This window comes from Mustelus asterias, chromosome 10, assembly GCF_964213995.1.
Source record: "Mustelus asterias chromosome 10, sMusAst1.hap1.1, whole genome shotgun sequence".
Taxonomy (NCBI): Eukaryota; Metazoa; Chordata; class Chondrichthyes; order Carcharhiniformes; family Triakidae; genus Mustelus; species Mustelus asterias.
The window spans coordinates 88,477,168-88,745,114 of NC_135810.1; the positions used below are offsets into that span (position 1 = coordinate 88,477,168).

The following is a 267,947-nucleotide window of genomic DNA, read 5'->3' on the forward strand; positions in this document are numbered from 1 at the left end:
TCCAGTTCTTGCTGCATTTGGACATGGGCTGCTTCACTTTCTGAAGGGTCACGACTGAATAGTACTGAACATTGTGCAATCATCCCCACTTCTGACCTTATGATGGAAGGAAGGTAATTGATGAAGCAGCTGAAGCTGGTTGGGCCTAGGACACTACCCTGGGGGACTCCTGCAGTGATGTCCTGGAGCTGAGATGATTGACTTCCAACCACCACAACTATCTTCTTTTGCGCCTGGTTTGACTCCAGCAGCAGAGAGTTTTCCCCGATTCCCATTGACTCCAGTTTTGCTAGGATCCTTGATGCCAGACTCAGTTTTCACCACTCCCAGTGAAGTTAACCCATCCAGCTGCTGGGGAGCCAGTGGCAACCCCTCTTTGATTTCCAAGAGCCCCATTGGAAGTAAATCCCTATAATGCAGTCTCCTGGATGCTGGTGGGATTCCCCATCCCTGAAGGGGTGATTGTCACCTCGACAAGATCTGCCAACCAGAGGCTATTCAGTAAAGGCACCATTGCTCCCAGTGGCCACTGCAGTAGGGCCAGGGGCAGAATTGTTGCTGGAGCTCCATAAAATAGCAAAGCGGGATAAACATGCTGATGTAAAGGGGAGAGGGGTGTCTTCCAACAGCAGGGGCAACCCTTCATTGGGGATAGGTTGCCGAGGAGGAGCACCCCCTCCTTCCATCTCAACTCACACCACCACAATGCCGCAGGTATGCCCATCTGGTGGCTTGCCCACATGGCATGGTTCCCGCCCCTCACCCCTCCCTCTCACCCCCCCCCCTCCCCAAGCTGGTAGAATAGACTGATTAGGGACAATCAGCATGGCTTTGTGAGTGGAAAATCATGTCTCACAAATTTGATTGAGTTTTTTGAAGGGGTAACCAAGAAGGTAGATGAGGGCAGTGCAGTTGATGTTGTCTATATGGACTTTACCAAGGCCTTTCACAAGGACCACATGGTAGGTTGTTGCATAAGGTTAAATCTCACGGGATTCAGGATGAGGTAGCCAAATGAGGGTGGTTGTAGAGGGTTGTTTTTCAAACTGGAGGCCTGTGACCAGCGGTGTGCCTCAGGAATCGGTGCTGGGTCCACTGTTATTTGTCATTTATATTAATGATTTGGATGAGAATTTAGGAGGCATGGTTAGTAAGTTTGCAGATGACACCAAGATTGGTGGCATAGTGGACAGTGAAGAAGGTTATCTAGGACTGAAACGGGATCTTGATAAATTGGGCCAGTGGACTGACGAATGGCAGATGGAGTTAAATTTAGATAAAATGTGAGATGAAGCATTTTGGTAGATCAAATTGGAGCAGGATCTACTCAGTTAATGGTGGGGGGTTGGGGAGAGTTATAGAAGAGATCTAGGGGTACAGGTTCATAGCTCCTTGAAAGTGGAGTCACAGGTGGACAGAATGGTGAAGAACGCATTTGACATGCTTGGTTTCATTGGTCAGAACATTGAATACAGGAGTTGGGATGTCTTGTTGAAGTTGTACAAGACACTTGGAATACTGTGTACAGTTCTGGTCACCCTATTATAGAAAGGATATTATTAAAACTAGAAAGAGTGCAGAAAAGATTTACGAGGATGCTACTGGGACTTGATGGTTTGCGTTATAAGGAGACGCTGGATAGACTGGGACTTTTTTCTCTGCAGCATAGGAGGCTTGGGGTGATCCTATACAGGTCTATAAAATAATGAAGGGCATAGGTCAGCTAGTCAATATCTTTTCCCAAAGGTAGGGGAGTCTAAAACTAGAGGGCATAGGTTCAAGGTGAGAGGGGAGAGATACAAGAGTCCAGAGGAGCAATTTTTTCACACAGAGGGTGGTGACTGTCTGGAACAAGCTACTCTGGAACTACTGCCAGAGGTAGTAGTAGAGGCGGATACAATTTGGTCTTGTACAAAGCGTTTAGACAGTTACATGGGTAAGATGGGTATAGAGGGATATGGGCCAAACACGAGCAAATTGGTACTAGCTTAGGGATTAAAAAAGCAGCGGCATGGACAAGTTGGGCCGAAGGGCCTGTTTCCATGCTGTAAACCTCTATGACTCTAATATTGGCGTACAGGTGAGAAGGCTGTCCTTGACCCTTTGCGACCTGGATTTAACTGGGGAGAGTAAGGAAGGTAACGTGCTCTCCATCCTGAGCCTTCCTGGCCCATTATACTGCACCCCCTCCACCTCACAGTCCGCAAGCATGGAGGGCAAGGAATTCCAGGTCATCGATTTTAGATTATGAGTTCACTTCATACACAGTGAAGCATGTCACAGCCTCTGATGACTGAGCTCCTCAGCTAAGACATCTAAACATAGACACAATACAGCTATTTGAATCATGGCTACATTCCTGAAACACTGCCTACAGCATCACCCTTGAAACCCAATATAAATGCATGACTGGACACCTCTAGCATCAAGCTGTCCATCAAAAAGGACATCAGCCAATTAACTACCTTGTCTACTAAAAAGATCCCTAATGCAACCATCAATCAAATCCCAGGCTTGGGGCAGAATCCTTAATCTGTATCAAGATGGCATGAGATTACTTGTGTCTTATACTGAAACAAGGGGAATGGATGATTTCATTTTTCATAGTTACATTAGATGAAATAGCCATTCATTATCGAACAGATAACTTTGCCAATGGATATCAGCAAAAGTTAGCATTGAAGACGTCTTATCGTAATATAATCCCTTCTGGTTCACTGAAGTTCTTTAAGAGAGGAAAGTTGTCATCCTTGCCGCACCTGGTCTGTCCTCTGAAATGCTCGAGTATGACACTATGGAGATAGTGACTATGGAGATAGTGACCACAATTCGGTGTATTTTGTTATTGCAATGGAGAGGGATAGGGCCGTACAGCAGGGCAAGGTTTACAATTGGGGGAGAGGTAATTATGATGCGATTAGGCAAGAATTAGGGGGCATAAGTTGGGAACAGAAACTGTCAGGGAAAGGCACTAATGAAAAGTGGAACTTTTTCAAGGAACAAATACTGGGTGTCCTTGATAGGTATGTCCCTGTCAGGCAGGGAGGAAATGGCCGAGTGAGGGAACCATGGTTCACGAAAGAGGTGGAATGTCTTGTGAAAAGGAAGAGGGAAGCTTATGTAGGGATGAGGAAACAAGGTTCAGATGGCTCGATTGAGGGTTACAAGTTAGCAAGGAACGAGCTGAAAAAGGGGCTTAGGAGAGCTAGGAGGGGACATGAGAAGTCCTTGGCGGGTCGGATCAAGGAAAACCCCAAGGCTTTTTACTCTTATGTGAGGAATAAAAGAATGACCAGGGTGAGGTTAGGGCCGGTCGGTCAAGGACAGTAGTGGGAACTTGTGTATGGAGTCAGTCGAGATAGGCGAGGTGATGAATGAATACTTTTCTTCAATGTTCACCAAGGAGAGGGGCCATGTTTTTGAGGAAGAGAAGGTGTTACAGGCTAATAGGCTGGAGGAAATAGATGTTCGGAGGGAGGATATCCTGGCAGTTTTGAATAAACTGAAGGTCGATAAGTCCCCTGGCCTGATGAAATATATCCTAGGATTCTTTGGGAGGCAAGGGATGAGATTGCGGAGCCTTTGGCTTTGATCTTTGGGTCCTCACTGTCCACGGGGATAGTGCCAGAGGACTGGAGAATGGCGAATGTTGTTCCTCTGTTTAAGAAAGGGAATAGAAATGACCCTGGTAATTATAGACTGGTTAGTCTTACTTCGGTGGTTGGTAAATTGATGGAAAATGTCCTTAGGGATGGGATTTACGACCATTTAGAAAGATGCGGATTAATCCAGGATAGTCAGCACAGATTCGTGAAGGGCAAGTCGTGCCTCACAAATTTGATTTAATTTTTTGAGGAGGTAACTAAGTGTGTTGATGAAGGTAGGGCAATTGATGTCATATACATGGATTTTAGTAAGGCGTTTGATAAGGTCCCCCATGGTCGGCTTATGATGAAAGTGAGGAGGTGTGGGATAGAGGGAAAGTTGGCCGATTGGATAGGTAACTGGCTGTCTGATCGAATGTATTTGCTACCAAATAAACCTGTTGGACTTTAACCTGGTGTTGTGAGACTTCTTACTGTCTGATCGAAGACAGAGGGTGGTGGTCGATGGAAAATTTTCGGATTGGAGGCAGGTTGCTAGCGGAGTGCCACAGGGATCAGTGCTTGGTCCTCTGCTCTTGGTGATTTTTATTAATGACTTAGAGGAGGGGGCTGAAGGGTGGATCAGTAAATTTGCTGATGACACCAAGATTGGTGGAGTAGTGGATGAGGTGGAGGGCTGTTGTAGGCTGCAAAGAGACATAGATAGGATGCAAAGCTGGGCTGAAAAATGGCAAATGGAGTTTAACCCTGATAAATGTGAGGTGATTCATTTTGGTAGGACTAATTTAAATGTGGATTACAGGATCAAAGGTAGGGTTCTGAAGACTGTGGAGGAACAGAGAGATCTTGGGGTTCATATCCACAGATCTCTAAAGGTTGCCACTCAAGTGGATAGAGCTGTGAAGAAGGCCTATAGTGTGTTAGCTTTTATTAACAGGGGGTTGGAGTTTAAGAGCCGTGGGGTTATGCTGCAACTGTACAGGACCTTGGTGAGACCACATTTGGAATATTGTGCGCAGTTCTGGTCACCTCACTATAAGAAGGATGTGGAAGCGCTGGAAAGAGTGCAGAGGAGATTTACCAGGATGCTGCCTGGTTTGGAGGGTAGGTCTTATGAGGAAAGGTTGAGGGAGCTAGGGCTCTTCTCTCTGGAGCGGAGGAGGCTGAGGGGAGACTTAATAGAGGTTTATAAAATGATGAAGGGGATAGATAGAGTGAACGTTCAAAGACTATTTCCTCGGGTGGATGGAGCTATTAAAAGGGGGCATAACTATAGGGTTCGTGGTGGGAGATACAGGAAGGATATCAGAGGTAGGTTCTTTACGCAGAGAGTGGTTGGGGTGTGGAATGGACTGCCTGCAGTGATAGTGGAGTCAGACACTTTAGGAACATTTAAGTGGTTATTGGATAGGCACATGGAGCACACCAGGATGATAGGGAGTGGGATAGCTTGATCTTGGTTTCAGATAAAGCTCGGTACAACATCGTGGGCCGAGGGGCCTATTCTGTGCTGTACTGTTCTATGTTCTATGACACTCAATTGCACCAAATCACTTCCAATGGTGCAAGAAGCATGCCCAACACCACCTTCTCAGGGCAACTAAGACTTTTCTAGTAAAGCCCATATGCTGAGAATAAATAATTTTTTAAAAGTTGCCCTAGTGTAGTACTTTCTGATCTTCTAAAGTCAGAGGTGAGGTATATTGCTGGGCCTGAGCAAAGTGAGTTCTAGTCTACATGCAGCACTTGCTCTACAGAGCCTAGAAGCCATTGCCCTTAAGATTGAGATTAATTAAAGAAACATGCTCCATCCTTCATTACAGACATGTTTCATCTTGATCCACCCAAAAATTCATTCCCTTTACTCAAAAAAGAAACAAGATTATGTGGGAGTGACTAGCGTGGATATGTTTCAGTAGTTTGTATTAATATTATTTTTACAAAATGCCCAGAGTTTGCTGGAACATTTCATGACATGCCCAGTTAGTTAGACTTGTTCTTGCACTCTTCAGCTCAAAACTATTCTGCTTCGAAAGTTGCTGCAAGTGCAAGGTGATAATGGCACAGTTGAGTAAATAGGGCGTCTGGGACCTTGGCGAATGACGAGAACTACAGAATCTCTCCTTAATCAATGAAATTTAAAAATTGAGAAATAAACAGAAGAAATGAGAAGCATGGTGAATCAGAGTGGATCAAAACAATGTCAAATCAGGCACAGAATTAGACACAATGAGAGGGAAAAAAGAAACAAAGGAAAAGGAAGAAAAACTGTAAAAATATAAAATTTTACATTTGTAAAAATTTCTAATAGCAACTCACTATCTGAAGGAATGGGATTTCACATTTGTTCATTTCCTGGACCAGAGAACTTGATTGATAGTCATTATCATACCATTGAAAGAATATGTACATTGTTAATTACTAACCTTTCTATGGGCAATTTTTGTGGCTTTGATGTCAGCTTTTTAATCGATCAAAACTTAACCCTTCAAGTAACCACACCAAGTCACAGAGTTCTCTTAAACAGTTGTTTTAACGCAAGCAATAGCGAGGACCCTGGAAGGTCACAGGTCAGAGTGTAAGTAGCCAGAGCCCAGAATTCAGGAATACACAAGTAGTTATAGTTTCAAATTAGATTACAATTAATTAGTATATATCAATCATGGTATAGGAGTTATCTCTATCAACACACAGTTATTGATTAATGTTGCATTATTCATAAGGCAGGTATTGAAACCAATCACAATCACCTCATGCTTGCTTAATTGTAATGTGTAATCAGCATGAAGATTGAATCATGTTAGCTGACCTAATTCATCATTATTACAAGTTATCAGTGATGTCCCAGTTTGTGTCTGTGGATATCACTCGATTCTTCCAGTTCCAGATGTCTGATTTAATGAATTCTCTCAGACTAAAGGCCTTGGTGCTTATCTGTGAAGACTTTCATAAGGATTTTTTATTTTCTCACAGCAGCTTATGTGATTTTAAAACTTTGGCATGATTATTAACTCTTTCAGCAATTGACGAACAAATGTAGCAACTTCAAGAAACTCATGGGGCAGAATTTCCTGGTCGTTCTTGTCAGCGGGATCTTCTGATCCCACCAACACCAAACCCCTGTCGCAGGTTTCTCTGCAAGGGGGATAGCATAGAACGACATTGATGCCGGCCAATTGGAGGGAGAGGGCTGGTCTCCACAAAACACGCCGCGAGGAATGTGGAAAATCCCACCCATGAGGAGGTTAGGAGTAAGATGCTGTTGCTGTAAACTTAATGGAGGAGTGGTACAAATTGCCCAGCAACTAATGGCAATTCGCAAGGTATGGGTTATCTCTCCCTCACCATGTCGTTCACTGATTTTTGATTAATAAGGTCTTGCCATTCATATGGCATTATATTTTAAGCAAATTCAGAGACAGTTATTGAACTATTGGATTAAGTACTAAACTTAATGGAAATGAAACTGGAGACCCATTATTATGACAAGATCCATAAACTAAAGCTGAAAAAACATGTACTTTTAAATCCCATTTATTACTTTAGTGAAGATACTGGCCACATTAAATTCACTAATGTCCTTTAGGGAAGGAAATGAGTGGCTTAGATGTAATTCCAGGCTTAATGCAATGTGGTTGACTCTTAACTACCCTCTGAAATGGCTTAGATGGCCACTCTGTTGTATCAAATCGTGACAAAAAAACAAGAATGTAACCAGACCGACCACCAAACATTGACCTGGGCATCAAATATGACAGAGGCACACCTAACCCATTTTACCCTGCAAAGTCTCCTGTCTGTTATCTGGGGATTTTTAGCAAAATTGAGAGATCTGCCTAACAGGGTAATCAAACAACGACCTGACACATTTATACTCTCAGAATCATATCTCAGTCAATGTCCTAAACTCCTCTATCACCATTCTTAGCTATGTCCTGTCCCACTGGTGGGACAGACCAACCGAAGGTGATGGCATAGTAACAAATTGTCAGGAGGGTTTGGCTCTGGGAGACCTCAACATCAATGCTGGAATGCATGAAGTCACATGGCATCAGGCCAAACACAGCAAGGAAACCTCCTGCTGATTATCACTCCCCACTTTCCTTCAGCTGATGAATCAGTACTTCTCCATGTTGGACACCATTTGGAAGAAGCACTGAGAGTAGCAAGAGCACAGAGTGTACTTTGGTTAGGGGGTTTCAACATCTGTTATTGAGTGATTCGGTAACAATATTACTGACTGAGTTATCAGAGTCCTGAAGGACACATCTACAGTCGGGGTGAGTGAACCAACAAGAAGGAAAACTCTACTTGATCTCATTCTCACTAATCTACTTGCACATTGATCCAATACAGCATTGGATCACACAGTCCTTGCAGAGCCAACATCCCATCTGAGGACACAACCACCTTGCTAAATGGGATAGATTCAGAACAGATCTAGCAACCCAAAACACAACCCAAAACTCGGCATTCAGAAGGTATTTTGGGCCATTAGCAATAGCAATTTATAACCTCATGGCCTGATATATCCCTCGCTCTTCCATTATCAGTATGCCAGGGGAACAATCATGGTTCACTAATTATAAAAGAGCATTCATTAGGTGACAATCTGGTACAGCTACAATACATAGAACATAGAACACTACAGCGCAGTACAGGCCCTTCGGCCCTCGATGTTGCGCCGACCAGTGGAACCAATCTAAAGCCCCACTAATCTACACTATTCCAATATCATCTATATGTTTATCCAATAACCATTTGAATGCTCTTAATGTTGACGAGTCCACTACTGCTGCAGGCAGGGCATTCCACGCCCTTACTACTCTCGGAGTAAAGAACCTACCTCTAACATCTGTCCTATATCTCTCACCCTTCAATTTAAAGCTGTGTCCCCTTGTGCTAGCCATCACCATCCGAGGAAAAAGGCTCTCATTATCCACCCTATCTAATCCTCTGATCATCTTGTATGCCTCTATTAAGTCACCTCTTAACCTTCTTCTCTCTAACGAAAACAACCTCAAATCCCTCAGCCTTTCCTCATACGATTTTCCCACCATACCAGGCAACATCCTGGTAAATCTCCTCTGCACCCTTTCCAACACTTCCACATCTTTCCTATAATGCGGCGACTAGAACTGTACGCAATACTCCAAATGCGGCCGCACCAGAGTTTTGTACAGTTGCAGCATGACCTCCTGGCTCCGCAACTCAATCCCTCTATCAATAAAAGCTAACACACCGTACGCCTTCTTAACAACCCTATCAACCTGGGTGCCAACTTTCAGGGATCTATGCACATGGACACCCAGATCCCTCTGTTCATCCACACTACCAAGTATCTTACCATTAGCCCAGTACTCTGTATTCCTGTTACTCCTTCCAAAGTGAATCACCTCACACTTTTCCACATTAAACTCCATTTGCCACCTCTCGGCCCAGCTCTGCGGCTATGTCCCTCTGTAACCTGCCACTTCCCTCCGCACTGTCTACAACTCCACCGACTTTATCCCTCATGGTAGGCTAGTGAAAAAGGTTGGATCCCATGGGATAAAGGGGGAGGTGGCTAGATGGGTGGAGAACTGGCTTGGTCATAGAAGACAGAGGGTGGGAGTGGAAGGGTCTTTTTCCGGCTGGAGGCCTGTGACTAGTGGTGTACCGCAGGGCTCTGTATTGGGACCTCTGCTGTTTGTGATTTATATAAATGATCTGGAAGAAGGAGTAACTGGGGTGATCAGTAAGTTTGCGGACGACACAAAACTGGCAGGACTTGCAGATAGTGAGGAACATTGTCAGAGGCTACAGAAGGATATAGATAGGCTGGAAATTTGGGCAAGGAAATGGCAGATGGAGTTCAATCCTGATAAATGCGAAGTGATGCATTTTGGTGGGAATAATGTAGGGAGGAGCTACACGATAAATGGAAGAACCATAAAGGGTGTAGAGACGCAGAGGGACCTGGGTGTGCAAGTCCACAGATCTTTGAAGGTGACGTCACAGGTGGAGAAGGTGGTGAAGAAGGCATATGGCATGCTTGCCTTTATAGGACGGGGCATAGAGTATAAAAGTTGGGGTCTGATGTTGCAGATGTATAGAACGTTGGTTCGGCCGCATTTGGAATACTGCGTCCAGTTCTGTTCGCCACACTACCAGAAGGACGTGGAGGCTTTGGAGAGAGTACAGAGGAGGTTTACCAGGATGTTGCCTGGTATGGAGGGGCTTGGTTATGAGGAGAGATTGGGGAAACTGGGGTTGTTCTCCTTGGAAAGACGGAGGATGAGGGGAGACTTAATAGAGGTGTATAAAATTATGAAAGGCATATATAGGGTGAACGGTGGGAAGCTTTTCCCCGGGTCGGTGGTGACGTTCACGAGGGGTCATAGGTTCAAGGTGAAGGGGGGGAGGTTTAACACAGATATCAGAAGGACATATTTCACACAGAGGGTCGTGGGGGCCTGGAATGTGTTGCCGGGCAAGGTGGTGGAGGCAGACACACTGGGAACGTTTAAGACTTATCTAGACAGCTATATGAAGGGAGTGGGAATGGAGGGATACAAAAGAGTGGTCTAGTTTGGACCAGGGAGCGGCGCGGGCTAATTGTTCCTGGTTTCTCGTTTCAAGGCTTCATTCTAAGATCATCTTGCTGGTGCCAGTACAGAGCGAGACTGCGGATAGTTGGGAACCTGTCTCGGGGGCAGGGAATTCATATGGTGTTCGTGGAAGTGGAAATGACTAGGGTTGGGAAGCATTTTCCGATCAGGGCCATTGTGATCTCCTGGACTCGTTTCGATCGCCTCAGGGGGTCGGAGAGGAATTTCCCAGATTTTTTTTTCCCCATATTGGTCCTGGGGTTTTTCACTCTGGGTTTTCGCCTCTCCCTGGAGATCACATGGTCTGGAATGGGGGGGTGGGGGTGAGTTAATAGGTTGTAATGAACAAAGCATCGTAGCTGTGAGGGACAGCTCGGTGGATAGGATATTGGTATGTAGATAGGCTGGAAAATTGGGCGGGGATCCTGGATTCAGGATTCAATCCTGGACCGGGGAGCGGCGCGGGCTTGGAGGGCCGAAGGGCCTGTTCCTGTGCTGTATTGTTCTTTGTTCTTTAGTGTCATCCGCAAATTTACTAATCCATCCTTCCACGCCCTCATCCAGGTCATTAATAAAAATGACAAACAGCAGTGGCCCCAAAACAGATCCTTGTGGTACACCACTAGTAACTGAACTCCAGGATGAATATTTCCCATCAACCACCACCCTCTGTTTTCTTACAGCTAGCCAATTCCTGATCCAAACCACTAAATCACCCTCAATCCCATGTGTCCATATTGTCTGCAAAAGCTTACCATGGGGAACCTTATCAAACGCTTTGCTGAAATCCATATGCACCACATCAACCGCTTTACCCTCATCCACCTCTTCGGTCACCTTCTCAAAGAACTCAATACGGTTTGTGAGGCACGACCTACCCTTCACAAAACCGTGTTGACTATCCCTAATCAAATTATTCCTTTCTAGGTGATTATAAATCCTATCTCTTATAATCCTTTCCAATACTTTGCCCACAACAGAAGTACGGCTCACCGGTCTATAATTACCAGGGTTGTCCCTACTCCCCTTCAGGACCTCATTTATGCCAAACAGCGAAAGCAGCATGTTACAAGACAGAAAAAATATCTGGCAACCACCAGATCAATTGTAATCTCTGCAGCTCTGCCACATCTAATTGTGAATAGTTGTGGATAGTTAAACACCTAACTAGAAGATCCAAGTATCATTGGGTCCATACAAGTGCCCGACAGTAACCATCTCCAACAAGACAGTCTAGCTACCTCCTTTTAACATTCACAGAATTATCATCTCTGAATCTCCCACCATCAACATCTTGGGGGTCAACATTGATCAGATATTTGACTGGATCAGCACTTAAATATTGCCGCTGGAAGAGTAGGCCATAGATTGGATATTCTGTGGAGAGTAACTCACCCCCTGACTTCCAAAAACGTTTCCAACAACTACAAGACACAAGTCAGGAATGTGATGGAATACTCTCTACTTGCCTGGATGAGTGCAGTTCCAACAACACTCAACTCAACACCATCCAGGACAATGCAAACCATTTGATCAGCAACCCATCCACAATCTTAAGCATTCACTCCCTCCACCAAAAGCATGCCATTGCTTCATTACATACCATCTACAAGATGCACTGCAGCAACTTGCCAAGGCTTCTTCAGTAACACCTCCCACACCGACAAGTACAGCAGGTAGATACCACCACCTGCAAGTTTCACTCCAAGTCACACACCATCCCAAATTGGAAGTATATCATTGTTCCTTCACTGTTGCTGGGTAAAAATCCTGCAACTCCCTCCCTAACAGTATGGTGGGTGTACACCACATGGACTGCAGGCGCTTATGGCGGTGGCTCATCAATACTATCTCAAGGGCAGTTAGGGTTGGGCAATACATGCTGGCTTTGTCAATGATGATCATGTTCCATGAAAGAATAAAAATAATTAACCTGTTTAAAGTTAATATTAGAGATTGGACCATAAGAACCAAGACAGTTAAACCAATGAAGTAATATTTTAAAATTGCTACTGAGCCACTCGGACAATATAAATCTTTATGAAATGTTCAGTTATACATGGACAAATATGCTTTTGCTCTTCCTTCCTTTAATGAATCATTGACTCATAACATGTAAATTTTAGTCATTACACTGTAATCTGACTTGAGTGTTCCCGTTGCTGGGAATAATGGTAGACTAACTTATTTGAAGGCTTGTATAATAATAACTCACATTACTGTGTTTATTTTAATGATAGGGTTATTGCTGAATTATAAGTTTTCTGTGTGGATTGCGCCTGTAATTATCTATACAAAATTGCAGAGCCAATTAGCAGATACTTCAAAAGACTAAAGCTGGGCATTTTTCAATGTTTTTCAACATGAAACAGAAGTGAAAAAGACAGTGTTATACTGGTACTGTAAAATGGGTTGTAAAATTCATTCGTATACTTGAGCTTGGGGAATCACAATTCACAGCATGCCTGGACCCATGGAAAATATCAAAATCCATCTATCCATCTCATTTTCATGATTGTAGAGTGGCCACAAGCAGCTTTCGCAGAGCCCTGGCCTCTGTTTCAGTGCAGGTGTCCTCTGCATATTCCAGGGGACCTGAATCACGTGCTCCGACAATTCCTACAAAAGGATAAATGGGGAATTCCAATAAGACACTGCAAGTTGCTGGATAATGGTTTTTCACCATTCAGGGAGAGGCAATGGCCCACTAAGGGAAGGAGAGGGCTCCCAGATTTTGTGACCCGTCCTGGACTCACTCTAACAAGAGGTCCAGGCCAGGAAGCAAGAAGCTCCTGAAAGTAACCAGGCCAAGAGAATTGGAGCAAATGGTTAGGATTATGAACACCCAGACCGTGGCACCATGACCTTGATACAGGTCCCATTAATGCTCAATGCCCCACACGTCCATCACTCACCAGACAGCATCCTGACATCCAGGCTCATCCCTAATATCCTTCCAGGGCACCTCATCCACACACGCACCTTGCAATCATGCCAGCCGCATGCGCAGTTCACTGCCTCTATATACCTCAGCTATTTAGTTATGGCAGACACATCACCCAAACATAATCACAATCACTGACATTTTGCCTTCACTCCTATGGGGGAGAAAGTCACCCACAAAAAGGCGGATGATGGGTGGAGGACCATCAAAAATAGATGATCCCAAGGATCACGGGCACGTGTGGCACTTGCCAAGGCTATCTTGGATGATGATAAATTGCTTAGTTATACGCCATCTTCACTTACTCCTCACCTTTATCCTGAAGGGTGAAATGGAAACTTCAGATGGAGTCACTGTGGGCCTTCTGCTTTTCTCCCAACCCTCCTTCCCTCAGCTCTTCCCCTTTGCTTTTGTGCTTTCAGAGTCCAGAACTGCCAGGTGCTGAGCATCTGTAGCATCAAGTAAAAGGGCAAGAGGAAGAGGGATTAGTCACTCGACCTAACACCCACAGCTACCTGCTCAGTTACTGGCACTACTCGAACATCAGAGGTAATTTTAGATTTGGGATCTGCAAGTAGAGCGACACCAGAGATGAGTGGGCAACCAGACTGGGGCATATGTCACTCTGGGTATGCAAATTTCCCAGAAGGCAAAGTCGATCACCATTTGTACCACAGGGCACTCAGAAGAGGACCTCATTGAGACGGGTTATAGGAAAAAGCTGATGTATACCAAGATGCTTGGTGCTTTTGCAGGCTTGCCAGATAGGTCGCAGTTACCGGATGGAAGGATTGAGGAGTTCAGCTCCACCATGGCATGGGGCACCGGTTAGAACTTGGAGCCCATCCTTTCCAGCATTGAAATGTTGGACAACTCCATTGGAGCATTGCCAGATAAACCCCTAATGGGACTGAATACTGGTTGCTGTCTGAGTTTCCACTGCAGTACAGATGGATTTCTCTCAACGTATCAGACTTTAGTGGAAATTCACAGTGGTTATATGAGATTCCCAGTTTTTGGCATGAAGCACAGACTGCTGCATTCCAAGCACCAACTGCTGCTGTTAGATATGTGAAGCTGAATGGTCAGAGACTTGCAGGCTCACATGGCAGTCCTGCACTCTGTGCTGCAGCAGATTACGACAATTGCTAAATGCCATTCCATGCGAGTAGAAATGACTCAGTGGAGCATGAACCCATTATGCTCTCAGGATGACAGCCTTTGTGTTCCCACCATTGTGTGTACTCTTGCTGTCACCCCTCAACCATCCAGCCCAGACTGCTGTCACCCATGCTGAGGTGGTGCAGTCTGAAGCCAGGCCATCAAAACCCAGAGCTGCTTGTGGTCGTCCTCCAATGTCATGTGTCATCACCCCCACTGAATGTCAGCTGCCTTCCACCAGCTATGCTGCAGCTACTGAGATAGCACTGTGTAGGAGCAAAAGACCAGGTAAAGGCATCCACAAGACAGCTAAGGGGATTCACAAGGGTAGTTAGCTTTTTTTTTTATTGATGTACTGCTGGATAAAGCAGTCACTTTATTGAATGGATTAGGCTTAGGGGACTTTGTAATGGAGAGTTGGAAATGAGTGTACTTTGGTGAATGGCGGTTACCTGTTGGGGGTAGGGAAGTTGATGGAATACACAGCTAGACAAAACAGAAAAACATAATATTTGTTTCAGAACTTACTAATTCATTTAATATCTTTAAGGCAACCGATGGGATTAAGCCACTTGGTGATAGGGTGGAGCTATGAAGGAATCTGTGTACAAGAAATCTGGCCACAATGAGGGATTGTAAGGATAAAGGTGATGTTTTTCAATAATTTAAAATATTTTAAAAGATTCAATTTTAAAAGGGAATACAATTCACAAAGATGACAGGACATGGAATGCATCTTAACAGTGGTAAGAAAATCCCTGAAAAGAGAAAGACACAAAAATTTCAGAAAAATCAAATTTTTGTTGCAAATGGAATAGGACTTGATGAGTTCACACAGGTAATTCCAGGCCAGAATCAACTGGATTTTTTACAATCCTTGAGCTACATTATAACCTCATGGCAAATGAAAAGAATTGACCATGAGTTCTGGCAAACTTCTCTAGAATCAATATGGGTCAGGTCTTGCATGGAATTTAACAACTAGGTTCAGTGCAACATGATGTGTTCTTTATTAAACAACTATTTGGTTTAGAATTGGCAGGGGTTGGGGTGGTGGATGCAAGACACGACTGAGGACTTATACCTGCCCCCTAATAATATCTAGGATATTATAATCACGTTTCTTTCTTGCGTGCAAAACTAGACAGCCTTATGTTCATATTTTGAAATTTCACATGCCACTCTCGTTCTTGCCCACTGTTCCCATCTTCAGTTTCAGATCTTGAAATATGGTCCCGATCTAACAAGTCAAATTAATCCATCACCTATTCAGGCCTCACCATTGCAGGATTTTGTCAGAGCAATAAATTGTTTTGTGTTCTTGCTGTTATTTATATAAACATGCTATATAAACCAGGGAAAGAATTAATTTGGATTTATGTAGTGTCTCTTACACACTTAAAATGTCTCAAAGCACTTTATAGGCAACAAATTGCTCGAAGAGTAGTCACCATTTTTGTGGGGAAACATGCCAGCCAATGTGTGCACAAGATGCCAGAAACAGCAAGTTTGATAAATGGCCATTTAAGCTGCATTGGTTGTATTGATTGAAGGATGTTAGCCAGGGGTAACTTCTCGGTTTTGCTTTGCAGGATCTTTTACATCTGTCTGAAAAACAGTTTAAAACCTATCACCTGAAAAACTACGTGTTTCCACAGTTATTTTGCAATGCCAACTTTGACTACAAGCTCCAGTACTAAAATATAATTTCAATTTGTGACCTAGTCTCAGAAGGGAGATGCTTTCACTGAAATAAACTCACATTTGGGAGTTATTTTATTGGGGGGGATAAGGAGAAAAACAATTACTATTTTTGAAAAATCATTCCATTGTTTTAAAACAAAATTCCTCCATTAAGATAGGGATGGGGAAAATTTTGTGCTGAGTGTGGCCTATCTTTAAATATTTTTTTAGTAACTGCAGCTATCATAAAAGTGTAAGGAAAATGAATGCAAAGCCAGAAAAATAAATCCACAAAGTGGTAAAAAGGTAGAGGCTTTGGGATAAAGGCACAGCTGGAGTCAGGAACTTAAAGTAGTGGACATTTGGAGGAGATTATGGGATATGGGGATTGACAGAATCACAGAGATTTAAATACAAGAATGTCCAAAGCACAGAACATAGAACAGTACAGCACAGAACAGGCCCTTCGGCCCACGATGTTGTGCCGAGCTTTATCTAAAACCAAGATCAAGCTATCCCACTCCCCATCATCCTGGTGTGCTCCATGTGATGCTAGCATTGGCATCCTAGGAGGCAACATAATTTAACAAGTAAATAGGATGTAGTTTGGGTAGATTTCAGTGTTTTAGCTATACTGGAACAAACTGACTTGGCATGCAGCTAGATCTTGAGCACAAGTATTCAGTATTACTGCCAGGATATTGTCAGGACCCATAGCCTTTCCAGTATCCAATGCCTTTAGCTGTTTCTCGAGATCACGTGGAGTGAATCGATTTGGCTTAAAACTGGCATCCATGATGCTGGGGACCTCATGGAGGCTGAGATAGATCATCCACCCGGCACTTCTGGCTGAAGATGATTGCAAATACTTCAGCCTTGTCTTTTAAACTGATGTGCTGGCCTTCCTCATCATTGATGAGTGCCAGTCGATTTTTATCTCTTATTGTCGTTCCCTCACCACCTGCCACAGGTCTAATCCAGCAGATATTTTATTCAGGACTCAGCCAGCTTGATCAATAGTGGTGCTGAACTCTTGGTGATGAACACTGAAGTCCTCCACCCAGAAAGCATTGTGTCTTTGCCACCATCCAAGTGCTGTTCAACATGAACAAAAACTGATTCACCAGCTGAAGGAGATTTCCTTGTCCATATTTGGCTTGATACCATGAAGCTTCATGGGGTCCAGAGTCAATGGGCAATAACATCCATGGACTGGTAATCACAGTCAGGTTGCTGCTTTGTTCCTATCTACTTACACTAAAGTGCGGGTACACCTTTCTTGTCCAATCTTCCAACTCAGTCTGTGTAGCTGTCCAAGAATCCTCTCAGTTGAGTGCAGAAGTGTCCAACAAAAGAAGACATGTGCCATTTTTTATGGCACTGGCTGCCATAAAGTAGTTTATTGGTCCAGCCACTTTGAAAATCTGGGGGGGGGAAGGTGTGTGTAAAGTGGGCAGGATGGATGGGGGGGGGGCAGGGGTAGGATCAAGTGGTCTATGATAGGTCAGGTGTGCAGGGAGGGAGGGTGGGTCGGGTAGTCAGTGGTGGTATGAGGAGGTGGGGGGGGGGGGGGCGGGGGAGAGAGAGAGAGTTTGGTAGTCAGTGGGGGTTGGTCAGCAAGGGCAGTCAAGGGGCTACCGAGTAGTTGTGGGGATGGGTAGGGGGCGGTTTGGAAGCCGGAAGGCAGTCGGGGTATCCTGTGGGGGTTGGGAGCGAGTCAGTACTATAGTTACTCCGGAATTAGAGGTGATTCTAATTCTTCTAAATTTTTCTGGTTAACTATTTCTGTAACAGTTGGAACCATCCAAAGATTGTGATTTAAATTAGAGTATTGGACAGTTCCCAGTGCTGGGTAATTGCCCAATGCAAATTTGAACTTCCTGGGCAATTACTGTGCAATCTTTAACTGGGACCTCCAGGGTTTTCCCACAGCATCTTTGGGGAATCCCCTGCATACAACATCCCGGAGGTTGGAAGTTATGGGACAATGCTGTGGATTTGAGGGTAACTCCCTTCTGATTGTATATCACTGTCTGTAAGGTATGATTCCGTGAGTATGACTATGTCAGGCTGTTGCTTGACTAATCTGTGGAACAGCTCTCCCAGTTTTGAGAAGTCCCCAGATATTGGTAAAAGGACATAGGTTTTAAGGAGAATTTTAAAGAAGGTGAGAGATGTAGAGCAACAAAGAGATTTGGGAGGGGAATTCTAGAGCTTAAGGCACAGCCTTGAACAACCCATGGGATCAGGGAATCAAAGGAAATGCAAACAGATCACAAGATGCAAGAGCAGAGGTAGGCCTTTAGGCTCACTAAGTCTGCTTCACCATTCAATGTGTTCTTTGTGTTCAGAAGAAAACAGTCTGTCTGGCCTCTATGCTGACACAGTATCTGATCTCACAGAGGTGGTCGCTGTCCTAACATGGAAATAAAAGTACTGCAGATTAAAACAAACCAGACGCAGAAACTCTACCTGCAACGTCACAACATTTTCACCTGTCTGTTCAGCAGGTGATTGCCCCAGAAACTAGAATAAACTTCAACTGCATGTGGTGTGAATTTAACAGAATGAGTTGTTTTCATTTGTATAAAATAGGCAAGATAGATCCGTGGCATGCCATAAAGTAACATTATGCACATAGTCTGTCAGTGTCAGATATATAAACAGCAACTAATACCATACAAGTACAGACAGACAATGTATTATCAAGAAAGAAAAAACACAAGTATAAAACACATGCAATCAGATGTACTTCAAGGTCATTAAAGAAAATACATTTCTGATCTGCTAGTAACTTTAGATGAGGTACAAAACTGTACATCCAAATCCTAAAGGTTAAAGTTTTCAAACAATTCATTTATAGCTGCACTATGAACTGTATGATGCTCATTATGTCCATTATAGTTGTTAAAATGGACATCACTTCAAAGTTGTAACTGGAATTTACAGAGAAAATAATTACATAGAATGTTTTGTTACAATTTCTCTGGGGAGAAATTAATGTGGGATACCCAAGCTGTAGCTCATTGAATTTCTATTAGTGCTCTCATTTTTTACTCATTAGTCTGTTGGTTTAATCTCTATGGGTTTGAAGATTTGGAAAGGCTGTTTTAGCCTCATTTGTTTGACGATCCTAAACCAGAACATCTGTTTGCATCCAGTTTGATATTGACCCGAGAATCCATAGTATTCACCCCACCAGTCCATGGTGACAATATAGATTGTGCAAGAAGTCGTGCAATATTCATTCAGCAACATCATTACAGTAAGCAACAAATATAACCAGAATAAAGTGATCCCAGCATTTACTGATGTTCACAGGCGAGCTAATTTTAATCTGCAAAAGGTAATAATACATCGCATTATCCAGAATGCAAATTTTTCCTGTTGCAAAAAAATAAAATTCAGAAATATTAAAAACACTCATCCACGTTTTGTTTTCAATAAAATTGAGAAACTGGTATTCCAAAAGGAACATGTACTTAAATGAAAACTAAAAGAGTTAAATTAGGTTCCAAACAATACAAAATATGTTAATTGGAATTATGTTTATAAATCACAATATATACAAACACACACATGCACACACATGTAAATGCTGATGTAATTCAAACATCTTGCAGACTTGTATCTCAGTTACTCAGAGTCCATAAAGAACGTTTCAAAGTTTAAATCCAGGTCTGACACCAAGGCATCAACAAAGTCATCCATTGAAGGTTTCTTCTGAAGCATGTCTGCAAATAAAACATGATAATTACAGAGTTACTCAACTTTGTTCATAATACCTATTAAAATAATCTCTAATATAAATCATTTCCTTTGAAGATCAACTTCAGTTGTACTCTATTCTACATCTCAAGTGCAATTTCATCCCTGATCAATCATTTTCTTTTAGCAATAAACTTTTGTCACTTTTGACATGGCTTGAATAGCTCTTTTGACATTATCAAGATCTTGTTATATGGAAGAAAGAAGCACTACCCAAGTTTACTATATTTAAATCAGGTATGTGACAAACATTCTGTATACTTGCTATTCACTCTAAAATGGGAGAGTACTTAGAATAAGAAGTATTTTCCCTAGACCTATCTTTAAACATACCAATTCTTTAAATCTCATTCTTGTCAGCAAGCCCTTTTCAAAAGTGCTAGGAAGGTAATGTAAACAAGCCGGGCCAAATGTGTATCTATATTGCTTGCACTACTGAAAGGTCAATAAGGTCGGGTCATTCTGATATACTATCAGTACCTCATTCTATATAGTTTGTAGTAAGTGGGCCATTAAATAGGAAATATCCACAGCAGACTTATCACATGCTAAGACAAGGCAAACAATTTCATTTTGAGCTGTTCATTATCCACTTTATATGAAACATAACAGCAAACAATTGAAAACATGTCAAATACTTATTATCAGCAGCTAACTCCATCATTGGTTACTTTAAAAGCTTTTATTATGATCCCCATGGAGACTGATAACCTTTTAAAAAGAAAGGATGCCCCAAGACGTGAACAGAAAGAAAACCACTGGACAAGATTTCACTTTTTAAAACTCATACTGTAAGAAGCCAACTGAAATCAATATCATTCAATTAACAGGTGAAGCGTATTTCAAATAAAATTATTTCAATAAACGGCAAAAGATATGCTGCACACATCTACAAGCACTCACTTCCTGCACAAATATGGGACCACATGTAATCTTATGTTCTTTCTAACTTAGCCTCTGCTATGTAGGGTCTCTCACTTCCCAGTCAATTCTTTCAGCCCGTAAGTCAGATTCACCAGCAGCTATATTCTATCGCAAGTCCAAGGACACAGTTTCAACTGACAAGACCCATGTCTATGAACCCTCTCTCACTCAGGTCACGACAGTCTTGTCCAATCCATTGCCCTTCCTGTCTCCAGCTCTCTGCTGTTTCCAATTGTTTACCACACAGTAACAGTCTCTGCTCCAGACTGCTTCAACACCAGGATTCTCTTGAAGATTGGCAAACAGAAAACTGTTTCACTTGGAAACATCTTTAATTGTTTTTCTCTGTGTTCAGAAAACAAAAGGTGACCCAACCCCATTGCAATTAGCATTCTATTTACCCCATTGCTTCTTAGCTGTTCGCCCCCATGGCAATCCCAAAGACATGGGCATTTCTTGGAACTTAATGTCACAACCAGTTAACCCTCTTTGAGAATACTTCCCATCCCACTTTTCACAAAAGAAAATAAGGTTTTTTTTTCCAGTACGTGGGTCATCATGGAATTCATGTTAATAATATGAAGCTTTGACTTGCCAAAATGTTTATAGTGCTGTTGATTAATTACTATCTAATTAAATAAACACTACTAATTTAGTGAAAAAAAACTGACCATATTTTCATCCCAGGTGGTCTAACCAAAGTTTTTCAACATCAAGAGTTTTAAAAGGTACAGTAATAAGGCTTTAGTTTTCAGTTGATACATTGATTACATTGATATCAATCATCTTAAAAACTGTGCTAAATTTAAGTTTGAGAGAGAAGAGCAATTATAATTTTTTGATAGGAAATGCTAACTGCTTCTTCAGGAAGATAATTCTTCTTTAAAATAATCATTTGTTTCTATTGATTCTGGGTTTTTGTGCTTATCAAAATTATCTCCGTGTATACATTTTTCCATACGAACACTTATTACCATTGTTGAAACCCCCATCCCCAACATCCTCAAAGTCATCGGTGACGAGATATCTAACTGAAACCAACCACGTAAATACTGCATCTACAAGAGCAGGTCAAAGGCTGGGTGTTCTGTGATAAGTGACTCATCTCCTGACACCCCAAAGTCTTTCCACCATCTGCATTGCAAGTCAGGAGTGTAATGAATATTCTCCACTTATCTGGGTGAGTGCAGCTCCAACAACACTCAAAACAGCTCAACACTGTCCAAGACAAAGCAGTTGGCACCTCATCCATCACCGTAAACTTTCACTCCTTATACTACAGGTGCACTGTAGCTATAGATTTATCATCTACAAGATACACTGCAGCAAATTTCCAAAGTTTCTTCAACAGCATCCAAAACCTGCAAACTCTACTATCTAAATGAACAAGGGCAGCAGGTGCATAGGAACATCATCACCTCTTAAACTCCCCCACCATCTTAACTTGAGAATATATCACCATTCTTCATCCTTTCTTACTCAAAATGTTAGAACTCCCAAATTAACAACAGAGTGGGTATATCTTCACTACATGGACCAGTATCTCAGCACTAGCTGGATTGGGTAAAAAAATCCCGATTTTTGCTAACGATAATTATATCTAGTGAATGAATAAAATAAAAATCACTGCAATTTCTGTCCATTTAAAGGAATGGCCCAATGTTCCTGAATTCACTGCACCTATGAGATCATCAACTCTTAGCACAGGAACAGGCAAGTCTGCTTCCTTTTATATGCAGAAAAAGAGAGCAATATTTTGCTTAATCTATACCAACGAGGACAGATTTCAGGTATTTACAAAAAGATTTTGTTACAAAAATAAAAATAAAAAGCAGAAATTGTCGCCCATCATGATTTAGACTGTTTAACCCTTCTACAGCAATACAAGTTTTACCAGTCACTGGGCAATGGTCAATTTTATGCCAATATCAGAGCGGTTTTATGTTATTAGCCCACACCTCCGAATACTTAAGATAATCAAACTATGCAAGGTCTTTTCAGATGAGTATACAGAAAGGTTTCAGCTCACTGATCAGATTATAATCGCGCGAAAGGACAGTGCACTGACACATATCATATGACCCTGATTTACATTTAATAATGAGGTTTTCGTCAGAATCCAGAGGGAGCCTCGTTCACCAACAAAATCATTGATGGGGACAGAGTGGAAACGACTCCATTTTAATTACTCCCTCAGCCTCTTTTCCATTGATCATAGAGTGTTATAATTCCCAAATCTTATTAAATTTAATCAGAAAACGTCATTAGACATATTACTGTATAGTTTACATATTAACAGTGAGACTAATTCCTGAGTATGATAGGCAGTTTCAGTCACTTTATTTCATCAGAAAGGCCTCAAAAGAATGATCAGGTGATTCAAGGCATCAGTACCAAGTTATGAAAAATTGTCTCAAATAATTAAACTTATTTTCAAAGAAAAATCAAAACTGAAGAGAAACTTCATATTGGTCTTTGAAATAGTGAAAAGCATCAGTAAGGTTAAAGTAAAGATACTTAACTTGAATGACAAGCATAGGACTAGAAAAAATACAAAATTCTCAAATCTGAGAATTGGAAAACTCCAAATTGGAGGTATGTCAAACTGACTACTAAAGCAGCTGAACTGGGATTCACTGAAACTTTAAAAGGAAGTCTGACTGATATATTTTGAGAAGGGGAATCACAACAACTTGCAGAATTAGCTTATTTACTTTGCTCTTGAAATCAGGTTTGTCAACCGCAGCATACTTAGCAAATCTGAAGGTACATTTTAGATCACTGTCACTTAAAATGGATACCCCATACAACAAAATATTGGGAAATGGTGCCTCAAGTGAATATTTAATTTAAATTTTCACCTGTTTGATTCAGAGCCAACATTTTCCATCCACAGCATATTGCAGGTGGTGTGAAGCGAGCAAATATGAAAGACTGCCCATATTTCCAAGCGCACCAGTTTGGAAAATACACAGCTGACTGCTCTTTTCCCCATGAACAATTATAGAATCCCTACAGTACAGAAGGAGGCCATTCAGCCCATCGAGTCTGTACTCACTACAATTCCACCCAGGCCCTATTCCCATAACCCTGCACATTTACCCTGTTAATCCCCCTGACACTAGTCAATTTTGATGTGGAGATGCCGGCGTTGGACTGGGGTAAGCACAGTAAGAAGTCTCACACCAGGTTAAAGTCCAACAGGTTTATTTGGTAGCAAATACCATAAGCTTTCGGAGCGATGCCCCTTCGGAAGAAGGGGCATCGCTCCGAAAGCTTATGGTATTTGCTACCAAATAAACCTGTTGGACTTTAACCTGGTGTTGTGAGACTTCTTACAAGTCAATTTTAGCATGGCCAATCAACCTAACCCACACATCTTTGGATTGTGGGAGGAAACCGGCGTACCCAGAGGGAACCCATGCAAACACGGGGAGAATGTGCAAACTCCACTCAGACAGTGACCTGAGGCCGGAATTGAACCCAGGTCCCTGGTGCTGTGAGGCAGCAGTGCTAACCATTGTGCCGCCCCTACAATATAAGCTTTGATGACCATACATGTTAGGCAAGTACATCAGGGTACTTTACTATATTAACATAAACCCAAGCTGTTATAGAAGCTTACCCATCACATCACCAAAGCCGACCATAAATATTGAGGACTCATTCATTTCAGAGGTTGAGCAAGAGCTTAATCCATAATGTCAACACCAATTAGTTAACATTATGCATTCAAATTAAAATTGTTCCCTACTTTGGATATATCTGAACGGAATAAACTGGTGCTATTCCACAAGAACAAAGCTTTATAATAACGTGGTTTGTCAGCAGTCAGCTTTTGAAGTGAATACTTCACATTTGTAAGCTTGCCAGCATCATAATATTGTGTTTCCTCTTCCCTAACCACAACTAACAGCATACCTCAAACACAGCAGGGAAAGCTTTTAAGTTAGTGAGAGTTAGTTAGCAATTATACAGCTCCATAACTGAAACAGTTTCCTCAACGTGTTATTTCAACCAGACACCAAGGCATTTTCAGATGTTTCTTTTTCTTTTCAGTGAATTATAAAGGCAGCTTTTGTGGTAACTGATCCAACATAGCAATTACACAAATTGGGACTACTGTGGCTCATTTTGAATTGCATCCTTATTAGATCAGAGTCTAGGTTCTCATAGTAAAATGGACTCGCCCTTGCCTGGAGCTACTATGCCGCTAACATTCTCCTCTGTGAAGTGCAGGACTTAGCCCAATTAAATAGTGAACCATTTACATTTAAACTTGCTGCAACTTCAGCAGTTCACCATTCATATGGGAAAGCAGATATATGACTTGCATTAACTAATAAATGCGTGATAAATACCTGTGCTGGTTTATGCAGCACTGAACTGGATGTAAAGCAGATTTTCAATACCAGTAATTGCATTTGACGTGGCAAACAGCAAATCCTCGCATGAAGTCAAGGTTCAGATAATGTAAAGCAGTGATTAAAGTAGATTTTTTTTTAAAACGAGGGTACTATTTTTGAAATAAAAACAAAGTGGGAAAACGCAATAGGTCTGGCTGCATCTATGGAAGGAGAAAGAGTTAATGATTCAAATCCATCTATCTTCCTCAGAACTTTTATACTGTAAGGGTCCAGAAGAATAGGTGTTTTTGCAACCTTCAATTCAGATCTGTACTGGTCACTTGCTGCTCCTCATTATGAATCCCTAGAATGCTGTAAGAGGTTAAAGTATCACTCAGTGCCTGTCGGGCTACACTTTAAATTTAAAACTTTGTTTCAAAAGATTATAATACTAAATAGGAGACTGGATGAACCAAAAATGACATACTTGTCACTAGAGAAAATATTAATAACAATAAGCAAGTACAATTAATGTGAAATATCTTTCACTCAGGCAAATGAAGCTATGGTGAACCAGGGATCCAAGCTGTGATCGCTCCTGGTTCTGGTACACATAAATGAACCAGAATTTCAGTTAAGAGTGTAAAGTAATTTAATGTGAAAGCTAGAAGAAATGGTGACTCAGTGGAAGCAGCCAAAACGCTAGAGATCTTAATGATGCTTGCATTTGGACTAGTCAATCATTAACAACATAAGTTCAATGTGGACAAATTCAAAGGACTGAGCTCCATGGTTAAGGTTGAACTAGCCAACAAGGAACTAAAGAAAGCTGGGATCATTAATCAATTAATCACTCACTATATCTAAAAGCGTAGCAAAAAACAAGGCAAAAATGATGCACCCAAAGTACTCTGTTTTGTCAAATTTATTTACTCTCACAGCCGGTTTTCAACAGCTGAAGTGCTTAGTAGGCTTGCAGGAGACCAGGACATTGTTTCTTGAATTAGTCAATCAGATGCCTCGATGATCAGACTGATTCTATTGAAGTTTGAAATCAATTAGGTATAAGGAATCTTTTACCTTCACCAACCTCATTAGTGATGAGACATCTTAATTGCTAGGATGCCAAGAAAAATTTTAACACCAAAGTACTGATGCTATACCAGCACATTCATGCTGATCAGACTCTCCAAGAATAAGTCCCAAATACTGGTCCATTAGAAAGATAAAGAAATTATCTGGATGCCATGGCTTACATTCTTCCTCAAATGAACACCCTGCAAATCTGTTCAATCATCTCATTGTGGAAAGTTACAAGTGTGAAGTTTTATAAGATGGTTATGTTTTAAATTGTCTCCTTTAATTCAAGGTACTGTAGTGGAGAGGGACATTTATTCTTCTACTTGTTTTGTCTGGCAATAGGCCCATGTGACCTAGCTGTCATTGAACAGGGGCCCAGCTCAAGCACTATTGAAAGTAAGGTGCCACTTTTTAACACCTGGAGGCAGAGGAAAAAGCAGCTGACCTTACCGTTGCCAGACTTACTGACTCAGAGACCCTGGATCGAGAAAGTGTATCCGAGAGAGAAAGATAAATAGGAAAACAGCAGCTCCTGTGAGTAGCAGAGGAAAAAAAAATCTGTTTTCCGTTAACCACTAGGCAATGTGATGGGAGTGGATTCTTTGGTTGAAGAGATGCGATTTAAGGATACTGGAAAATTTGCCCTGACATGGAACGGAGGAGGAGTCACAGGAGCGGATTTTGCTGGTGAAAGTCAGTGAGGGATTCTCAAAAAACTGAGGGAAATTACTTCTGATGAATAATGGACGTTATGACACAGTCAGAGGGGAGAAGCAAGCCTGTTTGAAGATGAGAGCAACTTTGGACTGGTTCCTGTAAAGGCTGCAATTCTGTGTAACGTATAAATGCCACGTGTTAGCAAAAAGGATATATTTCCTGTAGTTTAGTACATTAGTTGCCTACTAAGTAATATTTGGTCAATGTTGCTTTTAGTGTGCTTGTTCCAGAAAGTTTTAGAACATGAAATCATTTGAATCGGCCAATGGGAATTCAAAATATTTTTTAGTTATCATTCTCTAAGGGGATCGTTAAAGGGACCTTGTGTAGATGAATGTCACATTTATTTAGATACCAATAGTCAGTATATTTTCTAAGTAATTTATTATACATGAAGCTCTTTGAAATGTTTCTGGGAGATGTGTTAAATTAACACAAGCTTTTCTTACTTTGAATGCAGATGAGGGATTTTTACAAATTGCTTCAGGATGAAAAAAAACAGTTGATTGGCGGCTTAGATAGGATGGACGTAGGGAAGTTGTTTCCATTAACAGGGGAGACTAGGACGCAGGGGCACAGCCTTAGAATAAAAGGGAGTCACTTTAGAACAGAGATGAGGAGAAATTTCTTCAGCCAGAGAGTGGTGGGTCTGTGGAATTCATTGCCACAGAGGGCTGTGGAGGCCGAGACGTTGAGCGTCTTCAAGACAGAAATTGATAAATTCTTGATTTCTCGAGGAATTAAGGGCTATGGGGAGAGAGCGGGTAAATGGAGTTGAAATCAACCATGATTGAATGGTGGAGTGGACTCGATGGGCCGAATGGCCTTACTTCCGCTCCTATGTCTTATGGTCTTATGGACTTGGTGATTCATCCCCAGTTCGGAGCAAAGCTGGAAAAGCCATTTAACAGCCGAAAAACAACATAGCTCCTGGAGAAGATGGAACCTCTGCTGAAATTCTAAAACATGGCAGAGATATACTCCTAGCACAGCTACACAACCTAACATCTCTCATCTGGGAAGAGTGCTTGCTGGGGAATCTTAGTGACGCTGTGATCATGACTATATTCAAGAAAGGAGACAAGTATGATTGTGGTTACTACAGAAGAGTCTCCCTGACTTCTTCCAGAATCACAGAGCTGCTTTCACCCATCGAGATGCACCACAGACATGATCTTCACTGCATGACAAATTCAAGAAAAATGCAAGGGACAGCACCACATGGCCTTTCCTGGCCTCAAAAAGCCTTTGACTGTGAAATCCTGTGTGTGGTGGGGGTGGGGGAAGCATCCTCCTCAAGTTTGGCTGCCTTCAAAAATTTGTCACCATTTCCACCTACTCCACAATGACCGACAAGCTGTGATCCTCACCAGCCGAATGCATCTCTGTGAAAACTGGGGTCAAACAAGGCTGTGTCATTGCACAAAATCTCCTCTTCATTTTTTCTCACTGCAGTACTGCACTTCACCCCCAGCAAATTACCCACAGCGGTGAACAGATGGGAAATTCTTCAACATATGCCGCCTTCAACCAAAACCAAAACCACTCCAATCTCAATCACAGATCTTCAGTGCATGCACTCAGTCAGAAACTGAGCTCCAGGTTCTTATTGACTCCTTCTCTGGAGCATATGCTAAAATGACCTTTCACTAAAAACCAAGGAAACTAAGGTCCTCTTTTACACAGCTTCTGCAGCAAAACACCTCTCCCACCAATTAAAGTCAACAGTGACATACGGTAAACGTGGACAATTTTTGTATTTGGGAGCCTCCTCTTGGTGGAGGCAGACATAGACAAAAATATTTATCATCAGTCTTTGGCTGAATGAGAAAAAGAGTATTTGAGGATCAGGATCTCAAACCAGAGACTAAGGTTATGGTTTACCTGGCAGCAATAATCTCCATGCTCCTATATGCTTTGGACACTTGAGCAACTTACAGCATGCACCTTTGCAAGATCCTCTAAATTTGGTGTCAAGAAGGATAGTCCAACAGCAGTGTCCTCTAATGCCAACATGCCCAGCACTGAAGTGCTAATGACTCAAAATCAGCTTTGAGGGTGGGACATGAAGTTCACATGCCTGATAGCAGGCCCTTGAAGTAGTTCCTCTACTCGGAACTCTTGGATACTTCCAAGAGGACAGTGGAAACACTTCAGCGATGCTCTCAAAGCATCCCTGAAGAGGTCAAACATACGAGTCAACTCATGGGAGATCATGGCTTGCAACACAAAAACATAAGAAAAAGGATCATGAGTAGACCATATGGTTCGATCAAGCAGACGCAGCATGGATTCATGAAGGGAAAGTCGTGTTTGATGAATTTACTGGATTTTTATGAAGATGTGACTAGTGTGGTTGACAGAGGGGAACCGGTGGATGTGGTGTTTTTAGATTTCCAGAAGGCATTCGATAAGGTGCCTCACAAAAGGTTGCTGCAGAAGATTGGGGTACACGGAGTTGGGGGTAAGGTGTTGGCGTGGATTGGCTATCTAACAGGAAGCAGAGAGTTGGAATAAATGAGTGCTTTTCTGGTTGGCAGTTGGTGACCAGTGGCGTGCCACAGGGATCGGTGCTGGGGCCTCAACTGTTTACCATTTACATAGATGATCTGGAGGAGGGGACTGAGTGTAGGGTATCAAAGTTTGCTGATGACACGAAGATAAGTGGGAAAGCGAATTGCGTGGAGGACGCGGAAAGTCTGCAGAGAGATTTGGATAGGCTGAGCGAGTGGGCGAGGATCTGGCAGATGGAATATAACGTTGGCAAACGTGGGGTTATCCACTTTGGAAGAAATAATAGTAAATTGGAATATTATTTAAATGGAGAAAAATTACATCATGCTACTGTGCAGAGGGACCTGGGGGTCCTTGTGCACGAATCGCAAAAACTCAGTCTGCAGATGATCAAGAAGGCGAATGGAATGTTGGCCTTTATCGCGAGGGGGATAGAATATAAAAGCAGGGAGGTCTTGCTGCAACTATACAAGGCACTGGTGAAGCCGCAACTGGAGTACTGTTTGCAGTTTTGGTCCCCTTATTTGCGAAAGGATATATTGGCCTTGGAGGGAGTGCAGAGAAGGTTCACCAGGTTGATACCGGAGATGAGGGGTGTAGCTTATGAGGAGAGATTAAACAGATTGGGTCTGTACTCGTTGGAGTTTAGAAGGCTGAGGGGTGATCTTATAGAGACATATAAGATAATGAAGGGGCTGGATAGGGTAGAGATAGAGAGATTCTTTCCACTTAGAAGGGAAACCAGAACTAGAGGGCACAGCCTCAAAATAAGTGGGGGCCGGTTCAGAACAGAGTTGAGGGGGAACTTCTTCTCTCAGAGGGTAGTGAATCTCTGGAATTCTCTGCCCATTGAAATGGTGGAGGTTACCTCGTTGAATATGTTTAAATCACGGGTAGATAGATTTCTGATTGATAAGGGAATTAAGGGTTATGGGGAGCAGGCGGGTAAATGGAACTGATTCGCTTCAGATCAGCCATGATCTTGTTGAATGGCGGGGCAGGCTCGAGGGGCTAGATGGCCTACTCCTGCTCCTATTTCTTATGTTCTTATATGGCCCATTGAGCCTGATTCACTGCCATTCAATACAATCATGGCTGATCTTTGGCTTCAACTCCATTTTCCCACTCACTCCCCACAACCCTTAATCCCCTGCAAGACCAAAAATCTGTCTATCCCAGCCTTAAATGTATTCAACGCTGGAGCATCCACAACCCTCTTGGGTAAAGAATTCCAAAGATTTCCAACCCTTTGAGTGAAGTATTTTCTCATCTTCTCAGTCCTAAATAATTGGCCTTTTATCCTGAGATGTGCCCCCAAGTTTTAGACTCCCCATCCGGCAGAAACAATCTTTCAGCATTTACACTATCAAACCACATAGAATTTTGTAGATTTCAATTTGATCGCCTCCCATTCTTCTAAACTCCAGAGAATACAAACCCAATTTACTTAGCCTTTCATCATAGGACAACACCCATGTCCCAGGGACCAATCTAGTGAACTCTCACTCTACCGTCTCCAATGCATAAATTTCTTAAATATGGAGACTTAAACTGCACATAGTATTCCAGATGTGGTCTTAAGGTAACCTTGTGCAACTGTAACTTCTTTATTCTTGTACTCCAAACTCCTTGCAATAAAGTTCAACATGCCATTTGCCTTCCTAATTGCTTGCTGCACCTAACTTTCGGCTTTCTTTATACAAGCATATCAAATTCTCTTTGAACATCAACACTTATAAGTTTCACACCTTTTAAAAATATTCTGCTTTTCTATTCTTATGACCAAAGTGAACAGCCAAAATGGAGAAGGCTCAGTTGGGACGATGCCAAAAATATTGAGAGACTTTGTCGGGAACATGCAGAGGTAAGGGGGTCAAGGTGTCAAAGGGAACACACAAAAATCCCAACAACTCATCTATCCAACCTTTCTAGCACTACCTGTCCCACATGCAGCAGTCTCCAAACTGCATATTGGACTTGTCAGCCATCTCAGAACCCATCAAACGAGAATGGAATCAAGTCATCCTCAATCCCAAGGTTCTGCCTAAGAAGAAGTCCCCATGTCAGCTTTTTAAAAAGTCATGCAAGATTTTGAGGCCTGATCAAAGGTCTACTGCCATGTGGTGAATTTTACAAGAAAATTTAAAGGTATAATTTTTGTAAGTGTATTGTTTCGCAGGAACAATTAGATATAAAATTATTGGCCTTATGCTTGACCATTCCTTTGAATATAATTAATAAATTGAAAACTACTGTGGTGAACATCATATAAAGCCAGTTAAATTTGAGCAGGATGCAATTTTTTGAAATAACTTATTTTAGTCCAGGTTTTTTCCATGGGACCCATGGTAAACATTTTAAAAACTATTATAAATAACAATGCTACTAATCTGCATTAATATTTCACAAATCTAGCAGTAAAACTTGCATAATAGATTATAACAAAACTGAACTTAACCCAGCTGATTAAGTGGATAAACATGTATCAAATTTTCAAAAGTTAAAAGTTCAAAGTTAAAAATTATGCCCAGTGAAGCCATGCAATTATTAGAGATGGAAGATTGTTGCCATAGCAGCTGATTGTGAATGCTGCCATATTCCACTTAGTTGCTCTTGGCAACTAAGATCACTGATCTAAGTAGATAATGACAAATGATCCAAGGGTCAAGAAATGGGTCACCTTCCACTCTAAACCTGAAACTCTCACTGTAAATTTCCTTGGGCAATTGATAAGGTCACACTTATTTATTTATGAAGCCTTAGATTTTGTTCATTATGGCTTGAAAGCTATACTTTATGGAGAGTTATAGTAACAGAATAGAAATAGAATTCAACAATTGTAAACATTAGTTTTACAACAAAACCAAGCTTTTCTGTTTTAGCATTAGGGATTTGAAATTGCAATGGTCCTTCTGCACAATTGGCAAGGGCTGTAAATCGGCAAATCTCAGGCAACTCAGATCCTGTCCCAAATTGTGGCGATGATAAAGTAGACAGGCCAGTCCAATCCGCCAACAGAAAACACAGCAGCTCAAAATCACTTCACTAAAGTGGCGATTTCTGAAGTGCAAACTAAAACTTCCAAAAAATCTTCAAAAATTAAGCAAAACTATAGATAATAATTACTTGCTAAAATTTCCTTTTAAGGTGCTGAGGATGCATAAGGTGGGGGAGGGAGATGCTTCTCTGGGTCCTTCACATGACTCACAAAAGCCCTCAATGTTGCTGACTCTTACATGCCCCTCAAGGGCAATTAGGGATGGGCAATAAATGCTGGTCCAGTCAGTGAAGTCCACTTCCCATTAAAGAATTTAAGAAAACATTTTGCAATTCCTGACGTAGACCAGGAACTCCTCTCAGGCATGTTGCCTTTATGAGGTGAGGAGGTACAGGTAGAAATGTCAACCCCCTCAGGTTGTCTGAGAGTGTCCAGAAATGGTACACTGATGTAGTGTCTGGAAGATCTTTATGTTGTAAATCTCCCACCTGAGTGCAGGCCCATTGCTCCATTACCAACCCAAGAGAAAATTTCACCACTGTGATGTCACCACTGCACTACTTATCCCTGCTTAGACATGACTGGAAACTAGATCAACTGATGAAAGAAATGGGGAATGAACAAGAGAATGGACAGTAGATAGGAGACTGAGGGAAGGAAAGCATGATGTGAGCTGTGGGTGGGAATGAGATAATGGCAAAACAGGGGGAGAGAGAGTGGCAACAGACCAAGGGTCAGAGGAGAGTGAGACAGGCGACTTGGGTGCAAGGGAGAGAGTTGGGGCATAGGGTCAGGTGCCTGGGGGATGAGAGGAAAACTGGGAAACAGAAGTTGTGGGATGGGGCGGGGGGAGGGTTCAAGGTTGCCTTGAGAATAGATGTCAATGGGTGGGAATTAGGAGAGAGGAAGAAAGAGTGACAAGAACTGGGGGTTCAGTGGAGAGATGGAGACAGGGGAAAGTAACAGATCACAATATCTTGTGAGGCTTTCCAAAGGCTGGCAAGTATTTTGATTTCCTCTTCTGCTATTCCCCTTTAATTGACACTATCCTTTAAAATATGACTTGTTTTAATTATTCCACTTCCAGCAATAATGTGCTCCTAATGGGTGTCCAAATTTGCACCTGATGCGATGTCCTAGGAAAATTGATTGTAAACAGTACATTTCAATTTGAACCATAAAATAAGTTACATCTTGTGTGTTAATTCATCTGTCACTCAGCGTGTCTAAAAACTGGAATGTAATTACAAACAAACAAATATAATGCTGTTTTTTTGCCAAATCAGCAGAACTCAAATCCCAGATTATATTGAATGCATACTATGCCCCAGTGAGGCCACCTGCAGCACTGCATATAGCTTTGAGGCTACAAAATAAAGGAGGCCATCCACAACCCCATAAGCACTGCTGTGAATAATAATGAGGCTAATCATAAAGAACTGAGAAGTACAACTTGATAAGCTAGGGCTATTCTTGAAAAAAGAAATCTCTGGGAGAATTTTATAGATAGAATTTGAATCCATATTTCCTCATGCATTAGGGCAGTTCAACTAGAGGTCACAGATTCAGGATTGTTCAGGGCCAATTTACAATAGACATCAGAGAGGAATTAGAACCACACAAGTGTTATAGCACAGAAGGAGGTAGTTGGCCCATTGTACCCATGTTGGCTCTTTGTTAAGAGCAATTCTAAAGTAATCTGTTGCTCTGCTCTCTCCCTATAACTATATAATTTTCCTCTAATCCAATTTAACTAACTTATCTCCATCTAATATTTGAAAATAACCATTTCTCCAAGTTATGCTAAAGGTGTAAATATTGTCCAGTCACAATAATTAAATGACCCTGATAACACATTGTGCATTACATAATGACAAGCTCATTGGGTGGAATTTTCCCCATTGAGACTGTGCAGTGGCAGGTGGCTCCAGCAGTGCCTATCCTGCTGACCAGAATAGCAGGATCCTGTGCCAGGTTCAATGCTTGGAACTCATTAATTATGCAGAGGTCAGTTCCCCCCGGACTCTCCTGGTGGGCCGGTAGCTGATTCATCCGCCCACCCTCAACTGATGGGTTTGAAGGTCCCAGCATCATATTTAAATACTAGTGCAGCACACTCATATCAAGCTCTGCAACCCACCTGTCTTCACCAGACCCTTCAACATGTCCAGAATCCAGCGGTAAAAGGTTAGCAGCCTCAAGGCAGCAGCAGCACCGGTTTTCAGCATGTTTTGGGGAGTGCGGGCCCAACAGCACGTCCTCTACCCAAGGCATAGCTCAAAGAAGCACACAACCTCACCAATCTGGCCTGGAAGGCCACTTCCCAGGTGGTCAGCGAAACTGTCACCCACCCATGAAGTGTCATCCAGTGCAGGAGGCAGATGAACGATATCATCCACTTTGCCAGGATAAGTCCTCTCTCAGTTCTGTCCACCAACAAATTCTCAGCATGGAATCATGCACTCAAACGGCTAATCTCTTCACGGATCTCACACATCTATCAACACTCACTCTCTCAACAATTCTGTCACATCACCACCATCCCATCTGTCTTGTTGCTCCAATTCCAATCTCCTTCTGGATAAGGCACACCACACACAGAGGACATGCATATCATCCAACTGCTGTTCCATCCCCTCTCATCACATCTTTCTTTTGTGTCCATACAGACTAAACTTGTGAACAAGTGTGAGCAAACCCAGTTGGAGGGGAGGGACGGCAGAGGTCATCAGTCTCACCAGGATCGAGGAGGCTGCTGCAGAGCTTGCTAGCAAGGACAATGATCGCTCCTGTGGTAATGCAGAGCTTGGCCTCCTGTAACAACCAAGTGCAGATCTCAGCTCCATCACTTCACCCAATTCCGCAATTCAAAGTGAATAGAAAATACTCTGAATTAGCTTCAGCTCAAAACTGTCCTTTTGTCTTTTGCAGGTAGCAGCAGATCATAGCCAGCTAGCAAGCCCAGCAGCTCTCTGAGCTCCGGAAGCCAAGTTGGAGGATGAGGTGGCTCAGGAAGAACCGTCACAGAATTCACCTGCACCCTCAACAAGCTCAGAGACACACATATCGGTGGGATGTAGTTCTAGGTTAGACTTGGTGTCACTTTCTGAAGAACACCTAACAGACATATCCCTGTAACAGTCGGAGGCAGGGACAGCACAGGTCTCTGGCACTCAGAAGGCTGCTGGAGAACTGCCACTTGCTCAGTCTCATGCATATGATAAGCCTCTGGAAGCAGCTGCAGACTCACTGGTGGAGATGCAAAACAAGGCAGAGGAACATCAGACAGAGCTTTGACAGTCACTCGTCAGAGTAGAGCACACGATGGAGGAGTTCCTCTGCGTTCTTTCTGCTGCCATGACTCCAACATGCGAGTATCTCGAGGCCACCATGGGAAGGTTGGTAACCACCATGGAGACCTTGCTCCAGCAGGTCCTACCGGATTTGTGCTTGATCATGCCCCCCATGGCCACACACTCTGGAGAGCAGTATCAGGATGTAGGCCACATGGGGACAAAGCACCTTGACCTCCTTCCAGATGCCCCATCTCCTCAGGATCATGCTGGGGCTCTTTATCACCCACAGGGAGGGCAGCCTGCACTCGGGACACCCCAAGTGCGTGCAGCCGTTCAGAGTCCTCTCTGCTTGTGTCTACATCAACTCCAACAGCACAAGCTATCAAGGGTGCTTCTGCCCACGAGCTGGCCAGCATTGATTGCCCATTCCTAGTCGCCCGAGGGCAGTTGAGAATCAACCACATTGCTGTGGCTCTGGAGTCCCTTGTAGGCCAGTCTAGGTAAGGACAGCAGACTTCCTTCACTAAAGGGTATTAGTGAACCTGATGGGCTCTTCCAACAATCGACAATGGTTTCATGGTCATCAGTAGATTCTTAATTCCAGATTTACTTAATTGAATTCAAATTCCACTCTGCCAGTTTCAAACCCAGGTCTCCAGAACATTAGCTGAGTTTCTGGATTAGGAGTCTAATAGTAATATCATTAGGCCATCGCCTCCACTCTATTCAGACCTCTCATGACTTTGAAAAGCTCTATCAAATCTCCTCTCAACCTTCCCTTTGTCATGGGAAACAGTCCAACTTCTCCAATCTATGTAACTGAAATTTCTCATCCCTAGGACGATTCTTGTGAATATGTCTTTCCTAAAGTATGGCTCCCGGCAGTGGACATAATAACCCTACTGAGGTCAAACCAGTATTCTATTCAAGTTAAATGCAACATCCTTGCTATTATACTCTATGTCCTTTCTAATAAAGCTTTGATTGCTGTAACCTTTATGAATTGCTCTTTCAACCTATTGTGCCGCCTTCAATGATTTATGCACAGGTCCCTCTGTTGCTGCACCCGCTTTAAAATTGTATTCCTTATTTTATTTTGTCTACGCTCTTCTTTCCAAAATGAATCACTTCACACTTGTTTGCATAAAATCTCATCTGCCACTTGACCTCCCATTCCACCCTTTTACGTATTTTTGAAGTTCTACACTACCCTCCTCACAGTTCACAATTCTCCCATGTTTTGTATTATCTGCAAATTTTGAAATTGTGCCCTCTCAACAAGGTCTAGGTCAGTAATATGCATCAGGAAAAGCAAGGCTCTGAACACCAACCCCTAGGGAACCCCATTACAAACATTCCTCCAGTCCATTAGCCACTACTCTTGTTTTCTATCACTCTGCCAATCTAATACATGAAGGTCAGCAGCTTGCCTCCAGCAGAACTGGCAGTGATGGGGAAGCACCACAGTGAAGCACCCAAATGAAAAACAAGCCACTGTAGATACAGAAGGGCCCTCAGAGGTGATTACTAGATGTAGAAGCCAGAGCGCTGTGCTGTTCATATGTCTATCAGATGTTTGACACTTTTTACGGTCGGTGCAGCTTGGACTCGAGATGTGAGCATTTTGAATATATTCGGTATTTGCCTCATAAGCTGGGTAGAGGTCACCTCCATTCTCCTGGCTGGGAAAAGCTTGCAAGGCCTCAGTTGAATCACCACCTCATTATCAGGGCCTCCCTAGCACTCATTCGCTGCTGACCCTCATGTGGCTCGTCACGTACGCCCTCATGTTTCTCCTCCAAATCACTGCTGGACTCATCATTTGAGAATGCCTTGCACTCCTTCTTGTGCTCCCCTGTAAGTTCCTCTCCCCTTTGCATTCTGCCGCACATAGCGAACCGCAATGACTAAGATACACAAGTCTGTGTGAATTTAAAGGCATCATCTGATCAGTCGACACAGCAAAATCTCATTTTGAGCAGACCGATGCTTCTTTCTATGGTCTCTTTGGAAGGGGCATGGCTCAATTGCATCTTTCTTCTAACTCAGAGGGGAGTATCCGATGGGAGTCAATAGCTACTTCCCTAAGGGATATCCTAGTCTCCTGTAAACCGGCCATCTCATTGAGGAGGGGATGCAAACAACCATGGCATCATGGCCCACTCTGAGAACTTTGCATTCACCTGCAGGATGCACTATGATCACCGCATATAATCTGTATGTCCAAGGGGTGAAAACCTCTCCAATTCATGAAAGCCCCTGACTGGCCTGTGGGTGCTTTACTGCCTCATATGTGCAATTGCTGGCCCCTTATGTTTAAGGAAAGTCTAAAACAGCCCCAAATCTCTCATTCCCACAGCCTGGCTTTTGTCATCAGTGGTGAACTTAATCTACTTGTCCACTCTCCTAAACAAGTGTCCATCACTCATTTAATACATTGATGGGCTGAAGATTGCAAGATGCTGCAGAGATCCCCTGCTGATCCTTGAAAGGATCTCAAGACATAGAGATTTAGGGCCATCATGACCTTCAGTGCCATAAGCATTAGATGACTATCCAAGCAGTTGGGACTGATCTTCCCAGCAATCAACACTGCAGATGGATGTCACCACCTCCCTGGAGAGCTGAAGCCTTCTACAACACTGACACTCTAATGGAAGGTTGCCTGTATAGCTTTCCTTCAGGGTAATGTCAATTCCTTGGGTATACCAGCACATGTTCCCTTCACTGGTCTTTTGACCCTTCAACATCACCATAGAATGCATGTAACTGGCAGGGTGGATCCTGCTGCCCTGGGACAGCAGCCTTCCTCTTCCCACTCCTTCTTCACAGGAAAAACCTTAATCAGTTTGGACTGCTACCATTGCATTCTTTTGCTGCAGCCTGTGCCTTTGATGTTGACCCCTAACCTGCCTTAGATCCCTCTGGACTACTCTGTCGTGATTCCTGGCTGTCTGTGCAATCACCATTACATTGTACCGGTTGAGAAAATAGCAACAAACTGGCAATTAAATTGCCACAACAAACTAATAATTGGCACCTGATTTTCCCCCCCACTCGTCTTCCCTGATATTTCATTCAGGCACAATGAGGTTAGGAACCTGAGCTGACATAACCTGCTGACTGGAAGGTTGAGCCGCTCGCTGGCCAAAAGCAAAATTCTGTCCAGGTCTCTGAAGTGGGGCTTGAACCCACAACCTCCCAACTCAGATGAATGTGCTACCATTGGACACTGTTGATAGCTGTACTCCAATGAAGTAGAAGCAAAGATCTAATAAATCAACTTCAATCTATATACTACTTGCGTTTATATCACTACAAAGTAAACAGTTAACACAAAAGTCACAAATAGTTTCAAGACAGACTTGGCAAATACAGCTTAAAAAAAGAGACCAAGACATCTTATCTTGGATTCTGACTTACAACCTTAAGAAAGTCTTAAAATGATCAGTGCTTTTCAGATGAATATATCCAAAAGGCTACAATTCGTCCGCAAATTTCAAAATTAAAGTTCCCCGAACAAACAATTAATGACATTTTAGTGCCTGTGTTTACTTAAGAGAATGCTGTAGTCAGAGACACAACCTTAATATTGCAGACATTGCAACAATAGCATCCTAATAAAACAGCATATGATCCAATTTTTCACAAGAAACATAACAAATCTGCTGGGACAAAAATAATAAATTTGCATCTAGGTGGTGTCTGTTATACCTCAATATATCATGCTTGAAAATGTGGGTCACACCTGATCGCTTCTAATATCATGTACATAAAGCACCAATAATCTCAAATAAAACATGCAGAAACTCACGAGAAACTCACAAACAAGTTACAAACTGGAACAAAACTACCCATTAATAACACCAGAGAAGAACAAAATCTACCAATAAAGCAAGATCAGTTAGAAAAACTTTGCCAGTAAAGCAACAAGCACATATCAAATCACAAAATAATTTAAAATTACTTGGCTATCATCTTGCTAATAAACAGAGATCAAGATATAAAAACTTTTCCATCATGTTAAACACCCAAGTAAATGCATCAGATCATTAAATCTAACAATGAAGTTCTCCCATTTGTCTGAAATTGCTCACACGTTTTCATTTAGAGTCTGAAGAGGCTTGGGGCACTGCCTTGCTTATGTGCTAATGGTTCAGCCAAGCAGTCAACTCCAAGAAGGAACCATTATCAATATGCAAATCACCTTGACAGACTACACCTCCCAAAATGCAATTAAAATATATTATTGCATTGGACTGGAAGGAAAATGTTACAAATAGAAAGCTGTGGCAATAAATATTTTGGCTTAATTACAGCTTACCAATTAGAAATCACGTTTCCTCTTTGCTAGTTGTATTATTGATATCACAGATCTCAGAACAACAGTATTTATAATTCAGTTTGCAACGTTAGTCTTGTAAGGATTTACTCGAGGATCAGTGGTTTGAATTTTAAAATCCTGTATCTTTGGCAGTTCTCAGATTGTGTATCACAAGCTAATGGATTCAAGTTCCACTCCAAAGACTTGAGCACAAAAATCTAAACCGGTGCAGAACTGAGGAAGTGGTGCACTGTTGCAAGCGCCACCTTACAGATCAAACATTTAAACAAGGCCCCATATCATCTAAGGTCAATGTAAGATTCCCAAGGCACTACTTGAAAGAAGGGCAGTCTTGTCCAATTGTTACTCCTTCACTGACATCGCGAAAACAGATGATCTGATTATCACATTGCTGCTTGGGGGTTTGCGGTGTGGAAAGTGGCTGCCAGGTCTCTTACATTACAACAGTGTCTAACTTAAATGGTATTTCTTTGGATGTGAGGTAATTTTGAATGTCTCGAGGTCATGAAGGCATATATAAATAGAACATAGAACAGTACAGCACAGTACAGGCCCTTCAGCCCACGATGTTGTGCCGAACCTTTTCCGAAACCAAGATCAAGCTATCCCACTCCCTATCATTCTAGTGTGCTCCATGTGCCTATCCAATAACCGCTTGAAATTTCCTAAAGTGTCCGACTCCACTATCACAGCAGGCAGTCCATTCCACACCCCAACCACTCTCCGAGTAAAGAACCTACCTTGTACATCCCTCCTATATCTTCCACCACGAACCTTATAGTTATGCCCCCGAGTAACAGCTACATCCACCCGAGGAAATAGTCTCTGAACGTCCACTCTATCTATCCCCCTCATCATCTTATAAACCTCTATTAAGTCGCCTCTCAACCTCCTCCGCTCTAAAAAAGAAAAGCCCTAGCTCCCTCAACCTTTCCTCATAAGACCTACCCTCCAAACCAGGCAGCATCCTGGTAAATCTCCTTTGCACTCTTTCCAGTGCTTCCACATCCTTCTTATAGTGAGGTGACCAGAACTGCACACAATATACCAACTGTGGTCTCACCAAGGTCCTGTACAGTTGCAGCATAACCCCACGGCTCTTAAACTCAAACCCCCTGTTAATAAACGCTAACACACGATAGGCCTTCTTCACGGCTCTATCCACTTGAGTGGCAACCTTCAGAGATCTGTAGAAGTCTTTCTTGCTTGCTTTATTCCTAATTCCTTCCCCATCCCATGGCGCTCCTCTCTCCAAACTGACACCAGTTATGCTCAATTCGCCATCAGCTTGCTGTGCTCTAACCCCACTCATTCCCTTGTTTCCATTGTTCACTTCACCTATATTTTCCTCTTCAGTGCTTCACTCCACAAGACTGGAATGACACCGTACTAAAATGTCCCAACTGCACACTATTAAATAATGTAATTAAAGCAACCAACAACTACTTAAATATATAGCACTCAAAAAGCAAAGAACAGTACAGCACAAGAACAGACCCTTCGGCCCACCAAGTCTGTGCCGACACAGATGCCTCGCTAATCCAAATATTTTCTTGCCTCTATGGGGTCCATATCCCTCTATTCATGTATCTAACCAGATGCCCCTTGAATGGTGTTTAGAATCTGCTTCCATCTCCTTCAGCGCGTTCCAGGCACTCACTACCCTGTGTGTGTGAAAAACTTGCCCCTTACATATTTTTAAACTTTCCTCCTCTCACTTTCAACCTACGCCCCCGAGTAATTGACCCTTCGACCTTGGGAAAAAGACTCTGACTATCCACTGTATCCAAGCCTGTCATAATCTTGTAAACCTTTATCAGGTCCCCCCCATATCCTCCGACGTGCCAATGAAAATAATCAAAGTTTGTTCAACTTTTCTTCATAGTCCATATCCTACAAACCAGGCAACATCCTGGTAAATCTCTTTATCATAGAAACCCTACAGTACAGAAAGAGGCCATTCGGCCCATCGAGTCTGCACCGACCACAATCCCACCCAGGCCCTACCCCCATATCCCTACATATTTTACCCGCTAATCCCTCTAATCTACGTATCCCAGGACACTAAGGGGCAATTTTAGCATGGCCAATCAACCTAACCCGCACATCTTTGGACTGTGGGAGGAAACCGGAGCACCCAGAAGAAACCCACGCAGACACGAGGAGAATGTGCAAACTCTACACAGATAGTGACCCAAGCCGGGAATTGAACCCAGGTCCCTGGAGCTGTGAAGCAGCAGTGCTAATCACTGTGCTACCATGCCGCCCTTTCCAATGCATCTACATCCTTCCGGAGTGTGGTGACCAGAAGTGTACGCAATACTCCAAATGCGGCCTAACTAAAGTCTTATACAACTACAACATGATTTTTCAATTCCTATACTCAACATCCCAACCAATGAAGGCCAGCATGCCATATGCTTTCTTGACCACCTGAGTTGCCACCTTCAGGGAACTGTGAATCTGCACACTTAGGTCCCTCTATATGCTAATATTTCTAAGGGTTCTACCATTTACTGTAGACTTTCCTTCTGCAGTAGATCTTCCAAATCGCATCACCTCCCATTTGTCTGGCTTAAATTCCACCTTAGTAAGAAGTCCAACAAGATTCCACCTGCCATCTTTTGGCCCAGGTCTCCAGCCAATTTATATCCTGCTGTTTCCTCTGACTCCTCCTATCTGCTACTCCCCCAATTTTTGTATCATCTGCAAATTTACTAATCAGACCACCTACATTTTCCTCCAAATCATTATAATATATATATATATTACAAACAGAGGCCCCAGCACTGATCTTTGTGGAACACTGCTTGTCACAGACCTCCAGTTAAAAAAGTACCCTTCCACTGCTACTCTCTGCTTTCTATGCCCAAGCCAGTTTTGTATCCATCTTACCAGCTCACCTTGGATGCCATATGTCTTCACCTTCTGTGTCAACCTGCCATGAGGAACCTTATCAAAGGTTTTACTAAAGTCCACGTATACAACATCCACTGCCCTGCCCTGGTCAATTTTTCTTGTCACTTCCTCAAAGAATTAAATCAAGTTTGTGAGACATGACCTCCCCTTCACAAAACCACAATGCCTATCGCTAATAAGCCTATTCCCTTCCAGATGTGAATATATCCTGTCCCTAAAAATCTTCTCCAATAATTTCTCCACCACTGATATAAGGCTTACACGCCTGTAATTTCCCAGATTATCTCTTCTGCCCTTCTTAAACAGAGGAACAATGTTAGCTACTCTCCAATCCTCTGCTACCTCACCCATGGCTAAAGAGGATACAAAGATTTTGGCCAAGGCCTCAGCAATTTCTTCCTCTTTCAGAATTATGGGATGGACCCTATCTGGCCCTTATCCACCCTAATGTTTTTCAAAACTTCCAATACCTCCTCCCTTTTTATCTCAACATGTCCTAGAATGTCAACATCCTCCTTTCTACACTCACCATCCATCACATCCTTCTCCTTTATGAATACTGATGCAAAGTACTCGTTAAGGACATCACCCACCTCATCTGGCTCCACACATAAATTCCCTCCACTTTCCTTGAGTGGACCTACCCTTTCCTTAGCTACCCTCTTATATACGCATAAAAAGCCTTGGGATTCTCCCTACCCCTGCCTGCCAAGAACATTTCATGGCCCCTCTTCGCCCTCCTAAGTCCTTGTTTAAACTCATACAGCTAACAATCAAACTATACTGCCATGAATTAGAACCCTGTTCCAGCCTTTGTGGGAGTTCAGAAGAACTGCATTGTTTGTTTAGCTAAGACCTCTACATTGAATCAAAACCATTCTTGTATTAATAAAAACTGCCATAGAATGCGCACAACAATTCCCTCATAAAACAGTTATGCGGCAGTCCATAATTTGATGGCTCTACTTTCGAGTACTTGTAGCTAGTATTTTTTTTATTGAACCTGACCTAACATCAGTAATATATGTTATAGTGAAGTCTAATAGACCAAATAGGCCAAAATTCCAATATGTTACAATGCTATAAAAATGTTATCAGCACAAACATTTGAACAGAAGTTAAAATGGAGAACATTACACATTCTGAACTGGTTTTTTCAATAAACAGAAGCACAAACAGTTCACAAAGTCTTCAAATTCAAATGCTATATTACATTTGAAGCAGTATCAGAGTCTTTGCTGGCAACAAGATCCACCCAACGTTCAGCCTTCCTGTACAGGTCAGCAAAGCTACCTCCACCAAATTGTTTATGAAACGTTTTCTGACATCAGATGAGGTCCCCGGCCAGGAAATTAATTCTGAATGGGCCTTTCCCCAACTGTGCATGCTCCTTTCTCCTTTCATAAAAGCTACCCTACAATATACACAAAGGCGAGCAGCCTGGATATATATTTTAATACAACATTTTGGAGTAAAAGCAAAATTAAAAATCAATTTATTTTACCTTCAACCATGAACATTGGTACTTTTCCACCACCATGTGCCAGCATCTCTCTGCGATAGCGCTCTCCCACAGCCCTGAGGAGAGAGGTAACGTTAAACCACATGCACTTTTACCTTGCTCTTGATCAGCATTTCCAGAGCAGAGTGGATCTAATTTAAAATGCTGTAGCATCAGCTTTAAAATGATACATTTACCATATTATAGGAAAGTGCTGAGACAAATTAGCCGTTCTTGGCTCATTTCTTTTAGCCTGAAAGTAGCGAGCATTACCTCGTCAAATTTATGTTTACAAATGACATCAGTGTGTCTATTGTTTCATCTAAACGCCAAAAAAATGTATTTACCCCTCTCTCTGGAAAAAGGAATAACTTCCATGTCACATGGGTTGATAAGCTATGGGCCTTGGGCCTGTATATCAGGAAATGTATATCACCATCCAATAATACAACTGATACTTAGCACCCATTACATGGCTGCTGCAATGGAGGGAAGCAGGGAGATTTTAAATATTTTCCTCTGGGTATTCCTGACCTGATGTGGAGATGCCGGCATTGGACTGGGGTGAACACAGTAAGTCGTCTCACAACACCAAGTTAAAGTCCAACAGATTGTGAGACTTCTCACTGTATTCCTGACCTTCCATTAAGAATATTTAGCTAACATGCAGCTGGACTGTTGGATCTTAAATAACACCAATTTGTATTTATATAGCACCCTTAAGATAATAAAACATCCTAAGGCTCTTCACAACAGTTTTATGAAGCAAAATTTAGTACCAGGTCACAGAGATATTCGGATAGATGAGGAAAGATAGGCAAAAAGGCAAATATTCCAGTGCTTAGGACATTCATAGCTGAACACACAGCCACCAATGGTAATCTGCTAGACCGTGTCCTTCTCCCCCATATCTCAAAAGGTTCATTTGACCTCTTCGTAGCCATTGGTGCTCTTCCAGTTTTGAAAGCCCTGCCAACCAAGCACTCTTTAAATGTGACAGCACAACGTACTGGGAGCTATATTTAAATGAGATTGCCATGCAAGATCAGCTCAGTTAAGTGCAATTTTAGCCAACGGTTGATTCCTCTGCACAAGAAACAATACTTTTCAGTGTATCCCAATACATGTGACAATAAATCAAATCAAATCAAATGCTGGTTAATAACATTTCAAAAAATTGAAGTGAAATACCCAAAGTATTGTTTCTTGTGTGCTATAGAGTACACAGAGGAGAAAGAAAGGTGGTTGCAGAATATAGTGTTGCAGTCACAGATAGGGTGTAGAGAATGATCATCTAATGGTAGGTCCATTCAAAAGCCTGATGACAGCAGGGAAGAAGCTGTTCACGAGTCGGTTGGTATGTGATCTCAGACTTTTGTAGCACATGCAATGCTGTTGTCCAAGCAATATTTATGGTAAGGCGGCAAGCAATGACAAAACTGCTATTGAATAATTTTGGTGTTAATAACCACTATATTATGCAATGGTGTGATAAGAATTGGTTTGCTCATTTATCAAGACTGAGACACCTACCAACAAAATCTTTTGAACTTATTAAATAAGTAATTCAAATACCTAGACAAAATAAACTTAAATTATGAACAAATAACAAGAACTAGCCAATTGATTAACCTACAGATTTTGCTTATGGTAGACGTCTCTGGTTTATATTTGCATCTTCAGAACAATAAAATGCCATCAGAGTAAATGTTCACCCTCATGCAGAGGCATTTCACCTTCATCCACAAAACATCTCCTTTCCCCACTACCCAGGAAGGACAAAGAAAGTCGAGAACTATCGCCAATCCAGGAATCTCCTAGGAAAAGGTTTTTTTGCTTGCATACTTGAACATAATGGCCTAGGTTTTCCAATCACAACTAAAGTCATAAATCATTCAGCACAGGAGACCATTTAACTCTTTTAAGCAACTATTCAATGAGTCAATTTTATTAGGTTACAATCAGCACTACAGTAAGAAAATATTGGCCAATGTTGGGAAATTGCATAAAAATTTGCTGTTTACACAATAGTTGTAAAACCCATAACCCGGTTTAAATATGAATTTTCCAATGTAGCCACTCAATTTAATCTAATTGACTAAAGAATTGGGACAATTAGCTGAGCATAGAAATGGAATAAAACAAAGATCTATGCATGCCTTCGATACAGCAGAACTTTTACTCTCTCCCACATTGCTTGGCATCTATTCATTTAATTATTTCTGTCTGTTTTTCTTCCCTCTCTGTAAAATGCCTCAGGACATTTCTACATTCAACATAATATGCACATACAAGCTATTATTGTCTAAAAATGAGCACCATGGAATAGATTAGATGGGTTTACTGAGTTTGTGGGGGGTCACTCAACTGAATTGCCGGTCTTAAGAGCCCTGCAATGGAGGAATTATTAAAGAGGGCTAGACATTAGTCCACAATGATAGGAGCATTCAGAAGGAATTGCAGGACCTCTCTTAAGCTATACTTGCACAGTACAGATTAATTGCAGCTCATCCTCGCAACCAAAGGGCCACATGATCTGAACGGGTTGGTAAAAGGGAAAGAATAAATAATAAATACACAAGAGCTTTTTGAAAGTTAAAGAATTATTTTCACAGATGTGGCCATCATTAACTGGGCCAACATTTATTGCCGAGTCCCAAATGCCCTTGGGAAGGTGGTGCCACTTCTTAAACCACTGAAGTGCATGTGGTGTAGGTACTTCCATAGTGCTATTAGGAAGGGAATTCCAGGAATTTGATCCAGCAACTGTGAAGGAACAACAACATAGTTCCAAGTCAAGATGATGCGAGGCTTGGAGGGAGACTTACAGGTGGTGGCATATACCAGTTGCAATGATGCTACTCCTCCAAGAGATAATGTCACTTGCACAGCAAAGCTATTAAAACATCCTTGAAATGCTAAGCGTGCAACAATATAAATTAAAACTCACTTGTGCTACAAATTCAAAACATATTTTTGGTTGATCTATAAGGTTTAAACACATTTTGCTCTTAAAAACACATGTCAGTAACTACACCATGTAAAATGAGGCTCAAAGACCCTAAAATACAGCCAGTTTGTTTAAGTCAGGCCTGTAAAAGTGGCAGCCAGGCTTCAAGCTTAACTTCTGCCTGACAATTAATTGTCAGAATATGAAGAAATTAAAAAAAGACACCACCAGGTATGTTTTATTGTACACTTAAAACGTCATCAGGCATTTAAATCAATCAATCAAATCCAATTTATATACATTTCTTTAAGAAAATTTCTTTAAATAAAAGCTCTTGTGCATTTATTATTTATTCTTTCCCTTTTACCAACCCGTTCAGATCATGTGGCCCTTTGGTTGCGAGGACGAGTGGCAATTAATCTATACTGTGCAAGGATAGCTTAAGAGAGGTCCTGAAATTCCTTCTGAATGTTTGTGAGGGTAATTTCTGCACTTTCTAGTTCTGCACTCAGTCTAAGTTTTAAAAATTCTGCTTACACACCACATTTTCCATCCAAGTCAACGTTTTAAAAACTTCAAATTATATCTTTATTCTTTAATGAAACCAGCTTAACGCATAGTCATGTCGCACAAAAGGAGGCCATTTGGACCATGTGTCATCTCTTTGAAAGAGGTATACAATTAGTCTCTCTTCCCTCCTCTTTGCCCATAGCCCTGCATTTTTCATCTTTTCATGTAAATATCTAATTCCCTTTGATAGTGACGATTGGATCTGCTTGTACCAACTTTTCAGGCAGTGCATTCCAGATCATAATTTATCTTAACAATCCCAAACGCCCCCTCGATTTCTTTTTGTCAATTATTTTCAATCTGCATCCCTTGTTACTGCGTTCCAAAAGTCTCTCTTCATAATACAGAACACAAAGTCCCATTTCTTTGTGATTGATTGATCACAATTATTTTCACGTTCTCATTTTCTAACCTGTTAAGTGGATCCTTCATGAAACATTGCTTCCAAACCATGGAGGCTACGGCTCTCGACATTAGGTAGGAATAATACTTGGCACCATATCCAACAAGGTGGCTAAAACGGAGCTGCCATGCCTAAAAATAAAACAAAACTGTTAGTCTTTGCCCATATTTCCAGAATTTGAAAATATTTTGTGATGCAAACTAATATTTCAGACTAAACCTTTTTCGTCACAGTGCAAGAATGATATTGTAGCCATTGAAAAGATACGGAAGAAAGCTACAAGAATGATTTGAGGGGATGGAGGGATTGGATTATTAGGAATGAGAGGAGATATGATTGATGGCTGCAGGATTCTAAAAGCACAAGATACCCTAACAAGTTATTTCACTTCATCTAGCACAACAGAACCAGAGGTCATGGCCTTTGCTCGAAATGGGATAAATTCAAAATTAATCTGTGGAAGCAATATTTTTGTGAGTGAATAGACTATCTATTATCCCTTGGGAATGGGGGGAAGCAGATAGTATTGATGAATTCAAATGCAATTTAGATACATTTCTTTAAGAAAATAACACTTCTGGATACAGGATATGTTTGTGAAAAATTACAGGTATAGCATGCTTGGGATATCAGGTGACTTTGGATCTATGGTTTCCAAAATCTTCAGGGATGTTCCTTATGTGAAAGTGAATTAGAACATTGTCTTGATTAATCTAGAAATTCCTGTGTTCCTAAGCAGAGAACACTTGTCAAGATGTCTCTTTTCTTCCTTAAAAATAATAGGCAGTATTTTAACATTCAAACAGTAATGATTATTTTACTGATCATCGCTAACATTGCTGATATAATTCTAAACAAGAATAAAAACTACTTTAAATTGAATGTCGTTCGGAAATAGAGATAGCTTAAGTAATTAATTGTATTATGCACGCTAGGAATAAGATACAACTTTAAGTTTAAGCTTAATTTGTGTTTCTGTATTTGTGCGATAAATGTTAAAACTTAAGTTCAGCTTCATGTTAAACACAGGTGCCAACAAGTCTCTGACTTCTAATTTCACTTTAAACTTTGCCTGCATTGTAATCAAGGGTTTAAAAGCAATTGCAATTAGTTTTAAAAAAACTAAGCTGTTACTTAAAAACCAGAAGCTCACATTGAAAAGCAGAAGCATTTATGATTCTGTCTGAAACCTGGAAACTGAGAAGCAAGAAGCTTTCCACAGGAGCTGCCAATACAAGCAGGACAATACCAGATGCAGAAAGCAAGTCCCAGAAGCTAAAGAATAGAAAGTTCCAGAAACTAGGGAAACTAAAAGGGGAAAGTCCCAGGAAGACTAAAGAACAAAGAGCTAGAATGTGAATGAGATACAGTGGGTGTGGACCATGAGGCCTTGCCTCCTGCCTCAGGCATCATGTCATGAGAAAGTTAATTGAGCGCGGACGGAGGCTACTTGAGTTCTGCTGCGATCATAAAGTCTGTTTAACACCTTCTTAGAGGACGAATCATGCCTAAGATGTCCTGGAGATATCCATGCTCCTAACATTAGCACCAGCTAGATCTGATCATCATCAGGTGTCACTCACTGAACAACATTCTCAATACACACATCTACCACAATGCTGACTGTGATGCAGATCACTCCCTGTGCAAAAGGGTTAGGACACAACACTTAGAAATCTTTTCATTCAAAGCAGAAATGTACACGGGACGCAAGAACAGAAAAAATGCTGACTGGTTCGAAACCAACACGTGGGTTTCCTCCGGGTGCTCCGGTTTCCTCCCACAGTCCAAAGATGTGCGGGTTAGGTTGATTGGCTATGCTAAAATTGCCCCTTAGTGTCCTGAGATGCGTAGGTTAGAGGGATTAGTGGGTAAAATATGTAGGGATATGGGGGTAGGGCCTGGGTGGGATTGTGGTCGGTGCAGACTCGATGGGTCGAATGGCCTCTTTCTGTACTGTAGGGTTTCTATGATTCTAACACCACTGATGGAACTTGTCATTGAAGCCAAGTGGGTCGCTCTCAGTAATTACAAGAGAGAACTGAGCAAGAAGACTCTGAATGCTCAAACCACTCGAAGTAAGGTCCAACAAACCGCTAGGCAGTGCATATGACTACAGGTTACAATTTTACCAGAATATCCAGATGTCCTATGACACTGGGAATACGAGGGGCTTGCATGAAGGAATCTAAAAGGCAATGGGTCCACCAGCTAAGAGAATAGTTCAATTGAAAATGAACGAAGAGGATTTCATCAGTGACTGCAATAACAGTTGGAGAGATGGCTAGATTACTATCTTGAGTTGTACTCTAGGGAGAACAAGCAAGCTCTAGACACTATAGAAAGCCTGTGTGTCACGGAAGAGCTGGATATCAAACTCACAGTGGAGGAACTTAGCAAAGCTATTGACTCACTTGCTACGGGCAAAGCTCTAGGTGCTGATGACATACTGCCTGAACTCATCAAGCATGGGAAACCAGCACCCCTGCCAAACTTCTCTTTTTACCTGAAGCAGTAGGCAGTTCCCTAGGATATGTGTGATGCAAATATTATGGCTCTGTACAAGAACAAGGGTGATCACAGTGATTGACAATTATCGAAGCATTTTCCTACTAAGCATCATGAGAAAAGTATTTACCCCTGATGCCAGAGTCAGGTTGCAGATCCTGGCTCAACGCATCAAACTCAAACCCTAGTGTGCTTTCACTACTGGAAGGTCTACAATTAACATGATCTTCTCAATCTGACAGCAGCAAGAGAAATGCCGTGATCAAAGGAGACGACTATACATTGTCCTCATTGATCTAAAAAAGATATTGGACCACAAATGCAGAGACGGACTATTTATATTGCTGGAGAAAGTTGACTGTCTACTGATGCTGCTTAATGTCATCTCCTCTATATGCGTGTTGATGGTCACGTGCTGTTTTGAATCTTCCTCTAGTAGGATATGCCTGGCTCATGTCCAGTTTTGAAAACGTCTTGCCTCCTGCAAAAGTTGAAAACAAATCTTCCACCCTAGGTAATGGATAAGCATCTAACTTTGAAACCTAGTTAATGGTGAGCCTGTAGTCACTACATACATGCATCATTTTTAAGGACAGGAGCGATTGGTCCTTTCGACCTTTTTGCTTGCAACCTCTTTCTTCATTTGATGCAGCACCCTTGCCTGGACACCAACATTAGCCTTCTGAATATCTTTAGCATTACTGGCAGATATTTCCACGCCCTGCAAAATTTCTATAGCCTTCTTAAAAGTCAATGAGTGCGGCTTCTCCCAACAACGAATGCTGAATGCAGGCCTCGTTAATGTTGCAGACCAGTCAATCTCTGAATGTACTTTCTAAAACTGCTCTGAAATCACAGTGTTCTGAAAGCTGGCATAATTCTGCCACAAAGTTAGTTACCAATTGACCTGCTTTTTGAAAATGGCTATGAAATTTGAATCTTTGAACAATCACCAAGGACTTTATGGTGATTCTGGACCAGTGTAACGAAATTTGCCAATGAAATCTTTCCTGGCTTCTGTAGCATGGCATCAACTGATAAATCTTCACTCTGCACACACTCAAGAGAATAGAGCATTGCTTCACTGCATCTTCTATTCAATTTGCTAAAAACGAAATGCTGCAACCTCTGCATGTATTGAGCCCAGTCCATGCTTCTCTCATTGAACTCACCAACCATCCCAAACATAGCTATGGTGCTGCTCGTGTTCCCACGCTGAACATCGAAAAACTTCGTTTTTTTTTGCCATTTTCTCGTCACCAAAAAGATGTGGTAACTTGAGACCACAAATAAAGCAGCCGAATGTGTTATTTAGAAGCAGGAAATACTTTATATAAATAATGAAGTTTAACAATAACTCAGCAGAACCGTAATAACCATGAAAAAAGGAGCACTAGTAGAAGACGTCTTGCTTACAGAGCATCCTAATGCAGATTGTAAAACCGTCAAAGTCAGCACATGCTCAGAATCTTTAACAGATGCCAGTAAAACAACATAGTAGAAAAGACTCGTACTCAAAATGACACTATATATATCTGTTACTTGGATATTGGAATACAGAGTAAAATTTTTAAATTTCCCAATGATACTAAACTTGAAGCTGTGGTAAGCAGTGAGGATACCAGTTGACTACAACAGGATGTGATAGGCTGGCAGAATGGGTAAGCAAGTGACAGATGGAATCCAATACAAAGAAGTACGGGGTGATGCATTTTGGCAGAGGGAAAAGGAGATGCAATACAGATTGAATGATACGGTTCTAAAGAGTTTTCAGGGATGGAGTGCCTGAGGATTAATGTCAATTAATCTTTGAGGGTGGCAGGACATTTTGAGAGTAACTGGCAATGCATTTGGGATCTTGGGCTTCATAAATAGAGGTATTGAGTACAAAAGCTGCGAAGTTATGCTGAACCTTTATTAAGATCGTGTTAGGCCACAGCTAGACTATTGCAATTAACTGCTGGTAACACTTTGTGAAGGTCCTAGACACGACGTAGAGGAAATTTACCTCAATGGCTCCAGGGATGAGGAAAAGCTGGATTATTCCCCTTGCAGCATTGGAGATTGAGGGTAGATTTAATAGAAGTGTACAAGATTATGCCAGATTTAGACAAGGTAGACAAGAAAACAGTGATGAACATGTGGAACAGTTTATCAATTAGCAAAGATGGAACAGAAATCTCTGACGAGGCTTAAAAATGGATTAGGCAAATACTTGTCAGCTAGTAAGGTTCAGGGTTACTGATTTAGAAATGAATCAAAGAAATCTTGTGGGAAGTTAAATGAAGGCGAAATGGATCGCTCAACTCTTGCCTCAATCCACTATTGAACATTGCACTACGATATTCATTGTGCCTTGGGCAAAATTTATGGATGAAGAAAATCAAAATTCTTTCATCAAAGTGAGTTAAAAATAGTCACAGCCATCTAAATATTCTGTGATTTGTACTTGATAATCTGCATATTTCATACTCAAAGGATTATAGATGCAATGAAGATCAGTCACACTTGGCATGCATCACTTTAGTAGCACATGGAGGATAATCAGCTAACTAATGGGAAGAAGTGGGTTCTTCAACATTTCTAAAGCATTTTTAAATGTCCTCAACCAAAAGTATCTCACACTCAACCTTGCCTAAATGCTGGTGTCCAGCCAATTTATTTCAATTGTTCAATTGACAATAATTGTTCAAGTGACAATAAGAAGCAGCTGAGTGCACTGTACCCAATAAAGGTAATGTGCCCCATCAATCTCCTAAATCGAGTGCTGAAGGCAGCATTTGGCTGTGCATGACACCAGGAAGCCTTAGTAAAACTTGATGTCAATGGGAGTCAATGAGAAACCATCCAATGACTGAGCCATACTTGACAGAAAGGGAAATGCTGTGTTTGTTGGAAGCCAAGCATCACAACCATAGGAATCCCTTACACCACGTACTTGGACCAACTAACTTCAGCTGCTTCACCAATAACATTCTCTCCATTTTAAGTTCAGAAACAGAATTGACCACTCTCAATTTTTTGCTGATCAGTTTCATTCACAACTTTTCAAATCATAAATCAGTCCATACCAATTGTCAGAGAGGAGGTTTGATGAGGACTTATCTGTTGAGGTAGTATGGGCGGAGATTAGAAATAGGAGAGGAGAGGTCACCCTGTTGGGAGTCTTTTATAGACCTCCTAAAAGTTCTAGAGAGGTTGAGGAAAGGATTGCGGAGTCAATCCTGCTTAGGAGTGAAAGTAATAGGGCAATTGTTATGGGGGATTTTAACTTGACTAATATTGACTGGAATTGTTATAGCTCTAGCTCGTTAGAGGGGTCAGTTTTTGTTCAAAGCGTGCAGGAAGGTTTTTTGACTCAGTATGTAGACAGGCCAACTAGAGGTGAGGCTATATTGGATCTGGTGCTGGGAAATGAGCCAGACCAGGTGCTAGACTTGGAAGTTGGTGTGCATTTTGGTGATAGTGACCACAATTCGGTTACGTTCACCTTAGTGATGGAAAGGGATAGGCATGAACCTCGGGCCAGTGGTTTTAGCTGGGGGAAGGGTAATTATGAGGCTATTAGGAGAGAATTAGGAAACATAGGTTGGACTAGGAGATTACAGGGACTGGGAACGTCCGACATGTGGAGTTTTTTCAAGGAGCAGCTACTGCGAGTCTGTGATAGGTATGTCCCTGTCAGGCAAGGAGGAATTGGTAGGGCTAGGGAACCGTGGTGCACCAAAAAAGTTTCTTTGTTGGTTAAAAAGAAAAAGGAGGCTTATGTTCGGATGAGACGTGAGCACTCGGGTAGTGCACTAGAAAGCTTTAGATTGGCTAAGAGGGAGTTGAAGAGCGAGCTTAGAAGGGCTAAAAGGGGACATGAGAAGACTTTGGCGGATAGGGTTAAAGAGAATCCTAAGGCGTTCTATAGGTATGTCAAGAACAGAAGGTTGGTTAGGGCAAGTTTAGGGCCAGTTATAGATGGCAGAGGGAAGTTATGTGTGGAACCGGAGGAGATTGGTGAAGCATTGAACCAATATTTCTCTTCGGTGTTCACGCAAGGGGACATGAATATAGCTGAGGAGGACACTGGGTTGCAAGGGAGTAGAATAGACAGTATTACAGTTGATAAGGAGGATGTGCAGGATATTCTGGAGGGTCTGAAAATAGATAAATCCCCTGGTCCGGATGGGATTTATCCAAGGATTCTCTGGGAGGCAAGAGAAGTGATTGCAGAGCCTCTGGCTCTGATCTTCAGGTCGTCGTTGGCCTCTGGTATAGTACCAGAAGATTGGAGGTTAGCGAATGTTGTCCCATTGTTTAAGAAGGGGAACAGAGACTTCCCCGGGAATTATAGACCGGTGAGTCTCACTTCTGTTGTCGGCAAGATGTTGGAAAAAATTATAAGGGATAGGATTTATAGTTATTTGGAGAGTAATGAATTGATAGGTGATAGTCAGCATGGTTTTGTGGCAGGTAGGTCGTGCCTTACTAACCTTATTGAGTTTTTTGAGAAAGTGACCAAGGAGGTGGATGGGGGCAAGGCAGTGGACGTGGTATATATGGATTTTAGTAAGGCGTTTGATAAGGTTCACCATGGTAGGCTTCTGCAGAAAATGCAGATGTATGGGATTGGGGGTGATCTAGGAAATTGGATCAGGAATTGGCTAGCGGATAGGAAACAGAGGGTGGTGGTTGATAGTAAATATTCATCATGGAGTGCGGTTACAAGTGGTGTACCTCAGGGATCTGTTTACAGGGGCCACTGCTGTTTGTAATATTTATTAATGATCTGGATGAGGGTATAGTTGGGTGGATTAGCAAATTTGCTGATGACACCAAAGTCGGTGGTGTGGTAGACAGTGAGGAAGGGTGTCGTAGTTTGCAGGAAGACTTAGACAGGTTGCAAAGTTGGGCCGAGAGGTGGCGGATGGAGTTTAATGCGGAGAAGTGTGAGGTAATTCACTTTGGTAGGAATAACAGATGTGTTGAGTATAGGGCTAACGGGAGGACTTTGAATAGTGTGGAGGAGCAGAGGGATCTAGGTGTATGTGTGCATAGATCCCTGAAAGTTGGGAATCAAGTAGATAAGGTTGTTAAGAAGGCATATGGTGTCTTGGCGTTTATTGGTAGGGGGATTGAATTTAGGAGTCGTAGCGTTATGTTGCAACTGTACACAACTCTGGTGCGGCCGCACTTGGAGTACTGTGTGCAGTTCTGGTCCCCACATTACAGGAAGGATGTGGAGGCTTTGGAGAGGGTGCAGAGGAGGTTTACCAGGATGTTGCCTGGTATGGAGGGGAGATCCTATGAGGAGAGGCTGAGGGATTTGGGATTGTTTTCGCTGGAAAGGCGGCGGCTAAGAGGGGATCTTATTGAAACATATAAGATGATTAGAGGTTTAGATAGGGTGGATAGTGATAGCCTTTTTCCTCTGATGGAGAAATCCAGCACGAGGGGGCATGGCTTTAAATTGAGGGGGGGTAGTTATAGAACCGATGTCAGGGGTAGGTTCTTTACCCAGAGGGTGGTGAGGGATTGGAATGCCCTGCCAGCATCAGTAGTAAATGCGCCTAGTTTGGGGGCGTTCAAGAGATCCGTTGATAGGTTCATGGACGAAAAGAAATTGGTTTAGGTTGGAGGGTCACAGTTTTTTTTTTTAACTGGTCGGTGCAACATCGTGGGCCGAAGGGCCTGTTCTGCGCTGTAATGTTCTATGTTCTATGTTCTAACATGTAACAGGACCTGGACAACATACAGGTTTGGATTATGCTACACATCTAAGAGTAATAATATCAGTTGCGACATGAAAAGAGCCCAACCAACTTTCCTAAGTTTGTCTAATGGCTTGGTTCATATGATTGAGAGTTCTAGCTTTCTATTTTTAGAAACTGAATTTTAAATGCAAGTTTAGTGCGAAAAGCCCTGGTAAACATGTCGAGACTGGCAAACCGCACAGACTTAAGGTAATTACAATTCAAAAGGTAACTTTTGTTTATAGGGCAAAGTCAGTGAGAATCATAAAACAGCGGGTGGTCCTACTTAGCTAAGGAACTGAAGAAATGACAGATGCAGTTATTCCAGTAGAAGAGGCAAGGTGGTTCCCCAGAATTAAGGAAAGCTCCAAAATAAAATGATTATAAAATCTGCATAAAACTAATGAAACATACATCCAGGAAAGGAATATGTCACTGTTACTTGATGTAGCCTACAAATGATTCCACTCACCACATTATTCAAGTGACTCTTAATGCCCTCATGCCTCATCAGTGTAGCTCACATGCCAGGCTTTTAAACATGTAATTCAATTCACAATTTGTAATTATGGGATTTAAATTTGTGATCCCTGTTTTCAGTCTGATAAATCAGAAATGCACAATTTGTTTTTGTGGATGAATTTTAAAAGTTGGCAAAAAAATCCTGCTGGTATAAAAATCCTGATCAGTATAAAAAAACATCACCATAAAATATCATATTTTTTGTCTTTGGAAAGGTTCCTCAATAGTTGTGCCACTGTGAAACTGAACAAACAATACAACTAAGTGAGTCACTTTGAGTACTCATCACTCCACACCTACCCATCGCCTGTTATTTTCTACTTGAATATCTGCCTACACTATATTTTACTCTTTCTGTATATTGTTGGCAACAGATGCATCTTTGTATTACCTTTGCTTCTGTGCTGTACTAGGCATTAAACAAAGTTTGTGATTGTGAATCTTGTGCACCTTCTGCTGAAAAAATATGTAGTGCCAAAATAAACACTGGAGGGAAAACAATGTTTAGATATGCGGTGGACTAGATTCAATGTAATAGCAGTAAAATACATCAGTTACAAAAGAATGTAGCAAAAGGTGCTTAGATATTCACATTCCTCAACATCACAAAGTTGACAGCTGTTTGAATACAGAGAACAGTTCTAATTAAATTTCAGTAAAAGCTACGTTTCATGTATCCCACCCAGAAGCAAAATCTGTCAACTATGGCACAGTGGTTAGCACTGCTGCCTCACAGCACCAGGGACTCGGGTTCAATTCCCAGCTTGGGTCACAGTCTGTGCGGAGTCTGCATGTTCTCCCCGTGTCTGCGTGGGTTTCCTCCGGGTGCTCTGGTTTCCTCCCACAGTCCGAAAGACGTGCTTGTTAGGTGCATTGGCCATGCTAAATTCTCCCTCAGTGTAACCCAAACAGGCACCGGAGTGTGGTGATTAGGGGATTTTTCACAGTAACTTCATTGCAGTGTTAATGTAAGCCAACTTGTGACACTAATAAATAAACTTTTTTAAAAACTAATCCGAATGCATTGAAATTACAGCAGGGAAGAGAAGGAAGATCAAACCTAATAAATCTTAGGAAAAAATATTCAATCATTTAATTATCAGACTTTGAATACATCACAAAATAATACCACTGTTTCAGTATTATTCATTTCAGAATGTTTAAGACATATTTTAAATTTACTGTCACAACTTTTACCATTTTGTAAATGTTTCATTAGAATGCAATTATTTATTGATTTCTGTAGAATGAACAGGCATACCATGATACAACTTCCTAATATAATTCAATTATTAAAAGGCTAAAATTAACAGCAACATTTTTTAAATAGGGAAACAAAAATGTGCATCAATTATTAGGAAGAAGTCATATGAGTGCAATGATAACAAGAAGGGTGCGTTTGGTGCAGCCATGTTCCCCAGCAAGATCACCACAGAAAGCAGTCGTTGGTCCTCGTGAAATGCCTGCTGGCTGTGGCCACCTCCTGCATCACCGATCGCCAAGGACTGTTCCCCGAGCATGCCTATAGCACCCGATATCTGTAGGGTAACTGTTCTTATTGTCTACTTCACACATGCTAAGGGTCGTGGAGAGAAACCCGTCACCCCCTCATCCCTCTGGTACACTCACGGAGATGAGGTGAAATTCTGGGGGGTGGTCTCTCTGGAACTCTCTTTTTGAAGCAGGTGGAAGCAGAGTCTCTGAATACCTTTTAAGGCAGAGATGGATGGATTCTCGGAAAGCAAGTTGGAGAGTTATCAGAGATAGGCGGGGTGCAGATTTGAGGTTACAATCAGATCTGCTGTGATCTTATTAAATGGCGGGGCAGCTCGAGGGGCTGAATGGCCTATCCCTATTCTTTGTTCTTAGCATGACATCTAATTGTCTTCTGAATCAACAGCACCAGCTTGCATTTTTGGGGCTTTTAACAGAGGGGGAGATTGTGGCATGGCAGTATTGTCACTGGATTAGTAGTACTGAGGCTCAATGAGGACATTGGTTCAGATCCTACCACGGCAGCTGGTGGAGTTCAAATTCAATTAATAAAACCTGAATTGTAAGCTAGTCTCAGTAATGGTGACTCAGAGGTTCTGTAAAAACCCATCTAGTTCATTAATGTCCCCTTTAGGGAAAGAAATCTTCTGCCCTTACCGGATCTGGCCTACGTGACCCCAAATCCACAGCAATGTAGTTGACTCTTAACTTTTGCAATGAATGGGGCGGCAGGGTGGCACAGTGGTTAGCACTGCTACCTCAAAGCCCAAGGGACCTGAGTTTCATTCTGGCCTTGGATCACTGTGTGAAGTTTGCACGTTCTCTGTGTCTGTTTGGGTTTCCTCCGGGTGCGCCGTTTTCTTCCACTGTCCAAAGATGTGCAAGTTAGGTGGTTTGCTTATGCTAAATTGCCCATAAGTATCCAAAGATGTGTAGGTTAGATGGATCAGTCATGGCAAATGCACAGGTTTATGGGGATGGGGCAGAGGGGAGGGCCTGGGTGGGATGCTCTTTCGGGGAGTCAGTGCAGACTCGACTGGCCGAATGGCCTCTTTCTGCACTGGAGGGATTTTGTGGTTTTGTGGATAACAAAAAATAATCCAAGGTGTACAAAAATGCTGTAATCACAGAAAAAAAAAAGATTCGAGAAAGAAGTGATGGTAAATAGGTAACTAATAGATATTGTGGAGGTTACTTAAACTTAGCTAACAGAAGGGGATGGCCCAGTTTGATCTGTGCTTTACGCCATTATGTTTCTACATCCTCTGGAATAAATTCATAAATTCACAACGGGAAATCAAAGTTTCTGAGAAAAGCTGGTTGAATATGCTGCAATGAGCAAAATATGAAACAGAGAATTCAGGAACTCTATATCCAATGGTTTACTTCATCTGCATGAAATAAGTACATCAAGGTCACAGAATACTAAATTTCCAAACCTTTCACTATGCTGAAATTAATCACGTGGAAAAAAATTGTTTTAAGACATGGACACACTAAGTTGATGTATTTGGGAAGATTTTGACTTAGTTACTTTGACATTTATTGTGAATACCAACAAATTTAGCAACCTAGAGTCCTGCAGACTCAAGGTACTAGCGGTAATTGTATGCATGTTAGGGGCGGGACTTTGGATGCTCTTCAGGGGCAGGGGAAGGCAGCTTTTGTGCATGTGGGTGGGGGGGGCGAGAATCATGCACGCAAAAGTGGGAGTCAGCAATCACACACAGGCACAGTGATCTTGTGTACAGAGGACAGTGATTGTGGAAGAATGGGGTTGTTTAACAGTTTTGCTTACGAAGCCGAGGCAGAGGTGAGGTATGTTACAAGGCTCAGGAATCCTGGTCAGCCAGCATTAAAGCTGGGAGAGAGAAAGAAATATGGGGTACAAAGCCTGCTTAAAATCCTGTCTCCGTTCAAACTGGAAGTGGTTGGTTGTAAGGTGGGTTCATTTTAGGTTTCAGGTTATTTTTTAAGTTTTTACTTACCACTTGACCCAAGACCATTTTTTTATGGTTCAAAAATGTCCCTGAAACTACAAACAGAATCTTTTCTACTCAAAAATAATCTTAGTTGGCATGCATCCACTTAACAGTAATGGTTTTAATGGCACGCTCAATAAATAGGTACACCCAAGATCACTAAAATACTTTGTTATTTCATTAGGAAATAAATTACTTTATGCAAATGCTTAGGGGGTTTCCCTCCAGAAAGACAATAGATTAAAAATGTAATGCTTATATTTTGACAGAAGAATATTTTGCTGCATCAGAGCTCAAATTTCAGACTAAATGAAAACAAGTTGATTGGGGTTGAGATAAAAAATGCCAGCTTTTAATTTTTCAATGCATCCATACAAAATCAAAAGTTTAATGTAAACTTGGTTTATTTTATTTATTAGTCTCACAAGTAGGCTTACATTGACACTGCAATGAAGTTACTGTGAAAATCCCCCAGTCGCCACACTCCAGAGCCTGTTCGAGTACACTGAGGGAGAATTTAGCATGGCCAACGCACCCAGCATGTCTTTCAGACTGTGGGAGGAAACCGGAGCACCCGGAGGAAACCCACGCAGACACAGGGAGAACGTGCAGATTAAACACAGACTGTGACCCAAGCCAGGAATCGAACCCAGGTCCCTGTCTCTGTGTGGCAGTAGTGCTAACCATTGTGCCACCATGCCGATGCACATCATTTCTGATTTGAAGATAATCCAATATTAACAAAGTCTTACCGTGTTTGGTACATAGGGCAGGCCATAAAATTTTTCCTGCGTTTCTTTCAGTATCTCAGTTGTTGATTTTGGTAAAGGGTACTTGCCGTGGTAGATTTGATCCAAGACCGAATAGAAGATCTAATTTAAAAGAAAACCTTTTAGTATTTGATTCGTATCCTGCCCAATTCTGGCATTTCTATTTCAAAGAAATATTGCATGAATAGCAGAGTGAGGGTGTGGGGTTGGGATCCAGAATTTATTCAGACATCAGGTTCTGGACCCCGCTTTTAAAATCCAGCTCAAAGAGTTCAAAAAGGGCTAGAGATTGGTCAAGTGAGTGGGCAAAAATTTGAGAGATGGAGCAAAACGTGGGAAAAAGTGAGGCTTAACACATTGTATAAAAAAACTGGAAAGCAAATATTATTTAAATAGAGGACTCCAAAATTCTGCAGCTCAGAGGAATCTGGGTATCCTTGTACATGAAATACAACTAGTTACCACACAAATACAGCAAGTAATTATTTAGAAAGAGAAATGGAATTTGGTCTTTACTGCAATGGGATCTACTGCAAAGGGGATTTTTTTGTATTCATTCATGGGATTTGGGCGTCACTGGCGAGGCCATTTATTGGCTTTCCCCAATTGCCCCGGAAAAGGTGGGGGGTGAGCTACCTTCTTGAACCGCTGTGGAACACCCACAATGTTGTTAGAAAGGGAATTCCAGGAGTGCAAAGTTTTGTTACAATGTACATGGTGTTGATGAGACCACACCCAGAGTACTGCATACAGCTTTGGTCTCCTTGTTTAAGGAATTGCTTACTTACATTGCAAGCAGTTCAGGGAAGATTCACTAGGTTGATTTTCATAAGACAGTCCCTTCACCACAGGAAAAGGTTGAGCAGGTTGGGTCTATTCTCATTGGAGTTAAGTTTCTGAGGGGCTTGACAGGGTAGATGGTAAGAGAATGTATCCTCTCCTGGAGGAATCTAGAACTAGGGGGAAATTTTAACATAAGAAGTCACTTCTTTAGAATGGAAATGAGGAGGAATTTCTTTTCTCCAAGGGTCATTAATATTTGGAATGCACTATCCCATAAAGCTATGAAGGCTAAGTCATAGAATATTTTCATGGCTGAGATCAACATTTTCTTGAACTAGAGGGGAGTCAAGGGTTATGGGCAGCAGGCATGAAAGCAGAAAGAGTAAGATCAGATCAGCCATGATCTTATTGAATGGCAGAGCAGGCTTCATGTGGTCTACTCCTGTTTCCATTTCTTATGTCCCACAAACCAAGTGCTCTAGATAAATTGTAAATATTAAATCAAAGATCAACAATTTTTTTGTCAATCCAAAGATAAAGAAATTTGGGGCAAAGGTGATTGTACAGAATTAGATCAGAGATCAGCCATAATCTCATTGAAAGGCAGAAGAGGCTGAGGGGCTAAGTGACCAACTCATGTTCTTATGTTCCTACGGCTGTTGTATATGATTGCAGAGAGAGAGTAGATACATGGTAACCTCTTAAACATCTTCCAAAAATGCCCTTCAATCTAAAGTGTGATGTGCAGGTCCAGGGAGAACAGTTTTCTTTTTTCTCCTGTGATTGCCATTTAATTTATTTCCTGAAAGCACAAGTATGTAACTTGATGCCAATTGTCTGCTAGCATAACAACATACCTGATCACTAGCTTATTGCCCCCAATTCATTTTATCATGTTTATTGAAGCTGGGGTGAGAGAAATAAAAGTTTATCCCTCTCCCCAATAATATCACATTTACATTATAATGTCCCGCCTGTGATTGGGTTTATTAACATTGTGGTAACAGGCACAATGAGGCAATAAATAACATTTCTGGTTTTTCAAATACAACCACATCCCAAATAATTTTTGAAAAAAAAAGAGTTCTAAATATATCAAGATTGAGAAATGCTAGTCCTTAGAGCTGGAGATCTTGTGGCGCAGTGGGTCACAGCCCTGCCTCTGAGCCGGAAGCTCCAGGCTCGAGTCCCAGTCGAGGATTTGATGGTCACGGAAGATGCATTCATAATTGTGGTCAAATTATATCCTTCCAATATGCTTTTAACAGACAGTAAGAGCAGGTTAGTCTCTTGGTTAGCCATGCTTGATGTGCATGATGCCCCTCAAGCTATAGCTCTGGCAATAGGCCACTGATCTGTTCCAGAAAAAAACTAGCTACAAAAACAGATGTAACCATGAGCTTTGTCTGGCTCATGTGCCATTGGGCATGGGAATTAAAGAAAGAACATTTATGAACCCAAGGTTCATCACACTTGTGCAAAAGTCTTTAAGTCAGTTAGAAGTTTTAATTCTGCCAAGGGAACTAGTGCTGATTGTTGTCTGATTAATCAAATATTGGCATTCAATCATTATAGTTCAGGTTAGGATTTGTATGAAAGCTTTAATCAGAGATAATGCAGCTGTATGTTTACCTACCTGAAGTTGCAGATCTGCAGCAGCACAAACCTTCTTAGATTCACAGAGCCGGGAAACCATATTCTGAGGTAATGGCTGAAATTGTATTCGAGAAATGCACAATATTTATTCATCTTAATTCTCCTAGGTGAATTAATCCTGGTTTTATTTTAAATAAAACATTCATATCTCTATGCTATCAATTCATACTCATGTCTCTTGATTGCTTTGCACAATATGCTGGAAGGTTAAAACCTCTCCTGGTTGACTCCCAAATAGAAAATTGTGGATAGCGCCATTGCCAAGCCGACACCTAAACAACTCTAAAATGCACACATTGGCAACTAGTGTTGAATTGTGAACTAATGTATGAAAGAAAATCACATTTGTTGAATGCAATTTTTAAAAAAATGTATTCAGCTCATCATACAAATTTGTTGATTAAAGGCATAGAATTCAGAGAACGAGATAGAAATATTTTTGGGATTTTAGAACTATACATTACAACTGCGAGGTTATATATAGTCAATTAAAATGTTGTTGTGGCCTAGTTAATGAAGTACAAACTCCAGTAGCATTAACCTGTAGTGTTGTTGTGCTGATGAGATAAAACGGGTCTTTTCCTGTCCAAGGCAGAACCAAACTGCTTGCTAACTCTGCCCCTATTTGACTCAGATCTGCTTCTGACCCCATATCCTCACTGTCATCAAAGCTGCCTAATTCCACCTCAATAAAATTGCCCTTATTTGCCTCAGACTCAGCTTATCTGCTTTTGAAGCCCACATCCATGTCTTTGCTAACTCTAGTTTTACAATTCCAAAGCTCTCTTGGCCAGCCTCTCTTTGCAACCCTGCACCTTCCATAAGCTTGAGCTCAACTGTGCTCTAAATCAAAACAAGTCCCACTTACCTATCACTCCCTCATGTTTGCTGATCTAAAGTGACTCCCAGTCCAGCCACACCTTGACTTTAAAATTCCTCCATGGCCTCACCCACTCCATATCTCTACAACGTCTTCCACCTCGCAACCTTCCTAGATATCTACATTCCATAAACTCTGGCCACAATATCAGTTTTTCTTCACTCCAACAATGCCTTCAGCTGCTTAGATCCTAAGCTCTGAAGTCCCTTCCCTAAATCACCCTGCCTCTTTCTACGATGCTCCTTAAAACCTACCTCTGACCAAGCTTCTTGTCACCTGACTCAAGATCTGTGTGGCTCCATGTCAAATTTTGTTTGATAACTTTCCTGTGAAGCACCTTTAAGATATTTTACTGTGTTAAAGGCACTTATAAATGCAAGTCAGTTTTATAGCCAAGCTTGTTGTACAGTCTGTTTTTCCACATTGTTTGTGATTTCTCACTTGGTTACAGTTCAGACTGGTTGCTCAACCATGTAAAACTATTGCAGCAACATATTTTCCTGTTTCCCTGAAGTAGATTTTAATCCTTTGGTTGTTTACACCTCCAAATTAAGAAACTGGTATAATTTAAATGCATGTCTAACTTTTTAAACCTGGGAAGCCTGGGGAAAGTGGCAGTGTAGTACAGAACACCAATGGTGGAATTTTCCAGTCCTTCCTGCCAGTGGGAAATTCCAGTCCCGCTGAAGGTGAACCCCTGCGGTTGGTTCCCCAGCGACGTGGCCGGTGAGCAATGCAAATGGCCATTGATTGACATTGGTGGGACTAGAAGATCCTGCGAGTGATCACTGGTGAGCCACCTCTGCCGCCACAAAACCCACTGCGGGGGGACTGGAAAATCCCGGCCTAAGGCTGAAAACAGTATAAAACAAGATAAATAGACAGCGAGCTTGGGATTTAAGAACTGAGAAAGTGAAAGCTGAGAGTGATAAGGAATTCCAGTTTCAAGATTCCAGAAAAGAGAGTTATTAGAGTAGTATAACTGATTATATAGAAAATAAATGAGAATTTTCAACACAATGAGATAACAGAGCAATCATCAGCCTAAGCTATATACATATTACCTAATCACCCTATTCTCATCAAGATAGTCTAACATTTTCCAGTGCTATTCAAAATGACCACAGTAATATTAACTAATTTGCTGGTGCAGGAGAAAGCCTCGTTCCTGCCTTCTGACAATCTGACACAACCCAATTGAATTTATAGGCATATGTGCCATTGTAATATAAGAATTCACCATCAGGCCTTGTGATAGCTGGCACATTTAAAAAGTTACCGATAATGTTTCTGGCTTCCCAAAGTACAACCACATTCCAAAATGGAAAATATTACTTAGTCATTAAATAAAATGCAATTTCACAAAAACAATTCCGTGTATGAATGTGAATTAAGTGCATACCTAATCCAAGAAGCAATACCTATACCTAAGCTCTATAAAATAATGAGGGGCATAGATCAGCTAGATAGTCAATATCTTTTCCCAAGGTAGGAGAATCTAAAACTAGAGGGCATAGGTTTAAGGTGAGAGGAGAGAAAGGATCCAGAGGGGCAATTTTTTCACACGGAGGGTGGCGAGTGTCTGGAACAAGCTGCCAGAAGTAGTAGTAGAGACGGGTACAATTTTGTCTTTTAAAAAGCGTTTAGACAGTTACATGGGTAAAATGGGTATAGAGAGATATGGGCCAAATGCCCATATTGGATAAACATATGGATGATATTGGAATAGTGTAGATTAGAGGGGCTTTAGATTGGTTCCACTGGTCGGCGCAACATCGAGGGCTGAAGGGCCTGTACTGCGCTGTAATGTTCTATGTTCTAACGCGGGCAAATGGGACTAGCTTAGGGGTTTTAAAAAAGGGACGGCATGGACAAGTTGGGCCAAAGGGCCAGTTTCCATGCTGTAAACCTCTATGACTCTATGATCTAATCCACGTTTACTTACCAGCAAAAGAAAACCAAACTATTTAACTTCTGAACGGTTAGAAAATAAAAGTCTACAGCCAGTTACTTGTGTAATTTTTGCTTAAGCAAATTACAAATTTTACATATTTACAACACAGCTGCAGAGTGAGTTACAGATTTACACCAACAGATTTGTCCACATGGCAATTTACAGAATTTGGTTATTTTGTTGGGAAATGGTGATCAGCCTTTTCCTCCCATGGAGGTAAAATTGGGAGGGGGTGGGGTCCAGCTCCAAGCAGATAACCATAAATTCAGCATAGAAAAATACATTTGGGACTGGGGGAAAAAGAACAATGATGTGAAAAACATTTACAATAGAACACCTGCATTCACGAGATAAAAAGGATTTGAGAAGCATTACTAAAAAAGACAAGTATCAGCAATAAAAATTCTGGAATCACATTTATGTAGAAACATCACAGTAATTAAATGATTAATAAGACTGGAGGCAAAAAAACAGAAAGCACAGAAAGCATGTCATCACAAACTGAACTTCATACAGCGATTAACCATTTAAGTAGCAACATTCCCTTGCAGGAAACAATGAGCTGGCTGGCAACTTTGCATTTACGAAGTGCTTGTATTCCCACAGCTTCTATGATTCATAATTTTTGTTTCATTGTTCAATCTATTTTAAAGTTTATTTATTAGTGTCACAAGTAGGCTTACATTAACACTGCAATGAAGTTACTGTGAAAATCCCCTAGTCGCCACAGTCCGGCGCCTGTTCGGGTACACTGAGGGAGAACTTAGCATGGCCAGTGCACCTAACCAGCGCGTCTTTTGGACTGTGAGAGGAAACTGGAGCACCCGGAGGAAAACCAAGCAGACATAGGGAGAACGTGCATACTCCGCACAGAGTGACCCAAGCCAGGAATCGAATCCGGGTCCCTAGCACTGTAAGGCAGATTGGCTCAGTCATGTAATAAAAGGTTAACATTTAAATAACACCATTCGCAGCCACTGGACAGCTCAAAGCACTTTACAGCCAATTAAGTAAATTTGAAGGGTTGGCAGCTTCAAATGTAGGAAATGCGGCGACAAATTTGTATATAGTCAGTTTCCACAAATAGCAATGTGACAATGACCAGAAGATCTGTCTTTTTTGTGATGTTGACTGAAGAAGCAATATTGGCCAGCACACCAAGGATAATTCCACTGAATTTATTCAAAATTGTGTCATGGGATCTTTTGACATCCACCTGAGGGCAAGCGCCCTCTGAAATGGGTCAGCAAGCCACTTAGTTTAAGGCCAATTAGGGATGGGCAATGGCACTGGCACCAGTAACACCTACATCCCATGAATGAATAAAGAAAAATCTCAGAAAAGTTCAATGTGAATTATGTACGCTTGTGAGACGGAGATCATAATTTTTAATATCTGAGACAGATTGAGAGAGACAGACACGTTCCTGCACCTTTAGCAAAATAAAATTCCACAACTTTTCCCTAACCAAATTGAAACACTTGTATTTGTAGCTTTACATGAGCATGTCTGCCAGTTATCCAATAACCTCAATTTCTCACAAGACTATCTTGCTTTGTAGAATTTTGCATTCCATGAAAAGTGCTTATGGTATAACCAGTCCTTGTACTGGTACTAGATATCAGACATGTGTATTAGGCATGTGGATATCGGAAAAAACATTGGAAAATGTTGGAGTTCTGCCAAAAGTCAGAAAGTTTCATCCTTATCTTTAAAAATTCCATGACTTTTCAACTACTTTGGAATTGTTTGGAAATTTCCATGACTTCGCTAGTGCTGAAAAAGCCATTTTATAAATTCCAAGATTTTCCTAGATTTTCCATGAGCCACCGGCAACCTGGACAAGGCTAGAGAAAGAACGACTATCACAGGCCCAGAGAGAGGAGCTATGGTGCATGAAAAGAAGGGCCCACACAATATGCCATGCATAGACCCACCATCCAAATTAAAAGCTATTTATGATGATTTTCTTTTGATGATATCAAGGCTGTGATTGACAACGATTGTTTGAACCTTTACATTATATCACTGCCTGATAATCAATTTTGTGTTCCTTTGAATATTTTCCATGGAATATTATTGAAGCACTGGAATAGGAGTCACACTAAATAATGTATTTACCTGTCCTGTCTGGTAATGTCTTGCAAACTGCTTCACCACACGGTAGTCACTGGCAAAGTATTCCATTAAAATTGAAGGAACTTCTGCAAAATCAGTTGGACATCTTGTACCTGAAAATGAGAAAAATACTGTCTTCCATGGGAAATTTGGTTTTCATATTAGAACATAAAATAAATGAAATAATCAGAACATTGCTGAAAAATCCAACTGGAACGAAGCCTGCAATTATAAACAAAGCTGATCTAAGTATTATAGACAAAGGTAGTGGATTACCACTTAGAGAAAGCACACACACACACATTTTATATGACTGGGTTACTGGAACACATCCAACACGTTAAGTGTTAGGAAAACAAAGGTAGTTCTAAGGGATTTATATGTGTATGGGGTAAATATTAGGAATAAGATATAGTTTGGAGTGGGTTCAATTTTATATTTTGATTCTGGAAAGGTAAAATCTATAGTTAGATTCATCTTGGGCAAAGGTGTTTGTATGTGTGAGGGCTAGTTTCAATTCCAACTGTGATGCTGGTTTACTTAGAGAAGGCTACGGCTTGAAGAGTAAATAAACTAGCTTTTTATATTCATTCGTGGGGCATGGGCGTCACTGACTGGCCAGCATTTATTGCCCATCCCTAGTTGCCCTTGAGAATGTGGTGGTGAGCTGCCTTTTTGAATTGCTGCAGTCCATGTTCTGTGGGTTGACCCACAATGCCGTTAGGGAGGGAATTCCAGGATTTTGACCCAGGAACTGCAAAGGAACAGCGATATATTTCCAAGTCAGGATGGTGAGTGGCTTGGAAGGATACCTGCAGGTGGTGATGTTCCCATTTATCTGTTGCTCTTGTCCTTCTAGATGGAAGTGATCATGGATTTGGAAGGTGCTGTCTAAGGGTCTTTGGTGAATTGCTGCATTGCATCTTGTAGATAGTACACACTGCTGCCACTGAGCGTCAGTGGTAGGGGGATTGAATGTTTGTAGATGTGGTACCAATCAAGCAGGCTGCTTTGTCCTGGATGGTGTCAAGCTTCTTGAGTGTTGTTGGAGCTGCACCCATCCAGGCACGTGGGGAGTATTCCATCACACTCTTGACTTGTGCTTTGTAAATAATGGATAGGCTTTGGGGAGTCAGGAGATGAGTTACTCGCCGCAGTATTCCTAGCCTCTGAGCTGCTCTTGTAGCCACTGTGTTTATGTAGTGAGTCCAGTTGAGTTTCAGTTCAATGGTAACCCCAAGAATGTTGACAGTGGGGGATTCAGTGATGGTTACACCATTGAATGTCAAGTGGCGGTGGTTAGAGTGTCTCTTATTGGTGATGGTCATTGCCTGGCATTTGTGTGGCGCGAATGTTACTTGCCACTTGTCAGCCCAAGCCTGATATTGTCCAGATCTTGTTGCATTTGAACATGGACTGCTTCAGTATCTGGGGAGTCGCGAATGGTGCTGAAAATTGTGCAATCAATCGGCGAACATTCCCAATTCTGACCTTATGACGGAGGGAAGGTTATTGGTGAAGCAGCTGAAGATTGTTGGGCCTAGGACACTACCCTGAGGGACTCCTGCAGAGATGTCCTGGAGCTGAGGTGACTGACCCTCCATAACCACAACCATCTTCCTATGTACCAGGTATGACTCAACCAACGGAGAGTTTGCCCTCTGATAGCCATTGATTCCAGTTTTGCTAGGGCTCCTTGATGCCACACTCGGTCAAGTGCAGTCTTGGTGTCAAGGGCCGTCACTCTCACCTCACCTCTGAAATTCAGCTCTTTTGTCCTTGTTTGAACCGAGGCTGTAGTGAGGTCAGGAGCTGAGTGACCCTGGCGAAACCCAAACTGGGCATCACTGAGCTGGTTATTGCTAAGCAGGTGCTGCTTTATAGCACTGTTGATGAACCCTTCCATCACTTTACTGATGATCGAGAGTAGACTGATTGGGCGGTAATTGGCTGGGTTGAATTTGTCCTGCTTTTTGTGTACAGGACATACCTGGGCAATTTTCCACATTGTTGGGTAGATGCCAGTGTTGTAACTATACTGGAAGAGCTTGGCTAGGGGAGCGGCAAGTTCTGGAGCACAAGTCTTCAGTACTATTGCTGGAATGTTACCAAGGCCCATTGCCTTTGCAGTATCCAGTGCCTCCAACATTTCTTGATATCATGTGGAGTGAATCGAATTGGCTGGAGACTGTTATCTGAGATGCTGGGGACCACTGGAGGAAGCAGAGATGGATCATCCAGTCGGCACATCTGGCTGAAGATTGCTGCGAATACTTCAGCCTTATCTTTTGCACTGATGTGCTGGGCTTCTTCATCATTGAGGATGTGAGGCTGTGTTCATCATTGAAGCTATGATTGCTTAGCAACTGAGGCCTTGTAAGGTAGAGCAGCTTTTAAGTTTTAGTTCAGCTAATTTGATTGCAGTTGGAGACAGAATACTGGGGAGTAAACTTCTCTCAACTCTGCCAGGTGAAGTTGGACAGGACAAGGGAATTGCAAAGATGTAAGCTTCCTAAGGAACAAGTTACAGTCCCAATAACCAGGGAACTGGGACAGAAAAATTTAAGTGAACAGAGGCCAAGGTATTGTTCAGAAAAATTCAAGGAAGTCTAAACAAAGTGTTCGAAGTTCAAGAGACAGTTGCAGCAACTAGATTTAAAGTGGCACAGCAGACTTCAGAGGTAACGAAATGTTTCATGACATCTTAATACAGTTTGGGAATCAATAGTTAAAGCAATTGTGAGCAGTTTACACAACAATCAAGACAAAGACGTCCTAACGGGGTTGGCATGAAATCTTGGACTGGATTCCCTGTTAAAAGTGGAGTAGAAGCTTGGTTCAAGAGTCATTTGGAAAACGTGGACAGCATTTAGGAATGCAAAGCACTAATGGAAGGCATTATTGTCAACAAAGATTTTACAGTGTGCTTTTGGGAGTGGAGCTTGGAAACTTCCACATCTGAGGGGATTCTGAAGAAGAATCCACAGACATTCACTTGAGGTTCAGAGTGGAGAGTTCATTTGACTACAGCCATCTTGTGTTTAAAGGGACGTTGTGCTACTGAGACTTTGTAGCTTAAGATATACTTTGTAATCTGTGTTAATTTTAAAATCTGTGTGTATTTGTTAAACTAAAGTGGGGGTGGAGAAGAGGAGTAAAGGCATATTGTATCATAATCCAAGTTTTTAATGTTTAATTTTTTTTCATGTTGTTAAAACTAATTAGCGGACCTGTGAATATTCTTCCATGTTGTATAAAAAGTTAGTCTTTTGAGATAGGGTTCATTTTGGCACCTTCCTGTCCAGTTATAACACCAACTGGGGTCATAACATTAGGTCTAAACAGGGAATTGTAGTTTTGATGTACGTTGTTCTTGACTTACTTCTCTTAATACTCAATATCCCTTATATATTTGTTTTAAAGTTTTGCCTAAAACTGCACAAATACCTTACAATACTTCACTTTATTCTCTTTTCAGCTGCTTAAGGTAATTCAATAAAAACATTCTGCATGAATATGTCAAAGAAAGTAAAAATATGCAGAAGTTCTACAATCAACAAGCCATCGGAGAACTGAAAGAGAATTTAGTAGATTGCCTCATTTTTCCCAACTTTCCTGAAAAGTTAAATCAGAAAATCCTATTAATATGATGTTAAGTACTACGATTTTCAAATCTACTGCATAAATTTTGTTTTTAGTGCTAAAAGTAGAAGGGCAATACTCCATTGAATTGGAAATTATCTACCTGTTACATGTTGATATCTGGTTCGCCCTAGCATGGAATGCATTGCATGACCCATTTCGTGGAAGAGATTCTCCATCATCCCAGGGGTTAGAAGTGTTGGGGAGGACTTTGTCGGATGAGGCAGACTGAGCATCAGTACAACAACAGGAAGCTGATACTCTCCATTCTCCAGCAATCGGCCACCCCGGATTGTAAAGTGACAGTCCTTAAATGAATGCAAAATAATTTTTGTTCAATGTTGTTTGCATGCTTCATTGTATCTAACTTCCATCAAGAAATTATCCCTAACAAGACAATTTATGGGACACATTGCTGACTGTAGTCAATGATATAGCAAAAATTCAGATAACAATGGCGATAATCATTTTTAAAATTGACAGCAGAGTCTAATTGTATCAGTTTTTAAAACCATTTTAAGATTATTTCTGTTCTAGAATGCAGAGGTTGTCCACTGCTCCAACACTGGTACTATGTGGTATAATAGGCAACTGAAAAAAAGTTAAAGTAGAAGCAAACTTGAATCAATTCCACAAATGAAAGTCAGTTATAATTTATTCATTGAGTACATACAGTTGTCCAGTGAAAGGTGTGCATACTATCAATACAATTTTTGTTACCTAACCTTCAAAATAGAATACGGGATTCAAGGCTTGAAGAGATAGCATGGTGCAAGTTCGGGATGTGGAAATGAGGATGGCATTCTGAATTTAATGTTTTAGGGAAAGGGAGTAAACAGAAATGGATAACGACAACGTTGATGGGCAAGTCAAATTTCAATGGAGATCTACTGGGCGTGAGCAACAGCACAGTGAGTGAGTTGCAGCTTCTGTACGATGGAGTATGTTAGGCTGGTGGGAAAGGTATTAGTAAAGTTAAGTCTCGGGAGGATTGGCTAAAATGTAAAGCACCAGGTAATGTTGAAGAGACTGCAACCTCGGTGAACGATAGGCTCAGATTTCGCAACACTTGCCACTATTGAGGGCCAGCAGGGCACTGCAATTTCCATGTGGGCAATTGTGCTGAAAATCCTAAGTTGCAAAGCCCCCAGCAGCTCTGTAAAGCAGCAGGGAGATGTAATTTAACAATTTGAGGTAATTGTCCACAAGTCATACAGATTTCCACACAAATCTATTTAGGGCCAATATCAGCAGGCACGGAAACTGCTCTGGAGTGCATTCACATATGTAAATACCACTGAAAGGAATATACCACATCTGTTTATAACATTTAGTTGGAACTGGGGCGTCACGGTAGCACAGTGGTTAGCACTGCTGCCTCATAGCACCAGGGACCCGGGTTTGATTTCTGTCTGTGTGGAGTCTGCATGTTCTCCCAGTGTCTGCGTGGGTTTCCTCCGGATGCTCCGGTTTCCGCCCACAGTCCAAAAGACGTGCTGGTTAGGTGCAATGGCCATACTAAATTCTCCCTCAGTGTACCCGAACAGGCTCCGGAGTGTGGCGACTAGGGGATTTTCACAGTAACTTCATTGCAGTGTTAATGTAAGCCTACGTGTGAGACTAATAAATAAACTTTAAACTTATTGCATTTTCACTTTGAGGCTATGCTAATGATGAACAGACAGGTTCAGGATTGTGCTGTACAGGATCAGTTTTAAGTTAGGCAGAAAATCTGCAAGGTCGTCGAGGCATCCTCGGTTGTCATTCCTATGCAAAAGATAAAAAAATCACACAAACTGGGATGTGTGGCGCAAACCTGAACTTCAGCCAAGAGAGAAGAAAGTAATGCAGCAGCTGCATTGCTGAATCTCCCCAGAGTAGCGAGATTACAAAACCCCACATATATTGGGAGCATCTATAACATGATGTGGAGATGCCGGCGTTGGACTGGGGTAAACACAGTAAGAAGTCTCACAACACCAGGTTAAAGTCCAACAGGTTTATTTCTGCCACCAAATAAACCTGTTGGACTTCAACCTGGTGTTGTGAGACTTCTTACAGCATCTATAACAGGCAGGGGACATCAAAAAGATGACCAGAAAATTCCCCAGCGTACACTGTAAGGCCACACATATCCTATCCAAATTTCGGCTTTTTGAACAAAGGATGGATTATACTCTTTAGATTTATCCATTACAAAACCAGATAACCAAAGCAGTGAAAATAAGGTTAGTCATTGAAAATGAGGGTTGCATAAAGTCAACACTTCCAACTTGTCGCAGGAGCATCAGAAGGACCCTTTAAGCTGTGGGGCAAGGTACAGAATCAGCTTTGCACAAAGGTGAACTTCAGAATGCACCATTTGAAGCCGATGACTTACAGACAATCGCCACAAGTCAATTGACCAATTCATCAGCAGGTGCCATGACAGGGGCAGTGAAAGGAGCGAGGTGAAGATGACAGCCTTCTGGAGGCAGGCCGGCCTGAGTACTCTTGAATCTGTACAAAACCGTTCACGGCTGCCTTAAAATCAGAGTAGCAAGCACAGGCCAAGAGAACAGTAGGTATAAATGTCAAAGTCAACAAGCCTAAAGAGTGCGAGCGGTACGGTGGTTAGCACTGCTGCCTCACAGCGCCAGGGACCCGGGTTCAATTCCAGCCTTGGGTCAGTGTGTGTGTGTGTGTGGAATCTGCACATTCTCCCCGTGTCTGCGTGGGATTGCTCCGGGTGCTCCGGTTTCCTCCCACAATCCAAAGATGTGCAGGTTGGGTGGATTGGCCATGCTAAATTGACCCTAGTGTCAGGGTGATTAGCAGGGTAAATGTGAGAGGTTACGGGAATCAGGCCTGGGTGGGATTGTGGTCGGTGCAGACGCGATGGGCCAAATGGCCTCCTTCTGCACTGTAGGGATTCTGTGATTCTAATGTCACATGAGCAACTTCCACAGACCTGAGCTTTTGAATACGAGTACTCTTTGACTCGTCATCCTGAAAGATGAAACTGCGAATTCATTTGAAGACTGTGTCTGCAAAACTGATCAAATGCTAACTGAAAATATAGAGGGCAGGGACTGCGATTTTTCAAAAGATGTCGTCAGAACAGATAACAGTCATAGCTTAGCACTGATCAAAACCTTCCAAAAGTATTTTTGGAGAAAAAGAAAGGCCGTGGCATTGACACACTTAAAAAAACAGAAGAAAATATGAAGCCACTGTGGCTGGACAATACCTGCAAGCATTAGGTGCAGTTACCAGCACTCGTGCAACATCCAAGATGCAGAAACCAAGCAAACCATGTGAGAAGTGTGATCTTCTGCACCCATCACAAAGCTGTCATACTTTCCAAGAACTTTGCAAGACATGCAGTCTAAGGGGACAATAAGTCCACCAATACAGGAAATCTGGTTCCCAGAGGTTACAACAAGAAACAATCAAACTACAAAAGTATGTGTAGCATGCTGGCAGCAACATAAGGAAGCACACCAGACACTAACATCAACTCAAGCACATACACGGCATTGACAGCAAGATAGCTCAAGGTGAAAAGTCACGACTATGCTGTCAGTCCACTAATGTCCAGCCAGTAATGCTACAGTGCCTTTGTTTGATTCTTATGTCCAAGGATAAGAATTTTAGCTCATCCTATAACTGTGCTGCTTTACACAATGTAAATGCAGCATTTAAAAATTCCTCAAATGAAATAGGAAATGTTTGAATACAAGGCAGCAAGACAGGTGAATAAATCGTCGGGAGGTTCAGTAATATTTGGGAATGGGAGATAAGAACAAAATGTGGCATTTCCACTTCCACACTCACCAATCTTTTACAGATGCACCATAGAAAGCATTCTTTCTGGTTGTATCACAGCTTGGTATGGCTCCTGCTCTGTCCAAGACCACAAGAAACTATAAAGGGTCATGAACGAAGCCCAGTCCATCACTCAAACCAGCCTTCCACCCACTGACACTGTCTACACTTCCCACTACCTCAGAAAAGCAGCCAGCATAATTAAGGACCCCAAAAGAGAAAATGACATTTCGAGTCTAGTTGAAGGTGCCAAAATCAGCTTTGACAAAGGGTCATCTGGACTCGAAACAATAGCTCTTTTCTCTCCTTACAGATGCTGCCAGACCTGCTGAGATTTTCCAGCATTTTCTCTTTTGGTTTCAGATTCCAGCATCCGCAGTAATTTGCTTTTAATTAAGAACCCCACACGCCCCGGACATACTCTCTTCCACCTTCTTCCGTCGGGAAAAAGATACAAAAGTCTGAGGTCACGTACCAACAGACTTAAGGACAGCTTCTTCCCTGCTGCCACCAGACTTTTGAATGGACCTATGTCGCATTAAGTTGATTTTTCTCTACATCCTAGCTATGACTTTAACCCACTACATTCTGCACTCTCTCCTGTCCTTCTCTATGAATGGTATGCTTTGTCTGTCTAACATGCAAGAAACAATACTTTTCACTGTATACTAATACATGTTACAATAATAAATCAAATTATTTTGGCAATCATTAACAAAGAGATACTGACTTAAAATCTAGACAAAAGTGCATTTAGAACAATCCCAATGACCTTGAATTTCCATGTAGAAATGCAAAATTTACAAATCAGTATCAGAAACGGCAGAGCCATTGTGATTGTTGACAATTTAGCTCTGTGTCTCTGGAAACCTGGCTGGAAAGCAAAGCACTCTACGTGTATCGATTGGAATTTCAAAGTTTTAGTGTGTTGTGGTTTCTCAGCAACCAAATACTTGAAATACGTAATACAAGTTATGAAATGGCTACTTGGGTGTAACTGAGAACTGGTTAGGAAATTACTGCAGAGTGTGCTAATAAATAAACTTAATTTCCAAATAATTATCCTGTCGCTTGGTAACAATTCTGTTGTCTGACATTTTCTCATTGTCCCATTTTGATCAAATCTACTCTAGCTATAAATTTGCTAAGAGTCTTGTATCGCATCACAATTATTAATTATATATTCAAATATACTATTCATCTCCACTTTTGCGTTGAGATGAAAATATTTTCCAACTGTAAGTACAACTGCTTCTTTTTCAAACAAAGTGCTTTTTGGAACCATCAATAAATCCCCATGGCAGCTACTACCATACCATAAACATATCACACACATTTATGAATCTATAAATCAATTTTAAACTTCTAAGAAAGAACGATCCTGAATAATTGCAATGCAATATTCTGCAGCAGTTTCAACAAGCATGTTCTGTAACTAATTAACTTGTCATTTGGTAGTAGAGTTTGAATATTGCTGCAAAAGAGAGGCATGTTATCAAAGCTTTTCATCTTGCATTTATCAGGACAGCTACGCAAGATAAACCAACAGAAAACAGAATAATAGTTCATCCTGCATGAATAGGGGCCAATTCTTCAACATTTTTGTCATCAAGCCCACTCTATTTGGCTTAGCTTGCCCTGAGTGAAGTAAATAACCAGATAAGTTGACCAATAAGAAAAAGCACTGGAAGTTTTCTGCTGCTCCTAAAGTTATTAAAGCATTAAAGTTAGGATAACAATGTCATAATACAATTGACATAATTCAGCCCTGTCCACAATCTTATCACAGTTTCACAGTAAGTCAATGGGAATGTCGTCTATGTTAACCAAGTGTTTGAACATTAATACTGAGAGTTAATTCTAACTTTCAATTGTTTTTCTAAGACTTATCCAGTTCTTTTATTTCCTCTATAATTCTCCTTTCTCTCCTAAACATGGTAACGTGTTGAAATACAGTTCTCTTGCCCTGACAGCACTCAAGAACTTCAGTCATTTGATCAACCTTCATATATATTCAAAGATAGCTGGGGCTGAACAATGGAACATCATAAACAAGCACAATTGTGTCCTTACCTGAAATCTACTCTCACACGGATCTCATTTCAGCATGGTCATTGGCCAGCAATCAGGATTGGAAATCTGGCTTTATATTTCTGCAACTGTGCAAAAGCCAATTTTTGCACCCTGCCTCATGCCCAACAATTAAGTCAATATGCTATTAGTTACTTTCAATGGAAAAATATTCCAGATGTCTAATATATGACCAATAAGGCAGGACAGTGGCACAGTGATGAGCACTGCTGCCTCACAGCACCAGGGCCCCAGGTTCGATTTCAACTTCAGCTGACTGTCTGTGTGGAGTTTGCACGTTTTCCCCATGTCTGAGAGTTTTCCACTGGGTTCTCCAGTTAACTTGCACGTCTTTGGACTGTGGAAGGTAAGTGGATTAGCCATGGTAAATACACTGAGTTACGGGGTTAGAGTGGAGGGTGGGCCTGGGTAAGATGTTCTTTTGGAGAGTCTGTACAGATTCATTGGGCTAAATGGCCTCCTTCTGCACTATAGGGATTCTATGGTTACATAGAACATAGAACAGTACAGCACAGAACAGGCCCTTTGGCCCACGATGTTGTGCCGAGCTTTATCTGAAACCAAGATCAAGCTATCCCACTCCCTATCATCCTGGTGTGCTCCATGTGCCTATCCAATAACCGCTTAAATGTTCCTAAAGTGTCTGACTCCACTATCACTGCAGGCAGTCCATTCCACACCCCAACCACTCTCTGCGTAAAGAACCTACCTCTGATATCCTTCCTATATCTCCCACCACGAACCCTATAGTTATGCCCTATGGTTCTATGGAGACGGAGAGAATTTCAGTTCAAGCTTGTTCATGGAGTTCATATCTGTGGCACGTCAATCTTTAATTTTATACTAGTCAAATAGCTAGTGTTTAAACAAAAGAATGCCTTTCGTACCAAGAAAGAAATACTAAGCAGGAGTTATAGACATTATATAAAGCAAGCTCAGTCAGCCCTCAAATTCCTATTGTAAAGGATTCTTTTTGATAGGTTATATGATTGAAATATTTGAGCGCAGCATTTAACAAAGAATGGAATTTGATTACGGTTAGCTGTATATATAAGCAGGCTGTCAGAATTGCAAATTATTACACAACTGCTATGAAAGGTGAAGGCATAACATTTTAAGTTTATTTGAGTTTAAGTTTATTTATTAGTCACAAGTAGGCTTACGTTCACACTGTAATGAAGTTACTGTGAAAATCCCCTAGTTGCCACATTCCGGCGCCTGCTCAGGTACACTGAAGGAGAATTTAACATGGCCAATGCACCTAACTAGCACGTCTTTGGACTGTGGGAGGAAACCGGAGCACCCAGAGGAAACCCACGCAAACACAGGGAGAATGTGCAAACTCCACACAGACAGTGACCCAAGCCGGGAATCGAATCTGGGTCTCTGGCGCTGTGAGGCAGCAGTGCTAACCACTGTGCTACCGTGCTAACATTTTGGCTAGCTGACTGCATCAAACAGCTCATCAGAACATGAAAAGAAAATTATGGTAACTTTTACTGCATTTCAGCTTTCTATTCATTTGTTGTCATATGTACAAATACTTCATTAGTAATGTTTGTTGCGCGAGAGAGAGATCAGAGTGTAGGACAAGGTTTGAAAACAGGCGCACTGTTAAATTTGAACTTTTCTTCTGGGGTTCACTCTAATTAGATAAAGTGTGCAGTCAGATAGTGTGCAGTTGTGCATCCTACGTGGAGCTGATTAAAGTTGGAGGTGAGCGGAGGGGCAGAAAATCTGCCAGGACTACATCTCTTCAAGGTTTCAAAGGGATGTTAAACAGGGAGATAAATTAATACTTGTGGAACAAAACATTTTGCAAGCCTTTCAAAAAATCTGAGAATCACAACTTTTGGTATCCTTTCCAAATCCAATAGAAGTAACAAGCATGCACCACTAGTTGGCAAAAACAAATGCGGAGGCAGGAAAGAGAGCCTGTGGGCAAATGATGGTGCAATTTAATATTTTAATCCTCTTTTTAATGGATGGCCAAGTTAAAAGAGCTGAAATGGCTGAAGAATATTAGCTTAGGCACTTTATTGCACTTTTCCTAAAGGTCGGTAAGTATGCCTGGCAGGAAGAGGCAGCCATGGCTAGCAGTGTATACTAAAACCGGCATAAGGAAAATCATTCAAACAACTACATGCTGATTGGTCAGCTGCTGATACACAAAATGGACTGCAAGTTGAGCACATCTGATGCTGCAAGCTCGTCTTCAATTTGCACCTCAAGATAATTCTGCTTGTACAAAAAAATTATCTAATCCAAAAGAGCTGTCTTGACCTGGGGCCAGTCTGTTGAAGCCAGCTCGCTAATAAGAGCATTGAACGAAAGTGAAGCTTAATGCTTCCCCAACCTAAGAGGTAGTATTATCTTGGATTCCACTGGTTGGTGTCATACCTAGCACAAAGGAAGGTTGGACATCATTGCAGGAGTTCCTTAGGGGAGTGTCCAAGGCCCAACCACCTTCAGCTGCTTCAAAGACTGTCATAAGTTCAGAAGTGGAGATGTTCACTGATGTGGCAGTCTTTAATATCATGCACAACACCTCAGATACAAAAGTCTGTGTCTGGACAACTTTCAGTCTTGGGCTGATAAGTGGCTAATAACATTTGCACAACACAGGTGCCAGGCAACGACAATCTCAAACGAGAGAGAATCCAACCTTCGCCCTTCAACATTCAATGGCACTGTCATCACTGAATCTCCCCAATATCCTGGGGTTACCATTGACTAGAATCCGAACTAGACCAGCCATATAAATACACTGGCTCAGTTTGTGAATTCATCTAAATGTTTGGTATAAAATACATGAAACAAAATACTAGTGAGGACATACCTGATGGGGTTTGTCAGATCTGTGGAAGAAATCACAGTAAATGTATCCAACAAGTCCATCTGTTTCATCAACCACAGCCTAGCAAATAAGAACAACATTGATCATTCCAGCAGAACTTCAAAACAATTTATGTTAAAGAATCACTTTCCATCAGACATTAATAACATACAAACTATTCAAAGAAGGTTGTTTTTTGCAGACTCTAATTTAAATACACTAAAACTTTTAAATTGAAGTGTTTTAAAAAAGAACAGTTTCACCAAGCATTAAATCATAAACTTGATCAGGCAATCTATTCATTTTGGTGGAACTAATCACGAATAAAGACAGCTGGCATAAGAACCACCTGTCAAACTTAACTCACTTATCCCTTTATTGAATTCTAAATGAGGATCTACAATTTTCAACTGCCCCTTAATTCTGAGTCCATAACCCTCTATTCTCCCCAGTAGTCTGCATAGGCCCGTACAATTTATGAGACTCAATAACATAAAACAGAAGAAACCAAAATTAAGAATGCTAATTCTTAAAGTTTTTCAAAGTTTAAATGGGAGGCCTCAAAGGAATAAACATATTACAAGTCTGCCAATATTAAAATCTTGTGATTATTTCAGGAACTCAAATCTTAATAAGGTGGTCCACAACTATTTATAATAGGATAAAGGCGAAATACCGCGGATGCTGGAATCTGAAATAAAAACAGAAAATGCTGAAAAAACTCAGCAGATCTGACAGCATCTGTGGAGAAAGAACATTGAGTCAAGATGACCCTTCGTCCCTGACTCGAAACATTGCCTCTATTCTCTCTCCACAGATGAGGTCACACCTGCTGAGTTTTACAGCATTTTCTGTTTCTGAATTTATAATAGGAGTTTTACTACAGTTAAAAGTACTTCAACATTAACTCACCAGTTTTTGGACATCGTCAGACCAAACTTCCCCTTTCTCTGGCTCTTCTACATATAGTGAGACACCTAATAGCTGGGTGAAAAGCAGATTCAAACCGTCCATACAGGCCCCCAAAGAGAAAAATGGGCTATACAGACAAGGCTCTATGTTAAACCTGAAAATTAGACCAAAAAGAAAGCATTAGAAACTGATTTTTAAAAAAACATAGAGTCTATTCACTTTCCTCACATTGCGCCAAGAGGTCTTATAGTAGATACAAATACATATTGTTCCATTATATATGCCAAATATGATACAGGTAACCATAATTCACTTTCCATAGAATGAAAATTCAACATGCCGGACCAAACTGCTGAAGTGAATCCATTACTGGCTACAATAAAAGTACGCAAGGAATCTTGAAAATGGGTGATATAACAATCATAGTTGCCCTGATTTTTTTTGTTTACTTTAAAACCCCTCCTTTTATATTCCATCTTTGCGAGCTTTCAAGTAACAAACCATAAGTGCAAAATTTTGTACGATTTAGACAGAACTACTATAGAGATTAAACACTTAACAAGGACAGAGGATGCTGGTAAAACTCAGCAGGTCTGGCAGCATCTGTACGGAAAGAAAGCAGAGTTAACATTGAGTCCTTCTGGCTCTTCAGCAGAACTGACCGTATTAGATTTTAAAGTATAGCTGTGAGAGATTGTAACAAAATGCAGCAAATTTAAGAACAAAAGACCCAGATAGCTTAGTGTGGGAGAGGGAGGGGGGGGTTTGCATTGAGGCAATACATGTATGGGATTTCTTTTTGTTAAAAGGAGTCTAAAATGGTCACAACTTAAAGCTGTCAAACTCTCAATGTTGAGTTCCAACGGCTGCAACATGCAGGTGCAGCAGGCAGTAAAGGCAAATGATACGTTGGCCTTCATAGCGAGAGGATTTGAGTAGAGCAGCAGGGGTGTCCTACTGCAATTATATAGGGCCTTGGTCCTGGAATATTCTGAGCAGTTTTGATCTCCATATCGGAGGAAGAACGTTCTTGCTATAGAGAGAGTGCAGAGAGTTTAACCAGACTGATTGCTGCGATGGTGACTATGTATGAGGAAAGATTGAGTCGGTTATGATTATATTTGCTGGGGTCTAGAGGAATGAGGGGAGCTCTCATTGAAACCTATAAAATTTTAACAGGACTAGGCATGGTAGATGCAGGAAGAATGTTTCCAATGGTGCGAGATGTATCCAGAATCATGGGTCATAGTCTAAGAATAGGGTGTAAACTTTTTAGGATTCAGATGAAGATAAATTTCTTCACCCACAGAAGGCAGTTGAGGCCAAAACATTGTATGTTTTCAAGGAGTTAGATATAGTTCTTAGGGCTAAGGGGATCAAAGGAAATGGGGGGAGGGGTCAGGCTACTGAATTGGATTATCAGCTATGCTCATAATGAATGTTGCAGCAGGTTCGAAGTGCTGAATGCCTACTCATTTCTATTTTCTATGTTTCAAAGTATCCCAAAGATGAGGTGCTGGTCCTCTAGTTTTCACTGGCCTTCACAGGAGCACGAGGTAATTTGACTCAATGCTCCAACTTGGTGTTTATCTTACACAAGTAATTGTTCTATGCCTGCTCTGTTCTGTTCTCCCTTTATCCCCTTTTCCTTTAACCACATACTTAACCTGGGAAGGATTTTAACCTGACCTCTCTGGCAGAAACCAAATGGGTAAGCATTTAAAATCCAATAGGTGATTCAACTGTTAACATCCTGCCAGGATTCCGCCAATGCCAATTTTTTCTACCCCTATATCCAAATCACTGACTTAGTGATGCCAATTTTTACTAAGCTTTTTTTACAAAATTTTAAACTAAGAAGCAAAGGCCATCATCAGGCCATTCAAGTCAAGTTATTTTTACATAGCTTTGTGGGGCCAGGAGGAGCCAGTTTGAGTTCATTTGGATCTCACAAGGAAAACTGAGGCCTCCTCTGCTCCAGATTTCTACTGTGGGGTATGCCCTGGAATCCTTGCCCCCACATTTACATGAGTGCCGGCAACTTTAAGAACAAAATACCCAAGTGGCCTGGTGTGAGAGGGGAAGGGAGCATTGAGACTCCACAGACCTGCAGACACTGATACAAGTCAGTGATAGGCCAATAACCCACTGGGTTGTCATAGCAAGGTGAGAAGGTACCTGGTTTCCACAGTTTCGTGCCAGAACCCCATTGAGAATTATAATGGACTTGATTCTAAAAGGAGATATTTCATAACGTGCAGCAAAGATGCACTCCAGTGAAAGGACGGTTCATATATGGCTACTAAGGAGTCTAACAACACCAGGTTAAAGTCCAACAGGTTTATTTGCTACCAAATAAACCTGTTGGACTTTAACCTGGTGTTGTTAGACTCCTTACTGTGTTTACCCCAGTCCAACGCCGGCATCTCCACATCATATTTGGCTAACCAAGGAAATTAAAGATACCATCAGATTGAAATAAAATACTCTGCAAAGATTTGTGGTAGGTCAGTAGATCAGATAGAATTTTAAAAGCAGCAAGAAAAATGACTAGAAAAGTAATAAGGAGGGATAAAAAATGAGGGAGAAATTAGTGTACGAGAGAAAGTTAGCTAGAAATACAAAAACAGATGGGTCCTCTCGGGAGAATCTGGAAAATTAATAATGTAAAATAAGAAAACATGAAAGCATTTAACAAATATCTGCAAATCAAAATAGTGAAAGGGAGAAACTTTACAATCAGCAGGGAAAGGGTACTGAGAAAATTACTGAACTAAAGACTGACAAGTCATCAGGACCTGATGGACTTCAATCTAGGATCTTAAAAAAAGTGGCGGCTGAGATAATTGATTTTAATTCTCCAAATTTCCCTTGATTCTGGAACGATCCTATTCAGGTTGGAAAATAGCGAACATAACTCCTCTATTCAGAAAGGAGGAAGACGTGAACTAGGAAACTACGGTTGGACTAACGTCTATTGTAGCGAAATTGCTGGAATCGATTAATAAGGAGGTTATGGTAGGACACTTAGAAAATCTGAACATAATTAGGCAGAGTCAACATGGTTTTGTGAAATCCTTATTAGAGTTCTTTGTGGAAGTGACAAGTAATGTGAATAAGGATGTATTTGGAATTCCCAGAAGGCATTTGATAAGATGCCATATCAAAGGTTACTACACAATAAGAGCTCATGGTGTAGAGAAAAGATATCATCATGGTAATGAATTGGTTGGCTAACAGGAAGCAGAGAATAGGGATATACGGGTAATTCTAAGGTTGGCAAGTTGTAATCAGTGGACTGCTATAGGGATCAGGGCTGAGGCCTCAACTATTTCCAATCTACATCAATGACTTTGATATGGGGACCAAAAGTATAGCTGCTAAGTTTGCTGATAACACACAGGAAGCAAAGCAAATTGAGGAGGTAGGAAAGCAAATTGTGAGGAAGACAGTGTCTACAAAGGGATTTAGATAGGTTAAGTCAGTGGATGAAAATTGGCAGATGGAGTATAATGTGGGAAAATGTGACCTTGTCCACTTTGGCAGAAAGAACATAAAAGTAGTACACTATTTAAATGGAGAGAGCTTGCAAAAAGCTCCTCGTGTCTGCGTGGGTTTCCTCCCACAGTCCAAAGATGTGCAGGTTAGGTTGATTGACCATGCTAAAAAATTGCCCTTAGTGTCCTGAGATGCGTAGGTTAGAGGGATTAGTGGGTAAATATCTAGGGATATGGGAGTAGGGCCTGGGTGGGATTGTGGTCGGTGCAGACTCGATGGGCTGAATGGCCTCTTTCTGTGCTGTAGGGATTCAAAGATCTTCTAAGATCTAAGAAAACTCTGTGGTATTGAGGGATCTGGGTGCCCTGGTACATAAATCACAAAAGGTTAATATGTAGGCACAGCAAGTGACTAGGAAGGTGAATGGAATATTGTCAAGGAAAATGGAATATAAAAGTGGGGAATTTAGCTATAATTGGATAAGTTGCTGGTAAGAGCACATCTGCAGTACTGTGTACATTTTGGTTTCCTTACTTGTGAAGCAGTTCAGAGAAGGTTCACTCCACTGATTCCTGAGATGAAGGAGCACTGAGGTACTGCCTTTAAAACTCTGAAGCAAAAGCTCCAAATCTCACTGTTCCAGATCGACAAACATTCTTCTGTTCACTGTACAATTACTTCAATTTTTTTAACCAAAATGCACAACCTTATACTTTGCATTGTTGAATTCTATATGTCACTTTACATCCATTCTACCATTTATTAACATTCCCTTGCAGCCTCCTTTGGTCTTCATAGTTGTTTACTATACCTTGTATTTCAAAATTATCCATATATTTGGACACAATCTTTTCTACCCCTATATCCAAATCACTGACTTAGTGATGCAGCCCCAGAGCAAAACTCTGCCAGACTATGATTATGTACTTCTACTCATTAAGAAATTACCCTCAACACCTAACTTTTGTTTCTTCCCTCTTAAATAGTTTTTAATCTAATTTGCTACCCTTACCCTAATTTCACAAGCCCTTAACATTTTCCGTTACTGTCCCATGTGGCATTAGGTCAATGGCGTTTTGTAAGTCAATGAGCTAAAATGTTGTTCTTATAGTGTCACTTCAGGCAGTGATACGTGGACCGCATTTATTCCACAGCAGTAGATAGTGCCACAGGCGGCTACTGGTGCAGCCTGAACGTGTTTCTTTAATGATATCAATTAAGAAACTCTCATGGACCTTGTAGGCATCGGCCACACTTATCTTCCCTTGGGACATTAGCTCTTTTATCTTAATGAATTTCCAACCCTTAAATCTGCTATGATTTCCCACTAAACCAATAATCTCCTAAAAGAACCCTCAGGTTTGTCAAACATAATTCTCCCTTCAGAAATCCTTGCAGGCTGCTTTCTAGATATTATGCTTTCATTCAGTTAGTCATTTCATGTATAATTAAAGATTCCAAAATTCCCTCTACTACAGGTGTTAAATTAACTGGCCTATAATTAAAGCAAGTCTTTTTTCTGAGAATGGGTAATACATTAAACTCCCTCCTCTAGCATATATCAACTCTTAACTGAACCCTGAAATATAATTTCTAGGCCTTATTCAACTACTTTCTCAATTTGCCTTGGGATCCTTGGATGTTTCTAATCAGGTCCTGGAGTCAGCCTAACATCTTTAACACTTTGCTTTTATTTATTTCAGCATTATTCATGTTACTATTAACCATTTCAGGATATATCTCTTCAATATCTTCTCTTCCATGAATTTGTTAAATATCTGTTTTGATTTCCATTGATCTTCCATTAACACATTTCCAGGATCCTTACACCCGTAACATTTCAATTTCTGATCTCCTGCTTTACTACATATCAAGTTTAATACTAACTGAAAACAATTTTGTCCTGGTAACTCTGTGCTCTTAATATTAACTTCCATGGTTCTCTTTGGTCAATTCTCTCACTGACTTTCACTGTATTCTCTCCAATTCTGCAGCCATTTTATTCACCTCTGGACCATGTAATTCAGACAACCTTTGTATCTCAAGAACTTTTAATCTCTTTCCAACTGCTTGTGTTTATTTTCTTCCTCAGTTTTGGTTAATTTTGCTTCCCCCCTACAGCCTAGATTCACCAGATAAAATCAACTGTAAGAACTTTGGCCTAATTGCCTCCTTCTGTGTTTTATTATTCCATGAAAAGGCCATTCTCTCTTCATCCTAACAAAACATCATGACTTTAAAAACTTCAATGAAATATTTTCTTGGACCTCTCTGATGCACTAGAAATTGCTCCAGCATTGTAAGATTCTCACCATAGCCATCATTTCAGATTGTTGATATAACTCAATATGATTTGCTATGTTTGCAATGCATACCTTTAATGTCCTTTACTGTTTTGCATAAATCTATCACTATTTCTTTACTCCTATGCTAAAATTTAAAGTTAAAATTTATTTATTAGTCACAAGTAGGCTTACATTAACACTGCAAAGAAGTTACTGTGAAATTTCCAGTCGCCACATTCCGGCGCCTGTTCGGGTCAATGCACCGAACCAACACAACTTTCAGACTGTGGGAGGAAACCGGAGCACCTGGAGGAAACCCACATAGACATGGGGAGAATGTGCAGGCTCCACACAGACAATGACCCAAGCCTGAAATCGAACCCAGGTCCCTGGCACTGTGAGGCAGCAGTGCTAACCACTGTGCCATCGTGCCGCCTGCTAATTAGAAATCTTAAAATATTATTGACCATCTTACGGCTTTATCTGCCTGCACTCCTACTTTCAAGGGGTTAAGCTTTCAACCTCTTCATGCAAACCACCACTTTTTAAAAATTGTGTATTCCTATTCCTTTTACTCATTCTGCTCATCTGCTTATACCTTCTTTTAGTTTTTTTTAGTTCTCCTCACAGCTGCAAAACCTCATTTCTACGTCATCAGCAAACTTTAAATTGTGCTCCCCATGCTGGAGTTCTAATTGATTATATGCATCAAGGGCAAAAATGAACCCAGCACGGATTCATAGAGTATTGCTCGCCTAACCCGTCTTCAAATTGAGAAAGCATTTAACTTAACTCCACTGCTCGTCAATCACTTACATTGCCTTTTACATGCCCGAGTAGAATCTGCATTCTTACAGTAACATGTCAAACCTACATTTCACATTCTCATTTGTATAGATGTACAAGATAAGATCTGTTGAAAAGTTGTCTGGAAAATTTTCTATAAAAATGTTGTTCTAAATATGACAAACCAAAGGAATGGCACAATGGAGTTTTATATTTGCACAAATAGGAATATCTGGGTTTAGTAAAATCCATTCTCAAAATTAATGACTTTAAAATCATTATTTTTTAACCAAAATCAGATATCTATATATTAAATAATTTGTGTAGGACATATATCTATGGTACAATTACGAGGTTTACAAGATGGGCTGTAACTTCCAGTGGGGTGGCAATTGGGTTGTACTGCCACTGCTTTACCTGGAAATCAGGCCACTCCTATTTTGCTCGACCTGAGGCCAGGTAAAATCTGTTTGATGCAGTGGTTTCTCATGACCTACTGTCCAAAGTTGCAGGATGCGCCCCTTTTTTAAAAATGACACCAGCTATCATAAAGCAGGTAAGTTTAAGGTCCCAACTGCTTCGAGCAGCCAGGGAGAAGCTACATTTATACAGTAAGTGGGCACAATTGGGGGTGCAGGATTGGGAGGCCAGAGGAGGGTAATCAATGGGGATGGCAATCAGGGGTGTTGGAGGTGTAATGCATGGAGGGGGTTTGAAGAGAACAGTCAGGAGGCCCGATGGTGAGTCCCGTGGAAGGCTTGGGGTGGGTCAGTGCTATAGTAACCCAGAAAAAGTGGTTTTAATTCTTCAAAATTGTTCTGCAACCCCCATTACTGTCAGAACCATCCAAAGTCTGATTTAAATCACATTATATGATGTCTCCCTGCGTAGGGCAATTGTCTGTCAAAAGTTTGAACTTCTCGGGCAATCCTTACACCTGTCACTTGGGAACTTTCTGGGAGCATAATGTTGCCCCTGAGCTCGGACGTTCAGAGCCATTATATTTTATGATGTGGCGCTGCCGACGTTAGACTGGGGTGGGCACAGTAAGAAGTCTCACAACACCAGATTAAAGTCCAACAGGTTTATTTGGAATCACGAGTATTTGGAGCACTGTTCCTTCATCAGGTGTGTGGAGAGGTGGGTTCACAAACATGGCATGTATAAACAGAGACGCAATAGCAAGATAATGGTTGGAATGCGGGTCTTTACAGGTAATCAAGTCTTTACAGGTACAGACAGTGCGAGTGGAGAGAGGGATAATCACAGGTTAAAGAGGTGTGAATTGTCTTAAGCCAGGACAGTTAGTAGAATTTTGCAAGCCTAAGCCAAATGGTGGAGGTCACACTACACGAAACCCCCACCTGTTCTCAACCTGCCTGACAGCAAGCTGACTGCATTTGCTGTCAACGCGGTGCATGCAGTTGTACTGTTTTACTCCATGACATCATTGTGACGCCACAGTAAACTTAATCACACTTATCAATATAGCTGCAAAATGTCTTTCTTAGAAACGCGTTGGCAAAGATGGTTCAGAAGATAATTTGAATCAGCATATTTACCACATCCCTGTGATACTTGAATTAAGGTGACTTGATATTTTTGATTTAGTTTTGAATGACTTTATCTGGCCTACCTCTGCACAAAACATGAGTATTTGGGTGATTTTCTCATTCAGGTATCATACCATAACCTCAGATCCACTTCAGTGATTTGCATTTTCAATCAAGGACGTACTGGGTTCAATATCCCGAGGATAAGATGAATCCTGATCCTACTTCTCTCCCAAACTTTTAATGATGAATTATGCACAACAAAACAAAGTTTTTATTCAAGTGCATCACATAAGTAGGCATGTGTCACCAGCCATTTCTGCACCCATCTTACTTTGGAAGAGACATTTACCAGTAAGTAACCCTGGGTGATTTGATTGTTGAAGATCAAAGGGAGACTTGCATTGTTTTACTGAGGAGATGGTGCATTTGCAGACAATGGCAGCAGTCTCTGGGTTTGCAACAAGTAGACTTGAGTTTCCCAATGTCCCAGAAAGGTGTTGTTAGTATTAGACTGAACAGCTGTGTTGTAAAACAGTCCATGTACTTCGAAGATGAAAAAGAGTTGAGATTAAGGATCGCTAATTAACATTCCTACCCAAATGCAAGATTATATGTTTCATAATGACATGGAGAAGGCAGCAGAGGAAGAGATTTTTGACATCAGGCTTTCCTACATTCAATGACATCTCAGACACACAGGGGGTGATCCTACCATCTCACTCTGCTGGCTGGTTGATGGGCATTGTCAGGTAGTGCCAATGCATGGATCAGTGACGCAACAGTAGCTGGGGGAGGCAGTGACAGACAAATCTGTATTCTGTGCTATTGCAAAGGCTATGTGGGAAGGCAGGATCAGGTTATTGAGTTGGATGATCAATGATCATAATGAATGGCAGAGCAGGCTCGAAGGTCCTTCCGGTTCCTATTTTCTATGTTTCAGCAAGCCTAGGCCCCGCCCCCTTACCTCTGCTGGCGGGAAACAGATCTTGCATTTTGTTTTCCACAGGGAGGTAAGATTTGATTTTTTTTACTCGCCCAAAAAAACAATTCTCTTCCATTTTCACGCTCGTTCAGCACTTCAAATTTCTTTGGTAAGACCGCCTCTGCATTACTATGCTTAGCAAAGAGAAAAGGCTGCTTGACTTTATGAGTCATGGCAGCCAGATGCAGGAGGGACAGAGTCTGTAGCCAGTCAAATTCTGCAGCCATCTAAAGATTCTGGGAGATTTGTCTTGGTGTTTAGCTGGGGCAAGAAGAATCATCGGAACTATTGGTGGTGGATTAAGGAAACTGTCCGGAGATGGTCATAGTTTCCACTTGGTGAAACAGCAATATGAAAACCTATTGGGAGCTGGAAACAACAATGGACTATGTACTAAAAAGATTGTAATTCCATGAAGAGAGTGATGGGTAATGAGTACACAAGAGGAAAGTCACTTTCTGTAATTGAAGTATAAACTGCCAACAAAAAGTGTTCAGTCTGTGGTGTTCTTTTAGTCACTTGTTATAGGCAGAGTTTTAAAACTTGAAATTGTGTTGTGTCATTCTTTGAGCTAACAATTGGTAGTTCAAATTTGCTTTTTAAAGTTATAGGTCTTTACAGAGATCCTAACACTTACATAGAAACATAGAAAACTACAGCACAAAACAGGCCCTTCGGCTCCACATGTTGTGCCGAACATATCCCTACCTTTTAGGCCTACCTATAACCCTCCATCCTATTAAGTCCCATGTACTCATCCAGGAATTTCTTAAAAGACCCTATTGAGTTTGCCTCCACCACCACTGACGGCAGCCGATTCCACTCGCCCACCATCCTGTGTGAGAAAAACTTCCCCCTAACATTTCCCCTGTACCTACCCCCCAGCACCTTAAACCTGCGTCCTCTCGTAGCAGCCATTTCCACCCTGGGAAAAAGCCTCTGAGAGTCCACCCGATCTATGCCTCTCAACATCTTATACACCTCTATTAGGTCTCCTCTCATCCTACGTCTCTCCAAGGAGAAATTTCATTATACATTCACCTTCTTGGAAGGAACAAGTCCATTAAGCCCCCTTCCAACATAGGCATATTTTACCTGGATCCCCAAGCTCAATATGATGTCACGAGAGGGATAAAGAAATAGATGGAGACAGAGAGGGAGAGCCATCATTTGTTCAAATTGGAGGAGGACACAAGTTTCAGGAATTCCATTTATGTGTTGGGTAACTGCTGGACCTCAAGCAGCTAAATTTGTACAACTGAGAAGCACATGACACTGGTAAGTTTTCTGTTACTTATCCAGCTAAAACAAAATCTTATTTACTCTGGTTTGAAGAGTTCTCTGGATGCTGGAAAAATTCTTATGCCATGTCCTCTCATCCAGTTTCTATGAGTTATCATCTATTCTTGTCAGGCATGACCATTTTTGTGCCAATTCCATCCTAAAGTGATTCTACATACTGTCGCAAGAAGATATAGTGGTAGCTTGCTTCACCCAAGTAAAAAAGTTGAGGGTTCAAGACTCACTCCAGGACCTGAACACAAACTAACAAAGGTTTCAATGTCAGACAGGGGGAATGCTGCATTGTTGAAGATAGAGTCTTTTGGTTTAGATGTTAAACTGAAACTACATCTGCCCATTCAGATGCACATAAAATATCTCTTTGAAGTATTCAGTGAAGAACAGGGAGCATTTCAGATAGACTAACATCCTTCCTTCAACTATCATGATCAAATTAACTGGTCATTGATTTAATTTGCCATTCATGAAACTAAACAATTTGTCAACAACAGTGATTGCATTCAAAGAAGAACTTTGCCATGTTGCAAGGATATAAGACATTATATAAATGCAATTTTTTTCTTTGACAACAACACACGTGGACTTATTATTAGGTAGCCAACAGGTAACCAGAAGATAATGAATGAAGAATGAAAAAGTCAATTAATTCTATCAGAGCAAATCTGCAATGTACATCATATACCAATGTGTGGCTGCTTTATATATTGTATGGAAAGTGTGAACTTTTTTTTAGATGAACAGAGACACCAAAGGATAGTAAAGTATTGAAACATTTAAATTCTGTAAAGGTTAAACTGATAAGAAAAACACATCCCAAGATGAGTATTGTTTGTATGTATCAAATAGAATTAGTAATTTTACAAGCAACATATACTGCCACCTCTATAAATACAATCACAATCAAAGATATCAGTCGCTGATACTAATGAGATGTAGTGAACTGACGATCTTAAAAAGTGATTACTCCAATCGCCTATATGAATTACAACTTCTAAAACCAAATCAGCTTGTATTTTCTAGAATGCATGTTTGATATTTATACTGTTTGTAAGCGGGACCAGGTTACATAATAAAACATGCCAGTAAATTACATTTCTATTTTTCCTATTTATACCAACCATGTTAGCATAAATTTATGTTTTGCATGATGCCAGTTAAACACAGTGCTCAAAAGTACTCTTACCTGGTAAGACCTTTGCCCATTTGACAACACTTGTTTTCAACTAACCTTGCATTGTGTTGCGATTAATGTTGGGATGCTTTTATGAGTATAACAAACGACATGGCACATTATGTCAGCATTGCCATTTTAATTCTGTTATTCTCTTGGGGCTTACTAATTACTAGTGTAAATTTACTAATGTAAATTAAGTGACATAAGTTCTTAAAGGTCATCATGCAATTCCATCACCATCTTGCTTATAAAAAGATTCAACTGATTGTAGGAAAAAACATGGACACTTTACCTATATAAAATAAATGTATCCATTATAAAATTTATTTAGTTCTTCTCCTTAGCAGTAAGGATTAGAAAAGACCATTAAGTACCACCAGATAAGAAATCTGAGAAGTTTTGTTAAGTAGAAGTTTAGTAAAATTACATCAAGCAGCTTAGAGGTTTTCATCAGTATTAGCTCTAGGAAGGATGCCTAATTAATTGATGCACTAAAACTGGTCCTACAGGATTCTATGATGCACTGCCAAATGTGCACATGGGTTAAAACATACAAACACAGTCTCTATTTAAGGCAAAATACAGCAATGCTGGAATCTGAAACAAAAAACAGAAAACACTGGAAAATCTCAGCAGGTCTGACGGCATCTGTAGAGAGAGAATAGAGTCAACGTTTCGAGTCTGGATGTCCCTTCGTCAGAGCTCTATTTAAGGTGACTTGCCTAATTCCAATTATGAACATTTCATTAAAGACCAACCAGATCACACAGAGCCTTTTAAAACATTTTCTATTACAGATTTATTTTCTCTGCAAATTGTACTCTGTTAACTATGACAAGGGAGTCATTCAGCCATGCCTTCCAGACAAAAATAAAACTCAAGATTTTACTTGCATGGCACCACTTAAGAAATCTTAAAATTGGACAACTCCATCTATTTACCCAAAACTAGCAAACAAAACTGCTAATTTCTCTTGGTAGCTTATACAATATTCGCTGATTCAAAAACAGCTCCCATATTCCAATATTCCTTGATTTAATTAGTAGCTTCAAAGAAGCTAGACAATCTTTATCTCTCATCAACCATTTGTTAAGACAAACTGTAAGAGACGATTGCAAGCTATATATACATTCCTATTTTTGGAGAAGGAAATATTATTCTTTTGATACGTTTTACATAAAAAGGGTAGTCAAGGCAATATTAGCATTCAAGTTTCAAGTGGTGTTGTATCTGTGAGACACATACACATAAAAGCTTAAAAATATACATTTTTTTCATATTAAGACCCTCAAAGATGCTGTGTAAGCCCCAATACTTTAAAAACTATGTAGCCAAACAAAAGGAAATGTCTTTTTAAAAACCCAGAGTGTGCAAACTTTAGTTTCTGTTGCTCGTGAAATACATGCCATTCACACACCTGACATCTGCACCTCTTGATCTTCTATCAAAAAACCTATTCTTTTCAACTGTCAAGAAAAATCTGCATCCCATTTTACCTGTCAGCCAGCAGAAAAGATAGTACTTCAATAGTTGCATGAAAACTTGAAAGAGAAGAATATTAAAACCTCAAGAGATGTGTGTCACTGGGATACTACAGGGCAAGAGGGCTGGGAATCAGAGAAATCTCTCTCATAATTCACCTTTTTGTTATTAACTCACATGAAATTCAAAACTTTGCCTCGAGCTCTACACGTTGAGAACAGAAATGCGGGATCGAAGTAATTACATGTCGAGGGTAAGCAAGATTATTTTGGGCTAAGCAATGATTTATTTTTCCTGTCCCTAGGATTAGATTTGCCTGCTTGAAGTGGACCAAAAACAATTTGGACTCAGCTCAAGAGACACAATGGAATCTGAAGATAATCCCAGTTCTAATGTTAGTTTTGTAGCAGTTAGACCAAGTAGAATTAACGTAATTATACAGAAATTACAAGAAAACATTCCATTAAATAAAACCAACCCGCCTAAATGTTCATCACCCAGAAGCAGTGGCCTTACTCCCATGCGACCCCTCTGTTTCTATATTCCTTTATCGACTTTCCTTTAGCCTATCTAATTTTTAAAATGCTAACATAGAAATGGATATTAACTCGGCGGGAAGAGAGAACGGGTGGGTCTAACCCACTCACTCCTTCTGTCAAAACTGAAAGTAGACAGGTTGGAGTTAGGATTCCGATTTTTAACATTTCACCTAAACTAAACCTGCCTGTTCTGAAGGTTAAAATTCCTCCCATAGTGTCTGCTTCAACTGTTAACCTCAGTGGTGTATTTAACAGCCTCACAACTCTGCTGTGTCTAATAAAAATACTCGCTCTCTGTTCTGAATCTCTTGCACTTAATCTCATGCCTACGCCCCATTGTTTTAGACCAAAACCTCTAGAAATATTTTTGTTCCATCCTTTCATAATTGGAAACACCTCTATCAAGTCACCTTGCAGTTCTAACAAAAACAATTGGTTTTTCAAGCCTTCAAACAACTTCTGAAACAAAATGTCGGCCAGTTCAGATTTTTCCATTATATATCTCCTGGGGAAAGGAGCATCGTTCTACATTTCATTCATGCTTGAATAACTTAAATATAAAAAATAATACAGTTGAGAAGACTGTTAGGAAGTGATGCATGATCCTTGGAGTACAAAAGGAAAGAGGTTATTCTAAACTTTTATAAAACACCAATAAGGCTTCAACTGACACCAGAACTCTACCGCCTCACCCGCCACAGAATCGACAATGGAAATCTCCGTTGAACTCGGTCGGGAATATCCTACCCTAAGTGTTTTGTCCAATTTGGAGCACTATACTTTGGGAAGGATGTCATGATCTTAAGAGTGAGTGCAAAGGAGATTTACTAGAATGGTAGCAGAGTGATGGGCATCAGGTACATGGGGAAACTAGAGAAAATGTTCTCCTCAGCGTAGAACAGGTTCAGGAACATTTGGATATAGATGTTCAAAACCATGAGGTTTTTTTTACAGGTTAAGTAAAAAGTAAGGAGGAACTGTTTCCAGTGGCCAAAAGGTCAGTAACCAGAGGACACAGATTGATGAGAATCAGCAAAAGAACCAGCAATGACATGAGTTATGATGATCTGGAATGCATTGCTTGAAAGGGTGGTGGAAGCAGAGTCAATAATAACTTTGTAAAGGAAATTAGATAGCTATTTGGGAGCAGAAACATTTGCAGGGCTGAGGAAAGGGCAAGCGAATGAGGCTAATTGAATGGCACAATGGGTCAAATGGCCTCCTTCTGTATCATATCATTGTAAAGGAGGAAACCGGACCACCCGGAGGAAACCCACGCTGACACAGGGAGAACGTGCAAACTTCACACAGACAGTGACCCGAGGCCGGAATTGAACCCAGATCTCTGGTGCTGTGAGGCAGCAGTGCTAACCACTGTGCCACCATGCCGCCCCATAAATTGGTAACTGACCAAATTTCTTTTAAGCTTTCATATTAGATCTAGATTGTTCCAAGTTGTTCCAGTGAAGCTCAATGTTCTGGTGAAGCTCAACGCAAACTGGAAGAACAGCATCTCATCTTCCGGCCAGGCACTTTACAGCCTTCCACTCTCAACATGGAATTCAAAAACTTCAGATGATTTGCCCTATCCCACCTCGGCCCCCTTTCTTTTCATTCTATTTTACTTAATTTTTTACTGTTCTGTACCTTTTATTTCTTTATTGTCTGTCTTCCCCACCCCCACTCCTTCCCCCTTCCCTTTTCTCCCCCCCCCCCCCACCAACCGCTTCCCCTTCTCTACATTCTACCTCTGTCCCAATTTTCCCCCCCTTCCCCAACATCTTCAGCTGTCACAGCTTACAGCTTCTCTGCCATTTGGCCATTCACACCCTTTATTCTCTCTGTGGACAGCTATTAGCAGTCTTTTCCCCTGGTTTCTGTGGCTATGGCTCATCTTTCATTCCCTCACCCTGCAGTATAAATAGCTCCCACTTTCTATGCCCTTTAGCTTTGACAAAGGGTCATCTGGACTCAAAACGTCAGCTCTTCTCTCCTTACAGATGCTGCCAGACCTACTGAAATTTTCCAGCGTTTTCTCTTTTGGTTTTGCCACATGATACTTCCCGAATTCATAAGCTGAAGACTGTATGAATGGCCTCTAGCAGGTGGGCCTAGCAACAGTGTGCAAAATGGAAGCAGTGCCCAACAGCTCTTTGCATTTGCTGGAATGTAAAGAAAGCAAGAAATAGTGTGGCGGTTTGGGCATACAGCCATCGTAAAAATCCCGCATTAAACCTCAAGACCAAACTATAGAACTTTCAATGAAACTCTGAGTGCTGGGTGGCCAGCATCAAAGCAATGTCATACTCTCTTTACAACTGCCACAGCAAGATGGCTGTGTAAAGAAGGGAAAGATTACAAAATATTACTGAATTTTGCATGATTACAAAAAAATAAATAGTTGCTTGGTAGTACAAAATTTGAGTGTTGCTGAAAAAAAGAGGCATGCTGTCAAAGCTTTTCATCTTACACTCATCAGGACAGGCACTAGAATACCAGATTTCAAGGGGGAACATCAATTTATACTGCATCACAAAAGGATGCTGATTGGGTGGCAAATGGACTCTGATTAGTTGAAATATTGCCTTGGAAAATGCACAGGGGACAGTTATCCCCTAACCTTTTGTTTAATTGAAAAAGACACAATGTCTAGACATATTCTTGCAGAGGACAGGGCTTTGTATATATGTAGCTTCTGGTAAGTCAGATTGGGAGTTCAAATGATAATTTAAAATTGGCCATTAGTGTAATTCTTAGCACAATCGGGATTGTTCAACAAGTTTTTGTCAATCACAAAATCATGTCTAATGTTGGACACGATATTCTGAGTTTTGCAGCACAAGCTGGTTGAGTACAGTCAGTACTCTGCCTGTTACAAACAGCCAAAGGGACATGCTGTTTGAAATGATCCACCAGTCTTTGAACATACAGACTGCATACCCAGTATCATACCAGCACAAATCCATATGCCATATTATTTATTTTTGTGGAGAATACCACTCATGTTGATAATGCATAGTAGCAGCATGAAACAACTAGCTTCACCTGTTGGTCTAACCTTTGCGCAAGTGAGTGATAATGCCTTGATCAGTCTACTTGCCTCAGTTTCCTTTCCTCATGGTGCATAAACCATTGTTCCCTCTGAAATTTGGTATTCTTGTAACCATCCTGAATGGCATAAGATGAAAAGTTTCTATAGCATGTCTCCTTAAATAACAATGTGGATAAGCGTTGGGTTGGCTATATTCATGTCACTTTCCGATATGCCTACTTTTAACCAGGTGTGTGTGTCAGGTATACAATTCACACCTAGAATTTGCCCAACGTTGACAGCTCTGTTACCTAAGGTGAGCACTAAACAGAATTTCCTTCTCATTAGGGTGGGATAGTTTATTTTAAGGTCACAAATTATCTTTTTGTGAAATTACAATTTTCATATGACTTTGGTTTTGCAAATGGCTTCAAGGTAGTCAATTCAGTTGATAATACAGTATGCACATTACTCCTCTTTTAAAACTAAACGTTACTTCAAAATTATCCATAATATTTTTTCTTACAAAATATGAACTTTCAGAATATTTAAAACATGTTTTAACAAAATAACTGCGCCAACATTTACAAGATGAAGTGATAATTACAAAACAATTTGATTTGACCTACAATCTGTAATTTATTTGATAATGTGAAAGATTTCAAAACATTTAGAACTTAAATTTGTGAAGTGATGAATGAGCGAGAGCTTTATTATTTGTCTCTTCATTCTTTGAATAACAGATGATTATGTTGTCCCTCGAGGGTTTGAAACCATCACAAAATATGTAGCATATGAATACTCTTAAAACAAGTCTGCAACTGCACTCAAGTTGAAGTCATGATAAAGGATAAGTAAATTTAATGGCATTAAAAGCTCTACATGCTGCAGATAACATTATTAAAGAGAAATCAGCCTCTACTGCACTGCATTTTAAGGGCAGAAAATAGCAGCTAGGGGAACCAATTTTCAGGCATAATCTTCCAATATCCCATTGAAAATGTACCATCTGTCAAACTGGCAGCCAAACACCCAAGGTGTCCACCTAATGCAAGAATTAGCAGCTTTGAATATGATCACCTGATGAAGGAGCAGCACTCCGAAAGTTCGTGATTCCAACTAAGCCTGTTGGATTTTAACCTGGTGCGGTGAGACTTCTTACTTCTCTCAGAGGGACATTGGTCTCTACCCCAGCAAGCAGTGGAGGCTGGACCATTGAATATATTCGAGGGTGAGGTTGACAGATTTTTGATCGACAAGGGAGTCACGAGGAAAGTGGAGTTCAGGCCATATCAGATCATGATGTGGAGATGCCGGCGTTGGACTGGGGTAAACATAGTAAGAAGTTTAACAACACCAGGTTAAAGTCCAACAGGTTTATTTGGTAGCTTGTGTGGCTTTTGCTACCAAATAAACCTGTTGGACTTTAACCTGGTGTTAAACTTCTTACCATATCAGATCAGCCATGATCTTTTAGTCAGGTGAAGCAGACTCAAGGGGCCGAATAACCTATTCCTGCTCTTGTTTCTTATGTTCTTAAGGGTATGATCATGCTACTGGGTGTATTCCATAGGTTTCCAAATAAGGGAAAGAGAGTAGAGAGGGGGGAGGAATCTGGAGGAAAATCACAGAGTGATGATGTTAGGGGACGTAAACTGCTCAAATATCAACTGGGCCAATGTTAAGAGTAAAATGAAAAGAGGTAGAGAAATTTCATAAATGTGTTCAGTAGAACTTCTTTGACAAATTTGTTCTCGGTCCAACTTGGAAGGAGCTACTGCTGGAGAATCAAGTGGACCAGGTAGATGCCTATGGAGAACATTTGGGTAAAAGCGCCCATTGCATCATAAAGTTTAGCTTAGTAATGGAGAAGAGCAAGGAACAATCTCAAGTGAAACATCTAAATTGGACCTCAAATCGGTTGATAGAGGATCTAGCCAGGATAAAATGGAACCAAAGTTTGACAAGAAAAACTAACCGAACAATGGATGACAGGAACAGGAGTAGGCCATTCAGCCCATCAAGCCTGTGATCATGGCTGATCTGTGGCCTAACCACAAGACTTTGGCCCATATTCCTTAATATCTTAACAAAAACTTATCTCTCTCAGATTTAAAGATAGCAACTGATCTAGCACTAACTGCAGTTAACTTATCCAAACCTCTATCTCAAGTTCCTCAAAAACATGCAGTGATCTATCAGCATGGTTCAGGGTTGAGGGAATTTAGCTACAAAGTTAATTTGCAAAAACTGTGGCTGTTCTTGGAGCATAGGAGATTGAGGGGAGATTTGATCGCTGTGTACAATATTATTACAAGTTTAGAAAATGAAGGCAAGGAAAAGCTATTCCCATTAGCTGATAGCAATAAGGTTGAGAAAGACAGATGTAAGTTTCTGGGCAGGAGAAACAGGTAGAATAAAAGGAAGAACTGTTTGTTCTAAAAACGCAACTGGCAAAGACCTGGAACACTCTGTCCACGAGGGTGGTGGAAGAGGAGACAATCAATTATTTCAAAAGGAAACTGGATAAACATTTGAGGCAAATAAATTTGTTGGACTACAGGAATAGAGTGGGATGAATGGGACCGACTGGATTGCTTTAAATAGAGCCAGCGCAGACCTGATGGTACAAATGTACTATCATGTTAGCATAAATCATTATGTACTGTACTTAACTCTCCCACTGAGGACAATAGTCACAGTATTGTTCAGGTGAAGCCCTGTTCCAAAACTAATCCTAACCTGTCAGGTTTTTAAATTTGTCTCTTAATTGCTAAAACTCCATTTTCAGGAACTCAATTTAATTGCTTCCAAAATGAAGCAGAGCTACTAGCCATTCTCAGTCCCCTTCCCAAATCACCTTACCCTAACACCAGGGAAGTAAGAGTTCACTTGTGAGACAGGTCTTTAATGCTAACTACAAGTGGGGAAAAAAACAAGAGTATTGAAAACATTTCTTCATATTGTGATATTCTTACATCAAGGAAAGAATGGAAAATATGTTAAAAACAACTGCTAAACAAATAGTGGTGGTTTCGTTACATTAAGGAGAATTCTTCAGTTTTTTTGGTCAAATATATACAGAAAAAAACTTATATCAATGCAATGCAAATTTAATGGCACCTCAAACTCAAGGGATATTTGCATGGAAAACAAGTGGTGACTTTGTGCCTCTTCATTTAAGGTGTTGTTTCTTTTCTGTATTTATGAATCTGGTTTCACTCAACACTGCCTCTTTGTGGCTTTTTTGGTGTATGTACACTTACAACTCATTGCAATTTATATTCCCACTATTATATATACACTAAAGCAATAGTTAATCGAGTGTACAAATTAACCCCCTACATTTTCCCTAATTATATGGTCTACATTTAAAAAACATGACTTTTATATGAGCTTATTATGGTATTTAACCAGAGTTGGTATTACAAATTTGAGTCAGTCATAGACTGGGATCATTGACACCTTTCATCTCAGTCTCATGAGGGGGCTGGACAGAGTAGATAGGGAGATACCATTCCAACTCAAAAAGATAGAGAATGAGAGGGCACAGATTTAAAGTGATTTTCAAAAGAAGCAAATAGGATGCGAGAAAAAGCATTTTCACCCAGCAAGTAGTTCGAGTCTGGAATGTACTGCCTGGAAGTGTGGCTGAGGCAAGTTCAATCGAGGCATTCAAGAGGTCATTAGTTGATTATTTGAAAAGAAACAATGTGCAGGGGTACAGGGAAAAGGCAGGAAATTGACACCCCCATAATGTTCATTTGAAGAACCAGTACAGACACAATGGGACAAATGGCTCCTTCTGCACTGTATCAATTCTGCAATTCCAAGTATCTTAATCAAGCACAAATATACTTTGCTTTAAAAATGTAATGTTTAAAAGTAATCCTTTCCTATAGCCACGCTCTCCCTCTTCCAATGTTCACATGTGCACACTTTTAGCGTAATGGTGCTAATGACCATGAATTCAAATTAGTAAAGGGCATATGATAGATGTCAGTTTGATAATACAGACAGAATCAGGTTGTAAACAGAGCATACACAGAAATGAAAAAGAAATAAGATGGGCAAAGAGTTGGGACAGAATAAATGGCAGCTAACTTGCAAGGATTCCATGCGTTCGCGTGTCTTCCACAGGAATATTAAGAATAAAGGTGCTGTTAGAGACGCAATGGGCCAAATTAGGGACCAAAATAGAGATTTAATAATTGAGGCAGAAGTCATGGCTGGAGTACTAAATGAGTACTTTGCATGATGTTTATCAAGGAGGGCGATATTACCAACAGTATAGCCATTTAGGAAGTTCTCAGATTACACAAATTATACTACACTCTGGACTTTACAAGATTGAAGAGTAATCTCACTGACAGGATAGATGCCAAGAGGTTGTTACCCCTAGCTACAGTCTTGAACGAGGGGACATGGTCTCAGGATAGGTGGTCAGAGAGATATGAATCTGTGGAATTCCCTTCCCAATGGACTGTGGATGCTTAAATCACTGAGTATACTCAAGATTAAGATAAATAGATATTTGAAATGGATGGAGGAAATGAGAGATATGGAGATCATTGGGAAAATGGAATTGAGGATAAAGTTCAGCAATGAACTTATACAATTGGGGAGGCCATACTCGAGGAGCCATGCATCCTTCTCTTGCTGCAATGTTCTTATATGTGATGAGAAAAATAAAGAGATACTAGAAAGGCTATCAATAATTAAATTGGATAAATCACCCAGCCCAAATAGAATGCAATTAGCCTGCTGAGGGAAGTAGGTACCAACTGCGGAGGTATTAGCCTCAATCTTCCCAATCCTCCTTAGATGCAGGAGTGATGCCAGGAAATTGAAGGACTGCAAATATTACATCCTAACTCAAAAAGGAGAAAAATGATAAATCTGGCAATTACAAGCCAGTTGATTTAACATCAGTGTAGGATAGACAATAATTTGTGAAGAAACTAATAGCTCCTGGGACAAGTATGGACTAATGATGGAGAGCTACCACAGATTTAAATCATATTTGACCAATTTGAGTTTGTGATGAGATAACAGAAATGGGGATGAAGATAGTGCAGTTGGTTTTGTGTATATGTGCTTTCAAGAAGTGTTTTATAAAGTACTACACTAAAGGCTCGTTAACAAAATTGAAGCTCATGGGATAAAAGGTACAGAAACAGCGTTAGTACAAAATTAACTGAGGGATAGAAAACAGCCGTGGTGAATGGTTATTTTTCAGACTGAAGTGGGGAGTGGTGGCTCCCCATGGTTCAGAACTAGGACCGCTGTTTTGAACATACATTAAATGACTTGGACTTGGGGCACAGGACACAATTTCAAATTTGCAGGCAACACGAAACTTGGAAGGTAACTGTAAGGAAGGCCATAAGACATAGGAGCAGAATTAGGCTACTCGGCCCATCGAGTCTGCTCTGCCAATCAATCAAGGCTGATATTGGAAGATACTGATAGACCTGTACAGGGTGCAGAAGACTGGTGGAATGTACAGATAAATTCAACGCAGAGAAAGTTTGGGTGATACATTTTGGAAAGCAAAATTAAGAAAGCCAATATAATCTAAATAGTACTAATTTTAAAAAGGCTGCAAAAAATAGGCAACTTTGCAATTGTCAGGACAAGTTAATTCAACAATTAATAAAGCATATGGGATCCTGGGTTTATAAAGAGAGGCAGAGTACTAAAGTTGGGAAGTTATACTGATTTTATATAACACACTAGTCCAGCTCCAACAATTAGCACAGTTTCCAATTCTGGGCACCATACTTTAAGAAGGATGAGAAGAGTGTACAGAAAGTAATCAACTGGAATGATTTCATGGACATGGACAGTTGCTTGGATAGAGTGGGAAAGTGGGAGGTATTCTCCTTACAGCGGTCAAAGCTAAGAGGAGATTTGATGGAAGTGTTTAAAATCATGAAGGTTAAGATAGAATTAATAAAGAAAAACTGTTTCCAATGATTGCAGAGTGAAATACCAGAGGGCACAGATTTAAAGGTGTTTGGCAAGAAACTAGAGTCAACAGGAGGAAAAACTTTATGCAATTGTGACTAAGATTTGGAATATGTTGCCTGGCAGGTGGACACAAATTCAAAAGTAGCTTTAAAAAACAAAGAGAAAAAATTGCAGGCATATGGGAAAAGAACTTGGGAATGCGACGAACTGGACTGGTTTCTAATGGAGCTGGCACAGAATCAACACACCCTTCCGCGTTGTACTATTTTATGTTGTGTGAATTTTCTCATCTTAAACTGAGGTTACTTATATCACCCCAGCATCCTGCAAAGGTCAGCTAACCTGGGAAAGTAACTCTCCTATCTGGAATCTATCCGCAATTAAAACTTACTCCGAGATGCCACTGCCAATAACCGTTGCCAGTGGAAACTCTGACATTTGGGAAAATACCATTTAAAACAAGTCATCCGGCTTAAAGAAAATCCAGTCCATTTGGCTTTCAGATATTTCTGGTTGTCCAAGATGCATACTTTGGAGATTGGCAGAATGAGATTAAATAAAAGCACATTTTTATTTAAAATTAGAATGAAAGGAATAAATTACCAAAAGCTATGAAAGGAGGGGGCGATTCTCCCAAAGAAATTCAAAACGAATCCATGTAAAAATTGGAGTAAATCACTGGTTTTTTCAGCGGGAGTTTCAAAATGAATCTCCCATGCTTTGTGCATTGCAGAGTGCACTAATGTGAATCAGTTCAAAAAGCAGTGGGTGGGGCCTATTCCCGCTGGAGAGGACGGCAGCACAGTGCTGAGCAGGCCACTGCGCATGCGCTGATCTGTCAGATTGGCGCATGAGCCGGCAGCCCCACACTGCCGGCCTCCCGATTGATGGCCAGCCCCACGACCTCCACATCACTGGCCATGTGACCCCCCCCCCCCGCCCCCCCCGGTAGCTCCAGACCCCCCAGCAGGCTGACCACCTTCCCCTGCCCAATGGCCAGCCCCAATCACTGGTCTCCCCCTCTCTCTGTCACTCAGCCCAAATGCAGAGTGGCAGTGGGACCTCCAACCCAGACAGATTCTCTTCCCCCCCCTCCCCCATAGGCCCCAACCCCCATTAGCCATCACCTCCCTGGCACTGCCCAATGCCTGGTGGGCAGTGCCAGGGACCCAGGCTGGCAATGCCCAGGGGGCACCACCCCCCGGCACCCAACCTTATGGGGGGCCTCTATGGCCCCCCTTCACTTCAGTAAGGTTAGCCCACCAGCTCCCTGCAAGCGGGGAGCCATTGTAAACCCCGCTGGAGTGAAATAGTCCTGGTCTGGGGGTGGCGGGAAGGGGGGGGGGGCCTGGAGATTTCAGTCCCGGGTCCGCAAATGGCATTTAAAGTATATTGAAATTAGATGCTGAACACAGGCAGCTGACAGCACCAGAAATCCGATGCTGGGAGATGCGCGAAGGCCATGGCGACCAGCTGGGAGCCCGCAAAACAGTCTCCGCCCAAGTCTCCTGGCCCACTGCACTACAAATGCAGCACAGTGGGATGGGAGAGTCGCCCCTGGAGTGTCTAGAATTTTCTCAATTTTCCCTGTAGATTCCCGACAATTGCAACCATTTCTATTGCTCCCAAACAACCATGAAATGCATGAATTAACCATACACTTGTCACCAAATTATCTCCATTTCTGCATTAATCCCCACAGAATAAATAAAATACTTTCGATTTAAGAATCAAGTCATACCACTAGGATCATGCAAAGTTTCACAGTGGCTTTGCATTTCAGCACATTGCTGGCCCAAATCCAAAATTAATGAAACTAGCAACAAAACTTACAGAAATCATACCTGCCAATAAAGAGGTGATGCGATATCATATCTTACCTCTCTGCACGGAGGACACCACTATAATAAGGGTGATCCCAAGGCATCAACTCCTGCAATGTTAAAAAGCTGTCATTCAAAATTGCTACGATGTACAATGCATATTATTGTATACCATTACTTTAGATTAAAATGTGTGACAACACACCTGACAATTATACTTTATCATAGAAAAACAAGGCCAAAAGTATTCATTGTTTCTTCATCATTTCTCTCCCCAAATAGCAAGATTCCCATCTTATTCATTAGAATCACTGAATTTGTCCTTTTAGGAGTTTTCAATTTTTTTGTCTAGTTTTCTCTTCTTTCCATGATGCTTAAAAGCCTCAGCTTGGAAACCTCCTCCTATATTTTATTTTACCCATTGTCAGCAATAGTGCCTTACTGTGGCACCTGCACCAAAAGAAAACAGTCCATGACACAAGCTGATTGCAAAACAAGAATAGATTTGAAGCTGTTGACTCATTTCCACTTTACCTTAGTCATGTCAAACCATTTAGGCAATAATTTTTCTTTGCAACATCTCATTTTGATAGAAGCCAAAAGTAAGTTTGATAGATGCCCAAAAGAGGCTTTAAAATTCCCTCCATCCTATACAAGGATCAACACCAACTTAGTATACCAGCTGTATCTTTTACTTTCTTTCTTAGTGTTTCAGAAAATACTGCACTTGCCTTTAGTTGCCAAGGCTTGTCAAGCATATTTAAAGCAATAAATAGCAAGTCATCCTTTAACAAAAGGTGGGTTTGCTTGACAGACATTATCTTACCAAAAGTGGTCTTCATATTTGTGAATGCAGCCAACATGAATAACATACGCATATCAGGTTGGGATGATTCAGTTGCATCAACAACAATAGATAAGGTAGTTTGTCTGCGCCGGAGTGCGCCTTTCGACTATAGTGGAGTGCAAAAGTTGGAGTTCGGTGACTGGGATGAGGAGGGAGCAAGCTGTTGCTTTCCTTTTCCCCGTCCTCAGAAAAAAAAGTGGCAGCCTTGGTAAGTAGGGCCTGGTGAGTATTTCTGCTGTCCTTAATCTACCCTAAAAGTAAACAGTAAATTTAAGTGTAATTCATGGCAGAGCAGCTCAAGTATGTGGAATGCTCCTTGTGTGATGGAGGAAGTCAGGGACTCTTCCAGTATCCAAGGCGACCACATGTGCAGGAAGTGTCTCTCCAGCTGCAGCTACATGAAATCTGCGTTGCAAAACTGAAGTTGTGACTGGAGTCACTGTGGAGCATCTGCCAGGCTGAGATCTACGTGGATAGCACATACAGTGAGGTGATCACATCACAGATAAAGAGTGCACACGCAGAAAGTGAATTGGTGACTGCCAGACAAAGCAAAAGCACTAGATAGATGGTGCAGGAGTTCAGTGGGCTCATCTCCCTATCCAGCAGGTTTTCTGTATGAAGCACTGTTGGGGAGGTGGTTTCTCAGCTGAATGCAGCAAGAGCCAGGTTCTTATACCATGAATGGCTTGTGCACCGTGGGGGCGGGGGACACATGGGACTTTGGGTAATATATTGGCACGAATTGAGAATTGGTTAGCAAATAGGAAACAGAGTAGGAATAAATGGGTCTTTTTCAAAGTTGTAGGCAGTGACTAGTGGGGTCCCACAAGGATCAGAGCTCAGGCCCCAGCGAGTCACAATATACATCAATAATTTGGATGAGGGAACCAAAAGTAATACTTCCAAGTTTGCTGACAACATGAAACTTGGTGGAATAAGAGTGATGATGAGAGTATAAAGACACTTCAAGGTGATTTAGACAAATTGAATGAGTGGGCAAATACATGACAGATGCAATATAATGTGGATAATTTTCTTTTTATTTACTTATGGGATGTCGGCATCACTGGCTAGACCAGCATTTATTGCCCACCCCTAGGTGCCCTTGAGAAGGTGATGGTGAGCTACCTTCTTGAACTGCTACAGATTATGAGGTGTAGGAACACCCACACTGCTGTTAGGGAGAGAGTTCCAGGATTTTGATCCAGCGACACAGTGAAGGAACAACAACATGTTTCCAAATTAGGATGGTCAGAGACTAGGAGGGGAATCTCCAGGTGCTGATGTTCCCCGGTATCTGCTGCTCGTCCTTCAAAACGGTCGTGAATTGGGGGGGTGCTACCTAAAGAACCTCGGTGAGTTCCTCAGTGCATCAAGTAGATGGTACACATGCCTGCCACTGTTCGTCAGTGGTGGAGGGATTAAACGATTGTGGAAGGGGTAACAATCAAGTGGGCTGCATTGTCCTGGATGGTGTCAAGCTCCTTGAGTGTTGTTGGAGCTGCACTCACCCAGGCAAGTGGCGAGTACTCCACTACAATCCTGACTTGTGCCTTGTAGATGGTGGACCACCTTTGGGGAGTCAGGTGGTGAGTTACTCGCAGCAGGATTCCTACCCTTGTCCTGCTCTGGTAGCCTCAGTATTTATATGGCTAGTCCAGTTCAGTTTCTTGTCAATGGTAATCCCCTGGATGTTGATAGTAGAGGATTCAGCGATGGTAATGCCATTGAATGTCATGGGGTCATTGCCTGGCACTTGTGTGGTATGTTACTTGCCACTTATCAGCCCAAGCCTGGATATTGTCCAATTCTTGCTGCATTTGGATATGGACTGCTTCAGTACCTGAGGAATCGTGAGTGATACTGATCATTGGGCAATCATCGGTGAACAGCCCTACTTTTGATCTTATGATGAAAGAAAGATCATTAATGAAGCAGCTGAAGATGGTTGGGATTTGGACACTACCTGTAGAAACTCCTGCAGTGATGTCTTGGAGCTGAAATGATTGACCTCCAATCACCAGAACCATCTTCCTTTGTGCCAGGTACGACTCTAACAGAGTTTTCCCCCAATTCCCACTGACTCCAGTTTTGCTAGGGCTCTTTGATGCCATACTCGGTCAAATGCTGCCTTGATGTCAAGGGCAGTCACTTTCACCTCAACTCATCTCTGGCATTCAGTCCTTTTGTCCATTATTGAACCAAGACTATAATGAGGTCAGGAGCTAAGTGACCCTTGGCAGAACCCAAACTGAGCATCCGTGAGCAGGTTATTGCTGAGTAACTGCCACTTGATTGCAGTGTTGATGACCACTTCCATCACTTTATTGACGATCGAGAGTAGACTGATGGGGTGGTAATTGGTTGGGTTGAATTTGTCCTGTTTCTTGTGTACGGGCCGAACCCAGGCAATTTTCCACATTGCCGGGTAGATGTGAAGTTATCCACTTCAGATGGAGAACCAGAATGGCAGAGTATTATTTAAGTGGTGATAGATTGGAAAATGTTGACGTACAAAGGGACCTGGGTGTCCTGGTACACCAGTCACTGAAAACAATAATGCAAGTACAGCAAGCAGTTAGGAAGGCAAATAGTATGTTGGCCTTCATTGCAAGAGAACTTAAGTACAAGAGCAAGCATGACTTACTGTAGCTGCACAGGGCCTTGGTGAGACCACACCTCAAGTACTGATTGCAATTTTGGTCTCTTTATCCAAGAAAGGATATACTTGCCATAGAGTGTAGCCAAGGTTGACCAGACTGATTCCTGGAATGGTAGGATTGTCACACGAGGGTAGATTGGTCGACTAGGCCTGCATTCAGTAGAATTTAGAAGAATGAGAAGGGATCTAATTGAAACATATAAAATTCTGACAGGGTTGGACAGGATGGATGTAGGGATGTTGTTTCCTCTGGCTGGGAGGTCTGGAACAAGAGCTGACAGTCTCAGAATATGGGGTTGGCCATTTAGGACAGAGATGAAGAAAAATTTCTTCAGAGGGCGGTGAGCCTGCAGAGTTTTCCACCACAGAATACTGTGAAGGTCACATCAGTGAGTATACTTAAGAAGGAATTTGATAGATTTTCAGACTCTAATGGTGTCAAGGGGTAAGAGGAAAGTGCAGGAGCATGGGCTTTGAGATGGAGGATCAGTCATGATCATAGTGGATGGCAGGGCAACCTCGAAGGGCCAAATGGCTTACTGTGTTGTTTCTAGATAATACACCATAATAAAAGTTGCAATAGCGAAATACTGCGGATGCTGGAAATCTGAAATAAAAACTGAAAATACTGGAAATTCTCAGCAGCTCAGGCAACTAGAGAGAAATAAAGATAACATTTCAGTGAGTTGTCTTTCATCAGAATACTCTGAAGTTATTATTTTTGCCTTAATCAACCATGGGCTATGCACGATTGTACATCATTTACAATCTAAAGAAACAGTAACATTTGAAATGGCAAGCTCAACATTGGCAGCTAGTTGGCATCTAATGTGGCAGCTTTAACTTAATCATAGAAATCATAGAAACCCTACAGTGCAGAAGGAGGCCATTCAGCCCATCGAGTCTGCACCGACCACAATCCCACCCAGGCCCTACCCCCACATATTTACCCGCTAATCCCTCTAACCTACACATCTCAGGATTCTAAGGGGCAATTTTTAACCTGGCCAATCAACCTAACCCGCACATCTTTGGACTGTGGGAGGAAACCGGAGCACCCGGAGGAAACCCACGCAGACACGAGGAGAATGTGCAAACTCCACACAGACAGTGACCCGAGCCGGGAATCGAACCCGGGACCCTGGAGCTGTGAAGCAGCAGTGCTAACCACTGCGCTACCGTGCCACCCCAAAATAAAGATCGAGAACAAGTTTGTTTTTAAGTTTTTTTTTAGTTCAGTTTTTAATTTGACCTACAGGTACAAGCCACGGGATGCATCCTTCTTTGTTGGTCCTAAAAAATTGACTATTTGTAGATCCAATTGGTTTACTTGAGTAGTCATACTTGAGTGAAGCAACTTCTGATCCTATTTGTAGGTTACAACTCAATATATCCAATATAGAGCATAGAAATCTAGAAAATAGGATAAGGTGGCCTTTCGGTCTTTTGAGTCTCCTCCACCATTCAATATGATCAGGGCTCATCCTCTATCTCAATGCCATATTCCTGTGCTTTCCCCATACTCCTTGATGTCCTTAGAGTCTAGAAATCTATCTATTTCCATCTTTTCTGAAGTTTTTCTAGGATTCTATTTTCTACTGCTCCTGTAGATTGCTACATTGTTTCAAATTCAATTGATTCAAAACTCTCCAAACAATCTGAAATAACTCACCTATCACACATTCGGTGATTTTCCAATACACACAATATGAAATCTACAATTATGATAAAAATCCATCAGAGACTAAGTACATGACAGGAGGCTTCTGGACAGGAACAAACAGATCCTCCATAAAGGTGTAATAACTTTTAGTGGTTAATAGACTAAGCTAAAAACCTAAGGTTTGTAATCTAACCCCAAAAATATAACTGATTTGAAATTGCATATTTAGTCTTGCTTTCTGCACATTTCAGAGAAGTTCACCCTTTCATGACAGATTCACCATATTGTTTGTCGTATTCAAGAGAACGGTTCTTTGGACTCAGGAAAATTTTGACAATATTTTTCTAAAATTTTACTTATCCCTATCAAGGGAAATTTGCACAACTCGGGAAGTGAGTGGTATAGCATCCATGAAAGCTTTCTACTCTGTAACAAGAAAAGGACGGATGAGCATAAGACTTCCATCCTTTACTCCTTAAAATAACTTCTGACACTAGCTCTTTTGGAGGGAAAATGCAAGTTTTGGTTGATATAAAATTGAAACTGTAGATTGAGTGTTGCAGTTGACACATTGCAGCTCAGTGAAACTGAGTTAGAAATGCTCCCTGAAGATATGCTGTTGTTGCAGCCTTGTATGTATACCCTCCCCTTCCCACTTCTGCTCTCGTGTTTTCTTCCCCACTCTCTTTTCTCCTCTAAATCTAAAGACAGCGCTACCATATCACCCATGATTACAATAAAACTGAAGGTAGACAAAAGCAGGCCGCCACCAGCAAAAGACTTGCCAGAAGTTAAAATTCACTTGTAGAAGGCTGAAAGAAGGTTTGAACAAAACATTCCAGAAGTTAAATAGCAAAATTGGCAAATCAGCAACTAAACTGCGTTGAAGACAAATCCTTTAAATAACACTTCAGTTTCCTTGCTGCCCGTTGGCACTATGCATTGCTTAACACATTTATCCAGCACTGGGACAGATTTATTTTACAAAAAGAATTCTACAACAAGGGCCATTATTAATTATAGCAAGCCTTTTACATGCTGCTAACACATGTCCTTGACGCTTACACAGAAGCCCAATGCAAAATAGCAGGCAGCACAGAATGAGTAAGGACTAAGTGCTCCCCTTCCAACTGCCCAGCTTCATCACAACCACCTCTATTGGGCTTGCTACATTCTGGCTAAAAACATTTCACCTGAATGCGTTTCTAAAATGTTGCTGCATCTGTGTCTTTCACACTTATTCCATCCTAGATATCACCCACGATTGCTGCCCTATTGCTTTTGCACTTCTCAGAGCTTAGCTTACATCCATGTTCTTCTCATTGCCTGTCATTTTTTATAATACGCTCCCAGTAATGATTGCCTAGTCTGTATTCTTCATTTCCACCCAAATGGCTTCATTTAATAAACCTTCTGTCACATCGTCCCTCCTACCAGCTGTAATTGTTTATTCAATCAATACTGATGACTTTTTAAAAATCCTTTCTCCATTTCATCTGAAAACCCTGTAACCAGCAATTGTAAGCTGCTATTCTTGCTCTGCTTTCAGCCATGGCTCAGTAATAGCTATATTATCATACTTTCACTTTTCAAATTGTGCTCTTATGTATCTCATTCCCCTTATTTCTTACGTTGAAACAAAAATGCCAAACATCCTTATTGTCTGCTTTCTAACTTTTGTTACCTCTCTCTTCCAAGCACTCATTTCCAACTTCTCTCCCTTCAAAAACACTCTGGGGCTCTCATCCCCATGCCAAGATAATTCAAACCCTTCTTAACAACACTTAGCAAAATCCCAAGAGGACATTTGTCCCAGTTCTGTTGAAGTACAAGTCATTCAGTTTTTATAGGTCCCACTTCTGTCAGAAACAATCTCATTGCCTCCGGAATCTAAATCTGCCCCCAGCCTTTCTACACCATCTTTCCAGCTATGTTCCCATTTCGGTATTCACCAGCATGCGTCACCGGGAATAATCAGAGAAATTTATCTCCGAAGTCCACTTTTCAATCTCTCTTTCAACTCCCTAAACTCTGCTTTCCAGACCTCAACCCTCTTACTGCCAACATGAACCAGGTCCTCTGGTGTTTACTTCCCCACCCCCCTCAATGTCCTGCAGCCAGAGATATCTTTGACCCTGGCACCAGAGACACATCATCCTGGAATCATGACTACAGCCACAAGATGTCTCTCTGTTCCCTATCTGATTCTCTATCATAACTGTTCTTTCACTTCCCCGCCACCCCCCCCCCCCCCCCCTTCCTGTGCAGTTGAGCAACCTAAGGTGTCATGGACCTTGGATTTACCTGCACATTTCAGATGAACCACCAATCTTACCAGTTGTCAAAATAGAACACTGGTTGGTCAGCAAGGTGCATGCATGGATTCCTGCTCTGCCTGCCTGATCCTCATTGTCCTTCTGACAATCGTCCATTCCCTCTCTGCCTGCACACTTTTAAACTGTGTGGTGACCACCTCCAGAAAGATGCTATCCATGAAGCTCTCAGTCCTGTGGTGCCCTGTAGTGACAAGGGCTACTGCTCAATTCACCAAATTTTGCATTTATAATAATCTCTTGGTAAGTTACAAATGCTGTCAGACCTGGGATACGCTGCACCCGATGTAGTCAGACCCATAAGGTCTCCTCAATATTGACGAAAGGTCGAAACCACCAGTGAATCAAACTCCACATTTCATCCCCTTTTGCCAAATCTCAGATTTCAGTGTTGGCAGACCAAATAATTGTCTCACGTTAATAAAGCTTCACCACAATGCTGCCAAACTCCAGAGTCCACACCTCAGTTAAACCAATTCAAAGGGCCATTAACTTATGATGCCATAACTCAAGGTAACTCGCATCATAATAAGCCCTACTCCACCTACCCGCTACTTTTAAATATCAGGGTGCTGAATTTCCACATCAATGATAATGGTTGTCAATTGACTGCGGAGGTATTTTACAGCAAAATATCCCGGTGAGCGCACTTGCATAACGATTAGGCTAGCGGCTGTCAAAAGCATCTGTAAAATGGGAGTGGCATGATAGAGTGCTTGAAAGTTAAAGAGTGCAGCCTTTAAAAAGTGCTGGCTGAAGATTGTAGCAATAAAAACAACAGCCATGTGAGGACTACAGCTTGGCTCAGTTGACTGTCAGCTAGATTGATTAGATGTTGCATGCTTGTTTTTGTGTCAAGTGCATGCAAACAAGGAACCAGGGATGGCAGAGAAAGAGAAAATCCTGCCACAACTTCCCAAAAACTGACCTAAAAGCCCTCTTGCATGAAATTGAGCATAAAAGAGACAGATGCTGGATGCCTGTGGCAGTAATCCTTCCAAAAATATCTGTCATGTGGAGGGCAGTAACACTGGAATGAACTACAGCCCAAAAAGCACAAAGAAATACAGAGAGAGAATACATTTTCAACAGAAAAATGGCATTAGCAGCTTCCACCTCAATTAGCTGTCAACAAATATTTTCTGCCACAATTATCATTTGAAGTTATGCCACCAACAGCATGAAATTCTGAATTCAGGCATTTAGTTGCCCAATTAGTAAAACATCTCGTCTATTTTCAGCTTTAAAGTTGGAATAGGATTGAAAACTAAATGCAAAAGGTGGAGGAATAAATGCATGTGTGAAATAATAAACACTATTCATTTAGATTTCACAGAATAGAAAACTGCGTGACAGTGAATAACAGAACTCACCATGAACAACATTACAAGAGATTTTAGTACGAAAAGTTTCCAGGTTAGGAATAGTCTGACAAAATTATCAATCTGAGCTGTGTGCTGGTGAGGTAACACCAAAAACTACTGTTGAAAGTCTCTTCAAGCACCTGTTTTCCAGCAGTTTCTCAGCCACTTAGCTCCTATCAAAAAATGCTGCAATAGCATCTTGGCGTTACAAAACCTTCTATGGGCATATTATACTATTACTTTTCCCCAATCAAAAGAATAAATAAGGAAGACCAGTGTAGGTAAACTGATTTGAATAATGAGAAAAATACTTACACTACATTTTGGATTTAGTTTTTTCTTCATTTCTTGCATCATACAAAAATCTTTCTCAGTTCTGGAAAATAAAAGGTATCTGATATAAACCCCAGTGGATCCAAATGATAGTGCAGATACACGTAAAACAAAGGAACACAAAAGTCAATGTTAGCATAACAATTTGCACTAACCAACCCTTATCCTGTGACTGTCACCGTGTTCTAAATTCCCATTCTAATTCGCATTCTAATCAGTATTCTGTAACTTGATTTTGTGTCTCTGTGCCCTGTTTGAGCTGTCGATCGTTTCGACTCTTTCCTCTTCGGATGTTTGAGAGCAGATATCCACTCCATCTGACGAAAGAGCAGCACTCCGAAAGCTAATGGCATTTGCTACCAAATAAACCTATTGGACTTTAACCTGGTGTTGTTAAAACTCGGTGTTTACCCCAGTCCAACACCGGCATCTCCACATCTAAATTTCCGAGACAGGGAAAACATGAGACCCTTCAGAATCTTGTATGTTTCAATGTGATCATCCTCTCTCGCCCCAGGACAATCTAGTGAACCTTCACTGTACTGCCACTCAACGTGGAGGCAAAATTATATACAGTATTCTCGGTGTGGTCTCACCAAAGCACATAAGATGGGAGCCCTTCAATTCAATGAGATCATGGCCGATCTTCTACTTCAACACAATTTTTCTGCACTATACCCGTATCCCTGATGTTTTTAATATGTGGAACCTTTTCAATCTCTGTCTTGAACATGCTCAATGACTGAGCTGCCACAGACCTCTGTGGCAGAGAATTCCAAAGATTCAACATCCTCTGAGTGAAGAAATTCCTCCTCATCTCAGTCCTAAATGAGATACCCCTTATTCTGAGACTGTGTCCCTTGGTTCTAGACACCCTGGCCAGGGGGAATACCCTGTTGAACCCTGTAAGAATTTTGAATGAGATCACTTCTCATTCTTCTAAATGTCACAGTAAAGGCCCAGTACAAGAACATAAAGCCTTACATAATTGCAGCAGACCATCTTTATTCTTGTCTTCCAATCACCTTGCAATAATGATTAACATGCAATTTGCCCTCCCTGATTGTCAACACTATGTTCTTCGTACGAGTGCATCCAAGTCCCTCTGAACATCAACATTTACAAGTTTCCCACCTTCTAAAAAATCTCACACTTCCCCACAATAAATGCCATCTGCCACCCTGTTGCCCACTCACCTAACCTCTTTGCAGCCTCTTTTTGCTCTCCTGATAGCTTGCATTCCCATCTAGCTTTGCATCATCAGTAAACTTGGATACATTGGGCCAGAACTTCCAATCCCCGGGACCATTCTAGAATCTAGGGAGTTTTGAAAAATCATAACTAGCGCATCCACAATCTCTGCAGCTATTTCTTTAGCAACCCAAGGATATAGGCCATCAGGGCACAAGGTTTTTGCAGATTTTAGTCCCTTCAGTTTTTCCAGTACTTTTTCTCTGCTGATATTATATAGGTAGATGGTGGTCCAGTGGTAATGTCACTAGACTACTAATCCAGAGACCCAGACAATTGCACTGGAGCATGGGTCCAAATGGCAGCTGGTTCAATTTGAGTTCAGTTAATAAAGCTGGAATATAAAACTAGTCTCAGTAACGGTGACCATGAAACTACCATGGATTGTTTTAAAAATCCATCAGGTTCACTAATGTCCTTTAAGGATGGAAATCTACCATCCTTACCAGGTCTAGCTTACGTATGACTTCAGATCCACAGCAATGTGATTGACTCTCAAATGCCCTCTGAAATAACTTAGTAAGTCACTCAATTCAAGAGCAATTAGGAATGGGAAACAAATTGGTGCCAGTGACACCCACATCCCATGAAAGAACGAAAATTAATTACCTTAAAATTTCCTCACTCTTATTGTACAAGATATTTTTTCAGTTCTTTGCCATTTCCTCATTCCCCATGATAATTATCTTATCTCTGCCTTAAAGGGACCAACATTTACATTAGCTACTCTCATCCTTCTCATGTATTTGTAAAATACTTTACAATCCGTTTTCATATTCCTGGCTACTTTACTCATTCTATTTTTCTCCCTTATTTATCAACTTTTTGGCGTTCCTGTGCTGGTTCCTGAATTAGTCCCAATCCTCAGGCTTACAATATTGCAAAGGATAGTAGCAAGACTCTTTTTTAAATCTATTATACTATTTTACTTCAAGTCCACAGTAAGTCACGGATGGATCTTTCTCAATGAACGTTTGTTTTTCAATGAAATGTATTTTTGTTTTGAATTGCTTCCTTAAATCTTTCCCATCTCTCAGAGTTATCGGACTGGGAGAGGTCATGAGGGGATTTGAAAACAATAAAAATTGTAAAATCAAGCTATTACCAGACCAAGAATCAATGTAGGTTAGCGAAAACAAGGATGATGAGTGACTGGAACTTAGTATACGTTAGGACAGAGACAGAAGAGTTTTGAGTAAATTCAAGTCTACAAAGCTTGGAAGCCAACCAGCAGAGCATTGCAATAGTAGAGTCTGGAGATAAAGGCATAGATGAGGAGTTCAGCAGGTGGTGAACTGAAGCACGAGGCAGAGACAGGAAACGTTAAAGAGATGGAAATATGCAATCTTGGAGATCTAAAGGATTTAGGGTCAGAAACTCAACTCAGAGTCAAATAGGACAAGGTGGTTCAGTGCCAGTAAGAACGATAGAGTGTGTGGCTAGCAACAGGAGTTTGAGGATTAAAGACAATGGTTTTGGTCTGCCTAATATTTAATCGGAAGAAATCACTTCTCAGCGAAAGTGGACATCAGAAAAGCAGCTTGACAAATCAGTGAAGCAAATCAATGAAGCAGTGGAGGAGTTGAGTGAGATGTTGGTGATTGAGAGCTGGGCATCATTAATGTACATGTGAAACCTGATTTTTTTTTAGATGAAGTCACCAAGAACAGTTGGTTATAACAGAGTTTGGATGTAAAAATGAGGTGGTGTTGTTGATTTAATATATGTATTCAACTGTGTGTAACTCAGTTCAAAAATAAGCCAGCTAGGTTCCTTAAGTTAGCAAAAGAGTTTGCTAAATATCGCTAAGATTTACTCAGGTAAAGATACAAAAATTAACAAAAGGTTTAAACTGTATAAAGATGTCTAATTACCTGAATGCAAACACAATACACATTGAATCAAACTGTGAAAGAAACAGGTTCAGAAAAGGGTTATTTTAACTCTTTGGAATGGTGTCCACCTACATTGTGTGGAGTATACAGAGTATTCGCTGCTTTCCGTACAATGCACTCTGTAAACAAATATATTTGAGTCTGTAAACAGGTTATTTTCCTGAATGTGTTCACATTCTCCCAAGAAATTTACGCTTCATAAATTTGCACATCAGCAAATTACCCAAGATATCTGGTTTTGAGAAAATATGATGGAAAAACTGAAAAAAAAGTAATAAAATTCTCAATACTAATAAAGGCAGAGATAAAATCTGAAGTCGATAGTAACGAAGGGGCCAACAAAACCTACCTTTTAGATAATTTTTCCGATAATTTTGTGAGGAAATGCATCACGGTTTCTGAAAGAAGAATAAAATTCCAGCTAATAATAAGCATTGATATTACATATAAAAACACCACAACCATGGTGTGCATTACCTGGGTCCTTGGCCATTGTGCCTTTTAATGCTCGGTGTGCAAAGCTCTCATAACCAACTAGGTGTGCCAATTGGTTCCTACAAGCCAACAGCTGGTCCAAACACTGTAGCATTTCAGGGTTGGGATACAGGAAGATCTTGTAGGCAGCTTCTCGTACCTAGAGGTCATATACAGGAACACTTTAGACATATGGGGAAAAAAATGACTCACCAAGAGCAACAAAAAGAACTTGTCGCAATACACAGATACTGCCAAATACATGTTAATTTTCTCCCTTGATTCTCCTGACAAGATATACCACGACATTGAGTTTCAGTTGCCATTTGTCCGTCTCTCTGCAAGAATTTTTGTGTCCATACAGTGCAGAAGGAGGCCATTCAGCCCATCAAGTCTGCACCGACCAATCCCACCCAGGCCCTATTCCTGTAACCCCACATATTCACCCCACTAATCACTGACACTAGGGTCAATTTAACATGGCCAATCAACCTAACCAGCACATCTTTGGACTGATGTCCTCCTGTATTTTAGTGCAATACTCCGCTACACCCCCAAATTTTGTATCATTTGCAAATTTAAACAGCATATCTTCAATTTATTCGTCCAAATCACTGATGGATACAGCAAACAGCGATAATCCCAGTACAAGATGCTTACAAGGACATTGCTTCCACTTTATGTTTGGAATTATGTTTTGGTGCACGCCCAGACGAAGCTAACTAATCCTTGAATATCTAACCTTGTTAGGGTGGTCTTCTATTTTGATTTGACTGCGCGGGCAGTGGTTATTTGATTATTTGACCCCTGGAATGCATGGTGGACCTGTTATCCAGGTCTCTTTGATGAGGGGTTATCCAGGTTTCTTTGATGAGGGGTAATGGGTTGAAACTGGTTGATCGCAGGCCCTAGATGGTGCTTTTGTGGTACCTAGAGAGGGGGATAATTGACATGCAAGAGTGATGCGAGTATTCTTAGTTTGTTGGCCCTTATTGTAGGGTGTGGTAGAGCAGGAAGGTTAGTAGTAAGGGAGGGCGGTGGCGGTGGCGGGGGGGGGGGGGGGGGGGGGGGGGTTGTGTCATGTGTCAGTGTACAGTTCATAGTAAGATTATGCTGCTCTGTTCTTGGTATCCTTCTTGTGAAAGTGTATGCTGAATGAATACATTTGGCATTTACTGGAGAATCCTGATGCTCCTCTCTTTTTGGGGCTTCCTCTTTCTATTCAGGTAGATGGGTATTTGATATAGATTCTGATTTGTTTTAGTCTGTCTTAGTGGGATTCCCTTATCTTGTCAGGAGTAGGAGGGTTGTATCTCTCCCCGAGATGCCCTGTTGATAGAGGTCTTGGCAATTCTTCTTGTTGATAGGGTTTCCTTTAAGGAAAATGGTTTAAATTTTCCGGTGTTGGGGAGTCTGATCAATGCTGCTGATTTAGTTGGAGAGGAGGGTGGTTTGTAGCGCTGTGAACCTGTTGGCTTACTGGTTCCTATACATGAGAACATATTCTGCTATGCTATAGCCTGTACCAATGGTGATAACCTGATGTGCCTCCTTTCATGGATTATTCTTTCATTGTCTGGAGGTCATGGGATGTGTCTATTATCTCACAAGATATCTCATATTTTTCTAGTCCTGTATATGCTATCCATTATGTGATCCAGTAGAGGAGGGTGTGCACCATGGGACGCTATGTTCATGATTTTATCCTGTTATCCTGAGAACCCCCACCTTATCCATACAAGAGGAGATGCCAATTACAACGATTGCAATGATGGATAATTGGAATCATTTGTATGAATATTCACTGGTCTTTTCTGTATGTTTTGTGTGGAATAACGATTACTCTGTACTGTACTAGATTTTGGGGATTTGCTGCATTTCACAGCAAATGTAATATTAAAACCTTTAATAAAAATATTCTAAATGAAAATTATGCAGGGCTTTGATAGGATCAGTACAGAATGAAGAAAAGAAAGGACGAACTTGCATTTATAGGAGTGAGGTTAGCAGAAATTTCTATTGAAATACACAAGTCGGAGGTCACGTACCAACCGACTCAAGAAGAGCTTCTTCCCTGCTGCTATCAGACTTTTGAATGGACCTACCTCGTAATAAATTGATCTATCTCTACACCCTAGCTATGACTGTAACACCACATTCTGCACCCTCTTCTTTCTTTTCTATGTACGGTATGCTTTGTCTATATAGCGTGCAATAAACAATACTTTTCACTGTATATTAATACATGTGACAATAATAAATCAACTAGCAAAGTGTTAGAATGCAGGATACTTTACATAGAGAGTAACAGAAGCAGCAGCCATTGCATGTTTCAAGGATAGAATAAATAACTATATGAAGCAAAGAAAGATGCAGGAGGAGAGGCAACAGATCCAACAAGTTCTATCCCGCGCAGATCTACTTACGGAATTGCCACTTCTTGTGCTACAGATCTCGATGGCTTTATGCTAATTAAAACATCCAATATTGTTGACTCCCGGAAACCATTATACACTTATTCAGATAGAATTATCTTTGGTACACATGCACCAACTGAAATGTTATACTTTTCTCAAAACAATCAATATATTAAAATTGGTAAACCTCTTCCATTTGAAAGCTTCCGGCTCAACAACTACTATGGAATATCCATGCATACTAGCTGCATTTGTATGTAACCATTTTGGCCATGATGTGGTAGGTGGCATTTGAATAGGATTTACAATTTTAATCCAAGTTGTGAGATGCCATACGTGGAGATGACTAAGCACCCACAAATGTCAGGCACAGAAAATTCCAAAGATCCATAAAGCTTTAAGTGCAGAAATTTTTTTTCATCCAGACTTCTAAACGACTGACCCCTTATTCTAAGCCGCTAATAGCAGAGGTATCTTTAAGGGGAAGCTAGATAAACAAATTAGGGAGAAAGAAATAGAAGGCTACACTGGCACACTTAGACAAAAGGAGGGTTTGGAGGAGGCTTCTGTGGAGCATAAATGGCAGCACAGACTAATCGGCATGAATGACCTGCTTTAAGCTTCATGAGACAGTAGAAAAAAAATATTGAGCAGCTTGCAGATACAGACTTTGATCACTGGATGGCTCTGCAAAGCAACTTTTAAAATTTTAGAGGAAATGTGAACTTAATTTTCATCACTCTCAGATAAGTAAGTCAGGGTTCACAAAGTTAGGGGCAAGGGTCATAGATTAGCATAAATGGAGGAGTTATGAACAGGTAGGAAGCAGGATGTAAGGATAAATGGGCAGACAAACAGACTGGAGTAATGTATCCAAGTCTGTTTATGATACAAAGCTAGGTGGAAATGTAAGCTATGAGAAGAACAATAAGAGGCCACAAAGAGATATAGATAAATTTAGCAAATGGGCAACAAGGTGGAAGGTGGAGTATAATTTGAGGAATTAGGAGGTTACTCACTTTGGTAAAAAAGAAAAGAAACAAAGAATATGTTTTTAAAAAGTGTGAAGCTTCAAGGTGTTGACATTTAGAGAGATTTGAGTGGACCCTTACAAGGAACACAAGTTGGCATGCAGGCACAGCAAACATTTAGGAAGGCAAATGCACCTTGACCTTTGTTACAAGGGGATTGGACAATAAGGAATTCATACTACGTTGTGCAGGGATTTGGCAAGACCATACCTAGTGTACCGTGGCAGTTTTGGTCTTCATATTTAAGGAAGGATATATTGGCGTTGGAGAGGTGGTACAGGGAAGGCCACTAGATTGGTTTCTGGATTGTCCTGAGATGATACTGAGTAAATTGGATCTATATTCTCTGAATGTCAGATGAACGAGAGGTGATCTCATTGAACCATGCAAAATTCTGAAGGGGCTTGACAGAACAGGTTGGCCGACTCCCCTAATTGGAGGACATAGAACAATGTGTCACAGTCTCAGAAGAAACTGATCATTTAGGATTGAGATAAGAAATTTCTTCACTCAAAATTAACTGAAGGGGAACCAGAGAGTAGGGCCAGTAAGACTCAGAAAGAGCAGGCAGGGTGTAGTTGCTAATCAAAGAGGGCCTGATGGACTGAAGTGCATTTGTTTCAATGCAAGAAGTATAACAGGTAAGGCAGATGAACTTCGAGATTGGATTAGTAGTTGGAACCATGATGTTGTTGCTATTAGAGAGATTTGGTTAAGGACAGGATTGGCAGCTTAATATTCCAGGATACAGATGTTTCAGGCGGGATAGAGGGGGATGTAAAAGGGATGGGAGAGTTGCACTACTGGTTGAGAAGAATATCACAGCTGTACTGCGGGAGGACACCTCGGAGGGCTCATACAGCGAGGCAATATGGGTAGAGCTCAGGAGTGGGAAGGATGCAGTTACAATGTTGGGGGTTTACTATAGGCTGCCTAACAGCCAACGGGAGATAGAGGAACAGACATGTAGGCAGATTTTGGCAAGGTGTAAAAGTAACAGGGTTGTTGTGGTGGGAGATTTTAATTTCCGCTATATTGACTGGGACTCACTTTGTGCTAGGGGCGTGGATGGGGCAGAGTTTGTAAGGAGCATCCAGGAGGGCTTCTTGAAACAGTATGTAGATAGTCCAATTAGGAAAGGGGCCATACTGGACCTGGTATTGGGGAATGAGCCTGGCCAGGTGGTTGACGTTTCAGTAGGGGAGCAGTTCAGGAACAGTGACCACAATTCAGTAAGCTTTAAAGTACTGATGGATAAAGAAAAGTGCAGTCCCCAAGTTAAGGTGCTAAACTGGGTTAAGGCAAATTACAACAATATTAGGCAGGAACTGAAGAATGTAGCTTGGGGGCAGATGCTTGAGGGTAAATCAACATCTGGCGTGTGGGAGGCTTTCAAGTGTAAGTTGATAGGGATTCAGGACCGACACATTCCTGTAAGGATGAAGGAGAAGTATGGCAAATTGTGGGAACCTTGGATAACGAGAGATATTGTGTGCCTAGTCAAAGAGAAATAGGAAGCATTTGTCAAGACTTGGAGGCTGGGAACACACGAAGCAAGTGTGGAATACAAGGAAAGTAGAAAGAAACTTAAGCAAGGAGTAAGGAGAGCTAAAAGGGGGGTCACAAAAAATCATTAGCCAGCAGGATTAAGGAAAATCCCAAGTAAGAGAGTAGCCAGGGAGAGGGTTGGCCCACTGAAGGACAGGAGAGGAAATCTATGCATGGAGCCAGAGGAAATCGGCGAGGTATTAAATGAGTACTTTGCGTCAGTATTCACCAAAGAGGAGGACTTGGTGGATGATGAATCTGGGAAAGGGTGTGTGGATAGTTTGAATCATGCTGAGATCAAAAAGGAGGTGGTATTAGGGTTCTTGAGAAACATTAAGGTAGACAAGTCCCCAGGGCCTGATGGGATATACCCCAAAATATTGAGAGAGGCAAGGGAGGAAATTGCTGGGGCCTTGAGAGAAATCTTTGTATCCTCACTGGCTACAGGGGAGGTCCCAGAGGATTGGAGAATAGCCAATGTTGTTCCTTTGTTTAAGAAGGGTAGCAATAAATAATCCAGGTAATTACAGGCTGGTGAGCCTCATGTCAGTGGTAGGGAAATTATTGGACAGGGTTCTTTGAGATAGGATTTGCTCCCACTTGGAAATAAGTATTAGCGAGAGGCAACATGGTTTTGTGAAGGGGCGGTCATGTCTCACTAACCTGATCAAGTTTTTCGAGGAAGTGACGAAGATGATTGATGAGGGTGGGGCAGTGGATGTTGTGTACACGGACTTCAGTAAGGCCTTTGACAAGGTCTCTCATGGTAGACTGGTGCAGAAGGTGAAGTTGCATGGAATCAGAGGTGAGCTGGCAAGGTGGATACAGAACTGGCTCAGTCACTGTTTGAGAGCACATTTCCACTCCATCTGACGAAGGAGCAGCGCTCCGAAAGCTTATGGTATCTGCTACCAAATAAACCTGTTGGACTTTAACCTGGTGTTGTGAAACTTCTTACTGTGTTCACCCCAGTCCAACACTGGCATCTCCACGACGGACTTCCTACAGAAACTCGGCACACATGGAGCAGTTGAACCAGGAGCGCTCCTCGTCACAATAGATGTCTTGGCACTCTACACCAGCATCCCCCATGACGATGGCATTGCTGCAACGGCCTCAGTGCTCAGCGCCAACAACTGCCAGTTTCCAGATGCAATTTTACATCTCATCCGCTTCATCCTGGACCACAATATCTTCACCTTCAACAACCAGTTCTTCATCCAGACACACGGAACAGCCATGGGGACCAAATTCGCACCTCAATATGCCAACATCTTCATGCACAGGTTCGAACAAGACTTCTTCACCGCACGGGACCTTCAACCGATGCTATACACTAGATACATCGATGACATTTTCTTCCTTTGGACTCATGGTGAACAATCACTGAAACAACTCTATGATGACATCAACAAGTTCCATCCCACCATCAGGCTCACCATAGACTACTCTCCGGAATCGGTTGCATTCTTGGACACACACATCTCCATTAAGGACGGTCACCTCAGCACCTCACTGTACCGCAAGCCCACGGATAACCTCACGATGCTCCACTTCTCCAGCTTCCACCCTAAACACGTTAAAGAAGCCATCCCCTACGGACAAGCCCTCAGTATACACAAGATCTGCTCGGATGAGGAGGATCGCAACAGACACCTCCAGACGCTGAAAGATGCCCTCATAAGAACAGGATATGGCGCTAGACTCATTGATCAACAGTTCCAACGCGCCACAGCGAAAAACCGCACCGACCTCCTCAGAAGACAAACACGGGACACAGTGGACAGAGTACCCTTCATTGTCCAGTACTTCCCCGGAGCGGAGAAGCTACGGCATCTCCTCCGGAGCCTTCAACATGTCATTGATGAAGACGAACATCTCGCCAAGGCCATCCCCACACCCCCACTTCTTGCCTTCAAACAACCGCACAACCTCAAACAGACCATTGTCCGCAACAAACTACCCAGCCTTCAGGAGAACAGTGACCATGACACCACACAACCCTGCCACAGCAACCTCTGCAAGACCTGCCGGATCATCGACACAGATGCCATCATCTCACATGAGAACACCATCCACCAGGTACACGGTACATACTCTTGCAATTCGGCCAACGTTGTCTACCTGATACGCTGCAAGAAAGGATGTCCCGAGGCATGGTACATTGGGGAAACTATGCAGACGCTGCGACAACGGATGAATGAACACCGCTCGACAATCACCAGGCAAGACTGTTCTCTTCCTGTTGGGGAGCACTTCAGCGGTCACGGGCATTCGGCCTCTGATATTCGGGTAAGTGTTCTCCAAGGCGGCCTTCGCGACACACAACAGCGCAGAGTCGCTGAGCAGAAACTGATAGCCAAGTTCCGCACACACGAGGACGGCCTCAACCGGGATATTGGGTTCATGTCACACTATTTGTAACTCCCACAGTTGCGTGGACCTGCAGAGTTTCACTGGCTGTCTTGTCTGGAGACAATACACATCTTTTTAGCCTGTCTTGATGCTCTCTCCACTCACATTGTTTCGTTTCTTAAAGACTTGATTAGTTGTAAGTATTCGCATTCCAACCATTATTCATGTAAATTGAGTCTGTGTCTTTATAAGCTCTGTTTGTGAACAGAATTCCCACTCACCTGAAGAAGGGGCTAAGAGCTCCGAAAGCTTGTGTGGCTTTTGCTACCAAATAAACCTGTTGGACTTTAACCTGGTGTTGTTAAACTTCTTACTATCTCCACATCAGTCATAGAAGACAGAGAGTAGCAGTGGAAGGGTGTGTTTCTGAATGGAGAGCTGTGACAAGTGGCGTTCCTCAGGGATCAGTGCTGCGACCTTTGCTGTTTATAATATATATAAATGATTTGGAGGAAAATATAACTGGTTTGATTAGTAAGTTTGCGGACAACACAACGGTTGGTGGATTTGAGGATAGCGATGAGAACCATCAGAGGATACAGCAGGATATAGATCGGTTGGAGGCTTGGGTGGAGAGGTGGCAGATGGAGTTTAATCCGGACAAATGTGAGGTAATGCATTTTGGAAGGTCTAATACAGATAAGAAATATACAGTAAATGGCAGAACCCTTCAGAGTTTTGCTAGACAGAGGGATCTGGGTGTCCAGGTACACAGGTCATTGAAAGTGGCAACGCAGGTGGAGAAGGTAGTCAAGAACACATACAGCATCCTTGCCTTCATCGGCCAGGCATTGAGTTTAAAAATTGGCAAACCATGTTGCAACTTGGTGGAGGTCGGTCACCAGTGGTGTGCCCCAGGGATCTGTTCTGGGACCCTTGCTGTTTGTCATTTTCATAAATGACCTGGATGAGGAAGCGGAGGGATGGGTTGGTAAGTTTGCCGACGACACGAAGGTTGGTGGGGTTGTGGATAGTCTGGAGGGATGTCAGAAGTTACAGAGGGACATAGATAGGATGCAAGACTGGGCGGACAAGTGGCAGATGGACTTCAACCCAGATAAATGCGTCGTGGTCCATTTTGGTAGGTCAAATGGGATGAAGGAGTACAATATAAAGGGAAAGACTCTTAGTACTGTAGAGGATCAGAAGGACCTTGGGGTCCGGGTCCATAGGACTCTAAAATCGGCCCCGCAGGTGGAGGAGGTGGTTAAGAAGGCGTATGGTGTGCTGGCCTTTATCAATCAAGGGATTGAATTTAGGAGTCCAGGGATAATGATGCAGTTATACAAAACCCTCGTCAGACCCCACTTGGAGTACTGTGCTCAGTTCTGGTCGCCTCACTATAGGAAGGATGTGGAAAAGATTGAAAGGGTGCAGAGGAGATTTACAAAGATGTTGCCTGGATTGAGCAGCATGCCTTATGAGGATAGGCTGAGGGAGCTCGGTCTTTTCTCCTTGGAGAGACGTAGGATGAGAGGAGACCTAATAGCGGTGTATAAGATGTTGAGAGGCATAGATCGGGTGGACTCTCAGAGGCTTTTTCCCAGGGTGGAAATGTCTGCTACAAGAGGACACAGGTTTAGGGTGCTGGGGGGTAGGTACAGGGGAGATGTTAGGGGTAAGTTTTTCACACAGAGGGTGGTGGGCGAGTGGAATCGGCTGCCGTCAGTGGTGGTGGAGGCGAACTCAATAGGGTCTTTTAAGAGACTCCTGGATGAGTACATGGAGCGTAATAGGATGGAGGGTTATAGGTAGGTCTACAAGGTAGGGATGTGTTCGGCACAACTTGTGGGCCAAAGGGCCTGTTTGTGCTGTAGTTTTTCTATGTTTCTATGTTTATAGAACATTAGTTAGGCTGCACTTGGAATATAGTGTTCAATTCTGGTCGCCACAGTACCAGAAGGGATGTGGAGTCTTTGGAGAGGGTACAGAAAAGATTTACCAAGATGTTGCCTGATATGGAAGGCATTAGCTATGAGGAGAGGTTGGAGAAATTTGGTTTGTTCTCACTGGAACGACTGAGGTTGAGGGGCGATCTGATAGAAGTCTACAAGATTATGAGGGGCATGGACAGAGTGGATAGTCAGAAGCTTTTTCCCAGGGTGGAAGAGTCAATTACTAGGGGGCATAGGTTTAAGATGCGAGGGGCAAGGTTTAAAGGAAATGTATGAAGCAAGTTTTTTTTTAAAACAGGGTGGTGGGTGCCTGGAACTCAATGCGGGAGAGGTAATGGAAGCAGATACAGTCGTGAGTTTTAAGGGGCGTCAGGACAAATACATGAATAGGATGGGAAGAGAGGGATATGGGGTAGGGGGTTTTAGTTTAGTTGGACAGCATGGTTGGTGCAGGCTTGGAGGGCCGAAGGGCCTGTTCCTGTGCTGCAATTTTCTTTGTTCTTTAAAGAGCTGTGAAACTTGGAAATTCTCTAGCCCAGAGGGTTGTGCATGCTTCACCATGTAATACATTTAAGGTTGAGATAAATTTTTGAAATCTCAGGGAATCAAGGAATATGGGAAGTGGTGGTGGGAAAGTGGGACTTCAAGCAGAAGATGAGCCATGGTCATATGAAAGGTGGAGCAGGTTTGACAAGCTATATGGCCTACACCTGCACTTTCTAATGTTCTTAAAAAACTAAAAGCGCCTAATTTTAGCTGTCCTCCCCATTGGCTCACCATAGTGCCTGACCCTACTTAAATAAAAACTCTGCACCAACACAGTATCTACACCCCTTGATTCTTATTCCCTCTTTACCTAGATGTATGGGTCTGGATCTCTTCCTCTCTTTCTGCACCTGGCTCCATGGGTTCAGATCACCTCCACTCTGTTGTGTGGTATGATAACCGTGCTAAATGGGAGAGACTTCAAACAGATCTAGCAACTCAAGACTGTGCATCCATGCAATGTTGGGGGCCAGTAGCAGCATCAGAATTGCACTCAACAGAATCTCTAACTTCATTGCCCAGCATATCCCCCACTCTACCATTACCCTCAAGCCAGGGGATCAATCCTGGTTCAATAAAGAGTTTAGGAGGGTATGCCCAGAGCAGAAACAGACATATCTAAAAATGAAGCGTCAACCTCCTGAAGCTACAATACAGGATTATTGTGTGTCAAAGAGCAAACATAGCAAGCGATAGACAGAGCTAAGCAATTCCACAACCAACAAATCGAATCTAAGCTCTGCAGTCTTGCCACATTCAGCTGAATGGTGGTGGAAAATTAAACAACTCACTGAAGGAGGATGTTCTACAAATATCCCTTCCTCAATGATGAGGAGCCCAGCGCATCAGTGCAAATGAAGACTAAAGCATTTGAAATGATTTTCAGCCAGAACTTCCAAGTGGATGATTCATCTCAACCTTCTCCAGAGGTCCCTAGCATCACTGATGTCCATTTTTATCCTATTCAATTCATTCCATGTGATACCATGAAGGTATTGGATACTGCAAAGGCTATGGGCCCTGACGATGTTCCAGCAGTAGTACTGAAGACTTGTGCTCCAGAACTTTTCGCAACCCTGGCCAAGCTGTTCCAACACAAGTTATAATGTGGAAAAAAAGCAAATTACTGCGGATGCTGGAATCTGAAACCAAAGAGAAAATGCTGGAAAATCTCAGCAGTCTGGCAGCATCTGCAAGGAAAGAAAAGAGCTGATGTTTCGAGTTCAGATGACCCTTTGTCAAAGCTCTATAATGTGGAAAATTGCCCAGGTATGTCCTGTGCACGAAAAGCAGGACAAATTCAACTCAGCCAACAGTCTGCTCATTAGTAAAGTGATGTAAGCTATCAGAAACAGTGCTATCAAGTGACACTTACTTAGTAATGAACTGCTCACTGACACTCAGTTTAGGTTTGGCCAGGATCACTCAGCTCCTGACCTCATTACAACCTTGATTCAATCATGTACAAAGCGCTGAACTCAAGGTGAGGTGAGAGTGAGTGCCTTGACATCATGGTAGCATTTGACCAAATGTGGCAGCAAGGAGCCCGAGCATAACTTAAATCAATGGGAATCAGGGGAAGAACTCTTCGCTTGTTGGAGTCATAACGAACACAAAGGAAGATTGTTGTGGGAGGTCAATCAGCCCAGTTTCAGAGCATCACCGGATTTCATCAGGGTAGTGTCCCAGGCCCAACTATCTTCAGTTGGTTCATCATGATCTCCCTTCCATCATAAGGTTAGAAGTGGGAAGGTTCACTGATAGTTGCAGAATGTTAGGCCTCATCTGGCGTGCTGCATCCAACTCTGGGCATTATACCTGAGGAATGATGAAGGCAATGGAGAGAGTACAGGGGAAATTCACAAGAATGATTCCAGGGACAAACTGTAGCTTTGAGGATAGATTAGAGAGGCTGGGTCGGTTTTCCTTGGAGAAAAGAAGGTGGAGAGGAGATTTGCTTGAAATATTTAGGATCCTGACTGATATAGACAGGATAAATAGGAAGAAACCCCGTCAAGGGTACATCAAGAACTAGAGGGCACAGATGCAAAATAATGGGCAAAAGTAGTACAAATGATCTGAGAAAAATGTTTTCACTCAGAGGGTGGTTGGAGTCTGGAACACATTTCCTGAGGGGGTGGTGGAGGCAGATTCAATCGAGGTATTCAAAAGGGAATTTGATTACTATCTGAAAAGAAAGAATGGGCAAGGTGGATAAGGGAGGGGAGTGGGACTAGGTAGAATGCTTCTCCAGAGAACCAGTGCAGTCCTGATGTGCTGAATGGCTTCTTTCAGCACTATAAGAATTAAGTAATTGTGTGTTCGGCATCATTCCTGACTCCCCATAACATTCAATGACATTACCATCACCGACACCCCCACTATCAACATCCTGGTGTTACCATGGACCAGAAACTGAACTGGAGTAGCCATATAAATACTGTGGCTACAAGAGCAAGCCAGAGGCTAGGAATCACACAGCGAGTAACACATCTCTCGACTCCCCAAAGCCTGGCCACCATCTACGAGCCATAGTCAGGAGTGTGATGGAATACTCTCCACTTGCCTGGATGAATGCAGCTCCACCATTCAAGAACCTTAACACCATCCAGGACAAAGCAGCCCATTTGATTGGCACTGTATCTACAAACATTCATACCCTCCACTACTGACGCACACTGGCAACAGTGTTTATTATCCACAAGATGCACTGCAGGAACTCAAGGCTCCTTAGATGGCTCCTTCCAAACCCACAACCATTACTATCTAGAAGGACAAGGGCAACAAATACATGGGAACACCAACATCAGGAAGTTTCCCTCCAAGCCATTCATCATCCCAATTTAAAAATGTATTGCTGCTCTTTCACTAGGTCAAAATCCTGAAACTGCCTACACCACTGGGTATCAGTTCAAGAAGGCAGCTCACCACCATCTTCAAGAGCAATTAGGGATGGGTAATAAATGCTGGCCTCGCCAGTGATAGGCACATCCCACAAATTAATTTTTAAAAATGTTGCTTCCTCTCCTGGCTTGGAGCTTCTTTAACTTCCTGCTGCCACATCGGGCTCTGATGGAATTCTCTCCCTTATTCTTGTCATTCCTTCATACAGTTCTTCCTGTTTTGTTTAAAAAAAAGAGTCCAACTTGTACCAAGAACAGAGGATGCTGGAAAAACTCAGTACATCTGGCAGTATTTATTAGGAGAGAAAGCAGTGTTTCAAGTCCTTTGACTCTGTCAGAAATGTCCTTTCTCCTCAAACTCCTTTTTAATAATCTCAGACATGAATTGCCTCAATGCAGCCTCTCCCTCCCCCTCCCACACCAGGCCATCTGTCTTTTGTTCTTAAAGTTGCTACATTTTGTTGCAATCTCTCACAGCTACACTTTAAAATCTAACATATTCTTCTTCTCTTCAATTCTGATGAAGAATCGAAGGATTCAAAACGTTAACTCCGTTTTCTCTCCTTACAGATGCTGTCAGACCTGCTGAATTTTTCCAGCATCCGATGTTCTTATTTCAGGTTCCAGAAACTGCAGCATTTTTCTTATTACAATTTATTCCCTTTTTTTCCCTATCAAATGATATAAAAACATTTCAACGATGGCATATTAGTAGTACTATAATCCAGTATAGTCAATAATCCAAGACTACAATCCAGTAGTCCATCAAGCATGCTCCTTTCCCTGCAGTTCTTACAACATTTTCAGATACAAATTATTTAAATGCCATTTACTATAAATGCAACTTGGGCGCTGCAAGTCTATTGCAATTGAATCACAATGAATGACTAGAACTATGTATTAAGTATAAGAAGCAGAGGCTCGATACAATGCATTCATACACAAAAAGGAACAATTCACCCCAATTTGTCCAATACGTCAAACTTACCAAGTCATCAGGTGCATCTGCATGAAGGCCATTAATATGAATATGATCCTTTTGTATTGAGAAATAATTATGAATGTGTTCTGGGATAGCACTTCGGTCAATTCTGTTAGGAAGGTGAGTACCCAGTAGAAAACTATTATTCAAGTCCAGCATTTGAACGTTGAGGTTTACCACCTTTCTACGCTATAAAGACAAAAAACACAACATATTCTCAGATATACGTGGGAGGAGTGGAAAGCAAATATTGTGGAAAGGGATAGAACTGTGCAATTTAAGTCATATTTTAAGAGTATTACAGCTGATTTCACAGGTGCACACTGCAGAAAATCACAGATAAATCTCCATGATACAGCATTTATTAAACTTAATCAGAAGGAACTCACTGCCTGTAAACACATCACACTTCCTGAAAGCAGATCAGCCCTCTCATCTTCAACATCAACTATGTTATTCAGGGGAGAAACAAGTCAGCCAGGTATTTTTCCATAGAAACAGAAAAGGATGATTGCTCATCGCCACGTGACTAGTCCCACAGCAGCATCGGAAGGTACCTTGCAGAAGGCTGCCTTATGATCTCTACTCAAATGTTCCCAACAGATTTGCATTAATCTTTGGTTATTTATAAAGTGTGGCCCAAGTTCCTTCCCACACAAAGCCACATGGCAATTCTCTTGCAGCTCCATTAAGGTCAGGCCTCTTTTGGTAAAAGGATCTTCTAACATATGCCCTGGTATGCACCTTCATTCTTTTAGCTTCATTCCAGCATCAGTCTATCTTTCAGTTAGAATGTCAATATTCTGTTGATCTCCCTTATAAAATCACTTCATTGCACTGCCTCTCTCGAGTTGCTTGCTCAGTTGATAGCCTCTGGGTCAAAATGTTGTAGGTTTGAATATTGCATCACAACTCGAGCTCATATTTAGGCTGACCTTACTGTACAGTAAGTTCTCCTAGTATCTTAGCCAATATTTCTCCTCACCCAATTCTATCAAATACAGATCAAGTGACCATTCATCTTGGTGCTTTTCCAGGGTACCACAGGCATAGGATGACAGCTGCTTTTTGCCTATGCAAAATACAGTACCAGTCTTGGCTCACATATAGCACTTCTGTCTCCAAGACACAAGTCATGGACTCAAGCTCCACTCAAGTGAAAAGAGGACATCATCAAGACTTGCACTCAGCATATTTCTGAATTGTTAGCACGAGACATTAACGAGGCCCGACCTGCCCTCTCAGGTGGATGTAAAAGTCCCATGGCACATTTGAAGACGGCAGGGGCATTCACGAGACAGCATCCTTAGATCATACTACTAAGACAGATCAGTTGGTTCTTTATCTTATTGGTATTTCTAGGATCTTGTTCTGCACAAATTAACTGCAGTGCATCTTGCATGATAACAGTAATTAGTGGCTTGTTTGAAATTAGTAATCAACAAGATGCACAGTAGCACCGTGCCAAAATTCTTTCAACAAGGAAGACAAACAGAAACAACACCAACTACAGGTTCTCTTCCAAGACACCCCATCATGATTTGGAAATACATTGCAGTTCCTTCATGCTCACTGGATCAAAACTCTGAACCTCCCCAACAGTACCACGGGGGTACAATCATACATGAACTACAGTAGTTCGAAATAGTGGCTAACCACCAAACTCTCAAGGGCAATTATTGGTGGGCAATTAATGTTGGCCATGTCAGCGATACCTACATGAAATAAATACAGTATTTTTGATGAGATAAGAGGATAGGTGAGATCAGTGCAGTTGATGATGTGCACATGGACCTTCAAAAATAGTTTAATAGCAGATAACAAGTTTGTTAGAAAAACTGAAATCCATGGATAGATGACATCGAAACAATATAAATAAAAATATGACATAGAAAATAGAAAGTTGTGGTGGAAAGCCTTTTTAAGATTAGAAGGAAGTGTACAAAAGTGTTCCCTAAGGTTTTCAATATACATTAGTAACACAAACTTAGGGGCACATGGCACAATTATGTAATTTAACAGATGACACAACTTGCAAGTGTAGTAAACAATGAGAAAGACAGCAATAGATTTCAGAACATAATAGCCTGGTAGAACGGGTAGACAAATGCAAGATGAAAAGTATGAGATGATTTATTTTATTGTAGAATGAGCAGAAACAATACAAGTTAAATTGCACAATTTTAAAGGGACGCAAATCTTAAGTGCACAAATTTTTGAATGTGACAGGTCAGGTTAACCAAGCATGTAATAAAGCGCAAAGAATCCTAGGGTTTCTGAATAAAGACATACAAAAGTCAAAAATTATGCAAAACCAATATAAAACACTAGTGTGTCTCTAAATGTAGTACTGTGTCCAATTTGGACATTATATTTTAAAGAAGAATATAAAGGCTGTGGAGAGGGTGCAGGAGAAATTGACGAGCATGGTTCCAGGGATGAGGGATTGGTTATGTGGACAGGTTTGCATTGGTGGTGTTCTCCTTACAGCAAAGAGAGCAAAGATGAGATTTCATACAAGTGTTTAAAATCATAGAGTTTATATAGAGTAAATAAAGTTAAACTGCTTCCAATGACTGAGTTTGATAAACTGAAAACACACATTTAAAGTGACTGCCAAAAGAACCAGAGGTAACATGAGGAACACTTTTTTTTACATAATGGGTGGTTAGGATTTGGAGTGCACTGCATAATGTTGTAATGGAAGCAGACTCAATAGTGGCTTTCAAAAGGAAACTGGCTAAAGACTTTAAAGAAAAACAAAACGAAAGTACATTAAATAAAACACTTTGTAACTTAACAAAAAAGTTCTCCCTCAATCAACATCACAAAAACGATAGATCACTGTCATTGTATCTATGCTATCTGTAGGACATTAGTATCCCTAAACTGGATGCCAAACTACACTTCAAAAATTGCCTAATCAACTGCATAGGGTTTTTCAGACATCCTGAGCTAGTGAAAGGTGTTTGATGGATGCAAGTTCTCTACTTTCTTCATTCATATATATTTTTTTAAAAGTACCTTTTCCTCATTCAGATGAATTCCACTGATCTCAAAGTCAAACATGAACAGTTCTGCGACTCTCCTGTAATATGAAAAGCAAAATAAATTTGATGCAACTCAATTATCAAGTGACAGCTTTAAAAAGCTAAGTATCAGGGCATTATTTCCCAACTGGATAAATTTTAACATTATGTTAAAGAAACTATCAGTATGCAATAAATTCAAAACTATATGACAAAGTACCTGGTTACAGACGTTCTGTGGGAGATGGAGAGAGTTAGGATGGTACACCACAACTTGAAGTAGCAAAAGAGAGCTGTTTGAGACTTTCAAAAGGAAAACAGAATCCTTCATTTCCCAAGCTCTCTGATTAACATCCTAATGCGCAGAGAAATTGGCCCACATTTTACTGAAAACTGGCATCATTGTAATGGCAATATGCACATATACTTCCACCATGCTAGTTTCTTAGGACTTTTCAGTTACTCTGCCATTATGCTGATTGAAATACTGAAAAATGCTAATCGGCTCATTCCACCAGTATCAGTGGTGATTACAAGTTTACTCAAATGAACAGAATCAATTATAGACTGTTTCAAACTCAGTCATTAATTAAGGCCAATTCTCTAAAATTCATAGCAATTAGCCAGTGGGTGATCGAGTAGAGTTGACAGGTGACTTTTTGGTTAAAAATCCAAGTTTAGAGAAAGAAAGTTGCCAGCATTGTTGTTTGATGCATCAAGGAAGGTAGGGAAATAAAAATCTCACTATTTAAACTAGTTTTTTTTGTTCATTCATCAATCTCATGTGAATAAGACCACTTATTGGTTCAAAGTTTATGCCATGTCCAAAGGAAGAGGCTATGCATTCCAATAGCCAGTGTACGGCTAGAATTGCTGGGCCATTCTAATTTTTAACCAGATGCTGGGCAGGAAAGGGCGTACTCTAAGTCAAGGGGATGCAAGATCCACTTACAGGAGTGTCCAGTGACTGAATGAATGAGCAACTACTGAGATAACCCAGAGATGTCCATAAACTGTCTACTGTCAAGCTGTAGTGTTTCCATAACATAGACCGTTCAGTACATTGATTTTCAGCCCCCTAGCTTACTTTATTTTCTCAGAGATCATCAGAGAAAGGGAACAGGGAACAAAATATAAAAATACCTTGTATCTGGATCCAGGGAATCCAAGGCTTCTTTATCATTCAATAAATTTTTCAAACTATTACAAAGTTCAATATTCGTGTTCAGCCTAAAAAGGAAAAAGACTCGCACTGTGAATGTTACATTATATTCTGTACTGTAATTAAAAAAGGTAGAAAAAAATGCAAAATATATTCAACATTAGTGCCACCCAATGGACTAACTTTGAACGCAGCCTACTGATTGCTTCGCTGACTTGCTATATTTCAGATGTGTATGCTGCATTCAATGTATTGATGGTTCAGGCTTCCATTAAGACACTATTGCTTCAATCACTGCTCAACCAGTTGTTGCCACTCCTTCAGGATCAGTTCCTATGTTCTCTATGAAGGTCCAACTGTGCTGTGCACAGATACTTTTGGTGACAGATTCATACAATACCAGTTCCTGCCAAAGTCATCATCTGGAAGAACATCCTACTAAAATTTGATATTCTCACTAGTAGGTCTTCCATGAAGTAACAGATTCAGTACTTCACTTGATAATTGAGTTACATCAAATTTATTTCGCTTTTCATATTACAGGAGAGTCGCAGAACTGTTCATGTTTGACTTTGAGATCAGTGGAACACGATGGCACCTGATTTCCACTTGAAAGTAGAACTCTTCAGTTGTTTGAACACAAACTGCTGCTCTCAGAAGTCTCCAAGCACTGTTCTCTGGAAAAGTACTGTTATTTTGCAAATTGGTCTCCATGAAGGGAATTTTCTCCCCATGGCATGTTTCTCGCAGCGGGAGGAGACACACCGTTCACCAGCGGTGGGATCTTCTGTCCCCACCACTGTCAATGGAATTTTCCACTGACTGCACCCATGTCACCAGGAAACCTGCGATGGGGGTGTGCCATCGGCAGGGCTAGAAGATTCCAGCCCAGGTTTTCCACTTTGGTGAATCCCACTTTGCCTATCAATGTAGGTATCCCACAGAGAAGGCACCAGAATTAAGAATTAACAAACTAACCCCTTAAAATATTCTGCAAATGGCACAAAAATCAATTTCTGTAAAAGAAATAGACACCAAGAGTATGGGTCCGTCAAGGTTGGCAAAGATGACACTTTTTGTGAGCATTTACAAAAAGCAAGCAATATTTAATTTGCCCAGCTAAGCAGGGCTGATGTAATAGAATTTGTCCCAGTAAAAGTATGCATCTTGCGCCCAAAATCTAAAGAAATGTAGACTGTACCAGTATTTTGCATGCATTTAAAAACAGCTTCAGTTGCAAACACACTAAATAAATGGCATATTCAAGTGTTGAAAATGTCAGTGGGAAAGAATAGGATTCAAATAGCCATAAAATTATTTAGATTGCTTGTTACATATACATTTAGTATGTAAGGCATGCATTTGCTTGAACTCACAAGAAGCTACAGTACTTGTCACTCCTGTAGGTGACAATATGATTGAAATACCTATGTCTCTGGTGTCAATTTCCTGTTTCAGCCTGTGACACATAAAATAGCTGCTACTTGATCAGGTAGGTACTTCATCCCATGATTACACAATATAGCCACTTTGTTCCCAGGTCATTTCCACTTGTATTATTCTCACCATATTTAATTTCTGATGTCCAAAATAAGTGCATAAGAACAAATCCACATTACCATGATAAAACCTGTCCATTGGACTGTCACTTGTCCTTTAATACTTAATTGAAGCTTTTAGCACATTTAAGCCTTTCCAGTGGTGGAAGGAGAACAGGCTGTCCAAGATAGAGAGCCACAGGTTCATCTTCTTAAAACCAGAGGCAGATATGTGCAGCTGTGTCAGTAGCTTTTGCATTTTGCTAACACTTTCACCTCCTGACCCTATCCCAATAACCTCACCAATCCGCTAGCGTGGGACTTTACTTTACACCTCTTCACTAATGCTTTACACTATTGGTACTCAGAACGGAAATAAGTATTTTGTATTTATACAGTCCAATTTATTCTCTTCAGATCTCCTAAAAGATTTCACATCCAAATGAATTGCTTTTGAAATACTGTCATCTATTTTGTAGAAGAATGTAGTAGCTAAATTGCAGATGGCAAGGTCCCACAAACAACAATATTAATTTATTTTTCAATGTTTGAAGTTCTGCAAATTTCTAGTTCGTATTAGAACAATTGAACAGCTTCTGATAAGCTAAAACTCTCTTATATCTCACAATGCACCTCCTCTTGTTTGGCGTGGTTGCATCTATTGTGAAAGACATTCCTGTGGCACCTGATTTCCACTTGAAAGTAGAGAACATTTAAGCTGTTGGTTGCATAAGGTGTCCAAATCCTTCCGTCACTGAAAGGAGGAAAAACATTCTCAATTTGTCCTGGTTTTTGAAGCCAATGGAATTGGGGTCCTATTGTCTCACATTGCCTTGGGGACCATAGATCTTAGAATAACGGTGGGGGACAAAGGGGTGATTTGGATATAAAGAGAACCCAAATCCCCAAAGCTCAACAAAAAATTTAGGAATCTCTGGTCAAGAGAAAACATTCAAAAATTAATTGGGTTTTCCCCGTAGCACAGGTCAAATCAATGTGTGGGACTGAGTCACAGCTTAGAAGGTTCCAATGATCACCAATACACATTCAGACAACAGGGAAGGACAAAGTGACATTCATTTCTGAATGCCTCATGTTATTGTATAACCCAACATTTTCTGTTATTAAGAATAGCTACATGATTGAAGGGCCACACCAAATGTAGGCCGGCTTTAGTTGCTGCCTTCAGGAGAGAGTAATGGCTTTGTTTATCTTTTGATTTTCTGCAATTACACCGAAGTAGCATTTAATTTGTACAAATAGTTCTTGCACTGTCAATTCTGAATACATACTTTTCCACCGCTGTGCCAATGGTCATACAGGTGATCTCTGCAGCTTCTCGAAATGAAGGGTCTGGATGCGCTACCTTAATAAAATCTGCCTGATAAGAAAAATACAGGAATAAGTGACAAGATCATGATACATTTCAATTAGTCACAAAACTTAGTTTTAGAAATATTCAATCCTTAAGACATTAGGCTCATAATTTTGCACTTCCAATAAACGTGTAAGTTTACATTTTGCATACATACAGGCTGCTGCAGAAAGGCATTAACAAATATCACCATCGAAACAAATTGCCTGCGTACAAAAGGCATATTGTACAAAGAGATAGCAAGCGAGTTCAATTTCCAAAAATAACATACCACAAAACAATGCATCATCAACCCTTTGCATCAACAGTTTGCAAGTTATCCTTTGCACACTTCTGATAAAATCTATCAATATGTTGTAAATTCAAATGTAGACCATAATTTAGATTTTAGCTGGGAAATCATATGCAAAGAAAAAAATGAAGCTGCCACAGGAAGACAAAGAAACCAAAAATACACCAGTAATACACCCGGACGAGCACTCAAGATCCTGCACGGACCAGCTGCCGGGGGTATTCGCCGAAATCTTTAACCATTATCTGCGTCAAGAAGATGACCATCATCCCGGCACCAAAGAAAAGCCAGGCAGCGTGCCTTAATGGTTATTGTCTGGTGGCTCTGACGTCCATCATTATGGTGTGCTTCGAAAGGTTAGTCATGACGCGAATCAATTCCGATCTCCCAGATTGCCTGGATCCACTATAGTTCGCCTATCGCCGCGACAGGTCCCAGCAGATGCTATTTCCCTGGCTCTACACTCAACCCTGGAATACTTAAGACACCAAAGACACTGGTGTCAGGAATCTATGTCAGATTCCTATTTGACTACAGCTCAGTCTTTATTCCTACGAAACTCATCGCCAAACTCCGTGGCCTGGGGCTCGGCTCCGCCCTCTGCGACTGGATCCTAGACTTCCTAACCCACAGACCGCAACCAGCAAGAATAGGCAACAACACCTCCTCCATGATCATCCTCAACACCGGTGCCCCTAAAGGCTGTGTCCTCAGCCCCTTACTATATTTCTCATACACCTATGACTGTGTGGCAAAATTCCCCTCCAACTCAATTTTCAAGTTTGCTGATGACACCACTGTAGTGGGTCGGATCTCAAACAATGATGGGACAGAGTACGGGAAAGAGAGAATCTGCTGAACTGGTGTAATGACAATAATATCGCCTTCAATGTCAACAAAACGAAGGAGATAGTCATCAACTTCAGGAAGTGTAGTGGAGGACACGCCCCTGTATACATCAATGGGGATGAAGGAGGAATGGTCGAGAGCTTCAAGTTTTTAGGTGTCCAGGTCACCAACAACCTGTCCTGGACCCGCTATGCCAATGCTATAGTTAAGAAAGCCCACCACCACCTCTACTTTCACAGGAGCCTAAGGAAATTTGGCATGTCCACTACAATTCCTACCAACTTTTACAGATGCACCATCGAAAGCATTCTTTCTTGTTGTATCACAGCTTGGTATGGCTCCTGCTCTGTCTAAGACTGCAAGAAACTACAAAGGGTCGTGAACGAAGCCCAGTCCATCACACAAACCAGCCTCCCACCCACTGACTCTGTCTACACTTCCTGCTGCCTCAGAAAAGCAGCCAGCACATTCAAGAATTTCACGCACCCCGGACATACTCTTTTCCATTGGGAAAAGGACACGTACCAACTGACTCAAAAAACGGCTTCTTCCCTGCTGCCATCAGACTTTTGAATGGGCCTACCTCGCATTACGTTGATCTTTCTCTACACTTTAGCTATGACAGTAACACTACATTCTGCAGTCTCTCCTTTCCTTCTCTATGAACGGTATGCTTTACCTGTATAGCATGCAAGAAACAATATTTTTCACTGTATACCAACCAATACATGTGATAATAATAAAATCAAAGTTTTAACCTCGCAATAAAACCAATGAAAATATTAAAAATACTAAATCTAAATAGTAAAACTTAATGATGATTAAACAAGCATTACTCAGGCACTTAAAGGACAATACAAGATTCTTTGCCCCAATTCCAGGCAAAATCCCTATTCCAAACGATTCAAGACAAAATACAACGCAATACCAACAGCAGCTAATGGCCATTGTGTGGTCGCTGATAAAAAAACATTTTAATTAAGTACAGAATATAGAGGAAAATTGGTAAAGTAATATTTGTACTATACCATCCATGGGAACACCACCATCTGCAAATTCCCCTCCAACTCACAAACCATCCCGACTCAGAACTATAACTTCACTGTGGCAGTTCGAAAAGGCAACACACCACCACCACCTTCTCAAGGGCAATTAGGGAAATGCAATGAATAGTGACTTAGTCAGCGGGCCCAAATCCCTTGAATGAATAAAAAACTGCTTCACATTGTAAAGGGTTAAAAATGAAACCTCACATTGTGCAATCATCAGCAAACATCCCCACCCCTGACCTTCTGATGAGGGAAGATCATGATGAAGCAGCCAAAGATGGTTGGGTCAATAACACTGCCCTGAGGAACACTTGCAGCAATGCCCTAGGGCTGAGACGATTGACTTCCAATAATTTCTGCCATCTTCCTTGGTGCTAAGTTTACCAGAGCTCATTTTACCAGGGTTCCTTGATGCCACAGCAAGTCAAATGCTGCCTTGATGTCAATGGCAATCACTCTCACCTCCCCTCCAGATCAGTTGTTTTGTTTAAATTTGGATCGAGGCTATAAATGAGGCCAAATCCTGCATAGATATTAATAAGACAACTGTAGACTGCAGCCATCAATCACACTACCATTCCATTTTCAACTGAATTGACTACACAAAAAAAATGTACTTGTATAAAGTGTATTTCAAAAGCTCAGGATGGCTCAAAGCACTTTAGAGCCATTAAGGTGTAGTCACTGCTGTAGTAATATTGTAATATGGTCAAAATTTCAATTAAGAATCAAAATGGCTTAACAGGAGACAATACAATTTTGCATAACAGCCTAAGTGCAGAGTCGGCAGGATCAGAGGAGACGGCTGCAATGTCTCCTGACGTTTTACTAGCTTAACCAATAATATCTCCACATTTGAGAACAAAATTGATAATCTTAAAAGTGGCTCATCCTGACTGCCAGGTTTGCTTGCCTCCTACAAACAAATTTTCGCTTTAATTGCAATACGAGCACATTTTTGATCAAAAACAAAACCAATTTAACTATAAAATTGGTGGCTGCCAAAGTTGGAAGTCATATTATGAGTTTAAAAGAAAGCTAACTTTACTTACCAAATCAGCAACTCTACAAAGACAGTCTGAAAGTCTGTCAAAGATTTGCACAATCTGAGGACCAGGTGGTGTTTTACAGGCTTGCTCCACTAACTCCTCAGTTTCTTTCAATGCATTTTCTTGAGCCACCTGAAATCCTACTGGGGAACTCAGCTCATGTACACCAAAAAGACCCTTAATGAAAAAGTAGGAAACTTCAGTTCACAGCACGCATTTATATAATGTTGTTCATGATCACAGGACATCACAAAGGACTTTAGAACAAATAAAGTGTAGCCATTGTTGTAATATATAAGAAATGCAGCAATTTGGACACAGCTAGTTCTCACAATTTGTTAACCAGATTATCCTTCAATCAACATGACAAAAACAGATTAAGATTGACCAGGTTAACGCCCCAGCTGCATTTGCTGCCAAGGTCGTGCATGCACAGCCACCATTTGTATAGGGGCAATAGGCAGCATGGTGCATACATGGCCTCCAACTTTATAGGCAGCAGTAGATGTCAAGAACCCAGCTTATTTACTTTCAAGAATCATCAACTGAGCATCAAAACAATGTGGTTGTCTATACTTTGCAAAATCATATTTAATTCTGCAACAAAACTAATTCATTTGATTCTTTTTAAACTGAAGAGATTAGAGAACATGACAGAATATGCAAATGTTTTAAGGCAGGATTCAGCTCCTTTCCTGAAAACTGATGTGTATATGTAATTGGATTTCTGTGCATGCACAAGTAGTCCACTCGCAGTGTTAAGTATTGGCAGGAGATAGTGCAACTCCCCCGCTCCTCTTCAAAATAGTGCAATGGAATCTTTTACATCCACCTGTTTTGTGCTCAAGTCTCAGGAATGAGATTAGAATCCGCAATGTTCCAACTCAAGAGGTGAGTGTCAAGAACTGAACTACAGGTACCACTTAGTGCAAAATTAAAATTTCGCAACACACCATAGAACTTTACAATATTTACTCATCAAAAGTAGCTTATATGCATCTCAGCAAAGCCTTTGACAAGGTCCCATATGGGAGACTTGTAAAGAAGGTAAATTCACATGGGATACAGAGTAATTTGATAAAGTGGATTCAAAATTGACTCAGTTATCAGAATCAGAGGTTGATGACAGAAGGCTGCTTTAGTGACTGGAAGCCAGTGTTGGGCCCCCTATTATCTGTTATTTATATAAATGACATTGATGACTATGTGGGGGGTAGGATTTGTAAGTTTGCAGATGACACAAAGATTGAATGAGTAGTTAACAGTGAGGCGAAGTGTCTTGGGCTACAATAAGATATAGATGGAATGGTCAAATGGACATACAAGTGGCAGATGGAATTTAATCCTAAAAAATGTGAGGTGATACACTTTGGAAGGAGTAATTTGACAAGGAAGTATTCAATGAATGGTAGGACACTAAAAAGTTCTCTGGAACAAAAAGACCGTGGCATGTTTGTCCACAGATCTCAAAGCAGAGTTAGTAGGGTGATGAAAAAGGCACATGGAACACTTGCCTTTATTAGTCGAGGCATAGATTACAAAAGCAGGGAAGTCATGTTGAAGTTATATATAAATTTGGTGAGGCCACAGCTAGAGTACCGTGTGCAGTTCTGGTCACCACAATATCAGAAGGATGTGATTGCGCTGGAGTGAGTGCAGAGGAGATTCACCAGGATGCTGCCTGGGATGGAACATTTAAGTTATGAAGAGAGGTTGCGTAGGCTTGGTTTGTTTGCATTGGAGCCGAGAAGACCGAGGTGCAACCTGATCGAGGTATACAAGATCATGAGAGACATGGACAAAGTGAATAAAGAGCGGCTGTTCCCCTTAGTTGAAAGGTCAGTCACAAGGGGACATAGGTTCAAGGTGAGGGGCTCCTGTTTATACAGGGGTTGTACAGGGGTTTAGGGGATGTGAGGGTGGTGACGGTCTGGAATGTGCTGTCTGGGAGGGTGGTGGAGACGTGTTGCCTCACATTCTTTAAAAAGTACCTGGATGAGCACTTGGTACATCATAACATTCAGGGCTATGGGCCAAGTGCTGACAGATGGGATTAGGTGGGAGTTCAGGTGTTTCTAATGTGTCGGTGCAGACTCAATGGGCCAAAGCGCCTCTTTTGCGCTGTTTGATTCGATGATTCTATGAAAAGTGTCTACATTGGCACATAAAATTTAGCCTAGCATATATTGATGTTTAACTAGGAAACTGATGTTAAAGCACACAGACTACAAAACCTTTGGACTAAACTTTCATTGTATATTAAAAACAAAGTTGGGAAAGCTTGCATTTATAAGTTATATTTCAAGCACCTCAGAAACGTGTCAAAAGCACTTCATGAAGGAAATAGAAGCAGGAGTAAGTCATTTGGCCCATTTGAGCCTGCTTCGCCATTCATTTCGATCATGGCTGATCACCAAATTCAATATCCTGATTCCGCCTTCCCCCCCAGTCCCTTGATCACTTTAGCCCCAAGAGCTACATCCAATTTCTTCTTGAAATCACACAGCATTTTGGCCTCAACTATGGAAAGTTGAGTAATTCAAATAGGTAAACAGTCAGTTTGGACACTATGATCCAGGATGAAGCGATAGAGTGAGAATTGAGAGGGAGATGGTACTGGAAAGGCTGGCTATATTTAGGGTAGGTAAGTCACCTGGTCTGGGTGGCTTGCTTTCGGATTAAGATAGGGGCAGGGCTGGGGATAATCCTCCAAGCTTCCCTCGATACAGGGTGGTACCAGAGGATTGGAGTTGCAAAGAGAAACATAGAAAATAAGAGTAGGCCATTCGGCCCCTTCAAGCCTATTCCACCATTCATTATGATTGTGGCTGATCACCCACTCAATAGTCTGATCCCACTTTCCCCTCCATATCCTTACATCCCCTTCGACCCAAGAGTTATATCCAAGTCCTTCTTGAAAACATACAACATTTTGGCCTCAACTGCTTTCTGTGGTAACGAATTCCACAGACTCACCACTCTGGGTGAAGAAATTTCTCCTCATCTCAGTCTTAAAAGGGTGCACCCTGTAGCCTTTGACTATGACCCTGGTTCTGGGTTCTCCCACCATCAGGAACATCCTTCCAGCATCTACCCTGTCTAGCCCTGTTAGAATTTTATAAGTTTTTATGAGATCCCTTCTCAAGCTTCTAAACTTCAGTGAATATAATCCTAACTGACTCAATCTCTCCTTATTTGTCAGTCCTGCCATCCCAGAAATCAGTCTGGTAAACCTTCACTACACTCCCTCTATCGCAATAACATTCTTCTTCAGATAAGGAAACCAAAACTGCACAATATTCCAGGTGTGGGGCGCACCAAGGACCTGCAAATTTAAAGCAAGACATTCCTGCTCCTGCACTCAAATTCTCTTGTCATGACATCCAACATACCATTTGCTTTTTTTACTGCCTGCTGCACCTGCATGCTGAACTTCAGCGACTGGTGTACGAGAACACCCAGGTCTTGTTGTACATTCCCTCCCTTAAACATGATACTTTTCTAAAAAATGATACAAGGACAGTCCTAGCATCTACAGATCAATGGTGGGTAAGGTTTTAGAAACAATAATCGGTGAAAGGTTTGAGTAAATTAAGGAGATCCGGCATGGACTTGTAAAAGGCAAATCATGCTTGACTAATCTAATTGATTTAAGTAACAGAGAAGGCTGATAAACGGAATGCAGTGGATGTTGTATATATGGATTTTAGGAAAGTATTCAACAAATTAAGGGTGGCACAGTGGCTAGTACTACTGCCTCAGAGCGCCTAGCACTGCTGCCTCAGAGCGCCAGGGACCCGGGTTCGATTCCGGGCTTGGGTCAGTGTGTGTGTGGAGTTTGCACATTCTCCACATGTCTGTGTGTGTTTCCTCCAGGTTCTCCGGTTTCCTCCCACAGTCCAAATTTGTGCAGGTTAGGTGGACTGGCCATGATAAATTGTCCATTAGTGTCAGGGAAATTAGCAGGGTAAATATACGGGGTTGCGGGGATAGGACCTGGGCGGGGTCGTTATAGATGGGCCGAATGGCCTCCTTCTGCACTTTAGGAATTCTATGAAAATACTATTTAATTAACTGATTAACAAAATTGTGGCTCTCGGAATAGGAGGGCCTGTGTCTGGTTGCATAAAAGGTCAGCTTAACAGGAAACAGCAAATGGTTGTTTTCAGATTAAAGAAGGTAAACAGTGGGGGGGCTTCCCAAGGATCAGTGCTCAGACTTTGTTTTTTTTTGCTTTTACAAATATGTTGCAATTTTGAATAAAGAGTAGAATTTGGGAAGCTGAAATTGTTATCCTCAAGAGATGGTGAAAAGGGGATTTGATGGGCAGCAGAGTGGCACAGCACCTGGCACTGCTACCCCAATGCCTGGGATTTGGGCTCAATTCCGGCCTTGGGTGACTGTCCGTGTGGAGTTTACATGTGCTTCCCATGTCTGCGTGGGTTTCTTCCCACAGTCCAAAAATGTGCAGGTTAGTTGGATTGGCCATGCTTATTTTGCCCCTTAGTGTCCAAAGATCAAAGAATCATAGAAACCCTACAGTGCAGAAGGAGGCCATTCAGCCCATCGTGCCTACACCGACAACACTCCCACCCAGGCCCTATCCCATAACCCCATGTATTTACTATGTATCTCCGTGACACTAAGGGGTTACTTTGCATGGCCATTAGACCTAATCTGCACATCTTTGGACTGTGGGAGGAAACCATCTCTATCTTAAATGAGAGACTCTAGTTTGAAACTGTGCTCTCCTAGTTCTAGATTCCCCTGCAAGGGGAAACATCCTTTCAGAAAATACCGTCAAGTCCCCTCAGAATCTTGTGCGTGTCAATAAGATCACCTTTCATTCTTCTGAACTTCTGTGGATCCAGACCCAAACTACACAACTTTTCCTCCCAAGACAACCCCTTCATCCCAGAATCAGTTTTGCTGAATGGCCTATTCCTGTTCCTAGATTAGGTGGATTAGCCATGGTAAATGCTCTGGGTTACGGATATAAGAACATAAGAAATAGGAGCAGGAGTAGGCCATCTAGCCCCTCGAGCCTGCCCCACCATTCAACAAGATCATGGCTGATCTGAAGCGAATCAGTTCCACTTAACCGCCTGCTCCCCATATCCCTTATCGATCAGAAATCTATCTACCCATGATTTAAACATATTCAACGAAGTATCTTCCACCACTTCAATGGGCAGAGAATTCCAGAGATTCACTACCCTCTGAGAAAAGAAGTTCCCCCTCAACTCTGTTCTGAACCGGCCCCCACTTATTTTGAGGCTGTGCCCTCTAGTTCTGGTTTCCCTGGGGCAGGGTGTGGGCAAGATGCTCTTTCAGAGCAGACACAATGGGCCGAAAGGCCTCCTTTGGCACTGTCTGATTTCATGATTTTATGGATAGGTGTTTAAAATTGAGGGAGATCTGGACAGAATTGATACGGAGAAACTGATTCCATTAAAGAAACAGCCAAGGACAGGAAGACATCAGATTAAAGTGAATGGCAAAGAAGGAAAGAGCAACACGAGGAGAAACTTTTTTAAAAACTTGCAGTGAGAGACCAGTGAGTATTGCCTGTAAATGCAGTGAAGACAGGGTCAATTGTGGCTTTGAAAAGGATATTGGATTGTCTGAAGAGAAAAACGTTGCAGGTAAATGGCAGGGGAGTGTGGGGCTCACTGAAATGCTCTTGCAGAGAGCCAGCACATACAGGCCAAATGTGCTATAGCCATTCCTTGGTCACAATGTCACTGCACAGAAATATTAGCCAAGATTGTATGTAAATTAGTACAATAAAAGAGACAGCTATGTTGAACATAACTGCACAAATTTGAAATGTTTATGAACACAATTTTAAGATAACTATAGTTTGCTAACTGGGCTCACTGCACTGCAAACCACAAACTTAAATTGAATGCTGTAGGCTCAAACAATGAGGTAATGACAGTCAATAAAAATGCCTGTTCTTGGAACAGTTAGTGACAGACTAGCTTTTGAGTTGAAAGACTGGCAGTGACATTCCCTGGGCTGAAGAAGTTAACACAGTAAGAAGTCTCACAACACCAGGTTAAAGTCCAACAGGTTTATTTGGTAGCAAACGCCACCAGCTTTCGGAGCGCTGCTCCTTCGTCAGTTGAGTGGGAGATCTGTTCACAAACAGCACATATAAAGACACAAACTCAATTTACAGAATAATGATTGGAATGCGAGTCTTCACAACTAATCAAGTCTTAAAGATACAGACAATGTGAGTGGAGAGAGCATTAAGCACAGGTTGTATTGTCAAACCACAAACTTGATTAGCTGTAAAGGCTCACATTCCAATCATTATTCTGTAAATTGAGTTTGTGACTTTATATGCCCTGTTTGCTGTTTGTGAACAGATCTCCCTCTCACCTGACGAAGGAGCAGCGCTCCAAAAGCTAGTGGCGTTTGCTACCAAATATATCTGTTGGACTTTAACCTGGTGTTGTGAGACTTCTTACTGTGTTTACCCCAGTCCAACACCGGCATCTCCAAATCCTGAAGACGTTAAAGCATAGTCTAATGGTTCAGGAGTGACAGTGGTACTGTTAGATAGCACACAAAGAGAAAATGTTGGAAAAACCTCAGCAGGTCTGACAGCATCTGTGGAGAGAGAACAGGACTAACATTTCCATTCTGGATGCGAGTCGGACCTGTTGTGATTTTCCAGCATTTTGTTTCAGATCCCAGCATCCGCAGTATTTTGCTTTGATACTACGAGGTAGTAAGCTGGCCAACACAGCGTCTCAAAGTGATTAGCTGGCCAATTGGTCTCTGGGATCTTGCTGTGTAGAACATGGCTGTCGCCGCGGCCATTCTGAGCGTTAACCGTTTAACCGGCACCAGCCTCGTGCCCGTTTCACCCAAAGCTTCACTAACCACGTTCTTCCCAAATAAATCCGCCTTCCTCCTCGGTCTGGCATTGAAGGCCGCTCCCACCGGGGACCACGAAGTGGAGACATTCCTGTACGTTTTTAAGCGCCGACCTCGAATACATTTAAAGAGGTTCAGCAGCCGCCGGCTCAACATGTCCAGGACGCTCACGACCCTCGCGCGCTTGCACGGCCACTGCGCCTGCGTGTGGGCCGGCAGCATTCTGGGAGTTGGTGTTTTCTTCGCTCCTTTTTTTGAAAAGGGGCATGCGCAGAACCGAAGGCCCGAGCCGTCACCAGGCAACGGAGGAGCCGGCGCGCGAGCCTTGACATCGACACATTGTTCAGCGGGTCACGTGGGCCTGATACACATTTCCACTCCATCTGACGAAGGAGCAGCGCTCCGAAAGCTAATGGTGTTTGCTACCAAATAAACCTGTTGGACTTTAACTCTTACATTTGTAACACAGCCAGGCGCAAAGTGAAGGGGCAACTGTGCTGCTGTGGGACGGCACGATAGGGCACAGTGGTTAGCACTGCTGCTTCACAGGGACCTGGGTTCGATTCCTGGCTTGGGTCACTGTGTGGAGTTTGCACGTTCTCCCCGTGTCTGCGTGGGTTTCCCGCCGCCCCCCCCCCTCCCACCAGGTGCTCCAGTTTCCTCCCACAGTCCAAAGATGTGCGGGTTAGGTGGATTGGCCATGCTAAAAATTGCCCCTAAGTGTCCTGAGATGGGTAGGTTAGAGGGATTAGTGGGTAAATATGTAGGGATGTGGGGGGTACGGCCTGGGTGGGATTGCGGTGGGTGCAGACTCGATGGGCTGAATGGCCTCTTTCTGCACTGTAGGGTTTCTATAATTCTATAAATGGGGAAGATGATATAGGGGGTGTGGGGAAGTGAGGGACTGGGAATGGGAAGCCGGGGTTAGGAAGAGAGTGAGATCACAAAGATGTGCAGTTTAGGTGGATTGGTCATGGTAAGTTGCCCCTTCGTGTCCAAAGATGGGGGGGGTTAGGTTGATTGGCCATGTTAGATTGCCCTTAGTGTCGGAGGAATTAGCATGGTAAATACGTGGGATTAGGGGGATAAAACCTGGGTGGGATTGTTGTTGGCGTCGATGGGCCAAATGACCTCCTTCTGCACTGTAGGGATTCTATGAAAATGGTGAGTCTGGGAGTGGAGCTCATAAAATAATCTGCATGGAAAGGTCAATTTCTGTGGTTTTTGTGTATTTTTCCCCCTGGGGTGAGGTCAGGGAAAATGAGGGACTGGAAAAGGAACTCACTGAAGTGTTTGCGAATAGTTGACTGAAGGATGATTTATTCACTAGCCAGTTTATGTGATTCATCGGCACACAGATGTTTTCCAATGGTACGAGCTGCGTAACCACTTCAGGCTCAATGGGTGGGAGGCTGCTGGTTTCTAAGCTATGAATATTTAACTTCCCAAGGTGCTAGGGAGTTAGTTTTATTTCATAATAAGTGCTACAGGGGGGAAAAAAACATTAGTTCTGGCTGCTAGGTTTTAGTTTTGGGCTAAAAGCAACAACCTGAATGGGTAGGGTTTCTGGGGAAGAGAGGGAGATTAGGATTTGAGAAAGACCAGGGTTTAGGGAGCATGGAAAAGGAGAAACCAAAGGCAGAGTGTGTTGGAAGTACTGGCCGGAGAGGTTGGGGAATGGGTTCGACCTGAGGATCTGTTTTCCGTTGAGTCGAGAGTCCCAGCAAATTGGTTAGTGGGAGCAAAACCCACAGAGGAGCAGCCAGTAAAGAAGAGGTGAAGTAAACTTGGGGGTAAATACGGACAGAGACTGATTCCCAGAAGAACTAAGGCGGGAGAAAGAGGGTTCTAGTCCTCTAGTCCTTACACCATGGGATGCTTTGAAAAATAGAACTTCAAACATTTAAGAGGGATCGGGATAAATATTTTAAAAGGAAGAATGTAAATGGATCTGGGGGAATAGAAATATCGAAAATTTATGGAACAGAAGGAACCATTCAGCCCATCAACTGTACAGGACCTTGGTGAGACCGCATTTGGAATATTGCGTGCAGTTCTGGTCACCTCACTATAAGAAGGATGTAGAAGCGCTGGAGAGAGTGCAGAGGAGATTTACCAGGATGCTGCCTGGTTTGGAGTGTCGGTCTTATGAGGAAAGGTTGAGGGAGCTGGGGCTGTTCTCTCTGGAGCGGAGGAGATTGAGGGGAGACTTAATAGAGGTTTATAAAATGATGAAGGGGATAGATCGAGTGAACGTTCAAAGACTATTTCCTCGGGTGGATGGAGCTATTACAAGGGGGCATAACTATAGGGTTCATGGTGGGAGATATAGGAAGGATATCAGAGGTAGGTTCTTCACGCAGAGAGTGGTTGGGGTGTGGAATGGACTGCCTGCAGTGATAGTGGAGTCAGACACTTTAGGAACATTTAAGCGGTTATTGGATAGGCACATGGAGCACACCAGGATGGTAGGGAGTGGGATAGCTTGATCTTGGTTTCAGATGAAGGTCGGCACAACATCGTGGGCCGAAGGGCCTGTTCTGTGCTGTACTGTTCTATGTTCTATCATGTCTGTCGTCCGAAAAAGAGTTATGCTGCTTAATCCTACTTTCTAGCTTTTGTCCTTGGCCCTGTAGGTTACGATGTGGAGATGACGGCGTTGGACTGGGGTAAACACAGTAAGGAGTCTAACAACACCAGGTTAAAGTCCAACAGGTGTATTTGGTAGCAAACGCCACTAGCTTTCGGAGCGCTGCTCCTTCATCAGGTGAGTGGGAGATCTGCTCATAAACAGCAAACAGGGCATATAAAGACACAAACTCAATTTACAGAATAATGAATAATGATTGGAATGCGAGTCTTTACAGCTAATCAAGTCTTAAAGGTACAGACAATGTGAGGGGAGGAAGCATTAAGCACAGGTTAAAGAAATGTGTATTGTCTCCAGACAGGACAGCCAGTGAGACTTTGCAAGTCCAGGCAAGTTGTGGAGGTTACAGATAGTGTGACATGAACCCAAGATCCCGGTTGAGGCCGTCCTCATGTGTGTGGAACCTGGCTATCAGTCTCTGCTCAGCGACTCTGCGCTGTTGTGTGTCGTGAAGGCCGCCTTGGAGAATGCTTACCCGAATATCAGAGGCCGAATGCCTGTGACCGTGGACTGGGAGGAAACCGGAGCATCTGGAGGAAACTCACACAGACACATAGAGAACATGCAAACTCAACACAGTCACCCAAGGATGGATTTGAACCCGGGTCCCTGGCGCTGTGAAGCAGCAATGCTAACCCATCGTGCCATGCAGTGCATTCAGTAACTATTCTCGACAGTTTTTGAAGAAAAGTTAGGATATATCAATCCAGGTTTCATTCTGGAATTTGACTTGTCCAGTAGTAACTAGAGCTGTGATTGTAACAGTAAGCCAATACTGTAATGGACAGTGACAGAGGGACCATCAGTCTTTTCTGAAAGGGGAATTGTGATTTTGGTTTCTCAAATTTCAGTTGGATGAGTTCTTCATGGGCAGCCTGAAGGTCAGAAAGAGGTTGACTTGGTTGCCACCCTCCTTCCTCCTCCTCCTCATGTACCTGCGCTTCAGCCACTGGTCGTTTTGCTGGTGGTAAGGGCGTTCCTATCATGATGAGTTGTTGCAGCATGCAGCAGACCATCTAAATCTTGGTACTTACTCTGCCGAGTACTTCTAGGGCAGTCCAGGCAGGAGAAGTATTGTTGCAGTATACCAATGGTCTGCTCTTTCACACTTCATTGTCGCAATGTCATTTTAATTGTATGTATGCTGTACATGTGTGCAGCAATTGCAGACTGGAGTCATCAGCCATAACTTCAGCATCACGGTAGGCTCCTCATTAAAATGTCCAAGCTGTAAATGATGTCATTGTTTTCAGTGGGTCCTCTTATGACTAAAGAGTCCAATCTGGGATCAGCCTGGACATCCAGAGAACTGGCAGCTCATATTGTCATTGTTGCTGCTTGGAAGAACATCTGCAGCAGCACTACCTCTGCCTTCCTCTGGACACATCAGATGTTGCAAATTTGGCAAGGATGGTTCTCATATATAATGAACCAAATTTAAGTGCTTGCTCCCATGTGGACTGGTTGGCTGCAGTTCTTTCCCCCAGAAGAAGTGATGTGTTGTCCAAATGTTTGCACGTTTATTTTCTCAGGGCGTCCTTATATAATTTGTACTGACCACCTTCTTGTTGGTTGTCCTGAGATAATTGTTTATAGAAAATCAGCTTGGGGATTCTGTAAAGGGAGACATGACCTACCCATCTATGTTGAAATTTCTGGAAGGTGGTCACTATGCTGTTAACCCTAACACAATGAAGGACCTCACTGTTTGTGATTTTTGTCCTGATGGACCTCGATTGTCTTTAGTGAAGATGTTCTAAAGCTTTGAAATGGTACCTATAGCCAGCACCATACAGATGGTTAGGACAATGACTCATAGCCCATGCCTAGTGCTGGTTGAAACATAACCTTGATTTTGGCACACAGATTGGAGACTAAAATCTTTGGTAGCAGTGGAGAATTTGTTTTCCATAGCCATTGTCAGCATAAGTTATTGTTGCCCAATAGGCACCCATTGGTTTGCCATGGTGGCTCAGATGCAGATGGCACAGTAACTGCTGCAAAATGAAGACACAATGAGAGCTGCCAGAATACTGTACATTGACTGATATGATTTGCTGCTGATAGTGAGGGACTGAAATCCTTTACGTCTGTAATATGGGGTAGAGTTGACAGGCTGCACCAACAAATCGATATGCATACAGCATGTGTGCAAGCACCATGGGGAAACTTGCAATGCTAGCAAATCTGCATGCTTGCTTCATCTGCTTCTCTCTGGCAAGAGCATGTCTCCAATTCCAGCCTGGAAGGAACCAGACACATAAAGGTTGATGGTCACAGCCACCTTCACAGCCACTCGCACTTTGGCCCTTGCTGTGTTCTGACATTGTAGTAATCAGTCCAGCAGGTGGCAGCCTTCAATGAAGATATCCATACTGAAGTGTAAACATCTTACATTGTCCCTTGCTGAGCGTCAGGTTACTCCCTGTACATCATGGTCTTCTGCTGAGAGCACTTCTCCTCTTCCACCTTTTTCCTTTTCAAGCAGCTTATCCTGTTCTCCTTGGCCTCCATTCATTCTCTAAGTCCTGTTGCATTCCAGAGGAAATGTCTATTGGTGAACCCATGTCAGGGAGCAACCTCTTAATGCAGAAACCTTGAATTCGGCAAAACATTCTTCACCTGCCTCACCACTCCCTTTAGTAGGCTTTTGCAACTTTAAGAAACTATAGAAAACGCAAACCACTTCCAGAATAGTAGCAATTAACTTGTAAGCAGTTGATGATCCCCTTAAGTGAAGCTCGTGGAGGTAGTCTGTCCTTCCTGCTGCTGAACATGCACTCAGCTATGCAAGGTTAAGAAAGGATATTAGCTGGAGCACTGAGCTCCAAAATGGAACTGCTGGCATCAAATCAGCAATATACGCCAATGGTCATGATCTGTGTGCTCTGCTTACTTCCGATAGATGTTCACTGCATATATGCTAATGCCATTACCAATGTAACACTTGGCATGATTCAGCTCACAATGTGCGCATATGTACAGATGCCATTTTGGAGTTCTAAGGGTACACATAGTACCTATAAAGGGGCGCTAATGAGCCTAAATTTCCACCCAGTGAAATGCACAATTAACAATTCTGAGGTTTTCTTTAGTTTATTATAATTTGCAGGCATTGTTATTCTACTGAGAAGGGTGGAGAAATTAGTCATTTTAAATTTTGACTCAGAATAGTATATTATTACCAAAGCAATATTCAACACAGTAGTTTACCAGACTTTTGTGAAGAAAGCATGTGCTGCATGTAAGGGAAAAAAAACATAGAAATAGTGTTACAACATAGTAACAGGCCATTCCGCACAACCTGTCATCATTTACACCCCATGTGAGCAAATAATTCAAATCCCATTTTCCCATATCCCTTCAACCCTTTTTCCCCTTTTCCCCTCATCCGCCTATCCATTGACATAGTTTCTGTTTTAACAACTCATACCTCTGTGTAAAGAAGGTTCTCCAGTCCTCTGCTCTAAATCTCTTACTCAACATCTTTCTCAGCAAAACCACATCTGCAATGGTGGAATACCTTTCCACCATCCCAAGGCATCATTTCTAGACATTAGTGCAGCCTTTCAATAGGTCAAATCCTCTGAGACTGCATCTGTTTGTGACACAAAGAACTCCAGGGAATTGACTGCAGCAGGTTTTGTGTTTTGTTTTCGTGTTTGCTTTTCTCCCTAAGTGAATTTGCAATGGATTCTCACAAACATCACCAAGATGTCACAACAGTCACGAGAAGGGGCAAAGACTCTGAAAAACAAAGAACAAATAAAGTTTGTGACAACTGAATCTGGATGCATTCTTGACTATTTGCCAGGATTGTAGTTTGCAAAGCCCCAAATTACTTCTTAATGCTATCAACATTGAAATATTTAATTGCAGTGTGAACACTGAATCAAAAATTCTGAATTTTTATGAATTCATATTAACTATTTTAGTTGAGTTTAGCGTGAATATATTCTTTCAGTTACTGCATGTAACTTTAGTTGTAACAATATTAGTTAACATTCCCATTAAACAGTTGGTCTTATTAGATTTAACATCACTTCAAAAGAACTCAGTCTTAAAATTCTTCACAGGTTCTACTGGTCTCTCATTAGAATTCAGTGGGACACCAGCAGGATTGAAAAATGATGGAGATCTGGTTTTGGCAGCGGGACTGGGCAAACCAACCTCAAGCCCAGGCACTCTGTCTTTATAGTCGGAATGGGCAGTTAGGCACCTAGACTTGTATGTAGAAATGGATTTCTATTAGTTTGCACAACTTTTACTAGTTGCATTCTCTTACAAAAGTGATCAATGATCTTTCCAATGGAAACATTAGATATAGGTGCCTGAGCTAAACGAATCACATCCTAACCATTGAATTTGAGCATGATTTATCATACTGTACTCTTACTTCATTGAAATCAAGCATTTGCTTATTCTTCCAATTTTGTATCAGCTATGGTTTGATTTGTAACACTCTTGCCTCTGAGTCACAGGGTTGTGAGTTCAAGACCAATGAAGCAATCTAGGCAAACACTCCATTGCGGTCCTCAGACAGAATTGCATTATTAAAGACAATCTTTCGGATGAGACTTTAACCAAGGTCGCACCTGCCCTTTTTTTGGATACGCTGCAGGAAAGGATGTCCCGTGGCATGGTACATTGGGGAGACCATGCAGACGCTACGACAATGGATGAATGAACACCACTTGACAATCACCAGGCAGGAATGTTCCCTTCCTGTCAGGGAACACTTCAGCAGTCACGGGCATTCAGCCTCTGATCTTCAGGTAAGCGTTCTCCAAGGCGGCCTTCACAACATACGACAACACAGAATCGCTGAGCAGAAACTGATAGCCAAGTTCCGCACACATGAGGACGGCCTCAACCGGGATCTTGGGTTCATGTCACACTATCTGTAACCCCCACGACTTGCCTGGGCTTGCAAAATCTCACTAACTGTCCTGGCTGGAGACAATACACACCTTTTTAACCTGTGCTTGGCCCTCCACTCACATTGTCTTACCTTTAAGACTTGATTACCTGTAAAGACTCGCATTCCAACCATTATTTTGTAAATTGAGTTTGTGTCTATATATGCCCTGTTTGTGAACACAACTCCTCACTCACCTGATGAAGGAGCAGCACTCAGAAAGCTTGTGCTGCCAAATAAACCTGTTGGACTTTAACCTGGTGTTGTGAGACTTCTTACTTTTTTAGGTGGACATGAAAGACCCCATGACACTATTTCGACAAAGAACAGGAGAGTTATCCCCATTGTTTTATCCCTCAGTCAACATCACAGAAACAAATTATATGATCATTATCGCATTGTTGTTTGGAGGCGTTTGCAGGATGCAAATTGGCTGCCGCGTTTTCAACATGTAACTACACTTGAAAAGGTACTTTGTTGGTGGTAAAGCTTTCTGAGATGTTGGGCGGTCATGAAGGTTTTATATAAATGCAAGCCTTCATTTACTTTTTTCTTTGTTTTCACATAATTTGAAAGGTCACCTACATGCTTTACAATGAACATGTCATACCATTTAATTTGTCTGTGATTAATTTAATTGCCTATGCACACCACATCAATTGTACATCTTTGATGCAAATTGAATAGCCATTCATTTGTAAAACTATGATTATTTTGTTCTAAATTTTCACCAATATTGATACCATCTTCATGAATTTACAATGATCTAATTAAGTCTTACTATTGAATTGATACGTACTGTTTATATGGATTGTAATAAAATGAGCTAAAGTAAAGCAGCTCTCGTGTTGCGGAAACAATGAGGATAAATTTTTACAGATCATAAAAAATATGAGCAGAAGTAGTCCATTCAGCCTCTTGAGGCTGCTCCGCCATTTAATAGGAGCGTGACTGACCTGATTGTGGTCTTCACTTTCCTGCCTACTCCCCTAACCCTTGACTCTCTTGTCGATCAAAAATCTAATTCGGCGTTGAATATATTCAAAGACCCATGCAGCCTCCATCGCTCTCAGGACCAGAGAGTTCTAAAGTCTAACAACTTTCGGAGAAAAATATCCTCCTCATTCCTGTCTTTAATATGAGACCCCTTATTTTTAAACTATGCCCCTTAGTCCTAGACTTCCCCAGAAAGGGAAACATTCACCCAGCATCCAGCCTGTTAACTCCCCTCTGAATCTTACATGTTTCAATAAGATCATCTCTCACTCTTCTAAACTCCAGTGCACACCACATCAATTGTACATCTTTGATGCAAATTGAATAGCTATTCATTTGTATAAACAATGATTATTTTGTTCTAAAGTTTCACCAATATTGATGCCATTTTCATGAATTTACGATGATCTAATTAAGTCTCACTATTGAATAGATACCATTTATATGGTTTGTAATAAAATGAGCTAAAGTAAAACAGCTGTCTTACAAGGCATCTGGAATACTGTATGTAGCTTTGGTCTCCTTATTTAAGGAGGGTATAACTATGTTGTAAGTGTTTGAAGCAATTTGAAGAAAGTTCACTTGGCTGGGTTGAAGGAGTTGTGTTATAAGGAAAGGCTGAGGAGTTTAGAAGAGTGAAAGATTTATCTTCATTGTTTCCACAACATGAGAAGACTGAGGGGTGACCTGATTGAGGTGTACAAAATTATTTTTCTGTTTTTGTTTCAGATTCCAGCATCAGGGGTTTCTAATGTGTCGATGCAGACTCGATGAGCCGAAGGGCCTCTTCTGTGCTGTATGATTCTATGATTCTTCAATGTAAAGGCAAAATACTGCAGATGCTGGAATCTGAAACGAAAACAGAAAAGTGCTGGAATATCTCAGCAGGCCTGACAGCATCTGTGGAGAGAGAATAGAGCCAATGTTTTGAGTCTGGATGACCTTTCGTCTGCTCTGACAATGCCTCGGTCAATCAAAGTTGACTTGACAACCAATCAGCACTTAGTTCTCCTGTAGCATAAATTGTTGTCGTTGGAAATTTGGTGTTCTTGCATTTGTCCTGATGAGTGCAAGAAAAAAAGCTTCAGCAACATGTCTCTTTTTAGCAATATCAAGTTTAGTGCTTCCAAGTTGGAGGTCAGGTGTTTCTCATGTGTCGGTGCAGACTTGATGAGCTGAAGGGCCTCTTCTGCATTGTATGATTCTAATTGACAATCAGTAAGCAATTTGTGTTACTTTGGACAATTTGCACAAGAGCAATAAATCATTATTTCCTAGCCCGTGACACGTATACAAATCCATGCTGCAGCTGTGAGAACATTGTATCCTAGCCTATAGATCACCAGCAAACTGTGCAGAAGCTTTGCAAGTTGGCTGATCCTCATTACCTTTGCCATTCCTTCACTTCAGATCATTATCCCCAGAGACAACTTTCTCCTGTATTTCTTTCGACACCAATCAAGTAAACAAACTCAAATTAACTTAGGGACAAAGTAAAAGGGGCGGCTCCCCAAAAGGAAGGGGGGAACAGCCCGAACCAAAATCAAAATCGAAAGGAAACTTAAAACGTCAAACCAAAAGGTGATTATCGGGGTCGATAATACACCCCAGCCCCTGCGGCGCCCAGCGGTCGCGGAAGGCGTCAACCGTGCCCGTGGACGCCGCATGCTCCCTCTCCAGAGACACCTGGCCGCGAATGTAGCTGCGGTAGAGGGGCAGACAGTCGGGATGGACGGCCCCATCGATCGCCCGCTGCCTGGACCTATTGATGGCGCGTCTCACCAGGCCCAGGGGCAGGTTCACGAGGAGGTCGGCATCCCGACCCGTCCCTCTCCGCACCAGGTGCCCGTACATCAGGAGCGTGGGACTGAAGTGCAAACAAAACATCAGTAAGAGGTGTTTGAGGAAACCAAAAAGGGTGTGCAGCCTAAAACACAGAACGTAGACATGGTCCACGGACTCCACGAGGCCACAGAAAGGGCAGTCTCGGGAGCCCGTGTACCGGAAAAACCTACGGTTGCACGGCACTGCTGCGTGCAGCACCCTCTACCCCAGGTCCCCGAGATAATTGGGGGAGATCCCTCCATAGAGGGACCTCCACTGGGGACCTCTGCCACCCGGCGGCAACAAGGCCTGCCAAGGTGTACAACTTTCTCCTGTAATTGGTTCTTCTTATGAACCTTGCCTTCTGGAGACTTGGTTCTCTTGTTCTTTTGTTTTACAACAAGTTAATCTTACCTTATTACAACATCCACATACAATACATAAAATCATTCACAAGAAGCTCACATTTCATTCAATTGCCATCTTTGACCAATTTTGATGCCAAAACATAAATAATGAACTAATGATAACATTTCATTGTAGCTATGTGTTTATTTTGTTATGCCTATAAAATTGACCGTCAAAGCAGAGCAAACCTTACTTGGGTTTATCTAACTGTGTGGTCATTTGTGTAAATCAAGAATAAAGAATTAATGTGTCTTGTTTTATTTATTTATTTTTTATTCATTCATGAAATGTGGGTGTCGCTGGCATGGTCAGCATTTACTACCCTTCCCTAATTGCCCTGGAGTAGGTGGTGGTGAGCTGCCTTTATGAACCGCTGCAGTCAGTGTGGTGTAGGTACACCCACAGTGCTGTGAGGGAGTTCCAGGATATTGACCAGCATCAGTGAAGGAATGGTGATATAGATCCAAGTCAGGATGGTGAGTGCAGCTTGGAGGGGAACTTCCAGGTGGTGATCGTATGGCATAGGCCAAATGAGTAATCAACTTGGTCCTCAGGGAAACTTCACATTTCTTTGGGTTTAAATTGGACACAACATATACCAATTTATCAGAAGGCCAACCGCTAAACTGATCAGGCCAACTTTTAGGCATCCCAGATGGTATGTAAACATGTGGTAAATTTCTTGCATATGTAAATGAGGGGCATGACCTCTGTTGAAGGTCCCAATACTAAATGAGCAAAACAGATCTTAGGCCTGTCCTGCTCTGAATTCCTCGGTGGCTCTTGAAACTGCAAGCAAAAGGTAAGATTTTTATAAAACGTTTCTGAGAGCAGGAGTGCTTCCTGACTCATAGTTATCACCATCAGCCCTCCATCCCGCAAGCCTCGACCAGGACTTAGCAGAGTGTTGGTTGTTGCCGGCAGGGCACAAAAACTGAAATTGATATTTCCCATTGAGCAAATTAGCTGCAGATGTGTGAACGGCACCATCAGCACACACATATATAGTATAGATATATATATATATATAGATGTAAGAAGTCTCACAGCACCAGGTTGAAGTCCAACAGGTTTACTTGGTATCACGAGCTTTCGGAGTGCTGCTCCTTCATCAGGTGAGTGGGGACTCAATGGAGACTCAAATGCACTTATCTGATGAAGGAGCAGCGCTCTGAAAGCTCGTGATTCCAAATAAACCTGTTGGACTTTAACCTGGTATTGTGAAACTTCTCACTGTGCCTACTCCAGTCCAACGCCGGCATCTCCACATCATATATACATACGCACATATATATATATATATATATCAATGAGATATAATGTTGACAAGAATTGATCCTCAGGTTTCTTGCTTCAGGTGTGCAGTGCCATGTATCAGACTGAAAACAGGTCTTGATGAAAATTGATACCCAAATGTCAAACATAGAACCTTCCTCTTATGTTGGGCTCAGCTAATTATGAGTTAAACTTGCTCAGGGTGGGTCGAGCTCATATTTTCAATGACAAAGTGCATAAGATTGGGTGTGAAGACTCGCCCAAAAAAACGAATCTGGAACTCTCCCATTTTCATGCCAGCTGAAAACTTAGAATAAATCTCGTAAAAAATCTGCCCATTAGGTTTGTATCCACTAGAGTTTAAAAGTGTAAGAAGTGACGTGAATGAAACCTTTAAGATCCTGAATTGACAGGGTGCATATGGAAGGATGTTTCCTCTTGGTGGAGAATCCAGAACTGGGGGTTACTGTGTACAAATAAGGGATCGCTCATTTAAGATGGAGATGTGGAGAAAGGTTTTCTTTCGGAAGATCATGAGTCTCTGGAACTCCCTTTCACAGAGGCAGTGGAGGCAGCATTTTTGAATATTTTCAAGGCAGAGCTGGATAAATTTTTAATTAACGAGGGGGTGAAAGGTTAATGGGGGTAGTTACTATCAGATCAGCCATGATCATATTGAATGGCGGAGCAGGTTCAAGGGGTTGAATGTCCGATTCCTGCTTCTAATCCACACGTATCACCAACTAGTTTACATTCTGCATGGGGCACAAGGGGGTGAAGCTGAGGCCTACGCTCATTCAGCATCAGAGAGGTTAAAGTCAGAGTGTATCATGAATATATGGCACGGAGTGAGATTGGAAGAAAGGATGGGATCAGGGAGGTGAAGCGGCAGAAGAATCTGGTGGAGCATTGGTATTTAATTGTTATTCAAGCAGAAAATCCTGGCACCTAGAATCCCCACACTGCAGAAGGAGGCCATTCAGCCCTTCGAGTCTGCACCGACCACAATCCCACTCAGGCCCTATTCCCGTAACCCCACATATTTACCCTGCTAATCCCCCTGACACTAGGGTTAACTTAGCATGGCCAATCAACCTAACCTGCACATCTTTGGACTGTGGGAGGAAACCGGATCAATCGGGTGAAACCCACGCAGACACGGGGAGAACGTGCAAACTCCACACAGACAGTGACCCGAGGCCGGAATCGAACTCGGGTCCCTGGCGCTGTGAGGCAGCAGTGCTAACCATTGTGCTGCCCCCCTGAAAGGAAGAAATAAAGGGGGCGATTCTCCCAAAAGTGCTGAATTTGTGGTAAAACTGTTCTAGATCACGACTGTTTTCTCAGTGCAGATTCAAACCTGAATCTCCCCACTCTGCGCACTGCAGAGGTCACAATCGTGAATCTCATTAAAAACCCAGGGGGGAGCGGGGTCTATTCGCACCAGAGTCTGACAGCTCCAGAACTCTGCACATGCGCAATGTTCCAGATCTGTCAGTCCCCACGTTTGCTGGCCAGCTCAACCGTTGGCCAGCCCGGGACCCCTGCAGTTCTGCCCCTCCAGCCCCCCCCCTCCCCCAACGGCCCAATCGCGGCCCCCATGACAATTCCCGGGCCAGCCCTGACCCCCCCTGCCCCAGAGCACCCCAATGTCCAGCCCACCCCCCAGCAATGGCAATCCCCCCACCCCCTTCACCCCAGCAGACCCCCCCTGGATCAGAACCCCCCCCGGGGAAGCAGACCACCCCCCGGCAGACCATCACCCCCCCCCCCCCCTGTAGCCCGCCCCAATCGCTGGCCTCCCTCCAGCCCTGAACGATCCCCATGCAGAGTGGCAGTGAGACCCCTCACCTCCACCGATTGCCCCAGCCCCTTAGCACTGCCCGATGCCTAATGGGCAGGGCCAAGGTGCCCCCTGGGCATGGGCACTTTGCCCCTTGGGCCATGCCAGGGGGCATGGGCTGGCACTACCAGGGTGCCTGGGCTGGCACTACCAAGGTGCCCATGCCCAGGGGGCACCAGCCCCCACCACCCCATGCCTTGGGGGGCCCCGATTGCCCCCCCCTTAATTCCTATGGGATCTCCCGCTGGCTCCCCGAAAGTGGGGAGTTACTCTAAACCCCGCCAGAATGAAGTACTCCTGGTGCGGTGGGAGATTCAATCGGGACCGGTAAGTTCCCGATAATCACATGCAAAACATATTAAAAAAAGATTCAAATGACTTACCTATCTTCCCGCCAGTTTCCAGCGTGGTCTGGTCTCCGACTGTTCTCTGGCTCTGGGAGATGCGTATGCGTTCCCCACGCATGCACAAATCCCGGAAAAATGGCCGACGTGCAATTCTCCCGACCGGACCCGCCAGAAAAGTTGTGGATCGCGATGGGAGAATTGGGCCCAAAATTTTTCGTTCAAGCATCAGGTAAGATGAAATGAAAATGTGGACTCGGACAGCTTTGAGATAGAGCGAGTGAGTGCTGCTGAAGAGAGGGGTGGGTGTGGAGGTGCACAGTAAGTTTAGGTTTACTTATTAGCAATGAAGTTACTGTGAAAATCCCCTAGTCGCCACACTCCGGCATGTGTTCGGGTACACTGAGGGAGAATTTAGCATGGCCAATGCACCTAACCAGCATGTCTTTCAGACTGTGGGAGGAAACCGGAGCACCCAGAGGAAACCCACGCAGACACGGGGAGAACATGCAGACTCCGCACAGACAGTGACCCAAGCCAGGAATTGAACCCGGGTCCCTGGTGCTGTGAGGCAGCAGTGCTAACCATTGTGCCACCATGCTGCCCATTGAGCGTGGCTCTCAGGATGCAGCAAGTTCATGTCTGGGAAATATTTCTAATTTGAAGTAGATCTGAAACTTGGCGATGGAATTTCGGTTGGAATCCACATGGCAGCAGTTGGAGACAGAAACTGTTGTTAAGTGACATGGCTGTGGAAGCAAGTTTTCGTAGATATAAAATCAAACAGGAGAAGGCAAATAGAAGGCAATGAAGGGGAACAAGATGTAAGAGGCAAATAAAAATTCCATTCATGAGCACAGCAGAACTTCTCCAATTTCTGGAAGAGGGATGCTGGTGAATTAAACACTTATTACAAAATCAAAATACTGCGATGGTGAAAATCTGAAATAAAAACAAAAAATTCTCATTGGGCTGATATAAAGTCACAGACCTGAATCATGAATGCTGTTTCTGTACAGATGCTGCCATATCTGTTCAGCATTTGCAACTTATTTTGAATTTCCAGCATCCACGATATTTTGCTTTTCCATTTTTGTTCCCAGATTTTCCCTGCCTTCCATGAAAATTGTGAATTAAGTGAGGATATAATTTCAGTGGGGCAGGCAGCAGTGCACATGTCAACCAAGCAAGCTGTTCAATCACAGAATTCACCACATCAAATCAGATATTTGAGTATAGGGATGTTTTGCTGCAATTGTATAGGGCATTGGTGGGGGCCACACCTGGAGTATTGCGCACAGTTTTGGTGTCCTTATCTGAGGAAGGATATTCTTGCCATGGAAGGATTGCAGCGAAGGTTTACCAAGCTGATTCCTGGGATAGCAGATCTGCCATATGAGGAGAGACTAAATCGGTTAGGATTATATTCATTGGAGTTTAGAAGAATGAGAGGGAATCTCTTAGAAGTTGATAAAATTCTAACAGGATTAGACAGGGTAGGTTCAGAAAGAATGTTCCCAATTGTAGGGAGACCAAAACTAGGGGTCATAATTTGAGGATAAGGGGTAAACCTTTTAGGACTGAGATGAGGAAAACTTTCTTCACCCAGAGAGTGGTCAATCCACGGAATTTCACTACCACAGAAAGTAGTTGAGGCCAAAACGTTGTGTGATTTCAAGAAGGAATTAGAAATAGCTCTTGGGGCTAAAGGAATCAAGGGATATGGGGGAAAAGTGGGATCAGGATATTGAATTTGAAGATCAGCCATGATCATAATGACTGACGGAGCTGGCTCGAAGGGCCAAATGGCCTACTCATGCTTCTAGTTTCTATGTTTCTATGTTAACTGTCATCCAAATATATGTTTTCCAGCAGAAGACACTACCAGCTATTCAGAGCAGGTACCTTTAGTTATCTATTGCCTATAACAATGTTGAGGCTATTTATAGTGTCCATTGCTTTCCTGACACAACTGCACAAATCAAGAACTGAACTAGGGTGCCCATGGTCTATATTTCCTAATCACAGATTAGGTGGTAAATATGTGCACATGGTTCATTAGGAGATTACATTTATCTATGATGCGTGATTAAATCACTCGGGATGCTGGATCGTACCCGGGAAATAAAGGCTTTTATTAGTAACAAGAATGGAGCATACTATATAACAATACAATCCCAGACTAAAGGGTCACCCGGCAGTGCAGTGACCTTTATACTCCTACAGGTAGGCGGAGCCAACCGGAGTGTACCACAGAACAATACCAACAGGTAGAACACCCCAACCCTAACCCCAACAGTGACAACAGTAACATATGTACAAGTACCCATAGTGCTAACCATCTATGGTTCAGTACCCATAGTGGTAACCATCTATGGTTCACCACATTCACCCCTCCTTTAAAACAAAGGCCAGTGGGGCAAAAAGAACAGTACGAACTGTCCATATATTCACAAGTTCAGTCATATCGGAGGGCCGCACCGTCTCTGCGACCTCCTCAACACTGGTGGTAGCGCCAGTTCTGGTGACCGCGTTGACCCTCTCTCCAAGGCGGTGTCCAGTGACTCCTCCAGTTCCTCACGGACAGGTGGACCACGAGGTGGCGACAATCACCTGGACCCGAGCACGCCCCGAGGTGGCGACAATCTCCTGGACTCAGGCAAGCTGTACACGGGAGTAAGAGGATTAAGTGGTGGTCCCGATACTGCCCGCGCCGTGTCAGGAGGGGAGATAAAGGTCAAGGGGTCCCTAATCAGGGGTGCGGGAGCGACAGGGGTTTCCAAGTCCCCTGCAGGCGCCAGATCTCGAATAGAGACCGTGTCCTCTCGCCCGTCAGGATATGCCACATAGGCATATTGAGGGTTGGCATGGAGGAGATGGACCTGTTCAACCAAAGGGTCGGACTTGCGGGTCCTAACATGCCGCCACAGGAGGACAGGTCCTGAGTACATCAACCAAGACGGCAGTGAGGTCCCAGAGGAAGACTTCCTAGGGAAGGTAAACATCCGCTCATGTGGGGTAGCGTTGGTTGCCGTACACAGGAGGGACCGGATTGAATGGAGCGCATCAGAAAGTACCTCTTGCCAACGGGAGACTGGAAGACCCTTCGACCTCAACGCCAGTAAGACAGCCTTCCAGACTGTAGCATTTTCTCTTTCAACCTGCCCGTTACCCCTGGGGTTGTAACTCGTAGTTCTACTTGAGGCAATCCCTTTTGAGAGCAGGTATTGCCTCAAGTCGTCACTCATAAACGATGAGCCCCTATCACTGTGGATATAGCTGGGGTAACCAAACAGGGTGAAAAGATCCCGCAATGCTTTGATAACCGTAGCAGCGGTCATGTCTGAACAGGGAATGGCAAAAGGGAATCGGGAGTACTCGTCAATCACGTTGAGAAAGTACACATTTCGATCTGTCGAAGGAAGGGGGCCCTTGAAATCCACACTCAGTCTTTCAAAAGGGCCACCTTAATGAGGTGTGCCCTGTCAGGTCGGTAGAAGTGCGGCTTGCATTCAGCACATACCTGGCAGCTTCGGGTTATTGACCTGACATCCTCTACTGAGTAGGGTAGATTCCAGGCCTTTACGAAATGGAAGAGCTGAGTGATCCCCGGATGGCAGAAATCATTGTGGAGGGCCTGTAACCGATCCTCCTGCACACTGGCATAGTGCCCTTTCTTCCCACACGCGGAGCAAAATACCGTTCTGGCCGGACATCGCTGCCAAGGGTGTTTCGCCAATCCACAGAAATAGCACCGCGGGCCTCCTGGAGCTGCCGCCGTCGTCAGGTCCGAGGTTGGAAGCATAATCGCGCAGTTTCTTGGAGCCGCTGGGTAGAGTTGAGTCAGTGGCTGTACTTGCCCCGATGTTCCCACGTGGTCGGTGGGGTAAGTTTCTAGACTTCTGGAGGCCGTTTCCATCGTGTCAGACAATTCCACCGTCTTAGCTAGGTCTAAGTTACCTTGCTCTAGCAGCTGCAGGCGAATATAGGATGAGCCGATTCCCGCCACGAACGCATCTCGGATCAAATCGTTAGTATACTGGGTCGCCGACACTGGCTTACAATTGCAGGCTCTGGCTAGCTGCTGAAGTTCGCGCAGGTACTGTCCCGTCGTTTCACCGGGCTGCCGCCGTCGAGTGGCTAGAAGGTGTCGAGCATGGATCTCGTTTGGCGGTTTGTTGTACAGTTTCTTAAGTAGTTCGATGGCCCCTTTGTAGTCTTGGGCATCGCGGATTGATGAATATACAGTGTCGCTTACCCTTGCGTGGAGGACCCGCAGTCTATCGGCGTCGTTTTGAATGGCTGTTGAGGCATCGATATAGTCTTGAAAACACTTCAACCAATGGTCGAAAGTGTTGGACGCTCCAGCTGCACGCGCTCTAAGGTAAGCCGATCGGGTTTTAACATTTGCTCCATGGTTTTTTTTTTGAACCAAAATTGTTACTAATAAAATTGATGCGCGATTAAATCACTCGGGAGGCTGAATTGTACCCGGGAAATAAAGGCTTTTATTAGTAACAAGAATGGAGCATACTATATAACAATACAATCCCAGACTAAAGGGTCACCCGGCAGTGCAGTGAACTTTATACTCCTACAGGTAGGCGGAGCCAACCGGAGTGTACCACAGAACAATACCAACAGGTAGAACACCCCAACCCTAACCCCAACAGTGACAACAGTAACATATGTACAAGTACCCATAGTGCTGACCATCTATGGTTCAGTACCCATAGTGCTAACCATCTATGGTTCACCACAATCTACTTAACATTTCCAACTTTAAATTCATGTTAACAGCGTAAATTAAAAAACATACATTCCTAAATTTAATACGGTCAACAAGCATCAGTTGTAATGTCGCGCTCCACATTTCAGCTCTCGTTTCATATCTTGTTTGTTGAATACAAATTAAAATTAGAGCTACAAATTGGTAATGTTCAGTTATTCAGCACGTTAAATAAAGTAATGGCCTCCCACTACTCCATCAACAAAGGAAAATTCTATGTTTAGTGTCACACTGAAACGATTAAAATGTCATTTTTGGAGTATGTGTGATGACATTTGACCCAGAAACTGTGAACAACAAAGAACAAAGAACAATACAGCACAGGAACAGGCCCTTCGGCCCTCCAAGCCCGCGCCGTTCCCTGGTCCAAACTAGACCATTCTTTTGTATCCCTCCATTCCCACTCCGTTCATGGGGCTATCTAGATAAGTCTTAAACGTTCCCAGTGTGTCCGCCTCCACCACCTTGCCTGGCAGTGCATTCCAGGCCCCCACCACCCTCTGTGTAAAATACATCCTTCTGATATCCGTGTTAAACCTCCCCCCCACCTCACCTTGAACCTATGACCCCCTCGTGAATGTCACCACCAATCTGGGAAAAAGCTTCCCACCGTTCACTCTATTTATGCCTTTCATAATTTTATACACCTCTATTAGGTCACCCCTCATCCTTCGTCTTTCCAGTGAGAACAACCCCAGTTTACCCAATCTCTCCTCATAACTAAGCCCCTCCATACTAGGCAACATCCTGGTAAACCTCCTCTGCACTCTCTCTAAAGCCTCCACGTCCTTCTGGTAGTGTGGTGACCAGAACTGGGCGCAGTATTCCAAATGCGGCCGAACCAACGTTCTATACAACTGCAACATCAGACCCCAACTTTTATACTCTATGCCCCGTCCTATAAAGGCAAACATGCCATATGCCTTATTCACCACCTTCTCTACCTGTGCCGTCACCTTCAAGGATCTGTGGACATGCACACCCAGGTCCCTCTGCGTATCTACACCCTTTATGGTTCTGCCATTTACTGTATAGCCCCCCCTACGTTAGTTCTACCAAAATGCATCATGTGCAGTAAGGATGCAAAATGTGCAGTAAGGATAATTTGTGAGATATCTTTGTAATCTGTAATTCTTTTTAAGAATGTTTGAAAAGAACATTTAAGAGTTTGCTTCACGTGTAAAGGCATCAATTGTACCTTTCTTGGGTAATAAGAAATACTGGTCCATGTGAGTTGGGCAAACCTTGACCTTGAAGCAATGCCAACAGGAAGGTAAGAAAAAAAGCCACGTGTGGCTGGCAGATACAAAAGAGAGCTACAGACACAAAAGAAAGCTACAGACACAAAGGAGAGCTGCAAACACAAAGGAGAGCTGCAGACACAAAGGAGAGCTGCAGACACAAAGAAGAGCAACATACAAATTATCATCTGATTTGATTGAATGGGAAAGTGAAGGATCCCAGGCACCAGAGGCCAAGTGGGAGAATTTTGGAACTGCATTTTGTGCTACATGTCCACGGGGAATGAAGTAGATGCTTGTAGTTGTGCAAGGCTTTTTTTCAGATGAACTATTTAAATTGAAATTTACCTTTCTATTTGAAGTATCATTTGCCTGTTAATTTATGATTAATTTACATCGATTCTGATTCATGTTAAAGTAAAAGCTAGAAAAAGTGAAATCTTGTTGGTAATTTCTTAATCTGTGGGCTATTGAATAAAGTTGGTTATTTTGTGTTACGGTTCCCCCACGGGGATCCTAACAGTTTGATTGTGTGATTGTGGAAACTGAAGGAAATTGGATCAAATTTCCAAGTTTTGGATTAATATTGTAAGCTATTCTATGCCTCTCACTCAGGCACAGGTGTGTGTGGGCAATTATATTGCAATATTCCACCGTTGGACCTGCAGCAATACCCGAACGTTAAAGATCCTAGATGGCATGGGCTGGCAATGTACTTCAGCCATCAACAGCATGTCCTGAATTATGACACGCAGCTTCTGTTCATTCATGTGTTGGGTACCTGTGCATCTCTACAGGAGTTTCCTATCTTTGGTAAGCCATCCACTGCTTAGGAATCTGCACTTCCATGTAGTTGGCTTCAGCCGCACACAGCTGGTGCAGAGGATGGTCCTAGCTACCAAGGTAACCAGAGTCAGGAAGGTACTGGATGGTGCAAGAGCTAGCTAGATGGCTTCAGAGGCCTTGGCAGAACATGTGCTCTGTTATACATCCAGCCTGCCAACAAGACACTGAAAATTATGCTTGACCCTGATCTTCCTTGTTATATAGAGGAGATCCTAGCATATGGAGTGGTCCCATCTGACCTGACCCCCACACAGGCAGAATTTGTTATTGACAAAGACCATGAAGCCTCGCTCTGGAGCCTATGCCTCACAACTTTAGCCATTTCTCTGAAATTTATTTGATGCCCTTCCCTCCATGAACATTCTGCCCTTGAAAACTACTGTCCCATCACCAACCTTCTTTTCCTCTCCAAGGTCCTTCAATGTGCACATACATCTCAAATCCATGTTCATCTTTGCCAGAACTCTGTGTTTGAATTCCTCCGATTAGGTTTCCACCTCAGTGGGAGACTGAAGTGGCCACTGCCAAATCTAAAAATACATTAGGTTCCACATATGCACTGATGACCCAGCTTTATCCCACCACCACATTTCTTGACCATCTCCGTTGTCCTCAATTTGTCGCATTGCTTGTCCAATATCCTGTACTGGATGAGCAGAAATTTTCTCCAGTTAAAAATTATGAAGACCGAAGAGAGAGTCTTCCCTAGTCATTGACTCCATCCCTCTCCCTGGCAACTGTTCGCAACCAAGGTCCTATTTGACCCTGAGATGAGTTTCCAACCACATATCTAATCAATCACCAAGACATCAAGACACCGTTGTAGCATTATCTGACTCCGCCCAACTTCAGCTCGTCTACCCCTGAAACCCTCAGCCATGTCTTTATTACCTCTAAACTTGACAATTCCAGCACTCTCCTGGCCAGCCTCTCATTTGCCACCCTTCATAGACTTGAGCTAATGCCAAGTCTGTTGCCTCCAATCTAATTTGCAACAAGTTCCATTAACCCATCAGCCCTGTGCTTGGAAACCTACATTGGCTTCCATTCTGGCAATGTTTCAATTTTAAAACTTCAGTTGTGTTTTCAAACCCCCCCCCCCCCCTCCCCCAATGGCCTCTCTGTAACCTCCTCCAGCCCTACAACCCTGTTGTCGTGGAGTTCCTTAAGATGTTTTACTAAGTTAAAAGCCCAATATAAGTATAAGTTATTGGTGTTGCTTGGAGGTGTTTCCTGTATGGGCCGTTCCTCACCCTATTGGCTGTCTGGATACAGGCATCTTGCAGAAAGTTGCATAGAGTCCAATAAATTTTTAAGTTGATTCATGGACCCCGTGACTTGGAAGATTCTGTGTCCCACATTCACACAGAATGTGAGAGGATGCAACTCCTGTTCCATTACTTGAAGGAGCTGTTTCTAAATTTATGGTCCCAAATTCCTACGTGAGCAACACCTTGTAAGTCTGTACTTGAGCCTTATCAAGGTAGCCATCAACAAGTCCAGGTTAGGCATGGTTCATGAGATTGGTCACTCTGGGTGCCGGCTCTCTACCAGGGCTATGTCTGCACCTGGGTGTATCCAGGGAGGGGGAGGTGATGTCTGCAGGCACACATTAGGCCTTCTGTGGTACATGGGCACAGGGGGGACTGGGGTGCATTGTTGACAGAGAGAATATCTTTATTTGATAGGTTTCTTTTATTTTTAATTTGGGTTCTTGTATTGTGCTCCTTTAACAAAGCAGCACGAATGTTCGATTAATTTTATTTTGGTTGATGACTTCTGGGGCAACCCAAGTCTCATTATGATTGGCCAATACGAAGAGTAGACCAAATTTCCTAGCTTTGCTCCACTCGTGCTGTTCTGAATCTCCCACTTAGGGACAACAGTTAGTCACTGGAGGGTGTTTACATGCAGGTTACAACATTTCACTTTCAGTATCTGCAGGTATCAAAAGTTCTCCAAGGTGATGTGCAATGGTGCCCTATTTCTTCCACCAGCTGCACGGTTGAATTTACTGTTCATTAAGTTTCTCAGCATCTATGTGTCCTTGATTGAGCTACCTGCCTTTTACTTTACCGATTTGGGTCTGGAAAATGTTCATCTCCAGTTGGCACTCTCTCCTGTTGGGGTTGGTGTCTATCCTACAGAAGCTGTTATTTAGGAATCTACACTTCCGTCTGGTCAACTTTTGATGGGCAATACATGGTGGGTAGGGAGGAAGACCAGGGAGCTGGAGTTATGGATATTCTGCATGGCAAAAGAGTAGGCTGGGTGCCCTGTGACATTGCCAGAGAAACATCCTGGTGCTTCATCTGGCCCAGGGCCAAAACCAGGTGCCAGAAGCTATTCTGAACCCTCAGTACACTTGTGTATTGAGTCTCAAACATATGAGGTTTCCCCATCTGAACAGGGGTTGGCTCAGATGGAATTTCCCATTGGTTTGAGATCCTCAACTGTAATATGAGGCCTGTGCTCCACAGTTTGAGCTGTCTCTTGGAAATTCCACCTGCCCCATTCCACTCAGTACAAAAGGGTTTCCTGTATGTGCTACTCCCGCACGTTTTTCATGATCTTGCACTCCAGACACATACACCTCCAATTGAGGGCTCTCTGCATGACTGGGAAATCTGTGCTGGACAGTTTTGCAGGGCACAGTGCTAACAAATCATGTATTAAGACATTTCACAGACTCAGAGTGTGTATTTAACATCCCGATCTTTCTTTACCTGCTATGGGAATTGGCGGCACGTGCCAACTGGAGAACCTATTGAAGAGAGACTGTTCCGGGCTTGGCCAAGGCTTTTATCCACAGATCCAAGTTGGACTCAGCTCTTGGGAGTGGTTATTTTGGCTTTCTTCGTCTTATCAGTGGCCACGTCCACACTATGTTGGACCTGGGGGAAAGTGAATGCAGAATCTGTCAGCAGGCTTGAGGCCTTCCACAATCAGTGGGTACTGGAGGGACTGTGTTGTGTTGTTGAGATATTAGCTTATATAATTTGACAAGTTTCCTTTGGTTTTTAAAATTAATTTTATTTCTTTCTTAAAGTTATAAAGCTAGTGCGTAGGGTGGACTTGGTAAGCCCTTAATCCATCTGTTAGCTTGCTCCAAAAACCAATTCAAATTGAATCCAATTCATGGTCCCCACAAGAGAGAAAAACAAGATCCAAGATGACAAGAAAATACATTGGTAGCCCATCTTGGGCTTGGTCTGATGCTTCATCTTAGCCAAAGGGCCAAGAGGCCTGATTGTTGACTCTCCCCTGCCAGATAAGTTTAAGGTTTAGTATTCCACTGATCATGCCTTTTTTAAAGGGGTTCCCTTTTATTGGAATATTTATTAATTGGGTTGATGAACTGAGGCAATAGCTCTGTGTCTCCTTATTGGTCAATTAAAAGAGTAGCTACATTTCCACAGCTGAATAAGTACAATTAGCGAGGCAGCATTGAATTTATTCTAAAATTTATTACTGGTGGTCCTCTCAAGTGGTACTCAGCATCACAAATAATTAGCAATAAAGAAATAAATCAGTTTGTTAGGGGCAGTCTTAAAAGTTCTCACTCCAAATGGATTGTTTATTCTCCCCCCTTCAGTTCAGGCTTATGAAGATTTGGCTCTTTCCTGAAAAGTACCCCAAATATTTACCTTTTGATAAACTATTTATTTTAATACAGCAAATGGAAGATATATTTTTATGTAATTTTGCACCGTTGAAGCTTGGCACTCAGACTTCCATCGAATTAAAGTTGAGGGCCCCAATCCATGATGGAATTTAATCTCCTTCCGCCCTTGCTTGGCTTCTCTCCAATATTGTTGCTTTTTGTACTCCTGCCTACTTTAATATAATTCAACGCAAAGTTAGCAGAAATGAGTGACCTATTATTTGGGCCCGGCCCTGATTTTTGCGTCAAAGCAACTCTGCACGTCATAGAGCATCACAGAATCATAGAACCATTGAATCCCTGCAGATGGAGGCCATTCAGCCCATTGAGTCTGCAGCAACTCTCTGACAGAGCATCTTACTCAGCCCCCCTTCCGCAAACACCATAACCCCGTGCATTTACCATGGCTAATCCCCCTAACCTACACATCTTTGGAGACTAAGGGACAATTTAGCATGACCAATCAACCCAGTCTGCACCTCTTTGGACTGTGGGAGGAATGATGTGGAGATGCCGGCGTTGGACGATTTACAATCGTCCAAACAGGCTCTGTTTGTGAACAGAATTCCCACTCACCTGAAGAAGGGGCTTAGAGCTCCGAAAGCTTGTGTGGCTTTTGCTACCAAATAAACCTGTTGGACTTTAACCTGGTGTTGTTAAACTTCTTACTGTGGGAGGAAACCAGAGCATCCAGAGGAAACCCACGCAGACACTGGGAGAACCTGAAAACATCCAAACTTGAAACTTATCTCCCTGGAAAACTAATCTTTAATAGCAGGAGAAAAGTTTAGAAGAAGACCATTTTTCTCATATTAATAAATTCGTCTAGAAAAACCAGCCATCACCACAATTGTGATCCCTAAAGAAAGAAGGGGCTTTTATTTAAATAGCACCTTTCATGACCTCAAGGTGAGAGATAAATATTGGCCAGGGCACTTGGGAAAACACCTCTCCTCATCTTCGAATACTGTCATGGGATCGTATACATCCACCTGAGACAGTAAACAGAGCCGAGGGATGAATGTCTCATCTGTAAATCGGAACCCTCAACAATGCAGCACTCTCTTGAAAGTGTCAGCCTAGATGATATCGAGTAACTTCTTAATTGTATCTAGCTGTTTTGCTTTTACTATTTTGCTCAGAAGTCCATTCCAAGTGTTAATCACTGCCTGCACCAAGAACTCCCTCCCAACATTAACTTTTACTCATTTATAGAATCATAGAATCTACAGTGCAGAAGGAGGCCATTCAGCCCATTGAGTCTGCACCGTTCACAATCCCACCCAGGCCCTATTCCCATAATTGCATTCCAGCTGCTTCATCAATGACCTTCCCTCCATCATAAGGTCAGAAGTGAGGATGTTCGCCGATAATTGCACAATGTTCAGCACCACCCGTGATTCCTCAGATACTGAAGCAGTCCATGTTCAAATGCAACAAGATCCGGACAATATCAGGCTTGGACTGAAAAGTGGCAAGTAACATTCGCGCCACACAAATGCCAGGCAATGACCATCACCAATAAGAGACACTCTGGCCATCACCGCTTGACATACAATAGTGTAACCATCACTGAATTCCCCACTCTCAACATCCTTGACCAGAAACTCAACTGGACTCATCACATAAACATGGTGGCTACAAGAGCGGGTCAGAGGCTAGGAATACTGTGGCAAGTAACTCACCTCCTGACTCCCCAAAGCCTGCCCACCATCTACAAGGCACAAGTCAGGAGTGTGATGGAATACTCCCCATTGGCCTGGATGGATGCAGCTCCAACAACACTCAAGAAGCTTGACACCATCCAGGACAAAGCAGCCCACTTGATTGGCACCACATCTACAGACATTCAATCCCTCCAACACCGACGCTCAGTAGCAGCAGTGTGTACTATCTACAAGATGCACTGCAGCAATTCACCAAAGATCCTTAGACAGCACCTTCCAAACCCATGACCACTTCCATCTAGAAGGACAAGGACAGCAGATAAATGGGAACATCACCACCTGCAAGTTCCCCTCCAAGCCACTCACCATCCTGACTTGGAAATATATTAACATTCCTTCGCAGTTGCTGGGTCAAAATCCTGGAATTCCCTCCTTAACTGCATTGTGGGTCAACCCACAGAACATGGACTGCAGCGATTCAAGAAGGCAGCTCACCACCTTCTCAAAGGCAACTAGGGATGGGTAATAAATGCTGGCCAGCCAGCGACGCCCATGTCCCACAAATGAATTAATTTTTTTTTACCCTAGCTAGTCCCCCAAACAATAAAATCCTGGCCTAAGTTTACTATAGCCATATAATTTACTATCTTACACCCTGTGGCAGCCTTCTATCTTACAAGCCGATGGTTTGTACCGTGGTGGTCAATTCTGTGTTAAACCTGATCTTGTGTGACTCTGGAGCCGCACTCTGCGTGGCAGTCTCTGCTGCATTTGATGTAGAGGAGGATCCTAGGCTGAGAAGGTGCACGATTCTCTGGTCTCTTTCTGCGTCCTCTTCTTGGCCAGCTGAGCCTTTTCTTTCTCCTTGCCTTTTCCAATGCCTGTCAAACAGTCAGCCTCCAGAGATCAGAGCCATACGCAACTATCTCCCAATTGTTAATATCTGCCATCTTCATATCTTGCTTGTAGGTGTTCTTGTAGCGGGGCTATGAACGCCTAGAAGTTCTGTCTTATATATCTCTATAAAATTACCTCTATCATGCCCCCTTTTCATGGTGAACAGTCCAAGTATCTCCAGTTATTCCTCACGTCATAGACCCTGGCCCTGACACCAAGGGTTACACATTTCGATTTTGTCTGCATTGCCTGTAGTGCTCGATGATCTCCTTCGTGCCTGGTGTTTGAGTTGTTCCGCAGCAAACAGAGTCGGATATTCAAGATGTATTCGGACCAGAGCACTGTGCTATTTGATGAGGACCTACATTTTACTGCTTGATTATATAGTTCAACATCCTGTTCGTTTTATTGATTTCTACATTGTGCTGGTTGGACATATTTAGCAACCAAGTCTACTAAGGTTGCCAGGTCCTTTCCACTTCATTAATTGCTATTTAAACGGAATTCATGGATAACCTGTTGTGTTTATTTTTCTATCTTATGTCTGCACTTAATCTTATCATAGAACCATAGAATCCCTACAGTGCAGAAGGAGGCCTTTCGGCCCATCGAACCTGCACCAACAACAATCCCACCCAGGCCCTATCCCTGTAAACCTCTGTATTTACCCCGCTAATCCCCCTGACACTAAAGGACAATTTAGCATGGCCAATCAACCTACCCTGCACATCTTTGGACTGCGGAGCACCCGGAAAAAACCCACGCAGACACGGGGAGAACATGCAAACTCCACACAGACAGTGACCCAAGCCAGGAATCAATCCTGGGTCCCTGGCACTGTGAGGCAGCAGTGCTAACCACTGTGCCACCACACCGCCCGCTGGAAAATTGCTAACCTGGTCCAAATCACTGCAGATTTAGAGTTATGTCCGCTGCCTTTCCTTGCTTGGCATAATCAGCAAACTTGACCCTTTAGACTTAGTATTATGTAACTGAGAAACAGCAGTGGTTCCAAATCTAAACCTTGGGGGTCCCCAACTCTGTCCTCTCCTCCAGCCTTGCCTCCTCCAAAAACTCAATTCACTCCAACCCCTCTTTTCAAGTACATGTTGCTTCTGTTCACTGAGCCAGTTTATCAATTCCCAGGCGTTTTCTATTGGAGTTTTACCAGATAGTGAGTACACCTGAGCAGAACTGTTTTTCTCTCCTCCCTTAGCCAACAGGAGGATGAGGCTGAACCAAGCAGGAAGTGGAGAGAAAAGGAATTTGATTTTAAAAAAACAATCAGATTAAAAGATATTTTTTGACGTCCCAAAAAAAGAGCTTCCAACTTCCTTTCAATGTAAAAGGAACGGGAGAACAGTGGGAATTCTATTGGGATGTATGCGTTTGAGAGTGACTTGTGAAGTTTTGAGATAACCCCTTGGAGTGCCTAGGCAGGGAATGCACTGGGGAGCTGCTATACTACAAATACAGGGCAGTCCTAAGGGAGCTGACACTCTGCTCACCAGCTTATCCTGCGCCTGAATCCATCCAGGCATCAGCAGCATAGGCGAAATGACGGAAAACATCCCAGTTATCGACTATGTGTTAATGTACGAGTGTGAGGCCGCAAACTGTGACCCTTTTGCCAAACAGAGGTTGGAGTTCCTAAAAGAGGTGCAGGACACTGGGCTCCATTTAGAATTCAATATAACCAAAGAGGAGTGGGATGAAGAAGCGGCGACTCAGCAGAAAGTAGCAAAAGACAAGTATCGAATTATTAAAATCTATGCTCCCTTTGAGCTGCTTAGCCAGACAGCTGAAAGGATGAGGTTGAAATTGCCTTTGGCAGAGGTAAGATTATACTGACTTTTTTAAGTGATTTTTGGGACTTTGGGGTGCAAGGCTGATAAACCTACCACTCAATTTAACTTTCTGTTTTAACTGCTGTAGTTGATGAATTATCATTCGTTAGAAATGTGCTCTCCTGTTGTTTTAAGCAATATGCAAAAGTCTGGGGCTGCTTTGCTTTTAAGCTGTGTTGCAAAGTGTATGGTTTACTAATATTGGTACTTTGAAGGTATTCTATATTTCACACCCTTGTTTTGAACGGGCGGGAAACGGGATGGTCAGGAACTAAATTAAGTGACTGATTTATATTGCAATGGGAAAGCAGGAAGCCACGCACTTGTGGGTGCTGGAAATCTGACATAAAACTCAAAATGCTGAAAATACTCAGCAGACCAGGCCACATCTGTGGAGAAGGTAACGAAGTGAAGTGTTGCTGGTGGATGACCTTTTAACCTTTTACAGAACTGATAAATTATCAATCTGTTTCTATCTCCAGAAATTCCCCCTGATCTTACTGTGCTGCGTTTAGCCCGACTTTTCAGTGGGGAATCCTGACCTCTCAACCAAACGTGAAAGCATCAGATTGAGGAGTTAATTGAATTAATTCTGTGCCTAACATGATGGGGGTGAATATTGGGAACGAACCCCAGTGCCACTGATTTTTGAATAAACTTGTGTTTTATGTGGAACTTTTCACCAACACTGGATGTCTCGAAGCCCCTTGCAGCCATTGGAGTAGTTTTGGTTGTTGTAATCTTGGAAACACAGCAGCCAATTTGTACACAGTAAACTCCTACAAATAGCAATGTGACAATGACCATAATCTGCGTTATTGATTGAAGGAAAAATATTGCCCCACATCGGGTAACTTCAAATAGCTCCATGAGATCATTTTGTATTCACCTGAACAGGCAGAACTCCTCACCTAAAGACAGCACCTCTAACAGTGCAGCACTACTGCACTGGTGTCGGTCTTGATTTTTGTATGTGAGCCTTGGAGAGGCACTTGAAGTTAGAAACTTGTGACTTTTGTGAGTCTTGAGACATGCCTGGTGCCACAAGTGAAGTGAAAGCTGTCTGTTTTATGATGACTGTATTTCTTATTCTGAGGCTCCTGGGTAAACACAGGCAATTGTTTGAGTTTGTTTTAATAGATGACTTTGAGGGGCCAAAAAGCAGAACCCATCCGAATCGAGCTTCTAGGTGTGGCAAGTTGCACGTCCTTAATAGTCTAGTGGTGGCAAAATAGATGAAGCCCCCTCTCCTGCTACAAAAACTTGAGGTCTGGATTTAAAAACCAAGTACAAAAGACAAATGACACCAGGCACTACTTCTGTAATGTGTTCCCTGATGCAGTAGAAGACAATTAAGTCCTCGCATGTGTGAAATAGAATTTTCAAAATCAAAGTCTTCTCACTTTTTGAAGCCCCTCAGATATAACCTGGCACTTTAGCCTTGGAGCGTGATTACCTATTTCAAACCTGTGGGCTGGGGGTGCATAAATCTAGTGACCCTTGATGTAGCTTATCACCCCTTATCACCAGTCCACTTCAATTAAGGAGACATCTGACTTTAGTTTACAACAATGAGGCTATTTGGTCAATTGTTTATGTGCCAGCTCTGTGTATGCCATGCAGGAGACAGCCTGTGCATTAGTCTATAGATGCATTTAACCTTCAAACAGCTATTAGCGATGTTTTGCATTGAGAAATGCTGGTTTGGCAGCAGATTGTAGTTTCATCTTTTAGTTAACGGTAAACGTGAAGATTGCCAGAGCAATTTGAAACCAGCCACCATTTGTCAGGCTTGCTTTCCTTGTAGCCCTGTATTTTCTTCTGTTTCAAAAATGCAATGTTCTCTTACTCAACTACTCCTTGTGGCAAAGATTGTCCTGCTCCAACAACCCTTTGGAGTATGAAGCTTTCAACTAATACCTTTCTTCCCAAATTGGCCACACAAGGAAATCCCTTCTCGATTTTAAAAATCTTTGTTAAATTGAATCTTGGCCTGTGCTCCACTGCAAGTGATCTGAAATGTAAAGAAAACTCGGCCAGAAAAGACTATTGCTGCCAATCCCACTATCTCCAGTCTTTCTCTAACTATAGTTTCTCATTGCTGATAAATATGTGCTATATGACTTTAATATTCTTTCCATCATAGACAGTGATCTAACTGGAACATAAACCAAGCTTTTCTACAAATGTATCCAACCTCATTAGTTTTCCACTCGTTCATGATTTTTTTAATTTAACTTTCAAGGACTTGTGTAATTGTCCTCCAAGGTGTCTTTTCAGCAACATCTTGTATTTATATAAAATAACAAAACAGAAAATGCTTGATTAAACTCAGCAGGTCCGGCAGCATTTGTGGAGAGAGAAACATATTGGGCGGGATTCTCTGGTCTCATCCATGGTGGCACCTTTGCAAGCAAGAATGGGAAATTTGACGTTTTAGCCAAAACGCCATTCGCTTTCAGCGACATCAGAAAATTCCAGTCACGAACGAAGATGGAAGATTTTGGCCAGCTAACATTTCGAGTCTGAAGAAGAGTTATGTGGATTCAAAACGTTGACTTGGTTTCTCCCTTCACAGATGCTACCAGACCTGCTGGGTTCCCCAAGCATTTTTTGTTTCCAGCATCTGCAGTATTTTGCTTTAATTGTATTATCTTTTTGATGTAATATGTTTCAAGGCATTTTAAGTTTATTTATTAGTGTCACAAGTAGGCTTACATTAACACTCGATGACGTTACTGTGAAAATCCCCTAGTCACCACACTCTGGAGCCTGTTCTGGTACACTGAGGGAGAATTTAGCATGGCCAATGCTCCTAATCAGCACGTCTTTCAGACTGTGGGAGGAAACCGGAGCACCCCGAGGAAACCCCCCCCCCGCCCGCCCGCCCGCCCCACACACACACACACATCTGAGAATCCAACCCGGGTCACCATGCCACACAGGAGTCTTATAAATGTGACATGGAGATATTGAGGCAGATGTCAAAAAGCTTGATGAAAGAGGTGAGGTAGGAAAGGAAGTCCAGAGCTTGGGTAGCTGACAGCATGGCCATGAAAGGTGGAACGATTTAAAAATGGGGATGCTTGGGAGGCCAGAATTAGAGTGCTGATGTGTTGTGGATTTGGAAGAGATTACAGAGGTGGAGGGTTTTGAAAATCAGCATGGAAATTTTTAAAATCCGGGTTTTGCTTAAATGGGAGTCAGTGTTGGTCAGGGGTGATGGGTGAGCAGAACTCAGTGCAATTACGTTCAGAGGCAGCAGAGGGTTGAGGGTGGAAGATAGGATCCTGGCCGGGGTGATTTGGAATGGTCAAATCTAGAGGGAACAGTGGGAAGGGATTCAGCAGCAGATGAGCCGAGGCAGGGCCCTATTAATGTTGGAAATCGATCTTGATGGTGCAGATTTGTAGTTGGAAGCTCATCTCGAGATCAAATATAGCATTTAAGATTGCAAACGGACTGAGTGATTTAGTCATCTGTTGCCAGGGTAAGTATGGACTCAATAGCTAAGGAATGGAGTTTGTAGCAGGGACTGGTGGTGATGGCTTCAACCTTCCCAATATTTAGTTATGAGCAGAAATTTCTAATCATCCAATACTAGATGTCATTGGACGGGTAATTTGAGATAGCGGATGAATTGAGATACATCAGACGAAGTGTTGTCCACTTGCGTGTGAAAACTGTTATTTATAGAACAGTGTCACTGGGGTTAGCATGCAGATAAGAAATGGGAGTGGGGCCAAGGATGGATGCTTTGGGGATTCCGGAGGTAATGGAGTGGCAATTCCATGGCTATGTTTAGAAAGATGAGAATAATAACAGGCAGGTGCAGTCCCGCCCAGTTAGATGATGGTGGAAAGCTATTGGAGGAGGAGGATGGTGTGGCCAGTCACATCAAAGGCTGCAAACGGGTTGAGGAGAACGAGGGGGGCTGTTTCACATTTGTCATAATTGTAACCTGTGGCAGGGACAGAAATTTGGGAGGTGACAAAATGCCCAAATAGGAAGGGGCGTTGGTGGTGAGGTAGGATAGTGGGGTCCAAAATATTTTTTGTGATAGTGATGAGGGATGAAAGATTTGGAGGACAGGGGAACAGTACCTAAAAGAGAGAACCATTAAATATCAGCTAGCATGGGAATTGGGTTAGAAGTTACAGGACAGTCGGTGGGAGTAGGGTTGAGGGAGTTTGAAGTGTGCTCAGAATATGAAGGGAGAGAAATTAGAAAAAAAAATGCATGTTTGGGTGAGGGTCTGGGCAATCTTTAAATGAAGTTTCATCTGGTGGGCGAGGTCAGAGAAGTGAAAAGGGCAGCTGATCAGATGGTCGTCTTCTTCGTAACAAAGAAATCCATTGCAGCACGTATATCTGGCATTGAAGCCGGGAGCTGGGAAACGGTACCACCCATATATTGAGTTAAAGTAACATTTTGACTAGAGTAGGGTCAGTTATGGATTGGAAAGAGGCCTGTGTAGAAGCAAGCATAGAGTTGGCTCATACAAGCTATAGCCCAAATTGTGAATAGTTGTGTGTTAACAACACTTAAATGTTAAAACCACACAAGACTCAGAACCTCTGAGCACACATCCATGAACTCTGAGGTGCAGTGGGGAAGAGGGAGTTAAGAAAGCAGTTGCCTTTTTAATTTCTATTATATTCCCATTCCTCATTTTTCCTTTAAATCATTATCTCACATTCCATATTAAATTATAATGAATGGAACTCCTCCCTTTCTGCTTGGCAGGTGGTTAATATCCATTTTGCTGTATTGTCAAACCTTGTACTTTTTACATTTTTACTCTATTCTTAAAGTTACAAAGCCACTGCTCAGAGTGGACTAGGCAAACCCAAATCCATTCCTTGCTTGGTCCAAAAAACCAAATTCAAAATCCAATTGAATCCAATCCAAGGTCCTCATAAGGAAAACAAACCAGATCCAGCCGACAAGATGAGGTATGAGGTACCTTGGCTTGATCGGACACCTGATCTTAGTCAAAAGGCCGGCACTGCTTGATCATGGTTTAACCTGGGCCAGGTTATCAGCAAATCTTTCATAACATAATCCTCATTAATGATTTGGTGATTAGAAACTCAACAGGTGTTTAATTGTAGCTGATAACACTCAAATGAGGATAATTTAACACTGATGTGCTGCCATTCAGAATGAGGAGGTGTAAAGTTTCAGTTGGACCATATTAAAGCTGTTTCTGATGTTTTTAAATTTAGGCCTACAATTGCAACAAATGTTTTTGTGAATCAAAATATTAATTGGATGTTTCCATGTAATTTTAGGCGCCATTCATTTTCTAAATAACGATGGCAGTGGTTCGCACTGCTGCCTCATAGTGCCAGGGACCCGGGTTCAATTCTGTCCTCTAGCAACTGCATGTGTTTCCCCCGGATGCTCCGGTTTCCTCCCACACTCCAAAGATGTGTGGGTTAGGTGGATTGGCCTTAGTGTCTCAAGATGTGTAGGCTAGGGAGATTAGCGCGGTAAATACAGGAGTAGGGCCTGGATGGGATGCTGAGTCAGTGTAGACTCGATGGACTGAATGGCCACACTGTAGGGATTCTATGATTCTACCCCCTTTCCTATGTAATGTCTTTTTAAAAAAAAAACACATGTTGCACATCTTTAATAGACATTCTCTTCAAACTGGAAGTTTTCTCTCAATGTCAACTTTTGTTCTGTTCACAGATGCTACCTGACCTGCTGAGGTGTATTGTTTGTTTTTAAATTTCTAATATCTGGAGTATTTTGCTTTTCATGAACCTTAATAGGGTACCCCACAGATTGTGAAGTTTGGCCCACTTCACCATGAGTTGTTATTGAACCACAGATAACTAAAATATAATTGTGTTTTCTACCAGACATGGGGTAAGCCATCTATGGATTCTAGCATATGTTGTGGCAAAATGTATGGCCACTTAAGTCTGAGTTTCAGTCGCAAAGATCTTGATTCGCAAGCACCTAGTGCAATGCAGCTTGCGTTCTACAGGGTGTCTCTCTGATACAAATATGTTTTGCAGCCTTTGTATCTTTCAGTTATCATATTATTACACCACTGCTTTGCATATCTAATGAGCAGAATTATATGGGTTCCCTGTTATCTCACTGGGAGGCTGGGAATGCCTCCCTATGTACACCCCTCAGTCTGTGTTCTAACACCCTAACAATTGTCCACCCATCCTATGAAGGTCATTAAGTTTTATGACTTTTGATAGTTTTATTTCCACAGTGCTGTACCCATCATCCTATGCGTTATATTTCCCATCATGCTTAAAATAGAGATGACTACACTTTTATTAAATCTTGGATTTTGCCATGCATAGACCAACATATCCAGAGGGATGAGATGACCATGCCCCTCCATTTGCTCCCTAGAATATAGGATTGGACTATCTTCTGCACAATGAGTTGTACACCTTAGGGTACAAGATTCTGACAATTGTTCTGAGAATTCATCCAATAATCCAATCTGTGGGGATCAAAAGATGAATTTCTTGATTTTATTATATTGGTGAGCTGTAATTATTGTGTCTAAGTTTTGATTAAAACCTGAAAGGTAGGTATTGCACTGCTGTTTAATTGAAAATTAGCAGTTGCTTTTTATCGTGTTAACATTGACCATAATTTTGCACCTCAAACAACAGCAAAGAAACATGCCTGCTAGAGTCAGGAACCCAAAATTGCTAATGGACTTTTCTTTTGTTCTGTTCCAGGGTGTAGATGTGAAATTGCCCTGTCGCTTACAAAGATTCATGGCTCGCTTCGCAACTGAAGTTGTGGTCAACTTTATCAGTGCACATTATGAACATAACAAAAGACATCTGTTTCGAGGAATTGAAAATGAGGAAACGTTTTTTCGCCCTGCGCTGAGATCCCTAATTGTAATTGCAGAATTTTGTTACTCTTAAAAGTGTGGGAGTAAATTTCATTGAGTTTTTTATATTTAAAATGTCAATTTTTTAAAAACTTGGTGCCGTATTAATCCAATTGCAGATGTAGATGAACCTCGCACAAACCAGAATGCATCCATTAATTAGAACATAGAACAGTACAGCACAGCACAGGAACAGGGCCTGTAACTTTAAACTGACCTGAAAGGTAATTTGGAGCACATAAATGTTAATGCCCGGGTCTGCAGTTCTGACCATGCGTCAATACTTTGAATGTAATATCAGCATTACTAATAATTTAATACAAATCTGTTTTTATGTGATGGATTTTTAAGGAGATTTTTCTCAGTACTCAGCAAAAATATATTCCTGTGATAAAGGGATAACCAGCTGTGGATGACTAAGGAAATAAAGGAGAGTATTAAATTAAAAACCGATGCGTACAGAGTGGTCAAAACTAGTGGGGAATTAGAAGATTGGGAAAGCTTCAAAAAACAACAAAGAACTACTAAGAAAGCTATAAAGAAAGGAAAGATAGATTATGAAACTAAACTAGCGCAAAATATAAAAACTGATAGTAAAAGTTTTTACAAATATATAAAAAGGAAAAGAGTAGCTAAAGTAAATGTTGGACCCTTAGAAGACGAGAAGGGGGATTTAATAATGGGAAACGAGGAAATGGCCGAGGCCGTAAACAAGTTTTTTGTGTCGGTCTTCACGGTAGAGGACACAAATAGCTTACCGAAAATTGACGGTCGTGGGACTGTAGGGGGTGAGGTCCTTTAAAACAATTACTATTACTAAAGAGCTAGTGCTTGGTAGGCTAATGGGACGAAAGGTAGACAAGTCCCCGGGCCCGGATGGAATGCATCCCAGGGTACTGAAAGAAATGGCAGAAATAATAGCGGATGGGTTGGTTGTAATTTATCAAAATTCGATGGACTCTGGGGAAGTGCCGGCTGATTGGAAAACAGCTAATGTGACACCACTGTTTAAAAAAGGAGGTAGACAAATGGTGGGTAACTACAGGCCGGTTAGCTTAACGTCCGTAGTTGGGAAATTGCTGGAATCCATCATTAAAGAAGAAATAGCAGGACACCTGGAAAAAAATGGTTTGATCAAGCAGACACAGCATGAATTCATGAAGGGAAAGTCGTGTTTGATGAATTTACTGGATTTTTATGAAGATGTAATGAGTGTGGTTGACAGGGGAGCCGGTGGATGTGGTGTTTTTGGATTTCCAGAAGGCGTTCGATAAGGTGCCTCACAAAAGGTTGTTGCAGAAGATTAGGGTACACGGAGTTGAGGGTAAAGTGTTAGCGTGGATTGAGGATTGGCTATCTAACAGGAAGCAGAGAGTTGGAATAAATGGGTGCTTTTCTGGTTGGCAGTTGGTGACTAGTGGCGTGCCGCAGGGATCGGTGCTGGGGCCTCAACTGTTTACCATATACATAGACAATCTGGAGGAGGGGACCGAGTGTAGGGTAACAAAGTTTGCGGATGACACAAAGATGAGTGGGAAAGCAAATTGCATGGAGGATGCGGAAAGTCTGCAGAGAGATTTGGATAGGCTAAGTGAGTGGGCGAGGATCTGGCAGATGGAGTATAACGTTGACAAGTGTGAGGTTATCCATTTTGGAAGGAATAATAGTAAAATGGACTATTATTTAATTGGTGAAAAATTACAACATGCTACTGTGCAGAGGGACCTGCGGGTCCTTGTGCATGAATCGCAAAAACTCAGTTTGCAGGTGCAGCAGGTGATCAAGAAGACAAATGGAATCATAGAATCATAGAATCCTACAGTGCAGAAAGAGGCCATTTGGCCCATCGAGTCTACACCGACCACGATCCCACCCAGGCCCTACCCCCATATCCCTACATATTTTATCCACTAATCCCTCTAACTTACGCATGTTGGCCTTTATCGCGAAGGGAATGGAGTATAAAAGCAGGGAAGTCTTGCTGCAATTGTACAAGGTACTGGTGAGGCCGCAACTGGAGTACTGTGTGCAATTTTGGTCCCCTTATTTGCGGAAGGATGTATTGACCTTGGAGGGAATACAGAGAAGGTTCACCAGGTTGATACCGGAGATGAGGGGGTTAGCTTATGAGGAGAGATTGAGTAGATTGTGCCTGTACTCGTTGGAGTTTAGAAGGCTGAGGGGAGATCTTATAGAGACATATAAGATAATGAAGGGGCTCGACAGGGTAGAGGCATAAGATAATAAAGGGGCTCGACAGGGTAGAGGCAGAGAGATTCTTTCCACTTAGAAAGGAAACAAGAACTAGAGGACACAACCTCAAAATAAGGGGAAGTCAGTTTAGGACAGAGTTGAGGAGGAACTTCTTCTCTCGGAGGGTAGTGAATCTCTGGAATTCTCTGCCCATTGAAGCAGTGGAGGCTACCTCATTTAAATATGTTTAAGACACAGGTAGATAGATTTCTGATCAATAAGGGTAATGGGGAGCTAAACCACTATCAGATCAGCCATGATCTTATTGAATGGCGGGGCAGGCTCGAGGGGCTAGATGGCCTACTCCTGCTCCTATTTTTTATGTTCTTGCGTTCTTATTTATGAAAACACAAGATGAATCAAAGCTCTGCATGAAATACATCTGGGCAGACTGACAGTTCAAGTCTATGCAGGATTTTGATGTGTTATGTAATGAGTGGACAAGGCTTTGTACAAATGCTTAAATGAGTTTGGGATTTATGAAGCGTGGAATTTGGGAGGTTGGCAAAGATAGCAGTGGAGAAATTGAGCCTCAAGGTGGAACTTGAGCATTCTGCAGTAATGAGACTGAGATAACATTACTTATAACTTGCACAAGAAAGTATCTGTTTGTGTATATGGCCATATACACCAGACATGAATGAATTGTTGCCTATTATTCGTAGTCATCACGTACATGATTCCCATATTAAATGAAACCTTTTCTATTTGGAAAAATAAATCTGGAGGAAAGCACGTTAAGATAATCCTTTCTGTTTTGCTTTGTAGGTTCACTACATCCTCACAAACATACCTATTGAAATTAGAAATGATGATGTAGAAGGTAATTATCATTATATACCAAATCTCATTTGTTTACATTTCTAATCAATGCTATCCAATTTAAAATACTCTGAGGAGCCATTAGGCTTTGAGCAATAATTACTGTTGCAAATTGAACATTTCTTTTGAGATGGCTAATTTAGTTGAGAAAGAAATGATCCTGAAACTCATGTCAGTGATTGTACAGAACCCGGACAGTTTAAATACGCTGTTTTCTCTTGACTAAAGCAGCTTCATTTCCTCTGCAACAAGAGAATATATTAAGCATGAACTGGTGGGTCAACAGTGCAAAGGGTCCCTTTATTTAATCGGGAAAATCTACGTGTTATAATTATAGTTGGCTATGTTCCCTAGAAATGTTTCATTGGAGCATAGAATGATGCAGCATAGGAGACGACGAGTGGTGATAGCCCTTAAAAAGCAATCGCATTGGATCATGCTCCCCACATCTTCTCATTCCTGCAATTTCTATGAAGGTTTATTTCATATCATTCCCCTGGAATACTACTTTTTAATCTGTTTTCTTAATTGTTTCAGGCATTGCAATCAAAATCCTGAACATTCATTACAGTATTTATGTGGCTAGTCCTGTTCAGTTTCTGGTCAGTGGTCACTCCAGGATGTTGATGGTTTGGATAAAATACTCGAACTAGTGTTTTTATGTAGGTTTGGTATTATTTCCTGGCCATTGTACTCATGTACCTCTGTTTATAAAACCCACGATTCTATTTTCTTTAACTACTTTGTTGAGCTGTTGACCCTCAGCGATTGATGAACAAATAGACTTGGTTGTCTTTTCTTGCACCACTCTACAATGTGGATTGTATTGTCTACTTTTCTCTCAAAATGTGTCATCCCACACTTCTGCACTAAATTTCATCTGCCATGAATTCACACATTCCACCAGCCTGTCTATGATGGCTGTCTTGAAATCTATTATTGTCTTCACTGTTTACTAACTGCCCTTGCAAGTTTTTTTGTGATCTACAAATTTTGAAATCATGGGTGGGATTTTCCAGCCACGCTGACCCCAAAACTGAAAAATCCCACCCGAAGTCAATGGACTTTTGCATGGCCTGTGTCCTGCCGGCTACATGGTGGGCAGGACCGGAAGATTCTGCACCATGCCTTTAATACTCCTTTAGCTTGATAAAGTAAGTTTATACCCTTTGTTGAATGCCTGGCCACAGCTTGGCACCTCGCTCAAAACTTGGCTTTTATTTTTGGACAAGGAATTTACATGGGAAACATAAACCATGTTCTTTAAAGTTGTTGTTCCTTAGAGCAATCGATTTGCAGCAACTGTTCTGCTCTCCTGATGAGGAACCTCTACTTCCAGGAATGTTGTATTGGATAATCTATGCTCAGATTTCTCTTTTGTTGCAAAGAATTCATTGTCAGCTGTGTCTCACAGTGGACAGAGGCTAACTGGCTGTCCACGCAGAGGAAGGAAAACCTGAAGTGAACATCACCCCAGCATTTCTAATAACCAGTCACTCGGTAGTATCCAGAGAATCTTGCAGATATGTCACCAACCTTCATAGCTGGGGAAGGTGTGATGAGGAGAGCAAGAAGTCACAATGTAAATATTGGAGTATTTTGCTCTTGGCTAACCATAAATGTGTTACCAAAATAATTTACTTTTTTGCAGTAGCAACACACAAGGTTACAGGAAAAGTCCCAGCTCTCCCATTCTTACTTATGAGGAAGGCATTCAGATCTGCCTTTATACTACACGATTTAAAAATTTGCCGAGATTCCAGTCAACCGTCACTACAAGATGGTGGTGAGTAGAAAACCCATTGATTGTGACTGCAGGAAGATTGGAGATAGATGATCTAATTTAGTAACACTCCTTTCCCTTGGTAGTGATTTGGTGTAAGGCAAGACTCCTATTATATTGCTGTTGGACTGCAAATTTGATGTTGATGCTAAAGGTCGTACCACAAAACAAATCCATGCAGGATTTGATCTCGAAGATCATTTTTTCACCAATAAAATGTATTTGAACAAGCTTCAACCATTGAAAATGTGGAATTAACAGCTCTTTTCAGAGACCAATGAAAACCATTGTGTATGCAAATATTGATGCATATGTCAAGCTTTAATTCTGCATCAATATGAATATGGTTCCTGCTTGCACTCCTGTGAAAGTCAGACTCCGATTTGGTCATCAGATAGTCAAGTCTCTCTCCCTTTATATTGCTATTTCCATTAAGGTTTTTTCTCTCTCAATGGTGGGGGTGGGTACTCCTCTTATCAGTTAAGGTGGTAACTAAATTTGCAGATGACCTAAAGATAGGTTGGAAAATATGTTGTGAAGAGGGACATAAGGAGGTTGCAGATGGCTATAGATAGGTTAAGTGAGTGGGCAAATCTCTGGCAGGTAAGAGTATAATGTGGGAAAATGTGAAGTTAAAATATAAAGGACCAGTGTATTGCTTAAACCGAGAACGCCTGCAGAATTCTGAAGTGCAGGGAGATCCAGGGTCACAGTTTAATAAGCAGGTACAAGTAATTAAGAAGGCTAATGGAATGTTATGCTTTATTATGAGAGGAATTGAACATAAAGTAGAGATGTTATGCTTGAGTTATATAGGCATTGGTGCGATCACATCTAAATATTGTGTGCAGTTTTGGTTCTCCTATTTAAGGAATGATGTGACTGTATTAGAGGAGATTTACTTGGAATGAGTGGGTTGTCCTATGTGGATAGATTGGAAAGGCTGGGCTTGGCATTTAATAATGATGGGTGACTTGATTGAAGTATACAAGATCTTGAATAGTCTTGACAAGGTGAATGTGAAGATGTTGCTTCCTTTTGTGGGGGAGTCCAGAAGTTTTAAATGTTTTAATTGGGGGGCCACACTTTTTTAGCATTGAATGAGAAGAATATTTTTCTCCACCTCCAGAGATGGGATTATTGAATATTTTTAAGGCAGAGGTAGATAGTCTGTTAGATAAGTGGGTAGATGGGAATGTGGAATTAAAAACTCCAACAGATCAGCTTGAGGGGCCAAATTTCCTATTTTGTATGATCGTATGTCTGAGAGAAGCTGAGATCAGTAAGTACATGTGGAAACTGGAAAAGCCGTTTGCTCAGCTGCCATGTTCTGTTTGCTGAGCGCTCCTCTGCTGAGATGAGGAGCTCCATATGTGAAATGTCATTGAGCTTCAACTTGGCATATCAACACAATGCAATGTTGGATTTGGGAACAATGTCGGTTTCCTGTTATACATATTGCAAGTTTTTTTTATAAAACTGTATACATACAATGCAAGTTAACCTGTGGGCTTAAAGTGTTTATTAACAGCAACCTTTGTTCTCATTATGATGTAAGCACTTTTCTGGATCTGACATATGTGACTTTCTACAGAACCTAGCAAACCAGCTGACCCTCCAGATGCATGGACAGAACTTAATGACTTGTGGGCAAACACCTACCTAAAATTCCAGCCTCTCTGGAAAATACGAAATTATTTTGGTGAAAAGATCGCACTTTATTTTGCTGTGATGGAAACGCTTTTAATTAGTCTCATTGTTCCTGTGCTCCTTGGTGTGGGTATTTTCCTTTATGGCCTTTATTGCAGGTATGTCATTTTCTCATTTACTTTCCCGCAGAATGTTATTTGTAAGATGATTTTTCTTTGTGAAGTGCTAATGCTTGGCTGGTATAATAAGGTTTTAAATTAGATTTTTTCCCAGCTGATTTGTTCACCCGCCCTCAGCTGACTGGTTCGAAGGATCTGGCATCATATTGAAACAAAATTCCAGCACACTCCTATCACTCCTCTCTCCAGCCCACCTATCTTCACCAGAGAGTGCAAGATGTCAGCAACCTCTAGAGGAAGTCTGTTCCTTGATTCGACCATTCTTCCCACCCCACTGCTCCTAAGCTCATCACTGATGAGGTGCCCATGCCCCACTTGGACCTCTACCCACCGCACCTGGAGTCTTCATGCATCTCCTGCCAGTCAACGGTGTGGTAGGCCTTTGACCCCTTTGTTTGAGCTTTTGATGTAGTCTTGTCAGGGTCCAGCTTCCCTTTGCCTTCCATTCTTCATCCATCTCCTTGCCCCTCTGCCTGCTATTGTGAACCCTCAGTACCCATCTCCCTCCCCATCCACGTTTCTCTCCTTGTCTTCGTCTACCCTAAGCGCCCCAGCTTCACTTCACACTCCACCCCAGTTGAACTTTGGGCCTTTGTTGCATTCGCACAGCACAGTGCTGTCCAGATAGACACTTGGCGAGGAGATGGAGGGCTGCATCAGTCTGCCCTAGCAGAGCAGTGTACAGTATAACCGGGTCACAATGGCAGAAAGGTGGTTGTACTCATCCCAAACTCTCTGGTGAACTGAGGACCACCTGGTCCTTCAGTAGCAATCTGCTTTGACACCAACATAAATTCCCACTGGCGTGATGCAAAATTGAATGGCTTGACGGGATGCTGGTGGGCAGCTAGCAGTTGTATTCCATCCAAAGTCTCTAGCGCAGTTTAACACCAATGAAGTACACCTCTTTAAAACCCGTCTCATTTGGGTCATGACTGTCCTTGTGCCACAGAATTCTTAACACTCTGTCTACCCCTTCATATGGTCCTGTGGGTTCCAGCAACACACACAACAGCAGTGGGTGTTATTCGAGCCACAACCCCTTCTCCCTTGCTGTTTCCAGCTCTTTGTTCTTTCTAACAGGATAGCACAAACAAACAACGCAGTCTCTGCTCTATTCTTCTGAGACCTCATAGAGTCATAGAGGTTTACAACATGGAAACAGGCCCTTCGGCCCCACCTGTCCATGCTGCCCATTTTTTTTAAACCCCTAAGCTAGTCCCAATTCCCCGCATTTGGCCCATATCCCTCTATACCCATCATACCCATGTAACTGTCTAAACGCTTTTTAAAAGACAAAATTGTACCCACCTCTACTACTTCCTCTGGCAGCTTGTTCCAGACACTCGCCACCCTCTGTGAAAAAATTGCACCGCTGGACCCTTGTGTATCTCTCCCCTCTCACCTTAAACCTATGCCCTCTAGTTTTAGACTTACCTATCTTTGGGAAAAGATATTGACTATCTAGTTGATCTATGCCCCTCATTATTTTATAGACCTGCATAAGATCACTCCTCCGCCTCCTACACTCCAGAGGGGAAAAAGTCCCAGTCTATCCAGCCTTTCATAACTCAAGCCATCAAGTCCCGGTAGCATCCTAGTAAATCTCTTCTGCACTCTTTCTAGTTTAATAATATCCTTTCTATAATAGGGTGACCAGAACTGTGCACAGTATTCCAAGTGTGGCCTTACCAATGTCTTGTACAATTTCAACAAGACCTCTTTCAACACGGATCTGTTCAAAGACTGCTAGACAGAAACCTGTTCAATTTGGAGAGAGAACCTTTCTTGTTCCCTCCACTTAAATTCTCAAGTGTTCTGAACTGTCAAATAGAAAACAATCGCTGACTCAACCCCACTACAGTTGGCTTTCATATTTATCATTAATTTCTTGGCTTTCATCCCCAGATCTCATGTCATTTTTTTGGAACCTATTGGTGTAGTCCCAACCACATAAAAGGTGTTTCCTTGAAGTGGTCTGTGTGCGTACCTCCTCTTGTACACATGTTTCAATTTAAAAATACACCAGCAGACGCGTTCGGCATGAACACTATTAAGTTAGTTCATTACAAAACTACAGTTGATATTTAGCCGAAAGTTTCAGTTAATTAAGATACAGATACAAAGATTAAAATGCAGGCAAAGGAAACAGATATTTAAAAGATAAGATTTCATATCTGTCCCTGTGAGATACTGATGGCTGCTGCAGTCGACCAGTCAGGGTTTGCCTTCTGCAGATAGACTCATCAGCTCAGCAGAATTTTTGGGGGAGAGAGATTCCTCACTAATTCTGCAATCACGTCACTTGCAGATTGCCTGGATGTTTTTGGCAGATTTATTTAAAATCTTCCCCTTTGTGCTCCCTTGGCCACGAACCCCCTCTGAAGTAGTTTCTCAGCATTCTTCCTGGGGTACTGAGGACTACAAGTAGAGCTTGCCTGTTGTATCTTTTGAGAGCCAGGCTGGCTGCTGTGTCATGTGAACTGAACAAAATACCAAGTCATCTTCCAAGAAAGGGTCATCTCATTTAGCAATCTGAAATCTTATCAGCTGCAATGTTTAAAAAGGATCAAGGCCACCAGCTTTCATGCCTTCAGGGAAAGGCCATTGTCTGATTGTCATTTCAAAATTCTTTTCAAGCATGTCTGCTTGTAATCCATTTGGAATATTCTGGAAGTTTAAGCACATTGCAGGGGGAAAAGGTCAGGTGATTGGCAGCCATTTTCAAGGCTTTTTGTGTCAATTTTTTAAAAAATAGGGCAGGATTTTTCAGCTGTGCTCACCCCAAGGCCAGACATTCCCATCCGAGGTCAATGGACCTTTACATGGTCCGCCCCTGCCCGCTACAATTCCTGTGGTGGGCGGGATGAGAAAATTCTGCCCATAATGGTTTTTACAAGATCTATAATCATAGAATCCTACAGTGCAGAAGGAGCCATTTGGCCCATCCAGTCTGCACTGACCACAATCCCATCCAGGCCCTATTCCTGTAACCCCTCATATTTACCCTGTTAATCACCCTGACACTAGGGTTAATTTAGCATGGCCAATCAACCTAACTCGCATGTCTTCAGACTGTGGGAGCAAACTGGAGCACTTGGAGGAAACCCACGCAGACACGGGGAGAATGTGCAAACTCCACACACAGTGGCTTGAGGCTAGAATTGGTGCCTGGCACTGAGAGGCAGCAGTGCTAACCACTATGTCACCATGACATGACAGCCATCTGTTTGTGACAATATCATAATTAGGAAACCAATTAAACCTCTTTCATAACACTCCCCATTCCACATTGGTCTTAAAGAGACATCACACACACAAAGATTGCTTCCTAAAGCATGTGGTCATCTCACCAAGCAGTATTCATTGGATTCTATGTGGCTGAAATGTTCCCAATTTGGCATAGTGTCCACATTTGTGTTCCTATACATGCTGTTATTTTTCTTGTGATTGTATTGAATATTTGACTAGTAAATTTGCACAATTATGTATGTTCTCTACGTGAATATATTCTACTAAATCGCAAACACTTTTCCTTGCCTGTTTTGATGCTAGTAAATTTTTCTCCATCAATTAAATTTGAAATGACAATTGAGAACCATGCCCCAGTCGTGGGAACCAAACGGTCACAAAATTGTGTGAAGTTTAGAAAATATAACTTTTTATATCAAATTTATGTCAAAATTGATCTTGCTGGACTTGGTTGGTAGCACTCAATCTCTGACTTGGAAAACTGTGTTCAAGTTGGACACAAAATTGAGACCAACACAAGTCCAATCATGAAGCTATCTTTCAGATGAGGTATTAAACTAAAGACCCAATTATCCCTCAAGTAGGCATAAGATAACATGCACTATTTCAAGGAGTTCTCCCAGGTCTTGATCAGCACTCATCCCTCAGCCAGCCATGCTGAGTGTGATAATGACCAGATAATTGGTTTGTTTGTGGGATCTTGCTGTGTGCATATTTCTGTGTTTTGTGCTTTGCAACAGTGACTACATGACTGGGATCTCTGTGCTGTACCTCTTTAAACTGAATCTCCTTTTTCTCTTTTCCAGTATATCATGTTACTATGCCAGCAATAATCTAGATGAATTTTTGCGTGGCTATAATTACGATGAACTCTGCTTATCTTCGAACAAGATTGCAGACGTGGTAGATGAGGCTGTGGATAGAATTCGGTATAATTATGACTTTTCAGTGCATTTTTAAAATCTGAAATGGATAATGTGGTGTTTATTGCTTACTATCTAATTAGTTTGAACATTCATATTTTCCTTTAATGCACTATGAATATTTACACAAGTTTGTTACAAGCTCATCAGCTTTGGCAGTGAGAACTACAATTTTTGTTTTATTACACAGTATTTCATGGAACGTGTTCTGGAAAAATGCAATGCAGAAAATTATTATCCTGATTTATTTTTTTTCTCCACATGCATTCAGAATAATTAGTACTAATCTTCAATTGAACTTGTGACATGGGGCAGAATTCTCCCAAGATCCGCCCCATCTCGGGCGCAATCGACACTGTGGAAAGTTGGGAGTTTCCATGCCAGTACTGGGGCTTGGGGCCTAAACATGCCGGTGAACCTGGCTTCAGAGTGCTTGGGTGATGTTTCGCAAGGGCACCCCGACCTTCATGAATCCTCATCCCCACTGACATAGCAGGACTGCGCACCTCATTGGCAGCATGATGGGTCCCGCTGCCTGACTCCTGACATGCCCCCCTGCTCCCCCTCTATCATCACCGCCTTCATGACCTACCCCTGCAGGAAACCGCCCTAACTTGTGTCACACCCCCTCGGCGGCACCCAACTGGTGGGCTGTTCAGTGGACACTGCCTGATGGGGCGTGGCCATCCATGCCCCTGCACAGTCATGCCCCCGAACACCTGGGACTCCAATGGCCTCCGAACTCCCCACGTGACCATCGCACCAAGTCTCCACTAGAATTGATTCTTGCGCTGCGACCGAAGGCCGGAGAATTCCATGTGCTGGAATTAGAATGGGCCATGCATACTTCAATACTACCTCCTTTATGCCCTTTCTGGGTATGATCCAGTTCACGCCATTAGAAAGGGGCCGAGAGAATCGCAAACCATTTTCCATCAGGCACAAAAGGCTTGCACGCAATTCTCTGGGATTGGCACGATTTGTGCCAGGTGCAGCCATGTCAGTGAATCGCCCCCAAGATCTGGCTTTTGGTTTGATTTTTCAGTTCTGTATAGTTTTCCTTTCCTGCCACAATATCAAATTGCCTTGAGGGAGCAGTGTTTTTGCGTCCTTTAGAAAACCCTTGCTTGGGAACATCATAGTAGAACTGGATAATTCAGTTTCCTAAAAATGAATTTTTATATTCCAATCACTTTTCCCAAATGTTTCACCCAATCTTCTTTGTGACATTTATCCAACCCTGTGATTTTTCTGGAAAGTCTGTTTGACACATCAACAGCTCTGATCAAAGCGTTTTAATAACTTGATTGATTACATTCTCTTTTCTGTATAATCTCTCTTCTGAGCTGAGGTCTATATTACAGAATTTATAGCAATGTGACAACAGTTAGTTCAATTTGACTATACACCTTCTGAACTTCTTAAAAACACTTATCCATTTCTAATGGTTTTAGACTTTGTTTCTCTTGCCCGGTTTGCAACCTTAAAACTTTCCCTTGTGTAGTATGTTAAGCAAAATTAGAAATGCCACAGTCATGCCCACTGTGTCTGATTTGAGTGAGATGGTCTGAAAATTTGCCACCTTTTGTGTGGAATGTTTTGGTAAAGCAGCGGGATGGATATTTTGAGCAGCGTGTGAGCTGTAGAGAACAAAACATTTCTGGGCTTTGCAACCAACTCAATGGAGCAAAGCAACCTTTTCAAGTTCTGTACGATGTGTTCCTATTATGAGTAGGCAGAATTGCTGCCAGTAATTTATGTTGTGGTAAACTTAACCTAAGTTCTGTGCACTTTATTTCAGAGATGTATGTAATAACATTGCTGGAAGGAGAATTATAATTGAAAAAGCACTTAACGCAACATGTGTTACTAAGAAATGGAAACTTGCAAATTTTCAGTAAGTTTCTGATCCAACATTTTTGAACACGTTTACTTATCTGATATGCATTTCAAAATGTTTAGTATTTGCCATTTGACCTCAAGTTATCATATTTATACTGCCCTTTTGCGTCACTTTTCCTCTTGTATGTCTACATTTGCAATAGAGGTTCCCTATGTAAGCTGGTCACACAGGTTTTGCAATTGGCTGACAGAGGTGTTTGAAAATTTTGACCTGATGATCTATTCATGGAATGGTGCAGCATGGAAGGAAACCATTTGATCCGTTGTGCCTGCGCCAAGCCCAAGCTGTCCAATTAACCCAACCTCCCTGTGTCTTTATTTATTATTTCATACGATGTGTGTTCTGTTACTGGCTTCAGACAGAAACTTGCCATGTGTGATTGGCATTGAGTATTTGGCGAATGATACTCAGGAGCACTTGATAAACGTAGAAATTATGAGTAGGCCCTTCAAGCCTGCTCCGCCATTCATAATGATCATGGCCAATCATCCAACTCAATAGTCTGATTCCACCCCAATATCCTTTGAACGCCTTTGCCCCTAGAATTCCTTCTTGAAAACAAACAATGTTTTGGCCTCAACTGTTTTCTGTGGTAGAGAATTCCATAGGCTCACCACTCTCTAGGGGGCAGTGTGGTGGCGCAGTGATTAGCATTGCTGCCAGGGACCTGGGTTTGATTCCCGGCTTGGGTCACTGTCTGTGCGGAGTCTGCGCATTCTTCCCATGTCTGCTTAGATTTCCTCCAGTTTCCTCCCGCAGTCCATAGAACGTGCTGGTTAGGTTCATTGGCCATGCTAAATTTTCCTTCATTGTGTACCCGAACAGGTGCCAGAGTGTGGTGACTCGGGGATTTTCACAGTAATTTCATTGGAGTGTTAATGTAACCCTACTTGTGACACTAATAAATAAACGTAAACTCTGGGTGAAGAAATTTCACCTCCATCTTGGTGTGAAAAGGTTTACTCCATATCCTTTGTCTATGACTCCCCATTCTGGGCACCCCCACCATTGGTAACATCCTTCCTGCATCTGTGCTGTATAGTCCTGTTAGAATTTCATAGGCTTCGATGATGTCTCCTATTTTCCCCCCTCAGCGAATGTAATCCTAACTGACTCGATCTCTACTCGTACGTCAGTCCCGCCATCATTCTGGTGAACCTTCATCTCATTCCCTCTATAGCAAGAACATCCTTCCAATGTGACGATCAAAACTGCACACAATATTCCAGGTGTGGCCTCATCAAGGCCCTGCATAATTACAGTAAGACATCCCTGCTCCTACACTTGAATCCTCATTATGAAGGCCAATGTACCATTTGCCACCTTTACCGCCTTCTGCACCTGCATGCTTACCTTCATTTGTCCTCTGAGGTCAAATGAAGGTGAGGTCAAATGAAGGTATGAGATGAGGACACCCGGTTCTCATTGCACATTCCCCCCTCTCAATTTATAGCCATTCAGATAATCAGCCTTCCTGCTTGCGCTACCAAAGTGCAAAACCTCACATTTACTCACATAACGAATGTAACTTTTTTGTGATTTTATTCTCTCATCCCTGCTGCTTCTCTGTTTCCCGCTTTACATTATGCCGGGCTTCACTGGAGCATTGCAGCACGCCAAGGACAGACCTGTGGGCATAAGAGGAAGTTTAGTGCTCTACAAGACTAGTTTGTATTGGTGAAAGACTTTTGGAACCAAATGATATTGGCTTTCCTTCGTGTTAAACATACTCCCATCTCTCTTTAATGAAGCATTTACTTCTAAAATGGTTTTATTTGCTAGGTCATAGTATTGAAGAAGGCATGTCTCCTCTACTGACTGCTTGACCGACTCAAATACGTGTCAGTCATGGACATGTTTGTGGTCCTCCATGCCACACAAGGAATTTCTCGTAATGACTATGCTTTCCCAGAAAAGTTAGATATATGGGGTACTAAGTAAATAAACAGAAATCACTGCAAATCATCTTCTCCTTGAGGTGTAGACATCGACTGCCCACCTGTCTTGCTAGGGTCTGGTCGTATCCCAGTGTTAAAATAGGTCAAAGCAAAGAAATTGATGTGACTAACTTTTATTTAGTACTTTTTGTATTTAAAAATCTTCCCTTCTAGTAGTTTCTATTAATACATGAAGATTTTGATGATTTTCTGTCTGCAGTGCCATCTATTATACAAATGCAACCTAGAACCGGGTACGGTTGTAGTCAGTAATAATCCTTGGAGTATTGATGGGGAATTTGCCGGTGGTAAAGCTGTTGAATGTCAAGGAGAGATGGTTGGATTTTCTCTTGTTGGAGATGGGTATTGTCCGGCACTTGGTTGTCCAGGTCTTGCTGTAGGCTGGAATGAACTTTTCCGGAACTGCGGAGTAACAAATGGTACAAAGCACTGGTAATCGCCAGCAAATATCCCCACTCCTGACCTTTTATGATGGAGGTAAGGTCATTGATGAAGCAACTGAAGATGGCTGAGCCTCAGACACTTTCCTGAGGAACTCCTGCAGTGTTGTCCCGGACAGAGATAATTGGCCTTTAAAAACTGCAATATCTTTCTTTGTGCTAGGTATGACTCTAACCAGTGTCTCCCCTGAGTCCCATTATTTTGTTAGGGCTGCTTAATACCACCTTGTCAAATGCTGCCTGTCAAGGACAATCACTCTTGCCTCACCTCTGGAATTTAACTCTTGTTTGGACCAAGGTTGTAATAAGGTCAGGAGCCGAGTGGCCCTGGCAGAACCCAGGTTGAGCCTCGATGGGTGGGTTCTTGGCGAGTAGACGCTTTCGATTGCTTTGCTGATGACCAAGAATAGACGCTTTCGATTGCTTTGCTGATGACCAAGAATAGACTGAAGGGATGGTAATTAGCAGGATTAGGTTTGTTCTGCTTTTAGAGACAGGCCAATATCTGGCCAATTTTCCACCTTGCTGAATAGATGCCAGTATTATAGCTGTACTAGAACAGCTGGATTTGGGGCACAGCTGGTTCTGGTTAACCAAGTCTTCAATGCTACAACTGGAATGTTGTCAGGGTCCATAGCCTTTGTAGTATCCAGTGGCCTCTGCTGTTTTTTTGATATCACATGGAGTGAATCGAATTGGCTGAAGACTGGCATTTGTGAAGCTGAGGACATCAAGAGGAGGCCAAGATGAATCATCTACTCAGCAATTCTGGCTGAAAGTGATGGCAAATACATCAGCCTTGTCTTTTGCACTAATGTGCTGGGTTCTCCCATCATTTGAGGATAGGGATATTTGTGGCACTGTCACCTCCAGTTGTGTAACTGTCCACCACCATTCATGACTGGATATGGCAGTACTGTCGAGCTTTGATCTGAACCATTGATTGTGGGATTACTCGGCTCTGTTTGGCATGCACGCAATCCAATATAGTAGCTTCACCAGGTGAATTTTCCCTTTTAAATATTTATCCATCTGTTTTAAAAGTTGTTTCTACCACACCTTTCAGACACTGCATTCTAGATCACCACAAATTGCTGTGTAGCAAAATGTTTCGTCACCATCATCCTCTATTCTTGTCTGTATCTTTTGATCACTGGCCCTTCTGTCATTGCAAATGGCTTTGTCTTATTGTTTTGCTTTTAAAAATGCATGATGTTGAATGTCATCATGTCAAATTTCCTTTTAAAACCTTCCCTACTCTGAGAGCAAGCTCATCCACATATCATGAGGGGGCTGGGAAATCATCCATACAGCAGGCCAGTGCACATGCAGCTACAGAAGATACTGATGTGGGATTGAAATCATGAGAGTCTGGTGAAGTTAGACATAGTGGAATTTTGGATTCCCACCATCTGATGGAACGTTTAATGTGGGAGATTGGCCTGGAGTCTGCCGGAGTAGTGGGCATGGAAGAGGTGTTTAGCAGCGGTTAAGCTGAGGCAGCGGGTGAAGTTGGGCAGTGTTATGGAAGTGGAAATAGACTGTTTAGGTGATGTCTTAGGTCTTGCTGCATATGGGAATGGACTGCTTCAGTATCTGAGGAATTACCAATGGAATAGAACACTCTGCAATCGTCCCCACTCTTGACCTTTTCGATGGCTGAGTCTGTAGCCATTATACATTGAGCACTTTTTAGATCCCTGTAACCTAGTACTATACTTTTCCTGGTTTTAAAAATGATCCTTTTGACGATACTACCTCCCTCGGCTCTGTTCCAGTTGTTCATCTCTTCCTAATCCCTGTACAATATTTTTTCTAACTGAAAAGGGCAGTGTTGCGTCTTTCTTCACCTCCCCCCTCCCCCTCCCCCACACCTTATTTAAAGATTAAATGTTCCTGTTGTTTAAAATCTTGTATTTAGTCTTAAAAGTCAAATGTTATAAACAGTGATGTCCTAAATGGATTTTTCATCTGTGAAGATGTGCGCATATGTGTTGTTTGTTTTTGTTTTGAAACCAATGCGAAGTTGTTGTTGTTGTTATTATTTTGTAATCCAGAAAGATCCAATTCGAACCAAATTCAAATCGGACTGGGGTTCCATGTATCCAAAAATGGCCTAATTCCAGTTTGTATTTTTAACCAATATTATAAATTTCATTTTTTAAATTCTTAATTTGCAGTTATTCTCATTCTGTTTTGTCACAGGATTTCTTCAGATGATTTCTTTACTGTAATCCAATCGTCCTTTGATAATGATGCCACGCCATGGTTTGGTCTTGTTATTTGTCTATGGGGTAAGGAATTTGTCGATGGTAATCACTTGCTGTTGTGGAATATCTTATTGGTAGTATTCACACCATAAATGACTTCATGCTAATGAAGAATTAAGCCAGGATATGTTTAAATGCAAATTTTGTCATTTATTTTAAATTTAGTAGAATTTCTGAGCAAGTATTTTTAATTTGAGCAAAATATACAAGTGAATGCTACATCAATTACCAAAATAAAGGTGCTGATAATATCTGAGCCAAATCTAGCAGCATGCTCCTGCAGATAACATATTGATCAGAGGGGCATTTCTTCATTGTTGTACGCTGATGCCATGACAAGATAGTTTCCCACTTGAAATCAGCTGAACTGAGAATTTAAAACCTAATAATCTTCTTTCTACCTTTGAATGATTTCCACTATTTTAACTTGAGTCACACCGATCAGGTTGACTGTTGAACTAAGCTGCATTAGGGAATTCATGCAAGGATGTCATGCAAGGGCGGCACAGTGGTTAGCACTGTTGCCTCACTGTAACGGGGACCTGGGTTCGACTCCCAGCTTGGGCCACTGTCTGTGTGGAGTTTGCATATTCTCCCTGTGTCTGCGTGGGTTTCCTCCGGGTGCTCCGGTTTCTTCCCACAGTCCAAAGATGTGCAGGTTGGGTGCATTGACCATGATAAATTGCCCCTTAGTGTCAAGGGATTAGCAGGGTATATGTGTGGGGTTACGGGAATGAGGCCTGTGTGGGATTGTGGTCGGTGCAGACTCAATGGGCCAAATGGCCTCCTTCTGCACTGTAGGGATTCTATGATGATTCTATGATTCTGTCAGAGGCAAGGGAAGATGATTTGTAAATGGAAAATATTGGGAATTATCAGCAGCATCTTGAGAAATGTGGGTTACACCCCAATATTCAATGCTTCCTCAGTAGAGGAAGGGGAAATTTGGAAAATAGATTTGAAAAAAAAAATCCCAAAAGGGTAAGACGAGGACTGAATTCTGTGATGCTCCCTTTACTTCCTCCTCAATCTTCTAGCTGTCATTGCCTGTATGCAGCATGCTTGCTTGGACAGATACACACGTACAAGGGGAAATGATACCCCAGCATGAATCCTTGCTTCTGGGCAATTAAAGCAAAGGAACCAAAATAATGGGGTCGAGGAAGAAAACTCCCATAAAATTGTGAACCTGCAAGTTGAATTGTAAAATAACAAACACTGCATTGAAGATCAAGAAAATATAGTTTTATTTTGTTCTGCTTCTGTTCTGATCAAATTGAAAGCAATACATGTCGTGGAGCTCCACTTGACTGAATAAAAGTATTGCATTGTCTTCAGGAACAATATTTGTGGAAATGTGGAAAAGGATCAATGCAAAACTGGTATATGAATGGGATGTTGAAAATTTTGAAAATGACGAACCAGTCAGACCTGAGTTTTATGGAACAAATATAAAAAAGGTACATATTTTTGCTGCTTGTTGTAAATTCTTAATCAGAATTATTAGATAAGTATAATGCAGATCAACACATGGGGCTGTTCAAGTGTTAGTACATTCTGTAACTGACTTTCAACAAAGTGGAAAAATATAATTTTGGGGCAAGGGTTTTAGATTTTATTTACCATAAAAGAACTATTATTTGTTTGGATGTCAGTACATCAGTTCATCCACTTAAGAGGATGGATCTAATATATTTATTATTGATGGGTTTCTATTCCACCTCTGGAGATTGTATCATTGGGAAGGTGGCATTTTAAGCTTGCATGGTACATGTGCTATTTCTTAATAGCTTCCAGAAACACTCAATTCTTTAAACAATACTGCTGACTTGCTGATTCTCAGCTATGCTCCCTTTGTGCATAGTTCCCTAATCAAAAGTACAAAATTGGTAAATTTACCCATCTATACAAAATTTCCCGTAAGTAGAAACTATCCTTGGGTGTATAGCCACAACAATTGAAGACTTCATTTGGTCTACATCCGTCTTGAAGAATTCCACAATTATTAATGTAGGTAAGCTGAAATAACATCACCTCATTGTTAACAGGATAAACTTGGAGCAGGGTGTGCCACGGACCAATGATATAACCCTCTACCGTAGTCTCTTTCATCTGCAAAATAGGACTTGGTCCAATTTTAGCCGAGCATTTAAATTTGGCTGAAAGTAAACTTAGAATACGGAAACAAAGATGGAAGTTTTGGGATTGATGTGGTGTTGCCTTATTGATTTGACCCAGCAAATGTATGCAAAATGCACGGTAAAGCAATATGTGGCTTCAGATTAAGCCATCTGTGTAAGCAGTAGCAAGTTACTCATCTCCCACAGTGCTGATATATTATTAGAATGGAAATCATGATCAAAATGGTCCTGTTTTGTGTTGGCCTGAAGAAGTTCACATGCCTAATCTATAGAATTCCCAAAACTTGTCCTCTACATCCAACAGCAGTCTGGCTATTACACCTGAGGTGGTTGAAACATTGTAAACACTACTGAAGGCCACTTTGAAATCTTGCAATGTTAGCCCCCAGCACCTTGGGAAAGCACAGCATGCGTGCTAAGTCAACCTGAATGAACTTGAGGTTGCAAGACCTGGCTGATGAGTAAGGCAACTTATTTAATTGCCACATCTGGCTTGAAGTGGGATATGCATAACCCTGGATGTGCATGAGGACAGAGCGTTTTTCCCATTAGCTGAAAGTCATTTAATGGATGACTCCGCCAGGCTAGTAAGAGGAAATTCTGTAATCTATAGGTATGCAAATCTTCCCATCAGAATTTGACTAATTTATTCTATTGATCAGAGAACTGTAACGCATCAATATAATCTTTGCATGAAGAGTGACTGGATTTTATGAAATTGACACTTTATTGTTTACTGACCTAGATATTGATTTTTTTTAAAAACCAAGTTCAACAATCTTTTATTTCAGCTTTACATATTGCTACTAAAGATGTTAAATGTATTTGAACATTCAACAGTGAGTACAAAGTCAGTTAGCTGTAGTGTAGACAAGATGGATTCCTATCTGTAATCCTTATTCTGATTCTTTAAATTGAAGGTTCTCTCCACAGCAACACAGGTTTTAATCCAACACACTCAATTGCTGACCATTTCTCCCCTCTTGGTCAAGTTTTGTAGTTTCTTGAAAGAATGTTATCATCATGCACCTGCAGTTCAAATTCTGGAAAAAATGACCATTAACTTGACATGTTTAACATTTTTGGAGACCTTCCATTTAAGAAATTCAGGAAAGTAAAACGCTCTGCTTGTACTTGCTTTTCCTAAGATCATCTTCAATATCCAACTAATCTTGCAATGTGTGAGGCACGGTATGGGCAAGTTGCCTGAAGACTGAATTATCAGAGATAACACAATTACATCAAAATTAACCCAATTTTTTTTTTTTAGTATCATCGAAGCAACAATGATTTGTTTTTAAATGTATGAGGTAACCATGTTAGTCTACATGGGCAGTGGAAACTGGCCTAATTCCTCTTAAGTGGAATAAAACCAGCTTGCTTCCCTGTCATCCACCATCAATCTTATGGCATTTATAAGGGGCAATCTAGGAACCGTTTTTTTGGGGGATTGCTCTACTCAACTTTGAATATTGTGCTAATCATGCTGGGGGATACTGCACAAAATCAGGATTGTAGCTTTGTACAGTTTCAGAGGATTTCTGTTAGCAGATTGTGACCCAAAAATGATGGATGATTCTCCCAGCCCACTGCGCTGCTCGAGCAGTGGAGGCAGTTTCACAAACTTCCTGCTGGGTGCCATGACCTCAGCCTCTGGCACTAAGATTTCCAGTGTAATCCGCTACGGCACAGAACTGATTACAATATGGAGATCAGCATTTCCATTTCATTAGCGGGCCCAGGACTGAATTCTCCTGGTCCGCTAGCGTCTTTTCTCCCGTCTCCCCTGACACACACACCCCCCCCCGCCCCCCAAACTGCTGGGAGTGGTTCACTCCAGCAGGATTTACTCCTGCTCTCCTAACGGGAAACAGGCAGAGAAAAGAGAGGCCATTGAGGCCCTGTTGGGGGAATGAGGGTGCCCCTTGAGCAGTGCCAGCCGGCCCCAGCACTGACCACCAGGCATTGGGCAGTGTCAAGGGGACGGGGCCTTTTGGAGGGCGATGGGTGGGGGTGGACCCGCTGCCATTCTGCACTTGGGATGACTGGGAGAGAGAGGGAAGAGGTGATCGGGACTCTCCATCCAAGTTGGGGGTGGAAGGGGACATGGGGGTTGGGGAGGGGTGGGGGGGGGGTGGGATGCTCAGGACTGTCAAAGTTTATTTGTCATAAGAATGCTTACATTAATACTGCAATGAAGTTACTGTGAAAATCCCCTAGTGGGTACACTGAGGGAGAATTTAGCATGGCTAATGTACCTAATCGGCACGTCTTTCGACTGTGGGAGGAAACCCACACAGACAGTGACCCAAGCCAGGAATTGAATCCGGGTCTCTGGTGCTGAGACAGCAGTGCTAACCACTGTGCCAACCCATGTTGGGGTGGGGCGATCAGGAGATTTGGACTGCCTAGCAGTGGAGCGGGGTAGATCGGGGGGGTGGGTGGGACATAGGGACTGGTCCGGGAGGCCAGTGATCAGTGGATGGGGGATTTTGGGGCTGTCCAGGGGTCTGGAGGCCGGGAATGCGTGTATGCACCAATTTCCGCTCTGACAGATCAGCGCAGTGGCCTGCTCAGCACTATGCTGTTGACCCCTCAAGTGGGAATAAGTCCCATCACCTACTTCAGAGGGTATCACACTGAGGCATTCTGCAGTGCACAGTGTCGGAGATTCATTCTGGAAATCCTGCTTTTAAAAAAAACTAGCGATTTACACTCATTTTCCCATTAATTGGGACTTAAATTTTTTTGGGAGAATCCTGACAGATGTCTGTGGTTGTGTATTGCTGCCAACTCCTTCAGTCTTCTGGAACTGTACAAAGATGGAATGAAGGGCACTTTGGTTTTATTTTTGATCAGTTGATTTGAATTGGTGTTGGTTGAGGGGGGAAATGTGTTGGCTTGAGGGATATATTTTGGTTAGGATATCGGGAGCATCCTTCTGTAAAATTGTTCCATGAAGTCTCTGACCAATTGAACAGGCAGATCACAGTGGAGAGGTAATTTGGAGAGAGAACATTCCCAAGAAAGATTTTGTTCAACAATTCAGGTCAGTAATTTTAGCAGAAGATGCTCAAGTTACCACAGAAGCTCCTACAACAGCACCTTCAGTCCACAATCTCCAGCTATCTAGAAGAACAAGGGCAGCAGATGCACAGGAACCTCACCAGCTGTAAAATTCCCTCCCAAGTCACACACCATCCTGTGCCCCGTGAAAATGACTTTTGGGCAATTGTGTGCTAGTTATTAAACATGCCTAATAATTTCATTGTGACATTTTCCCTTGGCAACCATAGAATTTAGCTAGAGTACTGTGTAGTTCTGGTTGCCACATTATCGGAAGGATGTGATTGCACTGGATGGGGTGCAGAGAAGATTCACCAGGATGCTGCCTGGGATGGAATATTTTTAAGTTATGAAGAGAGCTTGGGTTGTTTTCACTGTAGCAGAGAAGACTGAGGGGTGACCTGATTGAGGGACATGGACAGGGTGGATAGGGAGCAGCTGTTCACCTTAGTTGAAGGATCAGTGATGAGGGGACATAGGTTCAAGGTGAGGGCAGGAGGGTTAGGGGGGATGTGAGGAAAAACCTTTTTACCCAGAGGGTGGTGGTGGTCTGGAATGCACTGCCTGGGAGGGTGGTAGAGGAGGGTCGCCTCACATCCTTTAAAAAGTACCTGAATGAGCACTTGGCACATCATAGCAGTCAGGACTATAGGATTAAGTGGGAGTTTGGGTGTTTCTCACATGTCGGTTCAGACTCAATGGGCCGAAAGGCCTCTTCTGCACTGTTTGATTCTATGAATTTTGGAATGCCTCCTGACGGGCAGTTATGAAATGATGAAACACTGGTTGTAGATATAACAGTTAAAGAAATGTCTTCAGTAAATTAACACCTAGATGTTTCTGTACTTGGTATGTTTACATTACGGCAAGAAATTTATCTTCTTGGGAGGCTGAATTTTTCTTTTCCTTTTGTGGAAATAACCTTTAAATTGGGCATGGACATCTGAGACTAGCCAAGCCAATGATATTCAAGTTTTGCTTCTAGGGGCCATTCCTCAACACTACATCATGAAGAACATTCCCAGCTAAAAGTTGCAACTAGTCATGACAAAGTGTAAAGCATCTACAACTTGTTTATATATACACTATGAACAAGTTATTCTTTGTAATTGACTACTTTGCTATCATTATGAAATCCAACATGTTACGCATATGGAGCATCTCAAGATGTTGAAGTGCTTCACTGCCTGATAAATATCTGTGGTGATACAATTATTGTCTTGATCTGAAAGTTATTCCTGTTTGTTTGGGAAGCTATAAACCAACAATATCTTGGCTCAGCTTGTCTTCCTTAACTGGTTAGTGCTAATTCTTCTCTGCTCATGTGCAGAACGTTGTAAAAGAAGGTGACATTCCAGTTGTGTTGGTACAAAAATGGATTTTTGTGCAAGAGATGTTGCTGGAAGTGGTGATAGATTTTGACACATTTGGATGAAGAGATTATTCATAATACCATGGGAAAATATTTCCAGGGAGTTCATACATTTAGTCTTTGGTTTATTATCTACATCTGGTTCCACTACCAACTTATCTGCTGCAAACCAGTTGTGATTTAAAATCCCTCCATTTGTTGAGCCTCTTTCCTTAGTTTAGAAGATGCTTTTTATTTTTAAATTGCTGCCCATTGCCACCACTTGCCAACAGCATTCAGCTTGCCCTGTCTGATCATTGGTTTCATTATTTCCTATGTTAATGGAATGTGTGTGTCCTTGGCAAGGTCAGCATTAACTGCCTCCTGAAGGTGGTATGTGGCACCTTTTTTGGACTGTTGCCGTCTCCGTGGTGTAGGCATATCCACAGTGTGGTTAGGGAGGACATTCCAGGCTTTTGACCCCACAACAGCGAAGGAACAAGAAGTTCCAAATCCGGATGGTGTGCAACTGATATTTCCATGCATCTGCTGCCCTTGTTCTAGGTGGTTATAGAGATGATGGGTTTTGTGAGCTTCTGTAGTACCCTGAGCACTTTTTACTAAAATTATTGACCTAAATTGTAGGGCAGTGGGTCTAATTTCTGAATTGCTGAGTGTTTATATCAATGCAGTCACTGAAGAGTGCCCCAATAATGAATAATTAGCAGCACACAAACCACTATGTTCCTCGGTGTACACTATTTATCTTTCTTTATAACTTTTTCCAATAGATTTCATTGCTAAAAATGACATTTATTTGGACTCTCTACATGCTCAGACTGGAATACGCAGTAGTGTGAAGCATATTAGTTTTACTCTAGTGCTATATTCATAGTGCAAGTTAAACAGCATGCTTATCAACATTGTTTATATTATCTTGCTTTTCCTGCCTGCTGCTCTCTGGATAATAACTTTTGGAGGTGACATTGGGCAATTGAGACTTGAATGATTTCTAATACTGGTGTAACAATTGGGGGGGGGGTGGGGGGGCAGAATTTTCTTTTCCCACTGTGTCAATTCAGACGGGAAAAGCGGTGTGTAGCCCACTGGCAGCACTGCCAGTTCCTCCTACCATATTTTTTGACAGGTAGTTAAAAATAAATCCTGAAGACCGACTCCGTCCCACTAATAACCTTGGCCCCTGACAGGTCGGATCTGAAAATATTAATTTTTTTAAAAATCCTGGCCAGGGCATGATCCTTCATGGCGGGAGAACCCCATTGTGTCATTACAAGGGGAAGGGACTATCTTAACAGGAAATCTCGCTGGCATAAATGTCATTTTGGGACATCTGTTGGACTGTCCTCCCCTTCCAGCTTTCCCGCCCACCAAAAAACTGAGGCAGAAAATACAACCCCCTCCCCTAACATTGTACTGAACACAGGTCACTTTTTAAAATTAGAAATGGATCGTATTAAACATTTCAATTTGATTTATTATTGTCACATGTATTAGTATACAGTGAAAAGTATTGTTTCTTGTGCGCTATACAGACAAAACATACCGTTCATAGAGAAGAGGAGAGAGTGCAGAATGTAGTGTTACAGTCATAGCTAGGGTGAAGTGAAAGATCCGCTTAATGCAAGGTAAGTCCATTCAGAAGTCTGACAGCAGCAGGGAAGAAGCTGTTTTTGAGTCGGTTGGTACGTGATCTCGAACTTTTGCACCTTTTTTCCCAATGAAGAAGGTGAAAGAGAGAATGTCCGGATGTGTAGGTGTCCTTAATTATGCTGGCTGCTTTTCCAAGGCAACAGGAAATATAGACAGAGTCAATGGATGGGAGTCTGGTTTGCGTAATGGACTGGGCTTTGTTCACGATCTTTTATAGTTTCTTGCGGTCGTGGGCAGAGCAGGAGCCATACCAAGCTGTGATACAACCAAAAAGATGCTTTCTATGGTGCATCTGTAAAAGTGGGTGAGAGTCGTAGCTGACATGCCAAATTTCCTTAGTCTTCTAAGAAAGTACAGGCATTGGTGGGCTTTCTTAACTATAGAATCAGCATGGCGGGGGGAACCAGGACAGGTTGTTGATGATCTGAACATCTAAAAACTTGAAGCTCGCGACCATTTCTACTTCATCCCCGTTTATGTAGTCAGGGGCATGTTCTCCAGTACACTTCCTGAAGTCGATGATGATCTCCTTCGTTTTGTTGACATTGATGGAGAGATTATTGTAGTTGCACCAGTTTACCAGATCCTAATGTGCAACAGTGGTGGTGGTGGGGGAGCTGGCATTGCTGGAATTGAGGTGGGCCAGGTGTTTGTAAGGGAATACTTGGAGTGATCAGGTTTAATTAGCAATGTGAAGAACAGTCCAAAGTAGAACTTTGAAACTGGAAGATGGGCAATGTCAATAGGATGAGAGAGGACTTCATGAGCGTGAAAAAAAAAGTTTGACAAGAAAAACTGTTACAGAACAATGGGTGATCTTTAAGAGGGAGATATTTAAAAGCTAGGAACAATTCAGCCAGGCTGAAAAGTAGGGGAATCAAAACCATGGCTCATTTGATGATAAAGGAGAGAGTTTCATCACAGACCCTATTATAAGAATGAAATCAAATGCAATATGTACTCGGGAAATGGGGAGGGTGGGTGGAGAGATTGGCAAAGGGAAAACCAAAATAGAATAGCAGCTAATATAAAGGGAACTCAAAAATCATCATCTGCCATGTAAATAGTAAGCAGTTAGTAACGGGTGGGTGAGGCCTGTGGGATGTTGGTCAGGGTGGTGAGCTTAAGAGGCACAGGGAAAGGTGAGAGTGCTTAATCAAATAAAAGGACAATGCTCCAGAGATAATACAATCACAGCTAATGTAAAAGGAATTTAAAAATCTTCTACCAGCATGTAAATAGTAAACAGGGGTCATGAGATGGGTGAGGCCTATTGGGGTCAAATTGATGTATGCTTGCAAGGCACAAATACTTAATCAAACAAGAGCAAGGTACTGTGGATGCTGGAGATTGGAAGGAAAAACACATCAGGTCTGGCAGCATGTGTTTGAGAGAGAAACAGTGTAGAGTGCATTATGACTTCTTAGGAGTCTTTGCAAAATATGAATGGAGATGCTGAATAAATATCCATAGAAGTTGAGATGGCAAGAGTAATGAATGCAGGAAAAATTGAGGCCGGATGTACTGAAAGGCTGGCTATGCTCAAGAATCTGACCCTGATGGCATGCATCCCAGGTTGCTAAAGGAAGCACTTGGAGAAGTTTGAGTTAGTTTAGGAGAACCGGTACAGATTTGCAAAATCAGATAATGATGGCTAATCTAATTTAAGTTTTTTGATGAAGTAACAAAGTTGAAGGAAATGTGATGGATTTTGTCTCTTGTGGAGTTTAGGAAAGCAATCGCAAAGTATCACAAAAGACTGGTTAACAAAACTGTGGTTCAAAGAATACTGGGATAAAATTAGTTTAAGTGCCAAACAGTGAGTCATGGTAAATGGTTGTTTTTTTTTAACCTTTGTTTGGATATTGGAATTCAAAGTAAAATCAGCATTTGCCAGCTATATGGGGGTATGGCAAGCAGTGATGATGCAAATTGATTGCAACAGGACATTGAAAGGTGGAATTTAATACAGGGAAGTGTGGGTTGATTTATTTAGTCAGAAGGGAGAGGCAATAGGGACAAATAGTACAGGAGTGTACAGGACCAGAGGGACCTTGGCATTCATGTAGACAGATCCTTGAAGATGGAAGAACATAGTTATCAAAGTGTGTGGGATCTTGGGTTTAATGATTGAGTACAATAGCAAGGAAGTTGTATTGAAACTTTAAAGCTTTGCTTAGGCCACAACTGGAGTATTACATTCAGTTCTGGTCAGAACATTTTCGAAAAGATGTGCGATTACCTGAACTGTCCCAGGAATGAGGAATCTTAGCTACAACATTTGGAGAAACTGGGGTTGTTCTGCTTGGGGCAGACGAGTTTGAGGAATATTTGATAGAGATGTACACTTTGTATGTAGAATGGACAAGAAAAACTGTTCTCATTAACTGATGGTACAAGGACTAGGAGTTTGGGTAAGAGATTCGGTGGGAATGTGAAGAACTTTTTTTAACGCAATGACCTAGAATTTGTTCCTTTAAGAGGGTGAAAAAAATGGAGATGATCAAAGATTAGAAAAGTAAATTGGATGAACGCTTGAGGGAAATAAAATTGAGGATAGAGCAGATGAATGGGACTAACTTCGATTTCCTTAAGACAGTTGGTGCAGACTGGATGGGCCAAGTGGCGGCCTCCTGTGCCACTGTGACTCTAAATTTGGATGATTTCTTGTCATTTGTTGACACTTAGAATTCCATGTATATTGCTTAATATAACTTGGCCCTTTCATCTTTCTCTTCCCAAAGAACTGTTAAAGCAAATTGTGTTTTAAATATATTTATGGTTGGATAATTTTACAAAAGATCATGAAATTTAGAATTTGAATAAGAAAACACCAAGTAAAAGCCTGCCTCCAAGCTGAGTTTGCATGTCTGTCAAGGGAAAGTGTTAAATACTAATGCTTGTAGGAACATGGGAGCTGGATTAGGGCCATTCGGCTCTTCAAGCCTGCTCTACCATTCAGCAAGATCATGGCTAATTTGATTATGGCCTCCGCTTCACTTTCATGTCAGTCCCCGATATTCTTCGACTCCCACTTTAATCAAGAATCTATCCAACCCAGCTTTGAATAAATTCAATTAACCAATCTCCTCTGCTTTCTGGGGAAGAGAATTCCACAGAATGTCAACCCTCAAAAAAATTCTTCTCCTCTCAGAAGGGAGACTTCTTAAACTGATCCTCTACTTCTACTTTACCCCACAAGTGGAAACTCCCTCCAGGTGTCTACCCTATCAAGTGCCTATAAGATCACTTTGCTTCTGCATCTTTTAAACTCCAATATGGATAAGTATAACCTGTTGAATCTTCATTCTTAGGATAACCCCTTCCTCCCAGGAATGAATCGAGTGAGCCTTTTCTGTGCTGCTTCTAGTGCGATCTTTTTTAAAAATAAGGTGACCAAAACTATCCACCATATTCCAGATGTGGTCTTGCCAAGGTCCTGTGCAGCTGCAGTAAAACGTCGTTGCTTTTGAATTCTATCCCTGTTGGCAATAAGCACCAATGCAACATTTGCCTTCCCAATCACTCCACTACCTGCATATTAACCATGATTTGTGATTCATATACCAGAACACCCTATACCGCCGAGCTCTGCAATTTCCCTCCATTCAAATAATATACTGCTTTTCTATTCCTGTCACAAGTTCACATTTCCGAACCCCAAAAATGATCCATTTATTCCTACTCTTAGCTAACTGATCCATTATCCATGTTAGTACATTGCCCCCTACACCGTGTTCTCTTATTTTGTGTAGTAACTTTTGGTGTGGCATCTTATCAAATACCTTTTTGGAAATCCAAGTACTCCACATCTACAGGTTACCCTTTATTCACCTTCCTTGTTACTTCCTGAAAAACTCAAATTAGTTAAACATGATTTCCAAAGCAATGTTGACTCTGCCTGATCACATTGTGATTTTCTAAGCTATGAACTTTTTAAAGTGGATTATGTTGTGTGTATCTAGGTTTGCAATATGGCAAAATAACTGAAGGGTTAAATTCTGAAAGTAGAACATTGTGTTTTTAAAAGCAAAATATTGCGAATGCTGGAATCTGAAACAGAAAATCCTGGAAAATCTCAGCAGGTCTGACAGCATCTGTGGGGAGAGAATAGAGCCAACATTCTGAGTCTGGATGACCCTTCATCAGAGCTCTGACAAAAGGGCATCTAGACTCTAAATGTTGGTTCTATTCTCTCCCCACATGCTGTCAGACCTGCTGAGATTTTCCAGGATTTTCTGTTTTTGATTGTGTTTTACCTCCACATGGAGAAAATGAAGCAATTCATTGCTGGGGTAACATGAGCATCTTCTGTGGTTTCACTTGATATTCATTAATTTTGTAGGACCCAGTAACGGGTGAAATTGAACCTTACTATCCAGGTACTCTGCGGCGTTCAAAAATGCTACTTTCATTTTTCGTAGGGGCTCTGATGGTAAGTATTGTCCTTGCACCATCTTTTTTGATTCTATGTTTCTACTTCTGTTATCCCAGTTGAAGTGGGAAATGGCAATCAGCACTGGGAATTTTTATTATTCTGATTTTCCAGCAGTGGAGAACCTGGTGTACACAAGCACATCTTATTTATTGTTATCCTAATTGTGGCGGATACATTCATTTATCTTGAGCTCTTTACAGGCCATCCACAAGCACTGGTTTCTCCATTATCATGGACATGTGCCTGTAATACATGATTGAGGTTGTACTATTAATTACTTCAATACTTTTGTAGAACAAATCTCCTAAATATTCATTTGACAAATATAGTTCAAATTCGTAATGTCATGAACCTGGCTGATAACGGCAAGGGTGTCCCAACACCGGTTCGTGATAGTGTATGGTTTTTGACTACAAGAACGGCGTAAGGAGCCACATGTGGTACCCAATAAAGACTATTTATTACAATAAGGAAAAGACACATATACACAAACAGGACTATAATGATTTCGGACAATTATCTACAAGACTACTATAAACACACCCACACAGTTTTAGTAGGAATTACACTTCTGATCCAAAGTATGTTTACAAGATCTGAACTCCTTCAGGACTTGCCTCTGCCCAAACAACTAATCTAATAGATCTATAAAGAAAAAGCCAGCTTGTAGTTACCACACTGTACACGATTGAGTAATTATTCTGAGGAATGTCTCGTCTCTTTCTTCAGTGAAGGTATGAGATTTAAGTGCCTCTATGAAAAATACTCTGCACCCTTGCTTCTGGCACCGGCTTACAGGCTGCTAGCTGGACAATGCACCTCAGGCTGCTAGATGGATACTACCTGTTGCTTCCACAAAAAGATTGCCAATTATATCATTGTTTCCCTTTGAAGATACTCGCTGTCTGTCTCCTTGGCTTCTATTAGTTCTAAAATATGTATGCCTTCCCTGAATGGTACCACCATCTACCCCAAAGTATTTCCTATTAGCAGCATGATGTGTTTGTTTTGGTCTGTCTGCAACTGCTGCCCTCATTATTGGGATTCCCTTCCTGTGAAATACCTTTTAGAAATGCTGGGTGGCTTCTAATCTGCTGGCACATTCATGACAGAGCTACCAGGAGACTCACTCATTTCAAAACTAGGGATGGGATTTTCCATCCCTCCCCCCGCCCAAGCCATATTTTCCAGAGGCGGATGAGGCTTGTCACTGGCTGCCAGTGGGATCTTCCTGTCCCACCAATGTCTACACATTGGGGGGGGTCGCCTTCAGCAGGTCCAGTAGATCCCGCCAGCGGGAAGGGCTGCAAGATCCTACCCCACCGACAACTTTCACAAATGCCCGCAACTAATTTATAGCTGAAATATGAGCCTACAGTGCTCATCTGAAATGATCCCTCAATTAGTTGCATGCTTCTACAAGGTTTTGTCCAAGTGGTTAATAAGGTGGAATGCTGCTGTGACTCGTGAATGTTTTTAATCAACACAGAAACTTGGGCCTGAGACCACTTTGACTCTGCAGTTACCAGTTCAGTATGGCTCACTGGCTTTCTGGAACTGGGGCTGATGTTGGTTGAGTGAATTGCCAATGATGCAGTTGTGCTTTCATCCTCAGAAGGCAATATATTTCATAATTGTCCCTACTATAAGACTGCAGGTTAGCATGTCCACTAATCTGCAGGAGGGCACAGTTTTGAGATCTGTTTTCCAACTGAAACTCTTGTTGGTTTGGTTCCCCAGTCTGTGCAAGTGTGTAAGGCAATGGAACCCAGGACATGCATTATGCTTCATGATCATCCCTTAAGATATATTGCAACCTCTACTGTTGAATCCAAAGATGGGCCTTTCTGCAGTATACATTGAGGTGACTGTGTGCGCCATGGTTGATTGCAACATATCATTGAAAGCGAATGAGATCACTAAATCACTTTCATTCTAGATGTTTAATTTTCTGCTTTGTTACTAATATAGGTCTGCTGGGTATTTGCCAGTCTTATTGGGGTGGTTATTTACAAAACGTGGGCGAGACTTCGAATAACCACTTCTAACTCGACTGAGGGCTTTTTATTGACCACAGTTGGTGCGTCGTTGCTCAATGTAATCTCTATTATAATCTTAGCAAAGGTAAGTGCTTTTTATGTTGGTGATTATTCTCTCTGCCTTTTGACCAACTCTCAAAATCACATAAGAACTAGGAGTTCTTTAGCTCCTCAAGCCTGCTCCACCATTTAATACAATCATGTCTGATCTCATCTCTGCCTCAACTCCATTTTCCTGCCCATTCACCATCGTCCTTCAAACCCTTAGTTATTAAAAATCTGTCCACCTCTTTAAATTTACTCAATGTCTGGAATTCCACCACACTTTATGGTAGTGAATTCTACAGAATTACAACCCTTTGAGAGAAGTAATTTCTCCTCTTCTCTGTTTGAAATCTGCCACCCATTATCCTAAAGCTATGACCCCTTTTTCTAGAGTGCCCTACAAGAGGAACCATCTTCTCCACCTCTACTTTGTCAATCCCCTTATGTGCACCTCAATTAGATTTTCTCTCATTCATCTAAACACCAGGGAGTATTGGCTTCACCTGCCCAATCTCTCTTTGTAAGACAAACCTCTCATCTCTAGAATCAATCTAGTAAACTCATATGGTAACATCTGTAACGGAACTGTGTGTCTCCATCATTTGGCTCCCAAACTCCCAAAGCTTAACTGATGGTAAATATTTAGCTCTATACTTTTAGTTCAGGCTATTTGTGTAGATGCATAGATACATAAATATGTTTGTCACTTAATATGTTGTAAGGCCAATATCCCTTGGGGGGGGTTTTATTCCCTTGCCACAAGTGCTAAGAGTAATTCTACAGATGATGGGTGTTGGACAACCCCCGATGAAATGTAATTAGAATTTGCACAAGTTTGTTCTATTTCAACAAATTCATTCTGAAACTCTTATCTATCAAGAGCTATGTTGTCATGGCTAATGTTTAGATACTTTGACATGTTTTTTTTCATAAGCTACATGGACACATCACTAGGAACAGAAGAGCTTCTCATTAGTACAAAAACACCTAAATATTTTTATGTTAACTAAATAACACTATCAAAGCTAGTTAGAAATAAATTTTCGTATGTTCATCTGTTAAGTACTGAGGTGTGGATAGATGATATCTGAAGTATTATGTGCAGTGTGAGCACCACGCCCCTCGGAACACAGTGGTTTTAGTGCAGAGCAAATTCACCCGAGTGTTGTTAGTGCTCCAAGGCAAGACTGAGATAGGTTACGTACCGAGAAAACAAAAGGATGATTGAGGTTTATGATCTTGAAGGGAATAAATGGGGTAGAGGGGTCTATCAGATGGGGTAGGGGACATCACCTTTGAATCAGAGCCAGACCATTTGAGAAAGAAATTACAAAACATTTTGCACAAAGGGTGATAAAAGTAATGTATAAGCGACAGCAGGTGCCTTTTAAAGTAGTAAAATATTGAGCTGCTTTTATAGAAGTGAATTATCAAAACACTGAGGCGCGCATAAGGAGATGTTTGGATAGGTGTCCAGGAGCTTGGTGAAAAGTAGGTTTAAAGTAGCATTGTAAAGGAGGGAGTTGGAGAAGTTTAGGAAGATTGAGGTTAAGGCAGCTGAAAACGCAATCCTCAATGTTGGAGCAAAGGAAAAAGAGGTCATAATTAGGGGAGTACAGAGATCTCAAAAGGGTTGTGGAACAAAGAGGGGCAAGACCATAGATTTAAAATTCTCCATCTTTTACTTCAAGGAATGACGGTAATGGGAGCCAGTGTAGGTCGGCGAACTGGGATGATTAGTGTCAAGGACTTGGGGGATTGGAGATTTCTGGAGTAGTTGAGACTTGAAGTCATGAGGTAAGTGCAAAAATGAGCAGTGGTAGGGAGGTGAAAGTCAGCAGCCTAGTGATGGTGAAGATAGAGGATCAGAAACTCTGCTCTGGGTCATATAGGACACCAGTGTTGCAAGCAGTCTAATTTGTGCAGTGGCCAAGGAGTGTACAGAAGCACATGGCTAAGAAGAGTTTGTAGGAGGCAGGATAGATGTTGGCTTTGATCTTCATGGTTTTTAATTGGAGGAAATTTCTTATTACATAGTATCAGGGCCAACAGTGCATGGTGCAGTAAAACTGGATGTTACCTGCTTACATCTGGAACCTGGCATATTTTTGGATGTTATGATGAGCAGCATGTAATTGAGATATGGGAGGAGAGCCAAAGATAGATCCTTTGAGTTTCCAAGCTTGAGGCATGACAGCAAGATGAGAAACTATTGCAAGTGACTTCAATCGTAGCTAGACATCCATCGGGATTGAACCAGGTGAGGGGAGATGCATTGGAAGTGGACAGTCTGATCGTCTTCAGACCAGTTGAGCAAGAATTGATTAACACTGTCACACAGGTTGTAATTTGTGACCCTAAGGATGGCTGCAGTGGTGTGACGGGGCCAGAAACGGATTGAAATGTTCAAAATCATGAATAATTATGGTGCAAAGAAACTATTTTCAGTTGCAAAAATGTCAGTAATCAAAGGACACAGGTTTTTTGGTGGTTGGCAAAAAGCCAGAGGTAACATGAGGTAGCTTTTTAAACAAAAAACGGGCCTTGACAGTGTGGTCAGAGGGGTCAATAATAACTCTAAGGGAATTGGATAAATGTGTTAAAGGGGTTTAGGGCAATAGAGAGAGTGGAGTTGCCTTATTGATGGCTCTTCCAGTGAATGGGGATAGATATGATGGGTCAAACAACAGCCTCATATGCTACCACATGTCTCTGTGGAAATCCCCATAAGTAAGACCTTGCTCTCTAATTGGAATTACACTTTGACTCTGACTCCAGCTTATCGAAGTACACATCCGTAGATTACATGTCTTTAGTTTCAGAATGAAGGTCTTCATGGCATCTCTAACTATCTCCAACTATGGATTCTATTTGCAAACATACTATCCTGATCTATCTCAAACAACCTGTCATTGCCTGAGTCCTTAAACATTTTAAGTTCCTTCTAGATCTGCATTTTGCAAGCAGATTGCCCAGATACTTGTAGTCCATCCTCATTGTGTAAGTTTTTAATCATTCAAATTGTCATCCTATACATCTTCCTCATGACCTCCACATCTTCGCCATGTATCAGGACCAAAACCCCCAAAATACCCCAATTGCTGACATTGTGAAGCTTTCTGTATCCAAAGTGGTGTTCTTTATATATAATGACCAACAACAAAAACTTTAAAAATTAAAACCTTAGATTTCCCTATAATCACCTAGCATGCTGATGCAACTTGTAACGAGTCACCAAATATTACCTTCAAGCTTTTTCTTTTAGTTTGTCCACTATCTTTAATGGGCCCCTCTTGCATGGCATAAATGCACCCACAATTTTGCAATCCTAAATGCATGCACAGCATTAGTTCATTTTGAGCCACGTTTTACCAAACATGGGCCCAATTTCTGTAGCTTGTCTAAATTGGCCTGCAATTTATTGATGCATTCCAAACTGTGTGGATGTTTTTCTTATCGGCAAATTAAAAATTGCTGTCCAATTGATTAAGACAAATCACAATGATACTAAGTCTTCTGGAACTCCACACACTTCTCGTCAGAGAACCACTCCATTAATACCCAATGAGATTTCATTACCCATCCATTATCAATAATCCTGCGCTATCTCTTTTCATTTAACCTATGCATACTTTGCCAAACACCTTTTGGAAGTTGAGGCACCCAACACCAACAGGAGTACCATTATTCATCTATCTGGTGAGCTCCTCAAAGAACTCATTTAGCTTAGTGAGGTTGGACCTGTGTTTCCTGGGGATCCCTAATCACTGAAAGTTTCCATTTGTTTATAACTCCAAAATGTATTTACTGTTGACCAGCTTTCCTACAATCCATGTTAAACTGTCAACATGTTCCTTTTTTTAAATTGGACTAAGTCAGTCTTCCTCCAATGCATAGGAACCTACTTAGTCCTCAATAAGCTTTTGAATATATCTTTTAAATGTATCTTTTTAATAAAGTGTACTGTATAAGAATGAAAGTCAGTTTGTGGCATTCATCCTTTAACAATAAACACTTCTATTTCAGGTATATCATATAATTGCGGTTAAAATGACAGACTGGGGTAAGTAACTATATATTCATATTTCTGACACTACAATATGTTTCTGACTAAGTAATATTTAAAATGGATATGGGCTGTTGTGCAGCAAATATTAGGATGTTGTCCACATGGCAATCTCTAATAAGCTAGAAGATGTTAGGGAACAGGGAAAAGATGATGTTGGGAAGTCGATGTGCCACTTTGGGGGACTTTTCTCTTGGGAATTGAGCTTTCCATCTTGGCAATTCTGAAGAGATTTACTCCAACTAAACTTTGGGAAGACTGAAGCTGTTCTATTTGGTCCCTTGTGCAAAATCTTGTTGCCTGATAACTGTCTTCAACTTAGCATGACTCCTCTGACCCCAAGTTGAGTTTCCTACCACGTGTCAGCACTGTCTGCAATACTGCCTACTTTTATCTCCAAAACAACCCTTGGCTTTGACCCACGCAACCATCAGCTCATCTGCTGCTGAAGCCCTCACTCGTTCCTTGTTCTCCCGGTCAGTCTACTTTCTCCCAACATAGGTGAATCGTAACTTGTCCCAAATCTCATTGGTCCATTTGTCGACTTCACTAGCTCCTGAGTTTTGTAAGTCCTTATCCTTGTTTTCAAATCTTTTCATAGCCGCGACCCTCTCAACTTGTGCAGCCTCCTCAGCCCTGCAAGTTCCTTAAATAGGGAGACCAAAATTGTGCAGATTTGCCAAAGCCCTGTACAATTGTAACAAAATTTAAATCTTGTACTTAATCAGTAAAGGCCAACATGGCATCTGCCTTTTTAATTCTAAGCTAACTATTTCTTGTCTGAATATGCCCATTCCTCTGGATGTTAAACAGGTGTGAAACTGGTAATTTTTTTTAAAAATTGCTTTTTCTATTCTTACTACCAATAACCTCTACCTTCCCCACATTATACTCCAGCTGCCAGTTTGTTGCCCACTGAGGAGAGATTGGGTAAACTGGGCTTGTTCTCCCTGGAAAGACGGAGAATGAGGGGAGACCTAATAGAGGTGTACAAAATTATGAAGGGTATGGATAGGGTGAACAGTGGGAAGCTTTATCCCAGGTCGGAGGTGACGATCACAAGGGGTCACGGGCTCAAGGTGAGAGGGGTGAGGTATAACTCAGATATCAGAGGGATTTTTTTTACAGAGTGGTGGGGGCCTGGAATGTGCTGCCAAGTAGGGTGGTGGAGGCAGACACGCTGGCATCGTTTAAGACTGACCTGGATAGTCACATGAGCAGTCTGGGAATGGAGGGATACAAACGAATGGTCTAGTTGGACCAATGAGCGGCACAGGCTTGGAGGGCCGAAGGGCCTGTTTCCTGTGCTGTACTTTTCTTTGTTCTTTGATGTAACCTGCCTATATTTCTTTGCAAACTGTCCTTCTCGGAGGACAAAGCTATGCCCACCTAGCTTTGTAGCATGAGCAAACTTAAATACATGCAAATTTGTGTTAGTGTCTTGGACGAAGAGACAGAATAATGTAAATTAAAGCGTATGGGATTGGAGAAGTGTATTCAGATGGATAGAAAACTGGTTGGCAGAGAGGAAACAAAGAGTAGGAATTAATGGGTGCTTTTCAAATTGGCAGGCTGTAACTACTGGGGTGCCACAGAGATCGGTGCTGGGACCCCAGCTATTCACAATATATATTAATGATTTGGATGAGGGAACAAAACGTATCATCTCAAAGTTTGCAGATGATACCAAGATGGGTGGGAGGGTGAACTGTGACGAGGATGCAGAGATCCTTCAGAATAATCTGGACAGGTTGGGTGAGTGAACTAATCAATGGCAGATGCAGTATAATTTGGATAAGTGTGCAGTTATTCACTTTGGAAGCAAAAACAAGAAGGCAGATTACTACCTGAATGGCAGTAAATTGGGAGAGGGGAGTGTGCAGCGGGACCTGGGTGTCCTTGTGCACTAGTCATTGAAGGTAAGCATGCAGGTGCAGCAGGCGGTAAAGCAGGCAAGTGGCATGTTGACTTTCATTGCGAGAGGTTTCAAATACAGGAGCAGGGATGTGTTGTTGCAATTATACAGGGCCTTGGTGAGGCCGCACCTAGAATATTGTGTGCAGTTTTGGTCTCTTTTTCTGAGGAAGGATGTTCTTGCTCTCGAGGGAGTGCAGCGGAGGTTTACAGGCTGATTCCGAGGGTGGCGGGACTGATTATGAGGAGATATTGGCTAGGTTAGGATTGTTTTTGCTGGACTTCAGATGAATGATGGGGGCTCTCAGACTTATTCCAACAGGTCTAGACAGGATAGATGCAGGGAGGATGTTCCCGATGATGGGGGGGGGGGGGTCCAGAACTAGGGGTCACAGTCTGAGGATTCCGGGTAGACCATTTAGGACAGAGGTGAGGAGACATTTCTTCACCCTAAGAGTGGTGAGCCTGTGGAATTCATGACTACGGGAAGTACTTGATGCCAAAACATTGAATGCATTCAAGAGGTGCCTGGATATAGCACTTGGGGCAAATGGGATCGAAGGTTATGGGGGAAAAAGCAGGGTTAGGCTACTGAGTTGGATGATCAGCCGTGATCGTAATGAATGGCAGAGCAGACTCGAAGGGCCAAATGGCCTCCTCCTGCTCCTATCTTCTATGTTTCTATGTTAAATAGTTGAGGACCCTACTGATCTTTGCATCACTCCACTACCAACTTGAAAATGTCTTGTTTATCCCTACTTTCTCCCTCCTGTCCATTTAACCAATCCTCTATCCATGTTGATGTATTTCCACCAACCCTATGAGCCCATACCATGCTTATTGATCTTTTCATGTAGTATCTTATTAAATGGCTTTTAGAAATCTAAATCTAAGTATACTATATCTACTGGTTCCCTTTTATCTACCCCACTCATTACATTCTCATTTGCTAGTTGTGGCTTAGTGGTTGCACTTTGCTCAATCGATATTTAAAGTCTGACTCCTGAGACTTGATCACTAAAGTGCAGTCTTGAGAGTCTATCAGATAGATGAGTTGAGACTCCACATCCACCTGAAAGGGCAGATGAAAGTTCCCGTGGCACTATTTGAAGAAGGACAGGGGCGTCCTCCCCGGTCTCCTGGCTAATATTTTATTTCTCAAGCATCAATGAAAGATTGTCTAATCATTATTGTGTTGCTGTTTCTGGGAGTTTTCTGTGCTCCAATTGGCTGCCATTTTTCTTGCTTTACAATAGTGCCTTGACTTCAAATATACTTCATTTCTAAGGTTGTGAAAGTCATAATTTATATGACGTCTTTATGCTGCTTTGCCATGGAGTTTTCTAGTTCTGATTTCCTAACTGGTCATTTTAATTTTTAATTGATGGTTATTTATTCAGTGTGTTGAAGCATAGCATTGTTCAGAGGTTTTGACATATTAAGAATATTTTGCATTTAAGTCTAACCTGTCTCAAAGAACAAAACAGCGCACGAACAGGCCCTTCGGCCCTCCAAGCCTGCACCGCTGGCCCAACTGGACCATTTGTTTGTATCCCTCTGTTCCCAGTCTGTTCATGTGGCTATGTAGATAAGTCTTAAACGATCCCAGTGTGTCCGTCTCAATCACCTTGCTTGGCAGTGCATTCCAGGCCCCCACCACCCTCTGTGTAAAATATGTCCCCCTGACATCTGTGTTGACTCATTGACTTGAAGTAGAAATGTAAGGGGGGGGCTTCTAAATCTATAATTTTAAGATGCACATTATCTTGAACTAACAACTTTAAATAAGATCCTTGTACGTTTTGTATCAGATCTTGACTTCTCTCTCTCCAAATATCATTATAATTGTTTAACTGTCTGGCTCTGTTGATTGAATTTACATTCCTAATAAACAATAGAGACCAGAGCCATTTACCAAGAAGAGAAAGAGAGCTATTGAGAATCCACACTTTATATCTGTTTTCTAAGATAAAGCTTTATTGATACTAATTTGTACCAGGCAACACCAATACTAACAAAAACGGTCTCTTCTCTGTAGAAAACCACAGGACTCAGACCAACTACAATGATGCTTTGATATTAAAGCTGTTTGCCTTCCACTTTGCCAACAGTTACTCATCCCTGTTTTATATTGCATTTCTTAGAAAGGTAGGTAAGATAGCATGGAACATTTTGGTAAAAAGTCTTCACATTGAGTTTTTAGAAGCATTAACCATTGATATTTAAATTTATTTTCAGAACAATCAAAAGTTTTTTCAATTGCTTGGACTAACTGATTTTGAAGATAATTGTGGAGTGCTGAACAATTGTATGTCAGAACTTGGTATTCAAGTTGTTATACTCATGATCTTCAAACTATTTCCCAAACTTCTAACTGATGTTTTCAAACCGTAAGTCTTTGCCATGCTGAACTCTTGCTGTGTTATTTTAATTAGCTATTGTAAATCATTCAAAACGTAGACCTATCCAATATTGGTTTCATAATATCGCCAATACTGGAAGCAGCCAGTGTCCCCATGCAGCAAGGAATAGACAGCATATGGGGCTTGGGCTGATGAGTGACTAGTATCCTTCATGACCATCTCCAACAAGAGAATCTAATTACTGTTCTTGACTTTCAATGGATGACACTATCATTGCTGAATTCCCCACCATCAATATGCGCCTAGACATTGATGTTGATCATAAACTGAACTGGGCCAATCACACACGCACACGATTCCCCAAAGCCTGTCCATCATCTATTCTTTTACACGCACGGGTGAAGCTCCAAGAAGCTCGACACCATCCAGCACAAAGTGGTCTGCTTGATTATACACCTCAAATCTTGGATGCACTGCAGCAACCTGCAAAGGCTCCTTTGACAAAACCTTCCAAATCTGCCATCTCTACCATCTAGAAGGACAAGGACAGCAGATGCATGGAAACAGCAGCACCTGCAAATTCTGCTCCCAAGTCTCCCAACACCCTCACTTGGAAATATGTCACTGTTCCTTCATTGTTGAACCAAAGTCCAACAATAGGTGAATTGCCATGCTAAATTCTCCGAGTGTACCCGAACAGGCGCTGGAATGTGGCGACTAGGGGATTTTCACAGTAACTTCATTGTGGTGTGAATGTAAGCCTACTTGGGACTAATAAATAAACTTAAATCCTGGAATTCTCTATTTAACAGCATTGTGGGTATACCAATACCATTTGGTTCAAGAAGGCAACTGACCACCATCTTCTAAAGCGATTAGATCCAGAATTGGCTCAGTGGCAAGAAGCATAGGGTGATGGGTGTTTGTGACTGGGAGGCTGCTTCCAGTGAGGTTCTGCAGAGTTCCATATTTAAATCCCTTGTTTTCATCGTGCTTCTAATCAATGATTCAAACTTAATCATGCTCCACCTCTCCCACACTTGAGAAGTTTGCAGATGATACAAAAATTGATCATCTAGTTGATAGGAAGTAAGCTGTAGACTTGCAGGAAGATATCAATTGACCAGGTAGGAAAGTGGCAAATGGAATTCAGTCCAGAAAAATGTGATGAATACATTTGGGGAGATGAAGGAAGAAAGGGAATACACAATGACCCAGGCTTTGCACAGGGGAGGGGTTTCTTGATGATAAAACATGCGAGATCATTGACCTGAAACATTTTAATGAAACATTCAGCTGCCAGACCTGCTGAGTATCTGTTTTCTTTTTGATTGCCAGATTCCAGGTTAGCATGGGCATTAGCTATGAGGAGAGGTTGGAGAAACTTGGTTTGTCCTCGCTGGAATGACGGAAGTTGAGAGGCGACATCATAGAAACCCTACAGTGCAGAACGAGGCCATTTGGCCCATCGAGCCTGCACCGACCACAATCCCACCCAAGCCCTACCCCCATATCCCAACATATTTACCCGCTAATCCCTCTAACCTACGCATCTCAGGACACTAAGGGGCAATTTTAGCATGGCCAGTCAACCTAACCCGCACATCTTTGGACTGTGGGAGGAAACCGGAGCACCCGGAGGAAACCCACGCAGGCACGAGGAGAATGTGCAAACTCCACACAGATAGTGACCCAAGCCGGGAATTGAACCCAGATCCCTGGAGCTGTGAAGCAGCAGTGCTAACCACTGTGCTACCGTGCTGCCCAACCACTGTGCTACCGTGCCGCCCAGACCTGATAGAAGTCTACAAGATTGAGGGACATGGACAGAGTGGATAGTCAGAAGCTTTTTCCCAGGGTGGAAGAATCAATTACTAGGGGGCATAGGTTTAAGCTGCGAGGGACAAGGTTTAAAGGAGATGTACACGTCAAATTTTTTTTTTACACAGGGTGGTGGGTGCCTGGAACATGCTGCCGGGGGAGATGGTGGAAGCAGACATGATAGTGACTTTTAAGGGATGTCTTGACAAATACATGAATAAGAGGAGGGACAACATACATAGATAATTGAAACAATTCAATAAAATCTCACTAATTACTTAAATTACAACAGACCTGCTCAGAGATGAGGTCATGGTAAATTAGGGGTTAGAAATGTCTTGGGTGACATCTTCTAGCTATATTAACTGAAGCTGTAAGGTCTGTCATTTTTTTCTTCTTTTATGGGATGTGGGCATCGCTGGCTACCCAGATGGATAGGGGGTTTTAGTTTGGATGGGCAGCATGGTTGGTGCAGGCTTGGAGGGACGAAGGGCCTGTTCATGTGCTGTAGCTTTCTTCGTTCTTTGTACTTTTGTTTTTGTGAAGACTGGGATCTGTATAGCTATCTTAACTTTGTTTAATGTGCATTGAGCAATGTGTATAATTTCATTCCATTCCAACAAAGCAAACCATGTTGACCAAGAACATTAACTCAGCAACATTTTTCTGTGAATGGACTTTGTTCTAATTTTATTCAATTCTGTTGATAATTGAGGAAAAAGTGATCAACCTTGCTCTTTCCATCCCCAGCTAATTTTATATTTTAAAAATTTTTGTGGATGACAAAAGTCCGGTTTATTTTTATCAAACTGGTCTGTCCAGATTGCAGGTGGAAAGGCTGTTTCCCTCAATTAATTGTAAATACTGCAAGAAGTTTAAGAGCTTTTGATCTCATTGGGTCATTATCAGAAATTGTATAATATCACCATGATATATATATTTTTTGCATTTTTATTTCAACTTTTCATTCTCGATGTATTGCAGATGGTTGCAGAAAACTAAAAACCGAATCTTGAATAGGATAAAAATTGGATTATCTTCAAAAACTCCCTCGCAATTCACTGTGGATGATTGTATTATAAAAGAATCAAAGAAACCAGACCTGGGAGATTTCACGCTGGAGGAATACACTGAGAAAATCATACAGTATGGTTACCAAATGGTAAGATTGAACACCTCTTGCCAAGGAGATTAGAAGAAGTAATAACTTTCATGAAATTTTAAACAATTGCACATAAAGGTTTGAGTTGTAGATTAGGGAATCTATTAACAGTTTTCATTTGCGTATTTTAATTAGATTAATTCTTAATTATCCAGGAGTTGGTGTTGCTGGTTGGCCAGCATTTATTGCCCATTCCTAGTGGCACTTGAGATGGTGATGCTGAGCTGCCTTCTTGAACCACTGCACTCCCTGCAGTATAAGTACACCCACAGTGCTGTTTTTGTTTTGTGTGTCGGGGGGGGTGGGGGGTGTCCTTCCAGGATTTTGACCTGGTGACAGTGGGGGAATGACGATATATTTCCAAGTCAGGATGGTGAGGGGAACCTCCAGGTAGTGGTATTCCCAGGTATTTGCTGCACTTGTCCTTTCTAGATGGTAGCAGTCATGGCCTTTGGAAAGTGCTGCCTGCAGTGCATGTTATAGATGGTACACGTGCAGCCATTGTTTGTTGGTGTTGGAGAGATCGAATGTGGAAGTAGTACGAATAAAAGGGGCTGTTTTGTCTTGGATGTTGTCGAGTGGCTCAAGTGTTGGAGCTGCACCCATCCAGGCAAGTGGAGGGTAGTCCATCACACTCCTGATGTGCGCCTTGCAGATGGCAATTCTGAAATAAGCCAATAGAGCATTCTAGAGTGGACTCTCAAGTGACAAATTTTTAAAAAAGTTTATTTTGAAAGAAAATGTATGCTTAACACAAAGGAGGTGGCAGCGTAGTGCTATTGTCACTGGGCTAGTAATCTAAACACCCAGGATAATACCATGGGGACCTAGGTTCAAATTCCACCAATTTAAATTCAATAAAAATCTGGAATTAAAAAGTCTAATAACCATGAAACTATAGTCATGAAAACCCATCTCGTTCATTAATGCCCTTTTTAGAGAAGGAAATCTGTCATCCTTACCTGGTCTGGCCTACATGTGACTCCAGAACCACAACATTGTGGTTGACTTTTAAATCGCCTAGCAAGCCACTAGGGTCAAGGGCAATTAAGGATGGCGAATAAATGCTAACTTAGCCAGCGATGCCCACATCCCATAAATGAATAAAGAAGAAGAAACAACAGACCTTACAGCTTCAGTTATTATAGCTGACATAGAAGATGTCACTTAAGACGCTTCTAACCCCTAATTTACCATGACCTCATCTTTGAACAGGTCTGTTGTAATTTATCAATCAGTGAGTTTTTATTGAATTGTTTCAATTATCTCTGTTGTCCATTGGAAGGAACAATTCTATATTTCAGTATCTATAGTTCAACCTTATCTTAAATGTGATCAAGATCTGAGTGATGCTGAACCAGCACACGCAATCTGACTTGATGCGGTTCCTGAAAAGACAATGTACTTAGAAAACTTAAACTGGAATTTTCCAGCAACCCTGCCTCAGATTTCCTCACACCAAGGGTGGCTAACCATTGAAATATCCGTTCACATTGGGGGATTTTCTAGTCCTGCCAGTGTGAAGAGCTCAAATTCTGGCCTTAGACTTCTGATCAAAGCCCAGTCTTTCTTGATCAAGTATTTACATTATTAAATTTCAATTATATCTTAATCTAGGTACAGTATTTGGCCAATCGACTGCTAATTGTACAGTTGATCGTAATTAATATGTGGATTTATAAAATGCGGAGAACAGCTTCTTAGTTTGATGTTGGTTCAAAATGATGTCTTGACTTTGTTAGCTTACTGCAGTGAGAATTTAAATAATAGACTATAATGGTCAAGTTACACTGAGGCCAACTTGCGCCTTATACGTACCGCCACCCTCCCCCCTCGCCTCCACCCTGTCTCTCGAGGTATTACTTTCAGTTTGGAGAAATTGTGTCCTTAAGCATGATAGAATGTGTTTATGTAAACATGTTAATTTTAATATGGGTAACCAATTAACTAAATTCACCAGACCTAATTTTTGCTTCCAGCTTTTTTCTATCTCATTTCCTCTGGCACCACTTCTTTTCTTCATAACCATTTTATGTGACATACGTGTTGATGCTAAGCGACTGTTATGGATGTACAAACGCCCCATTGCTTTCATGGCTCAAGACATTGGTAAGATATTGTATATCTGGAATTTCTTTATACTAAAGATGATAAATTGACTCATAATTCACATGTGCACGAAGTAATGGGTTACCAATAGGCATTGTTCTAATATGCAGCATCTTCTCTACAGAAGAGAAAATAATATGGAGCTGGATTTTCCATTGCAGGGGTCTCACAGCCCAGCATAAATCTCGGGCAGGCCAGCCTCTGCTTAGCCAACTCGATCATTTTAATTTTTGGGCAATGGCCCTGTAGTTGGTATGAGGTCAATCTTTTCTTTTTTATTGATTAGTGTCACAAGTAGACTTACATTAACACTGCAGTGAGGTTTCTGTGAAAATCCCCTCGTCACCTGTTCGTGTACACTGAGGGAGAATTTAGTATGTCCAATGCACCTAACCAGCACGTCTTTCAGACTGTGGGAGGAAACTGGAGCACTCGGAGGAAACCCACGCAGACACTGGGAGAACGTGCAGCAGGAAGTTGTGCTTCTTAGAGCTGCTGGTCAATTGGGAGCAAAAGCAAACCAATAGAGGAAGACCTCCAATTGGCACTGGGGACCTAAGATGCGCCCCCATTTAACGGACCAGCAGCTTGCATTAATTAGAATCATAGAATCCCTACAGTGCATAAGGTTTGGCATTTGGCCCATTGAGTCTGCACTGACTGAGGGGCCTCTTCCCCCACCCTATCCGTGTAACCCAACACATTTACCATAGCTAATCCCCTAACCTACACATCTTGGAACACTAAGGGGCAATTTAGCATGGCTAATCTACCTAACCTGCACATCTTTGGACTGCGGGAGGAAACCGGATCACCCGAGGAAACCCAGGCAGACACTAGGAGATAATGCAGCCTCCACAGTTGTCCAATGCCGGAATTGAACCCGGGTTCCTGATGCTGTGAAGCAGCAGTGCTAACCATTGTGCCACCGTGTTGCCCACTTAAAGCCCTCAATTGGACCACTGGAAGGAGACACACCTGATGTCTCGACCACTGCGGGTACACATGCCTTCATTTATAGGTCCACCTGCTGTTTTACGTCAGTGGGTAGCCTGTAAAATTCATCGCATTATTATAACCATGCAAGTAATCTAGGTTGATTAGGCTAAAGTTCATATTTCTAATGAGTGCAGTATTGCTTGAAGCCAGATTCTGCATTTTATGATCCATTTTACACCAAGAACACAATGGGTATATAAGAAAGCTTTTGGATAATACAGTATTAAGGAGTCAATCTCTCTAGACCTTGGCTGGGATTTTCTGCCCCCCTCACGGTGGGTTTTCCAATGAGCCACTGATGGGATCTATAGGCTTTGCATGGGTTGCTCATCCTGCTGCTGGGGAACCTGCTGCGGGGGCAGGGGCTCGACTTCAGTGGGACCGGAATATCCAGCCAGTGGGAAGGGCTGAAAAAATCTCACCCATAAAAGATTATTGGCTTCAATGTGGGTTTTCTGGAATTGCTTCCAAGTCTCATGCTTGCTTACCATACCTTTTGGTGAACGATTTTATTTGTTAAGATAATCATTGACTTATTGTCGCTGTGACTCCGTACCAATTCCACCTCGATCGAATTCTGTTTTTAGTCCCACTTCAAGAACTTGGGGCACTACAAAAGCCAAGAGAAGGAGTTCTATACTATCAGAAGTTTTTTTTTCCCAACAGACAGTAGTAATCTGCCACTTTGAAGGAATGTATAAGAGGTCATCGTTCTTTGGGTACCGAGCTAACAACCAATTAACCACAAATTAATTTGTTTGCTGCATATGGATCACAGAATCACACAATACTTTAGTGCAGAAGAGGCCCTTCGGCCCAACGGGTCTGCACTGACATGAAAGGTCCTGACCAAATCCCACTTGCCAGCACTTGGCCCATAGCCTTGAATGTTATTGCGTGTTACGGGTGGCACGGTAGCAGTGGTTAGCACCGTGTCTTCACAGCTCCAGGGACCTGGGTTCGATTCCCGGCTTGGGTCACTGTGCGGAGTTTGCACATTCTCCTCGTGTCTGCGTGGGTTTCCTCCAGGTGCTCCGGTTTCCTCCCACAGTCCAAAGATGTGCGGGTTAGGTTGATTGGCCATGCTAAAATTGCCCCTTAGTGTCCTGAGATGCGTAGGTTAGAGGGATTAGCGGGTAAATGTGTAGGGATATGGGGGTAGGGCCTGGGTGGGATTGTGGTCGGTGCAGACTCGATGGGCCAAATGGCCTCTTTCTGTACTGTAGGGTTTCTATGATTCTGTGAACATCCTGATGATGTGAAAGTCGCTTAAAAATTAATTTTACTTCAGACAGTAGGGACAAAAATGAATACTCGATCATTAACGATGGCAACTGTGAGCCATTCACTGAATAGTTTATTGGTCTGTTTAAATCTGGACATTAACAAGACCATTATCCCACTCTGGACGTGTCTTTGCTCAAATATATGAACGCAGCACCAAGGGTGGGATTCTCTCGCCTCCCTGCGGCATCTTTCTCACAGCCGGAGGTGGCAGGATCTTCTGGTTCTGTCATGGTCAGTGGGATTTACCAATAACTCAACTCCACGCCATCAGGAAACTGGGGGTGGGGGTGTGTGTCTTCATCTGGACCAAAAGATCCTGTTGGCATGAACAACCGGAAAGTTCCAGTCCAAGTGGCCTTGTCAACCCCTGGATTCCTAAAATAAAAGAGAGTTTGAAGAAATCCGATTGTGCGTGTGTAAATTGAGATAATGGCAAGAATTTTAGATAATCATGAAGTATCAAAGTCTTTAACAAAGTTGCTTAATGCTTAGTGATGCATAAACAGCCACTTGGGTGATAAAATATATTACCTATTTAATATGACTACATATTCCTCTATGGATCTTTGTAGACTGTCCTTGTCACTAATGGTTTATATGCAAGAGTGTATATATTTTGGTTAATGGAAAATTTCTATTCTGTTTCTTCAGGTCAATGGTTGACTATATTGGATCTAATAAATGGAGTAGCAGTGGTGACCAACGCCTGTGTGATTGCTTTCAACACTGATTTTGCAAGGGAGCGACCCTTTCATGAACAACTGATCATCCTAATCGTAATTGAGGTACAATAATACTATCAATGAATTTTGCTTTGATTATTGCAGAAGCTATTTGATTCCTTTTGAAAGTAAGCAACAAAGGATGAGTATGGGGTTTTGATCTGGACAAATCTCATCAAATGTTTTGCTTTGAGGCAGAGATGGACCTTTTCTTTCAGTTACTCTACGCTAATTTGGCTTGGATTTGAGAGGGCGCAAAGTAGATGGAAAAAGTTCAGCTCAGTACACAGGTTTTTTAAAAAAAGAATAGCTTTGTTATATAACTTGTGCTTCAAAATGCTTCTACATTTCCACTAATAGTCTGAGGCTGTGGACATGCTGCCGCTACTGTTTTTGAACTTTGTCCTGGAGCATAACACTGACTTTGGGTTCTTAATGATCCAGATCAGAGTGATGTGGGATCTGTAGGCAGATCACACTCCATATGAATCCATTGTTGTAAGTTCTGGTTTCAAAGAAAACTCACAAGAGGTTCCTTGTGCACCCCACGCATTTTCTTTTCACTGTAAGATTCCTTTGAAATATTTGGAGCAAGTGGGTGCTTTTGCCCATCCATCAAGGCATTTAATACTGGGACCAGAGTTCTCTGAACACAGACACCATGTGGAGAGCTTTGCCTGGCTGTGAGTATTCGGTTCAAAGGCAGACAGTGTGAAATGTGATATTGCCTGGCTTGAACTGATCTTGTACCTAAAAGTCCTGGATGCATTTTCCAACTTGACTTCACAAGTATGCCATATTTTCTTTGACAGGGGTGGGGGAATCATGGTGTGGTGTTTTTATTTCCAAGAAGCCACCAATAGTTGAGCTGAACTTAGAACCAAAGATGTATGAAATAAACTACCCACTATTCAGTGCTAGTTTCTTGCTGCACTGGAAGTCAAATGCCTTGTCTCAGTGAATTGGGTACATCATGCTCTGATATTCCCTGTGCTTCCCCTTCACCACCTCCAGTAAGGTCCTTCAAGTCTATTTCTCTCTGACCAAGTGTTTTTGCCACCCTGTCCTATCTGCTCCCTTGTATCAATTTCTGCATTGAAAGTGCTGTGCAAACACATGCTATGTCATCAAGAGGAAAATATATTTTTGTTTTAGCATTTAGTGTTTGTGGTGAAGTTTCTGCTTGCGACCATCATACCAGATGTTCCTCAACATATACTCCTGGCAATAAGAAAGGTAAGTCTTTGTTGACATGCCTACTGTACCATTATATTAACAAGGAAAAAAGACCCAAAGTTTGATTTTTGGTTGATCTACTATACTGATTAAGTATTCGGCAGTTAAAAATGCACCCATGATGTAATGTACAATAGACATTTCTATGCAGTCCATGAATCTTGATACTTGCAGGTAAACATACGTAATAATAGCATTTATATTAATTCTGTCCGATCCCAGCAATATTATTGTTCTAATGTTCTCTTGTATTCTAATTATTATCTCCAACAGTATTCTGCTCTGTTATTTCAGGAGAAACATCAAGTGGCAACAAAAATGAAAGGTTATCCAAGTAGCCTTCGTCACTTCAGATGATTCTAGAAAATTGCAACAGGGCTGTAAGTTATCTGTTATGTTCCTTTTATCTAAATAGATTTAATTTTGCCAGTCTTCCTTCTATGAAGGAGCAGTAAAGCCAGTATACACGTGAGATTATCTTTAGCTTAGCATCTATTTTTGTCTGACTTGTGGGACCTTTCTGAGCACACATTGGCTGCTGAGTTTTCTGCATTACAGCAATGACTATAATTTATAAAATATGTCATTGGTTGCAAAGAACTTTGGGATGTCTTGCATTTGTTGAAGATACTTTATAAATGGATTGTTTTCACATGGTGAAATCACTACCTGCTTATAGAAACATTATCCGACAGATCAAGCATTGTAATTTTCTTAGTGATAATTATAATACAAGCTGGTGTGATGATGACTTATGAGCCTCTTGTGCCTATCTGAAATGCTCTTTTTTTTCTGCTGCTTCTACAAGGGGATCTTTTAGCAGGGTGAGAGGATATCGGGTGTAGTTGTAGTCAATTCTGACTCTGCTCAATTGTTCAACACTGACACTACATCGATTGTTAGAAAATAAGGGTCTTCCATTTAAGACAGATGAGGAAACATTTTTTTTTGAGGGCTGTGGGGGTTGAACCTCTGCCTCAATCACGTTTTGTGAGAAACAGAGTCCTTGAATATCTTGGGTAAAAGTAGATGATTCTTGATGAGCAAGGGGGTGAAAGGTTATCAGCAAAAGGCAGGAATGTGAAGTTGAGATTAAAATCCAATCAGCCAGGATCTTTGAGATTGAGGTGCAGGCTCGAGGGGCTGAATGACTTACTCCTGCTCCTAATTTACCTGTTCAACTTTATTTAACATGGGTATGTTACAGTATTTAAGCAGTTGTTTTCTGTGGATAATTCATTTGTACTACTACTTTTCCTTGGGTAAAAGTTGTGATGTCAGTCCATGTTCCCTTTTGTTCTGTTCACATCACTCTGACCTGATAAACTCTTCAGTCTACATGACCCTTTATTCATTTACTCCCTTTACGTACCCTACTTTTTGTCTTTCTCTCCCTACAACAATGAAAGGTTGAGCTATGCTCATTTGGAGTTTAGAAGAATGAGAGATTACCTTAACCTATAAGATTCTGAGGAGGCTGAATTAACAGGGTAGATGGTGGGAAGATGTTTTCCCCTTGTGGGGAAATCTAGAACTAGGGGGCACAGTTTTTAAAAAGCATCTCCCATTTTAAAGCAGAGATGAGAAATTTCTTTATTAGTCTTGGGACTCTTTTTCTCTACAGGAAGAAGGGGAGGCTGGGCTGTTATCTAACTCAACCTTGAATATGTTGAGATTTATGATCAACCAAGGGTTATGGAAGGATTGGGGACCACCAGTTAGTTTATAACTAACTATAGCAGTTTATTTAAAAGCAGATAACTATACAGAGTTCTTTCATGATAACACTTCCAACTCTAGGACCAATTTGGCTGCAAATGCCTGCGCTCTGTACCAAGATTCCACACCCGTTCCCCATTGGGTGATCAGGTCACATGACCCTTCCAGTGTACACCCCTTGAGGGGTCAGCTACTACATCTCTCCCCCTTTAAGTCCATTATTCTACAATACATAGTTTATACAATTTTCAAAACATTAGCACAGAGAAACTCTTTTAACACCAACATCATCCAAATAAATGACAATTCTGGGCAAATCCTGCAGCAAACTTTTCATTGTGGGCTTACACCATCTTCCAGAAAACAAAATCCTGAATGATAGATGTGTGTATTGGTATTGTGAATATTTATGGCAATATGTTCTCATTGTGCATCATCTAGTTCTAACTGTTGGTAAGCATGACTCGCGTCCAATTTGGTGTATGTCCGACCCCAGCCAACAGACAGATCCTCTATTTTGGGGATGGGGGTACCTATCCAGTTCCGCAATCTGGTTTACTGTCAGCTTGTAGTCCACACAGATACAAATGGACTTGGCTGGTTTAACTACTGGCACAATGGGAGCTTGCCACTCTGCAAATTGTACAGGCCTGTTAATGCCCAAGTCTTCTGGTCATTTTAGCTCTGTCTCTACTATATGCAAGGCACAGGTCTTGCTCTAAAAAATCTTGGTGTGGCTTCTGGATCTACATGGATCCTACCTTGCAATTCTTTAATCTTTCCAAGTTCCTCTTGGAATACTCCTTGGTATGTCCTAATAACCTCGTGCAGGCTCCTTCTTTTATCTTAAAATATCTCCAGCCAGTTCAACTTGATCTCCTGGAGCCAATCACATCTCATTAAACTCCGTCCTTGGCCCAACACCACCATCAGCTGTCTGTAACTCATGGGGGTTGTAGTTGTTCCTACTATCTTTATGGCTTCTCCATTATACATAGCTAGTTTTGTTGCAAAGTTCAGAGGTTGAACTTCTTTAAGATACCGGTCCACTCACTCGCAACAGGAGAGATGACACCCGCATGTCTGCCTCCATCTTCAATGGCCGGCCATTTACCAGCAACTCTGTTGTGATGGGGCTACTTTGCCCTCTTCCACATTTTTTTAATGACATAACATTTTTTTCCCCCACTGGACAATCCTCCATTCAATGCACCGAGCTGGGTTATTTACTCTGCTTGTACTGGGCTGGCCCTACACTTTTACATTTGTGCCTTAAATTACCTATTTTTCCGTACCCGAAACACTCTGTTCCTCCAAATCTACACATTTCTGGGGGAGTGGCATCCCCCACATTGAAAGTGCTCTGCGTTACTCCTGGGCTGTTTGGGTATTTAGTGATTCTTGCCACTTCTACATTCAGCTCAGTGCTTGAGCTTGTTCCCATGCCCTCACATCTGGCACCATTTACTACTCGGGGTTTCGCACCCTAACTGGTGGACCTCGATGTTTTGCTTGCTTTGTAATTCTTGGGCACCCTTCTTGGCACACTCCATCACAGTTGCCATTTCCAACACCACCTTAAAAGTAAACTCAAGAGTCAGCCAATAATTTCCTTTGTTGAGCTGCATTATTACACCACATACCAAACAATCTCTTAACATGTCGTTTAAAGGTGATCAGAAGTATTCTGCAATCTGCTTTAGCCTTGCTATGAAGGCTGGATTGTTTGTTTTGCTTGTACTAGGCTGGCCGTGCTTGCTTTTGATCTCCTGGAGCTTAATGAGCTCTGCAAATTTGGACGTTAAACTTTGGATCAAGTTGTATTCCTGGGTCCCACATGTGATAGATAAACTGTCTTTCTTCTCCCCCTCTTCCATCCGTCCTGAAAAAAGCCTTTCCACATACTGTAACCAGTGGCCACATTGAATGCTTCTAGCTGCCCAAAGAGTGGCATGCCTGCTCCCTCTTTAAGGCTTGGATTGATCTGATCCATTCTGTAGTTTTGCAAAGACATTCTCTTCAAACTCGTCACTGCAAATTAAGTTGCTCTGATTTACCTCTTCGCCAATGTAGTAATTAAAAGGATTAGCAACCACCAGTTGGTATATAGAACATAGAACATAGAACATAGAACATTACAGCGCAGAACAGGCCCTTCGGCCCACGATGTTGCACCGACCAGTTAAAAAAAAAACTGTGACCCTCCAACCTAAACCAATTTCATTTCGTCCATGAACCTATCTACGGATCTCTTAAACGCCCCCAAACTAGGCGCATTTACTACTGATGCTGGCAGGGCATTCCAATCCCTCACCACCCTCTGGGTAAAGAACCTACCCCTGACATCGGTTCTATAACTACCCCCCCTCAATTTAAAGCCATGCCCCCTCGTGCTGGATTTCTCCATCAGAGGAAAAAGGCTATCACTATCCACCCTATCTAAACCTCTAATCATCTTATATGTTTCAATAAGATCCCCTCTTAGCCGCCGCCTTTCCAGCGAAAACAATCCCAAATCCCTCAGCCTCTCCTCATAGGATCTCCCCTCCATACCAGGCAACATCCTGGTAAACCTCCTCTGCACCCTCTCCAAAGCCTCCACATCCTTCCTGTAATGTGGGGACCAGAACTGCACACAGTACTCCAAGTGCGGCCGCACCAGAGTTGCGTACAGTTGCAACATAACGCTACGACTCCTAAATTCAATCCCCCTACCAATAAACGCCAAGACACCATATGCCTTCTTAACAACCTTATCTACTTGATTCCCAACTTTCAGGGATCTATGCACACATATACCTAGATCCCTCTGCTCCTCCACACTATTCAAAGTCCTCCCGTTAGCCCTATACTCAACACATCTGTTATTCCTACCAAAGTGAATTACCTCACACTTCTCCGCATTAAACTCCATCCGCCACCTCTCGGCCCAACTTTGCAACCTGTCTAAGTCTTCCTGCAAACTACGACACCCTTCCTCACTGTCTACCACACCACCGACTTTGGTGTCATCAGCAAATTTGCTAATCCACCCAACTATACCCTCATCCAGATCATTAATAAATATTACAAACAGCAGTGGCCCCAAAACAGATCCCTGAGGTACACCACTTGTAACCGCACTCCATGATGAATATTTACTATCAACCACCACCCTCTGTTTCCTATCCGCTAGCCAATTCCTGATCCAATTTCCTAGATCACCCCCAATCCCATACATCTGCATTTTCTGCAGAAGCCTACCATGGTGAACCTTATCAAACGCCTTACTAAAATCCATATATACCACGTCCACTGCCCTGCCCCCATCCACCTCCTTGGTCACTTTCTCAAAAAACTCAATAAGGTTAGTAAGGCACGACCTACCTGCCACAAAACCATGCTGACTATCACCTATCAATTCATTACTCTCCAAATAACTATAAATCCTATCCCTTATAATTTTTTCCAACATCTTGCCGACAACAGAAGTGAGACTCACCGGTCTATAATTCCCGGGGAAGTCTCTGTTCCCCTTCTTAAACAATGGGACAACATTCGCTAACCTCCAATCTTCTGGTACTATACCAGAGGCCAACGACGACCTGAAGATCAGAGCCAGAGGCTCTGCAATCACTTCTCTTGCCTCCCAGAGAAACTATAATGATTAATTTGGAACTTTCAAGCGGTTATTGGATAGGCACATGGAACACACCAGAATGATAGGGAGTGGGATAGCTTGATCTTGGTTTCGGACAAAGCTCGGCACAACATCATAGGCCAAAGGGCCTGTACTGTGCTGTACCGTTCTATATTCTATAATTTACAAGCAGATAAATATACCGAGTACTTTCAGTATGTTAACGCTTCCAACTCTAGGATCTAATCTGGCTGCAAAAGTCTGCGCTCTGCACCGAGATCCCCGCGGTCGTTCCCCATTAGGTGATCGGGTCACGTGACCTTCCAGGTGTAGGCTCCTTAAAGGAGTCAGCTACAGCAGGGCAACAGGCAAGAAAGTGAAATTAAGGCCATCATCAGATTAATCACTATTTTATTGAATGATGGAGCAGTCTCTGAGCCAAATGTCTTACCATTTCTTGTGTTCTTAGGATCTTGTCAAAGTACTAATGTAAAATTTTCAGATCAACTTGGGTTTAGAATTACAAGACTACCCTCCTATGAAACACTTTTTTTTTAAATTGTCCATAGATTCTGCATAGATGATGGGATCTAAACTGCACTTTATTCTGAATGAATCACCGTCCATGGATACGCCAGTGAAGAGCAACAAATCCCTTGGATGAAGCTAAATGTTTTTATGTAGTGATTTTTAATCCATTGTACTTTAATGAACGAATTGCTCCTCAATGCAAATATAAGTCAAAGTGATGCCATTATTTCATTCAGAGGTGATTTAACAAAAATGGTGATTAAATTGGCAAATGTACAACTTGGTTTACCAATGGGCCAAAATTTGCTATTCCAAAGATATTCTGCATGAAATACCTGGAGCACTTATACAACTATGGGCAAAATGTTCATTTTATTGTGCAGACTGGGAATAATAAAGAATGTGTATCTTGTCTTTTAAAATGGCACCAATCTTTTGTAAAATATAAGCTTTCTTTTATCACCGTTTGCAAATGAGGGGAGAAAATGGGGTGCATTCTTTCTGGGTAACTAGGGAAGCAAAAATGAATGTCTTGTTTTTTTGGAAAAAAGCTCTGCTCTAAACCAAACTTTCACTGGTGAAAATAGAATATGCAACGTTATATTAAAATAAGCTTTTGTACAATGTCAGTATAAACACTGATATTTTTCCTGACTATTTAACTGTATCTCAGTGCTATTTATAGAATCAGTGTGAATCTCATGGTTCTGGTTGACTCAAGGTTTTGTGGGCTAGTGCTAAAGAATGTGGTTTCGGACAAATGTACATTTATGCAACTGCTGTAATTTTCTTTTTTTAAAAATATCTCGAGTACAACTAAATGAAATGTAAAGCAAATTAATTAATCAAATTAAGGAGTTCGGCAGCCTCTGTTTATGAATGTTACCTAAGCTCCAAAATTACTACCTTAGATGTACTTGATCTGTTGGTTATAGATGATTCTTATCAGCTTTGTGGTAGTCATCAGGTTTTGAGTTTTTTGAGGATGGAGGGGTTGCATGATGTAGAGCAATGTCCTGAACATGTACCCAACCAAGTGATAAAGGCCTTCATATTGTCAGGTTCTCTTCACAGTAGACCAGAGGAAGGAGTGTGTTTGTGTGTGTCTATGCATGTGCATGTTATAAAACAATTCATAGAATGTGTTCAGGAATTAATTTGTAAAAGTAACCACCCAGACAAAATCTGACAAAGATATGTGTGTCTGAATCCACTTTACTTCAGGGTTGGGAAATCTTTGTTGAGGAACAATAGATACATCCATGTATATATTTTAAAATCACAAACTAGTCTCAAATGTTGATAGCTGTGAATTTTGTGTGCGGTGCTTGCTGAGTTACTTAGTCTCCTTCAGTGATGACACGTGAATGCAATGAAACAAAAGGTTGCTATTGTCCTCTGTCCCACACTGGAATGTCCTGCTATGTGAAAGGCATTAACCGAACAGTGCCATCTTTGTTACACTTGTGCAATATTACTATAAAGCCAGAATGTTGCAACGTATATATTTGTGTATTGGTCCCTACACCACAACATGTTCAAATACACAGTTGTCACCCTTTATCTAAAATTTTACATTCCTCTATATAGTTCAGCAAGTTACTATTTCTTTTCAATGTGTTTATTTTTTAAATTCTAAAATAATGCACATGGTGACACCAAGGGTTGGTACAAACTAAATAATTTAGCGACTATGATATGCATTTCAATAACTAACAACAAAATGTACAAGTAGCTATCTCGCCCTCTAAACATCACTCAATCGATTATTTTCTGGCACCCTTCAATTCCCTGGACACTTGGCGTGATATATAGCCTGATGTCACAGGATAAAGATATTGTCCTTATCAAGAGCCACTTAATTTGTTGGGAAACTTGTACATTTTGCTTTATTCATTATTCTTGTAAATTGAATTCCTATTTTGTTTGGAGTGATTTGCAGTTGGTTTAACTTGTCCTAATCATAACTCCCAGAATTACCCAGATATTGACAGAATAACTCTTCCAACCCCAGGCTTCCACTGATATTAGAATCGCCCGAGTCAGGCGATTGTTTCCTCCCAAATATCGCTTGCCTAAGATTTTAACCTCTCTGGTCAGGCAGCAGACAATAATCACATTATGAAACAGTTACTATGTTTTAGTCTTTTTTTAAACTGGAAGTTTTAAAGCAATACTGTAAGAATATAAATAAATGGATTACTTCTGAAATATTCACTGAATTCACAACAATGTTTGTCTCGAGGCTTGTAAATGACCGCAGCCGAAAGCTATTTTATGCCAAAGTATTAAAAGAATTAAATTTGGTAGCTGTAAATGACTTGTCTTATGTTTTGACACATCAAAAAATTTTTGCATGATTTCCAGAAGTGGCAGTTGTCCCAATTTTTGGGAGCCTGTAGAACAGCTGTTCCAGTAAAGGCGTTTGTTTTTCATGAATCGTTAAACTACGGCTTCGCTCCCTGGTGAAAATTGGCTTTGGCCTTTTCAATGTCTTTGCTTTCCATTGTTCTACATATTTTTCTCCTTCCTGATCTTCCTCAGTGGGTGGTAAATTGGCATGTATAATGCCACAGAACAATCAGATCAAGAATTGAAAAACCGTGCAGTATCCGATTAGTTAATGATGCTCATGATGATCTGGAAAAGGTGCCTGTCTGCTCCTTTCCATGATGTGGAGATGTCGGTGTTGGACTGGGGTAAACACAGTAAGAAGTTTAACAACAGGTTAAAGCCAACAGGTTTATTTGGCTCCGAAAGCTTGTGGCTTTTGCTACCAAATAAACCTGTTGGACTTTAACCTGGTGTTGTTAAACTTCTTACTGTGCTCCTTTCCATGCCAAAGGAAATCTTAGAAGGAAGGAAAAAGTGGAGAATATAAATAATTTAGCAAATGGGGCTAGTTGATAGCTTGGTCTAATAAACCAGCCTTGACCTTGAAGCTGCAGTGACTCATACAATTAACATTAATTCTTTATTATGTTGTAGGACAGCATGCATATCATCTTGTGTTATAGGCCAACATAGGAGTAGGAGCTATAATTTGCTCCTTGCTGTGTTTTTCCCTGTCTTATGCCTGACCATCAGGCAGACTGAATGTATCTGAAGCGCCTCTTTCCCCCCCCCCCCCCCCAACTGCCCCTGGAAAGTCATGATGTGGATATGCCGGTGTTGGACTGGGGTGAACACAGTAAGAGTTTTAACAACACCAGGTTAAAGTCCAACAGGTTTATTTGGTGGCAAATACCATTAGCTTTCGGAGCGCTGCTCCTTCGTCAGATGGAGTGGATTTCCACTCCATCTGACGAAGGAGCAGCGCTCCGAAAGCTAATGGTATTTGCTACCAAATAAACCTGTTGGACTTTAACCTGGTGTTGTTAAAACTCTTACTGGAAAGTCAAGCAGAGAAGCGAGACCCCAAGAAGCTGCAATGATGAGGACGGCTGATGGTGTTGGCATTCTGGCTCCTACCCAAACACTAGCAAAAAGATTCCAATAGCAATACCAAACTTTGTTCAACTTAAATCAGTATGCATCAGAGTTTTTTGTGCTTCAGTTATCTGGCCTATCTAACTCTGACTTGAGCATCACCCCAGCATTGGCAACAGTGCCTTCAGCTACCGAAACCTTGAAGCTCTGGAATTTCCTCACTAAACCTCTTTCCTCTTAACGTACTCTTAAAAGAACTACCTACATTACCCTAATATCTGCTTTGTGTAGCTCAGTGTCAGATTTTGTTTGATCAGGTTCCAAGAAACACCTTGGGCCATTCATTCTGCTCAAAATGGCTCATCTATTTGGACCAAGTCTGATCCTTTTAAAATAGCAAGACTTCAATCAAATATCCTTTTAAAATCTTGACATTGATCACTGTCATGTGAGACTCTGGCAATCTCCCACACTCAATCCCCCTGAAGTGCCGAATGGCAGTTGGTAACTACCAGATGAGTCATTTCATACTTCCTTATCGATGCAGAAACTGGGTGGGGTATGTGCTCTTGAGTGTCCTGGGACTGGGTTTAATGTAGGTGGACCTTCCAGATTCGGTGTCTTGGAGGGGGTGCATCTTCCAGCTTCAGAATGTTCCTGGAGATCCATTTTCATTCTCAGGAGGTGCAATCTTTCCCAATAATGGGTCAGTGATGTTGGGCACCTTTTTTAATATGGCGCTCAGAACGGTGGACTGCCCACCTCAGAATACAATGCAAAACACCTGGTTGCATAATTAAAGACTGGAGGCTGCTGCAGAACAGGCAAGTTCCTTTTCGTTATTACCTCTTGTGATGGCCTGGATTTTGTGATAGCGATATTAAAACTGTCAGTGTTCACAGTCATTACTCATCTGAAACTGAGAGTAAATCCTGGAGGCACCAATACACAAGTTAACATTTTCTTTGAGGAGATGCTGGCATTGGACGGGGGTAGGCACTCTAAGAAGCCTCTCAACACCAGGTTAAAGTCCAACAGATTTATTCGGAATCACGAGCTTTCGGAGCGCTGCTCCTTTATCGGGTGATTCACTTGAAGGAGCAGGTGCTCCGAAAGCTCGTGATAAATAAACCTGTTGGACTTTAACCTGATGTTGTGAGACTTACTATAACATTTTCTTTGCCAGAGGATATACTATTGATGTACCTCCCACATAAGACAATTGGAAATCGTTGAGCTGATGACTTGCCCTTTCATACTAATAATCTCATTAACAACACCTGAAAAAAGATGTGGTGCTAGGTTTATAATTATTGCTGAAAAACTTTTCTGATCTTAATTCCTCCATTTATATGGTTTAATCCTGCAGATGGGCCTTCCAGATTCGGTGTCTTGGAGAGGATCCAGCTTCAGAATGTTCCTGGAGGTCCATCTTCATTCTCAGGAGGTGCAACTTTTTTCAATAATGGGTCAGTGATGTTTGGCACCCTTTCAAAATGGCACTCGGATAGGACAGCAGACTACGTGCACCATCCGGACCGCCACCACGGAGTACAATGCATAATTAATGAAGTCGGGGCCGGCAGATTTGGCATGTTTTCCTGTCCGCCTCCACAGCAGGAAACGCTAAATGTTCCTTTTTTTCTCCCATGGATCTTAGTCCCTAGATGGGAGAGTTCCGGCCATAATTTTAGCATGGTGTTATTTCCGTTTTTAATTTACTCCTATTTTAAGTCTAAACTTTTATTTCTCTCTCTCTCTCCCTCTCTCTCCTATCCTCCCTTTAAATTTTACAAATGATGAATTTAATCCAGGTTTACTGTGAGAATACTCCCAATTTTATTGGTTGCTTGATGACATTGATAGGCAAACTAACCATGGCACTGTGGTACAGGAAGCCATTCAAGAGGAATAAATAGGAATATAGTGGTAGTAGGGTACAGTATAGTCAGGATTCTCTGCAGCTAAGAGCAGGAGTCCAGAAGACTGTGTTACCAGCCCAGTGTTGGGGTTTGGCGTATCTGCTCTGGGCTGGAGAGGAACTTAAGGAACCCTCTTGCAATTCAGTAAGGGAGAGAAAGCGGTGAGTGTAAAAGTAGGAAATGTGGTGAGATCCTTCTTGACCACAATGGACCGTGAGGAGGTAGATGCAAGGAATGCTTGGTTCAGGAAAAAGGAAAAGTAAAGTTTATTTATTAGTCACAATTAAGGCTTACATTAACACTGCAATGACGTTACTGTGAAATTCCCCTAGTCACCACATTCCGGTGCCTGTTCAGGTCAATGCGCGTCTTTCAGAATGTTGGGGGGGGGGGGGCAACCCAGAGGAAACCCATGCAGATATCTGGGAGAACATGCAAACTCCACAGAGACAGTGACCCAAGTCAGGAATTGAACCTGGGTCCCTGGCGCTGAGGCCGATGGTAGTCATGATGTGGAGATGCCGGCGTTGGACTGGGGGTAAACACAGTAAGAAGTCCAACAGGTTTATTTGGTAGCAAAAGCCACCAGCTTTTGGAGCGCTCGCTGCTCCTTCGTCAGACCTGAGGAGTGGTCTGTTCACCAGATTGATTGCGGGGATGAAGAGGTTGAGGTGTGAGGAGAGATGAAACAGTTTGGGCTTCTACTCGCTGGTGTTTAGAAGGATGAGTGGGGATTTGATCGAGGTATATAAAAATATTAAAAGGGATTGATAAAATAAATGTAAACCAAATACTTTCTCTTGAAAGGATTAATAATCTCGCAAGCTGAATCTCAGTCACACAGGGAAAGCTATGTGCAAATGACAGGTTTTGATTAAAGTAAGCCCAGATAAGGGTAAAGGACTATCTAATCGAATGATGTGCAGCTGCAGTTCATATCTGCCCATTAAAACAAGGAACAATGGGAAGGGTGGGAGAGATACCATTGGTCAGACATGTACCTATCATGATGATATAACATGCACAAGTTTTAATTGGACATTATACCATTATGTATACATGATGTAACCTTAACTGGATAGAGAACTCCTATATGTCTATTGATATATGCTAATTACTTGTAATCAAAGCTGAGACTTTAATTGCCTATGTGTTTCTGAATTTTTCACTCTGATCTGAATGGCTTCATTCAGGGTCCTATGGCTATAGTTTAATAAATCAGCTTGAAACCACTCAGTTACTTTGTTTGGCTACTTGAGGGAAATAGTTTTTACATACAACAAGAAAACCATTGTAACAGCCCCTAACAGATTTGGCAACAGGATGGGATTTCGCTCAGGCTGGCTGGGAATAGCGGTGAGTATGAATTGTCTGATACTGAGCTATTGTAAACCAAGCAGGTGCAGCTGATTTTAATGAGTGAAATCTGAACCCAAAGTAAAGCGGACCAGATATGGGGATCCCAAAACCGAGAAGACTAATGCCAACAAGGCAGCAACCAAAAGGCAGAACTTGAATTTATTACTGACTAGGGAGACGACGCAATAAAAATACTCAACTTTTTCTTTAAAAAGAACACATCTGACAATTTAAAATTTTTGCAAGTACCAGTTCCAGCATTAAAAAAAATCTTCAGTTGTTAACAGACACGGGTTAATTCTCAAAAAGGGTGGAGTAAAGTTCTCAAATAGATGTCATTACATCATCACCCATGGTCCAGGAATCATTTTCTCTCCTTTGCTTCCCCAGTATCTCATCTCAGAATCGTCCTTTTCATGGTTCTAATTGTGTCAGGAATAAATCTATCGACCTGACAAGAAGTTTTAACCCAAGATCAATCCAACACAGGATTTGTCATAATCATTTCAAATATCCCAAATTTTAATCAACCATTACAATTAAAGCTATCTCAATCTCACGTGCAAATTTGTATCTGGAAAGGAAAGCAAAGCTCTCTCTCAAATCATGTACCAATTAATCTGTCTAGAGGAAGGGTTGAATTATAGCTATCAACTGAAGTTCTGCTTGACTTATCTGGATATTCATAGAACCATTTATTTTGGCTTTGAACTCAAGGTTTTTCCATCTGGGGAGATAACTTCATGGGTTTTTAATTACAGGAATTTAGAAAGTTGAGCATTCATGTGGTTCTGTTTTTATGAACTTCATTGTTGCTTTAAAGTATTAATATTTTCTGGATGATCTTGTGATTCAAAAATTTGTTTTTTTTTTAAAAAGAGCAAGTGTAATTGATGAAGTTACTTTTCATAGGTTATGGACTGGATTCATGTTTCTGTTGTGCCTGCCGCAGTGTTTTAACCTTTATACGATGGACAAAAAATTGCGAGTAGACTTCTTAGCACAACAATATTTATTTAAACACAATCCATAATCACCCACCCAACCAACAATAAGTTACAGAAATACGAAGGTTCAAGTTCAATACTAGACTTGACTTTTGCAAGTACCCAGGCAGATATTGGTCTTTATCTACATGCTGGACTCTGTCGTCCTCTGCCTAGTCTGGTCTGATGCTCTGGTCTTCCACCTTGCCCTGCCCTGCCCCGCCTGCCCCGGTCGTTGCTGGCGATGGTCACCATTGTTGTTGCTCATTCCTGGGGTCAGAGAGAGAGAGATTCTCTTGTTGCTCAGCACCCTTTATACCCCTTTGGTTTTCGTGCCCCTTTTAGCCATTGCCAATCAATCAGTCAGGACTTGATCACCCTGACCGATAAAGTCCAATCGGGTGCTGCCACACCAATCTCTGGGTGTGTCCCCAACGGCCATGTCTATAAGGGGTTAAGGCACTCCTATGTCTGGTAAACAATCCAGTTTCCAGAAAGTTCCCTTTGTCCTGGAGATGGCCCATATCCTGTGTATTCAGTCGTCTCAGCTGCAGCCTGTTTATCTCTGTCTTTTAAGCAGCAGCCTGCTGTTTCAGTTCTTGCCCAATTATCCCAGAGTGCTCTGTAAATCGCCATTTTAGGTGGCCTGTTTGGCCACATTTCAATGGCCGCCAGGATATTTTGAGAAATATGGGAATTTTAAACAGGGTACAAATTCTCATGGGATTGGGATATGTGTTTGATGCCTGGTGGGATGACTCATTCTATACTGACAAAAAACCGGGGAAAGTGATCTGACAGGGAGGGAGTCTATGGAAATTACCCATGAATATGTCAGGTGCTCCAAAGAACAGACCCATAAGGGACGTATCCAGGTGAACCCAGCTACCCAGATTGTTTCAGTCTGGTGGCAATCAGGAACACATCATTGGTGGGACATTTGTTCCAGGATTAGCAGGGAACCGCCGAACCAATTGGCGGGAAATAATCAGGATGGGGATGACCGTAGTGACGGGGTAATGTTATTATGGGCCACCATAATGTGCTGTTACCAAAGACAATCGGTGCTCCGGCCGGTGTTGGCAGTGCCTCGCTCTGCTCCGGCCGGTGTTGGCAGTGCCTTGCTCTGCTCCGGCCGGTGTTGGCAGTGCCTCGCTCTGCTCCTATTCCTCTCTGTAAGGAACACATGGGAAAGTCAGAAGCTGAAATTTACAGCAGAATCATTTTGGATACCACCCAACATCTGGATGAAGGGCCACCTGAAGGGGATTTGGGGAGGTATTCTCAATATCCTAATGCCCTTTTGGGTGGTCACCCAATGCCCAAAAGAAGGACTGAAAGGGTTAATCACATAAGCTGCAAGCTGAATCTCAGCCACATAAGGAAAGCTATGTGCAAATGACAGGTTTTGAGTATAGTAAGCCCAGATAAGCGTCGAGGACTATCTAATTGAATGAGGTGCAGCTGCAGTTCATGTCTTGCGATGGATAGAAAGCTGGTTAGCAGATAGGAAGCAAAGAATTGGCATAAATGAATCTTTTTCTGATCGACAGTCAGTGACTAGTGGGATTCTATTCACTGGAGTATAGAAGAGTGAGGAGGGGATCTCATAGAAGCTTATAAAATTCTAACAGGGTTAGACAGGGTAGAATCAGAAAGAATGTTCCCAATGGTGGGGGAGTCCATAACTAGGGGTCATCATTTGAGGATAAGGGGTAAACTTTTAGAACTGAGGTGAGGAGAAATGTCTTCACCCAGAGGGTGGTGAATGTGTGGAATTCACTACCACAGAATGTGGTTGAAGCCAAAACATTGTCTGATTTCAAGAAGAAATTAGATATAGTTCTAGGGGCTAAAGGAATCGAGGGATATGAGAGGAAGGGGGACCAGGATATTGAATTCGATGATCAAGATGAATGGCGGAGCAGGCTCAAAAGGCCGAATGGCCTACTCTTCTAGTTTCTATATCTGTCCATTAAAACAAGGAACAATGGAAAGGGAGGTTGAGATACCATTGGTCAGAGATATAGCTATCATTTCTTGACGGTATAACAACATGCAAAAGTTTTAATTGGACATTATACCCTTATGTATGCATGATGTAACCTTAACTATGATTGGATAGGGATAACTCCTATTGTCTATTGATATATGCTAATTGTAATCAAAGCTGAAACTTTAATTGCCTTTGTATTTCTGTATGTTTTACTCAGAATGGCTTCATTTGGGATCCTATAGTTATAGTTTGTTAAATCATTTCGAAACCACTCTGTTACTTTGGCTACTTGAGGGGAATGATAGTTTTTAAATACAACAAGAAAACCATCATAACAGCCCCTAACACCTCTTATGGGGCAATCTTGAATAAAAGGTCACAGGTATGGGTTGAGGTGGTAGATTTAAAGCTGAGATGAGGAGGAACTACTTCTCGCAGAGGGTGGTGAATTTGTGGAACTCGCTGCCCCATAGCAAGGTGGAGTCTGACTCGTTGAATGGCTTCAAGAAGGTGATAGATATATTTCTAATAAAAATTCTCTTTCTCCATCTTTCTGTCTTCCTTCAAGATGCTGCATAAAATTGACCTCTTTTGGTTATCTGCCTTAATATCTCCTAATATCAGCATTGAAATTTGTTAATGCTCCTGCGAAGTGCTTTGGGATATTTTGCTACATTAAAGTCAGCATGTAAATGTAAGTTGTTGCTGGTGAAGTCAAAGTGCTGACTATGGAAGCTGACACAGACTATATATGATCTTGCTGTGGCTGGCAATAAGTAGGATGGAGGAGGCCTGAAGGTAACTATGTGGATAGATGTGCATGCTCTCTGGCACACTCCAGCTTTTAGCTCCTTATTTTGCATGAATGAAATCCACAAGCACTTTTGGCTGAACAGCATCTCACTAATAATTCATCCACTTGGCCTTCAGTCCAGGAAGATCACTGACTATCTCATGCTGTCTGTGTTGATACTCTTCTGGAGCTATGGAAATGTCAACCAGCATCCCCAACCATCCTTATCTCCCGATCAGCATCCAGAATGTCATTAAAAAGCTGCTGCTTTCATCCAGCTTCACTTGCCAGCAACCATCCTTCACAACTAGGGTAGCAAAGATCTTTGCCTTGCCAAGTTGTGGCAAAATTGCTTCAATGGTTGGCATGCAGTGTGTTTTTTTTCAGTGATTTTATTTAGATCCTTTAAGACTATGCACAGTTGCAACTTTCCCAAGTTGTTGCACTGCTGCATGCTGTGAATCCAGTCTGAAGGATTTCTCACTTTTTTGATTAATCCCCACTTTTTTCCATCTCGTCTGTCGTCTCTTTTAAGTTTGACTTGAGGGCAGCCTGAACTCTTTTCAGCAGATCCTGAATTGGTCTTAAACTCTCATCTACTTTGACATATGGGGCAGGATCTTAACCTGCCATTCATGCCACTCTCCTGCTGCAGCAAGATCAGAGAATTTGACGCTCAACCAAATCTCTGTTCACTGCAGCAGGATGGGAAAATCCCACCGGTGTGAACGGTGATAGGATTCTGACCAATATTCTCCAGGGTAGACATCAAAACCGTGTAAATTTATCTTTGCACTTCTCTAGGATCTGTTCAGCAGTTTTGTGTCGTCGCACATAGTAAATCTCTGGCACGTTTAGGGTTACTCGTCCAAACTTTAGACTTCCTCCAGCTGAGATGAGTGGCTGTTGCATACCCGCCTCTGATCTGGAACGCCACACCTTCGTTCTTGCTATTGCATTAGGCTCTCAGAATGATTTATCCTCTTGGTACGAGTATCATGTCATCATTTAGCCTCAATCTCACTTTCAAGGACTTCAATTTTAAATTACCGCATTGAGCCACTTGGCACAAGTCTGTGAAAGTCAGGGAAGAGGATTTTCTGGCCGCACTCGCCCAGAAAATCCCACCCGAGGTCAACGAACCATTCCATGGTCCGCCCCTTGCCCACGACAATTCCAGTGGCAGACGGAAAGGGAAAATTTGCCCGGGGATGTTGCTTGATGCACCATTGTCCATCTGACACTACTTATCCACTTGATGCTCTCCTTCTGCAGTCATCATCCTAACAGTCAGACCATTTATCACCCATAAGCTTGATGGTACCAGCCTGTTGAATGGTGTATTGTGCTCCATCAGACTCTGATATCTCTCCAGTTGCCATCTGTATTTAAAGGCTGTAAAATATTTGTCTAGCCAAATACTGTTGTGCGCAATGACTCAACTTTTTGTAGTTAAACAACTGCTTTCCCCATACCGGACAATCCTCCTTTTCCTTTATATGGTTTGCACCCTGCCCTTTGTCCATGACATTTGGCATAACGTTTGACAGAACAGACAGGAGCTACATGTGTTGTCGCTGATACTTTACAACCTCTGTGTTTCAGCAAACATGTATTGCTTTCTCAAGAGTAAGTTTCTCCTCTCTCTCTCTCTAAACATGCTAAAATTCAGATCTCTTTGCCTTAGACAATTCTATCTTTAGTAAAATTATCTCTTAGTTGCCCCAAAATCACAGGATTCTGCAAGCTCATTTACTGCAGTCACATACGGATCACTGGACTCTTTCATCTTGAGCCCTCATGTTGAACACATACTGTTCATTCATTTGGGGTTCAAAGTATTGCTTCAAGTCTTTCAAAATTTATGCGGTCTGTTTTTTTTAAATTTCCTGATCTACGATTAGATTTAGGTTGAAATATAATTTGCAGCAATCTTTTCACAGCAGTGTTAAAAGTGTTGCTACTTGTGTCAGCTCCGGCTTGTTAATCTGTTACAATCTTGTTGTTTTTGCCATTGTAAATGGAAAAATTGTCAATTCTGCCATGTATTACCTTTTCATTTTGACGAGGTCCAGGTGAAATATATTTATGGCCATTTTTGTCTCATTACTTGCAGCCTTCAGTTTGTGTTAGCTTTTCCTTGTGTATTTTTTTTCAGCAGCTTTTTGTGAGCTGGAACATTTCAGTGTTCCTCCTTTCAGTGGCTTTGGCTTCACGTCCAGCTTTTCAAGACTTAACCTCAGCTCCACTCCTGACACCATGGTACAAGCTCAAAGTCTTTCTAGTGAAGATTTTTCTTGGAGCTAAATGTATCATAGCTGCCCTCCGAAGTTCCTTCAGGCTGGAGGTCAGTGACTATGACAAGCCAGGTAGGAGTCTTACGACTGATTGCATTTCTAAAACCAAACAAGGCTGGAGCTGACACTGAAAACATCACACATTTTGCAGATGCACCGTAGGAAGCATTCTTTCTGGTTGTATCACAGCTTGGTATGGCTCTTGCTCTGCCCAAGACCACAAGGAACTATAAAAGGTCATGAATGTAGCCCAATCCTTCACGCAAACCAGCCTCCCATCCATTGACTCTGTCTACACTTCCCGCTGTCTCGGCAAAGCAGCCAGCATAATTAAGGACCCCTCACACCCTGGACATTCTCTCTTCCACCACCTTCCTTCGGGGGAAAAAGATACGAAAGTCTGAGGTCACGTACCAACCGACTCAAGAACAGCTTCTTCCCTGCTGCTGTCAGACTTTTGAATGGACCTACCTTGCATTAAGTTGATCTTTCTCTACACCCTAGCTATGACTATAACGCTACATTCTGCACTCTCTCGTTTCCTTCTCTGTGAACGGTATGCTTTGTCTATATAGCGCACAAGAAACAATACTTTCCACTGTTAATACATGTGACAAATCAAATCAAAAACATTTTGAAGGGAAGCTTTCAAAACGAAGAAATAACTGCACAAACATTCAAAGCAATCTTCATGTTAAACCTTCAACACTTTACACATTCACATACTCCTTCCCTCAGCTGCTTCCTTTTCTTATAAAGAAGTAGAACATGCTGGCACCACAAGCAGATCAGTACCTGCAGTGCTCTGCTTCCCTTTTTTTCCTTCCTCATAATCTTAGTTCCTGCTGTGAGCTTCTAACTTTCTGTTTCTCCTCACCCTTTTAGCTAGATCTCCAGTGTCCAGCTAAAGGTTCTTGTACAAATCTTTGACTGCCTTACGGTCGTGTCAAAGCACACCTTTCCCTCCTCCCTTTGTGCATAGTGCTTCAATATTTTATTACTCAGCCTGCGTTTTGTCTTCAGCCTCACGTAAACTCTGCTTTAGTCCCATCACTACTTCACTCACAGCCTGGCAATTATTAATACTCCATTCTAAGTTCTTCATCCCCTCCTAAGTGGTTATTTCAGTTGTCCTAATTTTTGACCTATAAGGAGGCAGCCACTTGTTATCAAATTAAAAATTGCCACTTGACTATAGTCCACAAATTAACCTTTTTTATGGTCAAAGTATGTTTATAATTCTTTATCTTTTTATGTTTGTTATCCATTTACTATTTTATAATTCAGCCAAGGGTTGTGGGCATTGCTCGCTAGGCCAGCATTTATTACCCACCCCTAATTGCCCCTGAAGGTGGTGGTGAACCATCTCAAGTCCAAAGATGTGGGGGTTAGGTGGATTAGCCATGCTAAATTGTCTCTGTGTCAGGGGGACTAGCTAGCGTAAATACATAGGGTTATGGGGATAGGGCCTGAGTAGGATTGTGGTCAGTGCAGACTCGATGGGCTGAATAGTCTCCTTCTGCACTGCAGGATTCTATGACTCATGAACCACTGCAGTCCCTGTCATGTAGGAATACCCACAGTGCTGTTAGGGATTAAGTTTTAAAATTTTGACCCAGGGACAGTGAAAGAATGATATAGTTCCAAGCTAGGATAGTGTGTGACTTGGAGGGGAGCTTGCAGGTGGTGGTGTTCCCAGTTATCTGCTGCATAAGGACACAGGCTGCTTCGGTACCTGAGGAATAGCAAGTGTTGCTGAACGTTGTGCCATCATCAGCGAACATTCCCACTTCCGACCTTACGATGGAGGGAAGTTAATAGCTGATCACGGAGATAAATATCAATAAGCATGGGCCAGGATTTTGTCAGCCCACTTGGAGAAGACTTGGGAGCCAGGAGAGGTGATATGATAGTTCCAAAGGTGGGAACATGAGTGATCTATTAATAGCCATTGACACTGCAATTTGATCAGTGGGTAGCACGGTGGTTAGCACTGCTGCCTCACAGTGCCAGGGACCCAGGTTTAATTCTGGCCTTGGGTCACTGTCTGTGTAGAATTTGCACATTCTCCCCCATCTCTACATAGGTTTCCTCCGGGTGCTCCAGTTTCCTCCCACAGTCCAAAGATGTGCGGGTTAGGTTGATTGGCCACGCTAAATTGACCCTAGTGTCCGGGGGATCAATGGGGTAAATGTGTGGGATTACGGGAATAGAGCCTGGGTGGGTGGTCGGTACACACTCGATGGGCCAAATGGCCTCCGGTACTGTAGGGATTGTATGGAACAGGCCTCTCTCTGCCTGATACATGGAGGCTGATTTCCTAGGGGACCTGCTGCTGATTAAAGTTGGCAGTGATGGGATGAGGCATTAAGTGGGTTTACTTCTCACTTCAGGATCTCAGTAAGCACACCAATAGGCCGCCTCCTTCAATTATAAAATTGTGATGGGGAAGGACAAGTGTGCAAGATTTTATATGCTTCTCACCTTCAAACATGCTAGTGGGGAAGTGTAAAATCCAGCCCCTACCCCCCACCCGGCAGCAATGTACAACCTCACAGCTCCGATGCCACTGCTGGAGGGTTCAGCCCTCCAATTGCTAAGGCCAGCCTACCTGGCCCCGGCATATTGAAAAGATTTCACGCCTGCCCTTCGAGGGTGCCTCGACGTGCCTTCTCCCTGCAATCTCAGAAGCAGCCACTTCTCTCTGTGGCGCTGCAGAGCTGCCAGCCCTCTGGGCCAGCAGCTCCGAGAGAAAGGGGAGTGGTGGTCCTAGCTGGTAAAATCCCCTCCACAGTCACATCGTTCTCCTGCACAGACTAGGACCTGCATTTGGTTCTTGTGACAGGAGTATTGATAAAATTAGAGCCATTTATGTCTTTGAATTTATATTGGATGCACCAAGATGTGGGATTGGTTCATCTTGCCCGTTCACTATTGATTAAATAAAAAATCCTGTCTGTGGGCATGATAGAAACAGTTCTATTCACTTCCATGAACATTACGACCAATTACAAGTAACATACGAAAATATAAAGCTTTCTTCAACCTCCACACCTTCAGCATAAAAATGTTTGCTTCTTATCTGGAATTCTGCATATTAAAACTGGAGTCACAAGGAGTTTACCAATCAGGAAACTGGAGATTTACAGCCACAAGGCTGCTTATTACAAAGAGTTAAGTTGTGAAAAACATTGCTGATACATTAACTGTCCTATCGACTTTGAGCTGATAATGCATCAACTATCTCTGTCTTGCATAACAGTTCAGTTGAAAGTTTTAAACTGTCATCTAGATAATTTTTATACCTAAAAGTTGCCTTTGCTGTCTAAATACGTCCATTTTCCCAAATCATGATGGATAAATGTACGATTGTCCCCTTTTCCTATAAAATAAGTGAGAAAATCCATTGCAGGATAAAAGATTCATCAACATAAACGCTCCTTTAATTATGTTTTTCTAGCTACTATAATTGAAGCTAAACTTGTGGCACACCCAACAGCTTTTACATGCTAATAAATGTAAATATCCTCCATAAAGCTGACCTATTTTATCATCGGAATCCAGGATGTTTTCGTCACGTAGGACAGGATATTCCTCACACCCCTGCCATGTGTTTTGCGGTGGCGGAGACTGCCTGCCATTGACTGGTGGCGGGCAGCTGTTTGCACTCTCTCTGGTGATGAGGATTCTCTATCGGTGAGACTGTAAAATCCCATTGGCAAGAACAGCCGGAAAATTCTGGCTGTTGCAATGAAAACCCTCGTCGACTATGTTTGAGATTAATTAGATTTTGCTGAGGGATGTTTAAAATCCAAGAAGTCTTTTTTTTAAATTTCATTCACAGGATGTGAGCTTTGTGAGCATGGTTGTTGCCCATTTGTTGCCCATCGCTAATTTCTCTTGGAGTCCTTAACATTTGAGTTGATAACCAGGAAGTTTCATGACATTGGGTTGAGCATAGACAAGGAAGTCTCTTGCTGATTACTACCTTCCCCAACTGATAAATTGCTTTTCCTCCACTTGGACAAAGCACAGAGAGTAGCAAGAGAACAAAATGTTTCCTGGGTGGGGTCTTCAGTGTCTATCACCAAGAGTAGCACCAGCTTAAGGACATACCTCAGACTGGGCTTCATGGTACAGATGCATCTCTCCACAACATTATAGCTGGCAGTGTCCTCTGCATATGTGTTGATACTGAGGTACCATGTCTCACATTATGTGGCAGTACCACTGTGCTAAATGGAGTTGATTCAGAACAGCACCATGGGCATTCCTACAGTACTTGGCCTGCAGTGGTTCAAAAAGGCAGCTTACCTTCTAAAGGGCAATTAGGAATGGGCAACAAGAATTTTCAGAAAATGGGTGGTGACAAGCTGCCTTCATGAACTACGGTAGTCATGATGTGGAGATGCCGGCGTTGGACTGGGGTGAACACAGTAAGAAGTTTAACAACACCAGGTTAAAGTCCAACAGGTTTATTTGGTAGCAAAAGCCACACAAGCTTTCGGAGCTCTAAGCCCCTTCAGGTGAGTGGGAATTCTGTTCACAAACAGAGATTATAAAGACACAGACTCAATTTACATGAATAATGGTTGGAATGCGAATACTTGCAACTAATCAAGTCTTTAAGAGACAAAACAATGTGAGTGGAGAGAGCATCAAGACAGGCTAAAAAGATGTGTATTGTCTCCAGACAAGACAGCCAGTGAAACTCTGCAGGTCCACGCAACTGTGGGAGTTACAAATAGTGTGACATGAACCCAATATCCTGGTTGAGGCCTCAAGTCACAGAATCACAGATTTGTTACAGAAAGAGACCATTCAACCCATCATGTACTGGCTCTCCGAATGAGCATGTTGAGGGCCATCCCCCTGCCTTTTCCTCGTATCCCTGCAGATTGTTTCTGTTCATGTCAGGTTCATTTCTCCAGGATGATGTGTGTTTTGGAGATGAACCTGCAGGTGGTTGTGTTCCTTTGAATCTGCTACCCTTGTTCTTCCAGGTCTCAGAGTCCCAAGTCTGGAAGGTGTTGTTGAAGGAGGCTTGGTCTGTTGCTGCATCTTGTATATGGCACACTGCTGGTGATAATGGAGAGAGTGAATGTTTAAGGTAGTGGATTACATGCCAATCAAATGGGCTGTTTTGTCCTGGATGATAAGTTCACAAACTTCCTTGTCTCATTGTCTTGGTCTCTGTCACTTTCTTTTATTGCTTCTCAGGAGCTTTGTGGAGGGTATTTACATTTATTAGCAAGTTATGTAAAAGCAGTTGGGTGTGCCACAAGTTTGGCTTTAATTTATAGTAGCTAGGAAAACTCAGGAGAGAGGAAAGGGAATTCAAATTTTGGAGTGGAAAACAGAGTACAGGGAGAGAAGGAAGCAGCAGTGCTAACTACTGTGCTACCCTGTCGCCATGCAGAGTCTGGCTAGGTTTAAACTTCACTTCCACATTTTGTGGTTTTTCTCCATGCTCATGAAAAATATCAATATTTCTGTAACAATCCTGGCGGTCATGGGTCACAAGACCGTCATCCAGCAGATTGGGACTGGAGGCCTTCTGACTGGTGTTCATAAAAGTAACCAGATGGATCATTGTTGATGCTGCAGGCCTCCTCAATCTGAAACAATGGATGGATTAGTACCTCTATCCCAGCACAGATCTGTACACCCTCCCCACTTTCTGTAACATGACCCTTCTTACATCTAGACTTGTAGGATCAGATATTCCTACTGGGATATGAAACAGGAGCCAAGATTGTTTACAGCTCCTGAATTCCATGGAAAGAAATCCTTCGTGATTTTCTTTTTGCCAATGGTGTTCCAATTTCTGTCCAATTTCTGTCCAATTAAGGGTGGCAGGTTGGTTCAAATGTGGAAGGCCAATCCGAAGCCTTGTAGCTTCAGTGAGCAGTAGGTTGCATTGGAGGGTAAGTACCTAGGAGGGTGCTCCAACATGGAGGTGCCCTCTCGCCAACCATTTTAAAACTTTTTTTAAAACCATTTAAGATGAGGTTGGGGGAGGGCGGGGTGAGGAAGCGGAGAATCCCTCTACAAAGTGGCCTTTGACTGCACCATCACCCAGACAGGCAGGCTGGAAGGGCTTATCTGGAGCATTCGAAGAGGAGAATTGCACTGAGTGCATACCTAGGCAGCTGGACTGCACCCCACCCCCAATGGAATGGGAAACTGGAGTTGACTGGAATGTCCATTCAGCTGCCTTTAACAAAGCTCTTAATAAGTTTAATTGGCTACCTGCCTCATGGAGGCCTGTTGGCTGGAGGCAATAGTTCTGGGACTCGTCCACCTCTGTTTCCAATAGGCCGTTACAAGTTGATCATAGTTCTCCTGGACTAGAGAAGACCGTTTATCAAAGATTACTGATCATGAAGGCAAAATCAATGAGCTCTACTGGAAAATGTGTGGCCATCAAGTTCCACTGGAATGCTTCAGTGGTCAAATCGAATCTCAATGTTGGGAGTCAAGCATGAACAATCCCAACTGCTGGTGTGCATGATCCAGGTTCTATACGTTTGCAGCATTGGAAAGAAGAAAAAGGGAAAAAACATTCGGGGACACGATTTTTAGCAAGATCAGGTGGGTCATCATCTCAGAAATACCAACATTTCCAGACTGGAATTACTCATCTTCCACCTCAATAAAAGTAAACTGCATAACAAACATTCACAGGAGCAGCTGTGTAATAGGCATAGACCTCACCCACTGTCCACTCTCACACCAGTTATAATGAATCTGCTCTGTACCCAAAAGGCCAAGTTCAACTTAACTCCACAGAGGACTGCATTATGTCCAATTATCTTGACCCAACAGTAAAAGCACCCTTTCCCATCCTCTAAGTCACACATGCATGCACGTACGTGCACACACGCACCTTTTTTTCCTCACAAGGATCGAGCAGATAGATTAAACAGAAACCAGAGTATTTACATTGAGAATGAAGACATAGCTGAGTCTGATAACCTGTGTCAAACCACACAGTGCATATAATTGATGTTGTAAAATACCAACTGTCCTATACAAAATAAATTCTGAACATCAGGACTTTGACCTAGAAATGACAGGGAAATAACTCACAGGGGCCCCTTCAATGATACTGGGCTTTGTGAACATGAATATTCCAGCACACATGACTGAACTGGACCAGTGGGCTACTGCATTCAATTCACCAAAGGCTGATTTACTCAAAGTAAACATTAAATGATTTGTTTGGAGGTGTTGCAAAGAGTCATTTCGAACTGAACTTCTTAATTTTCGTCAATGACTTGCCAATTGGTCTTGTGCCAAAAACTGCAGTCTTCATATTTAAAAAAAAACCAGTCTTTTCACCTGATCATTCTGTCAGTGCCATTTGTTTGTTTAAGATGTATTTTTAATTTCTCTGTTTGGATTTCCAATGTAGCCTATCGAAGCTTGATTCTTAGAAGTAAGCATTTACTTTTATATAGCTGTGTCTGTACTGTCTTTACTGCTGCTATCGGCACGGTGGCACAGTGGTTAGCATTGCTGCCTGACGGTGTCAGGGACCTGGGTTCGGTTCCCAGCTTGGGTCACTGTCTGTGTGGAGTTTGCACGTTCTCTCTGTGTCTGCGTGGGTTTCCTCCGGGTGCTCCGGTTTCCTCCCACAGTCTGAAAGACATGCTGGTTAGGTGCATTGATCCAAACAGGTGTCAGAATGTGGCGACTAGGGGAATTTCACAGTAACTTCATTGCAATGTTAATATAAGCCTTACTTGTGATTAATAAATTTACTTTACTTTTGCATTGGATTATTGCTGCCAGCAGCTCACTTCAGGAAAAGTATGGTGTGATTTTCAAATAGGTGACTGTCTGTGAGGTTTGCATATTCTCTGCATGGGTTTCCTCCCACAGTCTTAGAGATGTGCATGTTAGGTGGATTGGCCATGCTAAATTGCCCTTTGGTGTCCAAAGACCTGTAGCTTAGGGAGATTAGCATGGTAAATGCACGGAGTTATGGGGATCGGGTGGAGGGGAAGGTCTGAGTGGGATGCTCTTTCAGAAAGCCAGTGCAGATTCGATGGGCCGGATGGCCTCTTTCTGCATTGTAGGGATTCTATGGTTCTAAATAGTGCTCAAAATGGGCATAAAATCAGTGGAACACCCTTTCCTCTGACTGGCATGAGGTACAGGCTTTATTCACACCAATTATCCTTGTACATGAAAGTCAATGGTGCCTGCAAACAATGATTTTACATGGTTGCATAAAGCCCTCCCTAACTTGACACCATCTACATTCGCCTCACCATTAGAACATTACAGTGCAGCATAGGTCCTTCGGCCCTCGATGTTGCGCCAACCTGTGAAACCAATCTAAAGCCCATCTAACCTACACTATTCCAATATCATCCATATGTTTATCCAATGATCATTTAAATGCCCTTAACGTTGGCGAGTCCACTACTGTTGCAGGCAGGGCATTCCATGCCCTTACTACTCTCTGAGTGAAGAACCTACCTCTGACATCTGTTGGATCTCATGGGATAAAGGGGGAGGTGGCTAGATGGGTGGAGAACTGGCTTGGTCATAGAAGACAGAGGGTGGGAGTGGAAGGGTCTTTTTCCGGCTGGAGGCCTGTGACTAGTGGTGTTCCGCAGGGCTCTGTATTGGGACCTCTGCTGTTTGTGATTTATATAAATGATCTGGAAGAAGGAGTAACTGGGGTGATCAGTAAGTTTGCGGACGACACAAAACTGGCAGGACTTGCAGATAGTGAGGAACATTGTCAGAGGCTACAGAAGGATATAGGCTGGAAATTTGGGCAAAGAAATGGCAGATGGAGTTCAATCCTGATAAATGCGAAGTGATGCATTTTGGTAGAAATAATGTAGGGAGGAGCTATACGATAAATGGCAGAACCATAAAGGGTGTAAATACAGAGGGACCTGGGTGTGCAAGTCCACAGATCCTTGAAGGTGACGTCACAGGTGGAGAAGGTGGTGAAGAAGGCATATGGCATGCTTGCCTTTATAGGACGGGGCATAGAGTATAAAAGTTGGGGTCTGATGTTGCAGATGTATAGAACGTTGGTTCGGCCGCATTTGGAATACTGCGTCCAGTTCTGGTCGCCACACTACCAGAAGGACGTGGAGGCTTTGGAGAGAGTACAGAGGAGGTTTACCAGGATGTTGCCTGGTATGGAGGGGCTTGGTTATGAGGAGAGATTGGGGAAACTGGGGTTGTTCTCCTTGGAAAGACGGAGGATGAGGGGAGACTTAATAGAGGTGTATAAAATTATGAAAGGCATAGATAGGGTGAACGGTGGGAAGCTCTTCCCCGGGTCGGTGGTGACGTTCACGAGGGGTCATAGGTTCAAGGTGAAGGGGGGGAGGTTTAACACAGATATCAGAAGGACATATTTTACACAGAGGGTCGTGGGGGCCTGGAATGTGTTGCCGGGCAAGGTGGTGGAGGCGGACACACTGGGAACGTTTAAGACTTATCTAGACAGCTATATGAACGGAGTGGGAATGGAGGGATACAAAAGAGTGGTCTAGTTTGGACCAGGGAGCGGCGCGGGCTAATTGTTCTTTGTTTCTCGTTTCAAGGCTTCATTCTAAGATCATCTTGCTGGTGCCAGTACAGAGCGAGACTGCGGATAGTTGGGAACCTTTCTCGGGGGCAGGGAATTCAGATGGTGTTCGTAAAGCAGAAGTGGAAATGAATAGGGTTGGGAAGCATTTTCTGATCAGGGCCAGTGTGATCTCCTGGACTCGTTTCGATCGCCTCAGGGGGTCGGAGAGGAATTTCCCAGATTTTTTTTTCCCCATATTGGCCCTGGGGTTTTCACTCTGGGTTTTCGCCTCTCCCTGGAGATCACATGGTCTGGAATGGGGGGGTGGGGGTGAGTTAATAGGTTGTGATGAACAAAGCATCGTAGCTGTGAGGGACAGCTCGGTGGATAGGATATTAGGATGTAGATAGGCTGGAAAATTGGGCGGAGATCCTGGATTCAATCCTGGACCGGGGAGCGGCGCGGGCTTGGAGGGCTTGGAGGGCCGAAGGGCCTGTTCCTGTGCTGTATTGTTCTTTGTTCTATATCTATCACCCCTCAATTTAATGCTATGTCCCCTCATGCTAGCCATCACCATCCGAGGAAAAAGGCTCTCACTGTCCACCCTATCTAATCCTCTGATCATCTTGTATGCCTCTGTTAAGTCACCTCTTAATCTTCTCTCTAGCGAAAACAGCCTCAAGTCCCTCAGCCTTTCCTCATGAGACCTTCCCACCATACCAGGCAACATCCTGGTAAATCTCCTCTGCACCCTTTCCAATGCTTCCACATCCTTCCTATATGCGGCGACCAGAACTGTACTTAATACTCCAAGTGCGGCCACACCAGAGTTTTGTACAGCTGCAACATGACCTCCTGGCTCCGAAACTCAATCCCTCTACCAATAAAAGCTAACGCACCGTACGCCTTCTTAACAACCCTATCAACCTGGGTGCATTAACTTCCCTAAGTTTAATTATTAGCAGGGCACAGCAGTAGTATCTAATACTCTACTGCAGAGGCATATTGATTCCATACTTAACTGATGTTATCCCTCACCATCCCACCCTCTCCAGTATGAGAGGTTGCTGGTTCCCACTTAACCTATTGACTTTCCAACCAGTCTCTCCACTCCAGCATTGTGTATCTGTGCTCAACACCATTCACTGACCTTTCCATGCTGTGCTTCTGCTAAGAGACATCCCCATTTAGGAAATTACATAATATATTGAAGTTAAGTCTCCATATTTAACTACAAGGTGTCCCGCAGATTTTGTGCAAGTACTAAACTCTATTAGAAAATTAGATGAGGTGCTGAAGGGGCAGAAATCTGGTATAATGCATCTCTGGCCATTTTGTCTGATCAGCTTCAACCTCTTTACACTCACTGACTGATCAGAGAATTTACCCTCCTATTTAATTCCTGTTAATATATTTAGACACTTCAAGCACTCATATTGTTTATCTTGTCCTGAATGTCAATAAATATTGCTGATCAGCATGTTGTGTTTTTTTTTGTCCTCCCTAAAGCACATGTACAATAATTAGGGTGAGGCCAATTAATGATCCACCATCGCTCACAGAAACAAAGATTAACCACGGTTTTCAACCTGGGTGTCAGGAAGCTCTGTTGAAGGTGTGTATGCATGTGTACAACCTAGAGAGACTCACCCATTCATGACAAGAATGGCCCTTGGAGAAGTTAGCCTCCGCCCACAGAAACACACTGAACAGGTTTGCAACCTTCAGGAGAATGATAAAGGAAGAAAATCAGTGGACTTCAAAAATGTTTGTTTGATGTTTACTATGAAATACAGTTCCCAGTCCCTCAGCTTGGTAAACTATGTCAGTCATGGGATGAAGGCAGCAAAGACTGATTTTACACTGCAAGCCAAAACTTGTAATATAAAATGCAATATACTGCAGGCACGAGGTACAGCCGATCTCTTAGAAACTGTGCTAAAGTTCACAGGAACTATATCAATCTTCAGAGATCGATTTTGCTTCTGAGAGTCTTAAGTAAACTGAAGAACTGATGTAGGATTCAAGGTGGTTCTTGGGTTGCTTTCGTAAACACTGGATTGTTTCGTAAACTTGGCTTCAAAGTTCCTGGACAATCTTTTCCACTGGATTAACCTGGTAAGATTAAGTTGGTGTGTCTCTCATCTGATGTTCCATTGCTTAAATTTTAAAGCAATGTTGTTCAGCTTATTGCCCTACTATTCCCCATATAAGCTTCCCAATCTACATTCATGCTCAATGACTAAATCCTGCCATCCCACATGGCTTTGTTACTCCCATCTTGTCAATTCTAGATTGTAATTGCAATTACAGATGAGGCCATCTCTGACTTTCCTGTAACAATCTCCAACCACATCCCCCTTCCCATTCCCAAATCTTCTTCCTTCTATGTCTGTCCCTGGATAAAATTCACCTACAACTGCACATTGAAATCCCAGCTGACTAGATTGACCAGCTTTCAACCATAACATTTCTGTGGCCACTGATCAGATCAACCACACCCTCACCTCCACCTTGATGTTTGCTATTCCTCATTTAAAACTATTACTCTGTCTCACCCCGATTGTTCCCTCCAGTACAGTCCTCATCTCGGCTCCCTTAATCCAAAAGACATGGACTTGAACGGATGTGGCATTTCACATATGGCAGAGATTATAGCAATTCACCATCAGGTCTGGTTGGGCCACGTATCAGTTTGTCTGCCAAACTGCTCGCTCTTTCAGGGTCACCCTGGAATGTAAAGGTAACCCGAGCCACCTTTTCTCTACTGCAGAATTCTGAAAATTCTCTGCTTTACAAACCTGAACGCCAGTCAAAGCATCGATTCACTTCAGAAACTAGAGGTCTGCTGCAAAAGTGACTGAAATAATCCCTGGTTGTAACCGTATTTTCCATCCTTCGTCTTTGTGTGTATGATCTTGTATGTGAGATGTTGCACTTTAACTTCCGGGACAAATATGTGTTAATAAAATGTCTTTGTTATTTTTAAATTCACCTAAAGCTTGCTGCTGGAAATTCTTTAAATTGGGACAAACCACTCTCAGGGCAAGAATGTACACTAATCTTGCACGTAGAAATTCCTTGATCATGGACAATAAGAAAATACATACTGGGTCACAAACAGAACTTGCTTTTGATCACCGCTACAAACTCCATTCCCTAGCCACTGACTCCATCCCTTTCCGTGGCAGCTGTATCAGGCTGAACCACACCATCCACCACCATGATGTTATATCTGACCCAAAGACGTGAGTCTGAGCACAAGTTCAAGTCATCGCTAAGATCGCCGCCTTCCAGCTCCATAACATCGCCCCTGTCTCAGCTCATCTGCTGCAGAAATCCTCAATCATGACTTTGTTGCCTTTAGACTATTGCAACACCATTCCTGTCCTACCTCCTGCATTTTACCCTGTGTAAACTTGAGGTCACTGAAAACTCTGCTGCCTGTGTTCCAACTCACACCAAGTCCTGTTCAGTCCTCACCCCTGTGCTTCCTGACCCGACACTGGCTTCTGGTTAAGCAACACCCCAATTTTAAAATTCTCCTTTTTTCA

General features: G+C 42.1%; 2 protein-coding genes across 2 annotated transcripts; one reads left to right on the forward strand and one right to left on the reverse strand.

Annotated features, from left to right (window-relative positions):
* Nucleotides 1-18,538: 18,538 nt before the first annotated feature.
* On the reverse strand, nucleotides 18,539-150,445 carry mipepa (mitochondrial intermediate peptidase a). Its single transcript, XM_078222145.1, has 19 exons — nucleotides 150,244-150,445; nucleotides 143,350-143,523; nucleotides 140,025-140,113; nucleotides 137,176-137,262; nucleotides 136,028-136,091; nucleotides 133,010-133,192; nucleotides 119,270-119,426; nucleotides 119,142-119,190; nucleotides 115,629-115,689; nucleotides 106,499-106,551; nucleotides 82,011-82,164; nucleotides 81,102-81,179; nucleotides 72,468-72,672; nucleotides 68,726-68,835; nucleotides 63,751-63,825; nucleotides 61,314-61,433; nucleotides 48,324-48,445; nucleotides 44,395-44,468; nucleotides 18,539-19,717 (listed from the first exon to the last, which is right to left on the reverse strand). Exons 1-19 carry the CDS (start codon nucleotides 150,391-150,393, stop codon nucleotides 19,620-19,622), a joined length of 2,103 nt encoding a protein of 700 aa, XP_078078271.1. The 5' UTR covers nucleotides 150,394-150,445; the 3' UTR covers nucleotides 18,539-19,619.
* Nucleotides 150,446-179,156: 28,711 nt separating this feature from the next.
* Nucleotides 179,157-255,754, forward strand: LOC144499974 (anoctamin-7-like). The gene is made up of 20 exons (XM_078222711.1): nucleotides 179,157-179,435; nucleotides 186,172-186,339; nucleotides 189,354-189,408; nucleotides 192,785-192,998; nucleotides 197,078-197,200; nucleotides 198,996-199,091; nucleotides 203,701-203,789; nucleotides 205,104-205,225; nucleotides 216,340-216,429; nucleotides 218,404-218,556; nucleotides 222,543-222,579; nucleotides 226,535-226,644; nucleotides 226,735-226,886; nucleotides 227,756-227,785; nucleotides 229,710-229,842; nucleotides 231,822-231,951; nucleotides 234,889-235,022; nucleotides 236,115-236,195; nucleotides 254,708-254,918; nucleotides 255,732-255,754. Exons 1-20 carry the CDS (start codon nucleotides 179,157-179,159, stop codon nucleotides 255,752-255,754), a joined length of 2,430 nt encoding a protein of 809 aa, XP_078078837.1.
* Nucleotides 255,755-267,947: the final 12,193 nt, after the last annotated feature.

Bases quoted from the DNA above. Each gene is read 5' to 3' on its own strand.
- mipepa (XM_078222145.1), bottom strand. From the start codon at position 150,393: ATGTTGAGCCGGCGGCTGCTGAACCTCTTTAAATGTATTCGAGGTCGG. The intron at 115,690-119,141 runs GTAGGTTTTGTT...TTTATTTTCCAG, and splicing joins TCGGAAAAATTATCTAAAAG to AACTGAGAAAGATTTTTGTA. The intron at 48,446-61,313 runs GTAAGACTTTGT...TTTTATTTTTAG, and splicing joins TGCCCTATGTACCAAACACG to GCATGGCAGCTCCGTTTTAG.
- LOC144499974 (XM_078222711.1), top strand. From the start codon at position 179,157: ATGACGGAAAACATCCCAGTTATCGACTATGTGTTAATGTACGAGTGT. The intron at 179,436-186,171 runs GTAAGATTATAC...GTTCTGTTCCAG, and splicing joins TGAAATTGCCTTTGGCAGAG to GGTGTAGATGTGAAATTGCC. The intron at 222,580-226,534 runs GTAAGTAACTAT...TCTTCTCTGTAG, and splicing joins GGTTAAAATGACAGACTGGG to AAAACCACAGGACTCAGACC.